Source organism: Myxocyprinus asiaticus, chromosome 20 (genome assembly GCF_019703515.2).
Source record: "Myxocyprinus asiaticus isolate MX2 ecotype Aquarium Trade chromosome 20, UBuf_Myxa_2, whole genome shotgun sequence".
NCBI lineage: Eukaryota > Metazoa > Chordata > Actinopteri > Cypriniformes > Catostomidae > Myxocyprinus > Myxocyprinus asiaticus.
Window position 1 is genome coordinate 30,697,971 of NC_059363.1, and position 235,867 is coordinate 30,933,837.

The 235,867-nt window shown below is 40.0% G+C and overlaps 2 protein-coding genes and 1 pseudogene across 2 annotated transcripts; 2 read left to right on the top strand and 1 right to left on the bottom strand.

Annotated features, from left to right (window-relative positions):
- The first annotated feature begins 70,681 nt into the window (after window positions 1–70,681).
- Window positions 70,682–183,910, top strand: LOC127411098 (mitochondrial 2-oxodicarboxylate carrier-like; annotated as a pseudogene).
- A 6,024-nt stretch (window positions 183,911–189,934) lies between these two features.
- LOC127411342 (paired box protein Pax-9-like) lies at window positions 189,935–199,196 on the bottom strand. The gene is made up of 4 exons (XM_051646859.1): window positions 199,012–199,196; window positions 197,852–198,484; window positions 195,008–195,147; window positions 189,935–191,025 (listed from the first exon to the last, which is right to left on the bottom strand). The coding sequence occupies exons 1-4, from the start codon at window positions 199,013–199,015 to the stop codon at window positions 190,771–190,773; spliced, it is 1,032 nt and encodes a 343-aa protein (XP_051502819.1). The 5' UTR covers window positions 199,016–199,196; the 3' UTR covers window positions 189,935–190,770.
- Window positions 199,197–225,141: 25,945 nt separating this feature from the next.
- Window positions 225,142–226,087, top strand: LOC127411356 (homeobox protein Nkx-2.8-like). The gene is made up of 2 exons (XM_051646875.1): window positions 225,142–225,280; window positions 225,519–226,087. Exons 1-2 carry the CDS (start codon window positions 225,142–225,144, stop codon window positions 226,049–226,051), a joined length of 672 nt encoding a protein of 223 aa, XP_051502835.1. The 3' UTR covers window positions 226,052–226,087.
- Window positions 226,088–235,867: the final 9,780 nt, after the last annotated feature.

The following is a 235,867-nucleotide window of genomic DNA, read 5'->3' on the forward strand; positions in this document are numbered from 1 at the left end:
TTGTTAAATTATGTTGTAGAAAAAGCTGTTGCTTGTACACATCAATTCCAGTTTGAGCACAATTTAAAGTTCAATTAAACATTATCACACACCTAACATTTCGATGCAGTCTTTTCAGTTAATATCTTATTGTATTGGTGCATAGATTTAGCCAGCTAATAGCCCAATTCACACCTTTATAAACCTTAGCTTTTAATGCCTTTATAGGCACCTAAAATACGGTGACCCCAAAAAGTACACATTTAAAGGGTTAGTTTACCCAAAAATAAAAAATCTTTCATAATTTACTTACCCTCATGCCATCCCAGATGTGGTTGACTTACTTTCTTCTGCAGAACACAAATGAAGATTTTTAGAATAATATTTCAGCTATGTAGGTCCATACAATGCAAGTGAATGGTGACCAGAACTCAGAAGGTCCAAAAATACACATAAAGGCATAAAAGTAATCCATTTGACTCAAGTGGTTAAATCCATGTCTTCTGAAGCAATCCAATCAGTTTTGGGTGAGAACAGACTAACATATAACTCCTTTTACACTGTGTATCTTGCCATTGCAGTCTCTAAGTGCGATCATGATTTCAAACTCGATTACACTTTCTAGTGCTTGAGGCATGTGCAAGGAAGTGTAATCAAGCTTGAAATCATGATCGCCAAGGAGACCGCTGATGTCAAGATTTATTGTGAAAAATGAGTTATATTTTGGTCTGTTCTCATCCTAAAACAATTGGATCGCTTCAGAAAACCTGGATTAAACCACTGGAGTCATATGGATTACTTTTATGCTGCATTTATGTGTTTTTTTGGCACTTTTGGTCACCATTCACTTGCATTGTATGGATCTACAGAGCTGAGATATTTTTCTAAAAATATATGTGTACTTATGTAATAAGCAGAAGAAAGTCATACACATCTGGGATGGCATGAAGGTGAGTAAATGATGAGAGAATTTTCATTTTTGGGTGAACTATTTCTTAAAATACTTAATACTTAGTAATACTTACTATGTACAGTACTGTGCAAAAGTTTCAGGCACTTAAGATGTTTCACAAAAACATTTGTCTTAAGATGGTTATTTATATCTTCAGCTTTAGTGTGTCAATAGGAAATATAAATGTTAGACTCCCAAACATTACTTTTGCAAATAGAAAAGATTAGAATAGAAGAACAGGGAGCCCTGCAACAGATGTCATGGCCCCCACAAAGCTTGAACATCATTCAGTCTGGGATTACATGAAGAGACAGAAGCAACTGAGACAGCCTAAACAGATAGAAGAACTGTGGTGAATTCTCCAAGAATCTTGGAACATCCTATCTGCCAACAACCAAGAAAAACTGTGTCCAGGTTTACCTAGGAGAATTGGTGCTGTTTTAAAGGCAAAGGTGGTCACACCAAATATTGATTCAGCTTTTTTTATGTTTACTGGACTTTGTATGATGTAAAGTGATAAATGAAAACTATTTATGTCATTATTTTTGAAGACATCCTCACTATGCAACATTTTTCACAAGTGCCTAAAACTTTTGCACAGTACTGTATATTTAATAATGTACTTAATATATGTAAAATGTTTTAAGGCCATTGCATTACTACCTAAAACATCCAACCAAGTTGCATTTACTTTTAAGAAAGATTGCACAAGCAGAGTTTTCAAGCAAAACATTTAACAAAAAGAAGTTAGGTTGGTCCTTTTCTGCACATCGCGGCGCCGTTTCGCCGGGCGGCCCGCCGGGAAAAGTCCCGGTTCTCCCTATGGCCAGTCTGCCCCTGCAATGAACTGCTCTTTAGGACACCTGTGTGGACTTGAGGGGAACTGACTTCATGAATCCACTAAAATCACCTTGGTTAAAATGAAGCGCAAAAATGGCTGAGAAACGTTTAGTTAGTTCTGTGCAAAAGGTCAACCATAATGTGTTTGCAGATGCCATTTGGTTTGATATCTGATACAATTAATTTAATACATTTTTAGTGTGGCATTAGTGTTCAAATACTTATTTGACCACTGTATATAAGCAATAGCTTATTTATTAGTATGCTTTGTAGTCTGTAAGCCTTGGAGGACAGAAAAACTCGCTAGCATTTCGCCTCTGACGGTGACCCCAGTGTACACCTCGTTCAAAGTTCAAATTAAACCACATTGGGGGCCTGGGTAGCTCAGCGAGTAAAGACGCTGACTACCACCCTGGAGTCGCAAGTTTGAATCCAGGGTGTGCTGAGTGACTCCAGCCAGGTCTCCTAAGCAGCCAAATTGGTCTGGTTGCTAGGGAGGGCAGAGTCACATGGAGTAACCTCTTTGTGGTCGCTATAATGTGGTTCTTGCTCTTGGTGGGGCGCATGATGAGTTGTGCGGATGCCGCGGAGAATAGCGTGAGCCTCCACACGCACTGTGTCTCAACAAGCCACGTGATAAGATGTGCAGATTCACGGTTTCAGACTGAGGTAACTAAGATTTGTCCTCTGCCACCCGGACTGAGGTGGGTCACTACGCCACCACAAGGACTTAGAGCGCATTGGGAATTGTGCATTCCAAATTGGGGAGAATTTTTTTTTTTTATTTTTTTTTTTTTTAACTGCATTGCCTAAGATCACCCACAGACAGGAATTCCCACCTCTGCTATTTCAGCTTGTGCAAGTTGCACCGTGTCTGTCAGCATCGAAGTCTTCCGCATGCACGGGCGCTCCATCTCCACAGACAACAATAAACAATTTTAAGTGAAATCCCATCCTAAAATAAGGTTAAAAACAACCCTTTAGTCCGTAGCACATATCATATGACTATGTCCACGTTTAAACTAAAAATATACATTCATTTATTCATTTTAACTATTTCCTTAAGCCAACTGTAATACTAATAATAATAATAATAATAATAATAATAATAAGTAAATAATCACAAAATAAGTCTAAGTAATATTTAAATAGTTGACCAGAGAACTTGTTAAGCCAAAGGTGCTATAACCGTTTGTTTTCCCCAGACAGTCCCAGAATAAGAAAATGACGTCATTACGTGTGGATCAGCAGGTAAGACGCGCTACTAAAATCCATTTCTGTTTCAAACAATAGACAAAGCTGCTTTAACGTGTGTAACATGTACTTCGGCAAGTGTTTCTAGTATTTGGCTGTATAAAGAAAATAAATTTATTCGTTAAAGGTTTTAAAGATGATAGATGGCAAGAATCCTTTAACCGGATGTCTGACTACAGTCGGTTGGACGCGGGATACACACGTGCAGTTCAGTAGTTCCGTTTGCAAACAGTTCCCTTGTATGGCTTTATGTGTAAAACAATTAATTTAATATAAATCTTGCTTGTAAGATTGCTTTAGTGCATAGATTGTAGTGACTCGAATAGCACTGATAAATAAGAGGATTCGTCTATAATTTACTTTACTTTTGTCCACTGAATAAAATTATGTTTGTTTTTTCGGGGGGCATTCACACAGCACGTGTTACTGCGTTCTGAAACAGCTAGATGGAGCAAAGCAGAACGAAACAGAACGCATCCTCTTGTATGGTCTCGAGACGCGACGCAAGAGCCAAAGTTGCGTCTGACGCTTGTGTACATGGCACTATAATTAAAATCAGCCGAGCTGACGCAAGAACATCTCCTGTGTGAACGCCTCCTTAAAGTCTCAATTTGTTGCTGTGATGCCAACGGCATTTTAATTTTGTGAAAGTCTTCATTATGTGTTCTGAGCTTGTCAAAATGCGCTGGCAAAGAAATGGGAAGATTAACTCGTGAGGTTTTCATTTAATGAGGAGGGACGTTGTGGTGGCACTTTACTCCACTTTCTGTGCCATAAATGTCAGTCTTCTTCCTGTTACAGAAATATGTGGATTAAATTCACGGGGCTGAAAAGATCCCATCTATGAAATAATTTTACTGTCTAGAACACAAGCATTTGTATGAAGTGTGAGTTTGTACTGCCTATATGAAGTCCACCTATAATTTCAGGCAATTTTAAAGGGATAGTTCACCCATAAATTAAAATTCTCTCATGATTTACTCTCCCTCATGTCATCCCAGACGTGTATGACTTTTTTTCTTCTTTTGAACAAAAACTAAGATTTTAAGAAAAATATCTCAGCTCTGTTTATCTATTTAATGCAAGTGAATGGTGGCCAGAACTTTGAAGCTCAAAAATCACATAAAGGCAGCATAAACATAATCCATAAAACTCCAGTGTTTTAATCCATATCTTCTGAAGCAATGTGATAAGTGTGGGAGAGAAAAAGATAGATATTTAAGTCCTTTTTTACTATAAATCTCCACTTTCACTTTCACTTCCACATTCTTCTTCTTTTGTTTTGCCGATTCACATTCTTCATGCATATCACCACCTACTGGGCAGGGAGGAGTACTTAAAGTAAAAAAGGACATATACTGTATGTACACTTTTCACAGACTTTGATGACATGTGTCTGCCTTATTTAGCTTATTTTGTTTTTAAATTATTTAGTGTACATTATAACGTTATACTTTGTATTGTATTACCCAGGAATTAGATAAAAAAATTAAAAAATAAAAATAAAAAGTTACCACAGATGCAAAGAGATTTCTAATACAGCTGCTGAGTGACAGTAAATGCACAGTCTTCTCTCTTCTGATTGTTGAAATCCATCGTTCTAAATTTTTTTCTTCATTTGGAAAGTTGTGGAAACCTAATACTGGCAACCTAATAAAGACAGAAGAGTTAATGTCACTGCTGTGCATTTTATATATCCTACCACGGCTCATTTTATTTCACAGTCTTCCCATTCAGACATATAGGTTGAAACTGGGGCCTGTGTTTTAGCCTGAAATTATTCAGCTTGCAGACTACACACAAGTACAATAAGAAAATCTAAAACATGTTGAATTTTTTTCCACAAGGGGGTAGCATTGTACCTGACAAGGTTCAGGGTCAAATACCATTTTTCATTTGAAGTAAGCCAATTTGTGAAGGGTCTTTGGTGCTCTTTGACTTGACTTTGTATGTCTGTTGGTTTTCTTTTGTAAATGTTGCCATTATCCTGAAGCCATCTGTTGTAAATCTACAATTTAAAGAATTTCTCAAATGTTTGTGTCTAAAACACAAAAGTGGAGAAAGAAACAATAATCAACATTAAGAATGAAGGGTGTTTAACTTTTCAGCATTTGTTGTGAAAAATGGGCCGAAAGTAATTCAGAAGGATATTGCAAACTTTGCATTTACTCCAATGAGAAATAATTTATATATATATATATATATATATATATATATATATATATATATATATAATTCTCATTGGAGCAAATGCAAAGTTTGCAATATCCATTTTTCGGCCCATGTATACATAAATATACATAACTTTTCTTATTGGGAACTTATTTTCTTTTCATCATTTATCTCAGTTTTACCCAGAAGGTCTGAAAAATGGTCAGATGTTACCTTAAGTGTTTTTAGTATAGATTTCCTCTCCATGCCCCTGTTATGCAGAGAAATTTGGTAAGATTTACACAAAAATGTTTTAGTTATGATTAGTTTCTGTGTAAACGTATCTGCCGACTGCAAATGGAGTGTGACGGGCAAAGACAGACAGGCTAAGTATAACTGAACTCAGTCCACCCCTCCGCAACAGACCCTCACTTAAAACACACTCAGACCACTCTCACTTGAATTGGTTCAAAACTGTGAAATAAAGTTTAGGCAGCATCGAACAAGTAAATTCACACAGCATCAGTTGGTAAGAACAAGAAGAGAGTAAAAAGAAGCACAAATTAATCAAGGCGAATGAGAGGGGCACCCTGGGAGAAATATTCACTGACATTAGATGTCTGCCGCAAACTACTTGTTTCCTCTCCGGCTCACGATTGGCCGCTACAATCAGAGCTGAATTAGGCCTAATATTTATTTCCAGAGACAATTGTACATGCCTCAGCAGGCCTTTGATTGAGCTCCACTTGGACATGTTGTGGACAGATGTTTAGATGACCTCATGTTTAAAGTAATGTTGATTTTGGAGGGTACTTCTCTGTGCCTCCCAACAACCATCTTGTACACCCATATGCACACATGCACACACACGCACACGCATGCACATGCACACACACAAACACACAGACACACATACACACTTTTATGTCACTTATGCTGCACATTTTTGTTTTTTAAAACTATTTCTGTTTTAAACTGGACATGCAAAGTAATTCTTTGAAATGCACTTCTTAATTCAAGCTTTAATGATAATTATGCAATTATGCAATCATTCAGTATCAGATAAGAAAACATGACTGCGTTTGCAGAATGGTCCTTGGTGTAGAAATGGGGCAAAAAAATGAAATGAAACCATAACAAACATTACAAAAACAAACAGAGAAGATGTATTGACTGCTACGACTAATTATCGCTGGAGGAAATGTGCAGGATCATAATGTCACAAGAAATCAGTTGACTGCAACCAGGCATGAAGTATAATGGTAACATATGCAGCAAGGAGCTTAGACTCTGCAAACAGATCATATACCTCCCACAGGTACATGCTCTAGAACCCAGGACCAACCACATAATTACTCTTAATAACGTGATCAAATGCATGCAATTTGATGTAGCTGCACCGGTGATAAAATATTGCCCCCTCTGATCCATATGTCTACATCTTAAGTAGGGAAGCAATAAAACCTACTGTTGAACTACTGTTTGCATGGGATGTGGATTGTCGCTGTTGAATCAGCTGTGTGTCAGAGAGGGGGGCCTCTCTCTTGAACGGAGTTTAGTCTGCTGGAGTAATGTACGAGCCTGCCAGGGACCGCCGACGTTATCTTAATGACATGATTTATGGAAGTCGCACGCTAAACTGAGCAGAGGAGCCAGGACTTATGGGGACATGCGTGGGAGACGTCTCTACTGTAGACTGTGACACACACACACAAACACACATACGCACGCATATTCCATCCATCATGCATGTTGTGTTGCTGTAAGCAATAAGGATAATTGCAGTGTTATGGTAAGAGTAGCGTGATTATGATTGTTCGACATGGGAGGCTGTCCTTGGGCCAGTGCTTGCTCTCATTTTCCGGAGAAATTATTAAAATGAGCCCTTCGGAGCAGGGAGAAAAGACGGATTGGAATTGGCAACAACAAATTCAATATGATCTATTACCATATCTCAAATACGTAATTGATGTTAATGTAAACCACATCCATTTTTGATAAAACTTTACTCTCAGTGTTTAAATTCTGTGCTGTTGGGGAATATTGTGTATGTCAAGCAGATTAGCTCATTTTGAAATGTATTTAAATGAAATATGATTATTGCTGATTATCTACTGATACACATAGCTGGGTGGTTCTGCTTTTTAATGCTACATTGTTTTAAATCACTGATAATTTATTACTCAACTTCAAAAGAAATGTTTCAGAGTAACTGGTCTCAGTTATAAACAAAACACTGAAACAAATAAACATTTTTAACTCGCATAAACTGAATTGTGAGTGATGAAGCTTGTCCTTTTTTAGATTAGGTTTAACAAACTCTTACTTGCTTTGTCTAGCTTTAGTTGAGTAATCAGATTAGCTGTGTTAAAAGTTTTAACAGTAGTTCCATATCATGAAATTCTAGCAGAGCAATGCTTACACATTGCAACTTTCATTTACACCCAATTCAGTAATTTCACACAAGAAACATTTTCTTTCACACACAGCACAGGTTGTATGCTAATTGATAGAGGCATTTTTCCACCACCATTTTTTCCATCTCATGAAAATTATGTTACCATGGCAACATTTTTGCAAAAAGAAATGATGGGCTTCATTACGCATTTTGCTGCAGTTTCCCAGTCAAATGTCTAGTGGGGGCGCTAAAAGTGAGTTAAATGGTGTCGTTATCGGACGAGGTTCTATAGGTGAAAATTAGATGGAGGTTTTAATGAGTAAAACGTACCTTCCTAACCTAAAACTTTAACCTAAACCTAGTTATATTGTCCTAAAAGCAAATGAGAGGTGAACAAAAAAAAAAACATCCCTACCCTAACCGATAGTGTCCTAAACGGAAATGCGATATGAAAAGCACATTCACGTCATTTTGTGTTGTTTCAATGACACTATTGTCTAATGTGTCAGCTTGTGTGCTTGGCTCGAACCGTGTTAACCTGCTTCACTCGGATTTCATGTTAACTTTAAGTTTCATATTCTTCAAACCTTCCCACAATCCCTCACATAAAGCATAAAATCTTGTGGTCTAAAAATACAATGTCAGAAATTAAAAAAAAAAAAAAAAAAAACGAAACTAGGAAGACACTTACAGTCATACCGGCCAAACACACTGTATTACATACAGTACTGTAATACAGCACATGGCAGCAATAACATAGCTGGAAAGGAAACTGGCTAACAAGCTATGCTTAATTGAGCACTTAGTCTAAGTAGTCAAGGGCCATAGTTTGAATAACCCAGTAGGAAAATTAAACTGCACGGTAAATGATACACTGTGTGTGTATGTATTGGTGTGTATACATATTTGCGTGTAAGCAGCATTCACTTTTTCTTGGATTCGTGTCCAGTTGGCTGTTGTCTGACCTTGTAATTAGCTCAGAATGCTGAGATATCCTTTGGCTGGGCTAGAGCTTTTGATTGAGTGATCACAACATTGTAATAATCAAAAAGTCTTGTATGAAATTTTTCCCATAAAACTTTGGCTAAAAATAACCTCCTAAGGACTTTCAAAGTCTCAGCTCTTCATCTAGCTTTGAATTCACTTCAAATGTTTAATTGTTTCTCAATCCACAGTGCTGTCATTGTTTTTAGGATTTTACCATGGCAGAAGACTTTGCTCATCTTGAAAGACAAACCACTGTCCCATTTCAGATTTATATTGTCTGGAAACCTTTGGTGAATCTCTGCTCGCAGTTGCTGTTTTTAGTGGGTCTGCTGTCTCATTTGAAGGATAACCAAACTACTCAAAGGACTTTTTGCATCAAAAACATCAACAATTATTTTAGTTAAACAAGAAATATCTTTTAAAATGAATCTAATTTGAGAACCTATAACAATAACAGCAAAAAACCTGTAGGGACAGAATTCTTGATTTAGCCTGTTCGAGTAAGTACGGTGCACGCGTGTGTGTACATTCTCACACACACCCACACACACACACATGTTGGTGCAGCTATCATTATGAGGACCCTCCATAGACATAATGATTTTTATACTGTACAAACTATAGATTATATCCCCTAAACCTAACCCTCACAGAAACCTTTTTGCATTTTTACATTTTCATTAAAACATAGTTTAGAATGTTTTTTAAGCGATTTGAATTATGGGGACACTAGAAATGTCCTCATAAACCACATTTATAGCATAATACCCTTGTAATTACCAGTTTGTAACCTAAAAAAAAGTCCTCGTAAACCACTTAAACCTGCCCACACACACACACACACACACACACACACACACACACACAATCACACTCACACACACACAAGTATATAGTATATACTGTATATACAAATAAACTACCGTTCAAAAGTTTCCAATTACTATAAAATATATGTTTTTGAAAGAAAACTAAAATGTAATTCACCAAGATGCTTTAAATTGATAAAGAATTACAGTAAAGACATTCAAATGTTATAAATAACTATTTAAATAAACAGGGTGCCACACAGTGTGGCTATTTGCACCCCAATAGTCTGGTAGAAACAAAGAAATTAAAGACAAACTGCCCTATCAGGTGTCACTGCAATGGTGAAGTGTGTAAAGAAGGTGTGGATGTGTATATTTCATGCAGACAGACCTGGGTTTGATTCCCCCTTTTGTCCCACTTTCCCTCATCCTGTTTCCTGTCTCCACTCTCAATATTTTCTTTAATATTGCTTATAAAAATAAATAAAAAAGGAATATAAAGTGTGATTGTCTTCAGTGATTTGGTCATGGTAACATTACAGGACTTGAAAGAAAGATTTAATTTGGGTGAAATTAACCGTGATTTTACTATAGTAATATTGTTGTAAGAAAATTGTGTTATGGTGTTTATATAGTAACCATTTTTAATTTTGTGGTTACTGTGGTTTAATACAAAATACCATGGTGATAATATGGTTACTGTAGCACAAATATGGTAAATTTTTGTAAGGTAAGGTTAGAGTTAGGTTTAGGGGTGTAAGGGTTGGTGTAGGGTGTCTGTGGTGCTCTAAATAAACATGACAAACACACTGCAGTGATGCCCCTATACCGTATGTTAGTATTTAATTAGAAGTGCAAACTATATCCACCACTATTTGCACCAGGGTGCAAATAGCATTTGCCTCAATTAAATTCTGTATTTTTTAAACTTTGTTCATCCAAAAATCCTGCAGTTGCAGCAAAGACACCTTAAGCATTTAAGCAGATATCCAGGTGAATTTTCATATTTTGCCTTCTGTGGCACAGCAGGTCTTTTTGCATTGGAAATGCAGGCTTTTTTAAAGTGCCACTCTATTTTTCACTCTCTGCCTCAGATCCCAGATCTGCAGCAGGGAGATGGCCCTTTTCACTTGGTTAACTGACTCAAGATGAGTCGTGCTTGGGCAAGAGCTGAAATCATCATAATGTCATTTGTTTTGCTTGGGAGCCAATTTGAGACTCTTATAGGGAGAGATCCCTGCCCGGTCGCCCGCTTGTGTGCTTGGCAAGGAGACCTTAATTAGAGAAGCTCAGATTTATAGACACTTTTGATTATGGTTGATCTTGAGTGGTAAAAGTATGACATTGCCTAGAAAGGGGACATTGGCAAGAGCAGCCGCACAATTTGATAATGAGAACCAAAGCTGGAAGGAAAGGCTTGTTTTGAATTTGTTTACGCATGTATTATCCTTTCAAAAGGAGCGCTTCATCCAATAAAATCAAGATAGACACAGATGTCACAATCGAGAGGGAACAAGAAGGGACGGGCAGAGAAATAAAGCGGTTCCCATTATCATGTTTGAAATAAGGGCAGTTATACAATGGAATAAAGATATAAAAAATTATGTTGGGTCATGGAAAAGTGCTCCAGTTTTATGTCTTGAATTCATGTTCCTCATGTTTCTAAGTCGCACAGGGTGGGTGCTGTTAGGGAAGTAGGAGGAGATTATGGCAAATTTTTTATGCTGACTGGTTCATAAATTTGTCTGGAGTGATTGACAGAATCCAAATCCAATAGAGGATTTGGCAAGAGCAACTTTTTATAACCAAATCATAAAAAAGGAAAAATAAAAGACTGTACCGCCAGAGTTGTTTCAGATTGAACTGATCCGTGATTAAATACTGACTTTGATGGGATTTTTTTTTTTTTTTTTTCAGCTTTGGAAAAAGGCTGCATCCTACCCAGATAACCATGTCCACTAAAATTTTTGGTCAGCCTTTAAATCTTAAGCTGCCATAATATTGCAGTAATTACTGTACTTCACTCTACTGAATTGACCCCCCTCCTTTCTGTCATTATGGAGTGTGTTTAAGTCAGCTGACTTGCTTGCAGTTGCTGAGCTCCAAGATCGGTGGCAGTAGAGAGCTATTTTGAAGCTTCACTCCCTGGCTTTCCTCCTTTCCAAACTTTATAAATCTTTCAAGGGATGACGTTAAATATGGAGGTTTTGCAAAGCTTGCACAACAGAACAAGCTAAACATTTAAAGCTATTTATAGGATTAGAAAGGTTTTATTTAGTTATAATTATGTAGGAGCATTATAAGGAAAAGATGTAAGGAAAGTCCTGATCTAGAAAATATGTACTTTGTGTAAAAATGTGCAAAGAAGTGATTTGGAAAAATCCACATGGTTAATTTTCTTTTCAATCTAATGGACGGATTTTCTGTGGTGTCATGAATTTTCCATCCCCTCAAAAAAATGATGAAATCAGGACTTCCAGTTTCTTGTGTCCTTGTTATTCTGCTGTGATTCCTATGATGGTTTTTGACTCATCCTGAATGAGTCTTTGAATAACAGGACTTCAAAGTCCATCTTATGACGTGATTAAAAAACACGTGATTTAATTTCCCACAAGAGGAATGGCTACCAGCCAGTGCCCCAGCTAGCATACCAAAAGCACTCCAATCTGTCATTTGCCCATCAAGGTCTAACAGTTGGGCAACACCATGGCAGGTGGTACTGCTCATCCTAACTGCAGTCCAACATGGGTGACCAGTACATTCTATTCAGTATTAATATTATTGACAACATGTTTGTATCAAAGTCAAACCAACTCACTGGATGTTTGTTAGAGAAATAAGTGAGATCATAAGCAAGGGAAAAGGCATCTCTGTCCTCGAGCGGTGTCTAGCTGTACAGAATGAGACATGAATGCAGAAATCACTGGTGCAGAGAGGAGACCACACATTCTGAGGGATCCAGGAGGCTCTTTGCTCATTTTGAAGTGCAGGATGGTGGAAAGGTTAAGCTTTCAGTCTACCGACTGTGGCAGCGCTGGGGCGGCAGCAGACTCTGAGATATGACGAGATGCTTTCTGCAGAAAAACGCTCTGGAAGAACACACTGGTTGCTCTGTTGTCTGCGCAGATGAGATGAGAGAGTTGTGGATTAGAATCATATGCATGTGGAAAAACAAACTGCAATACATAAATGTGGGCATTTTTTTTTTTTTTTTTCCTGTTTAAAACCAACATATTCTTTATGATGTTTATGGCCCCTTATTCAAAGACTCAGTGGCCCTCAAAATCCAGTTGGACTCTTAAAGGGACAGTTCACTCAAAAATGAAAATTCTGCCATAATTTTCTCACCCTCATGTTGTTCCAAATCCATATGATGTTCTTTCTTCTGTAGAAAGAATATTTGGGACTGACAATCAATTGAGTCAATGAATAAATGTCAACATAATTTTTATTTTTGCATGAACTAACACTTTAAAAATGAATGAATGGTGTTGCATTAGATAAAAAGTATTATTGCATTCAATAAAAATAGTAAAGTGCCATATAACACATTTATTTTAAAGAGAGAGAACACAAGCACACCTTTCAAGAAAAACATTTCTCAAAAAGAAGTTTGTTAGGTTTTAAATGCTTTGCCACCCCACTTGCCACCCCAACTTGGACCCCGCTCACGTCCTGGAGAAGGTGCGCAACGGCTTAACCCATCCGTATCGCACATGGCCCATAACAACATTCCGCTCTGACGTCTGGCAGGACACAGCATTTGTCCTCAGCCGGCAACCTCCCCGCACAGGAATTTACTGGATGCCACAGGTACTCGACTCTTGCCACGCTTTTGCCACCCATGGCAAAAAATCCTGGACATGCCCCTGGTCTCTTCAAAATGATGGGCACTTTCTGTTTGTCAAACATTAGTGGAACAGGCCCATATGTGATGAACCATACCTGTGGTTACTCTGTTAGGACACCAGTGTGAACTTAATGGGAACTGACTTCATTCATTCACTTAAAATGACAGTTACGAGAAAAATTGCTCTGAATTTGCAGATGCCACTCTGATTGATATTTTTATTATCTAATGCGATAAAATTCATATATTTTACAGTGCCCAACCAAACACCTTGGGGGCTACTGTATATTTAAAGGAGGCTAAAATTATACATTTAAGACATATACTTAGTTATACTGTACATTATTCTACATAATGGGATAAGTAGCATATTAAATGGGTCTCGCTGTATTTTTTGTGGCATGTAATGTTCTTAATCTGATGGCTCAGCAGGTGTGTCACAGTTTAAGTATGAGGGTAAAAGTGGATTTGATGGGATGGGAGATATATCTCCTCTGTAAACACTTGTTCTCCCTGGGAGCCCATTGCCGCCCATGTAGAGAGGAATCAAGTAAGGCTCTGGTGTCAGGCTCTGTCATGTATGGCCAAGCTCTAGGGTGCTTTTGAAAACGGCACTTTCCGCCTCAGTCGGCTGAATAGATGGAACCCAAGGGGCACTTTTTCAGCAGCCACCCATTTATCAGCTCATATTCAGACCAATATGGGCTGACATTGCCTGCACTTTCCCTGTTTGTCCCCCACCATGTTTATAATGGTGTATAGAGGAAATGTCTCACTGTGATTATGTGCAGGTCGCCACCGTTTTTGTGGGTCTGTTTATGTTTTGATTGCTAAGGAAATGTTTTGTTTGGTAATTTTTTGCCTACCCAACCACTCTCAGATTTAATTACATTTATGATATGTGTTCATGTATATACTGAAAAAATACTGTGCATGATGCAGTACAGTTTCTTAGAGCGCAATAAAGATATAATGACAATCCTCTCTAATAATTATAAAAAATGCATTATGGAACCCAAAGAAACGCTATGGCTTTAAATTTTTGACAAATGGCTGGAGAGAGGTCCACGATAATTGCCCCAGGGGCAATTAAGCAGAATGGCTACAGGAGTGGCAAAGTCATTTTGTAAGCCAAACATCCTGGTGCTGGGCTGCAGTTTTGGGCCAGCTTGTGGGAAGCTGTTTGAGGGGAAGTGGATCAGGGTTTGTTTTCTTTCTCTGAGAACTCTGCCAGATGAGCAGCACCTGAATTTCAGAGCCCTTTTCTCCTCCTTTCCTCAAACCAACCATGTATGGTGTTGTCAATTATGTACTTAAACTTTGCATTTTTTGTAAACTCATGTGACCAACACTAGAAATAATGTGAACATTATGATTAACTTTAATCTAAAACCAATAAATCACTCAATGGTGTAAAAATATCAATATAAAACAGAAATTACGGCTCTAAAATTTGATTGGATGAGCCATGTAACAACACCTTTAACCTCATATTATGATGTCACCAAGTTGCAACGTGTATGACAACCATAAAAAGTCAATATGCTAATATATTGACAGAAAATAACTATTTATGACACAAATATTTTTTGATGGAGATACAGTATGATGTGAATATATCCATACATTGCACGTCAATGGGGATCTACGCTTCCATTTCCGCTAGCATTTATTAATCTTAGTTAATGTTAGTTAATCAAAAAAACAATTGTTCATTGTTAGTTCATGTTAGATCATAGTGGATTAATGTTAACAAATTCAACTTTTGATTTAAAAAATGTATTAGTATATGTTGAAATTAATATTAACATATATTAATAAATGCTGTAAAAGTATTGTTCATTGTTAGTACATGTTAGCTAATGTTGTTAACTAATGTTAACAAATGGAACCTATTTGTAAAGTGTTATCTCCGTTTGTGTTCCACAGAAGAAAGAAAGCCATATGATTTTAAGACTGCATAAGGGCGAGTAAATGATGAGAGAATTATCATTTGGCAAATACTGTTTGCACCCTGGTGCAAATAATGGAATATGCTATTTACACCCCAGTGAAAATAGTGGCAGATATTATTTGCACCCCAACCCTCGTGCAAACAGTGTCAGATACTATTTGCACCCATACAGTATTTAAATACTAGCATACAGTAAATGGGCATCACTGCAGTGTGTTTATTGTGTTTATTCAGAGTCCCACAGACACACTACATTAACCCCAACTCCTAAACCTAACCCTAACCATACCTTAGAAAAAAATAACATTGGTTTTACTACAGTAACCATAGTTTCACCATGGTATTTTGTTGAAAATTTACAGTAACCTCAAAATTAACAATGATTACTATATTACCACAATATTACTGTAGTAACACCATGGTTAATTGCATTAAAACTATTACATGGTTACTACAATATTACTATAGTAATACAGTGATGCAATCTACACACAAGCGATGCCGAGCCGCAGGAACAAGTGCGATCGACAGACCCCGACTCTGGATCAAACCCTTCTCTGCACACCCTGACATTCACCGTGACCAAATCGATGCAATGAAATCAGCATTTGTATTCATTTTTATTTATTATTTTAAGTAATATTAAAGGAAATATTAAGAGTGGAAACAAGAAATCGGATGGGAAAAAGAGTGGGACAAAAGGCAGAACCGGGGCCGCTAGGACAACAGTACACACTCACACTGTCTTTACACCCCATGCCACTGCAGCGACACCTATTCGTTTGGTTTCACCAGACTATCGGGGTGCAATTAGTCACTCCGTTATCATTTTTGGGTAAACTATTCCTTTAGGGTTTTAATTGCTGAAAATCTCCCTCTTTGTGAAGGCACATCTCATTAGAACATTAGTGTGTCATAATCGATCAAAAGACACATAAGAACCAATGACATCACAGACGTTAAAGCTGTAGTAACACTTAAGTAGGCAATTTTTGAATATTTAAAGAAGTGCGAGTCAGATCTGACTGATACTGTGGATGAGGACACTGTTCATTAAAGGGATATTCCGGGTTCAATACTACAATGTAGTTTTGGACATTGTAAGTAATGTAGTATTACATGACCTTTTTCTACCCTGTGTTTAGCCCTCAGTCTGAAATGCTCCATTTATCCAGTACTACAGCTTTAAGACACGGCCACTGTTCTGGTTGGCTAACATCTTTCCAGAGCGAACACCCTCCCGCCATTACATGTGTGAAACTGAACTTTCCAAAAATGAAAGGATTAAAACATGCAAGCGGTTTACAAAATACAATTAAAGCACTCACTCCAGACAATCATTGATAGCTATGTGTCCCAATATATGTGAAGCACTCTATCAAATTACAACAGTTGTTCGAATGAATAACTGAAAACTGAACAAAGTCAGCAAACTGTTGCTTCCCCAAAACATATATTATCAGACATACAAGATTTGGTGATAAAATAATGCTATGTAAAGCTGACAACAGTGTAAATTCCATTAATCACGGAACAAAGAGCATCCAAAATACAGGACGTCCTTGCTAATGAGACCGTTAAGACAGCCGGTAGCCTTACTAGCATATACTTCACCACTGTCTTTTTTTGCACTCTGCCTTCTTCTCACATAATAGATAATTTAAAATAATCTCAAATCGATACTTTGTGAGGAATTATGCATTTCTTTGATGAGTAAGCGTGTAATAGGCACGATTTACTCTGTGTTGGCGTTCTGATCATGGGCTATTATGCATTAAAAAGGGCTGACTATATAATTCATATAAAAAAAACAAACTCTCTAAAAACATTAGAATGACATTCTTTATTCACCAACAGGTTGTGTCCAATATAGTTGGTACTGCTCTATATTTCAATACAAGTTTCTTTACAAAGCCTGAATCATGGTTCTCAAAAGAGTCCATAGAGAAAGTGTGCCAAAAAAATATTATAATTCCACACTGGCATTTGTTTGAATAAGTCATTCGTTTCTAACGTTGGGACCCTTCAGAAGGCTATGCAGAGATGCAGTTTGTCCACAACCAGGAACTAAATAATGTTGGTGTACATTACTCCACATCTTAATCTTTTCATAGGTTAAAAACAAACTACAGTGGGGCCTGGGCAGCTCAGCAAGTATTGACGCTGACTACCACCCCTGGAGTCACGAGTTCGAATCCAGGGTGTGCTGTGTGACTCCAGCCAGGTCTCCTAAGCAACCAAATTGGCCCGGTTGCTAGGGAGGGTAAAGTCATGTGGGGTAAACTCCTCGTGGTCGCGATGAGTGGTTCTCACTCTCAGTGTGGCGCGTGGTAAGCTGTGTGTGGATTGCGGAGAATAGCATGAGCCTCCACATGCTGTGAGTCTCCGCGGTGTCACGCACAGCAAGCCACATGATAAAATGCATGGATTGATGGGCTCAGAAACGGAGGCAACTGAGACTTGTCCTCCGCCACCCGGATTTAGGTGAGTAACTGCACCACCACGAGGACCTAGTGAGTAGTAGTGGGAAGAAAATGGATAATACATTTAAAAAAAAAAAAAGCAAAATACAGTAAAAATAGTGCAACTTCCAGAGTTGGCATCCTTCATCCACTCTCTCTTCCTGAATTCACTGCGACGATTATGTAAGTTCTGGAGGCGGGGCTATTCACATGACTCTTATCTTCTATGTCACAAGGGGGGAGATTTCAAAGCGAATGGTTTTTGCAGGGTGGAAACAATAAATGCTCTTTTTGGGCTGGAGAGGAATTTTTGAATTCTAAAACATACAGTATGTTGTTATAGTACAGTGACCTCTTATATGTCAAAATATAAAGAAAAATTTAATTCCTCATGACGTGACTCCTTTAAAGTAATGAAATGTGTTAAATACAGCATCATAGTGACATACATTTTGGACCAAGTTTGACAGTTTGATTGTATGGGCAAAAAGTCGCCCCAGTCGCATTTCGTCGTGAGTGTCCATAGACAAACTTAAAAGTAAGAGCAAGGTATGAAAAATGGCAGTTCACGGAGTGGGCCTGGGTAGCTCAGGAAGTATTGGCGCTGACTCCAGCCAGGTCTCCTAAGCAACCAAATTTGCCTGGTTGCTAGGGAGGGTAGAGTCACATGGAGTAACCTCTTTGTGGTCATGATTAGTGGTTCTCACTCTCAGTGGGACACGTGGTAAGTTGTGCATGGATCACAGAGAATAGCATGAGCCTCCATGTGCTGTGAGTCTCCGCGGTGTCATGCAAAGGGAGCCACGTGATAAGATGCACGGATTGACTATCTCAGAAGCGGAGGCAACTGAGACTTGTCCTCCGCCACCCGGATTGAGGTGAGTAACCACGCCACCATGAGGACCTAGTAAGTAGTGGGAATTGGGCATACCAAATTGGGGAGAAAAAGGGATAAAAAAAATAAATAAATAAAAAAAACAAAATTGCCAGTTCACTAACATGGAACACTAGTTCAGGGAAGGCTATGAGTTAGAAAACGTGAACTGATCAAAATGTGGAAATGTGTTGTATCCCAACTCCCCATTAGGTCACACGCCTGATATAAAGCGGGACAGCTGTAACAGTCTGTATAAGTCTGAGCTTTATAAATCAGAAGCTGAGCAACTCATAAGTGATATCCATCATCACGAGGGGCAGAGCTGAAAGACCTGTCTTTGAAAATGGAAAAAAATGGAGTGGTGTTGGAAAAATGAGGGTGAAATGAGAATTTTGCGTGTGGGTAAATCAAGCGTCATTCTGTCTCAGGCACCGAGCTGCAGACACAGTACATTTATTAGTCATGCTAGAAGTCCATATTACTTTCCCCTACTCCGGTTTTTCACGTTGCACTAATCTGAGTGCACTTTGAAAAGTTGAGAAGGATGAGAAAAAGAACAGGGCTCATATTTGCCCTCACAAATGAATGAACATTTGTTTTGGCATTGACCCAGGACTTACTAATGAGCAAACAGCAGATGACATCATCCTGGCATTGTCAGTGAATGAACTTATTTTGAATAAGCCACCTCTGTCACCTTGGCAAGGAATCCCACATTTTTTCTTCTTCACAGTGGTATGTTTATTGTGGAATAAAGACAATTAAAACAGAACAGCATTCTGTCATTTTTGTTTGGTTCCATGGGATTTATGTTTAGTTTTGGAAGGTTTGGGGGAGGGGCAACGGTGAGCTAGCACAGTCTCTTTTGGCCGAGACGAGTGAGGTTTGCCATCGCTCTCCTAAAAACAACAAGGCACTCCTGCCAAGCTTCCCAGTTAATTAGCGAAGCATTTCGCACGCTGCATAACATCAGAAAGAAAATGGAAATGTGACAAATTTGGAGAGCTCGTCAGGGTGTGAAAACTGGGCAGGGCTTGACACTTCACGAGCAGCCTGCTACCTGGTTTAACTTAAGTTTTACATGGTTGAGCTGGACTACTCATTTTATTTGGATTTTTTCAGAGACATTTGGTTCGGTCAGAAATATTTACCCTAAATTCATTATTGTTAATTAGTTTCGTTTAGTTTACTAGCAATTCCCAAAGTGATTGTGAGAGCTGAGACGAGAACAGAAAGAATGCGTCAAACTGAAGTTTAATGAAACCACAGAGTGCAGTCTGCGCTGAAGGCATGTTTGAATATTTTGCTTTAGATTTTTTTTTTTTTCAAGAATGCTTCGATCAGATCGTGTTTTTACGTTTGGATTAGGTTAAATCGTTCTGGCTGAACTTGATAAGGCAGTTTCTGACTCCTTTAAGTGGTGATTTATTTTGTTCATTTGCACTCAATTTTAAATGAAGTGCAAATTAGTACATTAATACTGTGCTATTGTCTGCACTGAAATGACAATTGCTGATATAATTTCCTCCAACAAATAGTCCCTCACAGTCTTGCTTCTTTCAGAAACATCAACAAGAACTGTCTTTTAAATTACAGAATGTTGAAAAAATAAACAACAACAACAACAAAAAAAAAAACAATAATACTGATCCCTCTATTTCATGCCTGACTTTTATAGGTTGGTAGGTGACCATGTCCATGTAATGATGACTGCCAAATGTAAAAAAAAAAAAAAAAAAAAGGAATGCATTTATTATTTCCCAGCACTTTCAGCTTTTTCAAAAAAGTATACCAGAGAATTGCAATTGCAGCTCTAACCTTCAAGAAACCTTAAACCCTTGATTGATTGACACCCAACACACCCGTTCCATACCCATCATCTTCATCCAAAACCTCAACTCCTGCAACAGACAACTCCACCCCAACCGCTCTACCCACATAAGCCTGGGCGAACTGTCACCGCACCAGCCGCAACAGTCTTGGGAGTTGAACTTGACTGGAACATATGTCTTCAATTTTAATAGCCCTTCATTCCCCCAGATGGCCTGGGGGGGGGGGGGGGGGGGTTTGCCTGAGAAGCGGCGTTTCATGTAAGAATAATTTGTGTTAAGTAGCTGGGCGATCTGTTTGTTACGCTAGAGCTGACAGTTTGTTTATGTTTCTTGAGGAGTATGATGGATGGGGCAGGAGTTGATGCTAATTAGGCTAAATTGTTGCTAAGAATGCAGCGGGCCTGTGCTGCACTGCATAGGCCAGCTCCCATTGTTCCTGTCTCTTCGCACTCACGGCATAATTGAATGGAGCTTGCAGCCATTTATCATCGTACTGAGAGGTAGGAACAGGATGTCAGAGTCTGAGGCACTAAGGACAGGGAGGGCTAGGGATAGACTGGGCTGGGCAGAAGTGATGAGAGATGTCACAATAACTTCATCTCTCTTCAACGTCTTTGAAGATCTCTATTGACAGACACACTCAGAGTCTAACGGACTATAAAATGAATGTTTACCGAGTGAATGAGCATTTAGCGGAGTATTAGCTCTGTTGATTTTCCCCCAAGAGTAGACATGGGCAGACTCTTTCAACAGCTAGCAAGGAGTGTGACAGCTACATTTTGGATTTACACTAAAAATATCAAGTTACAGCTCTAGATTTGGATTGTGTAAATCAGACTTACTATATACCTGCATCAATTTCAATGGCACATTTTATTTTATTGTATTTTATTTTGGCTTTCTTTCAGGATTGACTTTAAAGACACTTAATCATTAATATAACAGTTCAATCAATATCCTTTTGTTTCAAACATTGCCTACCAAAAATCAGTTTTACTCAATTAATTCATGATTTGTATTACATACAGCTAACTGATACTGGTATTATATTCATGCTGTATAGCCAGAGGGGATCTGGCTCCCCCAGCTGAGCCTGGATCCCTATCTGTCACTCACTCAATGTTGTGTCGATGTAGTGACACTAGAGGTCGCTCTTGGGAGCCCCAAACGTCTCAGATCTTTGAGAAAAGGCCAATGAGAATTGGCAAGTGGAATTTGCATGCCACTCCCCCGTACATACGGGTATAAAAGGAGCTGGAATGCATCCACTCATTCAGATTTTTTCTTCGGAGCCAAGCGGTTGTGTGTCAGCAAGCTGAATTCCACTGCCGGTCCATTCACCTCTCAACGAGAAGCATTTGCTGTTGGATATACAGCGCGTTCCAGCGGCTTTCTCTCCGTCTGCATGATCAGTGCAGAGTACACCTCTGGGTGCTTCGACAGCGCTAAATGAGTATATATTCTGAGCAAAGAGTATATTTCCTCCATTAGAGCAAACATATTGACGTGAACCTCTTTTTAAAGACGTGTCTTTTTAAAGATGCCCTTCCGTCTCTGTGTAGTTTCTGGGTGCGGTCGTTACCTCTCCACCTCTGACAGCCACGATCGCTGCCTCACGTGTCTGGGCCGTAATCACGTTGAGGAAGCATTCGTGGATGGTTCATGTTCTCATTGCAAGAACATGACCATGGCAACATTGCGGTCGCGGCTTTCTTTCTTCTGAGGGAAAGCCACTTCAGTCGTCCCCCGCGCCGGTCCTTCTACCTACGGTATGAGGCCGGCCCAGTTGACGCTGGAGGCAATTTGGGGGCTCCAATGGGTTCAGTTCCGCCGGGTAATCCCCCGCGGACCGCTCATCCCCCAGCACGCTCGTTTGTTCCTGTCCAGTTCCGGGATGAGACAGACAGCTTGCCTCAGTGCCAGCCTAATGTCTCTTTCAGAGCTCACGAGATGGATGAGATGTCGATTGCTGCATCGGAGAGCGCCTTGGTGATGTCGGATGCCGAGGACTCGATTGGGCTAGTGCCTTTGGGTGTGCCGGCTCAGTCTGAGGCCGACGCGGAACTGACCACCATGCTTGCCCAGGCCGCTGCGAGTGTCGGGCTGGAGTGGAACCCTCCACCCGCCCCTGAGCACTCGTGACTTGACGATTGGTTCCTGGGAGTGGGGCGCCCCTCATGGCAACGCCCACCCAGTCCCTTTCTTCCCGGAGGTGCACGATGAGCTGACGAGGTAGTGGTGGACACCTTTTACTGTCCTAACCGATCCCTCAGCTCGTCCGCTCTCACTACACTTGACGGTGGGGTGGCCGAGGATTATGCCACTATTCCTCAGGTGGATAAGGCGGTTGCGGTGCACTTGTGCCCGCAAAGCACCGCCACCTGGCGGAGTCTCCCGGTACTCCCTTCCAGGGCCTGTAGGACTACATCATCTCTGGCGGCCAAAGTCTACAGCGCTGCTGGTCAGGCTGCCTCCGCCCTGCATGCCATGGCCCTCCTGCAAGTCCACCAGGCCAAGGCACTGAAAGAACTGCACGAGGGTAGTTCTGACCCTGATGTGTTGCAGGAACTGTGCTCGGCGACCGACCTCGGTCACGGCACGGGCACTCGGGCAGATAATGTACACTCTTGTGGTCCAGGAATGCCACCTATGGCTGAATCTGGTCGAGATGAGGGACGCTGACAAGGCACAATTCTTGAATCTCCCAGGTCGGCCTTTTTGGCGACACCGTCGAGGACTTTGCACAGCAGTTTTCGGCAGTGAGAAACAGACAGAGGCGATACATCACATCTTGCCCCAGCGCGGCTCAAGAGTGCGTACCCCGTCTGTTCACCGTGGGCGTCCCCCTGTGGTGGCGAAAGCCCAGGCGGCTCTGCCCCAGCCCGAGCCGAGTCCTTGGCACCGGCGTAGAGCCCGCAACAGGAAGCTGACGCCCCCCCACCTCACAGCCTGGCGCTAAGACCCCCAAGAAGGCTCCTAAGTGCCCCTGAGACAGACGACCCAAGGAGGAAGATGTCTGCTGGAACTCGGGAGCTGGTGACCAGACCACTCCATCCCCCGGTGGAGAATCTTTTGTTCCCGTTTTGTTCTGTGTTTGCCCAAAGTGGAGGTAACACTTTGTCAAAAAAAGAGCAGTTTCCTCTCTCCTTGGGTCACACAGCCGGTGCCCACGGCCACTGCTACCTCAGCGACCAGACACCAAGCGCTCGCAGCCAGGACCTCACGAACGCGGCCCCCCGCCTTCGCGTGTCTGGCTGTACCGCATAAACTACACCCCCGGCCAGCCAGATGTGATGAGTCTTGAGGACGGCCCAAAAGGCCCTCCTCAGTCGCCGACCCACCCTACGCCGGGTACACGGAGCAAGGTAAGTGCTTCGAGGGTTCCCTCAGCGCAGCCACCTTGGGTCAAAGCGACGCTCCTCGGAGAGGGAGGACCTCCTCTCTCTGTCGGCAGACCTGTGTCTCCCTTGGGCAGAGCTCTCTCTGCCCCTGGCCGCTGTGTTTGTAGAGCTCCTCTCCTTCAAGGTAGGACCTACCACCGTGCCTTATCCATGTGCATGTGGACATGTTACCTCCCCTTTGGGCAGGATGTGGTCTCTGCGTGGTCTTTTCCCTATGAAAGAATAGGAAAGGAAAAGAACACCTTCCCCGGCGCATATATTGAGCGTTAAAAGGTCCCAGCCGAGTAACTAAAAACTCTGTAGAGAGAAAACATAGAGAGAAAAGGCCGCGGCTGGCGCGTGCAGTCCGAGTGCATCTGCTATTATGCACGCAGTAGCCTGCTTGCACCTGCATCGGCAGTTCACGTAACACAGTTCAGCTAGTTGTGGTGTTTTGTATAGTGACCCCTAGTGTCACTACATCGACACAACGTCGAGTGAGTGACAGATAGGGAATGTCTCGGTTACTGTTGTAACCTCCGTTCCCTGATGAAGGGAACGAGATGTTGTGTCCCTCTTGCCACAACGCTGTACTATCCGCTGAAATGGCCAGGACCCTGTCTCGGCTCCCCAGCACAAAACCTGAATGAGTGGATGCATTCCAGCTCCTTTTATACCCGTATGTCCGGGGGAGTGGCATGCAAATTCCACTCGCCAATTCTCATTGGCCTTTTTTCAAAGATCTGAGGTGTTTGGGGCTCCCAAGAGTGACCCCTAGTGTCACTACATCGACACAACGTCTCGTTCCCTCCATCATGGAACGGCGGTTACGACAGTTACCGAGATGTTTCTCATAAGGCTTTTTTTTCTTCCTCAATTATCTTACAGAGTTTTTGCTTCCTTGCCACAGTCACCTTTGGCTTGCTCTCTGGGGGCATAAAGACAAACAAATTTAAGGCATGATTTTCACTGATGTATTTCAGTAAAACTGCTCAATAAAGACTCTGTCATTTAACACCTTACAGACATTACAAATGATGTGTGTTGAAAAAAGCACTTTACAAATGAAAATGACTTGACTTCTTGCATATGAGACAATATGGAACACTGTATATTTAATGGCTGTCTAATCCCCTTCCTAGGGGCCAATCGCAAAGGAGAGATTATTGTTTGTATTGATGTATTTGTATCGATTGTTTGTTTTAAGTAATCATACACTGACGAATGTCTTCGACCCCTGTGACTTGCCTCGCTGTACAGCTCAACTTCTAAAATTCTTTCTAAAATTCTAAAAAGTCTTTAGACACCTGTGTTTTCCATTGGTCAAGGGAAAAAAAACAACAACCCGGTAACGCTTAAATTACAGCCCGCAATTTACAGCGTAAGTACACCGAATTTACAGCATACCTTTTTGTAATAACAAACCTATAAATTACTTATGTGTAGGTATAAGGGAACAATATGCAAAGTTTGGTGAATAAAGAGGTAACAACCTGGACAATTACAAATAATTTATTCTGTAAGTATTTTATAACTAAGGGGTAACTATTGTAATATTACATAGTATGTATGACCTACTATGCTAAACAACATGGAAAATTACAAATTATTTATACTGTAAGTATTTTATAACTAAGGTGTAACTATTCTAATATTATGTGGTATGTATGACCTACTATGCTAAACAACAATCTTACGTTTGCGAGCAATTTAGCAAGAACATACACTGCATACCTTTTTGTAATAATACATAGGTATTACATTATAATATCTATCTATCTATCTATCTATCTATCTATATATATATATATATATATATATATATATATATATATATATATATATATATATATATAGGCATAGGTATTTATTTTTTTAACCACGGGTTACATATTCTATTATTATAGGATACAAGATGGAGATTATTGAACAACAAAACTTGAAATCTAAGGAAATTAGTTAATGAGTTTCTGCTATGATTTTATTTAGAATTTTCAATGTAGGCTACTTACCTTATGCAAGTGTATTGCATACAGTCCATCTCAGCTGCGAGTCACGCCTTTTTACAGGTATAAATCTTTGATATAAGTATATGTACATGTAATTAAAAGTTAGGCAAAATCTTCTGCTCTTTTCCAGTGGACTTTTTAATAATAGGATCAAATGGGAAGATTCTGTTCAGACTTTACTGGCAAGAGAAACTTAAGTGTACATTGCCCTTGCATTATTAGACACTATACATACAGCTATAAAACAAATTTAATTTTCTTAACTTTAAAATCTTAAAACTATTATTTTCTCTGGCTACCATTCAGTCTCTATTGCACACAGCTGGGTCTCTCTTGCGTGGTTTCACTTTTGACACTAGTTCAGATGACAGTGAGTGAATGTTTTCGGGCAATGCAAAGAGATCTAGCAGCTTGCCCATATCTCTCTGAAGTCTCCATTCTCTGTACATTAAATCCACTCCTGTGTTTATTATGCCTAGGACATGCGTAATAAGCGTGCACTACTCCACACAATCAGTTTCTGTGCTACGATGTGCAGTCCAGTTGAGTGTGTACAGCCTAGTCTCATGAAATTTATGTGAGCATTGCAACGTTTTTGCAAAACTGAAATTACATGCTTCATTACATGTTTGGCTGCAGTTTTCAAATGAAATGTCCAGTGGGGGACGCCAAAATCTAGCGAAATGAGGTTGCAATCAGACAAGGTTTTTAAGGTGAATTTTGGATGGAGGTTTCAATAAGTGAAACGTACCTCCCTAACCTAAAACTTTACCCTAAACCCAACCAATAGTGTCTGAAAAGATAAATGAGACATCCTTACCCTTAACACCTAACCGATAGTGTTTTAAAATGCAAAATCGAAATAATAAAAAAGAAAACACACATTTATTGAAGCGACCATGTCATTTTGTGTCGCTTCTATGCCACTTTCATTTTCATGCGTCTTTGGCTGGACTCGAACTGCGGCCATCGAGCTGAAAGTCCAATGCTCTTTTAGGTGAGCTACCAAGCAAGCTGATGTTAGGAATAAGCGTGTATATGTAGGTGGGTCTGTGTAACGTTGGATTCTTGGAAAAGAGGAGACACAGGAGTAGATACTTTCAATCCTTTAATTACAAACACTGGAGTGATTCAAACAATAAAGCTAAACATGCTAACATAACACAATGTAACACTTCAAGGACTGACAAAGGAATGGGCAAAACTAGAGGATATGGATACAAAAGGAGCTAAATGAGGGAATGGAAGACAGGTGAGGATAAGGAACAGATCGAAGTGATGAGGAAAGTGAACTATGGGAGATGTAGTCCAGGGGAAAACTTCAAAATAAGAGTCCTTGAAGAACATGAGGGAGACAGACTGTGACATTACCCCCCCCCCCTTAAAGGGCAACTCAAAGACAGATGAGGAGGGTAGGGTGACGCAGAAGGTGAAGGAGGATCCAAGGAGGAAGATCAGGAGGCCTGGGGGGCGGCTTCAGGGTTGCGAATGGATCCGGGGGCCTGGGAGGCAGCCACAGGGCAGGGACTGGGTCAGGAGGCCTGGGAGGTGGCCACAGGGCAGGGACTGGGTCAGGAGGCAGAACTGCTGGAGGAGGAGACTCTGGGGAAGCAGGCGGAGCTGTGGAAGAGTCTGAGGGTGGAGCTGTGGAAGAGTCTGAGGGTGGAGCTAGGAGAGGCTCAACAAAGGCAGGTTGAGCCATGGGAGGCTCGAGGGGCGGAGCCAAGGGAGACAGAGCCAGGGAAGGTGGAGCCATGAGAGGCTCAATGGGCAGAGCCATGGAAGGTGGAGCCATGAGAGACCCGAGGGGTGGAGCAAGGGAACTTGGTGCCCCGAGAGTAACCGACGGCTCAAAGGGCCAGGGTGGAGCCAAAGGTTCGGAGGACCGAGGTAGCGCCAAAGGCTTGGAAGATTGAGGTGGAGCTGGGGGATCTGAGGACAGCGGCGGAGCCGGTGTTACTGAGGTGGAACTGTAGGGAAGGAGGAAACCGGTGAAGCTGATTGGCTGAAGGAACACGGTGGAGCCAAAGGGACATAGAGCCGAGGTGGGACAGAGGGAACGAAGGGCCAAGGCGGAGTCCAGGGCTCAGAGTGTCTAGGTGGAGTCAGAGGGTTTGAGGTTCCTCTTGACCATGATTTCACAGGGAGCAAAGGTCGAGCCGGTGATGTGGGAGGAGCCGGCTAACCAGGAGGAAGAGGAGGAGCAAATGTCTTGAGTGGAGCCAGCGGAGGAGGAAGGGACAGGGCACTGGACAGAACAAGGGTGTCCATTATGCAGGCTGGAACCAGCGGAGGATGAAGGGTAGTCAGGGTGGGAACCGGGGCGGGGAGCAAGTCTAGGTCTATTAACTTGGTGAGAGCTGGCTCAGGGGCAGTCAAGGCAACAGGCATTGGCACTGGGACGGTCGAGGCTACTGGCTCTGGAACGGCCAAGGCTACAGGCACTGGCTCTGGGACGGCCGAGGCTACAGGCACTGGCTCTGGGACGGCCGAGGCTACAGGCACTGGCGTGGGCGCTGGCTCATTGACCGTGGCAGGCGTGGGTGCTGGCTCATTGACTGTGGCGGTCTTGGAGGGAGGAGCTGTGGAAGGCGTGGAGCAAGGAGGTGGCACGGGGTTCCCGCCATAACCCACAATGTGAGGGGAGAAAGCTGGGAGAGGAGTTACCTTGGAAATGGAAGATAGCGAGGGGTGATAGATGTTCAGTGTGGCTAGGATATAATCTGCAAGGGAAAGATTCCCCGCCTCCAGAAGCACTGTTGTTTATTGATCGTTTAAACCCATACCATAAATGGACTTGAGGTACAAATCCGATATAGAGGTTGTTGCAGCGAGTTGGAAGAACTTCCAAGAGGGGAAGATGTTCTGAACAAGCCCTGAACAGTTCCATGAAAACGTCATGGTTACTTGTGTAATCTCCGTTCCCTGATGGAGGGAACGAGACGTTGTGTCGATGTAGTGACACTAGGGGTCACTCTTGGGAGCCCGAGACACCTCTGGTCTTTGATAAAAGGCCAATGATAATTGGCGAGTGGTATTTGCGTGCCACTCCCCCAGACATACGGGTATAAAAGGAGCTGGTATGCAACCACTCATTCAGGTTTTATGCTGAGGAGCTGATATAAGGTCCGGCCATTTCAGCGGGTAGTTCAGCGTTGTGGCAGGAGGGACACAAAGTCTTGTTCCCTCCATCAGGGAACGGAGGTTACACAAGTAACCATGACGTTCCCTATCTGTCACTCACTCGAAGTTGTGTTGATGTATTGACACTAGGGGTCCCTATACGAAACGCCACAATTGGCTGAACTGTGTTATGTGAACTGGCGGTGTGTGGTGGGCAGACTACTGTGTTCCTCATAGCCAGCACACCAGGTCGACACGTAACCACTCCCAACATAGTCATGAGTGTCGAACGGCCCTTTAGGGACAAGTCGACTACCCAAAAGATAGAGACAGGCTTAACCCAGTCGTGACCTCTTTTCCCCTTCTCTTTTTCCACTCCCTAAAAAAGAAGGGGGATTATCCGACTGGGCCACCAGATCTAGTCGGGGGGTGTCCTTCCCAAGGGGAAGACACCGTGGAGACCACACCTCGCCCAAAGAGAGGAGGGGATATTTAAGTGGAAGAATACGTCACATGGTCTTTCCGACCATGTGGAGAGTCTTCAAGGTAGATCCTACCCAATGGAGGAGGAGTTACTACAAACATGGAGACTGGGGCAGAGGGGATCTGCCCTAGGAAGACGCAGTTTGCCAACAGGGAAACGAACTGGCGGAAGATATATATCGCATGGGGTTAGCCTTACGGGGAACCGCCACATGCGGAGCACCTACCCCAAAACAGGACTCTTAGTTAGCACGTGTACGAGCGTGCTGGGTAATGGGAGGTCTGCGGGGGGATACCTGGCGGAGATGATCCCATTGGGGTCCCCAAATCGCCCCCAGTGCTAGCCGCACTGGCCTCATACCCGTAGGTAGAAGGACCGAGGCGGGGAGACGTTCCGTGTGTGCGCTTTTTTAGAGAAATATAAACTCTTTTAGATGGAAAAAGCTCTTTCAGAAAATATACTCTCTAGTTTTTCTGCCGAAGCGCCCAGGGGCATTCTCTGCAGTGCACCAGTGCAGAGGAGGGAGAAGCCGCTGGAATTCACCGTCAGATCCAGCAGAGGTGAATGAACAGTAGTATTCAGCTCAATGAGCATGACCGTTCGGCTCCGAAGAGAAAATCTGAATGAGTGGTTGCATACCAGTTCCTTTTATACCTGTATGTCCGGGGGAGTGGCATGCAAATACCACTCGCCAATTTTCATTGGCCTTTTATCAAAGACCCGAGGTGTCTCGGGCTCCCAAGAGTGATCCCTAGTGTCACTACATCGACACAATGTCGAGTGAGTGACAGATAGGGAACCCCTGTTAGCTCCATGCTCAGTGATGTGCTCGTCGAGGTCTGGCTTTCTATGAGAGTGGGATCGCTGGAGTAGAGGATGACGTTAGGAGGAACAGGTAAGTGGATAAGTATTCTTTGTTGGTCAGTCCTTCTGTAACGCTGGATTCTTGGAGTGGAAGAGGAAGAGAGGAGATGCAGGAGTAGATACTTTCAATCCTTTAGTTGCAATCGCTGGAGTGGAACAAACGCTGGAGTGGAACAAACAATAAAGCTAAACATGCTAATATAACACAATGTAACACTTCATCAACACAACGTAACACTTCAAGGACTGACAAAGGAATGGGCAAAACTAGAGGATATTTATAAAAAAGGAGCTAAATGAGGGAATGGAAGACAGGTGAGGATGAATAGGAACAGATGGAAATGATGAGGGAAGTGAACTATGGAAGATGTAGTCCAGGGGAAAACTTCAAAATAAGAGTCCTTGAAGAACATGAGGGAGACAGACTGTGACAGTCTGTCTGTAATACAAGTTTTAAAATGTTTCGTTTTTCAAATCATGCGCTAAAATAAAAGTGTTTTGACATATAGCGGAGGATGAGTAATAGATTGAAAAATATGTTTTTATAAAATCAAAATCAGGAATTATACTTGTGATTTGTGTGACAATGATTAAACCACACAGTTGTTGTAGCACCTCTAGTGTTCATTTCACCAGGAAACTGCAGCGAAACATAGAAAGCGGCAAGTACAAGTCAGTTTGCAAAAAAATTATATAGAGTTATGTACATTCTATGAGACCAGGTTGAGTATGTACCTACTGGAAATTTATATATGCCAATATTATCCACAGGAAGTGTGGAAAAACATCAGTGAAGTTTCAGGAAGATTTTTTTTTTTTTTTTTTTACTGCATTAAACAGTCAACTATTAATCACTTAAATTGACATGTAACATTTTACCAGCCCTAATTTTAACAAGAAAATATATAATGAAAAAGTTCAAAAGCTTAAATCATACCACTTCCTCAGTAGCATTGCCAGTCTTCAGATTTTCTGTTCTTCTGCCTATCCCTCCTATTTCCTAATTTCACCCGTACTTTGCCAGTGGCAGCCTCTCAGTACTCACCTTAATTTGTTTTCTCCCATTTTCCCCATACATTTATTTTCCTTGGTCTGCTGTTTTTCCTGAAGCAGGAAAAGGAGGAAATTAATTTTTCAAATCCTTAGACCTGCAGAGTATTGCCCAGAAGGCCAAGTCCCCCAATCCACACGTGCCCCTGACAGCCACGCTAATGACTTTCACTCAGATTGGCGTGCTTCTCACTGTACGGGTGTGTAGTGTCAATTCTGCTTTACTGTAACGTTATCTAAATGAAGACATGTGAGGACCACACTCGAACCCCCAACTTCACATCGGCTCTGCGTTATATTGCGTACAGACCTGGCACCAGTCAACACGCTTGACCCCCTATGCCAGATCGCCCTCGAGAAAGACAGAGCAGAGCATTGTTTATAAAGTACCCTCGCAAATGTTTGTGTAGAAACACAGGACATGTGTTAACGATTAACCTCAAACATGTACATTTACCATAAAACAATGTCATCTGCAGACAACAGCATTATGACAGGGCGTAGGGGATGGGTTGGGTTATGACCGAGAGCAGAGTATGCTCAAAGTGGTTTTGACTTCAGAAAGGTGCACTTAAATTGTTATGGGTGACCAGTACTTAGTCTGCCCCTAACTAAAATTAAGGGTGTTACAGTACTAGGACTGGTTAAAAATATAGATTTTCTGATTGATCTTCATTTGAATGATCCTGATATTGATTCTTAAAATCCCAAGATTGATCTTTTACTCTATGCGCAACCCTCGAAAATGCAAGTAAATCACTCAAATATGCAGCCATATTTTCTCTGATTAGCCACTGCTGGGTTCCCACGCATCCTGGAAATCCTGGAAAACCTGCAGTTTTGCAATGCAGTTTTCCAGTCATGGAAAAGTCATGGAAAATTAGAAAAATTCCTAAATGTCCTGGAAAATAATTATTTGTCCTGGAAAATATTTTAGTGTAATGAAACTGACAAGGTTTTTGTTACATGTATAAATATTTTCCCCCCAACACTGCTGTAGTGTTAACTACAAAAACACTTGAGTTGAAATCTTAGACAACGATGACAGTTGGACTGGAGTTTTATTTTTGGAAAACGAATCAACACCCCAAGGTGGTATGGTGGTGATACGGCTTTTACACCTCTGTATGTAAATTAATTTTCAATAATTCAGTGACAAGAGTCTGCTTATACCACTGTTACCACATGTACAGCTCTATGATTTCAGTGATGCGAAGAACACGGATGGAATATCTGAATGCAGTCATAAAAATGTAATGAAAAATAAAATAAAAAAACTCTGGGTGTGTGTATGTGTGTAGTAGATGACAGTGAGCAGGGCGCTCTGAAGCATGCAGCACATACAGGTTATATATTTATTAAAATTACAACTTTTTGTCTTATTGTCGTATTCGAAGTTTAATTAAATTTAATAATCAAAATGGTTTCTAATCAAATGAATGTTAAAACTTTAATCAAATTAAAATTGAATTATTTTAATTTGATTTTTCAACAAAACATTTTTATCAAATAAAGTGCTTTTCTACAAAATCCTCAGAGCACAATCTGAAACAACACTGGAGATATCTTTGTCAAATAAAGTGCTGCACAACAGAGTATCAAAGATGTGACATATTGCCTCAATACATCGTTTCTGTGTTTCACACTGGGCCTTGTAGTGAACTGCTTATGTGGAGGGGTATAACTATCATCAAAAACACAGCCAAGGTTCTTGAAAGGTGCTATATAAAATAATAATAATTATTATTATTTAAATAGATGTGTGAAATAGGAAAAAGATCAAGTTTCATACAATTCAATAATAATAATGTATTGAGGCAATATGTCACATCTTTGATGCTCTGTTGTGCAGCACTTTATTTGACAAAGATATCTCTCTCCAGTATTGTTTCGGATTGTGCTCTGAGGATTTTGTAGAAAAGCACTTTATTTGATAAAAATGTTTTGTTGAAAAATCAAATTAATTAAAATAATTATATTTTCATTTGATTAAAGTTTTAACATTCATTTGATTAGAAACCATTTTGATGATGAAATTTAATTAAACTGTCGAATACGACAATAACCACAATTTTAATGGCCTCCCGTGTGTTTTTGCTTAAATATTACAACCGTGTGGCACATAAAATGTCCTAGAAATGTCCTGGAAAATTGTGCTTTGAAAAGAGTGGGAACCCTGCACTGGCTGATAAATTTTCAGACTTCATTTTCCAAAGAATGAGTAGTGTAGTAGCGAAAAAGTTCAGCACCAAAATCCTTTTACTGCATGTTGAGAGTAAAAGTGTGGTTTGACTCATTTCGAGTAATGTACATTCCACACAATGTATTTGTCTAATGTCTCGTTTAATTCCCGTTCTGTTCTTTAGAGCCAGTTGTTGATCAAAAACAATGAACTAAGAAACATTTAAATCTGATCATACAGCACGGATGTGGATACGAAGTTCTGCAACTCCACTCTTATTTGCTTAACCAAAAAACCTTGTAAATAGTACAAATTATGTAAGTAAACAATAAACATACAAGCATACTGTGTTTTATGCAATATAATATATGCAATTTCATATTTATTGATGGAATATGTTCAATTTGAAAAGATTTTAAAAGCCAAAATGTGACCAAAATTATATATATATATATATATATATATATATATATATATATATATATATATATATATAAAAAGAATAATAACATTTATTTATACAATATTTTCATAATGTACCAAGTTATAAGGTCCCATGTATAATTAACAGCATATATATACCCGAATGAATCAAAAGCAAATCAAATATGTTTTTTAAAAAACATAACTTAGAACTTTGTCAGGTGGTCCCAAATATTCAGAAGATAGTGAGAAATCTGGGCATCTATTTTGACACTAATTTAGATTTTGAATATCATGTCAGGAAGTTTGATCAAGATCAGTTAAGGAACATTTTCAAGGTGAGACATGTTTTGAGTTTTAGTGATATAGAGAAACTTATTCATGCTTTTATTGTATCTCGCCTTGATTATTGTAATGCCCTGTTTTCAACTCTAAATAAACGCACTTTAGCAATCAGTGCAAATCAGTGCAAAATGCTGCAGCTAGACTTTTGACACAAACTAGGTCTTTTAATCATATTACTCCAGGTTTATCTTCTTTGCACTGGTTACCAATTCATTTTAGGGTTGATTTGAAGATTTTATTAATTACTTATATGGCATTACACTGTCTGGCGCCAGAATAATTAGCAGAACTTTTAAAAACTAACAAAACAATTAGATCTCTTAGATCTTCTTGTCTTGAACTGTTGTCTGTTCCAAGAACCAGATGCAAAACTAAAGGTGATAGAGCTTTTGTAGTGAAAGCCCCACAATTATGGAACAGCCTTGTTTTTACCTTGTGTTTTACTGAGTGTGTTTTCATTTTATGTTTTGTGAAGCACTTTGTGCTATATTGCTAAAAGGTGCTATAAAAATAAAGTTATTATAAATAGGAATAGAATCGAAACTAACTGAGAGCTCGGGAAACCTCTATCAATACCCAGCCCTTGTTAGCACTGTCCCTAGGTATGCAACTGTTGACTAAACAGAGTTTTTAAAGGGCTGATTACATTGAGAGTGTAGAACAACTTCTTTGCAACCTATGAGGTAGCAAGTTAGAGCTGTGGCTTAGTGGTTAGCATACATCCGTGTCAGATTGTGCCGATGTGCTCTTGTGGGCTATGCGAGTATAATGCGACCTTCAAGTGGAGTCAGAAATATTATAATTTCGAGTTACTGTCTGTGACTGGGTTGAGTTACTGTGTTGAGTCACTAGTGAGTTATGGCCTGTAAGTGTTTGTTTTGTTGGACGAACACACTGTACTGTGAATATCAGTACACAGGCTAATGATTCACAGTTACATTATCATAAAATCTATCTGTCAATAAATGTATCACATGTTTTGTGGGACACATTTTTGCGGTCTTTAAAGCAGGCTGTAAGTTTCGGTTGGGATTGGGGAGGTCAGGAGGAGGAAGTGAGTGTGTTCAGATGGGCGAGAGTGAAACCTGAGCATGATTGAGTTAGGGAAAGGAGAAGACGCCCTCCAGCTCATGAGTCGGGTAGTGTGTATACATAGAAGTCTTGTCATGCTACCCCTTTAAGCAAGCGGAGACCAACCTACAAATTGCAATGGGACTTTTTCCGCATGCCAGAGGTACTTGCGCGTCCCTTACGGTGCACATAAGGAGGTCATGTGAGTGTATGTGTGTGGCAGTGTGCAGTTGTACCTGTACATCCTCATTTTTTATGAGCACTGACAATGCAAGTGTACACAGATGTCTGCATACGTTTTTAAGTATTTCCACATGAGCTTTATAAAGGCTCTCTTGCTCTTAGATCACTCAAAACCACAAACGGATTATGATCCTTATTTTTATTTGCGTTTATCTGCAATCTCTTCTAAGGATTATGTAGGGTACAAATAATGAACAATCTGTTCAATTAACCAATCCAATCCTCAACTGCCACAAAAACGTTCTTTTACATCTTGTGTTTTCCTTTTGTTTTGTTTTTAAACAAGGAGTTTGTTCCTGCTTCTTGTTCCACGTTCTTTGATTTTGCACAGCATGTGAGATGCTTCTTAAACTGTGGGAAAAAATGTCCCGAGCAAAGAGTGGAGTGGAGGCGCCGCTCAGTGCTGCAGCAACTCTAAGCAAAAGCAGATGTTATAAAGTTTACAGAAATCAGAACATTATTTTCCTGTTTCCATCGCATTTTTCTAAACACTTAGTGAACAAGCTTTGAAGTCACCCAAGAAATCTAGTCTGCGGGAGGAACGATAGCATCTCCTAGAGCAACAGCGCAAGGGAGGGGCAGAGCCGTCTCCTCTAGCGGTGCTCTGTCAGAATCAGTTTTGCACTGATGCAGACAAAGCCATTCAAGGCCATGGCAGACGCCGCCCCTGCACACGCCATCACCACTGTGGTCTTCAACATGGATGGCTGTCTGTGTGCGTTCATATATTCAAGAGAGATCAGTAAGACAGATTAGAAAGTGACACCACAGGAACTGAACGCATGATCTCTGAGAATGCCTGATCCCAGCATTGAGTAATGAAGGCAAAGATGTAAAGCCAAACCCTTGCCTCTTTTACCAACAGGGAATATCATCACCTCTTTGTCTGTTAGACAAAGTAGCAATAAATATGGACATTAAACAATTGAGTAAATACAAAGTATGTTTTGTAATGTTTTGGGGGTGGTGTAAACGGAATAGTGCAAATGCAGGAGGTCCATATAGAGAACAAGTATCAGTATTTACTGTATAGACAATATACAATATACTTCATATACTGTACATTATACATAATACACACAATATACACAATGGACCCTTTTCACAAATCCGTGTTTGGAATGCAGAAGTAAATGATAACAGGGTAAACTTTTAGCAGATAGTGGTGAATGGGAGACCAAAGCAAATATAATTTTTGCTTACCCGTTAGCTCCAACAGCAAAAGAAAACATCCACTATTTATGCTTTCACAGCTTTCCAAAAGACTAAAAAAATAAAGAGCGGTGGATTACAGCAGTTAGAAGAGAGTAAGATGCCAAATTATATGTTACTCCCTCGGCAGCTTTATTAGAAACCTCATCGCAGCTGTGTTAACTAATTTTTTTAAAGACAGACACCCTGGTGCAAATAATGGTATATGCTATTTACACGCCATTGCAAATAGTGGCAGATATTATTTGCACCCCAACCCTGGTGCAAATAATGGTAGATACAAATTGCACCCTGGTGCAAATTGTATCAGATACTATTTGCACCCATATGTAAATACAAACATACAGTATATGGGCATCACTGCTGTGTGTTTTGTGTTTATTTAGAGTCCCACAGACACACTACATTAATTGGCCCCCCCAATTGGGCTAATCAGCCGAGGACAGGGATAAATGCGGCAGAACGCGGCAGTTTGGGAGAGAGAGAGAGAGCCACATGCAGCTGCCATGTGTGTGTTTATGTTTTGTGTCTTTTTGGTTAATTTCTTATTAAATATTATTTTGACTGTTCAGCCGGTTCCCGCCTCCTCCTTTTCCATTTTAAATTTGTTACAACTAAATAATAATAATAATAATAACAAAAAAATGCAAATATAAAAAAGTTTGCTTTATACTTAAATTTCTGTATTAAAGTGTCTTTAATCAGAAAGGGACTGACCCGTTGGCCCAACACAGTTTGAAATAATGACAACTCGAAATAACTGATACGAAATTGTGAGATATCATCCGGCTTGGCTCATACAAAAAGGTACAGTATGACTTTCATTCGCATAGAGACCAACCAATCAACAAACATCATTTTAAACTTTATGGTTAGATTTGGATTCAATGTTTTTTTGTTTTTTTCTATGGTAAACATTGTATGTTTTTGTACAAGCCAACTCGATTTCTTATTATTAATATCTGTACTATACTATTCTTACATCTAATACTATTACGACCCGCATAAGACCAAGTTTGTTAACCTCTCTCCTATTGTTTTGAAGTCCAAATTAATTTAATGTGCACTTGTTTTTAATTTAGAAAGGCAAATTACTCAAATTACCTCGAAAAAGGAGGAAACAGTACACACAAGTGTGTTTTCCTGGTGCGGCTCTGCGGGCAAGCTCTGGGTCAGCTCAGTGCCTGTGGTCTGGTGATATGTTGTGGCATGGGAATGGAGCAGATGTCTCTGACATTTGAGAGAGAGACCTCACTGTCATTGTCACTTCCTGCTTGTCTTCAAGGCAGTCAAGATTTCTTCAAAGCCCATAATAACATATACATGGATGATGCTTCTGATTATGATTCCTCTCTCCATGACCCTAAAAGGATAGTATTCTTTTTTACCATCTTTTCTGTGTTTATTGTGAGCCTCTGTTTGTGTTTGGATAAGGGGCTGGTATAGACCTAAAGTGAGATGAGCTCTTCCCTTTCTGTATTTTTTGTGTATCTTTTGTGGATGATGTTAACATTTAGGTTAATTCTTTCCTTTGAGGGGAAGGTATCTGTGCCAAAGGTTATTGTTCTTATGTTTCTTTAATTTCTTTGTTGTCTCAAACAGTCTGTCAAATAGTCAGAACCTACCTCAACGAAACAAGCCTAGTCTAAAAGACCATGTGGAATCGTTAAGTGCATCTAGATTTGTATGTTTTCTGAAACGTGAGTAGTACTTGCCTTTGAAAAACTCATCACGGCAATGCTTCGGTGTTCTTGGTGGTTACTAAGGCGTTCTGGGTCGTTACGTGGTGGTGGTTACGTTAGGTGGTTACGAGGCATTTTTCCACTGCAGGAAATGTTCCTAGTTCCTGGAACTATTTCAGGTTGTCGATGTTTTTCCACCACATGAACTAGTTCCACATGGAACTAAAACCTGAACCAAACCAGGAAAATTTTTGGTACCTGTTCCTGAGGTGGTACTTTCATTGTAAGGTGAAACTATTTGGGTGGAGTAAGAAACGTAAACGCTTCTCGTTGGTCAAGAAAAATCCATCATCAGCCAGAAGACAGCCAATAATGAGCATTTTTAAAAGTCCAGTTAGTAACCTTTGTTGAAACGTATTTTGAATTGTTGCTATTGTACGCTTTTCAAATCTAAATGGATAGATGGACAGATGCTGCTGTGCAGGATCTGCTGAGGATTTATGGAGAAGAGAAAATGCTGTGGCTTGATGACATGAAACCATGTAGATTGAAAATAAAGATGATAAGAGTACAAAGGATCATTAAATAATTTACGTTCCATGATTATCGTGTATATTGTTTGGACATTGTTTTATGTGGATGGTTTGGTCGTTCTATTGTTCAGTGCTTTAAATGTTTTGGTTACCTTTGTGCACTGCTTCCCTCGTTTGCACAGTTGTTTGCATCTTTTAAACTGTTTTTAAACTGTTACTGTTCCTATTATGCACTTATAAAGATGTTTTATTTTACCTCAAGCATATAAGTGAACTTTTTTACATTCGTCATTGTACTATCCTACGAATCACAGCGTTGATTGAATTGCTAGTTGGAATCATTGTTAGAAAACTCCATACACAATAGTTTCAAGTGGCATTGTTTATTGGAAGCACGCATGATCATGCAAAGGTATGAAAATGCAACAAACAAAATGCAGTTGACTACAGATGAAGGTAGCATTAAAGCCATATCCTTCTCTGTTCTTGCTCTCCTGTTGTCCTGTATTTCTTACAAATCCAAATGCATCTTGTCCACGTGAAATTTTCCACAACAAAAAGGGACGATAAAAATCAATATGAACTCTTTCACGGAGTCATTCATTGTTTTTGTTTTGAAGTGAGTCGGCTCAGCTGTTGTCGCATCAAGTTCCGGCATCGCCACCACAACAGCATCACGTGCTTATGTCAAAGCTTATTTAAATAAAGTTCCTGTTTTCGTGTCCCTAGTGGAGATACGACACTTGGAATTTGATCGGAATGGGAATAATTCCTCATCAAACTGCTTTTAGTTCAGGTACTATTTCCACAATTGTGTGGAAAAACACCTACTTATTGCCCCAAGTCAAAAGAGCCAACCCAAAAGTCTCTGATCTAGTCACTTCTTCAATGTAAAGCCCCATTCACAACGGCAATGACACACAGCGAGAAAGAGACACGATCTCATTCCTTTTCAATGAGAGCAGAGTGACTTCTGGTGACATGAGTGACAGTGACCAGTAGATACAAGATATATAAAAGTTGAGAAAAATGTATGCAAATGATGAGCTAAATTTGGGAGCAACTACCAATGGGAGAAAAGGCAGTGGAGCTCACATCATCCATCTCCTGTGATATACTTGTGTGGAGTGCAGGCAAGACAGATAAGAAGTTGTAATGTTGTGAGGGATTTCACTGTTCTTTATCATTTAATTGTAACCACATGCATGGATAAAAGAAAACATGATGCATGAAAAACTGTGTAAGAAACTGTCTGCATTCTGAGTGAGTTTTATTAATACTGTATGTTGATTGATTGTTTGTCTGGTTAATGATAATATGCAATAAACACTACTGCAGGTTATATAAAATACTCTCCATTGCTGAAAGTAAATTTTTTGATGCAAGAGAGCTGCTTCCTTGTCAAATAAGAATGATATCTTTGTTTTACATGCAATATATCTAATCTGTAATCAGTTTTTCTAAAGCTATGGCCAATTGTGCAGTCCACCAATAATGTTAGAGGGACAGCAGTAGGAAAGCCCACTAGCGACTTCACAGTACAGAGACTAGCAACATCCAGCGACAATGTCGCTAACGGTGTGAACAGGGCTAAAGTCTATGGATTTTATCTCCATAGATCATCTGTCCGGCTTATCACGTAAATCTGAACACTTGGAAAAGTAATAGCACGCCTCTTCTAAGTTTAATACTTACAATTAGGAGGGCCTGGGTAGTTCAGCGAGTATTGATGCTGACTACCACCCCTGGAGTCGTGAGTTCAAATCCAGGGCATGCTGAGTGACTCCAGCCAGGTCTCCTAAGCAACCAAATTGGCCTGGTTGCTATGGAGGGTAGAGTCACATGGGGTAACCTCCTCGTGGTCGCGATTAGGGGTTCTCGCTTTCAATGGGGCGCGTGGTAAGTTGTGCGTGGATCACGGAGAGTAGCATGAGCCTCCTGTGCTGTGAGTCTCCACGGTGTCATGCACAATGAGCCACGTAATAAGTTGCACGGATTGACTGTCTCAGAAGCGGAGGCAACTGAGACTTGTCCTCCGCCACCCGGATTGAGGTGAGTAACCGCACCACCACAAGGACCTACTAAGTAGTGGGAATTGGGCATTCCAAATTGGGAGAAAAGGGGATAAAAAAATTTAAAAAGTTAGGGCTTTTTTCAAATCTGTGTATGAGCAATAATAAAATTGATGCCTACCTTAGCAAACACCTGTAATTTGTGCTGTATGTCATTAGGGGAAAACTGGAGGGATTCCTTGAGTTCGAGTTGATGTCCAAACCTCAGAAGGCCCCTGGAAAGAAATGACGTTGAGGAAAGGGGCCTGCAGGCCTTTCTGCAGCAGACAGCTTCTCCTTATGTGTTTTGATTGCTTCTCCACGCGCATCGGCCTGTTATCATTGGCTGGACGGCCGGTGATGCTGCTCCACTGGAAAGGCTCTGGTGTGAATTTTACTGGAGGAAAGGGAACACAGATCATAAAAGCTGCTTGAGTTTTGAGCCATGAACCCAGGCGGGCTGATCCAGCGCTCACCTTCACTTCCCACCATCTACTCTTGGGCCCACACACTGGAATTAGATTGCAGTGTGTGAATGGAAGACCAGAGAGAGCCAAAGAGAGAAACCAAGCAAGAGAGAATCTACCTCACACATGTGGGCACAGGCCTGTATTTTGACAGTAAGCGCCATTAAAGCGCTTTTCCTTGCCAGTGGCTGATGACATCATGAGGCAAATATGTTTTGAATGAAATCCATTTATTGCCCAGTGTAAACGGCTGGTGGGGTAATCACAGGGGAAGATAAAACAACAGCCTGTCTTTACTCTTTTAATAGCCAGCACTACTCATTGCTTTCCCTCGTGCTGTGGCATTAGGACTTAAGATGCCTCGGCCACCCTGCAAGCTCATTTATCTCTCAGGCTTTTTCCGCAGCTCTTTTCCTTTCCCATCATATCCTTTTTCCAGCCTGAAGACCTGCAGTGGTGCTGCCAGGCAGAAGAACAGAGGCCCAAGGCAGATGGACATTCCTGTCCACAACAACATGATCACATGTAAATTTACTTTTTGCTTTTGTAAGTTAATGTACCCTGAAATCAACCCCATTCAGGCAAATTACTGACAATCAGCATCCCCTGTAAAGACATTTTTGCAACACATCAAATGCGGACAGATATCCCTCTAGTGGTAATGATAGCATGAGCATGAGCAAGTCCAAGACACAGGTTCTGGTCCCATGGAAACCAGGAAGTAGTCACGGTCACATGAACAATAATAAGCAGGATTCTGACTAGTGCTGGGTATTGATACAGATTTTTTTATTCGATTCCGATTCACAAGCTTTCGATTCATATGGGTATATGTCAGTTATAATCTCCCTTTTGCTTACATGTAAAATAAATTATTTTCCAGCTAATGCTGTTAATTTTACAGGGGATCTTCTAACTAGGTGTATTATGAAAATATAAATTTTACTAATTATATTTCATTAGTTTTATTTTTTATTTTTTTTAATCATTTTGGTTACATTTTGGCTTTTTAAAAGTGAACAAATCCATATATTCCATCAATAAATGGCAGATTATATTTGTTACATGTTTTTTAATTGCATAATACCATTTACAATATAATACACTGATTTGATGAACATGTGCTAAAACAGCTCTCTTTAACAAAAACAGCATTTCTGTAAAGAGCATCTGTAAATGAGTGCATGATTAGAATGTTTATTTTTATTTTTTATCAACAACTGACTGTAGAGAACAGAAAGGGTATTAAAAGAGACATTTCAATGACAAATGGGTTGCGTGAAATTCATCTTTGGACACTCATTACACGGAACAACTTTTACTCTCAAAACGTAGTGAAAGGATCTCGCTGCTGAATACTCCACCACCATACTCCACAATTACCGGTGAGTGAAATCTAAACATTTACCTGCCTGTAGCCACATATATACATTTTAGCCGCATAGCGTGAAATTTGGTTGCATATGCCAGTGTTTACCTTGCATTGTAGTGGAGGGTTGTGCATAGAGTAAAAGATCGATTTAAGAATCGATATCGAGACTGTTCAAATGAAGATCGTGATGTATTGGAAAATAAATATTTTTCAGGTTTAGGGTTAGGTTGTAGAGTTAATAAAATATGTGTTTTTGTTATCTGCATTACATCATTATAACTAAAAATGCAACTCATTTTTGGTGCCACTCTGTGGACATTTCACCCAGAATGTGGAGCTCACACATGCCCATACGTATAACAACAATTCCACCCTTACAAAAATCGAGAGTTCATGGTAAATTTGCCACAGATTTTTTTCACATGCATATGAGCTTTGCGGCAAACTTGCAGCAATTTGTTCATTTTTACCAAAGGTTTGCCAGGAGTTCATCACTACTGGTGAAGAGATGCAAACTTCTGGCAAACATCTGTGGCAAATCACAAGCTCATTTGCATGTGAAAATAATTAGCTGCAAATTTGTGGCAAGTTTGCTGCTAGTTTAGATTTTTTTTGTAAGGGCAACTTCAGCCAATAGGGCCATTGATTAGAAAATTGGAAAGCACAGACCAATTTCAGCAGCAAAAATTTTGACCTACTGTTTCCGAATTCACAGTGTAATGATCAGTCTGTCCGCAACCCAAACACTACCCCAGTAACTAGAGGGCCACTGCCCTGCAGAGTTTAGATCCAACCCTGATCAAACACACCTGCATGCATTTTTGAGTAATGCAGAAGACGTTGATTAGCTTGTTCAGGATTTTTTGATTATGGTTGGAGCTAAACTGACATTGGCACACCAGGAGTTAAATAGGCTTGTTCTACCCTTACTAGGAATGAGTCATAATGATCAACTAGTTCAGCTACCGACTAGTTGATTAGTGGGCAGTCAACTAGTTTAGCTAGGTGATTTCTTATTTTTTTAGTTTTTATACTTTTAGTGGTAGTGCTTTAATTAGCATGCTGTGCTTTAGCTGACAGGGAGTTTGCATGGTAAAATCCTCTTGGGAAAACTACATCTTTAAATTGATCTCCTGAGAATCACTGCCACTTTAGCCATTAGTGATGGGAAGTCCGATTATTTTCCACAAATCATTTCTTTCGAACTGTTTGTTTCAATTAAAAAATGACTGACAACTATTAATTACATCTTGGATAAGTTTCCTACACTAAAGTTTTGCACCTAAAGCCCCCAATACAGACACTGATGTACAAAGGTTGATGTTACGTGTCTAAAGCATATGAAGTGAATAAACTAGTCTTAATCAACTCACCCTTTTTACAAAAACATAATCCAACAATTTAAAATATAATCTGCATGCACAATACTCCATAGTAAAATTTATTTACATCTCTCGGCAGAAAGGTTTTTGCAAGTTTTAATAAAAATGTTGTTTAATAAAACTAGTTGAATGCATATTTCCAGTGTACAGCACCGGTTGCTTCTACACCTCCTGGGAGAGCATTGCCCCCAGCCCTCTGTCAGAAGCATCCATCTGCAAAATAAAGGGGAGAGAGAAGTTTGGAGCATGTAAGAGCAGTCACCCACAAAGTGCAAATTTCACTTTCAGAAAAGCTTGTTGGCACGACTCCGTCCACTGGACCGGATCGGGAGTCCCCTTTCAAGTGAGATCAGTTAGCGGGCTGATGACATCAGAGAAACTAGGCACAAACCTTTGGTAGTAGCCAGCCAGCCCCAGAAACTTTCTCACCTCCTTTTTGGTCTTGGGCGCTGGGCAGGCCGCAATCGCTGTGGTTTTGTTAATTTGGGGAAGACCTGCCCATGGCCCAAGTGGAGCCCCAGATGCCAAACTTCCACCCTCCCAATTGCGCACATCTTCGGGTTGGCCGTGAGCCCGCCTGCCGCAGCAATCTCAGGACGGCTCTCAGATGTTGCACGTGCTGCCGCCAAGCATTACTGTAAATGATGATATCATCTAGATAAGTGGCAGCATATGCCGTATGTGGTCTGAGAATTTTGTCCATGAGATGCTGAAACATGTCCAGGGCCCCGAAACAAACCGAACAGAAGGGTCACAAATTGGTGTAAGCCAAACGGTGTGGAAAAAGCTGTTTTTTTCTCAGGAGATTGGAGTTAAGGCAATCTGCCAATAACCCTTAGTTAAATCCAGTGTCGAATAAAATTGATCCACGCCCAACCGATCGAACAATTCATCAATCTGGGGCATTGGGTATGCGTCAAATTTAGACACTGCGTTCACTTTTCAATAGTCCACACAGAATCGGACCGTCCCGTCGCTCTTCGGTACCAGAACCACCGGGCTGGCCCAATCGCTGTGTGACTCTTCAATCTCGATGTGGTGCTCTATGAGGTTTGTGTGACCGGGGAGAGGCAAGAACACGTCCGTGAATTCCGCTTGCAACTTGGCTACCTCTGTGAGCTGCGACGGTGAGAGGTGGTCTCCACACGGGACCGGGATGAACTGATTAGGTTTGAGACTTCAGAGACTGGCCCAAGCTCCGCCCTCTTGGGAAATACCATCGCCAAGGCCGCAGAGACCGCCTCCCTCCATGATTTCAGGAGGTTGAGATGGTAAATGACGTGCTCCGCCCCAATCCGTTCGCTTAACCTCATAATCGAGATCTCCAACTCGCCATGTGAACTCAAAGGGCCCTTGCCACTTGGCGAGTAATTTAGAGCTTGAGGTGGGCAGTATTACAAGCACTTTATCTCCCGGTGCGAATTCCCGTAGTCGAGTACCCCTGTCATACAGCCAGCTTTGACATTCCTGAGCTTGGAGCAAATTCTCCTGTGTTAATTGACCCAAAGTGTGGAGTTTTGCTCTAAGATCAAGAACGTACTGAATTTCATTTTTACTGTTTGAAGGTCCCTCCTCCCAAGCTTCCTGTATGGCGTCAAGCAAACCGTGTGGCCAACGCCCATACAGAAGCTCGAATGGGGAAAACCCTGTGGAGGATTGTGGGACCTCTCGCACTGCAAATAACAGGGGCTCGAACCATTTATCTCAATTCCTAGCATCCTCATGTATGAATTTACGGATCATGTTTTTCAGGGTTTTATTAAATCGTTCCACCAACCCATTGGTTTGTGGGTGGTAAACACTGGTGCGAATCGATTTAATATGTAATAATTCATACAGTTTGCATAGTGTTCATGACATAAATGTAGTGCCTGATCTGTGAGGATTTCTTTTGGAATCCCCACTCGGGAGATTATTCTGAAGAATGACACCACAACACTACATTACAACAATACATGCTGAGATGTTGCACAGGGGCACTGCTTCCGGATATCGCATTGCATAGTCCACCAGAACTAATGCAGAATGATACCCGTGTGCAGTCCGTTCTAATGACCTGATGAGGTCCATACCAATTCTTTCAAAGGGTACCTCGATTAAGGGTAGAGAGCACAATGGTGCTTTTGGGATGGCTGGTGGATTCACCAACTGACATTCACGGCATGCCACACACCACCTGCGAATGTCCCCGTGAATGCCCGGCCAAAAAAAAAGGACCATTATTCGGTTGTGTTCTTTCCTGTCCTAAATGGCCAACCATTGGATTATGGTGAGCCACCTGGAAAAGCGCTTCCCGACAGCTCTTCGGGACTAATAACTGGGTTGTATTTTCTTTTGTTTGAGTGTCCTGCATCACTCGATACAACCTATCTTTGATAACTGAAAAATACAGGTATGTGAGCGCGGCATTAGGCTGGAGCTGTTGACCATCAATTACTCTCATGTGACGAGTCCCTCAAACACGCATTTGACCAAGTGAATGCTCTAGAGGGAAATCCCCCTCAGGGAATTCCCTGAGGGTGGGGACCTCCTCCCTTGCGTCATCTTGATGCAGAGCTGATGTAGACGGCCCTGGCACCGCCTCTCCAGCCATAGCATCGCATGTCACACGCCGAGACATTATTTCACAGGACCCACAGGGTGAGGCGGGAATTAACCATGGCCTCCACTCTATGTTTTCTCCCCCTGAATAGTATCTCAATTGTAACCACCGGATATGTGTGAATATCCCTGTGCACACACCGCACCTTCACCCGATTATTTGTGCCCAATGCCCCATCAACGTACAAAACATTGGTGGATGGAGGTTTAAGAACATCCAGAATCCACCAAAGCTTGATATGTATCCCCCCGGTATCCGATACACCCCAGCTCGATTGGGGGCAGCCTGTGGAGCATTGGGAATCCGGACAAGTGTACTCACCTCCATTACGGGGCAACGGTCTGGGAAATGCCCTGGATCCCCGCAGGTCCAACAGACTGGCCCAGACCCCCCTCCTACACCCATGGGTATGGACTTGCCAACCTAGAAGGGATAGCGGTGAGAGGCAGAGTTTGCACGGGGGGGGGGGGGGGGCAGGTATGGGATGGAAAGAGGAGGGGGAGAAGCGGGGTTTGGGGGTAGGAGAGGGAGAGAGAAAGAAGAAGACAGAGAGAGAGACTCCGGACTCCCAGAAGCGCTGCTGTAGGGCTTTACTAGTTGTTTAGATCAGTGTTACTATCAGAAATAATTAATAATTATTTCTTTAGTTATTAATTAATATTTAAATTAATCAATTGAATCTAACTCATTAAAACCTCATATGGGGCTCCAGTAAATGTAGTGTGCTACGTTTAGGAGCAAGTTTGGTTATTAGCAATAATTAATAATTATCAAAGATAATTATTAATTATTAAAATCAATAGAACATTGATGAGAATCAATGTTAGCTTTTTTAATCCTTTAAATCAACAATTATCAAAGATAATTAAAATTAACACTAGCTTATTGATCATTCAAATTCAACAATCATCAAAGATAATTATCAATTATCAAAAATCAATAGAATATTAATAAGGATTAACACTGACGGGGCACCACCCTGAAAATAGGGACTAATAACCAAATAGTAAAACAGTCTCAATAATAGATTGTTTTCTTAGGAAAATCGACATCCGAAGAATATCGATTTTCGGGAAAAAAAACAATGAATGAAGGTTTGAATCCGAGCACTGACATCCCGTCAACATGACACAGGCGTATGCAAAACAAACCAAAACACTTCTCTTTGTAATATAAACAAAGTTTATTTATGCAGTAATATCAATTAATAATTAATACAATGCAGTCAATAAACTTCCAACTTACAACTACAAACTAAACAGTGATATGATTAGATATGGAAATAAAAATAATCCTGTAACACATAGGGTGTGTGTGTGTGGGTGTGTGGTTAGTGAGAGAGAGAGAGAGAGAGAGAGAGAGAGAGAGAGAGAGAGAGAGAATTAAATGACAGCCCTAAAGCCGATTTCGCGATAGTGGGAGAGAAAGCAGCTATTAGTTTATCACTCAGAGACGCGGTGGACGGCTCGTAAAAGTCCCGCATTCTTTGACTCTTTAATGGATGAACTCAGTTGCTGTCTCACCCGCACTGGCGAAATTGCACAACAATCCAATTTGGTTGGACCACAATACAGCAAAACAAAATCGTGATAATTAATACCCTGAGTATTAATAATGAGCGGACATGGCGGTCCGTAAACTGTACAAGCAAAAACCTTGAAACACAAGAATAGCACACTATAATATTCTATCTCTGCCCAGACGTAAACCTCTTACTTGAATCGCATGAGGACACAGGTAGAATGTGTTTTCCTCCGTCCTTTAACTCTGACCTGGTTCCTTGAGGCTCGGGTGATGACGGGAGGCTGTTTCCTCGCTCTGTCGGCGGGCGGTATGGCTGTTGATTCTCGGCGGGCTGGCGGAGAACTCAGAAATGTCGACTTGATTGAAGATGGAAGAGAAATCTTTAATCTCTTCACTTCTGTAGGCAAACGGATGAAGATGCGAATTGCTCGGCGGTCTCCTTCGGATCAGTTAGAGTGTTCGGTTGAACACAGAGTAATCTCAACTCATCCATCGAGATGGAGATTGTATGGCCACAGTTTCAAGTCAGACGTTACTTCCTTGTGCCACGAGGTTGCACCTGAGAGCAGCGAAGAGCTGCATCCACACGCTGCAAACAAAGTTGCTGGAAGCAAATCCCGAAAGCATTTCAGAGGTATTTCAACTCCTGATGATGTCATGGTTTGAGGTGCATTCTGTTGTGTGCCTCATCCAATAGGAGTTGAGAGTTCGATCCTTTAGTGAGCAAGGCTTCATGGGATTTGTAGTCTGTTTTGGACTCACTTTGTTTGATTTTGGCGTGATTTTCATCAGTATAATTTACGACTTGGAATGTGGGGGCTTGAGTTAGGTTTTTATGACTGTGTTAGGCCTGCCTTTGTCTTCTATCTGAATACATGAGGCCCAACACTGCCATGTAGTCCTCAGCCAGCTGGATTGCTTCCTCCAACGATGCAGGATGGTGGCACTGGACCCACTCTGCCATCTCATAGGGCAGCTGGGCGATGAACTGCTCCAGAACCACCTTGTCCATGATATCCTGGGCACTGCGGGGTTCTCCCACCAGCAACCATTCCAGTAGGCATCCCAGAGCTGCTGTGCGAAGGTGAACGGGCGGCCATGTTTGCCAAGTTTCAGGGTGCGGAAGTGCTGTCGGCTCTGTTCGGGGGTCCGCCCAACCCATTGCAGAATGGCTCTCTTCAAGTCAGCGTAAATGAGGAGGTTGGCTGCGGGGTTCCAACCTCAACACTACAGCGGACGCGCTGTCACGGCAGGTTTCCCTCAGGGGAGAGTGGAGACTCCACCCTCAGGTGGTCCAGCTGATTTGGAGTCGATTCGGTCGGGCACAGGTGGACCTGTTCGCCTCCCAAGAATCCTCCCACTGCCCACTCTGGTACGCCCTCACCGAGGCTCCCCTCGGCATAGACGCACTGGCACACAGCTGGCCTCCTGGCATTCGCAAATATGCGTTTCCCCCAGTGAGCCTACTTGCACAGACCCTGTGCAAGGTCAGGGAGGACGAGGAGCAGGTCGTCCTGGTAGCACCCTACTGGCCCACCCAGACGTGGTTCTCGGACCTCACGCTCCTCACGACAGCCCCCCCCCCCCCCCCCCGGCAAATTCCCCTGAGGAAGGACCTTCTTTCACCCTCTGGCACCCGCGCCCAGACCTCTGGAATCTCCATGTCTGGTCCCTGGACGGGACACGGAAGACCTAAGTGGCCTACCACCCGCGGTGGTAGACACAATCACTCAGGCTAGGGCCCCCTTTACGAGGCGCCTGTATGCCTTTAAGTGGCCTCTATTCGCTAAGTGGTGTTCTTCCCGACGCGAAGACTCCCAGAGATGCGCAGTGGGATCAGGCCTTTCCTTCCTGCAGGAGAGGCTGGAAGGGAGGCTGTCCCCTTCCACCTTGAAGGTGTACGTTGCTGCCATAGCAGCACACCACGACGGAGTTGACGGTAAGTCCTTAGGGAAGCACGACCTGATCATCAGGTTCCTAAGAGGCGCCAGGAGGCTGAATCCCTCCAGACCGCCCCTCGTTCCCTAATGGGATCTCTCCATAGTTCTTCAGGGTCTACAGAGAGCCCCCTTTGAGCCATTGCAGTCAGCCGAGCTTAAGGCACTCTCCCTGAAGACTGCCCTCCTGACTGTGCTCACTTCCATCAAGAGGGTAGGTGACCTGCAAGTTCGGTGACTTGGACTTGGACAAGTGCCTGGAGTTCGGTCCGGGCTATTCTCACGTGATCCTGAGACCCCAACCGGGCTATGTGCCCAAGGTTCCCACCTCTCCTTTTAGGGACCAGATGGTGAACCTGCAAGCACTGCCCCAGGAGGAGGCAGACGCAGCCCTATCGTTGCTGCGTCCGGTGCGTGCTTTACGCATCTATCTGGATCGCACGCAGAGCTTTAGAGTCTCTGAGCAGCTCTTTGTCTGCTTTGGTGCACAGCGGAAAGGAAGCGCTGTCTCCAAGCAGAGGATCGCCCACTGGCTCGTTGATGCCATAACTATGGCATATCTTGCCCAAAACATGCCGCCCCCTGTAGGGCTACGAGCCCATTCTACCCATGGTGTAGCGGCTTCTTGGGCCCTGGCCAGAGGTGCCTCTCTAACAGACATTTGCAGAGCAGCGGGCTGGGCAACACCCAACACCTTTGCAAGGTTCTACAACCTCCGGGTGGAACCGGTTTCGTCCCAGGTAGTGGCACGCAACACAAGCGGATAAGCCTGGGATAGCCGGCCGGGTGTATCGCTTGCACATAGCGCCTTCCACCTCCTTTTGAGCTGAAGATGTGCGCTGTTAATTCCCAGTAGTGTTCAAAAAAATTTTTTTTGTTCCCTGGTTAACTTCCTCCGAGCCCTGTGGCAGTCGAGTTTTCGAAGAGACTCACTGCCGGCCCAGTACACGTGCTAACTAAGAGCCCTGTTCTGGGGTAGGTGCTCCGCATGTGGTGGTTCCCTGTAAGGCTAAACCCTATGCGATCTATATCTTCCGCTAGTTCGTTTCCCTGCTGGCAAACTGTGTCTTCCTTGGGCAGAACCCTTCTGCCCCAGTCTCCATGTTTGTAGTAACTCCTCCCCCATTGGGCAGGATCTACCTTGAAGGCTCTCCACTTGGTTGGAAAGACCATGTGACGTATTTTTCCACTTAAAAATATCCCCCCCCCCCTCTCTTGGGCGAGGTGTGGTCTCCGTGGTGTCTTCCCTTTGGGAGGGACACCCCCCGACTAGACATGGCGGCCCAGTCAGATAATCCCCCTTCTTTTTTAGGGAGTGGAAAAAGAGAAGGGGAAAAGAGGCCACGACTGCGTTAAGCCTGTCTCTATCTTTGGGTAGTCGACTTGTCCCCAAAAAGGGCCGTTCAACACTCATAACTGTGTTGGGGGAGGTTACGTGTCGACCTGGTGTGCTGGCTATGAGGCACACAGCAAGTCTGCCCACCACACACCGCCAGTTCACGTAACACAGTTCAGCCTTGTGGCGTTTTGTATAGGGACCCCTAGTGTCACTACATCGACACCAACGTCGAACTACCCGCTGAAATGGCCGGACCTTATATCGGATCCTCAGCGTAAAACCTGAATGAGTGGTTGCATACCAGCTCATTTTATACCCGTATGTCCGGGGGAGTGGCATGCAAATACCACTCACCAGTTTTCATTGGCCTTTTATCAAAGACCAGAGGTGTCTCGGGCTCCCAAGAGTGACCCCTAGTGTCACTACATCGACACCAACGTCTCGTTCCCTCCATCAGGGAACGGAGGTTACACCAGTAACCATGACGTTTTTCAGTTCTGTACAGCACTTTCTCTGCCCCTTTCATGCCTTGGAGTGTCTCTTTGTGTCTTTCTTTGGTTCATCGTCGGGGTGATGATGATGCAAAAGCAGGGGGTAGGTTGTAGCAGGATAGGCTATCAACTCCCTGTAAAAGTGATTTGTCACACCCATAATGTGACTGATTATGATCAACCAATCAACACCCATGCTCTTGTGTAAAATAAGGCTCAGACATGTCACCTGTGAGTGTGTCACCAGTTGTGTGGCTGCCTGTTCTGGGGCTGGACTGCATCACTTTGGGTACGCGTCATTGCGAGTACAGCTCCTGTTTGGTCATCACTCATCTCCCATTTTGCATGATGTGTGTTGTGGTAGCTGTTTGGCTAACTAATTACGGTGTATATGCTTTAGCTGATGCCCATTTACCTGTTGTAGCTGGGTTAGTGTTGGATCCACTGCTGTATATCTTTGCTGTGTATAGACTATTGAGTGTTCTCCAGGTGTGTTGCTTTTAATGTGTAAAAAGCTCTTTGTTTTAGAGCCTTTGTTGTACCAACTCACACTGTTTTTATAATCCAGCTCGTTCGCCTCATTCACATGGCGGCAACAGGCTGCTGTTGTTTACACTTTGAGGAACAGTATATTATGGTTTTCAACTACATGCTCCGATATGTAAGTTGGACAGTCTTTATTATTGCTGGGGTTGTATACATTTTAGTTTTAATTATTTGCTTCGTTTCTGAAAGTTTGACTCGCATGTCTGAGGGTGTTCTTTCCTCCCAGGTTGCAGGGTTTAAGCGCTAATCTTGTCCGAAGATCCCACTGGTGGATGCCGTTGCTGTTTTGCTCTTTTTTTTTTTTTTCTCTGGTGCGTAGGCGAGTAACATCTGTTCAACCCAGTCAACCACAACTTTGATCTATTTATTGTTGTTCATTTAATGATTTAATTTAATTAAATTTTTTGTATCTTTTTTTGCACGTCTCTCTGCCTCTTTTTGGTAATGAACCTGTGTGCCCTTTATGGGCTATAATTTCCCTGGGTAAGGTCCCAGCGTGGCGTAGTTGGTTTAATTCTACAATTTGAAGTATATGTAAGCAAGTTTGCTGGTTTTTCCTTCGTGGTCAATTCCCGTTTCGCCACATACTTTTGACTAGGGATTTGCACAAGTAATCGAGTACTCATTCTGCACCAGCTACTCGAATATTAAAAACTCTACTCGAAAATTGCACACTCATTTTCCTTTCCGCATTTGTCTGCCGTGAGCAGCGCTGATTTACACTGTTTGCCTCTGAATCTCTCACCAAATCTCACGGTTATAATTGAACCCACTTCATAATTGAGGTGGATGAATGAGAGATGATGTAATGGCGTCTTTGGTGAATATTTTCACACACAAATACAAGTGTGGCAATACTTGTAATATTTCGATTCTTATTGAATTCTACTCTATTTGTATTCGGTTCTTGTTGGAGTCATGCAAATCTTCAGATGAGGATCAGCTTTTATTGGTGGAAAGAAAATGCAAAACAAACTCAGAAGCTGATCAAACCAGTATGGGTGTGTGTGAAATTATGTGTGTGTATGTATTAAATCTCTGAATACTGGCAGAGTGCATTTGATAGAAGTCAACTTTCACCGCTGTTTTTCTGAATAATAACAATGTGAAATTATAAAAATGTGATCGCTTTTATGTAGAATCAGAGTTTATATCCATGAATTACACTCATGCCATCATTATTGGTTTCTATTTAAACTCTGGGTGAGTGCAAATGTTTTTACAGTTATTTTTGTTGTTTGTTTATTTAGTTTTTTTTGCAGTTTTCATTAATGCATATTGTTAATTAAATATTTTCCCCAAAGAAATGCATAGTTTGTTAAAGTTCTTTATTTTGAAACCTTTTTTTGGTAATGTTTGTGAATAAAACAAAATGTATGTTCCCTATCTGTCACTCACTCGACGTTGTGTCGATGTAGTGACACTAGGGGTCACTCTTGGGAGCCCGAAACACCTCTGGTCTTTGATAAAAGGCCAATGAAAATTGGCGAGTGATATTTGTATGCCACTCCCCTGGACATACAGGTATAAAAGGAGCTGTATGCAACCACTCATTCAGATTTTCTCTTCGGAGCCGAACGGTCATGCTCACTGAGCTGAATTCTCACGACTGTTCATTCACCTCTGCTGGATCTGACGGTGCATTTCAGAGGCTTCTCCCTCCTCTGCACTGGTGCACTGCAGAGAATGCCCCTAGGCGCTTTGGCAGAAAAAAGAGAGTATATTTTCCTGAAAGAGTATATTTCTCTAAAAGAGCGGCACACACAGAACAGCTTTTTAAAGACACGTCTTTTTAAAGATGCCTTTCCGATTGTGTGTTATTCCTGGTTGCGGTCGTTACCTCTCAACTTCAGATGGTCACGATCTCTGTCTTTCGTGTCTGGGCGTGACCCACACGGAGGCAGCGTTCGTGGATGGTTCATGTTCTCACTGCGAGAACATGACCATGGCAATGTTGCGGTCGCGGCTTTGCTTTCCCCACCTTGGTCCTTCTACCTACGGGTTTGAGGCTAACACGGCTAGCACTGGGGGCGATTTGGGGACCCCAATGGGACCGCCTCCGCCGTGTATCCCCCTGCGGACCTCCCATTCCCCAGCACGCTCATCTGACCCGATTGGGCTTCCGGATGAGTCCGCCAGCTCGTCTCACGGCGAGTTCGACTTCTTGTTCGGACCCCGTGAAACTCGAGCGCAGCATCGGAGAGCGGGCTTGTCCAGTTGGACGCAGAAGCCTCAGCTGGGCTCCCCCCTTCGGGGTCGATTGCCCAGTCACAGGCTGATGCAGAGATGACGGACATGCTTTCCCGGGCGGCCGCGAGCGTCGGGCTAGAGTGGAACCCTCCGCTCTCCCCTGAATCCTCGTGGCTCGATGATTGGTTCCTGGGCTAGCGGCACCGCTCAAAGGAGCCACACCCCGCTCCAGTGCCTTTCTTCCCGGAAGTGCACAGGGAGCTGACAAAATCATGGGAGGCACCTTTTACCGCCCGGTTCCGATTTCTCAGTTCCCCCGCCCTCACTACCCTCGATGGCGGGGCGGCCAGGGGCTATACGGCGATTCCCCCGGTGCATAAGGCGCTCGCGGTGCACCTATGCTCGTGGGGCGCCGCCACCTGGCGCGGACGCCCAAATCTCCCGTCCAAGCCCTGTAGGTTCACGTCATCCCTGACAGCCAAAGCCTACAGTGCTGCTGGATAAGCCACCTCTGCCCTGCACGTCATGGCTCTCCTGCAGGTCCACCAAGCCAAGGCACTAAAAGAACTGCACGAGGATAGTTCCGCCCCAGATCTGATGCAGGAACTGCGCTTGGCGACCGACCTCGCTCTCCGAGCGACGAAGGTCACAGCGCAGTCTCTCGGGTGGACGATGTCTACATTACTGGTCCAGGAGCGCCACCTTTGGCTCAACCTGGTCGAGATGGGTGAGGCCAACAAGACACGGTTCCTTGCTGCCCCCATCTCCAAGGCTGGCCTATTCAGCGACACCGTCGAGGACTTTGCCCAGCAGTTCTCGACGGTGAAGCAGCAGACGGAGGCTATCCGGCATATCCTGCCCCGGCGTGGCTCAAGATCCCGCACCCCATCTGCTCGTTGCCAAGGGTGTCCCTCTGCGGTGACTGCACCAGTTCCGCCGCAGCCCACCCCTTCGGCCCGGCCCCGGCGTGGAGCTCACAGCAGGAAGCAGACGCCACCCGTCTCATGGCTGGCCACCAAGAACCCACGAAGGTCATCAAAGCGCCCCTGAGACGGGCGACCCAGGGTCAACGAAACCCACTGCATTGGAGCTGGTAGTAAGACCACTCCATCCCCCGGTGGAGGGCTGGGTGGAGAATCTTTTGTTGCCTTTTTATTTGATTTCGCCACATGCCCAAGTGGCTGCGGTACCCAACAGTTCAGCAAAAGAGCGGTTTCCTCCTTCCCTGGGTCAAATACCCAGTGTGCACGGCCGTCATCATGACCACCATCCACCTTTTTTCCTGTGCAGGATTGGTGCTCTAGCAGTGGTCTCCCCGCCCGTGCGCATACAGCTGTGGCACACATCCGCCCCCGATGTGACAGTCTCCACGGGTTGGGATGACAGGCCTATTCCTCCCCCATCCCAGGCTGTTCCGGGGATGGTCACAAGGAGCCAGGTAAGTGCTTCGATGTCCCTAGACTCAGCACGGCCACGACATGGTGTGGCACCTTGAGCTCCGCCCCGCCGCGAGGCCCCACCTGCCGGTACGTCCGACATCGTTGTCCCTTTGGTCCCCCTCGTGGAACTTGGATGCGTGGCTTGCGCTTTCCAATCCATCGTGTTGGCTGGTTCGGACCGTCCGACTCGGCTACGCGATTCAGTTCGCCAGGCGTCCGCCCAGGTTCAGCGATATCCACTTCACCTTGGTGAAGGACGAAAACGCTGCTACCTAGTGTGCGGCGATTGCTACCCTCCTACGGAAGGGTGCGATAGAACCTGTCCCTCCGGCCGAGATGAAGAAGAGGTTTTACAGCCCCTAATTCATCGTACCGAAAAAAGGCGGTGGGTTGCGGCCAATCTTGGACCTACGAGTACTGAACCGGGCTTTACACAGACTCCCATTTAAGATGCTGATGTAAAAACGCATTCTGACGAGCATCCGGCAGGACGCGTACTTTCACGTCTCGTTTCTACCTCGACGCAGACCCTTCCTGTGGTTTGCATTTGAGAGTCAGGCGTATCAGTACAAGGTCCTCCCTTTTGGCCTGTCCTTGTCCCCTCGCGTCTTCATGAAGTTCGCAGAGGCAGCTCTTGCCCCGTTAAGGGAAGTGGGCATTCGCATTATCAACTATCTCGACGATTGGCTAATCCTAGCTCACTCTCAGGACATGTTGTGTGCACACAGGGACTTGGTGCTCTCACACCTCAGCCGATTAGGGCTTCGGGTCAACTGGGAAAAGAGCAAGCTCCTCCCGGTTCAGAGCATCTCTTTTCTCGGTTTGGAGTTGGACTCAGTCTCTTTGACAGCGCGCCTCACGAACGAGCGCGCACAATCAGTGCTGGCCTGTTTTAAGGCGTTCAAACAGAAAACAGTGGTTCCACTGAAACTCTTTCAGAGGCTCCTGGGGCATATGGCATCCTCAGCGGTGGCCACCCCACTCGGGTTGATGCATATGAGACCGCTTCAGCACTGGCTTCAGACTCGAGTCCCGAGATGGGCATGGCACCGCGGGATACATCGCGTGGTCATCATGCCGGTCTGTCACCGTTTCTTGTTGTCAATTCTGCTTGCACTGCGGAGGTTCCGGCTGTTGATCCAGGGCAAGCACGTGTTAGTTCGGACAGACAACACGGCAACAGTAGCATATGTCAACCACCAAGGCGGACTGCGCTCTCGTTGTATGTCACAACTCGCCCGCCGTCTCCTCCTCTGGAGTCAGCAGCACTTCAAGTCTCTGCGAGCCACTCACATCCTGGGCGACCTCAACACTATAGCGGATGCGCTGTCATGGCAAGTTACCCTCAGGGGAGAGTGGAGACTCCACCCTCAGGTGGTCCAGCTGATTTGGAGTCGATTCAGACAGGCACAGGTAGGCCTGTTTGCCTTCCAAGAATCCTCCCACTGCCCGCTCTGGTATGCCCTGACCAAGGCACCCCTTGGCATAGACACGCTGGCAAACAGCTTGCCTCCTGGCCTACGAAAATATGCGTTTCCCCCAGTAAGCCTACTTCCACAGACTCTGTGCAAGGTCAGGGAGGATGAGGAGCAGGTCATCCTGGTAGCACCCTACTGGCCCACCCAGACGTGGTTCTCAGACCTCACGCTCCTCGTGACTGCCCCCCCGGCGAATTCCCCTGAGGAAGGACCTTCTTTCTCAGGGACGGGGCACCATCTGGCACCCGTGACCAGACCTCTGGAATCTTCATGTCTGGTCCCTGGACAGGACATGGAAGACCTAAGTGGTCTATCACCCACGGTGGTAGACACGATCACTCAGGCTAGGGCCCCCTCTACGAGGCGCTTGTATGCCTTTAAGTGGCATCTATTCGCTAAGTGGTGTTCTTCCTGATGGGAAGACCCCCAGAGATGTGCAGTCGGATCTGTATTTTCCTTCCTGCAGGAGAGGTTGGAAGGGCGGCTGTACCCTTCCACCTTGAAGGTGTACGTTGCTGCTATAGCAGCACACCACGACACAGTGGACGGTAAGTCCTTAGGGAAACACGAGCTGAGGCTGAACCCCTCCAGACCGCGCCTTGTTCCCTCATGGGACCTCTCTGTAGTTCTTCAGGGTCTACAGAGAGCCCCTTTTGAGCCTTTGCAGTCAGCTGAGCTTAAGGCACTCTCCTTGAAGACTGCCCTCCTGACTGCGCTCACTTCCATCAAGAGGGTAGGAGACCTGCAAGCGTTCTCTGTCAGCGAAATGTGCCTGGAGTTTGGTCCGGGCTACTCTCACGTGATCTTGAGACCCCGACTGGGCTATGTGCCCAAGGTTCCCACGACCCCTTTTAGGGACCAGGTGGTGAACCTACAAGCACTGCCCCAGGAGGAGGCAGACCCAGCCCTGTCGTTGCTGTGTCCAGTGCGTGCTTTATGCATCTATTTGGATTGCACGCAAAGCTTTAGGATCTCTGAGCAGCATTTTGTCTGCTTTGGTGCACAGCAGAAAGGAAATGCTGTCTCCAAGCAGAGGATCGCCCACTGGCACATTGACGCCATAGCTATGGCATATCACGCCCAGGACGTGCCACCCCCGATAGGGCTACGAGCCCATTCTACTAGGGGTGTAGCGGCCTCCTGGGCCCTGGCCAGGGGTGCCTCTCTAACAGACATTTGCAGAGCAGCAGGCTGGGCAACACCCAACACCTTTGCAAGGTTCTACAACCTCCAGGTGGAACTGGTTTCATCCCAGGTAGTGGCACGCAATACAAGCGGATAAGCCCAGGATAGCCGGCCGGGTGTATCGCTTGCACATAGCCTTTCACCGCCTCTGAGCTGAAGATGTGCGCCATTAATTCCCAATAGTGTTCACAAACTATGTTCCCTGGTTGACTTCCTCCGAGCTCAGTGGCAGTCGAGTTTTCGGAGAGACTCACTGCTGGCCCAGTACACGTGCTAACTAAGAGACCTGTTCTGGGGTAGGTGCTCCGCATGTGGCGGTTCCCTGTAAGGTAACCCCATGTGATGTATATCTTCTGCTAATTCGTTTCCCTGTTGGCAAACTGCATCTTCCTTTGGCAGAGCCCCCTCTGCCACAGTCTGCATGTTTGTAGCAACTCCTCCCCCGTTGTGTAGGATCTACCATGAGACTCTCCACATGGCCGGTAAGACCATGTGACGTATTTTCCACTTAAATATCCCCCCACTCTTTGGGCGAGGTGTGGTCTCCGCGGTGTCCTCCCCTTGGGAGGGACACCCTTAGACTGGACCTGGCGGCCCAGTCGGATAATCCCCCTTGTTTTTAGGGAGTGGAAAGATAGGGAATGTTGAGTTGAGTGAGTGACAGATAGGGAATGTCCTGGTTACTTGCGTAACCTCCTTATACCTGTATGTCTGGGGGAGTGACATGCAAATACCACTCGCCAATTTTCATTGGCCTTTTATCAAAGACCAGAGTTGTTTCAGGCTCCCAAGAGTGACCCCTAGTGTCACTACATCGACACAACATCTCGTTCCCTCCATCAGGGAACGGAGGTTACGCAAGTAACCAGGACGTTTCACATACGTGGCATACATGTTTTTTTAACATGCATTTTAATTGACAAGTAATCAGGTACTCGTTTTTATGGGTTAGAGGTTTTATGGGTACTCAACTACAAAATTACTCAAAAATGCCCATCCCTAATGTTGACTCGAGATCTGTTGCAACCAGGGTGTTCAGTCCGATTTGTGAACTAGTTGGAGCAGTTCATTGCAAAGAAAATTTGGAATGTCATGATATCATGAGTTCTATGATCATATTACTCCCAGTTATCGGCTCATTTTGAGCCAGAGTTTCAGACACGTCCGAGAGACAGGTTAAGATGGAGTAACTTGGGGATCAGTGTTGACTCGAGATGCAAATTGTTTTCAAACTATTCAGTCCGATTTGGTGAACTGGTTCAACTCATTCACTGAAAAGAGCTGGTTCAAAAGAACAATTCGTTCACAAACCAGACATCACTGTTATTCAAATGCTGTACATTCAGATGGATGTCTTTTGTCATTGTGTCATGGCTCACTGTTTTTTAAGCATCCTGCCACGAAAGTTTCATTTTTAAAATGTATATTCAAGTTAAATGTAGTCAAACTTTTATGAGATTAATCAGACCATGGTCAGGTAAACCCAAAACCAGACGAATTATATATGGCCTGGGGTGAACCTTGGCTTAGGGGAGGTCAGCTAGAGGAAGAGGCTTCCACTGTCCACTTGTTTTAGGTGTGAAGTAGAAAACAAGGCATGAAGGATGAACCAGGAAAACCTGAGCCAAGCCGTGAAAGTTTAAACAAATACAAGTGGAGAGAAAGTTACAATGGTGGTCTTGCACACTTTCCCCAGTTTATGTTATGTACTTTGACTGGCCTTATTTTGAGAATCATAAGAGAGCTCTTCATTGCCAGTGTGGAAAATAATTTGTAATGCTGATTGTTCTGTGGTTAAAAAGCTCTGGTCTGAGACAGAATTAGAAATACTACATACCTGCTGCGTTCCCACAACATAAGTTTTTTAATTCTTCTTATTCTTCTTATTTATTATTTATAATGATGATGATGATGATGATAATAATAAAAACATTATTTATAAATGCTCTTAAATAATTTCACCATTGCATTTTATGTGGGAACTTGCTGGGAAAATTGTTTATGTGGATTTTTTGGCCACAGAGGGTGGTACGGATGTACGTGGATGTTTTGGTTTATGTTACTCTATGTGGTTTGTGTGAGTCTGATGTTAATAAAATGACAATAGACTTTCAGTCTGAGTTTCAAAGATACATGCATGTGGTGCTAACAAATATTTAGTGTTAATAAAGATTAGGTTTCTGTAAAAAAAAACAAATTGTGAATTGGTTATTCCACCACAATGAAAATATTCAGCATTTATGGCTTGCATTTCATATATTGAAATATTTCACACCTATAAATCTAAGTTCAGTAAATTACAAAGGCCATTCTTTAAAAAATAAAATAAAATACCATGACTAAATAATTGTGATCTGTCAAATACTGTCATTAGAAAATAAAAAATAAATAAATAAAAAAATGTTGGTCTTAATAACTGTGCAATGAACTACCAAAATATGAACTAACAAAGCAAGGCAAGTCTCCTCTGCTGTTATCAAAGCAATGACAAAGTTGTGTATTAAAATACTGTATGTTTTTTTTTTAACGCCCTTACATGAGTTACATGTATCTTATTTGTGAAGGCAGGATGAGCTATGCTGTGCATTAACTTTAAAATCTGTTGGATATAATATTTAAATAGTTATTTTCCCCTCTAAATCGGAAAAGGACTCCTTCATGAAATTATAACATAATTACACATAATTGTAACTATTTCCGATTTTGGTTCATTAAGGTAAGGGAATGTATTAATTTCTGAAGTTCCCTATCTGTCACTCACTCGACGTTGGTGTCGATGTAGTGACACTAGGGGTCACTCTTGGGAGCCCGAGACACCTCTGGTCTTTGATAAAAGGCCAATGAAAATTGGCGAGTGGTATTTGCACGCCACTCCCCCGAACATACGGGTATAAAAGGAGCTGGTATGCAACCACTCATTCAGATTTTCTCTTCGGAGCCGAACGGTCATGCTCATTGAGCTGAATACTACTGTTCATTCACCTGCTGGATCTGACGGCGCATTTCAGCGGCTTCTCCCCCCTCTGCACTGGTGCACTGCAGAGAATGCCCCTGGGCGCTTCGGCAGAAAAACTAGAGAGTATATTTTCTGAAAGAGCATGTTTCCCCTATAAAAGAGTATATATTTCTCTAAAAGAGCGCACACACGGAACGTCTTTTTAAAGACGCGTCTTTTTAAAGATGCTTTTCCGATTGTGTGTTATTCCTGGTTGTGCTCGTTATCTCTCGCCTTCTAACGGTCACGATCACTGTCTTTCGTGTATGGGCACTGCTCACGCGGAGACAGCGTTCGTGGATGGTCACATTCTCATTGCGAGAATGTGTCCATGGCAACGTTGCGGTCGCGGCTCGCCTTCGTAAGGAAGCGAGCCACCCCAGAGGCTCCCGCCTCGGTCCTTTTACCCACGGGTTTGAGGCCAGCGCGGCTAGCACTGGGGGCGATTTGGGGACCCCAATGGGACCGCCTCCGCCGGGTATCCCCCCGCGGACCTCCCATTCCCCAGCACGCTCATCTGCCCCGATCGGGCTTCCGGGTGAGTCCGCCGGCTTGTCTCACGGCGAGTTCGACCTCTTATTCAGAGCCCGCGAAAGTGAGGAGCTCTCGAGCGCAGCATCGGAGAGCGGGCTCGTCCAGTCGGAAGCCTCAGCTGGGCTCCTCCCTTCGGGGTCGTTCGCCCAATCACAGGCTGACGCGGAGATGACGACATGCTTTCCCGGACAGCCGCGAGCGTCGGTTAGAGTGGATTTCACCGCTCTTCCCTGAACCCTCGCGGCTCAGTGATTGGTTCCTGGGCTCGCGGCACCGCTCAAAGCCACGCCCCGCCCCGTTCCTTTCTTCCCGGAAGTGCATGAAGAGCTGACAAGATCGCGGGAGGAAACTTTTACTGCCTGGTCCCGATCTTTTCAGCTTCCCCGCTCTCACTACCCTCGATGGTGGGGCGGCCAAGGGTTATTCGGCAATCCCCCGGTGGATAAAGGCGCTCGCGGTGCACCTATGCCCGCAGAGCGCCGCCACCTGGCGCGGGTGCCCAAAGCCCCCGTCCAAGGCCTGTAGGTTTACGTCGTCTCTGACGGTCAAAGCCTACGGCGCTGCTGGACAAGCCGCCTCCGCCCTGCACGCCATGGCTCTCCTGCAAGTCCGCCAAGGCTCTAAAGGAACTGCACGAGGGTAGTTCCGCCCCGGGATTGATGCAGGAACTGCGCTCGGCAACCGACCTCGCTCTCCGAGCGACGGAGGTCACGGCGCGGTCTCTCGGGCGGACGATGGCCACACTAGTGGTCCAGGAGCGCCACCTTTGGCTCAACCTGGTCGAGATGGGTGAGGCCGACAGGACACGATTCCTTGCTGCCCCCATTTCCCAGGCGGGCCTATTCGGCGACACCGTCGAGGACTTTGCCCAGCAGTTCTCGATGGTAGAGCAGTAGATGGATGCTAGCCGGCTTGTCCTGCCCCGGCGTGGCTCAAGATCCTGCACCCCATCTACTCATCGTTGAGGGTGTCCCCCTGCGGTGACTGCTCCGGCCTGGCCCCGGCGTGGAGCCCACCGCAGGAAGCAGACGCCACCCGTCACACAGCCGGCACCGAAGAACCCACGGAGGTCTTCGAAGCGCCCCTGAGATGGGCGACCCAGGGACAACGAAACCCGCTGCTCTGGAGCTGGTAAGTAGATGTTCTTTTTGTTACCTTTTGCATTTAAATTGCACTGCGTGCCCAAGTACTCAAGAGCTCCGCAAGAGTGGTTTCCTTGTTCCCTGGGTCACATATTCGGTGTGTACGGCTGGCATCACGACCACCGTCCACCACTCCATTTGGCAGGTTGGCGCTCCAGCGGCGGTCTCCCGCCCTGAGCACCCAGCTGTGGCACAAATCCGCCCCCGATGTGACAGTCTCCACGGGTCATGAGGACAGGCCTCTTCCTCCCCCGTCCCAGGCTGTTCCAGGGGTGGTCACAAGGAGCCAGGTAAGTGCTTCGATGTCCTCGGACTCAGCACGGCCACGATGTGGTGTGGCACCTCAAGCTCCGCCCCGCCGCGAGGCCCCACCCGCCGGTACATCCGATGACGTTGTCCCTTTGGTCCCCCTTGCGCGGAACTTGGACGCATGGCTTGCGCTTTCCAGTCCGTCGCGAGGGCTGGTCCGGACCGTCCGACTCGGCTGCACGATTCACTTCGCTGGGCATCCGCCCAGGTCCAGCGGTGTCCACTTCACCTTGGTGAAAGATGGAAACGCTGCTACCTTGCGCGGAGATTGCTACCCTCCTACGGAAGGACGCGATAGAACCTGTCCCTCCAGCCGAGATGAAGAAGGGGTTTTACAGCCCCTACTTCATTGTACCGAAAAAAGGCGGTGGGTTGCGGCCAATCTTGGACCTGCGAGTACTGAACCGGGCCTTACACAGACTCCCGTTCAAGATGCTGACGCAAAGATGCATTCTAGCGAGCGTCCGGCATCAAGATTGGTTCGCGGCGGTAGACCCGAAGGATGCGTACTTTCACGTCTCGATCCTTCCTCGACACAGACCCTTCCTGCGGTTTGCGTTCGAGGGTCAGGCGTATCGGTACAAGTCCTCCCTTTCGGCCTGTCCCTGTCTCCTCGCATCTTTACGAAGATCGCAGAGGCTGCCCTTGCCCCGTTAAGGGAGGTGGGCATTCGCATTCTCAACTATCTCGACGACTGGCTAATCCTAGCTCACTCTCGAGACGGGTTATGCGCACACAGGAACCTGGTGCTCTCACACATCAGCCGACTAGGGCTTCGGGTCAGCTGGGAAAAGAGCAAGCTCCTCCCTGTTCAGAGCATCTCTTTTCTTGGTTTGGAGTTGGACTCAGTCTCCTTGACAGCGCACCTTACGAACGAGCGCGCCCAGTCGGTGCTGACCTGTTTGAAGGCGTTCAAACAGAAAACAGCGGTTCCACTGAAACATTTTCAGAGGCTCCTGGGGCATATGGCGTCCTCGGCGGTGGCCACCCCGCTCGGGTTGATACATATGAGGCCGCTTCAGCACTGGCTCCAGACTCAAGTCCCGAGTCGGGCATGGCGCCACGGGACACACCGCGTGGCCATTACGTCGGTCTGTCACCGTCTTTTCAGCCCTTGGACCGACCTCTCGTTTCCATGAGCAGGTGTTCCGCTAGAACTGGTCTCCAGGCACGTCGTGGTCACGACAGACGCCTCAAAAATGGGCTGGGGCACTGTTGGCAATGGGCACGCAGCCGCCGGCCTCTAGACGGGTCCGCGGCTGCGTTGGCACATCAACTGCCTCGAGTTACTGGCAATTCTGCTCGCCCTGCGGAGGTTCCGGCCGTTGATCCAGGGCAAGCACGTGCTAGTTCGGACAGACAGCACGGCAGCGGTAGCATATGTCAACCGCCAAGGCGGTCTGCGCTCCCGCTGTATGTCATAACTCGCCTGCCGTCTCCTCCAATGGAGTTAGCAGCACCAAGTCGCTGCAAGCCACTCACATCCCGGGCAACCTCAACACTTCGGTGGACGCGCCGTAACAACAGGTTACCCTCAAGGGAGAGTGGAGACTCCACCTTCAGGTGGTCCAGCTGATTTGGAGTCGATTCAGTCAGGCACAGGTGCACCTGTTCGCCTCCCAAGAATCCTCCCACTGCCCGCTCTGGTACGTCCTCACCGAGGCCTTCCTCGGCATAGACGCGCTGGCACACAGCTGGTCCCCTGGCATTTGCAAATATGCGTTTTCCCCAGTGAGCCTGTTCGCACAGACCCTGTGCAAGGTCAGGGAGGACGAGGAGAAGGTCGTCCTGGTAAGCACCCTACTGGCCCGCCCAGACGTGGTGCTCGGACCTCACGCTCCTCGTGACAGCTCCCCCCAGGCAAATTCCCCTGAGGAAGGCCCTTCTTTCTCAGGGAAGGGGCACCATCGGAAGAAGGGAGGCTGTCCCCTTCCACCTTGAAGGTGTATGTTGCTGCCATAGCAGCACACCATGACGCAGTCGACGGTAAGTCTTTAGGGAAGCATGATCTGATCATCAGTTTCCTAAGAGGCGCCAGGAGGCTGAATCCCTCCAGGCCACGCCTTGTTCCCTCATCGGACCTCTGTAGTTTTTCAGGGTCTACAGAGAGCCCCCTTTGAGTTTTGCAGTCAGCCGGGCTTAAGGCACTCTCCTTGAAAACTGCCCTCCTGACTGCGCTCACTTCCATCAAGAGGGTAGGTGACCTGCAAGCGTTCTCTGTCAGCGAAATGTGCCTGGAGTTCGGTCCGGGCTATTCTCACGTGATCCTGAGACCCCCTACCGGGCTATGTGCCCAAGGTTCCCACCACTCCTTTTAGGGACCAGGTGGTGAACCTGCAAGCGCTACCCCAGGAGGAGGCAGACCCAGCCCTGTCGTTGCTGTGTCCGGTGCGCGCTTTACGCATCTATTTGGATCGCACGCAGAGCTTTAGAATCTCTGAGCAGCTCTTTGTCTGCTTTGGTGTACAGCGGAAAGGAAGCGCTGTCTCCAAGCAGAGGATCGCCCACTGGCTCATTGACGCCATAACTATGGCATGTCTCGCCCAAAACATGCGGCCCCCGGTAGGGCTACGAGCCCATTCTACCCGTGGTGTAGTGGCTTCTTGGGCCCTGGCCAGAGGTGCCTCTCTAACAGACATTGCAGAGCAGCGGGTTGGGCAACACCCAACACCTTTGCAAGGTTCTACAACCTCCGGGTGGAACCGGTTTCGTCCCAGGTAGTGGCACGCAACACAAGTGGATAAGCCCGGGATAGCCGGCCGGGTGTATAGCTTGCACATAGCGCCTTCCACCTCCTTTTGAGCTGAAGACGTGCGCTGTTAATTCCCAGTAGTGTTCACAAAAGTTGTTCCCTGGTTGACTTCCTCCGAGCCCTGTGGCAGTCGAGTTTTCGGAGAGACTCGCTGCCGGCCCAGTACACGCGCTAACTAAGAGCCCGGTTCTGGGGTAGGTGCTCCGCATGTGGCGGTTCCCTGTAAGGCTAACCCCATACGATCTATATCTTCCGCTAGTTCGTTTCCCTACTGGCAAACTGCGTCTTCCTTGGGCAGAGCCCCTCAGTCTCCATGTTGTAGTAACTCCTCCCCCATTGGGCAGGATCTACCTTGAAGGCTCTCCACAATGTTGGAAAGACCATGTGATGTATTCTTCCACTTAAATATCCCCCCCTCTCTTGGGGCGAGGTGTGGTCTCCGCGGTGTCCTCCCCTTGGGAGGGACACCCCCCGACTAGACCTAGCGGCCCAGTCAGATAATCCCCCTTCTTTTTTAGGGAGTGGAAAAAGAGAAGGGGAAAGAGGCCACGACTGCGTTAAGCCTGTCTCTATCTCTGGGTAGTCGACTTGTCCCCAAAAAGGGCCGTTTGACACTCATAACTGTGTTGGGGGAGGTTACGTGTCGACCTGGTGCGCTGGCTATGAGGCACACAGCAAGTCTGCCCACCACACACCGCCAGTTCACGTAACACAGTTCAGCCTTGTGGCGTTTTGTATAGGGACCCCTAGTGTCACTACATCGACACCAACGTCGAGTGAGTGACAGATAGGGAACGTCATGGTTACTGGTGTAACCTCCGTTCCCTGATGGAGGGAACGAGACGTTGGTCCCTCCTGCCACAATGCTGAACTACCCGCTGAATCGGCTCCTCAGCGTAAAACCTGAATGAGTGGTTGCATACCAGCTCCTTTTATACCCGTATGTTCGGGGGAGTGGCATGCAAATACCACTCGCCAATTTTCATTGGCCTTTTATCAAAGACCAGAGGTGTCTCGGGCTCCCAAGAGTGACCCCTAGTGTCACTACATCGACACCAACGTCTCGTTCCCTCCATCAGGGAACGGAGGTTACACCAGTAACCATGATGTTTTTTGGTAAGCAAAATAATGAAGTTTTAATTGGTTTACTGTAGAAAGAACAGTTTTTCTTTTTTTTTTCTTTTTTTTGCTGCTAATGTCACATTTAAAAGGGAATATGCAATTCATCAATTTACATAAAATGTATATATTTCTGCCAAACACACATAAATAATTTTGTTTTGATGACACTGTAAATTATTTAAGAAGATGGTTTGTGTGACCTTTGCCACCACCAGATAAACTCCCTCTGGGTTCAGGCAAGTTAATTTAAGTCATGTGAAAATTCTGTATCAACCGTCCTCTTGCATTTGAGCAGAAAATGAGTTTATTGAGTTCTAGTGGTCTGTGTTGTATCTTTTTGGGTGAAACTGTTGGGCTGAAGTCGAGGTGTTTCTTACACGAGTCCCTGTGGAAGCGATGAAATGTACAATCTAAATCTGCTCAGTTTATCTATAGTGTGGAGGATGGAAGAATAACACAACATGCACTGTGTTCACCCCAGCATGCAGTAAAAAATTAAGAATTACACAGTGAGAGACAGTTTTACTCATGGTTGTAAATAACTGATTGACCCCTCTCTTTCTCTTTTACTGGCTCTGTGAGAGTGGATTTGGTTATAAAGCCATCATAGGCTTCAATCTCTCAGGCTTATCATGCATAAATACACACACACATGCACACATTTGCAGATGATCCTCATGTACTGTGCAATAATGGTTTAGAGGTTTGAGACACTTGCCCAAAAATACATTTGTTTTGCAACCAATAAAGAAAGGAAAATACAAAAGCATCTGCAGGCAATCTTTGTTTTTGAAGTGAACCAATTTATTTGAAAAATGTAAAGTGAATATTTAATAACCTGCAGGTCTTGTTGCTTTGTTTGCTCATCTGCATGTTAAAAGTATACAGATTTTCTTCCGCTTTCAAAATATTGAATTACTTTGGCAAATACTGCTTCCACTGCAAATAATTCATGATCGTTCAACTAAAAATTTGACTTGCTCACCAGATGTTCTCATAATACTCCTGTCTAAGGTAAGACAAGTTTTCCCACAATGCCTGTTAAAAAAAATTACACACCTATTCATTCTGTTTTATTACTGTATAATTTTCCATATTTTACAATAATTGTAAAGTCATCAAAAGTATGAAATAACTCCGGTAGAAATATGGGCATTATGTAATGACCAAAAATGTTAAACAAAACCAAAAATATTCTTTATTGTAGCAACCCTTTACCTTGATAACAACTTTGTACACTTTTGCCATTCTCTCAACCAACTGCATGAGGTACCATCTGGGGATGCTCTTTAAACACTATTGAAGGAGTTCCCATGTATGGTGGACACTTGTTGGCTGCTTTTCCTTCATTTTTCATTCCAACTCATCCATTAAAAAAAAAAAATAATAATAATAATAAAAAAAATCAATAAATTATTTTGGTTTTGTGAAGAAATTAATGCTTAGATATATTTGTCTACATAACTAATTTCAAGCATTTAAGCATAAGCCTGTAGATCAAACCATTTTTATGATCATGAGAAGCATGCATTCAGTCAGGTGTATCCAAATCTTTGACTGGTATTATGTGTTTTCACTTCCTCTTCTGTCTGTAACATTGTTGCTTGTCTCAATAGCCTAGATATATTAACAGGTTCAACATAGCATTAGTAAGGTAAAAATTTCAGTTGGTTGCGTTATTTGACTGCATTCATCTGAAGCAGAGAAAGAGGGTTTGTTTTCAGCCTGTGGGAGCATCTTTTCCCATACCACAGAGGGGTAATAATCACTTAACCCAAATCAAAGGCAATCAGTCCACGGGCTGCAGCTGGGAGAAACACATTCCTGGCTTGGTGGAGAACCACAGGAAGGAGAAATGAGAGGTGGACGAAGATGAAGATGAGGGTCCGAAAATAAAAAATCGTATTAAGACTCATGGGTCTGCTTCACGTTAAATAACACAGAATATTTGGGCTTACACATGAATGTCTTGATCGAAACTGCAAGAGTTATTGCATTATTTTATATTTCCCATATCATGTGGATTGCGTCTACATTACAGAACTCTTAGATATTATCTTCAAACTGCTGGGTTGTAGCAATCTTGTCCCCATTTTTAGAATGTTATATATTTGTTGCATTACTTCAACATGATCATACAGGAAATCATCAAGCTGCATCAGAATGTTCATGTACCCTGAAATTAACCCCATTCAGCCGAATTACTGACAAGCAGCATTCCCATCAGACATTTTTGCATCAATTCACACAGGTTCACTTTTCTCCCATTGTGCATGTAATCTCTGAGACATGGGTTCTGGTTCCATGGAAACCAGGAAGTAATCATATTCACATAAAAAATGGTAAGCGTTATGCTGAGGTTGCATTTTCACTCCAAAATTTTATTCTTACTTTTCTGACAGTTAGGTTTTGGGTTGGGGTTAGTATGTTTGGTTAAAAAAAATACGCAATCCTGTTGACTGTATCACGTCATTTACAACCTAAAATTACTAGGTATGTCCCAATGCCCATAAAATGCTCCATTGCCAAAAAAGGTACCATCTGGTTTACGAATGTAATTGCTTAAACATTCAGCGCACAAATTTAAATCAAATTGTGTCCTAGTGTGATTATTAAACCGCAAAGGCTGCATTTGAATGAGATAAAAATATAGTTTGCATGTGCTGCATGCTTTAAAGTGAATGTGTGAAGCCGACTACTCATACACAAAAAAACATAGATATCTATACAGAAATCATCATCTTGAGCATCACGCGCTCTGTTTGAAGCAAATGACAGCAAGCAGAGCGCTAATTCACTTTGTAGCATGAGGCACAAACAGACTACATATTTGTTTAATTAAATAACAGCCTTTCGCAGTTTAATAATCACACTGGCCATGCTATTCAAACAGGATAAAACAGCCCCAGAAGGGCACTTCGAGGAGAGAACAGTCATGATAGTCATGCTGTAAGATCACGTCAAACAGCATTTCCAATAAAAATTATTTAAAAAGTGTGTTCCAAATGAAAGTTATTTTTGAGCCACACACCGTTTAGCATTCCAAAGCTCACACAGTGAATAGGGCATTGGGATGATCATTTCTGAATGAAATGCACCCTGAATCACATAGCAAACTGCTTTGTGAAACTACTGTCAAAACCCCACAGAAACTGAAAGGGCCTCACTCCGAAATAAAAGGTTCCGCCAAAATAAAAGCTCCATTTAAATGGAAAAAAGTATGACAGAAATACATCACTAATGTATAGTGTAACAGTTCATGGATGGACAAGGAGGAGGTGAGAACCGGCTGAACAGTCAACATAAAGGTTTAATGAAATAAATGAACTTAAAACAACATAAAACATAAACGAACAGATACATGCAGCGCGGCCGGCGTCTCCGGCTGCCTTTTATCTCGCTCTCCTACTGGAGGTGAGACGGTGCCCTTCCGGCCGCTCTGTCTGCCGGTGGTCCATCCCACCTCCTGTGAACCTGGAGGAGAGACGAGGGGAGAGGGAAAGGGCGAGCGGAGACACACAGAGAGAGAGAGAGGAGACAGAGAGAAGAACTTGCTCGCCGGCTCTCGGACACACTGTCACCCGGTCCTCAACCGCTCCTCTGCCCTCTGGCGGATGCCAGCTCGCTCCTCCCCCGGTGGACGGCAGTGAGTCCTCCGGTCCCTGGCGGACAGACCTGCTCCTCTCCTTCTTGGCAGACGGCTGCGGTTCCTCCGGCTCCGGCGGATGGTATTTCATTTGACTTTAAAGATGCATGCATTAAAGGCATCAATTTACGAAAATCTAAGTTTCATTGATCTTTTGAGACAAAAGTTAATTTTACAATGAAAACATATTGTACTGAACACAATACGTGTTCCCTGTTTGATTACACGTAGTGCAGCTGTTGCGATTTGATATGTCCACTGTGTATAGTTAAAAAACAAGTTAAATGTTCTCCCACACAGATGAGGTATTTAAGGAATGATAAAAAAAAAATTCTGTGAGAAAATTTTTTTTTTTTTTTTTATAAGACCCCTTTAATGTTATTCCTTCACCCCTGGTAAACTACAGTGGTGATAGTTTAGGCTCTTGCACTTCAGAATATAAATAAACTTCCCAAGCCCTCATTCTTTTAGTCCTTCCTGGACTTGCCCCCAGCAATGCATAAAATCTGTGTGCAGTGACGTGCTATGCTCTTGTCTGTACTGTGATGTTCTGCAGTGATAATGTTGAGGCAGAGATTCTCTCCGTGGCTAAAGATAAAAAAGGCCCCTCTGGTGGCGTTCCTTCACCGTGCCACACCGCTAAAGCCAAGACCTCCAGCGTTTTGCCTCGACTCAGGAGTCTGAGTCCTTCCGCCCTGTGCGACTTATCTCGGGTACTCGCTGCTTAGCAGCCTGGTCTGCTCTTAATCAACTGGAGATTGCAGCAATAAGATATCAGGAACATAAATCTGTGTGTTTCTGTGTGTGTGTGCATGTGAGGGACAGAGTGTATGTGTGTGTGATCTCTCTCCTGCCTTCATCTAAGGGCCATTCAGAAAGTCCTCACTATTGCTCACAGCTTCTCACAGCATCTGCCATTCATTTGGAGGGGAAGGCAAACATACTGATGAAAATGCCAGAGACCGCAACATTGCCTCTACTTTCTCTCTATCTGTCTCACTGTTTGGTGTGGAGAGCAAGAAGTATTTCCACTCGTTTGTGCATATTAAAATGTATGTTACTCTGCAGATGGGCCACATTTCCAAATAAAATCTAGTGAATTGATTTTGACGTTGTTTAAATACAGGCTCATGAGAACGTGGAGTTTAGTCTCCGCCTGGCTTCAGTGCATCTACGCATTTTAATTCCTCATGTTGATCTCTACGCCTCTGTGATTGATAAGAAGAGATCAGAGTTTTGATGATCTCCATAAAATGTTTAGACCGCTTGGACTGGAGCACTGACGACATGTTGTGAGGTGTTGTCAACCATCAAGATTACAGGACAGATCATCAAGATATAGTTCTGTACTTTTTCCATCCAGTCCTCAATTCCTTATTCTGCTTTCTGATCTCCTCAGCTGAGTTGAATGGTGTTAGTGACACTAAAGACTTCCTTGTCCTTCCAGTGTTTTATGTAAACTCAACCAAAGAAGTTGTTGGATTTCAGAATATTATGAAATTCCTGCAAGTTGATTAAAGTCAACATAAAATCAAAATGGACCTTTTCTTTCTAAATACAGGTTCCAGGTCTAATTTGGCATATTATTGCATATAAAAGTTCTTGGTAATCTTTCCTCACAATGCTATTACTTGTTCCACCTTTAGAGTGACTTTCCATTCCGACTTTCAGCTGATAATTGGGGTGTTATTGTAAGAATGATAATCTGGCCCTTACTGATGTGAATGAAGTGCACGATTCAAATTAAACTGTAGAAAACATCTGTTGTAATTAGCATGTCTTCTAACAACATTTACATCAGTGGAAAAGTTATTGTCTTAAGTTTATCTTGGATGTCTAAATTTGTTTTTTTTTTTTTTTTTTTTTTTTTTTGGAATACCTTGCATGAAGTCACCAAAACAAAAATATGAGGAACAAAACCATTTGCTTTTGTCACAAATATGCAAAAAATATTGCCTTTAGCTTTTCCTTAATTCACTCAGCATTGGCAGGTGTAGCAAATTTTAATTTTGGTAATCTTGATGGATAAAATCAAATTAAAATCAAGAAAAATAGAATACATTTATTTATTTTTTTGTAGTGAAATATCCTGTTTCTCTCAGAAATGTTTGCATCACGCAAGTAAAATGGACTGTGAACGCTTTTTCATGTTGACTTAACCTTAAAGAACCAAGAGAACTGCACACACACATGGACAACCACACTGCCAGTCCACCACTGCTAGAATTAAGCCATGACTTTTTCCCCCCACTTAAATGATCATGTGAGATTCCTTCCTCTACCCTCCTCAGTTTTGTTATTTTAGGTGCTTGTAATAGCTATTCATGTTTGTTCGTTTCTTATTCTAAAAAGAGGAAGCGATATGGCAAGGTCTTCAAGGTAGAACATAAAACACGTACATGTGTGCGTGTCTGTTTAATGACGAGGTGTTGAAGTGGAACTGCATATAGATCAGTGAGGGACACCTGCTTCCCACTCTCAGTGACCCTGAACCCCCTAAGTCGTCTCTCACACCCGTTAATGCTCGACTAATGGGGGAGGAACACCCCCCACACACTAACACACACACATTTTCTATCTGTCTCTGTCTCATTCTCTTTTCGCTCATCTGACAGTCATGTGTAGTTTTTACAACTTACACTGACAGTGAGCAACACAACGTGACAAAGAGAGAACCCTCCCGTTATAATCAACTAAGGTTTATTAAAAAAAGGATATCAATACAGTAAAGACACCAATGTTCAATAAATAGTTACATTTATTTATATAAATCCTGTACTGCATAAGAAAGTCATACGAGTTTAGAAAAGACATGGAGATGAGTACATTTTTACAGAATTTTAATGTAAGAAATTGAGCTGAATTCAGTTGTTTCTAAATGCGCAACAACACGATAAGGCAACTAACAATGAGTGCAGACAGTGGAGCTCATGTGGTCCGTCTCATGATACAGATGGATACTGCAGTCAAGTAGGAATGCCTACTGGCAACCAACGTTACAGTGACTTGGCGACCTCCAGAGATTTAATCACTGTCCTTGTGAACACCCTTTGATTTGCCCTTTGACTGACACTGCAAGTGCGCACCTTTGCAGCTTCGTCGATTATAATGGGAGTGTTCTGCCAAGTTGTGTCTCTTGCTTGCAGTGTAGACACAATATTAGACCTCAGTCTCCAGCATACAGTGGCCCAGCCTCTACTGTGTGAGGTGTTTTTGATAAGATAATGGTGAGGGCTGAGCTGTCATTCCTCTGAGACTGCTGACCTCTAAATGAGTGCTGAGTGGAGCCTTGGTGTGGTTTCATGCGCTCGGGACGGCCTGGACGTGCTCATGCACTGTTGACTTAAGCGTTCTGCCTGAGCCATCAATCATCGCCGGGGTGACAGGCGGCTTCTGAACCCTGCAGAACTTCTGCCAACAAATATTCCCCTCTCTCCCCATTCCCTGCATGTAGCAACCAGCTCTCTAAAACAACAATGAAAACAGCCCTATTCCTCTCTCACACTACAGCACACACATACATGTTGGTGCAGCTATCATTATGAGGTCTCTCCATAGACATAATGATTTTTATACTGTACGAACTATTGATTCTATCCCCTTCCCCTAAACCTAACCCTCACAAAAAATGTTCTGCATTTTTACATTTTCAATTAAACATCGTTTAGTAGGTTTTTTTAAGCGATTTGAATTATGGGGACACTAGAAATGTCCTCATAAACCACATTTATAGCATAATACCCTTGTACTTACCAGTTTGTAACCTAAAAAAAAAAAAGGTCCTCGTAAACCACTTGAACCTACCCAGTCACACACACATACACACACTATATTTAACCTCATGGACCCCCCCACCACACACACTAATTCGCTCCACTATCGTTCAGAGACAAAGAATTGCTTCTAAATCCTTCCTTCCCATTTTTTCGAAACCGCCGAGGCATTTGGAAGAGTTTTTTTTTTTTTTTTCAATTATATTTAATCATACACGGCCGTCCCAATCAGTGGGAACGGGAGTGATCACATTTGCATGGGTTTCAGGTTCCCCCCCTCATGTCAGAACGTTGCCCAGCGGCCACAGTACACAAGACCACCTGGGCTGTATGTCCTTCTCTCATCTATCTGTTCTACGATCACTCTTTCCATCCCCTTCCCTCGCTCTCTCACTTTTTCCTGACATTAAACATTTAGTCAGTGGCCGTTGTGGATGCATACTAACACACACACACACAAACACACGATGTGCTGTGGTGTGAATTGAGGTTTATCTGACTGGAAAATCGGCATCAAAGGTACAAGTGGTAAATCAGATATTTGTCAAGTTTCTATTTACATAAAGTTTTCAAATTCTCTTGGTCAGAATCTCCCACTATATTTAAAGGAGACCCTTTTTGTTCACGTCATGAATGTGCTTGTGAGTTGATTATGTGTCTCTAAATATTTCCGTGTATACAGCACCAGTCAAAAGTTTGGACACACTTGAATGAATTGATGTTTCTCATGATCTTATAAACTTTTTGATCTAAAGGCTTATGTTGAAATGCTTGAGATTATTATTGTAGAGATATTTACATTTAATTTTCATTTCTTTATTTTGTATTTATTTTTGTTCTTTACTTTTATTTATTTGTAGTTTAATTTAATTTTACTTTACTTTTATTTATTTTGTTATTTATTTTTTATTTTTTTATTATTTTTTATTTTATTTAATTGTATTTATTTTTATTTTCTTCACTTTTACTTGTTTCATTTTATTTTATTTTTATTTTAACTATTTTATTTTTATATTTTTTGTATTTAATTTAATTTTAAGTTTTTATTTTTATTTTTAATTTAATTTAATTTAATTTAATTTAATTTAATTTAATTTAATTTAATTTAATTTAATTTAATTTAATTAATTTTAATTTTAATTATTTTAGGACCGCTTCTAGAATGAACAGCAGCCAACAGGTGCCCAGCAATACATGGTAACTTTTTCAGTACTGTTTAAAAAGCATCTGAAGTGTGCAGAACTGTAATCTAGGCAAAGGTGTCTACTTTAAAAGAAGATGAAATATACTGTATATAAATTAGTTTGATAGTAAAATGTGTAATTTATATAGTTCTGGTGACTTCACTATTATTCTAAAATGTGATAAATTGTAATAATAAGAACAAGTAGGTGTGTCCAAACTTTTGACTGGTTGTTTGTGTGTGTGTATAGTTTGAGTGAATGTCAGATTTATCTGTAGGATTAATTTGTTAACTCCCTAACTCTTATCCCAGTGTACACTAGTCAAGCGGCCCACCCAGTCAGTGTGAGAGCATTCCATCATTCCTACGTGTGTGTGTTTGTGTGTGTATGGATACGCTGACCATTGTATGTATGAGTGTATTTGTATGCGAGGAAAGCCGGTCTTCTCCTTTTCCCCAGTGAAAGGCTGCATTATAACCCATTTCCATGACCTCAAGCCAAGCACTTCCAGTCTACTCCGCGGCCCGCATTAGTGTATTTGCGTATCTGTTGCACATGTGCGCGTAGACATTCTCCTAACTGTTTTCCATGTCCTGCAGCAAGCTCCCTCCTCTGCAGCCTGCCTCGCAGCGCTTGTTTAGACAACAGTGGCGCACATGTTGGCTGAAATACGGCCGCTGAGCTCCTTCGCTCGGGTGAATTAAGCTACGGCATGTGTGCTTAAACTCAGACAGCTCACTGATTAAGCCATAGATTTAAATGATTGATTTAAGAGCGCAACAGCCCACACTTGTTGAAGCGATGACCTTTTGGAGCTTAGGTGGGTCCTGGCATTGGGAAAGGAGGGGGCATGAATTTACAGCTGAAAACATACAGCTTCCTTACAGGCTGATATTTTTACATTATCTATGCATGGGCCCAGCTTTAGAATATTTATTTTTATATATGTGGCATATATAAAAATATATGTATATATGTATGTGGAATTCCCCCACTCCAGAGATTTGGATTTTATTGTAATTTATTGATTTGATCATCTGTTGTTTAATTCATTGGGTGGACATGTTTGTTATGGTTCAGAACAGGTTTTTTTTTTCCTCCTCTTGGTCTCGTCTAGCATAAAGCCCAAAGGGAAGTGAGAAAATCTCTTTATCCATGATACATTTATGTTTTATGAGCTGTCTAATTATTAAATGCGTTGGAGGAAGGTTCAGACGGGACAGAACATTCCAGATCCATTAATGCCTCCCCGTTGTATTTCCTCTCCCTCTTTGATAATACTTTTCCTTATGAGCCCATAAAATGCCTTCATTCTGCTATAGTAGTGCCTCCCCCTCTCATATCATAACACCATTTCATTTGTGCACTTTTTGATTTAAAGCACTACGCTACAGATTGAGAGGAAGAGTGAAACGAAGACTCAGCTGTTTCATAACACTTCTCCATATGAGCCCCTCCCCCCTACATTTAATTTCTGCTTTTAAAAAAGATAATTCTTATGCCCCATTTTTATTTTAAAGCATTCTACAACACATTTTTAAAGAAGGGTAGAAACAGAGCAATTAAAATTGAAATGTTGACTTTGCTTTAAAAAACATAAAATCTCTTGGATAATACTTTTTCATGTAGTCCCATTTTATCTCTGTGCTTTAAAAATCCAATTCTTATCCCCATTTTTTTCATAAAACATTCTACAACATCTTTCAGAGTAAGAAAAAGCATAACTAAAAGTGAAATGCTGACTCAACCATTTTCAAATATGTGAGTAATAACACGTTATTTCCTAGTGATTCCGTAGAAGGTAGAAATGGGAAAAAGAGGGGGGAAACCAGTAATGAATTCATTAGGTAAAAGGCAGGCTAGTATATAAACCCTCTCTCTCTCTCTCTCTCTCTCTCTCTCTCTCTCTCTCTCTCTCTCTCTCTCTCTCTCTCTCTCTCTCTCTCTCTCTCTCTCTCTCTCTCTCTCTCTCTCTCTCTCTCTCTTTCGCCATTATTGCAGCGTACAGGACCAAGCAAGGCATAAGCGAATAATTAGGTAATTGCCCTCTTGATTGAGCCCATAGGAAATGTTTCAATTAGGCTAAAACTGCGAGAGGAGGAAGTAGGCTCTTACAAAGGGAAACATTCCTTGTCATGCAACTGTCAGCCCCCCAAGCCCACACCACAAGCGAGGATTTACTGGATACGAAAAGGAAGAAACGTTTCGAAAGAAAGGGCACACATTTTTTAAAGAGTGGGGAAGAGAAAGGGGAAAAAGCCTACTAGCAAGGTCTAGAGGCAGAAACAAATGATTGTGGTTATTAGAGCTATATTCTAACAAGCCTTTTCTCTGATATGATTTACTAGTGATCGCCTGTCCAGATAAGAGGCGGGCTTCTCAGCCCGCCGAGTCGCCTGTTACAAATTACAAGCTTCCAGCCATGGAAGAGACGCAGTTCCTGGAAAGAGAAGAAAGAGGGGGAGAGAGGAAGGGCTTCTGCTATAGACTGAGAGAGAGACATCAGCACAGTGGCAAGAGAACACAGATGGGGAGCATCCTGCAGGACATTAGCAGATGTTAACCATGTCATTTGTTATCTTGTCTCAGCTTGTCTCATTAGCATCATCTTTGTGGCTTTGATTTTATACTTTTTAGTATGTTTTTATTGCGTGTGTGTTATGTTGGTTTAGTGTTACCTTATTATTTATTATTATAGGAAACAATTTATTGCTCTTTAAAGGAGCACTGTGCTATTTTTTTCATTGAGAATTCGGTGACATTAGGTCAAAAGCTCTTTAGCTTAAATTGATCTATGCTCAAGTGTTGTTGAACATGTGCACATGAGAGCTCCAGTTTCTGGGTGAAATGTCCACAGAGTGACACAAAAAGCAATTTGCAAAGTGAGTTGTTTTTAGTTGAAAACATAGTTAATCTTGTCTTTGAAGAATATCTCAGCTCTGTAGGTCCACACAATGCAAGTGAATGGTGACCAAAACTTTGAAGCTCCAAAAAGCACATAAAGGCAGCATAAAAGTAATCCATATGGCTCCAGTGGTTTAATCCATGTCTTCTGAAGTGATCCAATCAGTTTTGGTGAGAACAGACCAAAATATAACACATTTTTCACTGTACATCTTGCCATTGCAGTCTCTAGGCACAATCATGATTTAAAGCTTGATTACACTTTCTAGTGCTTGACGCATGCGCAGATTGCTAAATGGCGCTAGGAAGTGTAAATCGAGCTTGAAACTATGATAGCCAAGGAGACTGCTGATTTCAAGATTTATAGTGAAAAATAAGTTTTATTTTTGTTTGTTCTCACCCAAAACCAATTGTATTGCTACAGACAACTTGAACGAAGTTACAGTACGTGCTAGTCAGAATGCCTTGAATACACTGTTTCGACGTAAAAACATGCTACATGCAATGCAATATACAAAACTGGCTAAACGCGGAAAAAAATAATAACAGTCTCTAAAGAATGAAGTATTCAGAATGCAATAACTTAAAAAGTACCAATACTTCACTATATTCATTATTTCAACAGCTCAGGTTTTCACAACAAGGACAGTTGTAGCTATTTTGTATGTATTTTTTTTTTTATGTTTCATAAATGTTTAAATGAATAAATGTTTATACATTTTTCTAAATGTTCGAATATTTGAAGTTTGGTCTGTTACAGTTTGACATGCATTTTGTCATTTTGCACATTGTCATCAAATAAAATGTTATTTTTGTTGACTATATGTTTAATCAAAAATGACTCAGATTAATTAATATTACTAGACAAAACTGACTACATTTAATATACAAAGACTAAAATTAATATTAAAATGAAAAATTTTGTAAAAAATAACACTGATTGTAAATTATTTAATACAATCAACAGGAATGCATATTTTATCAACCATATCCAAACCCCAACCTTGAACCTAACCATGAGTTAAAATGTATTCGTAGAGGGAAAAATACAACCTCTGAATTGTGCTCATCATTGATGATGTGATCACAATTACTTCCTGGTTTCTGTGGGACCAGAACCCATGTCTCCAAGGCTGCTCGTGCAGCACACTATCAGTAGATCTAAAGTGAAATGTAAAGGCACTTGAATTGATGCAAAAATGTCTGATGGGCGATGCCACTTGTCAGTAAATCAGCAAAAACAGGGCGATGTCAGGGTACAGATGTCAAGGTAATTTTTTGTTTATGTTTTGCTGGCTGATACAACAGTGGTCTTGGACTTTATACTGACACCATAAAGCCCCATATAATTAGTACATACCATTTGTGCACTATTTCATATGATTGCTTTGTGTGAGATTTTGTGAACTGGAATTTTATCTTGTTATTCACTGTAAATCATTTCCTTCGCTGTAGCTTCCCTATATATCTCATTCATGTATGCACATATTCAGTCTTGGTATGTCAAGACATCAAGACACTGTTGGTTCTTGTTTGTCCCGTAACTGATAACATATGCATTTTTTCTTTTTACAGAAAATTACTTTTGCATCTTTAAATCTGAGGCAGCCCTAAGCATTATTACAATAACCCATCAACAAAATGATCAGGAAATTGTCAGGTCTTTTACTCTCTCATGTGTATATCTTTCCTTTTTTGCTTAGTGGTCTGATGATTACTCTTCATTGACTACTTGTCATAAAATATTTGATGGTGAGAACTAGAGGTCGACTGAGAGTGAATTTTACCGATACCGATAACTAAGTTGTGCAGTACCTGCCGGTAACCGATTAATCAACCACTAGTTTTTAAAATTGATACTGAATGAAAAAATAACACTCAAAGTAAAATAGTGCTGAACTTTATTACAAAAATAAACAGTACTGACTGAACCAATAAAATGTATTGTACTTTTTAAAATGAAATAAATATATAATTATTAATGCATAAATACATGAACCATTCAGCACCGTTATATTATTGCATAGAACATTTCTATACTGGCTGTTAAAAAAGAGCATTTAATTTTCAACTAATGTGCATAAAAATAAATAAAAATAAAAAGTTTTAGTCAGTCCATATTCTCAAATGTTTAGTCAAAAGTAAAATGAGGGGGGGGAAACACTTCAATAAACAGTTCTCATGGTGTTACACGCACTGATTCCTACTACTCCAGACTCAAGCTTCATAATAACAGCGAAATACCACATTGTTTTTTATTCAGCACAGTTGTATGTAGAGTAGCAATATTCACAGATAGCAGTGGTATTTGGCTGAACTCGGTGGTGAAGCGGCTCAGATTATGAGCACAGGCCAGGGGCTGTTCAAACAGACGAAACACAACAGACTGGAACCAAACGCGAGGATCTCGAGACACACATTTCCAAGTTGAAAATTTTTCCTGACAAAGCATTAAAATAACTTAAAATAACTGCTTAATCTGAGAAAGGCTTATAAGAGAGCAAGTCGCAACGGCCAAAGACCTCCACCAACTGTAAGGGGCTATTCACAATGAACGCTTTTACAACCATCCATTTGTTTTTCTATGTAAACGCGTGCTAGACGAACGTCTTTTTTTCCCCTTTGTTTTTGTTTATACAGCGTCTTGTGCAGGAGCGCTGTTTTTTAGATGATGTGTCTAATTAAAAAGAACTTTAAAAGCATCTTGGGACACCTGCTTTCTGTTAAACTGTATTTGTTGTGCTGTGTCTAGTCTTTTTTAGCGCATGAATGTGATCGATCTTAAGTCATCGTATTACATTGAGGATACAATTTTTAATTTGAAATCAAATGCATTTCTGATTTGTTTATATGTTTCTCTCGGCTGCATGAAGATATTAATTTGCTTTCTCATGTCACTAGCTTTAAATATGCAACTTAGCTGGCTAACGAATGCATAAACATGACCAGCTGGATATAAACTAATGCAAATAGATGGTAATAGATGGTAACAATCGTGACATTTAAACATTTGGGTAGGACTTGCATGTATTTTTTTCACATTGTTCTAACCGCATCTAGTCAACAAATTAATTACTTTGTAATGATATGACAACATGTACTGTGGTGCACTGTATACATACCTTTTCGTTGTTTATGTTTTAAATCTGCATCTGAAGTGTTCTGGTCTATGCAGTGTGTAGTCTCACGTGTCAAAACAAACTCCACAAGGCATCAGTGAAGTGATACTTTTTATTTTGCCTCTAGAGGCTGCTCTCATACTGTACCGGACGCAATGGGGAAAAACTATCGTTGTGGATATTTGCCGATAACCGATAGTTACCGAAATCTGTTAGCGGCGCCGATTAATCGGCAAAACCAATATATTGGTCAACCTCTAGTGAGAACCAACTGATCTGTAAATAAACTCATACAGTAACTCAAACTGTGAAATATTGGAATGCTGGAATGTTGCTGTGGTGAATGATGTTTGCATAGGCCTGAATCGTTTAGGGGGGAAAGTAGTCAGACTGTGTGCTTGCTGCGTTCTCTCAACACTGAAATATTAACTCACACAAAGCATATATTTGACAGCCATGTTCCACAAATAATTGTTTATGACCGGTCATACGCATAGCAGCGGTTTATTTGGGTGTTAATTGATGGTGTATGGATGTTTAAATGAATAAAAACAGGGGGTAATAAATGAGAAGTTAGGTAGTGTTCTGGTGTGTGCGTGCATGTGTTTTTTTGTGTATGTAAACAGACGCTGCCTTGCAGGCATGTCCCACAGGGCCACAGTGTGGTTAACAGAGTAAACTGTGGTCAATCTTAATACATTTCCTGTGTCTGACGGTCTTACCTTAACACCGGTTCACACATGCCGATTAAAGAGAGTTTCAGTCTGAAATTCTCTTTCTGTTAGTCAGTCATTCCATCTCACTCTTTCTCCCTCTCTCAATCACTTATTCTTGCTTTCAGGAGCACAAGAAAACTTGTAAGTATACTGCACATGTGCAGTCTGTCAGTTGACCGATAGCTAAGCTCTGCCTTAGAAATGATACCGACCTATCCTACTTCAGCAACTGTTGTCATTCATCATATTGTCAGACAAGCGCTTGCGCTTTTCTGATGTAAGTCTGTAGAAATCCTGTTTGTTTGGACAGCTTAAAATTGTGCCATGTTTTTAGATCATTTCTGTAAAATTTGTTTAAAACTGTGTCTGCACTAATTTTCAAATGAACATGTATAACATCAGTAAGGGCAACTTGCTCAGGAAAATAACTTTACGATGTGTTAAAAAAAGTAATACATTTACATATAAATTCAGGTCATAGATGTGATGGTATCTATACAGTTCACAATACAATAGTGAATATGTTTTAGAAACCAGGGCTCAACAGGCTCAGTCGGGCCAGTAGTTGCAATTTTTTATTTTCATTTTATTATAAAATGAAATTTGTTTTTGCAGTCGTTAACATTAGCCAACAATAAAGAATTATTTTTCATCATTTAATATTTTTGGTTAATGTTAATTTATATATATATACTCATATATTTTGAGTATTCAATTTTGTATACGTTAGCATTAGTTAAAGGGATAGTTCACCCAAAAATGAAAATTCTCTCATTATTTACTCACCCTCATGATATCCCAGGTGTGTATAACTTTCTTTCCTCACCAGAACACATTTGAAGAAAAATAGAAAAATATCTTAGCTCAGTAGGTCCTTAAAATGCAAGTGAATGGAGATTTCTCTTTTGAAGTTTCGAAAATCACAGACAGTCAGCAAAAACGTCATCCATACGACTCCAGGGGTTAAATTAATGTCTTCTAAAGCGATACAATATAAATATTTAAGTACTTTTTAATTATAATCCAATGTGAGGATAAGGTTCACGAGAATGTGGAGTCCAAGCGGTCTCTCGTGTGACGTATTCACGTTGCCATGATACAGACGTAATCTCACATTCTCCACTCAGATGAGACATCCAGGATAAGCACACAAATGCACCATTGTGAGTAAAGCAGATAAATACAGATCTAAACCAAACCAACCAAGCTACTGTACAGCGTTCTTCCTTCTAACTTGTAAACAGCACTGCTCTTCCGGTTGTGACGCACGTGCCTTAGTTCTCCCGTGTTTCAAATGCCAATGCGATTATGTCACGTGCATGCCGCTGCAGAATGGATGCATGATTTAGAGTTTAAAAAAGGACTTAAATATTGATTTTTTGGCACCAGAAATGATCATGTCGCTTTAGAAGACAATAATTTAACAGCTGGTGTCGTATTGCTGATGTTTATGCTGACTGTCTGTGATTTTTGTAGCTTCAAAAGAGAAATCTCCATTCACTTGTATTTTAAGGACCTACTGAGCTAAGATATTTTTCTATTTTTCTTCAAATATGTTCTGGTGAAGAAAGAAACAATGAATAGTATTTTGACTTTGATGTTTTTGATCAATTAACATTAACATTAATATTAATATATTAAATTAGTATTAAATGCTGTAAAAAATCATTGTTCGTGTATAGTTCTCTCCCATTCATTTATTTGTGTGACAGTTACAATTAATGTAAACCCAGCAGTCACATGCCAACCGAGTCTTCCTGCTGCCTCTTGCTCAAATTAATTTGGTGCATATAAAACCGACTTATACGTGCTTTACCATTTATACCTGCAGATTCAAATATACAGTAATTCTGGTAATCCAATCCACTCCATTATGGCAAAGGTGCAATTTTCCGAGCACCTAATGCAAAGATCGCACCGCAGCGCTGACATCTTTGAGTACAAACACTGCAAACTCTGCATTTTTCCATCCCCAACATTTACATCCTCCTGGACATTTTTCATCATAAGCGTATTCTGTCGTTAGGGTGAGGGGAGGGAATGAAGGGCAGTCAGCTCATTACCAGGATGGGAGAGGAGCAGTGCTGGTAATGTTTTAACCCTAAAATGAGTTCCATTTGCTGAGGAGTCCCGTGTGGAGTCAGGGATGTAATGCTCATATGGAGCAGTTTATGAGGATTAAGAGCTTTTATTTAGTCTACTGGGCCAGGTCTGCTCTCTCTCTCTCTCTCTCTCTCTCTCTCTCTCTCTCTCTCTCTCTCTCTCTCTCTCTCTCTCTCTCTCTCTCTCTCTCTCTCTCTCTCTCTCTCTCTCTCTCTCTGTTTCTCAGACTGTAAGCTCAGGCTGTGGGTATTGAGAGACTGAACTTGGGGGAAAAGACTCTTATTCAAGGCATCCATGCAAAACATGTTTATTGTACTTATAAAAGTCTATGAGGTTATAAAATAAACATTTTATATTGTGTATAAACATTAAATAATAAACATTGAAAATTTAAAATGATTAGGCCTACACCATTTGGAAAGTATAGCCACAAGACTTAAACATTGTCATGACAATGATTGTTATGATTGGTGTTAGACTGATAAATAGAATTGCTGACTGTCTGTGTAAAGTTACAATACATCCAATCAAACTTGTGCCATGATAATATAAACCTGTTTGTGGTAACTTTCGCATGATATGCTCAAGTATACCATGGAGGACATGTGAACTACTGTAACTGTCTGATAGTACTTTATCGTGGTGCAAACTCCATGCATAGGAATAATAACGTTGGTGATGCACAACTAGTAGTTAATCTGACAAGAAAAATAATCCCACCTCAAAGGGATGATTTAGGACATTTTACAGGTTTAGAGAACTTTACAGCTGAAATAACAAACATTTTTTTTTTTTAAATCATTAACTTCACAACTCTGCTTTTAAATACTTAGTAATGCCTCCCATCTAGGCTTCCATTTAAATGGGTTTAACTTTTTAACATTTTTTATTTTGTTTTGGTCAAAATCTTGAAATCAAAATAATTTGCTAATCAATGGCAGGCCATAGATACTGTTTATAGATCTTTCATTGTATTTAATCTGGAAAATTCCTTCAGTTTCTCAAATTTAATTGATTTAGCTCATTCATTGTAATTAACATTATATTTTATCCTTTAGCAGACACTTTTATACAAAGAGACATACAGATGAGAAGTACAAGCAATTTATCATACAAGAGCCAACAATATTATCAGAATCGCAATACTGAATTTCAAGAGTAAAACAGAGAATTCCAAATGACTAAAATCTTTTCTTCCTATGGTATTTGCACAGACCTTTCATTGACCACAAAATTTTCAAATATTTATACAACTGTAGTAGTGTTAAAAGTCTGACAGAATTATGTGTTTTCCGCAGGTTACTGTGATTTCACTGCATCGAGTGCCATTTACTGCGTGTGGATTTTATGTTCCCTCTGGGTCATTCACTTTCAGTTTTGTTAAGGCATTCTGGCAAAATACCTGTGATAACCTGTTGCCTTTAACAGTCTTCCCTGTTACAACATACAGTATACAAATTATACTAGTGACAAAAAGTTCTTTCATTTTTCAATGAAGAGTGTAACTTTTCATTCAGTTTTCATTGTATTTTTAAATATTTTGTTCGAGAATATATATATATATATATATATATATATATATATGCTGAAATATAATTTTATTAAGAGTGCGCACAATTTTAATTTTAAGTTGTGAATCACGAACTGATCCATAATCTCTCATATACTATGTAATATTTTTTGGTAGTAAAATGAGGACACTGTTATTTATTTATTTATATTTTGCATGTGGGGGTTTGCATCCTTATTTGCATGTGTGCTTGCGTGTCTGAGTATGCAGTATGTGTGTGGCTTTCCCCTCCTCTCTTCCAAAAGGAAAAGTTTCATATTCGCTCACTAACTCTTCCCTGCAGAGGGTCAATTGCAACCAGTTGGTCACCAGTCTGGTCCAAAATAAACATTTGGAGAGAGGAGACCATATAGGCAGGTACCAGGAGCCTCTCTCTCTCTCTCTCTATCTCTCGTGAATCACTTTTCCCTGCTGTATTTCCCTGGGAAACGCTCTCTCTCTCAGCATGCATCATGTATGATATACAGTATATATATATATATCTGTGTATATATATATATATATATATATATGTGTGTGTGTGTGTGTGTGTGTGTGTGTGTGTGTGTGTGTGTGTGAGAGAGAGAGAGAGAGAGAGAGAGAGAGAGAGAACATGGGCTATGTGCTGGCTGGCATTTTATCACTTTTTAAATGATGGCCAATGAGCTACAGGCACTCTGCAACCATTTGATATGTCTATCATGTAATTAGCACAAACAAAACAAAAGCATTCCTCATTTAATCATCCTGTGAAATGTGCTTTTTATTTTTTGGGCTCTCCCATGTCAGACCCATTACAAACACAAAGCTTTAGGCTGTGACATGGGACCACGTCTGCATGTGTGATGTGGCCAGGTTTGTGTGTTTGTATGTGTGATGCATGGGTACAGTGTGGCAGTTTGAGGCTGATGGCCAGTGACTGGTTTAACTGGGATGGGGGGCTCAGCATACGCAGCTCAATGTAGGTCACATTAATCACACTGCCATTTCCTCACATTAGCCGGTGTGTCTGTTTGGCCTGCGAGTGCTTTCAGCATAATGAGCTCAGGTGACTGCAGAAAGAGCGCCGCTCTGTTCTCCTCTCCTCCTGGGGACGAGGCAGCTGCCCACTACCACTTCAGCTCATTTGTAAGTTATTTTGCCAGTTTAGAATGCACAGGAATCTAAAGTGAGTGTGTGGAAGTTTCACAATTTCACAAAGAATGGACATGCTGTATATAGAGAGCAGTGCATGGAAGTTACATAATTTACATGATATACATTATATCAGACACATTTTCAAATATTAGTCTAGTGAAATCAATCCTCAAATTAAGTGTATTAATAATGCGTATATATACTGTATATGTAATATACCACCAGAACATTTTAACATTTTAACCAATTTTGTAATATTTATTATTAGGCCTAATTAATTAAAAAAGTAGACACACTAAATAAATAAATAATATATATATATATATATATATATATATATATATATATATATATATATATATATATATATATATATAATCTAGACAAACTTCTGTTAGGATTTTTTATATTTCTGATGATCACAAACAGACATTGTAATAGTGGTATCCAAAAATGTACATAAGTCGGTGACACTTAACAGTGATGTTCCCTTTGTTAAGGGTTTGTGAAGGGATTTGTCAATGACTTAAAATTCATTTACAAATGCCATTTCACCACACATGTTGCTTATTCAACATTAGTGATATATTTGTAAAGTGGACTCATGCGAAGCATTTCACATACAGTATATGAAGCAGTTTTTGCAGAGGATTTTAAGGAACTAGAACTAGGTAATTTGGGACAACACTTGCAGTTGCAACATTTTCTTTTATATTAACATAAAGAGGAAGGTGACAACAATGTCAAGAATTACGACATTACAGTAATGCATATAAATACAAAGAAGACTGTAGCAAATAATTCCTTCTTTTAATCTCACTTTAATAGTCTGTTTTTGCTGCATTGTGAAAAATCATGAAGTAGGGATTTTTTTTTTTTAAATTATGGTTCACTCTTGGCTCTAACTTGTCCCATTGGTCCCAGTACATTCCTATAATGGACATTAGGGCTGCAACAGTACATGTATAATGAATATAAACACAAAGCAGACTGTAGCAAAATTACATAAATTCCTTCTTTTAATCTCACTTTAATAGTCTGTTTTTGCTGCTTTGTGAAAATTCATGAAGTAGGGTCAGAGGTGGGTAGAGTAGCCAAAAACTGTACTCAAGTAAAAGTACAATTACTTTAAAAAAAAAAATCATTACTCAAATAGAAGTAAAAGTACTAACATATATAATTACTTGAGTAAGAGTAAGAAAGTATCCAATTAAAAGTGTACTCAAGTAGTAACTCGTTACTTTCACAAATGACATAATAGACGTTTACTCCCATATATTCCATTACATAATACACATTTAACATGTATTACAGAATTATAATTATTATTAATGGAAATTCTGTCATCATCATCATGTTGTTCCAAACCTGTATGACTTTCTTTCTTCCATGCAACACAATAAGGAGATATTAGACAGAATATTTGCCTGAGTCACTATTTAGTTTCAGTGAATGTTTTTTTTTCTCCATATTTTGAAAGTGAATGGTGACCGAGACTGTCAGTCCCTAACATTCTGTCTAACATAGTTTGTGTTCCACATAATACAAAGGGTCACACTGGTTTGGAACAACATGAGGGTAGGTAAATTATGGCTGAGCTATCACTTTAAAGGGATAGTTCACCCAAAAATGAAAATTCTCTCATCAATTACTCACCCTCATGCCATCCCAGATGTGTATGACTTCCTTTCTTCTGCAGAACACAAATTAAGATTTTTAGAAGAATATTTGAGCTCTGTAGGCCAAAATTTTGATTTTCCAAAAAGCACATAAAGGCAGCATAAAAGTAATCCATAAGAATCTAGTAGGTAAATCCATATCTTCAGAAGTGCTATAATAGGTGTGGGTGAAAAACGTCTTGGTTACTGTTGTAACCTCCATTCCCTGACAGAGGGAACGAGACATTGTGTCTATGTAGTGACACAAGGGGTCGCACTTGGGAGCCCCAAACACCTCTAATCTTTGAGAAAAGGCCAATGAGAATTGGCGAGTGGAATTTGCATGCCACTCCCCCAGACTGAACTCCAGGCAGGTATCGCTGACAGAGAATGCCTGCAGGTCCCCAACCCTCTTGATGGAGGTGAGCGCAATCAGGAGGGCCGTCTTCAAAGAGAGGGCTTTCAGCTCAACTTACTCTAGCGGCTCAAACGGGGCTCTCTGAAGGCCCAGGAGGACCATGGAGAGATCCCATGAGGGAAAGAGGCATGGCTTAGGAGGATTCAGCCTCCGGGCACTTCTCAGGAACCTGATGATCAGATCATGCTTCCCTAAGGACTTACCATCCACTGCGTCGTGGTGTGCCGCTGTGGCGGCCACATACACTTTCAAGGTGGAGGGGGACAGCCGCCGCTCCAGCCTATCCTGCAGGAAGGAAAGCACTGACCCAACTGTGCATCTCTGGGGGTCTTCACCACGGGAAGAACACCAACTCACGAACAAACACCACGTCAGGGCATAAAGCTGCCTCGTAGAGGGAGCCCTGGCCTGAGTGATCATGTCTACCACTGCTTGTGGCAGGCCACTTGGGGGGCCAGATGTGGAGGTTCCAGAGGTCTGGTCATGGGTGCCAGATGGTGCCCCGTCCCTGAGAGCGGAGGTCCTTCCTCAGGGCAATCTGCCAGGGAGGTGCTGTCGCGAGGAGCGTGAGGTCCGAGAACCAAATCTGGGTTGGCCAGTATGGGGCCACGAGGGTGACTTGTTCCTCGTCCTCCCTGATCTTGCATAGGGTCTGTGCAAGTAGGCTCACTGGGGAGAACGTATATTTGCGCAGTCCCTGGGGCCAGCTGTGTGCCAGCGCATCTGTCCCGAGGGGGGCTCCCATCAGGGAATACCAGAGCGGGCAGTGGGAAGATTCCCAGGAAGCGAACAGGTCTACCTGTGCTTTGCCGATTCGACTCCAAATCAGCTGGACCACCTGGTCAGCAGTATCATCGAGACCGAGTCTAACTCCATGCTGAGAAAAGGGATGCTCTGATAGGTGCACCGCGAGCGCCTTATCCACTGGGGGGATTGCCGAATAGCCCTTGGCCGCCCCACCATCGAGGGTAGTGAGGGCGGGGGAGCTGAAAGATTGGGACCGGGCAGTAAAAGGTGCCTCCCACGACCTTGTCAGCTCCTCGTGCACTTCTGGGAAGAAAGGAACTGTGAGCGGCGCCACGAGCCCAGGAACCAATCATCGAGCCGCGAGGGTTCAGGGGAGTGTGAAGGGTTCCACTCTACCCCAATGCTCGCGGCTGCCCGAGAAAGCATGTCCGTCATCTCCGTGTCAACCTGTGACTGGGCAACTGCACATGAATGGAGGCTTCCGCGTCTGACAGGATTAGCCCGCTCTGCGATGCTGCGCTCGAGAGCTCATCACGTTTGCGGGCTCCGAATAAGAGGTCGAACTCGCCGTGAGATGAGCCGGCGGACTCATCCGGAAGCCCGATCAGGGCAGACGAGCATGCTGGGGAATGGGAGGTCCGTGGGGGGATACCCAGTGGAGGTGATCCCACTGGGGTCCCCAAATCGCCCCCAGTGCTAGCTGCGCTGGCCTCATACCTGTGGGTAGAAGGACCGAGGAGGGGAGCCTCTGGGGTGGCTTGCTTTCTTACGAAGGCAAGCCGCTACCGCATCGTTGCCATGGACATGTTCTCACAATGAGTACATGACCCATCCACGAACGCTGTCTCCGTGTGAGCAGCGCCCAGACACGAAAGGCGAGAGATAACGAGTGCAACCAGGAATAACACACAAACGGAAAGGCATCTTTAAAAAGACAAGTCTTTAAAAAGATGTTCCGTGTGTGCCGCTCTTTTAGAAAAATAAACTCTTTTTTTAGAATATACTCTTTTATTTCTGCCGAAGCGCCCAGGTGCATTCTCAGCAGTGCACCAGTGCAGAGCGGGGAGAAGCTGCTGAAATGCTCCGTCAGATCCAGCAGAGGTGAATGAACAGCTGTGGGAATTCAGCTCAGTGAGCATCGACCGTTCGGCTCCGAAGAGAAAATCTGAATGAGTGGTTGCATGCCAGCTCCTTTTATACCCATATGTCCGGGGGAGTGGTATGCAAATACCACTCGCCAATTTTCACTGGCCTTTTATCAAAGACCAGAGGTGTTTCGGGCTCCCAAGAGTGACCCCTTGTGTTACTACATCGACACAACGTCGAGTGAGTGACAGATAGGGAACTAAGTGCTTTATAAACCCTTGACAAAGGGAACATTAATGTAAAGTGTTACCCATAAGTTTATATATTTAAATACAAACAGAAACAGAACAGAATATTGACAATAGCCTGGTAAAAAAAGAAACACAACAATCAAAATACTATATATCGCATGTACTAAAGGACATCAGTCTGCACAATCAAAGGCACTGCATTGATAATGTTTTCTGTTCTGTTTTAATGTTTCTGATTTTTCTTTCCCTGAGGATTTTCCTTGTTGTTTGGATGCAGTGGAAATTCTTTGCTTTCTTGTTCTGCATTTGACATATTGTATTTGACATTGCTGACAAAGAGATTGAATTGAGAACTGCTATTTGACTGGCTGAGGGAGAATGTCTATGTACAGCACATTTTTAGAGATTGCTATGAGGAAAAGCCCCACAACACAAGCAACAAAACTGCTATTTTAAATAGAATGTTTTTTTATCTTTATTTTTTCATATATCTTTAATGGATATTAACAGTTATCTTTCTTGATTTTTATCAAGTTTGAAAAGAGAAAAATCAGATCATAATCGTTTTAATTAGAATTATACAAAAAGGTTTGAGTAAATGAAATTTTATAATAGTGTACTTACAATATTATGCACTTGTATACATTATTTGATTAACAATATAAACATATGTTTTGGAACATTTGCAGCTGCCATGTATGACATTCTGGACATATGCAAAAGCATGTCCCATATAGAGTTGTTTAACTACTGTTTGTGGAGTATTTCCAGATCATATACATTTTAACAAACTTAAGAAAAATAAAAAATATATATTTCTTGTGCAAAACTAGCACTGGAACTATTAGATGTCTGTGTGAAGGTTGCTACAATATACGTTTTTGTGTGTATATATATATATATATGTATATTCCTGTGTGTTTAAGGGGCCCCATTGTCTGGACAGAAATGTGTGTTTGGTGGTTTGTGTATGGAATGAGTGAGAAGTTAAGGGGAAGGCGATCTGTGGCCAGTTTTACAGGTGCTTATAATTTGCAGTGTGATTAATCATTGTTGTGTTTGAGGGTGACATGTTGTTTAATGCATTTGTCTATCTTCCTCTCCCCATCCTGGGCTAGCAGGCCACAGCATGCTGGGTGTCACTGAGGGGTTACTGTGCTGTTACACCGAGATCATTGAACAAATTCAGCAATGCTAATAGAGAAACAACTCATTGGATTAGAATAGGCAAGATGTTAGTACAGTAAATGCTCTTTTAAAGGAATTGAGACATTGTTTACCCAAATATATATAGACATACACAGTAAATATATATATATATATATATATATATATATATATATATATATATATATATATATATACCGATCAGCCACAACATTAAAACCACCTGCCTAATATTGTGTAGTTCCCCCTTGTGCCACCAAAACAGTGCCAACCCCTCTCACCATAATTGTACAGAGCGGTTATCTGAGTTACCGTAGACTTTGTCAGTTCGAACCAGTCTGGCCATTCTCTGTTGACCTCTCTCGTCAACAAGGCATTTCCATCCACAGAACTGCCGCTCACTGGATGTTTTTTGTTTTTGGCACCATACGGAGTAAATTCTAGAGACTGTTGTGCATGAAAATCAGTCAACAGTCTCTAGAATTTATTCCGAATGGTGCCAGAAACAAAAAACATCCAGTGAGCGGCAGTTCTGTGGATGGAAACGCCTTGTTGATGAGAGGTCAACAGAGAATGGCCAGACTGGTTCAAACTGACAAAGTCTCCGGTAACTCAGATAACCTCTCTGTACAATTGAACAGAATGCTATACTGAGATGCGGGTTGGTGCTGTTTTGACGGCACAAAGGGGACCTACACAATATTAGGCAGGTGGTTTTAATGTTGTGGCTGATCGGTGTGTGTGTGTGTATATATATATATATATATATATATATATATATAGTCATAATTTACCCACCCTCATGTCGTTCCAAACATGTATGATTTTCTTTCTTATGCGCTAGGGCTGAAACGATTAGTCAACGTTAAAAAATTGTCAACAAAAACGTCCATTGTTCAATAAACATTTGATCTCATTTAACGTAACATGAGATCACATTAAACTGTAATGATGACGCACGAGAGCAGCACTGCAGCTCGTGCCTAACTGAGGAGAGGAAGAAAACAGCTCACAGCCCAGACGCACTCTAAACTTTCCAAACAGCTTCAGGTGATGTAGATCGCAAAGTATGAGGGAATTATAATGCAAAAATATAAAATAAGTAAATCCAGAAGCACTCTTGTTGTGGAATAAGTGGAGCTGCTGCTGAAGCATGTCGGCATTACGTCTTTAACGCAGTTATATTTAATGCGTTATAACTTTAATAAAGTTCAAATTATACGGAAGCAGGTCATGTAAATAATTACAAACTCCGAAACTGGCATTTCACTGTGCAGTCAGCACCTCTTCTATGAGTTGTGCGAAGTGTCCCAATCTAAGGGGGAGAGATTGAAACTGCATCCCGCTGATGCACACTCTGTAACGGGGACGCTCATCCCTCGAGTGCGCACGCTTAATGCAGCTAGATTATAACATGATGGCTTGTGACTTATTGGATCATGATATATGTGTCACTGTGCATTTCTTATCGTGAAGAAAATTGGCAATACGCAGCTTTATTAATAAGAGAGATTTTGTTTTTTTGTGAGTTAAAGTTGGACTGAAGTGAACAGAAAGGTGAGAGGGCAGTCTATGCCCCATTATACACTGCAACAAAATTCGTTTTTGATTTGTTCTTGTTTTGGCTTTTTTTCCAATATAAATATCTAAAACTCCTTTAAAACAATGTACATTTACTTTAGCAGCTATACTGCAGAAGAAAAAATTGTTATCTGAGAATGTTGAATATAATATTAAAAATACAAATATTTTAAAATATCTAAAAATCCTTTAAAAAAGATGCATTCACCTGAGAAGCAGCGTATAAAATATTTAGACTTGCTTTTAGAGAATAGATCTTGAATATAAGTATATTTTGTCTTTACTGCACTTGCAGAAGTATAACCAAGTGAAAAATACACTTTTATAAAAAATACACACTTATTTAAGACACATTCTCTGAAAGCAAGTTTAAATATCTTATATGTTGCTTCTCAAGTAAAAGTATCTTGTTTTATTGATATTTAGACAATATTAAATGGAAAAACAAGACAAAAACATGTGATAACAATAGGATGTTTTGCAGTAAATTTCATTACTGAATTAAACGTAATAAAAAGTATTTTTTCCTTTAATTCAGTGAATGTCATTTAGAGGTATTTTTAAAAGATGATTTTGTCCTCTTTATTGTTAGTAAGCATGTTTAATACAACCTTTTAAGTCGGGGCACAAGCTGAATAATCGGTTAAGAGCTTATGATTAATGATTGCAATAATCACAGAATAGTCGAATAATTATTCTAATAATTGTTAGATTAATCAATTATCAAAATAATCATTAGTGGCAGCCCTATTATGCGCAATAAAAAAGATGTTAATAAAGATCCCCAGCTGTCTTTTCAATACATACACATGGATAGTGCCTCGCTTTGAAGCTTTAACAAAGGCTTTATATAAATAATGTATATGTGCATTTGAGGGTTATACACCAAATGTCTCCACGTGGATAGTTAAACCTGAAATCACCTACTTTGTGAGGATCAGTCAACAGTCCCCATGAGAAAAATGTCTTAATAAACATTCTATAAAGATGCCTTAATTAAAATCTAAAAATATTAAAACCTTTGATTGAGGGTAAGGTTTAGGGGTTGGGGATGGAAAATATCATTAGCTAAGCAAAAATCAAAAGTGAATGGTAAGTCCCCACCATGATAGAAAATAAATGTATATGTGTATATGTATTTAAGGGACAGTTTGGGGACAAAATAGCATCAAAAGTGAGCTTATTCTGACAAAACAAACATGTTGGGGATTTATTTGGATATTACTTTTTTATATATATTTATTCAATATTATTCAGTTGTATCATACAAAAAGGAATTCAACAAAAGTGCAATAAAAGTTTTCTTTTACGGGTAGGGGTACAGTTTGGGCTAGTCTGTTGTCATCATAACTAGCTTTATATAAAAACAATAGAAGTCTATGGTCCCATTTTAAATAGGTACAAAAACGTGTGTGAGTGTTTGCTTTGGGTATAGGGCAGGCAGTCTGGTCAGTGCAGGCTGTAAATCAGCTGCTCTCTGATGGAATTCTGACAGGCAGGAAGTTAATCTGTCCCTCGTGTGTCATTACGGCCAACCTCCCAGATTGCCACATATCCTGCTGCTACGCTCATCTTCCACTCACACACACATTAAGCCCAGTTGCCAGAGACAGTAACAAACACACATGTTGAACATAAAGTGGCTTTGGCTGTGTCAAGAGTTCATTGTCCACATCTGCCAGAGGCAGAGAGACAGACCTCAAACAGTTTCTTTCTCTCTCTGCATCTGTCCAGATCTCCAAAAACCGCACTGTCACATATAAAAGAATATTCACTGATCTCACTGTTCATCATTCTCTAGAGGTGGTCACCATACAATGGTTTTAGAAGCTAAGTTTTTCTCCATCCTTAAAGGAATAGTTCATCCAAAAAATGAAAATTCTATCATCATTTACTCGCCTTCTTGTCTATGACATTCTTTCATCCGTGGAACACAAAGGGAGATATTTTGAAGAACGTTCAGGCTTCTGTTTATATACAATGAAAGTAAATGAAATGGGGATGGGGATGCCCCCCATATATAGTGTTCATACTTCTCAGCCCCTGTATTCCAAAGCTGTATAAAAGCTCTCAGTCTCTTTCACACTTCAGCATATTCAAACTTGCCACATCAAGATACTGTATGTTGGTTTGACTTCAGTGACATAAATCTCCACAGGTTCTTACATGTTTTGTTTGTGTTTTTTGGTACTTTTATATTTATAATGAAAATTACATGACACTGCAAATTTTTTTTTCAAAATGATCTTCTTTCCTTACAAGTAGCAGGGCAGTTCTGAGGTGAAATGTCCACTATGTTGCGCTTACTGGCTCACTGATGTTTTGGGGGTGTGTGAGCTCTAAAGGCACGGGGAATCTTGTGAAAATTGATGGCAAGATGAATGCGGCATGTTATCAGAAAATACTGGCAGACAATTTGCATTCTTCTGCACGAAAGCTGCGCATGGGACGCTCTTGGACTTTCCAGCACGACAATGACCCTAAGCACAAGGCCAAGTTGACCCTCCAGTGGTTACAGCAGAAAAAGGTGAAGGTTCTGGAGTGGCCATCATGGTCTCCTGACCTTAATATCATCGAGCCACTCTGGGGAGATCTCAAACGTGCGGACCTAAGACTTTGCATGACCTAGAGGCATTATGCCAAGTCGAATGGGCAGCTATACCACCTGCATGAATTTGGGGCCTCATAGACAACTATTACAAAATACTGCATGCTGTCATTGATGCTAAAGGGGGCAATATACAGTATTAAGAACTAAGGGTATGCAGACTTTTGAATAGGGGTCATTTCATTTTTTTCTTTGTTGCCATGTTTTGTTTTATGATTGTGCCATTCTGTTATAACCTACAGTTGAATATGAATCCCATAAGAAATAAAAGAAATGTGTTTTGCCTGCTCACTCATGTTTTCTTTAAAATTGGTACATATATTACCAATTCTCCAAGGGTATGCAAACTTTTGAGCACAACTGTATTTTACAGCCACTAATCCCACACCTACTCCTAAACCTAACCATAACCATTTATTAAGCAAATAAAACACATAACAGGCAGATAAATTTAATCACTATAATTTATTCAGAAACATTGCAAAATTCAGTACAAAACTAGTCCAAAGGGCGATGCGCTGCATTCGATGTGCTCAAATAGCTTTGAGTGAGGTAGAGAGTGGAATTAAAATTAATAATCACTGTAAATTTTCTCCTGATGCACACCGTAACAGCACTGTCATATCTCATTCAAACATTAGCTGTGTCCCAAACAACACACTATATACTATGCACTTACAAAATGTACTATGCACTCAGCCATGTAGTGTATGAATTTTCAAAGTGTAGTATCGTCCCAAATGGAGTACTTTTTTTTTCATACACTGAAGCGTTCACCATTTAACAGCTGATGGAAGTGACGTTTCAAACCCAAGCGCTGTGTTGCCGCTAGCTTTAGCGTGCTATTCACCCTCAGTTCAACACTAATATATCTCAATAATATACATATTCACACAACATGGTATGATGGTAAAGCATTTAACTCACTTTTGTAAGGTTCTGTCTTCACAGAAGTTTTGCTAGTTGTCATATTCACCATTATTTACAGTTGTTTTGCCAGATCACCATCGCTGCCCATCACTCCGCCCCTTCAGCTATGTACGGCAAGCCGCGTGCGCTGAGTGCATTCCATTTTTTCAACCGTCCGTTTTGACGGTTGAAAAAGTACATCATCCGGGTACTCGTAGTACACTTCTTTTTGTTGCATTTTCAGTGTAAACATACTTCTCGCACTATTTACACTTCAAAACAGCGTAAAATAGTGCAGAAGTGTGCGGTTTGGGACGCACCTATATACATCGCAGAATACAGCATGTCGTAAACGGCCACGAGACACTTGAGAGCCATTGAGCATTTCGACATCACTGCCGTAAAACCGCTGGCTGTAATGCTTGTGGCTTGAATTTTGAAAACAAAAACCAATTTACAGCGGGCGCGCCATCACTGCGGCGGATGGAGACGGAGATTGCTGAATAAAAGGCTTGAATTTGGGTCTGTTCTTCACAAAAAGCAGTCTGAAGATTTGGATTATAGCTAACAAATTTATGGGTTAATTTTATTATTTTTTTATGGTGCTTTTTGTGGTTTATTTTGTTTTTTGGCATATTCTGAAAATTCCTTTTGTGTCCCATGGCAAACAAAAATAAAATTAAACGCTTAATAAATGTTTAAACGATTACAGAGTTTTTATTCATTTTAATATTTTTAAGTGTAGTCCTGGTTAAAGTGATATAATTCTTTAAAACATTGTATAGGGCAGCAGAAACCACACAGAACTGAATGAAACCGTTAAAATGTCATATTATAATGTAAACTGCATTAAATAAATGTGATAGCATTTAACTAATCTCATTGATTATAAATGTAATTAATTAAATGTAATTAACTGATTAATTCTATGAATTCAATATTAATCAATTCAAACAGTACACGTAGACATTTGTATGTTTCTATAGGTGTTAATACGTAAAATGATGATATTTAGACGCTGTCAATACGTCAATATTGAACGTTTTGGTGTCTATGCAAAAGTAAGAGAATGTACGATTGCTGGAACCAAACTTTACTTAAGAACCCCTGTATGTTCTGTACAAACTTAAACAAGTCTAATTGTGATAATTCTTCAGTATGTGTAAAAGCACATTTCTCAACCAACTGCTTACTTTACAGCTCTGCTGTAATACCACTAGCTCATGAATGATTTCATTCTGACAGTTTGAAATGTTTTTTGAATCCCTTGACAAATTGCTGGATGAAAAAAAGCCTGCTTCATAATCGGCCCATCTTGGAGGTTGTCCAGTATTAGGATCCCGACCCTTCAATTATGGAGTTACAGTGCTTGTTTTCATGCGTGATGTTGAATTTCATTAGTGGTTATAGTATTTTTTGATCGCTTGAATGCTGCTGCTCAGCAGTAATTGTGCTATTTGGAAGGAAGCTGTATTTTTAGTTTAAACATATATATATGAAATATTATTTCGGCTGTGGTAGGTGAAAACTTCAGGATTATGTTTCTATTCCTTGTCATGTTAATGCATTTTCAGTGTATATGTGTATATGTGCATTTGTATCAGCATATACGTGTGTGATTATGTGCACATACAGTGAACCATGGATTACAATGATGAGTAATTTTTCCCTATGCACTGGGCAAGAGGAGTGCATGGGTTGATGCCAAGTTACCTGGTGCCAGCTACTGTCAGGAACGCCATGTCATCGGATTGCACAGGGCACTCCCTCCAAAGCTCACTGCAATTCATTACACTGAGTCCAATAATGACAATAAATCACACTCTCTCTCTCTCAGTCTCTCCCTGACAAACACGCATGTATTCTCTATAGCTTGGACACACAAAGGGCCGGGCCACACGGCTGATTACATAATTACTGCATCAAACAACCGCCATATGTAACATAATCACACTCACTCATTAGACTCAAACCGCCACCACGGCTGGCCAGCACCACTTATGTAACGTTTGGAAAGAAAGCGTGTACTCTGTCCAAAACCTACTGAGCTGCCTCGCTGCCTACTGCCCACATAGGCACTGGCAGCTGCCTTCTAAAGGTGCTGTCACATTTAATATAATTTTTGTGGGCGAAGGAGGCGTGGGCTGACATTGAGCGTGTGTGAAACCAGCAAAAAACGAATTACCAAGTGGCCTCTTTAATGCTGCCTTTTATACTCTGTGAGACTGAAGATGAAAAGAAAATTGCCTGTGAAATGATATTCTTGTCCATTGTGAATAGTCTGTGTAGCTGTTTACAAAGCTCCACCCACACAGAGGTCACTGCCAAACCAAGCAACTCCTATTGGTCAACACGGCGAATTCGCCTGTCAAAGTTGAAATCCACGCAAAATCCACAAGGGAAAATTATTTGCCACCGGAAGTCCTTTGCACAGATCCCCAATGATATGACTGTATTTCGTCCGCAGAATTTCGCCATGTGAAGGTAAATGTGACCGCGCCTCAAGATAGCATCCAAATCATTATGAAATTTCTTAAGTGACTAATTTGGAACACAAATAGAATTCAAATAGCACTCACGCAACTGAAAGGCAACTGGAACGCAACTCAAATAACGCTCACTCATCTGGAACGCAACTCAAGTAGCTCTCACGCACCAATAACACAACTCAAATAGCTCTCATGCCACTGGAATGCAACTCAAAAATCGCTCATGCAACAGGAACTCAAATAGCACTCACACAACAGTAACAAACTGAATAGTGCTCACACAACAATTAAGCAACTCATAGTGCTCACGTAACTAAAACGCTAAATAGTGCTCACGCATTTGGAACACAACTCAAATAGTGCTCACCCATTTGGAACGCAACTCAAATAGTGCCATATAGTTCTCTGAGACTCGACTCACAGTTGATTTCCATTTCATGATGGAGTTTGATGGTAGCATGTTGCATAAAAATATATAGCCCACAAATATTTGGTAGCATAATCCTTTAATTGCATAGAACTATTTTTATTGATACTCTTCAGTATTTGAATGAACTCTAAGTTTATTTCAAACTGAAAATGTTCTCGTCTTGACACCATTTTGGATTTGTTTTTTCACTGACCTTATTGTAACGCATTTTGGGATTGCCTTCTCTGAGAAGGAAATATGTCATGCTGCCTAAGAATTTGTCCAAAAGAAGGTATTTTAGGAGGCAGCATAAGTAAGTGACCTACCTTTTGGAACAACCTTCACATTTGGAGAACATTTATGCCTCAAAATGCTGTCTAGATAGGCAGCTCACTAGGCGTTGGAACAGAGCATGTGTGTGTTTCTCTTTCTTTTTCTCTGAGGCCGGGTGGTGAAACATGTTTCTCTTGTGTTTGGCGAGTGCTGGCTGAGTGCGTTTGCACTTCAGTAATGGCTTCCTGCTTCAGTCTCTCACGCTAAACCTGGGGAGGGGACACACAGGGGCCCAGCACAATGTTACCATAACAGCACACACACACTCTCTATATCACTACAGGGTAGACACGCACACATCTTGGCAGGTCTAGCTTGTACAATCGTCAACTGTGCTGGATAGATATATTTAGCATGCAAGTGTATGAATGTGTTTGCAAGAGATCTTTATTTCCCTGAATAATTTCATAGTTTCCTCAAAAATGCCCCCTGGGGAAAGATCATATCATTACTGAAGAATGTCCGTTGTTCCATCCCATCATTCTCTGATCTGTTCTTGCACCTTGAAGGCAGGGGGCTGTTTTCAGGACAGTTTGGAGTGCAGTTTGACCCATTGTGCACTTCAACGCAAGGGACAGTTCACTGTCAGAAATGAACTTTTTGTATAAGTGTAAGCTTACCCAAAAATGAAAATTATGTAATTTACGCACCGTAACGTTCTGCCAAACCCATTTGTCTTTCATTGTTCTGTGGAATACAAAGGGAAAAATGTGTGTTTTTTGTGTTCATTGGAAGAAAGAAATTCAAACCTTCATGTTATTCCAAATTTGTATGGTCAACAATGATAAAAATTTACAATAAAGATAATTCTAGATGAAACTTTTCATTTTAGATAGATCTGTGCCTATCACTTGTACAATGTGTTATATGGAGGTGGGTGCACAATTTTTGGATGAACAACCCCTTTAAGGGGCAGCTTGTGCCCATTGAAATTCTTTTTCAGGGATATTTTTGACATTTATGAGGGCATTTTTTGCGTTCAATATGAAACAAACAGCATGCCATCTATTTATGTCAAATGCTTCTGTTGAATCAATTATTGGAAATAAATTCTCAATCTGAATAATTATGGCTGTTACTTCTAAAATCAAATCAACATGAAACGAAAGGCTATATAAATACAATGAATATACTTTAAAAATAATTTACTGGTTGCTATGTTAGATTATAAAGCTCTCTACAATATATCGCCACAATATATTTTGATAGACAACAATCATTCACAACATTAAAAACACCTGCCTAATATTGTGTAGGTCCCCCTCGTGCCACCAACACAGCGCCAACCTGCATCTCTGAATAGCATTCTGAGATGCTATTCTTCTCACCACAACTGTACAAAGCGGTTATCTGAGTTTCCGTAGACTTTGTCAGTTCAAACCAGTCTGGCCATTCTCTGTTGACCTCTCTCATCAACAAGGCATTTCCGTTCACAGAACTGCCGCTCACTGGATGTTTTTGTTTTTGTTTTTGGCACCATTCTGAATAAACTCTAGCAACTGTAGTGTGTGAAAATCCCAGGAGATCAGCAGTTACAGAAATACTCAAACCAGCCCGTCTGGCACCAACAATCATCCTTGCGATTATCTAATCAGCCAATCATGTGGCAGCAGTGCACTGCATAAAATCATGCAGATACGGGTCAGGAGCTTCAGTTAATGCTCAGATCAACCATCAGAATGGGAAAAAATGTGATCTCAGTGATTTGGAGTGTGGCCTGATTGTTGGTGCCAGACGGGCTGGTTTGAGTATTTCTGTTACTGCTGATCTCCTGGGATTTTCATGCACAACAGTCTCTAGAATTTATTTGGAATGGTGCCAAAAACTAAAAACATCCAGTGAGCAGCAGTTCTGTGGATGGAAATGCCTTGTTGATGGGAGAGGTCAACAGAGAATGGCCAGACTGGTTTGAACTGACAAAGTCTACAGTAACTCAGATAACCTCTCTGTACAATTGTGTTGAGAAGAATATCATCTCTGAATGCTATACTGAGACGCAGGTTGGCGCTGTTTTGGCGGCACGAGGGGGACCTACACAATATTAGGCAGGTGATTTTAATGTTGTGGCTGATCGATGTAATCATTGTTTTGAGTATTTTGGGAGTGTTTTTTTTTTTATCACATTTAGTAGATTTTCATTTTTTTTAGATGCTTAGAATAATACATTATTAATCATATCATATTTCTTAACAGATAAAAATAGGAATTCACTGTAGCAACATTTTGTTTTGCTCACATTTAAAATATCTGGGGTACTTTTGTCACTTACAATTTTGTCAAGAACCCTCGTACATTTCTGACGCTGCTTCTGGGTTAAGCTATTCATTTACAGTGATTTACAGGGCACAGGGTGAGCTCTATTGTCCTCACAATCTACAGTGATGGGACGGCAGGGATGAGTCCTCACTCACATAAGTTCTCCCCAGCGGCGTCTCTGGTCCATATAGATCAAGGGGCCCTATTCCTGCACTTGTCCAAAGAGACACATGGTGTTAACAGGTAATTAAATAATTTACTGCCCCACTAAAACTCTATTATTGCTGTTCCCAGCCCATAATTGGGTTCATTTTCAGCTTTTATGGACTATAGGTGAACATTTCTTAAGCACTGGACAAACCCTTCTGGAGCCGCTGTCCAGGTCATATACGGTGCATGAGTTTGAAGAGGTCACATGCCATCTCCAGCTCTGATATTCTCTGTATGTACTTGATTTTTTTTTTTTTTTTTTTTTTTGTGACCAGTGATGGTTCAAATAATACGGACTAAAACTGTCTGTCATCCTTTTGGGATTTTCTTTTTTTTTTTTTTAATTCATTTTTAGAAATTGTTTGGTAAATTGTGTTTGAAATAGATGCATGATGAGCAGTTTATAAGAAGGTATGCTGAGGTCAATCCTAAGAGAGCAGAGAGGATTTACTGAAAATGACGAATTCTCCACATACTCATTTAGTCTTTCATTTCATCTCCACCCATGCCTCCCTCACGCAACCCGAAACACTTTCGCCTCTCTCTCGAGTTTTGATGGTGTGTGAAGATGGCTGTTTGCTTTGCAAAATATAGGGACTCCTGGGTCTGTATTTGTTTATACACCATCACAAATCATGTGTGTCTCTGTCCCTATCTCCTGCACTTTCACTCTCTCATGACTGTCCACTAGGTGACAGTAACGACACAGCTCATCCTCTGGTGTGATTGACAATTGTCTCTGTCTATCAAACACACACACACACACACACACACACACACACACACACACACACACACACACACACACACACACACACTAATGTCAATGATAATAAAGTGCTCAGTGTCACATTGCACACTTTCCTTCAAAGGTAAAATGCAGTAACTACCCCAACACTGAAGCTGAAAACAAACAAACAAACAAACAAACAAACAAACAACAACAACAACAACTGACAACTGTAACAACTGTGGTTTGCCTTGTATTTAATGTGGATTTTGTATTTACTGCAGTTTTTACACTCTTTTTCTCTGAATCTCAATAAACATGGTTGAGCCAAATCTGTCTGTCACAGATCTCTGTTTTGACATATGTAGTTACTGTGATTTGCCTTTGCACAGCAGTACAGTGCACCGATGGCCATTTTAAGTCCATCATCTGCTACTTATTTTTTATTTTATTTTATTTTTTTATTAATTTATTATATATATATATATATATATATATATATATATATATATATATATATATATATATATATATATATATATATATATACATATATATATATATACAGGGTTGGGAGGGTTATTTTTTAAATGTATTCCACTACAGATTACAGAATAAATGCTGTAAAATGTAATTTGTAATGTATTTCGTTAGATTACTCAAGGTCAGTAACATATTCTAAATACTTTGGATTACTTCTTCAGCACTGGTAGATTTTTTCACTTGTTTTGATAATAAAAACTGCCAGTACAGTTAGACAAAATACACATGTTAAAAATACATTCTCTGAAAAACCTAAATATCTTGTGCAGTGTTGTTTCTAAAACAAGTTGATCTTGTTTTAAGGATTTTTAGATATTTTTACAGGAAAACAATACAAAAATTATTATCAAGAATAAAATGTTTGCCCTAATATCAAAGGTCTTACTAGAAAAAAAGAAATTATGATCCAATGTGAATTTTCTTGATAAAAATCATGCCTGGTAACATGCATGTAAAATGGCTAGAAATAGTATTTTAGCTTAGCATAAAGCTGACAATTTACACAAAGTTTATTTCTATTTCTTCCGCTCCAAACGTACTTCAAACTTACTTCTCTGTCTGCTCGTATGAATGTAACACATCATAAGAAAGTGTTTCACCGCTGTTCAAATGCACTTTGGATCACATCATTTATTTGTATAAATGTTTTCCATCTGAAAGGACTAAATATTAAATGACAATAAAATGCAAAGTAATCTCTTCAGTAATCAAAATACTTTTTGAATGTAACTGTATTCTAATTACTAATGATTTAATTGTAACTGTAGTGGAATACAGTTACTTATATTTTGTATTTTAAATACTTAATCCCATTAAATGTATTCCGTTACTCCCTAACCCTGTGTGTATATATATATATATATATATATATAATTTTGAATTTATTTTACTTGTATTATTTATTAATTTGTATTCACAGTAAAACACTTCAATTTATTGAACCTCAGGGAGAGCCTGTTTAGACTGACCAAATACTAAACAATTATTAGTTACATTATCCAAGTTATAGGTGCACTCTTGTAACTTTTTGTTTGTGTCACCTTGGATTTACAATAGTTTTCAGTAACTGATGCCATTGTTGAAATTCACAATTCACAGTCAGCCATGATTAATTTAATCCAAGAGTGAAAGTGTCCAATAACAAGACGGTGACTGAGATTAAGCGAGTAGTATTCAGCTGGTCATGTTATTCTAAAATGGCAGCCCCCGTAAGGATGCCCCTGCCCCATGTTGCATAAAACCGCTTTTATAAGGTTACTGATATAACTACATCTCATGTGAGTGGTCATAATTTTATACAAATGTTTCAAAATTACAATTAATTTCTTTAGGAGTAAAATGTTTTTAATGGAGGAAAAAACTAGCATGTTAATAACAGCAATTCCTTTATAATTGAGTCTTTGACCGAAATGTGTTAAGCAGTATGCAACCTCGTGTTGAATGATCATGTTCTTTGAGGTAGGTCTCCAACTGCATGCCCAACCAACATGAAAACACTGAACTAGCTTGAATAAACAGAAAACACAGACAAACAGTTAAAATGCACAAAAGTACCATGAAACCGACACCCACACACAGAGGGCCGTGTAGTCGACTGCCCTAACCACCCCTATTTGATGCTCATGGGCTTATCAGATTGCACTCAGATTGTGCGGCTGGCCTAGTCTGCGGAAACGGTGCATTGACTTCAACGGCTCCTTCCGTGTATATTCAGTGGAAATTGTAATGTAAATGTGGGTAGCGTTTTTGCATATGCTGTGCTTTGTGCTGCACTAACTTATTCAGAGTTTACTAAACAAGTTCTAGTAGCTGTTCATCTGCAAGGCTACGATGATCATACAACAAAACTGTTGAGCTACAAAGGTTACAGTTAGGATTAGGGTTAATTGTGTTATTGTTAGCTTGTGAGGCTAGCTCAACTGGTGGAGTTAAAAGAAACAGCTTGCCATCAATAGCAAGGAAAATAAACCCAGGCTACACTGCCACAAATACGACTAGCAGCATTTAGTTTTAGCAAGAACTTGGTAGCTCTCTTATTTTCCTAAAACTTTTTCAGATAGACATCAACCAAAATGTACCAAATGTATCTCGAGCATCCTGGTCAGCACCAGTTAACACAGGATTTGCATCTAACCTGGCTAAACTTTCGTTTGTACCTTACATGTTTATATGTAGTCTATGGTATTTGCATCCTTTGTTACAAATCTTATCATTTGTGTTTCGTGAAATATGATCTCAGGTATTTTCTAACTGCAAGAATGAGTGACGAGAGAACTACGTAAATTCAGGATCATGTGAGGTCATGCCATAATTAATCATGCCAAAAGAACACTGTGTTTTGATGTTTGGTGTCATTGTGTATTTTTGTATTCAACTTGTGTCCTGTTGATGCAAGTTTTTAGATTTTAACCCGTAACACATTTTCATAATCATAACATTACTTCTGTACCCTTACAATTGAACATTATGGCATTAATATGATACAGTTATGTTTTCAGATGGTAATACAATGGGACTTTGATATTCACTGTTCTGAATGATTATCATATTTTTACCATATCCATATACTGTATTTTCAAAGGTATTGCCATATACCATTTACAAAACAACATTATATTACCATCATACCCTTTGGTTTTTTTGTTTTTTTTTTTTTTTTTTTTCTTGTACACAAATCAAAATGTGGAATAAAACAGGCTATAGAGAAGAGAATTTTTAAAAGTAAGCAGTAGATTTTTGGCATGCAAGTAACAAACAAGCCTCTTATTTCCCATGGTTTGAATAAATGTAGAGCATAATACAGTTTCTGCACGAACGATACAAAAAGTATAGAATAGACAATAGTCTGATCTGTGAAATGTTTCTCGACCAGCCTCTATATTTAGGCTAGTGTTTGGCTAGATAGAAACTCCACATTCAAAATACCGTTTAACACTAAAGATGACTTCCCTTGTTTTTCATGCGCCCACAGAGCTTTGTCAAGGCCGGAATAAGTCTCACTCACTCTGGGGAGTGAATGCTCATGATGTTCGTTGACAAATGACTCTAGCTAGATGTTTTTTATTCCTCCTGTCTTTCCTTGTTACTCTTCATTCTTCCTTCAAATAAACACCCCATTGTATGACAAATATGTCACCAAATTTAAACAGTTTACTTTTTATTTTATACTGTATGTAAAGCCCTGTGTAACTAGTAACTTGATGCTGGTGCTTTTTATTTTAATAGAAAGTGTTTCTCCCTTTTGTTTATTTGATTACTGTTTGATGTTCTCACTTTGTTTTAATTGACTTTCAATATCCAGGGATGTATGTGTTCTTTTACTCCTGAAATACAATGTATTTGCTTTGCTCCTCCAAATGAAGTTATTTATTTATTTTTTTTCCTTCCCTTTTCTCCCCAATTTGGAATGCCCAATTCCCAATGTGCTCTATGTCCTCGTGGTGGCGTACTGACTCACCACAATCTGGGTGGCGGACGACGAATCTCAGTTGCCTCCACGTCTGAGAGCATCTTATCACGTGGCTTTTTGAGCGCATTACCGCGGAGACATAGAGCGTGTGGAGGCTTCACGCTGTTCTCCATGGCATCCACGCACAACTCACCACACGCCCCACCGAGAGCGAGAACCACATTATAGCGACCACGAGGAGGTTACCCCATGTGCCTCTACCCTCCCTATCAACTGGGCCAATTTGGTTGCTTAAGAGACCTGGCTGGAGTCACTCAGCACGCCCTGGATTCGAACTCGTGACTCCAGGGGTGGTAGTCAGCGTCTTTACTCGCTGAGCTACCCAGGCCCCCAAATAAAGTTATTATTAAGCAATGAGGTCGGAGAAGCCATGCTGAATGGACCCTTTTCGCTCTTCTGGGTTTTGGAACGCAACAGTAAATTGCAGTGTAAACTTCGATGGGAGTGAATGGGAAACCACATCAAAAGAAAAATGCCACTATTATGTTTCCTCAACTTTCCAAATGAAAGAGAGAGAGAGAGAGAGAGAGAGAGCGATGGATTTCGACAGTCAGAAGAGAGAAGACTGCACATTTACTGTCACTCTCTCAGCAGCTGTATTAGAAACATCTTTGCATCTGTGGTAACTTGTCTTTTAAAACTAATTCCAGGGTAATACAATACAAAGTATAATATTATAAATTTACACTAAATAATGTAAAAATGGTTCACTAGATTTACGCTGCTAAATAAGGCGGAAACGTCATCACAGTCTGTGAAAAGAGTCCATTGTGACTGTGGTAACAGCTAAAGTGCATTGTTAGGCTTGACATGCAGTGGAGTGCTTGCAACCTCTTCAGTTTGACTATTCACTATATAGTCGGCCTCGAGCGCCTAATTGCTTTATTAAAATGGTTAAATACTAAAATTTTCTTAAACCATTATTAAAGGGATAGTTCACCCAATAATGAAAATTCTATCACAATTTCTCATTGTTACAAGCTCATATGGCTCTTTTCTTTTGTGGAACAATGGCCTCAGTTGCCATTCACTTTCATTTACATTTACATTGATTCATTTAGCAGACGCTTTTATCCAAAGTGACTTACAAAATGAGGAAGGATACAACAAATGCAATTCATCTTAAGTAGACAGTAACATAATAAGTGCTGCAATACAAAGTTTCAGTTGTATTAGTAAAGTACTAGCCAAGACATTAGATTAGAGTTTTAGATAAGAGATTAGAGTGCAAACAAGTATTTACATATTGTTATTTTTTAGTGTAGGGTTAAGTGCTCACAGAAAATTTGTGTCTTTAGCTGTTTCTTGAAGACAGAGATGGAGTTTGCTTCACAGATGGTATTGGGAAGTTTGTTCCACCATCAAGTTACAGTGATGCCGAAAGTACAGAAAAGTGATTTGGTTCCTCTTTGTGTTGGTACCACAAGGCGCTGCTCATATGTAGACTGCAACTTTCTTGTGGGAACATAGCTCTGGAGGAATTATTGTAGGTATCATTCCTATAAATCTATTTTTTCATACAATAAATGTAAATGGTGACTGAGAGTGTCATTCTGCCCAACATCTCCTTTTGTGTGCCACAGAAGAAAGAAAATAGATTTTGTAACAATATGAGTGTATGTAAATAATGACAGAATTTTCATTTTGGTGTGAGCTATCCCTTAAATGACCAAATTCAAATTCAGAAAATATAGTCCCTGACATATATAAACCAAGGTTAAGAGTTTGCCTGGCCTCTATGCATGTTGCAGTGATATAGTGTACACAGAAAGTGATATAATGTACACAGTAAGTGTGGACAGGTGTGTTGCATCATGACAGTCACTGTATCATGTATTTTAGAACAGCTGGTACACTGTATTGACCAATCAGTATCCAGGACTGAAACTATATGTTATATAACTTGCTTTGCAGTGTTATATAACGTATTTCCCTTTTTTATTTAACTATTATAATTTCATAGGATTAGAATCAAATTACAGGTTCTACTATGTATAGAAATACAGATAGATTCTAGTGAGCATGTTATCTGCATTGCTTACACTTCACCTAGTTCCTGTACTATGTTTCCCCTCTGTGGGCCAGCAGTGGAACCTGATGCCAGTGTTAGGTGTCAAGCTTCTGATGGCTAGTCAGATGTTCATTGTTACTCAGGATAACAAATGGTGCAGTGCGGTTGTACCGCCTGTATGTTTAGCATTGCTGTGTGTTTTCAGAAGCCTTATTCATTCAAGTTTAGTGTGGAGGTGTCACTGATGATAAGGGAGGTCTCAATTAGCTACTGGTGGAATTAGGAAAGCAGCCAAACTGCACTGCTTTGGACTGACGTAACAAGACATGCCTGATATGCAACTCCCAGTTCACAGACTCAGGATATAACACCTAAAGAGTGCTCAAAAGCCATCTCAGGAGAAAGAGTCCAGCCTACAGTTTGTAAGGTGTCATAAAATTGTTGTCAAAAAGATGCATGTTGTATGTATGTAAATGTTTTTGTAAATTATCTGGTAAAATAATTTCTGAAGAGTGTCATGGGTAGCGATCTGTCAAAACCAGCACTGCTATTTCATGCATGGTTGACAACGTGATATTTCCAGTGAGTACTGCCAAGCCATTCACACTGACAATGTGACAACAAGAAGGAAGCAATTAGCACTTTCCTCAATTACTTAGATATGTAAATGTCCAATACAAGATATTGTGGTTGTTATCTCACTCACTCTAAGTAGACTGGGCCAAGGACATTTTCTGCATGGTCTGAAGTAACTCAAGTGTGACTTCAACCCAAGTAGCTGGATGGCTGCTGAGGCAATGCCAGCAGCTGTGTTAGTCTAGTAACACTGATAATGGTAGTAAGCCTCGGTATACCGCAGCTGGCTCCCTCCCCTCCCTGAACTTCCCTCCCCTCTCTTAACGTCTCCTCTAAACCTTTCTCAGAGGCTTTTAGGAAATCTGCTCATTCTGTGTCTGTCTCAGTATGATTGATGACACCTGTGCATGTTGAGCAATCATTTACTGTCACTACGCTATTTTCTTTTCTCACTTTTGCGTGGGAGCAAGAGTCAGGTACTTGCCCGAGCCAAGACCAACTGCAGATAGTGATCTCAACTGTGTTGATGTATGGACTTCTATCAGGGAAGATATCAGACTATCATGAATGCAAACCGAACAGTTGCCTAGTCTCTGGAGTCCATGTGGTATCTTCTCAGATGTGTATCGACTGTCCTTATCTTACTCTTAACCTTGTGGAAGCACATTACCTGGTTTCCCAACAAAGGATCAATGCTTGAGGCAACACGTAGTACAATGCTACCACAATGTAGATACAGCAAACCTGTGTGCTATTTCTCACACATTTGCAATCTGTTTTTTTTTTTTTCTACTGTAATTCAGCATGATCACACTAGAATCACACTTATTGTGCATTACACAACCAACCTCCGAGACTCAGGTTCTGTGGGAACCAGGTAGTAATCGAGTACACACAAAAAAATGGTGAGCACGTTTCAGAGGTTGTATTCTCACTCAAAAATTTTATTTTTACTTCACTGGCGGTTAGGTTTAGGTTTGGGGATTGTATTAGGGGATACAGCTGATAAAATATGCATTCTTTTTCATTATATTTCATCATTTATAACTAAAAATATAGCTCATTTTGGCACCATTCTGTAAACATTTCATCTGGAAATCGAAGCTCAAAGTGCCCATATGTTCAACAGCACTTCCAGCTTTGGCCACTGAAGGCAGTGATTAGATTGGTGAGCACAGACCGATTTCAGCAGCAAAACTTTCGACCTACTGTCCCCAAATTCACAGTGTAATCAGTGTTCAATTCTGCTCAACTGGCTTGAGTGACTTTCTATATAATCTTCCCTCTCCTGCATTCAGGAGAAATGTATGCCAAAATTTCTATGTATGTTAAATATTCAAAACAATGCACATGCATCTTGTCAAAATAGATGATGTCCCGATTGCTAAACTCACAAAAGATGTTTGGTTTCTTTGCTGCAGAGTGAGGTTTTGCGACATCGAGTGCGTACGTCTTGAGGGCGTTTGCCTCTCCTTGCCAATTTGTTTCGGTGTGTGTGGCTGTTTTCTTGCATGTAGCTGCGGATATAGAAGCCGCAGATGACAGAAACTGTCAGTGCTATTGTGATTCAGAGACAAAAGACACGCCAAATAATGGGGCTCAATGATCTGTCACTCACTGAGGCGGAACTAAGCTTAAAACACCAACCAGATGGCAGGTCAGTTTCTCCCTGCACTTCTGCTTAATGATAATATTATAGAGATGTAGTTCAGAGAGACATAGAGAGTTTCTATTATTCCATGCTTTCACCAATCCACTTGAGAGACATGATCAAACAGTAGCATGTGCTGACAGTCTCAGAAATCCCTGGGTGCAACTGAATATTTCGATGGAAAAAACCTGCAGAGCTTTTTGGAGCAGCGGACTCTTGGTTTATACTCTTCTTGATGGATTACAAGTGACACCATTTCTTAAATAAGGTTGTCGTCAAACTGAATACTTAGCTGTTGTTGTTGCCAACAGCTTGTACTGATTCTGTGATGATGTATAAAGGTCGGCATTTGCATTGTTATTTTAGGTTGATATTAGGGCTGATAAACTGTCCGAACTCAATGGGCTGATTCACCCTTAATCAGGAAGTAGCCTGATAAAACAGGGCTAATGTTTTCCATCCAACTGAATTCAATACATATCACTCACTCATGTTGCTATGCCTGATTAACACATCTGATAAGGCATTGAATCGTATCCCTCGGATCTGCATGGTGACTGTCTTTAATCTTGACCCGCTCATCATATAGGTCAAGTCCAGCAGTCATTTGTCCTCAGCTGTCAAGGAAAACATGCAAATAGTGCACACATGCCCTCCTCCATGTGAGCAGGCTTATTCTATTCTATTATCAAAGAAACAGGGGATTTTTTTGAGGAAGGTTGCTCAACAACATTTTTTAACATTGCAGTGTGGGAGAATCACAGAGGAACTTGCTGAGCAGAGCTGTGTGATTGTTGTCCAATTTACAAATATGATCTTGTTCCCATCATGTTCCCCATCTCCACCAATAAATATAACAATAACTCCACCAACAACATCATTGTGTCATTTCCTCAAATAGGATGGCCAAAGCTCAGGGCCTCACTTCACCTCACTTCAAGAGCACAGCTTGCATCCACTTGAAGGGTTTTAATTACTTGCGTAATGGTGTGGAGGAAATGCCTATCTTTCCCTTTTCAGTTTATCCATCTCTTGCCACATACCCTCTCTTTGTCTTTTTCTTGCTCACTTAAATCCATCCACATGGAACATGCCAGTAATGGCAGTGGTTTATTCTTTTCCCTTCACACCTTGTTTGTGCATTTCCCCCCTTTCACTTAAGACGACAACTCTTGTGTCTTGTTGCTTAACTAGGGTGTTCTTTTCTATTCTGCCAAACATGGAGTTCATTAGACTTAAATGAGTGACAGGCTTTCTCAGCAACTCGCTGCTTCCTACCTTTGATCCTCTTTGAGCCCCTCATATACTGTTCAGTCCTGAGTGGCAACAGGGTTTACACAGATACTTTGATCAAACGCTGAGCGTCTGCGCAGAGGATGTGTGATGCAAATTTCATCATCAGCAGAGTGCTCGTGTACTGAACACTCGCTGCCCGATTTTTCTAACCGCACGTCTTTGAACACAGAATGCACATGCGCCTGGAATTATTTGCAGTCAAGATGTGCACGTCAAGAGCCCGTGTTGAGGAGGTCAGGAGATACCTGCCACTGTAGCACTTGAGTCTGAAGGAATATAAAGACATATTTATGGTCTAAATAGTGCAGAATCTCATAGCAGTCATAGCGCGCATGTGTCAACCGCCTGTGTATATGTGCACAGTCAAATGAAGTATGCTTAGACAGACTTGTGTTCGACTTTATGCAGACGCTAGGCATTCGCATCAAAACCGAAGTATAGTTTGGGCTTAACCCTAAACCCCACACTAACTCCAACTCCAACTCCAACTTCAACTCTAACCTTAAACAACCCTTAAAATCAGAGGGAAAATATAAGTTGAATAATATGTTGCTCAAAACCCCAACCCCAGCCTTAAGCCCAACCCTTACACTACTGTATAACCTACAGGGTTGGGAGGGTTACTTTTGAAATGTATTCCAGTACAGATCACAGAATACATGCTGTAAAATGTAATTTGTAATGTATTTCATTAGATTACTCAAGGTCAGTAACGTATTCTAAATACTTTGGATTACTTCTTCAGCACTGGTAGATTTTTTCACTTGTTTTGACTATAAAAACTGACAGTACAGTAAGACAAAATACACGTTAACAATACATTCTCTGAAAAACCTAAATATCTTGTGCAGTGTTGTTTCTAAAACAAGTTGATCTTGTTTTAAGGATTTTTAGATATTTTTACAGGAAAACAATACAAAAATTATTATCAAGAATAAAATGTTTGCCCTAATATCAAAGGTCTTACTAGAAAAAAAGGAATTATGATCCAATGTGAATTTTCTTGATAAAAATCATGCCTGGTAACATGTGCATGTAAAATGGCTAGAAATAGTATTTTAGCTTAGCGTAAAGCTGACAATTTACTCAAGGTTTATTTCTATTTCTTCTGCTCCAAACTTACTTCAAACTTACTTCTCTGTCTGCTCGTATGAATGAAACACATCATAAGAAAGTGTTTCACCGCTGTTCAAATGCACTTTGGATTGCATCATTTATATGTATAAATGTTTTCCATCTGAAAGGACTAAATATTAAATGAAACAAATGACAATAAAATGCAAAGTAATCTCTTCAGTAATCAAAATACTTTTTGAATGTAACTGTATTCTAATTACTAATGATTTAATTGTAACTGTAGTGGAATACAGTTACTTATATTTTGTATTTTAAATACGTATTCCCGTTACATGTATTCCGTTACTCCCCAGCCCTGATAACCTACCCCTAAAATCAGTGGAAATGATAGGTTGATACAGTAAGATTGTTTTTCAGACTTGGTGAAATCACAGTAAGCTTTCAAGAATGCATGTTTTTATCTTTAATCTTTGAACTGAGGATAATGAAGTCATGGTAAAGAAAATTATTCATTTTTCACCTCTTTATCAAGTGAAATGGCAGATGCAAAGGAAATATCCCTTAACATAGTTTTACCACACCACCTAAGCAACTCTATTATTGAATGAATTTAGTAGGCCTATAGATGGGTATATTCTTCCAGCTGTCTATGTGCTGAGATGGCTCTCTCAGGCCTCCTTCTCTTTTATTTCCTCTGGATGGATAGAGCACTGAAATGGAAAACATGTGTCTCCCGAATGTGTAACATTATTTTCCCCTGTGATGTCTTGGCAGCCAGATTAATTAATGATAAACGTTACTGCGTAATATTTCCTTGGGTGACATTTTGCCCACTTTTTCCTCATTTTCCCCTTACCGATGTAGCTTCCCACCAGCTGATATCAGTAGGATATGCACTTCACCCTATCCTACTGCAACACTGCAAAAAAATATTTTCTTAAGCAGTATTTTTGTCTTGTTTTCCAGTGAAAAATATATAAATATCCTTAAAATAAGATACATTTACTTAAGAAGCAGAATAACGTAAGATTATACCAATAGCGTAAACCAGAAGCTCTACCAATAGCGTGAGTTTGGGGCGGAACTATCTGTTTAACTGACCATGGCAGACAGGGGAGTGTTTGAGTCTCACACTTGAGTTCTCCTTCTGTCTCACCACAGGAGAAGGCAAACTCGCTTAAACTGATATAAAAATGGGTGATAATGGTTGTCGGTAATTCGGCATAATGGGGCCGAACTTTCAAAAGCAGCATTCTGACTTCCTGTGTGATCATGTTGCTTTTATCAGAGAAATCTTACACAGTTTATTGAGGTTTAAGCTTAAACAAACCAACAAAAACGAATTGCCAATAGGGTTAAAAAATGAACTTATAGGTGCTGTAAGCGATTTTAGCATTCTGACACTTTCACGTGACTGAGCCGTTGAATTAGCCATGCCCCCTCATTTCAAAACCTCGCCCTCCAAAAATAATTTAGAGACCAAAACCGAGCAAAAGAGCAGTATTTTTTTTTTCCTGTGTCTGTCAAATTCAACAGTGGCACAATAGCGCCCTCAACTGACAAACATTAATCATAGCCTCAATGATCTTGAGATCCGCTTCAAAGACAACGCTATGAGAACGAGCAAAATGACTGACCAGTGAAAAGCACACTTTTGTTTGCTGTTTACTAGGGGTGTAACGGTACAAGTATTCATCCCGAACCATCACGGTACTGACGTCACGGTTTGGTGCATGCAGTCAGATGAAGAATACATCTGAGTCAGTCACAGGCGATCCACACTCCAATCCAGAAGGGGGCGCGTGCGGTAATGCAACGCTGTTTGCTAACCGCCACAACAGGAAAAAGAGCAGAATAAGAAGAGACCATCTATGCACCAACCCAAAACAAGAATGGCTTCTCCTAATGAACAAGTTTAATTTTTCATTATTCTATTTATTTTGTACTTTTATAACACAAGAGATGCTTTTTCAGTTTTGTAGCTGATTGTGACCAAATACCTTTTGTTTTTTATCAACTCTACAAAAAAATATGGCCTATGCAAGAGTGCATTCTGTTTACTGCTTAGTGCTTAATACACTAAAGGAGGCTGTCATTGTGTATCTTGGCACAGCATTTGGACATTACCATATAAATATGTTATTTCTAATAAAGTAAAATAAATAATTTACAAAATTATTCATAGGTGTTATCCTGTAAATGCAGCCATTAGTAGATATAGTCATACAGTTTGTGATAAATGTACTTTTTGTAACACATCATTTGAAGATATTGAACATTAATTTTTTTTTATTGCCCTTTTTCTATTTCTTTTTGGACTGACTTTAAAATAGATATGACAAAATAATTAAGCAAAACTCTTAATTTAGAACCTTATTTTACTTTGTTTTCAAAACCCATATTTTTCTGAAAAGCAAAATTACATTATTAATATTTTAATTATTTTGGCAAAGTTTTATATTCACAAGACAAAAATAACTCAAAAGAAACCCTCATATATTACCTTTTGTAATACTGATCTCACAATATACTTTGAAACCCTTTCAAACATGAGATCACAAAACAAAAAGCTTATAAAAACAATAAAAATGTTAAAGCTTTTCAAATTCATGTAACTGCCCTAATATTATATAGCACTTTTTTATCCCAGTATTTTTTACATATATGTTCATTTTATGTTTTAGTTTTTGTTGTTATTCTCTGTTTCACATACTCTGAACTGTACCACAATGCCTTATATTTGCCTTGTACTTTTTGCATTGTACTTGTCTGTAATTGAACTAAATAAAAAATAAATAAATAAATAAATAAATAAATAAATAAAGGAGGCTGTACTGTACCAAATACCTCAGGGGGTCCTAAATGCCACTAGGTGGAACAACTGTAATTTGCACTACTGTCTGTTCAAAATAAATGAAAAGAAACCTAGCATTTAGGATTTGTTGCTTTTTCCTGTTGTACCGAACTCGTATCGAACGTGACCCCAAAACCGAGGTACGTACCAAACCGTGACTACTGTGTACCGTTACACCTATACTGTTTACAAAATCTAAATTACAAAATATCTCAGGACACTTATTTCATTAATAATCTTTAAGGGAGTAGGAAACATTTTTGGCATACTTTTCCATGAAAACATTGCTTACAGCACCTTTAATTCAAAGGTAAGCAAATGTATTTTTCTTACACATTGGCAAATGTTTTGTGTGTGTGTGTGTGTGTGTGTGTGTGTGTGTGTGTGTGTGTGTGTGTGTGTGTGTGTGTGTGTTTTAAGACTGTTTTGATTTTTAATGGGGAAAAAAGACAAAGATACTGCTTGAAAATGTAGAATTAGCAGTGAAGAATTTATGAATGTATTACATCCTCTGTTTAAAAGACTCACATTCTTTTAACAACTATGTATCTTTTGCATTATGAAAGTTACCCAATAATCTGCCAGTGTAGCAATGCCTAGATTAAGTCACAATGGTGGACTGTAAATCCTCTTTGGTATTTCTCATGATAATTACTTTCCTGGAAAATCCCCAAGGAGGCGATGTCTTGTTTATGGACAGTACATTTAATGGTGGAAATTAGAATAGGACTGTATTTCTCAGCAGCTGTGTACACATAGAGGAATCTGTAAAGGAAGCCATTAAATTAAATAGCAAAATGGAGCTGAGAATCTCTTCGCAGACGTATAATTGTGCAAAAATGCCTCGGCTACAGTCTCATTTAGACGGATTACACTCATCTCACTTATCTAACACCTCTGTGTTTGAAGTGTCATATCAGTGTGTTTACAGCTACCTCTGAGCATACCTTAAACAAAAACGTTGTCTACGCCTTCCTGTCACGTACTGTTTAGCGCAAAACAGACACTGATTCTTGCTGTTAACTATTTACATATTTCGTGGCCCAACACAGATACGGTTTCAACGGTTATTCACTGCCTCCACCAAATGGAACCTGATCAGCATGTTAACGACAGAGCCAAAGTATTTGCTGTGTTTTGTAGTGTGAAATCACCATTATTCAGCATGTTAAACACCACTCAACCCCCCCCCCCCCCCACCCCCCCGTTATGGCCTGAATGTATATGAACCAGAATCCTGGAATTAGAAGGGCCATTACAGCAGCCTCTTTGGGCTGGTCCAGATAAAATAGGATTCAAAAATACGTTGGGATTTTAAGTCCATCAGCACATTGGAACAGAATGAAATGGATGATGGTAATGATTTGCAGGCCAGGTGAGCGCAAGGTCCCACATCTCTGCATGGAGGCCATTTTGTTGCCAGACCCCTTACCGCACACTTGTCAGTTGCAGTGGAGTGGCAAGGAGGCAAAAACAAGATCAGAGTGACGAAGGTGGCGGCTGGCCAAGCAGCTCCTGTTGGATGCGAGTTCGGGGGGCTGTTACATAGGAATTTTTGAGGGGAAAACCCTCCGTCTACCGAAGAAAGACGCACATACATCGCACCCAGACCGACAGCGAATGCAATCACGCACACACGTGGTTTGCAGACATCTGTGACTTTTTATTTGTATATACAAAATGTATGGATCATGGTGTATAATATGTCTCAATTCTAACTTGGTGAAATATTTGTGGATTAGGCTGCACATTTCAGTCTCGGGAGACTTTGCGCTTGGCAGGATCCTGCAGTTCTTTCAAGCGTTGTGTTTTGAGGAAATTAAGCTGTATTTGGAATGAGTATGCAGCTAAAGTCACTACGCAATGCCATAAGGCTTAAATGGTCTGAATGAAGAAGTTTAATACCAGATTTGAATCAAATTAAACCAAAATAATACTTCAACAGCTCAGTGAAATATGACAAGAGAGAGTGAAAGAGAAAGAAAGAAAGCTTGGCATTTGGTAATGACAGCTTAATGGCCTGTGAGTGAATTACAAGAGATTAGTTGTACTCATGTCTCATTTCAGTGACTGATTTACTTGAGTTTTAACAGAGCACTGTAACAGATATGTAATTACTTATGGTTTTTGTCTTCCATTGGTCTCGTGGAGATTTGCTTGATGCACCCTCTGGATGTTGTGAAGACCAGGCAAAATACAATTTGTCATGCATTTCTCTCTCTTTTACACTCCCATTCTCTATTGTTCTTAATCCAGGGCTGGCAAAACCTGTGTTCCCCTCTGTGTGTGTGCTCAAGGCAGTAGCTGAAATGTTTCTGTGGAAAATGAAATGCATCATTTACTCATTCCCCCACAATGTTTAAGTAATGCTTTTTAATGTTCTCAAATTGCTCACATACTTATCTCATTATTTCACTTAATCCTATGCTTTGTTTTGATGCATGTGATTCTAAAAGTGAAAGTGAATAAAAAGTACTGCAGAATTTTGGGTTTCATGCAAAAGACAGTATGTCACAGGGCTTGCACAACTACTCTTTTTTTACTTGTAAACAAAAGTAAACAAATACTTCACCACAACAGTATGTAGTGAGGTTTGTTACATGTCTAAAATCATTCATTAAATGCGTGACCAATGAGCTATCTCCCCGCTACAGTATATAAGCCTGTTGTTTATGCCTTCTGGAGTGCGTCATGGTCGAAAGCCCGCTCCTTCCTTTTGTAGCTACGGACTAAGGAGTGTGTCATTGGGCTACCCAGACATACTGCGTGTGGTGTGCTGCTTACTCTTAGCTATGATTTTCAGTGCGGTGTGCCTTCAGGGCTCCCATCTGAGAGGCATTGCAGTTTAACGTACCCAGGTCGGAGCACCAGCTGTTGCTGTTATAGCCACTAAAGAAGCTATTGTATGATTTCTGTCTATACCGTCGTGAGTGTTACGTCATCAGATCACCGGTGCAGGCTGAGTGAGAGCAATCAACTTAACACTGCTCTCTGCCCACCCCTCGCTCTTTGAGCAACACTGCTGCTTTTGGGGTCCAGTCACGTCCTCATCTAATGCCCAAGTGGGCTTGAGTTTTTTTGGGGGGATGGGGGGTTGTATTGGTATTATTTCTTTTTGTTTATGTGTTTGTGTAAGATTTGTTTTGTATTACTGTCACCAACCTCCATCCTCTCGATTCTGACTGTTTTGGACAGTCTCCATCAATTGTATTAATTACCGCCATGCGGTATAAGTGGTGTCAGTCATTTTGCAACCTTATGACCCGTAAGTAGTTTTGAGTTTTGTGTGATTCCTACATTTTTGTGACAGTACTCTTCCTTGTTCGTTAATGTGTACATTTTTGTAAGATTCATATTTTTCTTTGCTTATTTTGAGTGTATTGTAATTTGTGTCTTTTTGGTGCTGTTACATTTAATTATTTGGTAAATTGACTTTGTTTTTTTATTTTAAATTTTTTGTTTATTAAAACTTGTTTAATTAGCTGATTTATTTTCTTTCTAACTGTGACTCTTCTGTTTCCTTTTTTTGTAGGAGCTGAGTGCTTCCTGAAGGGTGCTGGTTCCGTACTGCATCACGGGGCTTTACTTCACCACGGGTTGTCATTATTGCTGTGTCACTATTGCTGTGTCATTATTTGCAGTGAACTTTGTGGGTGTGATTCTAATTTGTGGGGTCTTTGTGTACCTGGTGCTGCTATACTAGCCCGCTCCTCATACAGGAAGCCTCAGCCCCTGCACGATTATTGTTAATTTCTTTGGTGTTGTTTCTCTCTGTTTTCTATTCGACCAAGGACATATTTTGTCGATTGCTGGTTTTAAATGATTGTTGGCCAACTATTTTAGCTTTAATACAATTATTTTTGTATGGAAACTCACGCCTCTTGCCTCTTCTAAGTGGATTGTACCTGTGTGCCCTTATTTGGGTTGTTTTCCCCGTTGTCCCGGGGTGGCGTAGTCACTATAATTGAGCCACTTGCTACAAGTAGTTGACTAGCTGGTGAGTTTGTGTTTACCTTTTGTAAAGGACACTCCATCAGCCGCCAGAACGTGCCCCATGCAGTTGATATGATGTGGGTGAGAAATTCAAGCTGGCATAAATCTATTGATGCTGTTTATGTTGTCATGAATGGTGCAAACCCCATTCAAACATCAGTCATGTCCCACTTGCTTATAGTTTCTGTTTTAAAGTCTGTTATTACTGTCATAACTGAAACAACATTTTAAATCAATAACCCTAGTATATATAAATAATGATATATACAGTATATAGATAGATAGATAGATAGATAGATAGATAGATAGATAGATGCAAGAGGCCTAAAAGTGTCATGTCATCTGCACTAACTAATAGACTATTTGGTATACAGTAAGGATGTGGAAGAATGAGAGAAAGTGGGGGAAGAGAAAAGGAAAGAGCTGTGATGGCGTGTGATTAGGGCCTTGCAGTAAATCTTATCGGTATGAAGTAAACAGGTTGTGGGCTGGTGCTAAACCTTAACAGCTTCTGGGTGCCCTGCCAAGACCTCTGTCTCTGTGACTTACACCCATCACTCACACAGTCTGAAGTTTCCCATTTTAAGCTACCGTATTTCGGTAAATAAACTTTCTGAGATGATAATGAGATAATTGTACTTCGAGGGGGAAGTGTATGTAGTTGTCAAAGTGGCGTGTTTGTGTTTCACGGTGTCTATTTGCATGCGTTTGTTTGCGGCTGTATGAAGTGATATTTGATACTCCAGAGTCCTGTAGAGTGATTTAGGATCAAGTGCTCGGGTTAGAGGTTTATTACAGGTAAGGCCACAGTTAGGCCACTCTCTCCTCAGAGGGTCAGGGTTAAAAGTGCACTCTCTATTTTCTTTGTAATGCTCTTCCTTAAGAAGTGATAAAAGCCGTGTGTAAAGAGCGGTAGTTTTATTTATTTGTTTTGTTTGGGTTTGTGTGAGTGCATCAGGCCAACTGCATTTTATTTGTTTGTGTGGCTCGCATATGTGTCATTATCTTTCAAAGGTTTAGATTGAAAGGTTTTACAGACCGCCAATCAGACAGCTGCATAATTTCTGTCCATCAAATGGGTTATGATGAAAAAATGCGATAGCAGAATGCAGAATGTGTTGATTATTGGTAGTTGCGTTAGTGGTAGTTTCATCTAAGTCAAGCATCACTATTTCTCATATATAACTATAGAGGCTTTTCAAAACGAGTTATACGAAGTATTATGTCCCGCATCGTTTGTGCCTACTTTTTGTCTCAAATTTCTTGTTGTTGAGGAGAGGTATACTATTACTAGGAATGACAAAAAAATAGCGAAAGATCAACTATTGATCAGCACTTTATTTTTTTTAAATGTTTTTGAGACATCGATATATTAACATTAGCTGACCTTAAATTAGAAGCCTAATTTGTGTGTTTTCCAATTTACTGTCAGCTGGCCTTCCGATTAATGTAGTATGCTGTAATAGTTTTGGGAGACCACAAGAGGGTGATGTAATATTTAATGTATTTAATACTGAAGCCTGTTGCACACCGGATGAGAAGTGCTGCTGGCAGGTAGGACAAGGCACAGGTTTCACACACAGGACACATCGATGCAGTGCAGGTGGCAGTCCAAAGTTGTTAATCTAGTCACCATACACTCAGAAGTTACAGAGGTTTTTGTACTTCTTCAAGAATCAACAAAGTGTTGTTGATGAGTTTGCAGGTTAGTGTATGAAACTGGTGTAACAGCGCAAACTGAACAATTAGAAATGGCGACGTTTATTATGCAGTTTCTCTGTATGTATGCTTGAATGGGTTTCATTCAAGCTGTCAAACCACAAAAAGACATATTTGAACCTCAAAACACATTGTGTAGTCTATTTGAAATATACATATACATAATATATCATCCAGTGATGGCTAAATAATCCATGTCTATGGACACTATGTAACACAATTTTTGTTCCTGGGTAGTAAGTGTTATTTCCTAATTGCTTATGCCTAAAAAGTATAGAAAATGGCTATTATTCCCCATAAACTTTGATTTTGTGACCAGGACAGTGATATTTTGAAATTTAACTATTTCCAATGAGAAAACGGGTGAATTTGTGTCTTTTCTTTAACATAAAGTCAGAAAAAATAACATATGAATCCAAAATCCTCCTTTATCTGTGGTCCGACGAAGACACCGGCTTTGACCTTTGCCTCAGACAGCTTAGGGAAGAGGTCTTGAAGGTACTTGAAGGCTGCTGACTCCTTATAGAGCTCTGACAAATTGTTTCATAAGGCCCAATTTGATGTGCAGTGGTGGCATCAGCACCTTCCGGGGGTCCACCAGCGGCTTCCACTTGATGTTGTTCCTCCCCACAGAGAACTCAGTCCACTGTGGCCAGTCCCACCTGTGGTAGTGCGCCTTGGTGTCCCTGCTGTCCCAAAGGCAAAGATAGCAGAGAAACTTGGTAAAACCACCTTGGAGACCCATCAGGAATGCCACCATTTTGAAGTCTCCTATGATCTCCCAGCCATACTCATCATACTTCAAGGCGTCCAGCAAGGTCTTGATGCTGTTGTAATCCTCTTTGAGGTGCACCGAGTGAGCCAGGGGAAGAGACGGGTACTAGTTACCATTATGGATCAGCACGGCTTTGAATATTACTTTAGTATAAATACATGTTAATTTGGATTCATATGTTGTTGTTTTTCTGACGTTATGTGAACGAAAAGACACAAATTCGCCCGTTTTCTCATTGGAAATAGGTATATTTCAAAATATCACTGTCCTGGTCACAAAAGCAAAGTTTGTGGGGAATAATAGCCATTTTCTATACTTCTGAGGCATAAGCAATTAGGAAATAACACTTACTACCCAGGAACAAAAAATAAATAAATAAATTTGTTACACAGTGCAATGATTTGGGTCAAATTTAATGGAAAACTATGCGAGTTTCGGGAGTTGTAGCTGGGCGCCGCAGACAGAGTGAGTGGTGGCAGCGAAGTGCATACCTACATAGAAAATAATTGTTTAGAATTTTAGAACGTGCCATGTCGTCCGCTAGACACGTCCGGTGTGTGACCCCCTTGTTATCCTGCCACTCACACTTTACTAAAGTTGTGTTGAGAAATACTGTATGTATGAAGAGACAAAAATATTTTGCAACGATTAGCCTTATTTATATCTGAAAAATGCCCATATACAGTATATCGATAATCATCTGAAAAAATTTCTGATTATCGATTTGTGAAAAAGGCATTGATCCCATGCCTAGCTATAACTATTTTTAGCGATCTGACTTTCTGCCAGGCAGATGATAAAAACAGGAAGAAAAAAAAATCCCATTGACTTTTTGTTGCACCAGTCATGCGCAGATTACAATTTAGACTAGTAATAGCTTAAATGGGCACTAACACACTTAACGACCACTTACTGTAGCGACACCATGGCAACCAGAACTCCCTAACATCATGGCAAGCTTTCAGTTCCTAATGTTTTCTTTAGAAAATGTTTAAAATTGTTATATACACTTGTTTAGTTCTCTCACCTTCCCCCTTTGTCTCTTTTGGCTTTTCAGTCACATGGAAGCAAGCTAATTGGGTGAGTGAAGGGTTAGTAGAGCTGAAATCTATTAGCATAGGTCTCAGAGAGTTGCTGAAGCTCTAATACCCAGCACACCTCCTCTCTGATGCTTGCTGCAGGAATGGCTCCTATTAGCGACTGGCTGACGCTTTAATGTCCTTTGCTCCAAATTGGATGCCAACTGGATTGAAGCTTTTTTTTTATTTTTACTCTCTCTTTCTCTTCAACAAGCTGCCTTAGTTGAATCAAAGGCTTTTTTCTGAGGGGAACCTGACAAAATGAATACTTGGGAATACATATTTACCCTGTGCAAATGAGGGTGCTGGAGCCACGGAGAGGCAGAGACAGGAATTCGAAGGCTAAGGGGCAGCAGCTCTCAGACACACACACAAACTCACAAACAAACATCTGGCTGTAGATTCAGAGAACGTTGAGAGGATTTCAAGGTATTTCAAGGCCATGATTGTTTGTAAGGTTAAATAAATTTTACTTTGAAGTCTTACTACCATTCTTCATATGTGTTTATATTCAGGAACAAGCACTTCCAGCTGAACATAAATTTGTGTCTCGCCTCCTTTCACCATCATAAGCCATTGCCGTATTTTCAGACGAGAGTAATCCTTCACAAATAAATGTCTTTAAAAGAGGACAGGTCTATGTGCGTCTTATATGCACTCACGTTCAACAGGGCTCATTTCTAGTATGGAATGTTGCAGTTTTTTCAAAACAGGGCTTGCTAGGGTGTGGGTAGGGGGTATCAGGGGTAAGTTAGACTTCTAAGGAGACAGTGAGACTGGGGTTACAGCTTTTCATTAACCTGGAAACCACCTAGTTACATGGTTCATGGGCTGGTCTCAGCTCACTTGGAGGTAACAAAGGGTGTCAGGCGGCACTTTCGGCGGGGGGCGGCTGCTCGGGGCACCCCATCTGACTCTGATCAGCATGCAGCCGCCTCACCACACTCATTAGAGACCAGGAATAAGCTTGCATTGCTCTGGTTGAAGGGCTCTGGTTACATTGTCTTACCCCACCCCAAACACGCCCTAAACCCTTATTCTTTGGGAAAATGACTTAATTTAGGTGAATTCCTTCAAATGTACAGTGGGGTTTAATCCCTAATCCATATACAGTCCATTATGAAAATGCTTCTATTTAGCATTTTTCTAATTAATACTGTATAATTTACAACCCCAATTCCGAAAAAGTTGGGACATTATGAAAATACTACTAAAAACAAAAAGGAGTGATTGGTAAATTATATTCACCCTTTGCTATATTGAAAGCACTACAACTACATATTATATTGTGTTTTACCTTTTTTTTTTTTTTTTTTTTTAATTGTACAGTAATTTCAAATCATATGATTGCAACCTGAGTTGAAATAACAAGGCGATGTGAAACAGGAGATGTTAAACAGGTGAGGCAATCGTGTCATAGTATATAATAAGCCTCCAAAAACAGCCTAGTCCTTCAAAAGCAAGGATTGTTTGAGACTTTTTTTGCCAACAGATGCTTCAAATAATCCAGCACTTTACGAACAATGTTTTCCAAAGACAAATTGGAAGGATTTTGGGCATTTCACCCTCTACAGTGCACAATAGACCTTTTTCACAGACTGTGATGACACGTTTCCACCTTATTTATCAGCGTAAATCATGCACATTTTTTTTATGTTATACATTTTTTAAATATTGAGTGTAAATTTATAACATTGTGCTTTGTGTTATATTACCCTAGAATTGGTTTAAAAAACTTATTACCACAGCTCCGAGGGGGTTTCTATTACAGCTGCTGAGAGAGTGACAGTAAATTTGGCATCTTCTCCCATCTTTCCATTCTGGAAAGTCATTCAGACGTAATAGTGGATTTTTTCTTTTGGTCTTGGAGCAAATGGGTAAGTGAAGATAATATTTGCCGTGATTTCCCATTCACTCCCATTCATTCCCATTCACCGAAGTCGAAGTTTACCCTGAAAATGTTTACTTCTGCGTTCTAAACCCCGGAGTGTGAAATAGGTCAATATAGTTAAAAGATTCTAGGAATCTGGTCAAATCTGCATAAAGGGCAAGACGAAAACCACATCTGAATGCACGTGATCTCTGATCCCTCAGACGTCACTGTCTTAAAAAACGTCATTCATCTGTAATGATATCATGAACATGAGCTTGGGATTACTTTAGTAAACCTTTGTTTGTCAACACCACTCGCCGCTGCATCCACAGATGCAAGTTAAGACTTTCTATGCAAAGCAGAAGCCATACATCAACACTGTCCAGATGTGCTGCCCACTTCTCTGGGCTAGGTCTCATCTTAGGTGGAAAGTAGAACAGTGGAACCATGTTTTTTGGTCCGATGAGCCCACATTTCAAATAGTTTTTAAAAAACACAGCCGTCATATTCTCTGGGCCAGAGAGGAAAAGGACCATCCAACCTGTTATCAGCTTCAGGTACAAAAGCCAGTGTCTGTATGGGCCAGGGGTGTGTCAATGCCAATGGCATGGGTAACTCACACATCTGAGGGCACCAATAATGCAGACAGATATTTACAAATTTTGGAGCAACGTATACTGCCACCCATCACTGTCTTTTCCAGGGACGTCCCTGCATTTTTTAGCAGGACAACTTCAAACCACATACTGGCCGGATTACAAGTGCATGGCTGAGTAAGCATAGAGTGTGGGTGCTAGACTGGCCTGCCTGCAGTCCTGACCTGTCTCCAATTGAGAATGTGCAGTGCATTATGAAGCACACCATACGGCAAGGTGGACCCTGTGCAATAATGCAGCTGAAGACCTGCATAATGGATGAATGGGGGGAAATTCCACTTTCTAAACGTAACAAATTTGTGTCTTCAGTGTCCAAATGCTTAATAAGTGTTATCAGAAGAAATAGTGAAGTTTCACAGTGGTAAACAATCAACTGTCCCAACTTTTGTTGAGCGTGTTGCAATCAAGTGATTTGAAATTACTGTACTTAAAACAATAAAAAAATTAATGAAATTCACAACGTAAAACATAATATAATGTGTAGTTGTAGTGATTTCAATATAGCAAAGGGTGAATATAATTTACAAATCACTTTTATTAGCATTTTTCATACTGTCCCAACTGGAATTGGAGTTGTACATTAAGAACTAATTTATCAGCATAACAATTTGAGTTCAAAGTTTAATTGAAACATTTCACGAATTAACAAAAATTTCTTTGTTTTTGATATGTTTCCCTTTTGGTTTAAAGGTGCACTCAGTAATTTTTTTCCCCACTGAAAAAGTTTTACTCCTAAAGAAATGAATTGTAATTTTGAAACATACAGTATGTATAAAATCATGACCACTCACATAAGATGAGGACTCAGTCTTATCAGTAACCTTATAAAAACTGTTTCTACATGGGGCAGGGGTGCCCTCAAGGGGGCTGCCATTTTAGAATCACATGACCAGCTGAATACTACTTTCTTAATCTCTGTAACCATCTTGTTATTGGACACTTTCACTCTTGGATTAAATGAATCATGGCTGATTGTAAATAGTGAATTTCTACAATGGCAACTGTAACTGAAATCTATTGATTTTGAATGATGCTGCATCCACACCACTAGGTGTCAGTAGGTACATGATGACGCAAACAAAAAGTTACTGAGTGCACTTTTAAATTAAATGAACTTGAGCTGGCATGGACTCTGACATTTTTTTATGCTAAACTTGATCTATGCTATCCCAGCTTTTGAGAATGTTCCAAAGAGCATCTTGCTTTCTTCCAGGGTTTCCCTCTCAAGTGTTTTGACACTTAAATATGGGACAATTGGCTAACATTTCTTTGTTTTTATTTTTTAAAAATCCTAAAACTTTGTATTATTATTTCCAGGTTTAAATTAGATTTAAAATCCCAGATCTTTCAAGATAGACTGAGATTTTTAAACTCTGCTGTTCTTAAAATAGTTGAATTCAAAAGTAGCCATTTGCAAGAAGGCACAGTATTTTTAAAATTCAATTTCAGAGAAGTGACTTTTACTGGCACAAAAACAAGCACAAAGCCTGTGTATCCATGTCTGTCCATGTTGAGTGATCTACAGCTTGACTCTTTGGCCGTCACTCCACACACACGCTTATCTACGTTCCCCCCACCAGTGGGTGATTAAAAATACCTGGGGTTACATCATGGCAGTCGCCATGATGACACAATCTTCGTCAGATCCCAGCATGCTTGAAAGAGAGCTTCTCTGAGGGGGGCTGGAAGGGGCTGTTTGACGAGGGCAGTGACAGATGACGTCCTGCCCTGTCAGGACCAGGTGACAGTGTGAGAGGAGCCCACAAGCTTCCACCCCTGACTGCTGGGTGAACCCTGGTGCACTCTTCATGGAATCCCTCAACCAGCCTTTAAACAGCAGGGCTCAAAGCTCTGAGGCCTGAGAGCCGAACCGGCCCAGTAAAGCAGCACGCTGCTCAGCTGTGCTCCAGTGATCTTTTAATCCTACCCTGCCTGGCTGCCTGCCCCGATGGAGTAAACTGCACGCACATATCCGACTGTGACTATCTGTGCTTAGGAAGCTGATACACCAATCAGATCAGTGGTCAGACAGTAACTACTTGCAATTTCAGTTAAACAACTTTTAATAGAACATATTGGCTTGTGGCATGTTTCATTTCAAAGGGAAAATCTAAAGCCAGTTCCAAATAACTCCAAGGCACTACTATTTGTGGTTCAGAAAGGGAATTAAAAAGCTTTTATACTAGTGGCTTACCACTGGCATGTTTTTGCCAACATCTTCACCAGGGTGTACAGAGAGCAGTGTGAGTGCTTTACTGAAACACCGATCTCTGGAGAATCTGGTGTCATTAGTCATTAGTATTATTCATTCTGGATGGGTAAGATAAATAGTAACTGCAATAATGTGCTTGAGGTAATCACTAAAGACTGAAATCACATAAAAAGAAAGACAATGTTGACTGTATGTACTGAATATGGCCTTGAGTTCTGGTATATAAAATAAAAATAAGGATATAAGTCCAAGAATGTCCATTCCTTGCTCTCAAGTTCATTGAGTCCAAGTTACATTAAATATGAGCCTGTTTATGTGGAATGAATGAGACTTGGCACAAAAACTATTTGCATCGAGCATAAAGTGAGTATTTGTCAGTCTCTAAGAAAAGTTTACATACCTGAACAAAAGTGAAATACACTCAGTTCATTTGTGGGGTTTAATGCTAAATATAACCCATTGCTAAAAAGTAAGCAATATATTTTCACTGTCCAGGAATGAAACAATAAAAGTTAATACTGTGATAATGTGGCATTTATCACAATATAATGATAATAATTGTTTTCTACTGTCACTGATAGTTGTGATCAGTATTGTAATACTCGAGATCGGTCTTGGTCTCGAGACCACTTTTTGAAGGTCTTGGTCTTGTCTTGGTTTCAGACAAAGAGGACTCGGGATTTTATTTAGAGACCAGTCAAGACCACAACTGCGGGGATATCACTAAATTGCCTGTGTATTGTCTGATTTATTTGTTAACATCATTACTGTGCTTGGATGTAAAACTTCCTGCTTCAAATGCAAGCAATAGCCTAACTTGATTCATTTCTACTTTGAACTTTTTGTTACTGTTAATGGCTGTCACCCCTCCCTGCTCCCCTTCACACGCACTCCAGGAAAATGAATGCGGGAGACAGGAGAAGAAACTGTGGCTGTCTGAGAGATGTCAGACAAATCTTCTGTAATACAATTTGGCTACCTAAACCAGTATTTCCCAACCACTGTGCCCACTAGTCTGCTGTGAAATATTGTCAGGTGTGCCATGGAAAATTATCAAATTCCTCAAAATAAATAAATACCGTTTTTACGGAATTTTAGGGAAGGCATAGAGACGATAAAAGAGTTTTAAAGTTGCCAATTCCGTATATTTTCCATCACAAAGTATTTTATGCAACCAGTTTAAATATTTTGTCCATCATAACATTATTGTTCTAACAAACTCTAGTCCGCTGTCAAACACAACTCCTCATATGCCCACAAAATGATGCTTCAGCATCACACTTGTAGTAATTTAGGGCCTCGTGTATTCAGATAGAAGACAAAGGCAGGCCTAACACAGTCGTAAAACCTAACTCAGGCCCACATACCAAGTCATACATTTTACTGATAAAAATTGCGCCAAAATCAAACAAAGGGAGTCCAAAAAAGACTACAAATCCCATGAAGCCTTGTTCACTAAAGGACAAACTCTCAACTCCTATTGGATGAGGCACACGACAGAACGCATCTCAACCATGACATCATCAGGAATAGAAATACCTCTGAAATGCTTCCGGGATTTGCTTCCAGCAACTTTGCTCACCGTGTGTAGACGCAGCTCATTGCTGCTCTCAGGTGTAGCCTCGTGGCACAAGGAAGTAACGTACGACTTGAAACTGTTGCCATACAATCTGCATCTCGCTGGACGAGTTGAGATTACTCTGTGTTCCACCGAACACTCTAACAGATCCGAAGGAGACCGCTGAGCAATCCGCATATTCATCCGTTTGCCTGCAGAAGTGAAGAGAGAAAAGATTTCTCTTCCATCTTCAATCAAGTCGACGTCACTGATTTCTCCGCCAGCCCGCCGAGAATCAGCAGCCGTACTGCCCGCCGACAGACCGAGGAAACGGCCTCCCGTCATCACCCGAGCCTCGAGGAACCGAGTCTGAGTTAAAGGATGGATGAACACACATTCTGCATCCTCATGCGATTCAAATAAGAGGTTTACGTCTGGGCAGAGATAGAATATTATAGTGTGTTATTCTTGTGTATCAAGGTTATTGCTTGTACAGTTTACGGACCGCCATGTCCACTCATTATTTATACTCAGGTTATTAATTATCACGAATTTGATTTGCTGTATTGTAGTCCAACCACATTGGACTGTTGTGCATTTCTGCCATCGCGGGTGAGACCGGCAAACTAAGTTTATCCATTAAAGAATCAAAGACCGCGGGATGGTTTATGAGCCATCCACCGCGTCTCTGAATGATAAACTAACAGCTGCTTTCTCTCCCACGATCGCGAAACTGGCTTTGGGGCCGTGACTTAATTCTCTCTCTCTCTCGTACTAACCACACACACACACGCGACCCCTCACAAACATACTCGCACACATTTTTGGCTAGTTGAAAGCTTCGTGATAAAGCTCAGCTTTGTCCCTAAGCTATCGTACAAGCGGATACATGTGGTAACTGGTAGACGCCATTGACCGGTTTCTCTCCACCCACATTCATGGCCATATTCTCTGGCTGAAAGTCTCGCGTGACATACTCTCCACGAGAGTCACGTCCGCCATTTTGTGACCACGATGTGCCTTGAGACCTATTCTATAGAATAGAAATGCCAGGTCCGACCAAGGGCTGAAAGTCTGATGGCACTGTGGCGTGACGGTCACACGCCGGGTGCTGTGGTGCCATGCCCACCTCGGGACTTGAGTCTGTAGCCAGTGCTGAAGCAGTCTCATTTGCATCAACCTGAGGGGGAGAAGTGCCGCCGAGGATGGCATTTGTCCCAGGAGCCTCTAAAATTTTTTCACTGGCACCGCTACCTTCTGCCTGAAGGTCTTTGGTCATAAGACATGCACTGAGAGTGACCGAGTCCAACTCCATACCAAGAAAAGAGATGCTCTGCACAGGGGAGAGCTTGCTCTTCTCAGAGTTGACCTGAAGCCCGAGTCGGTCGAGGTGCTGAAGCACAAGGTCCCTGTGTGCACACAATAGATCTCGTGAGTGAGCTAGGATTAGCCAGTCGTCGAGATAATTGAGAATGCAAATGCCCTTCTCCCTCAGCAGGGCCAGGGCAGCCTCTGCAACCTTAGTAAAGATGCGAGGGGACAAGGACAGACCAAAGGGGAGGACCTTGCACTGGTATGCTCATCCCTCGAAGGCAAACCGAAGAAAGGGTCTGTGTCAAGGAAGGATTGATATGTGAAAGTACACGTCCTTCAGGGCGATGGCCACAAACCAATCCTGATGTCGTACTGACGCCAGGACACGCTTCTACGTTAACATCTTGAACAGAAGCCTGTGTATGGCTTTGTTCAAAGCACGCAGATCCAAGATTGGGCGCGACCCTCCCCCTCTCTTGGGCACGATAAAATAAGGGCTGTAAAAGTCCTTGCGCAACTGTCTTGTGCTACGGTCACGGGCTCTATTGCTCCCTTTGCCAGAAGGGTGGCAACCTCCGCCCAGAGGATGGAGGCACCCTCGCCCGCACCGTAGTGGAGAGGATGCCACTGAACCTGGGCGGGCGTCTGGCAAACTGGATCATGTAGCCAAGGCAAATCGTCCTGATGAGCCACAGAGAGGTGCTGGAGAGCGCTAACCAGGCCTCCAGATTCCGTGCCAGCAGCACCTAGGGGAGGAATGGACTTACCGTGCCCGTGCAGGGTGGTTCGCAGCAAGGCAGAGCAGGTGCCCCACCTGAAAGACAGCCCAGGGGGGACAGCACTGCAGGGGAACGGGTCTGGCGAGAAGCAGATGGAGCACGGGACTTCGGAGGCCTGAAGGCAGCCGAATCGTGCCACGGCAAGATGTGCTTAATCGCCTCGGTCTGCTTCCTCACCGTCGAGAACTGATGGGCGAAATCCTCGACGGTGTCACCAAAAATCCCCACTTGGAAGATGGGTGCATCGTGAAAGCGGACTTTCTCAGCATCACACATCTCCGCAAGGTTGAGCCACAGGTGCTGCTCTTGGACCACAAGAGTGGACATCGTCCGGCCCAGGGTGCACGCCATGACTTTCGTCACCCGTAAGGCGAGGTCAGTCTCAGTATGCAGTTCCTGCATCAGCCCTGGGTCGGTTCTGCCCTCGTGCAGATCTTTCAGCAACCTTGGCCTGGTGGACCTGCAGGATGGCCATGGCATGCAGGGCAGAAGCGGCTTGACTCGCGGCCTTGTAAGCCTTCATCGTTAATGAGGAAGGGAACTTACAGGCCTTGGAAGGGAGCCTTGGTCGGTCGTGCCAGGTGGCTGCACCCTGCGGGCATAAATGCACCGCTACGGTGCGCTCTTGCTGGTGGAGCTCGACATATCCCTTAGCCGCTCCACCGTCAAGGGTAGTTAGGATGGACGAGCCTGCGAAACGTGTACGGGCAGAAAAAGGTGCCTTCCACGACTTCGTTAGCTCCACGTGCACTTCCAGGAAGAAAGCCCAGAACCAATCATCCAGCCGCAAATGCTCAGGGCAGGGTGCAGAGTTCCACTTCAGCCTGATGTTCGCAGCCGCCAGGCAAGCACGGCTGCCATCTCAGTGTCAGCCTCATCCTGTGCTCTACCGCCCGTGAGCGGGAGCTCAGAAGATTCGACCACTTCCGACAGCAGAAGCCCACCCTCCGATGCTGCAACCGAAAGCTCATCCTCATCGCGAGCCTTGAACGACACATTAAAACCACCCTAAGGCGGACCACCTGTATCGCTCGACAGCTCATCCAGATAGAAAGAGCGTGCTATGTTCTGATGGATATGTTCTCACAATGAGAACATAACCCTTCCACGAAAGCTGCCTCAGCATGCTAGCACCCCAAGCACTCGAGACAGATTTCATGGCTGTTCAGAGGGGAGAGATAACGGCCACATCCAGTAACGCAAACGCGGAAGGACATCTTTAAAAAGACACCAAGTGTTTGCGCGAGCTCTTTTAGAAGGAAATATACTCTTTTGAATATACTCTTTTAGCACCTGCGGACTCAGCCGCCGACCGTGCGAGGGTGTCCGCTGATATGCGCCGTAAAATCCAGCAGCGTAAGCGAAAGGTGAGAGGATGAACACAATCATGCATTCAGCTCTGAAGAAAAAATCTGAATGAGTGGTGCACGCCATCTCCTTTTATACCCGTATGTCCGGGGGCAGAGAGTGGCATGCAAATTCCACTCGCCAGTTCTCATTGGCCTTTTCTATTTTAAGCAAAGGTGATTGGGGCTCTCAAGATCAAACCCCTAGTGTCACTACATCAACACAACGTCGAGTGAGTGACAGACAGGGAACCCTTAAAACACTTATACAGGTGTTTCCAAATGCCCAATATAATGGTGACAACTCAGTTTCAGGAATTTATTTTCTTTCTTTTTAACAGTGTAGTAACCAGTAAAGCCCAGTCTATACACCCTTTTGTGGTTCATATATATATAATGTACCTTGGCATCTTATGCTGTCATTCCACCAACAGAGGCTGGGACACAAAACTGTGCAATAGCACTTGTTGACTGGAGTGCCTGTTCTTTGGCCTGATGCCCCTTGCTTTTTATATATCTGTTCACATCCGTAACACCTTGATGGGTACAGGAATTCTCCTGTCTGCACACAGAGCACCAACAGTAGGAGCTGGTTGTGCCTATGATAATGAATGGCCATTTGGTTGACCACTCACTTTTAAAAGTACACTTATAGGTGGCTGCTCCACTAAAAGCGTTTTGCTTTTTCCCTATTTCTACTGCATCCTCCACTGTTTCCTCCACTGTCTCCTCCACTGTTTCCTCCATTGTCTCCTCCACTACCTCCTCCACTCTTTCCTCTACTGTCTCCTCTGACCTGGCAACTTGTTTGGAAGTGGGCTGACCCTTCGCTTCCCAGAATGAAAATATCTTTCTGTGTCTTCTCTGACATCTTTGAAACAGACAAAATGTATGCTTAACATTTGCATAACTTTTGATTGCCTGGGCATCTAGAACTAGAGAGGGGTAACATTTCTGGGGAAATTGTGAAGTGTGCTTGCAGCCACCCCAGCTGTCCATAGTCTCCAGCTGTGTACTGATATCAGCTTAGGGACACAGGGTTCCTACTACCAGAACACACACAGCTAGCTAGCTAACTCATATGTTCCCCAAGACTCAATTATTGTTTTCTGACATGATACAGTATCTTACAACGATGCCAGAAGAACACATGCAATTCTGGTGTTGACAGGACAAGGCAACACATGAACACGGCTATTGCTACAGCAGTGGCTAGCTAGCTAGCGCACTGGTGGTAGATATTTTGCCACAAAATCTTTGAAGTTGAATATTTCATAAAACACAAATTTTGAAACTTTCATGTAAATCGAATGATCAAAAATTTGGTGGTTACCTACCATTTTACCTTCAGCTTCAGTTGAAAGACAGCATTCAGCTCACAGTAGCCCCTTTTAAACAGCCTATTCAAGCGGGAATGTTGCACCATTATCCCAGTGATTCTTCCGGCTTCAACTCCACTCCAACTACATGTAACATGTAGGATGTTGCGCATGAGCGTTCACGTAACGTGCGTGCGGAAAGGATCTCCCGGCACCAAGCAAGCGCAAGTGAAGACAAGTGAGGAAATGTATACGTAGGAAAAAAAAAAGAAGCAATTTAACTTTTTTGGGATTCTCAGCGTGAGAAATACGAGGTGTGGCATGTGAGCTTGTGAACTGGTTGATATGCATGAGTCTCACGGTCAAAGCGTGAGACTTGGCACCTATGCATATTAGCTACCTATGTATTTACAGTTTTTTGGGGTGCTAGTTTCAGTTGCTTGCCAGCTATTTGCCACCTAGCTAAGTGTGCAAACTACCTAATTTAGTTAACATATATTGAGGGATGTAGCTAATGCAGTGTCAACTTTGTGAGAGATTGAGGGGACAGGGCATGTAATTGTTGTAACTGTGACAAATTGTTGTGCCCAAGTTACATTTTTGCTTGTGATAAACAATGACAATACAGGCTACACAAAGCTATGTAGCTAATGTATATAAAGTTACGTTACATCAACGTTAGCTAATGTCAGCTCCGACATAAACACTACACGCCGCGGTAATGCTCCCTCACTTGGGTGAGAGAGCTAGAGATGTGACAGCAGAGAGTGGAGACCGAGTAATGCGCCTCTACTTATATGAAAAATTTACATTTCAAATAGGCTGCTTTGCTTATGTTTGGCATTCTTTGTTCTATTTTCTAAATTTAGCTATGTGGTTAGCAAATTGCACACATTTATACATGGCTTGTTGTTGGTTCAAAAACAGCAAAAAATCCCCTGATGGAGGGAACGAGACGTTGTGTCAATGTAGTGACACTAGGGGTCACTATTGGAAGCCCCGAACACCTCTGCTTTTTGAAAAAAGGCCGATGGGAATTGGCGAGTGTAATTTGCATGCCACTCCCCCGGACATACAGGTATAAAAGGAACTGGTATGCAACCACTCATTCAGGTTTTGTGCTGAGGAGCTGAGACAAGGTCCCGGCCATTTCAGTGGGTAGTTCAGCATTGTAGCAAGAGGGACACAAAGTCTTGTTCCCTCCATCAGGGAACGGAGGTTACGAAAGTAACCAGGACGTTCCCTATCTGTCACTCACTCAACGTTGTGTCGATGTAGTGACACTAGGGGTCCCTATAAAAAATGCCACAAGTAGCTGAACTGTGTTACGTGGACTGGCGGTGCGAGACGGGCAGACCGCTGTGTGCCTCATAGCCAGCGCACCAGGCTGTCACGTAACCTCCCCCAACGCTCTTATGAGCGTCGAACAGTCCTTCAGGAACAAGTCGACTGCCCAACAAATAGGGACAGGATAGCCCAGCCATGGCCTCTTTTCCTCTTTTTTCTCCCCAAAAAGAGTGGAATTTGTTAACCGACTGGGGGCCATAAATGTCTACATCGGGGAGGTGTCACTCCCAAGGGGAAGACACCACGGAGACCACACCCTGCCCAGAGAAGGGGAGCGTATTTCGAGTGGAAATATGTCACATGGTCTTACCAAGTCTTGTCAGAAGTATGTCATGTGGAGAAGTCGCATGGTAGGTCCTAACTGAGGGGGAGGAGTTTCTACAAGCATGGTGACCGGGGCAGAGTGGCCGCTGCCCAAGGAAGACGCAGTTTGCGTGGGCCAGTCCAGGAGCCGGCGGCTGTGTGCCCATTGCATACAGCGCCCCAGCCCATCTTGGAGGCATCTGTCATAACCACGACATGCCTGGAGACCTGCTCTAGGGGAACCTCTGCCTGTAGAAATGCTAGGTCGTTCCAAGGGCTGAAGAGGCGGTGACAGATCGGCGTGTTCGACCATGTGATGTGTCCTGTGGCGCCATGCCCATCTCGGGACTCGAGTCTCAAGCCAGTGCTGAAGCGATCTCATATGCATCAACCCGAGCTGTGTGGCAACCGCAGAGGATGCCATATGCCCCAGGAGCCTCTGAAAAAGTTTCAGTGGAACCACTGTCTTCTGTCTGAACACCTTCAGACAGTTCAGCACGGGTGGCATCTGCTTCCTGCGGTGGGCTTCGCTGGGGCCGGGCTGCGGGGGTGGGCTGTGGCGGAGCCGGTGCTGCAGGAGGATGCCCTTGGTGACAAGCAGACGGGGTACGGGATCCTGAGCCGTGCCAGGGCAGGATGTGTTGAATGGCCTCCTTCTGCTGCTTCACCGCCGAGAACTGCTGGGCAAAGTCCTCGACGGTGTTGCCGAAAAGGCCAACCTGGGAGATGGGGGTGTCAAGGAACTGTGCCTTGTTGGCCTCTCTCATCTCGACCAGGTTGAGACAAAGGTGGCACTCCTGGACAACCAGGGTGGACATCGCCTCCCCAAGAGACCGCGCCATGACCTTCGTCGCCCGGAGAGCGAGGTCGGTCACCGAGCGCAGTTCCTGCATCAATCCCGGGTCAGAACTACCCTCGTGCCGCTCTTTTAGTGCCTTGGCTTGGTGAACTTGCAGGAGAGCCATGGCGTGCAGGGCGGAGGCGGCTTGTCTAGCGGCACCATAGGCCTCAGCCATCAAGGATGATATAATCCTACAGGCCCTGGACAGGAGCTTCGGGCACCCATGCCAGGTGGCGGCGCTCTGCGGGCACAAGTGCACCATGAGCTCCTTACCCACCTGGGGGATCACCGAATACCCCTTGGCCGCCCCACCATCGAGGGTAGTGAGAGCGGGGAAGCTGAAAGTACAGGATCGGGCAGTAAAAGGTGCCCCCCACGATCTTGTCAGCTCCTCATGCACTTCCGGGAAGAAAGGGACCGGGGCCCAGGAACCAATCATCGAGCCGCGAGGGTTCAGGGGAGAGTGGAGGGTTCCACTCTAGCCTGACACTCGCGGCTGCCCAGGAAAGCATGTCCATCATCTCTGCGTCGGCCTGAGAATGGGCGACCACACCCGAAGTAGGGAGCCCAGCCGAGGCATCCGCATCAGAGTGGACGAGCCCGCTCTCCGATGCTGCGCTCGATAACTCATCGTCTTCCCAGGCTCCTAATAAGAGGTCGAACTCACTGTGAGAGGAGCCGGTGGTCTCATCCGGGAACCCGACCAGGGCAAGCGAGCGTGCTGGGGAATGAGAGGTCCTTGGGGGTTCGGTGGGTCGGTGGGAGGTGCTCCCATTGAGGTCCCCAAATCGCCCCCAGTGCTAACCGGCATGGCCTCATACCCGTAGGTAGAAGGACCGAGGCAGGGAGCCGCTGGGGTGGCTTGCTTTCTTATGAATGCAAGCCGCGACCGTAACATTGCCATGGTCATGTTCTCGCAATGAGGACAAGACCCATCTTCGAACGATGTCTCCACGTGGACAGCGCCCAGACATGTAAGACAGCGATCGTGGCCGTCAGAAGCGGAGAGATAACAACCACAACCAGGAATAACACACAAACAGAAATTCATCTTTAAAAAGATGTTTCCGTGTGTGCCACTCTTTTAGAAAGAAAATATACTCTTTTAGAATATACTCTTTTGCTCTGCCGAAGCGCCCAGGGGCGTTCTCTGCACTCCACGGGTGCAGAGGGGGAGAAGCCGCTGAAATGCGCCATAAATCCAGCAGTTTTAGGTGAACGGTAAAGAGAACTGAGTTTGAATTGAATTCAGTGCACTGAATGCAACCGCTCGGCTCCGAAGAGACAATCTGAATGAGTGGTTGCATACCAGCTCCTTTAATACCCGTATGTCCGGGGGAGTGGCATGCAAATTCCACTCGCCAATTCCCACTGGCCTTTTTTCAAGAAGCAGAGGTGTTCGGGGCTCCCAAGAGTGACCCCTAGTGTCACTACATCGACACAACGTCGAGTGAGTGACAGATAGGGAACTTACTATATTGTTTAAGAAAAGACAGAGAAAAGTGAAGACTTAAGTACTGAATAATTGTTTGATATATTCTATACTTAGTGATGGTTTCTAGGGGAAGAGTCATCCAGAAACCTGATGCGATACTTGCACAAAAATTTTATTGTTTTAGGTGGATGGTAAAACTTGGAAAAAGAGTGTTGAATAAAGATGGTTAAGTTGATTTCAGCTCCTTAGTGTTTGTTTGTATTTGTTTGCTCATAGAAAACAAAGAAAAATTCACACACATAAAATTCACCTCTGCAATGCCTTTTGATTATTTCTCATGGTACACTGATACACACACACACACACACACACACACACACACACACATGTTTTCTGTGGGTGTTTTTATGGGAATGTGGATCTTTCAGATCAATTTGAGGAGTGCCTATGGTTTGCATGTTCCACATTTTATTGTGGTGTCATGCAGTGTGGGACTCGCACTGGTCTGGTCTTGGTCTTGACTCGGTCTTGCCCTGCCTTGGTCTTGGTCTTGATTTGGTCTTAACCCCTCAAAGTCTTGGTCTTGTCTCTGTCTCAATACACTCTGGTCTTGGTCTTGACTTGGTCTCGGTTTAGATGGTCTTGACTACAACACTGGTTGTGATAGACGGTACCATTCTTTTCACTCTGCTGGCTGCTATGGCTTTTTATGTTGCTTGTACTCAGTCAAAGACCAATGGTATCAACAGCTGGATGTCTATCTGTAATGCCTGTTCTGGACACATGACCTAAAAGCTTGTACATCTTGATCAGTGAGTTTATTTTTGCTAAACGAGAACAATTAATTCCCTGAGTGAAAAAATACCTATAGGCTATGTGTAACCAAACCAACAAAAAATGTGTCAAGTTACCACAATGCAGTTTACGCTCTGTGAATTGCCCTTGCAGATACATGCAGATTACTGGATTTACCCTTAAAGTGACTCTTTATGTTAACCTGAAAGCGAGATACGAAACTGGGCCAAATGATTTCAAGGCTATTACTATTGCTCCTTCTTGTTAGAGGTTTTAAGGTCTGCTACAGACTTGAATGATACCTCAAATCATGCAGTATATTGAAGATAGGTGTGATATAACTTTTCTATGGATCGGACTTACAATTTTTTTTTGCTTGCCGGACAATAAAATGACCAAAATAAAAACAAATGCCACAGACTTACTTAAAGGATGGACCCAAGCCATATTTAGGGAACAGAATACAGTATCATTGGCTACGTTCACACAGTCAGTGTTTGGGAATGACAACCGTATTTACTTGCAGGTGTGATTCTTGAAATGTCCCGTTCATACAACAGCTTACAGTAGTGGTTGGAAAACTGTCTGTATGAATGAACAGCCGATGGCAAGCCTGTATTTTAACACCTGTGACCATAGTAACAGTGACTAAAGTAGATTTGGTGACGCCCATAACACCAGCATGTCTTTTCACAATTGCCACAGCGTTATTAAATTAAATGAGCCCAATCAAGGTGCAAGTTCATCTATCAGATCATAATTAACCAACAGCAGCTTTGAATGCTTTTTAACCGAGTGCAGATTGCAGCTTTTGTGTCGTGTGGCTCGTGCCACAGCGGCTGGATCTTTGGATGATACAGCTTATTTCCCCGTCTCCGTGAGTTAAAGAAACCCCACCTGAAACACAAAAGACACGTTCAAGTACAGTTCAGCGTGGCTCTCACTGTACATGACGTGACTAAGAACTAGCTGTCCAGTACGGTTTGCCGAGAATGTGGTTGTGAGACCTGAAAATGTGAAGGTGTCAGTTCGGTTATAAAATGCGGTTGTCACTCTCATAAATAACCAAACTGTGTGTGAACGTAACTGTATTAAGCACTCAAATACAGGACTGACAACTGTATTCTGCTGCTGTGTGAACATGGCCATACAGACTTTAGCGTGGGCTCTTTTGACCAGTAAGGAAACCACCCACAACACCCTAACATTGTTGCGGTTGGTTTTGCATGGACAGGCCATCTTTGACATTTTCTTTTTCTTCAGAAAATGTACAAATATATTTGATGTATGAAGTGTAACAGCATTTAGAAAAAAAAAAAATAACATTTATAGGCCTTGTGCTGGCTGTGTGACCTCCTGTTGATGTGACTGCCATTGCACATTATGACCTGGTTTTAAACAGATCTGCTGGAAGGAGGTGTCACAAACAGCCAAATGAATTACATTACAAACATACTAAATAAAGCAAAAATGCCCCAGTGAGCTGAAATGACCCATTTTAGAGAAGCAGTAAAGTGCCTGATGAAAAATCATTTGTCTCCAGCATCTGTCAGATGCTTCACAGCATCTGTGACCCACTCCTTCACATTTTAGTTTTGCAGCAGTCGTATTCCTACCAGGCAGGGGGTGAGAAGCGTAAATGGAGAGTTGTAATTCAGAGACTCATGTTTCTCGCTGAAGAACCAACGAGTGGAGTATTGATGACCACAATCTGCACTGTCCTGACTGTTTGTGTAACAGCCTGCCAGTCTCCTGCTGTCTAAGGAGTCTCCACCATCCTGAGCCAGCTATTTCCTTACTTCAAAGCAGCTGTTAAAATACTTAGTAGGACTATCCTGACTCTCCTAATCTGATATTACCAGCTCAGATTGGTATATTAGGCTCAGACTGATAAAACCATAAAGGCTAATTTATACTTTCTGGGCGAACAGGCTTTGCTTAGTTCGCCTACAAATGATGACGAAGTGTAGTGACAGTTTTGCTCTGCCAGAAAATTTTGTTTGTGATATTTCTCTTGTTCGCATACATCTCTGAAATTCTTGACCTAGAAGAACTCAGCTGGTTGAAGAGCATTAATGATTAGTTAAAACTAATCGTGGGTGTGTTTTGGATGTGACAATTTTATTTACAATCATGCGTGCCAGCTGAGGAGTTGTTACCTATAGGTTACTGTCATTAAAATGGATAACTTTGAGGCCCGTCTCTCAGAGATTGTGCAGAAGTATACTTTTTTATTTGATTCACATCACAAACTCCACAAAGACAGCGTGGCCATGACATGGCGAGGTGTCCAAGTCACATCAGCTACATACTGGGGTACTTCAGGGCTCAGTGCTTGCCCCACTTCTCTTCTCTATATATACAACATCACTGGGACCCACCATTGAAGCACATGGGTTCTCTTACCACTGCTACACCGATGACACACAGCTCTACTTGACTTTCCAGCCCGATGACTCCACGGTGACTGCTCGAATCTCAGCCTGTTTGGCAGACATCTCGGCTTGGATGAAGGAACACCACCTGCAACTCAACCTAGCAAACACTGAGCTCCTTGTCTTTCCAGCCAACACTGCTGTAGAGCACAACATTACAGTTCAGCTAGGTTCATCTACAATAACATCTTCCAAAACGGTCAGAAATCTAGGGGTTACCATCGACAACCAACTTCATTTCACCGACCACATCTCAAAAACAGCCTGATCATGCTGCACGTATCAAGTTCAAGGCTGTGATGCTGGCATACAGAACAGTCACTGGGTCTGCTCCAGCGTACCTACAATCATTCCTACGTTCCCACCAGAAGCCTGCGGTCTGCAAACAAGAGGTGCCTTGTTGTACAAACAGAGAGGCACCAAATCACTTTTCCGGACTTTCGGCTTCACTGTACCTTGATGGTGGAAGACCTTCCCAACTCCATCCGTGGAGCAGACTCTCTGTCATAAAAAAAAAAATAAAAAAACATATCATATTATTATTTTTGCACTCTAACCTCTGTATTGGATAGTATTTTTCTCATGCAATTAAAACTTTTCGTACTGCTGTCTCCTTAAGATTAATCCCTTATGTTGTATTCTTCTTCTTTTTGTAAGTCGCTTTGGGTAAAAGCATCTGCCAAATGAATAAACGCATGGAGAAATATTGTGTGTGTTTTTTTTAAAAAAGTCAGATCAGATAACTTTTCTCCAAAAGTGAAAGGGGCTCCATGACAAGTGTAATAATGTAAAGAAGCGATGCAGCTCTAAAAGAACCGATCCACAGAGAGAAAGACCTGCATTATTGGCATTACTTCCATGCCTGGAACAGTACGTTAAACACAGTGATGTCCAGGAAGAAAAAGTTTGGCTTCTTCCATAGTATAAATCAGCCTTAATCTTGATTCTGTTTTCATTCAACTCACTGAACAAAAGCTGTTATGTGAATTAAAATATTTGTAACAGAGTTAAATTGACCACTTTTTTAAAACTTTTATGAAGCTTTTGCATCCTCCTTGAAGCATGAAGGCTCTACTTCCCATTTATTGTGCACAGAAAACCCCATTACATTTTCAAATACATTTGTTTTGTTTTTTATGGAAGAAAAAGTCAATTTGGCTTTTGGAACTTTTTGTAGGTTTGTAATGACATGAGAGTAACTAAATTACAGAATTTTAAATTTTGTGTGAACTTTTTCTTGAATAATAGCACTGACCAGAGTAGGTATTTCAGATGTGCTTGAAATCTCTTGGCAAAGTGAGGCACAAAGATTTCTATGTTTTCACAAAAGATCAGCCAGAGGTTGCCAACCTGAGACCCAACCTGTGGTTTGTGAGGTTAAACCTTGTCCAACAGGTCCTCTTAAGGGAGAACCTCTTTCTTTGTCCCCCCTTGGACAGTTTCATTACCCCAAGACACAGTGGGTCCAGTGGGCCTGTGGTGCCACTGAAACCCAAGCTCTACTAACCTAGACAGAGACCTGGAAGCATGCGGTGTCACAAGCGTCATGACTTTATCTCTTCCCCTTTGCCCCATCTTCCATCACTTTATCTGGACTTTATCTCTTTGCCTCCAAAGGTTTATGTTTATGGACCACCTAAAGCCATGGACACAGCGGTATTAGCTTGCCTGAACAAGCATCAAATCAGTGGAAAGCAGCTATGCATGTCTGCTGTGAATCAAGAACTTTTTAAGAGAGAAATTTTCCCTGAGGTTTTCCAAAAGCTTCACATTTCATAAATTTTACATTTAGATCCACCATGCCACTTAAGCATCAATTATATTTAATTTGCAATAGAGTTAGATTATGTACAATCCAATCAGATTACTTTAGTTACACAGTAGTACTTAAGATTCATGAGTAGCATGGTTATGGAGGTCTTATATTAAAAACGATTGGTCCGCTTCTACTCTGAGTTTGATTAGATGTCGGCTCTGCCATGTTGGAGCATTTAGATTAGAGAAGTTCAACTTTATGTACAATTGCAATGGACATCTGCCATCTTTATGATCCTGCTCATTAAAATTTACTGGCTGTAAAAAATAGATTTCCTTTTAATGGTGTCTTCTGGATTCTCTTATGTGCCACTGATTGTGTGTTAAAGAAGCCTTGCTCGTGTGCATGCTTTGCTTCTAATTTTTTTCTTTTCAATTTAGCTCTTAATGGAGGTGTTGTTCACAGGCATCATACAGAAAACATATTAATGATTGTTAACATGGCTAAGAATTAAAGACAGTCTGAGAATTTAAATAAAAAAAAAAAAAATCATGACTTGTAAAAACATTGGTAAATAATTCAGTCGATTAAGAACTTAGATATTGTGAATACTGGATGTTTTTCATTGAAATTATTTTTGTTGGAGAACACATCATCGTTCAATGGTTGATTGCAAGCAAATATACTTTTCAATGAGAACAACTGGTAGCTCTATACAACAAGGTTCTATTTGTTAACATTAGGTAATGGAATCTGTATCATGAACCAAAAGTTAGCAATAACATTTGACAACATTTAATAATCTTGGCTAATGTTAATTTATCAAAATACTATTGTTCATTGTGTGTTTATGATAGTTCATATTGTATTAACTCAAACAACCTTTAATATATACAATGTATATTTGTACTGTATATGTAAAAATTAGCATTTATCAAGATGAATAGCTGTAATGGTGTTGTACAATTGTGCTAACTTGTGTAAGAGTTACTGAATAATTTACAATTGAAATATTGTAAATATTCATTCTCAATATTGCATCTTCATCATACTCGCCTTTACATATACCACAGAAGATTTGATTAATATTGAAACTGACTGGAAACCTAGATGGCCAACATCAAATGTCAATTGTCGGATGCCAAGTGCCAATTTTTTCCACAAGTACAATCACAGAAAGAAAGTCCTGCAAAAGCTATAAATGGTGCATACACAGTATCAGGGTTGGGGAGTAACGGAATACATGTAACAGGAGTATTTAAAATACAAAATATAAGTAACTATATTCCACTACAGTTACAATTTAAATCATTGGTAATTAGAATACATTTACATTCAAACAGTATTTTGATTTCATTTAATATTTAGTCCTTTCAGATGGAAAACATTTATACAAATAAATGATGTGATCCAAAGTGCATTTGAACAGCGGTGAAACACTTTCTTATGATGTGTTACATTCATACAAGCAGACAGAGAAGTACGTTTGAAGTAAGTTTGGAGCAGAAGAAATAAAAATAAACCTTGTGAAAATTGTCAACTTTACGCTATTTCTAGCCATTTTACATGCACATGTTACCAGGCACGATCATGTTTTTTTATCAAGAAAATTCACGTTGGATCATAATTTCTGTTTTTCTAGTAAGACCTTTCATATTAGGGCAAAAATCATATTCTTGATAATAATTTTTTTATTGTTTTTCTGTAAAAATATCTAAAAATCCTTAAAACAAGATCAGTTTGATTTATCTTGTTTTAGAAACAACACTGCATACGATATTTAGGTTTTTCAGAGAATGTATTTTTAACGTGTATTTTGTCTAACTGTACTGGCAGAGTTTTTATAGTCAAAACAAGTGAAAAAATCTTCCAGTGCTGAAGAAGTAATCCAAAGTATTTAGAATACGTTACTGACCTTGAGTAATCTAACAGAATACGTTACAAATTACATTTTACAGCATGTATTCTGTAATCTGTAGTGGAATACATTTCAAAAGTAACCCTCCCAACCCTGCACAGTATATGCAGGATGTTTTTTCACTCATCGGACCTTGTTTACCATGACATTGATTTTTCTAGTCATAAAAATAATAATGCAATTCCCACCCCACATTTCTTTGGGGAATACACCTATATTTAATAAGGGGAATTTAAGAGACCTTTTTAGAAGTTTGGTCTGCCCCTTTAAAGGCAAACCCATCAAACTCAAGCCTTTTGATCAACCTAGTAACCTCCCGCCCTTCCCACAGGGCTTTTTTTTTTTTTTTTTCATCATTATTAAGCCTCAAACCATCAGCTTGTCTTCCAGAGGGGCACATTCCCCCGTATCAAACCCGATGCTGGCCTATTACATATGGGGTCTGAGGAGGGACGAGGTCCTAGCACTTGGCCTGGACCTCAAACACTTTACTCCTGTCTATAAAAATACAAAGAGGAGGTGTTCTCCTGCTCGTTATTCTCATTTACCTTCCTGTCTGAGTGCTTAGTGTTCACTATTTTACAGGGGTTTTGGGGTCAGGTGGGGATGGTAGGGTTATATACCCCCTGGTGCTCATTTCACCCATAGAAGCTCCACTTTGGCCGTACCTTCACCCTCACCTGGCCGTTCATGATGGTGCTATGGTCCTATAAAAACAGGGTATATGAGTTTAGAGGCAGTTTTTGATGAACTCAGTGATATCATCACCTGTAAGTATATCTTTCCTTTCTGGGTTTAGTGTGAGAGGGATTCTGAGAGTTTGAAACCTTTAACAAAGCCCTTGCGCTTTCCCCAGTTCCTCTGTTTGTAGACTTTATGACCGGGAGCTTGGCTTCAAAGCCAGCTGAATCAGCCCTTTCCTCCTTTTCTGAGGTCTGTGATCCCTCTCCATATCTGTCTCACTGTCTATCTAAAGGTGCTCTCCTAAACTTCTGGATAGGGGAATCCATATTAAGACAAAAAAAAAACGCACCTTATCTAGAGCTCTTTTTGTTTCCATGGCCTCTCTTTTCTTCTCAGCTTTGTCCCTAGGCTTATTCTACTGCCAAGAGCTCCTCACGTCTTCCCCATTATCCTCTACTCCCTGGGCTTTGCCGTTGGGTCCAAGGCTTTTATGGTAGGGTAGTCAAGGGGCATGAGGAAATGAGGTGACCCCAGGGTCAGCCATGGAGTCAGGCAACTGAGAGTGGACTATGGCCCTGCCACCTCTGGGTTAGTGCTGCCTGGGCAATCCCAAAGTACCACAGAACATTGAAACAATGGGCAATGGTTGGACAAACTGCCTTCGTTTCTTTACTTTGCTCTCAAGTGCCTTCAATTAAGGCAGATTTAAATTTGTTTACAAGCTCCACTGGTCTTAAATCTTTAGTTCTTTGCCCCCATCCTTTTGCATGCCACCGTCCCTACATTCCCCCTCACTTGACTGCCTTCCATTTCAGAGTCCCTCTTTTCTTCTTTCTCTTTATTATGGTGTTGGACGTTCATTTATGATGCTATTTTAACTGTTTCTTAGGCACAAGTTACAAGCTATTTGGGAATCAGCAAAAATGGATGCTGGGGACACCCCTCTAAGATGTTAATCTGTTGGCGATATGAAAGGCTGCTCACCTCAGTAAACCCCCTCATCCAATGGAACCAGGGCACTTTTATGGCCCCATCAGGCACCCGCCTGGATGACTTACTACTGACCTTTTCACCTGGCAGTCAAAGCCATATGAGGAGAACCTTTCTCATTCTCCGTGTTCCCCTCAGAGCTTTCTCCGGGTTCATCCTTTGACACAGGCCAAAGGTTGCTTTATTTATCATTTACCAATACCCAAAAAGATACCCAGCCTGGACAACTGCAAAATGTCCTGGTATGTAGGCCTATAAACAAATTATAGTATTTGTGGTGTCAAAGTACCAAAGGTTCTACAGTTGTTTTGTCCATTTCTTATTGCTAACACATCAATGTTGCATGAACCATATGGGGGTGAAGCAGTAAAACCTTTTTTCCAAACACGTACTCAGCACTGGTACCACGTTAAACATTTACACAGTGCAGGATGCCCTTTATTAGGAAGTTACTAGCTTGTAGTAAGTTGCTGGTCGCTACAAGAACATCTCTTGACCAGTTGTATCGTATAAAAAATTTACACGTAACTGCAGAACTGTTACTTACAGGTTACTAGAATTTTCGCTGCAAAGTTAGCAGCTAGAAGGCCTGGCTACAGGAGATGCTGAGTTAATTGGGAAGGATGGGTTAAGTAAATGTTTGACTTCTCCACTGTGCCAGAGGGACAAGGAAAATCAGTGCAGTCTTGAGGTGAAGGCGGGAAAACAGAAAGATTTGGCTTTTGATAGACGCCTGAGAATTGTGTCTACTCTGTACAAATTAGCCACTGTCCCACATTTTTTCTTGGATGCAGATAATTGATAGCATATGGTGGCCATGCTTTATAATCTCTCACTTTTAACTGTGTTGAGAAATATAGATCAGTGTAAGTGTAGGTTTGATGTTTTCCAGAATCTGTGAACTGGTCATCTTTTATTTATTTTTTTCTTGTGAACATTATTTTGGATGAACGAATGTCTTTTTTCCAAATGTGATGTACAACCATACTTTGCATGTAACGAATTGGCTGTTTTTATAGAGTTAAAAGAACGTGACTTAATGACACAATGTTAAAATGACTCAATGACCAATCTTAAATTAAAAGGCTTGTAATATCATTGAGGTCATGTGTACTTCTGGACTTGTAATATCATTAGTTCATCCATATGTATTTCAAATGTTGCATTCATAAGTATATCACATAGCCTACTTCATGAACATATACAATATTGTTCAAAAGTCTTTTTGTTTCACAAAAGCATTTGTCTTAAGATGGTCATTTATATCTTCAGCTTTAGTGTGTCAAAAGGAAATATAAATTTTAGACTCCCAAACGTTCCTTTTGCAAATAGAATAGAATAGAAGAACAGGGAGCCCTGCAACAGATGGCATGGCCCCCACAGACCCTTTTACTGAACATAGAGTCAGTCTGGGATTACATGAAGAGACAGAAGCAATTAAGCCAAAATAGATAGAAGGACTGTGGTGAATTCTCCAAGAAGCTTTGAAAATCCTATCTGCCAACAACCAAGAAAAACTGTGTCCAGGTGTACCTAGGAGAAATGGTGCTGTTTTGAAGGCAAATGTGTCCACACTTAATATTGATTTAGCTTTTTTATGTTTACTGGACTTTGTATGACATTAAGTGATAAATGAAAACTATTTATGGCATTATTTCTGAAGACATCCTCACTATGCAACATGTTTCACAAGTGCCTAAAACTTTTGCACAGTACTGTACCCTCCAAAAAATACCATGATAACCATGAAACAGACCACAGTTATTGTAACTATAGTAAAACTGGTATCAACCTTTGTTTTCATCAAAAAATAAATTAAACAAAAAGACTGAATGCTTTAAGATTGAAAGAGATCCTATATCAAAGGTGCAAATTTTTTTTGAACACAGAATGTTCTCTTGGACTTAAAGGAATAGTTAACCCAAAAATGAAAATTTGCTGATAATTTACTCACCCTCAGGTCATCCAAGATGTATCTGAGTTTCTTTCTTCATCAAAACAGAATTTAAGACTTTTAGGATTTCATTTCAGGCCTCCTCCTCTAAACAATGCAAGTGAATGTCCTCCTTTTTTTGACGGTCCAAAATGCATATATAGGGTGCATCAGAATAATCCACACAACTCCAGTCGACAAATAAAGTTCTTCTGAACCCAAACGATTGATTATTTTTAGAAACAAAACAATACTTATATACTTTTTAACTACAAATGTTTGCTTCTGTACATCTCTGTGACGTGCGCTCATGAGAGGGATGATGTAAGCTCATTGGTAAGGTCACGCATCACTTGGAGGAGGAGTCAGGAAGCGCGTCATTGTTTACATTGTTTTTTTTTATTATTATTATTTGGAAATTATTTTTTCTTTTATTTATATTGTTTTGAAATAGTTTTGGACTGTTTTGGTTTGTGAATATCGCAAGTTTCTCTTGTAAACAATGACGTGCTTACTGACTCCTGCACGTGATGTGTGACCTTACCAACGAGCTTATGTCATCCCTCTCATGAGTGCACATCACAGAGATGTACGGAAGTGAACATTTGTAGTTAAAAAGTATATAAGTATTGTTTTGTTTCTCAAAACAAATTTGTGGATTATTTTGATGTACCCTAAATATGCATTTTGGACCATCAAAAAATGGAGTACATTCACTTGCATTGTTTAGAGGAGGAGGCCAGAAATGAAGTCCTAAAAGTCTTAAATTCTGTTTTGATGAAGAAAGAAACTCAGATACATCTTGGATGGCCTGAGGGTGAGTAAATTATCAGCAGATTTTCATTTTTTGGGTGAACTATTCCTTTAAACTGACATCTAGGGATGTGGATTCAGCATCATTCAAATGCAGTAGTTTTTAGTTAACAATGCCATCAGGCTTTTGACAGTCAGCCATTGTAAATCAATGAGTGAAAGTGTCCAATAACAGGACTGTTACTAAGATTAAGCGAGCAGTATTCAGCTTGTCATTTGATTCTAAACGTGGTTTTAAATGGGACGCAGTGGGTGGCAGACTTTGCTTGCATTCTTGAAGCCTCTCATGTGGACGAGAAGGGGTGCGAAACATGCCAGTAGAACTGCTTCTTCTCAGATACTGTCTCTGAGGCAATTACTGTAAATATTGTATTAGTTTTTATATAAGTGATTGAACATAAATAAAGTGCCACTAATTTTTTTCATTAAATCTTTTATAACTATAAATACTGTAATAAGCTATTTTTTTATATTAATGTAGACGTCCATGGCACATTTGTATACATAGCACAGTTGTCTGTCTTCCAAACATAAGCTATACTGTATATGTTTCTGTAATCTGTTTTCATCTGGTACACCGTCTTGTCCATTCACAGCTTCACATGAGGCTGTTTTCCTATTTATGCCTCTATAAACGCTCAAAGAATCTATATATACACTACCGGTCAAAAGTTTTGAAACACTTATTCTTTATTATTATTTTTTCTTCACATTTTAGAATAATAGTAAAGTCATCAAAACTATGGAATAACATAAATGGAACTATGGGAATTATGTTGTGACTAAACAAAATCCAAAATAAATCAAAAATATGTTATATTTTAGCATCTTCAAAGTAGTCACCCTTTGCCTAGAATTTGCAGACATGTACTCTTGACATTTTCTCAACCAACTTCTTGAGGTATCACCCTGGGATGTTTTTAAACAGTATTGAAGGAGTTCCCATCTATGTTGGGCACTTATTGGCTGCTTTTCTTTATTATTTGGTCCAAGTCATCAATTTCAAAAACTTTTTTTTTTATTTTTTATTAAATTTTAGTTTTATAACGAAATAAATTAATATGGTGGCACAATTATATTTTTGTCTACAAAACTAATTTCAAACATTTAAGCATACGCCTTCAGATCAAAAGGTTTTTAAGATTATGAGAAACATTTCAGTCAAGTGTTTCAAAACTTTTGACTGGTAGTGTAGGTCAGGAAATTCAGAAATTCAGCTGTTCAGAAACAGCAGTTTATTCACCTACATGTTGTTTTTGACTACACAAAAGCTAAATGTCTTTTGATTGGTTGTGAATAAATGCAGCTCTGATTGGTCAATGACAAGCAGCAGCCACGGAGAGATAAAATACTTTTATCTTGTGCGGTGTGCGCCGCAAGCAGTCATGCACAATAAAGCGGCAGGATTCTCATGAACGAGCTTGGAAAGCAGTACTGCTTCGACTGCTGCCTCCGTTTTGCCGCCTGCCGCCTCTCTCTCTTTGAAAATGAATAGGGAATGCACGATGACCACGTCCCGTGTAAAACCACCTTAACATGGCAGCCCCCATGAGGTGACCCTCTACATGTAGATTAAAACAGCTTTTATAATGTTACTGAAATGACTGGAGTCTTCATCTCATGTGAGTGCTCATGATTTAAACATACAAAATTAGAATTAATTTCTTTAGAAGAAAAAATTACAGTGCATTTTTAATTTAATAAAATTTACAGTCATACAAGTAATTTGTATGTAAATATAAATATTTATGAATCAAGAGATTTGTAAAATAGTGTTTTTTTGTAAATCAAGTCTTTAAACTTTAATTGTGAAACATGACTAAAATTGTGAGAAGTGTCTAATTATCATTATTTCTTTTTTTTATGTTTCAAATCCAGACAGGGAAGTGTGACCCAAATAGTTCAAAAGGCCTTGGAGACTGTTTCAGAATTATATTTCGCAATGAGGTGTAAGTAAAAAAAAAAAAAAAAAAAAAAATATATATATATATATATATATATCTTTTTTTGTTTGTTTTTTTTTTGTTGTTTTTTTTACTTACCCCTCATTGCGAAATATAGTATTTATATATATATATATATATATATATATATATATATATATATATATATACTATAGAATAAAAACTTGAGCAAAAGAAGTGATTTAAAAATAAAAACTTTTCTTTAAGTGCTTGTTTACATATTTTCTAAATGTCAGTGTTCGTCGCAAGTTTTATTTCACCTTGTCTTTAAGTTTTCTCTTTTCTTTCTGTAATCATGTCATCTACTGTTTTAAAGGTTACAGTTAGTGTAAAACAGGCACAGATTTCTGTTGTGTACAGTGAATGCATGGTAACAACATGCAGCTGGTGACAGGGATTGTTAAAGCTTTAGGAAACTTGTACAAAAATCACAAACTTTAATCCCACCTGCCATAGAATTTGTAGTGTGTGTCAATGCAGGGCAAGCAAGTGAAGTCATAGGTTTATATTATGCATTTGGCAGTCACTGGCACAGTGTGTGCCATACTAGCTACCTCTATTCATAGGAAAAGCTCCAACATGACGCAGTGTGTTTGAGGCTGAGATCGATCTCTTTCTGTCTCTTCTTCTCTTTTTCTTTCTATCCCCCACTGATCTGCCCTCTTTCATTCTCACTTTCTCACTTTTCCTCCCCTCTGACATGTATATAGACATTCACGTTACTGTTTTGACATTTTACATTTTTGTTTTATTTTCTGGTATTAGTCCCTTTGCTTTTTTTTTTTTTTCTTTTTTTTTCTTTTTCTTTCTTATTTTTGTATTATTTTTGCTTTTGTTGTAAATCAGCCTTAAGAAAATATATTAAAAAGTTAAATAAATAAAAAATAAATAAAGCCTTGAGTTTTAAAGAGGCACAACATAAAATTTGTTTTAAATAAGCTAAGTAAAAATGTAAAAAAAATAAAAAAAATAATGAAGTTACCATAAATATAAAATAATAATAATAAAAAAATTGTGTCTCTCATTCTGCCGCTGATTTTCTCCCTTTTATTCTTACTGTCTTGCTTTTTTCTTTTTCTCCTTCCTCCAGCACACACACACAGACATGCAAACAACTCCACAATGTGCATCAGATCCTAAACAGTGTGCCGGTCTGTTTATGGCAAGATGACAGCTTTATAGTGGATCTAAAGTGGATCAGTTGCGAGGTGTGAGAATATATGTATGCATGTGCCCCTGGGTGACACTGACCCACCGGCTCTCGCGCATGTGTGACGGTCCACCGCTGTGAGATCCTTCACCAGCTTTACCAAATTACTTTTGCTCTCTGCGGAGCTGTCATCAGCTGCATCCCGCAGGCCTTCCCTGCAGATTACATCTCTTCTTTTCTCCAAACCAATTATCACCCTCGCTCTGTTTGTGCTGTGTCTGGAATCACCACACAGTAGCAAGTAGCTGCAGTATGATCAGCCCCAGGCGGAACCACTTAGTTTTAATTTACACAAATGGTGGTAGGAGTCACTGTTGTAGAATTATTATTGAAAATAAACACACACTTGCTATATGGGCCAGCATTGCACTTTTGCTCCTGGTCCTTTTTTTGGTACGGTCTTCCCTCTGTGCGGTAGAAATCCAAGCCCCTCGGCTTCCACAAAGCAATTAGTTCAGAGCAAGAGCTCCATCTGTGAATTGGCTCTGAGTCGGTTTGAAATTATGTAACATAAAATATCCTGTGTTATAATGTAGCATGTGTGAATCATCATAGCGGGAAAGCACTAATTGTTTTAGATCACTTATATAAAAGGCTTGATTATTTAAAATAATTTCCCAGTATGTGTATTGTTTAGCGATTTACAGGACATTTTTCTTGCCGTTTTGAACAGCAGGTTTTTGGCGTAGGCACCAATTATGATCCAGTGAGTGCTGAAATGTATTTTTGTCTTATTATGTAATTAGGTTTTTGTCTGTCTTATCATGGCACCATTTGATTTTTTTTATCAAAGAAAAAATAATGTTAGGGTTAGTTTAGCCTAAAATTAAAATGAATCAATGAAATTAACAGATATGCAACAAAAGTGAATGGTGACTGAGACTAAACACACACAGACATGTATATATATATATATATATATATATATATATATATATATATATATATATATATATATATATTAGGGCTGTGAATCAATTAAAAAATGTTAACTAATTAATTACACATTTCCTGTGATTAATCGTGATTAACAGCAATTAAATTATGGTACATGATACATTACAACAAACATTAAAAAATCATAATAAATATATTTACTTTATACTTTGTCTCAAAGAACTTGCAAGAAATTGTTTAGTTAATTTATTTTAATTATTTAATTTTGTTTAATTATAATTTTTTTTTTTTTTTGAATTTTTTTTTTTTGAATTTTTTTTTTTTTTTTGCGGATAGAGTTAATTAAACACATTTTTACATATATTAATATTTCATACAAGTATATTTATACATGCCATAAAATCAGTGGACATGTTGTAGTTACAATTTAGGCAAAATCTTCTGGCGTTTGGATTTTTTTAATAATAGGATTAAATGGGGAGATTCAGTCCATATCAAACTTTGAAAAAAAAAAAATAGTGGAAACTTAAATCCACATCCAGGCATTCACATGGAATATCAGTATTAAAAAGCCTTTATTATAGGGGCTACATCTTTAAAAAAACAACAAAAAAAAACAAAAAAAAAAACCACAAAAAAAAGCACCAGCATATTGGCCCATTCATCAGGGTGTCACAAAATGGAGAAACAGGAAGTGACTTAATAGTCTCACCATAGTGAGGTACTATAGGTGCTGGCCACTAGAGGCCTGAAGTTAATTAACACCAATAATCAAAAACAAATTAAACACTTAGTCATACCAACACTGCAATATAAAGAAAACAGAATACAAAGAGAGTAATGTATGTATAAAGAAAAAAAATTATAATAATAATTTACACATAGAATCAGCCATGATTATAGGAATGGAGAAAAATCAATGTCCTTATTGAGACCAGGATACAAATAACTTTTTAATGGGTGTATCCAGTAAGTCTCACGCTGCTTTAATCTTTTCAACCTATCTCCACCCCTGGTACCAAGTGACACCTGTTCTATACCCAATACTTTCAAAGTGCTGTCATTTCCATGTTTGGCTTGGATGTAGTGTTTAGCCATTGGGTAGTTTGTGTTGCCAGTGCGTATTGCATACCTGTGATCTGCCACTCTGTCTCTTAACCTCCTCTTGGTAAGACCTCTGTAAAAACATTTGCAGGGGCATTCCAGTCTATATATTACATAAGTGGAATTGCAATTGATAAAGTCCTTGATGTCATACATCTTATGTCTTGTGTCCTCAAAAGAATTGCTTTTAACCATGTTGATACAATAGTTGCAACTGCCACAGCTAAAATTTCCTTTTGGTTGTCTTAGCCAAGTATCCCATCTTGGGGCTGGAAGGTAACTTCTCACCAGTGTATCCTTTATTGTTGGGGCACATTTAAAAGTAAACCCAGGAAGTTCAGTGAATATGTCCCTTAAAATATCATCCGCTTGGAGAATATTCCAATTCTTTTTGAGAATTTCTTTGATTTGCACAGCTACTTTACTATACCTTGTGACAAAGTAGGGCTTTTGATTTCGTGCCTGGTCTTGTTTATGTTTTTTGTCAAGTAATTGATCTCATATCAAATTTATTGGCAAGAGAAACTTAAGTGTACATTGCTCTTGCATTATTAGACATTATACAGTACATACAAATATAAAACATATTCAATGCTTAAGTTTAAAATCTCAAAACTATTATTTTCTATGGCTGCGTTCAGTCCAAATATACCTGGCAGTAGCTTGCTGAACAGCCAGGTCCATCTCAGTCTCTATCATGCACACGCTGGGTCTCTCTCGTGCAGGTTCGCTTTTGAAATGTGTTCAGATGAAAGTCAGTGAGCTTTTTCGCATAATACGAAGAGCAGCTTGCCCGTATCTCTCACCCACTTGCGGATGAAGAATCTTCATTCTCAGTAAATCCGTTCCTGTTTATTATGGCCGGAGCATGCGTTGCGCTCAATGAATAAGAGTGCACTGATTCACACAATCCGTTTCTGTGCGAGAATGTGCAGTTGAGTCAAGCGAGTACCTCCTGAAAATATATAGATGCCAATGTTAGCCACAGAAAGTGGGGAAAAGCATTAGTGAAGTTTCGCCTATTGTACAAATGTGCCTGAGTTTGCTCCTGGCAGGCAGCAGATGCCCAAACCCCAAACCAACCCTAATCCATGACTGTAAGGCTGAGTAGCCTGCCAGGAACAACTCAGCACAACTTTCTCCTTTCACGTGAAGTTTCTGAAGAAAAAAACAAACAGAATCTGCATTAATTGTGTTAATTTTTTTAATGCTTTTAACAACAAATATTAATCGCAGGAATGAATACATTAAATTTCCCAGCCCTAATATATGTACTGTATACACACAGGTTTGGAACAACATGAGAGTGAGCAAATGATGACCGAATTTTCCCTTTAAGTAAAGTCCTAATTGAAAAGGGTGTGATATCATTGTACAATGGTAGCCTGGCTGCTGTTGCAGCCATGTCAGAGCTGAGTTAGCAAACAAGACTTGATTCAGTCCTGTATAAAGAAGTAGTAATTTTTTTTTTTTTTTTTTTTTTTTTACATACACTGTATGTTTGGGCAAACATTATCCAAAAAAACTATGTTCTATGAATGCTGTTTTCTATAAACAAACAAGGAAAGCATATGTTTATCAACAATATATGCATTTTTTCATATAATAGGTAGACAAGATTCATACTGGCCCGTATTTACCTTGTACAAGTTTCATATTATAAAATGTCACTTTCATTGAATGAAACCTACAGTAGTTATGAAATTAATGACAGAAACAGTGAAGGTAGATCTGTATGATTTATGCAGGAGATAAACATAAAAGCATAACAATACATTTGAATATCCTATATATATATATAAGAATATTAGATATGAATATGTCCTAATATAATGTTTTGAACATAGCTGTTGAACCAAAATTATACCTCAAGTTATTTTCTTTTAGTTTCCTGGATCTCCCACTTCACAGTCCATTTCCTAGACTTCCCAGTCTATATATAATATATCTATTACAAAGTGCTATAAGTAGATTGTCTGTTTAAGTGAAGGGGCTTGTTTGATCTTAAAGGCTGTAATAATCAGCACCAATTTACTTTCAGTTCCTTAAGCAAATTTGCATAATAGTATTTAAATAATGACTACTGTACGTGTCAGTACATTTTATTTTTCTCTTATTTAAAATGTAAAATACATATGCCATTTGAGTTAATAAAAAATATTTTGCAGTTGACATTTTTAGCAGTGATCAGTATGCAAAATTTCTCATTATGGCTTATTAACTGTTGTCGTTCTACTCTGTCATGTTCAATTTGTAACATTTTTACATTTTATGCATTTGGCAGATGCTTTTATCCAAAGTGACTTACAGTGCACTTATTACAGGGACAATCTCCTTGGAGCAACCTGGAGTTAAGTGCCTTGCTCAAGGACACAACAGTGGTGGCTATGGGGATCAAACCAGCAGCCTTCTGATTACCAGTCATGTGCTTTAGTCCACTACGCCACCACTCCTAACAAAAGCACAAGAAACGACCATGCCTCTTTTCTTCTCACTCCTTGATTTACGAGCCCAGAGCCTTTGTGGCATCCCAAACCAATGTCAAGGTTAAAGCCTCACGCGGAAAATGACAATATTTGCAGATCAAGCATTCAGGTTGTTGACGAGGGACAGGACAGGATGGCCTCAAAGTCACCTGGGCCTCTGCTGCGAGCCGCATTCTCAGCAGTGTAAGATTACAACTGTGCACATATTCTTGCAAGAGATAAACAGCCAAACATAAATATTCCCCGTACGTTTCTCCATCAGCCCATGATTCATTGAGGGTCGGTCCCATAACAGGGATCAAACATTTTTGTCCCATTAACCAATTTGGTTAATGTGTAATTTCCTTCCTTTCCTTTTGTTATGTTGAAGGATGTGGCTGTGTGCTGAATGGGAGAAATTGGGTTTTATGTAAATCAAAGACAAATCACACCTATACAAACACTGGCAGCTGGACCCACATATATCTAAATGTGAGCATTTGCTTATGAGGGCCAACTGCGTGCTTACATTTAGAGTCAAATTGGCATTCAGGCATAGTCAAACCAGGCGTAGTCAAATGGGGTCTTGAGTGTGTGTGTAACAAATTGGAGCTTTATCTCACCACCTGATGTTTCTTAGACTGACCACACCCAGGAAACATGTGGCCAGTGTTTGCATGCGCCGCAAGGGGGGGCTTCCATTTCGGTCAGATACTCCCGGCACTTTGACAAAAGCCCAGTGCCGTCATTCCCACTCTCTCCAGACACTTTATTTGACACAATGCTGCTCTGTTTCCATTTCACCAGTGCCAGACAAATGAAGCTTGTGACATCTGACACATCATGAAGTTGCTGAAATAGAGATTGTTTGTCATCCGATGAGATGCGTTGAAGTAATTAGCCGTGGGTCAGAGGTTTCTGAGTCGCGGTCACGGCATGGGCAAATTGGCCTTGCGTTCACGCTAATCGCCTCATCTCTGTTTGCAGAAACAATAATATTTACACCCCAACTAAATCAGCTGAGAACATATCTGTTGACTACTGGGGCATGTTTTCACAATAAAACGAAAGGAGTTCACGCCACTCTGTCCACCCTGTCCTCATATGTGTGTTCAATATCAATACATGCTTGAAGTAATACTGAGAATTCACTTTTGTATCAACCCTCTTAGACACACCAGTGGATGAAACATGACAAGCATTAGTTATCAGAAACCATTGGGACTGTGTTAATGAACTCAGTAGACCGGCCAAGTCAAAAAAGGTGACATTTTACATAAATTTTATGTTTGAATTTGTTAATTAAAATCTATATAGTCATGTCTGTACTTAATCAGTTTTTATAATGCTGCTTTGATACTATATTGTATGTATTGTGAAATGCACTATACAAATAAAAATGAAATTTGGACTTTTGCATGTTTTGCGATTTACTTTCCAAGTTCCAATTAAAATTAGGAAGAAAGTCTTAATTAAAATGGTCATTATGTTGGTATCAAACTTTACAAAAAGTATGCAAGCAAGGCTTAGGTACAACTCTAAAAGATTGTTTAAAAGGTAAAAAATGGATGACATGGTGATTTTAAGCATCACCATTTGTTAACATTCTTCCTAACCAATCAAATCAGAACTAAACCCAATGACAGACTTTTTTTTTTTACATAATAGTTTCGCAAAGCGAAACTTATAGCCTCAGTTCTATATAAATGTTAGCTCTTTACCATACTGGAGGGTTTCTGAATTAGAGAATGAGGAGCTAAAAGAAAAGCTCAGGTGTTTCCCTTGCTCAGGCTTGTTCTGACTTTGAGATTGACAGAAAGCAAAACAGAGTCAGGTTTCAGCTTCAGATAAAGATTGTATGCTCTTCAAACAATGTCTGCTTCTCAGAGTGCGCATGTCTGCATTTGGGTTGGCGAAAGCATGCTGCAGCATTGATCAGACTGGATACTTATTTCGATTACGTTTGCTTCAGCAGGCTGTGACAGACTACGACTTCCTATCTGATATTTGAAATATTAAACTATCACACAATATTTTGTCTAAAGAACCACTCATTGACAGTTTGATATGTAGTTTGTGCCATTACATTGTTGAACCTGTATCAGTGACAGTTATGCAAGTTGCCATGATATTTGTTATGATAGTATCTAAGTTAATATTTTAGCTTTCTATGTATATTCAAATAAGAGAAGAGGCTGGTGATAATGAGTTGAAATACAAAGCATGGTTATGTCTTAATTTGCTTATCATACCAATGATTAGGGTTACTGCGTAAGTCTATTTGCAATTTCGACTTACACTATATTTCTATAAGTATCCCTTAAAGCTATTTTCTTTGAAAGTATCGTGTCATCACAGCTCTGTTTTCCAAACAAACTTATTCTTAATTGCATGGTGGCAGCTGAAGAATCTCGCCCGTTTTGGCAGAAATGCCAAGAGATGATTTGACTGTCTCAAACTTTTTTAGACATAGTAAACCTAAAAGTTTTTTTGTGTTTTTTTAGACCAGTTTAACCTGTTCTGGTTTGGAAACAGTACCCATACAACAATAGTGCAGCACAACTGAAACTGTTTTGAGCTCAATGCATGATCATGGGGGTTGATTTCCATAGAATTGGCACATCAAAAGCAAAATTCAACATTCCTATGTATGGCAGTGGAACGGTTGCAAACATGGTCACTTCTAAGTAACATACTCATAAGGCATTTTGACACACAAGGTGGGTTGCACCAGTAAGTATTAAGTTTGAAGGAATATTTCACCCAAAAATGAAAATTAGCGCTGTTTAGCTCTAAAAACAATGCAAATTCTCACGTAAACACAAGTCACTGTGAATGACCTTCTCTCATAGCGCTCTTGAACATGCGATGGACTCCAAGATTTTCACTGAAAAATGACTTCAACTTTGGGTTGTTTCTCACCAAACTGATATGCCTTCGGAAGACTTCGAATATAATGCATGAGTTGCGTGAGCTGCTTATATGGTACTTGGGGTCCGTTTTAAAGGAATAGTTCACCCAAAAATGAAAATTCTCTCATGATTTACTCACCCTCATCCCATCCCAGATGTGTATCTATCTAGGTAACAGTTAATAAGGACAGTTGAAAATGTAAATTTTACAATAGACAATTTTTTCCAGTGATTTTCAGGTGTGAGCCTTTGACTGTCGTGACTCCCTGCTGAGTTACAGTTTTTCTCAATCGATTTTACACATTTCTCCAAACTATAATTAATGCTTTCAAAACAATTTACACAGCCGATGAAACAGACCCTTAATTTTGCAGAACAATTCAATTTCACTGCATAATGAAGCACTGTATTCTTTTCTGATAATGCATTTATTAAAACTAAATACTAACATCAAAACCATAGATGTGTTCTTTATTGAATTCATAGCATTTTCAGCGATAGACACACAGCTCTACCATTAAAATAACACGTTTGTCATAAAAATCCACAGTAAAGACCTTTTTTCCATGTAAAATTTCTCTGAATTTCTAGTTTTGTGCTGCTTTTCCACTGGAAAGAGGATGAGGAAGTTTACTGTAAAACAATAAATAAATAAACAGTCTTGCTATGTTGTATAGACCTATTTAAGACAGTACAGTAAGCACAGATGGTACAGTAATTGTGGACATTGGTTGTGGCATGCAAACCAATGCTATTTCTCCCTCTTCCTTTTTGATGAGATTGAAATCACTTTAGATCTGCTCACATTAGGTCGAACACTGTGTGTGTCGCAGAGAGACTGTGATTCATAATATGATTTATTAGAGGGACTATTAGATCATTTGAGCCTCTTCTGTATCTTCTTTATTCTATTCTTCCACCCTGCTGTCCTCTTTCTCTCTGCTTTCCTCAACTCTTTCAATGATCACCCCTTAAAGAGTTGAGAACCTTACCATTTCCTCATAATTTCTTCCTCCTATTTCCTCTTCCTTCACCAACTCTACCTCTTCTCAGTTTGCACCTCTTCTTTGTCTTGTTCTTCCTCTTCTTCTTCTTTCTTATTCAATTTTCATATTTGACCCATTTTATAGATAGCAAAGTCAAGATAGTTGTGTGAAAAATTTAGTAAATTGTATTTCCTTTGCTGTGAGCATTACTAACAGAGCAGATATCCATATAAAGGGATTGGACAACCTGATGTGCATTTGTGAATATGACTTTAATTTAGCTGTCTGTGTTAACTGCTTTGAAAGCATAAATCTTGGAATCAAGGAAAATGTTAATTGTTTTGAGAGCAGTGAATTGAGCTTGGAGAAATGTGTAAAATCGATCGAGAAAAACTATAATGGCTTCAGAAACTGAAAAGGCACATCAGGCTTGCTTGAAAAAATTGTTCTATCACTGGGACGGATTCTTGTGTTCTCTTCATGTGACCAATGAGCTTCTTATTTTACTGAAGAGCCGACAAGATGTCAAGCTAATCTGAATGTTTTCATCACACTCAGCTGCATACCATCACAAACGCTGATTGTAATCCATAGTGATTCTGTCACCAAGCGTTTTTTCTGTGTTTTTCTCCTACACTAAAATAACTACTTAAAGAAAAAGTGGAGGCACAACAGTCTGTTTTTATTCAACGTAATTTCTTTACTCACTGAATGCTGCATATGGACTACACGTTCTACGGCAAGCCTCCAGGGGATAAATACACAATCACACATTTTCACAAGGTAAAGTTAAATGGTGCAACCTAACTCAAATGACAGTTTTTCTCAATCACTTTGGCTCAATTCTCAAATGAGAATTATATTTTTCAATACTTTAAGTTCAAATCTCTGAACAATTAGTTTCTTGTTCACACCAGATTTGATTTGTGTGAGACATGGCATGCAAAATGATCCATTCAATTATCAAAATCTGTCAGACATACATCTATATTCCAAAAATACCTATGATATGGAATGTTTTTTCATTGTTGCCTTTCTTTCTTTTTTTTTTTTTTTTTTTTTTTTTTTTTTGCATGGATGTTTTGACACAATTTTCTGTTCACCATATATGACTTTAAAAGAAATGTGTAAAAATGGACATGCAAATGTGAATTTTCTGTTTACATGTAACACACTGCTAAAAAAATAAATTTACTGTATACATACAAACATGCATATCCTTTTTCTGTGTACTACAGTATAGTACAGTATTGACGTTTCTCAGTAAACTTTTACCTACTGTTGAAATCGGTATCTAAAAAGTGATACACAATAGCATTCAGCTAGACAAAACTGACATTCTTGTATAGTACAGTACAGTAAGCAGTCAGTGTCAACAAAAAAGAAAGAAATAAAATTTGTTTAGAACAAACATTTCCAGGGCTTTAACATTTTGACAAGTAAGGCTCACACGATGACAAAAAAAATAAATAATTCATTTTGGTGGTATTGGCATATTTACTGACACAATAACTAGGTTTTGAAGCATGAATTAAATATTTTGGGTGAGTTACTATGTTTTGCAGACATGCAATAGAGTTGTGATGTCCCATAAAACAGTTAAAGTTTAGAGAATGTTAAGACTGTTTCAAAAAAAATGAGCGATTGAGAAAAACTGTAAAATAGCCTTGATCAGCAACTCCTAAAAAAGCTCTAAACTCTACTAAATTTCATAACAATTGGTGCAACCCACCCACACGGCCTCTGGCTTAGCACACAGATTACCATGCTAAAGCATTCATTCTTAAATGTAACTTGCAATGAAATGCAAGCAAGTTTCTGTTTCTTTGGTGTATACAAAATGAAGTCAAAATGATAGATTGCTGTTTTGTTGAGCTCTGTAAACATCAATACATGATTGGACATTCAGATTCTCAAATGTGTTGTGTGTCCTTTAAATCTTTGTTCATTTATTACGTGGGTCATCTGATGACTGATCTCTTTCCCTCAACATATTGTATGGCTTCTACAAGGGAATCCTTCCCCCCATTTTCGCCGAGACTCCAAAGAGAGCAGTGAAGGTAACAGAAACCACATTTGACTCTAAGCTCGAACTCCTCACTTAAACCATACATGCTCTGATCTTTGCAACCTGGCCTGCCGAGTGTAAACACACACAGACCACGTATGTATCCCCTCAACACAACAACCCTCTCCAGCATGATCAAAAACACTTATCCCCTCTCTGTGTTTGTCGTCATGCCACATGTGTTTGCTGTTGAGAACTCCCAATATTGACCTACATGGCCAGAGATTGCTACCGGCCTCTCTTTAGTATCATGTAAAAACAGTACATAAATACATTCTTGAGTTCAGATGAGCTTCAGAATGGGTGTCTGGAAGGAGACGGTGAACAGTTAATTTCTCACTTTTCTCATTTTGCCTAATCCAAAAAACATGTGGAAAGGGTTTAATTAGATTATTCGAAAGACTCAACATTCTTTAAAGGTTTACCTTTACATTGATGATAAACAAGATCTGTAAGTCTTCTTGTACACTCCTCGTCTGTTAATCAACCTACTAAACAGGCTTTCTGTATTCTATAGGCCTTGGCCTCCATCAGTCTTACTGGATGGTTTATTATCTAATATCTGTCAAGCTTGAGCAGATCTTTACTTATGTAAAGAATGATATGGCATCCTACCAGTAGTATGTGTGTGTATTTATATTTGCATAGTGTCATATTGAAAGCTTGGTTTAGTGTCCTCATTTACCACAGTTGAGTTGTGTTTGCTTAGGGTGTGAGCATTCAGCTCAACTCTGTGTGTGTGTGAGTGTGTGTGTGTGTGTGTGTGTGTGTGTGTGTGCATGCGTGCGTGTGTGCGTGCCTGGTCTGAGAGCACTTCCTAACACTGACACCCTGTCCTGATATTCTCTGCAGTTTTTCACCTTCGAGCAGTACAAGAAGCTGTTGAGTTTTACTCCTTTATCACCAGGAATGGTAAATCATCTGATACATGCAAGATACACACACAGTTATTAAAACTAAACACACAATCACATTCACAGTCAAGTGCAGCACTCTTACATGGTATGCTGGCAGCAGACACGAGGTGTAATCGAGACACATGCTGTTTAGTGAGGTGTGTGAGAGATAGCCCATTTCTTTTACAGCGGTCTATCAGTGTGGTGGCAGGCTTGACGGATGTCTCTTGCCTGACAGCTCAGCCCTGCAGCCCATCTCACATCCAGAGCCTCTTTGTGCAGCCAGAAGAGGCAAAATATTCACCTGCCTTATCAATCACTCTGTTCTCCGCCCACTCTAACTAGAGACGTGAATTTGTGCAGAGCCTGCGGGCGCTGTATGGAGTGTGATGTATGGAGTGTGTGAGGCAGGGAAGTTGAGTAAGATGGTCTGAAGAAGCGTAAATGAGTTTAGGAGCGTATTTGAGCTGTAGCCCCACCCCCTTCTCTCCCCGCAGCTGAAATGCCTCGGTATGATTAATGAAGACATGTACAGTAATACTACAAATAAAAAATGAAAGAGTGGATGGCTGGCTTTGTAAACATGCTGCAGGCCTGTTCGAAGCATTGTCCGTTTTACGACAAACTGGGGAAATTTGGGGAAGACTAAAAATTTGCAATGAGGCTCACACTCTGTCTTGTATGCACAAGCATGTATACATGGCTACGCATACAGTACACAAACAGCTCCAGACACACACAAAAACACATGATTTGCGAGTGCAGTCAACTAACACACACACATTTTAGAGGTATTAATAGAGGGTGTGGGTGTGTACTATCCCCAGCTCACCTTATGCAAACACACTCGGAGATCTCCTTTATCACCCTTCAAGTAGGCCTGAAGCCCGCTGACATATAGGTCAAGTGTTTGAAATGGGCGTCACAACTCATAAGACAAACGCCTACCACACAGTTTGCCTGTCTCCTTTACTGTTTGTATGACAATGTGAAAACTTTTGCCCCTATGGCAAGCCGAATTGACTTTTAATTGTGTGCAGAATATGAATTATAGACATCAAGAAATACATTTTCACTATTCTATTTCTGCTCATTTTTGGTATCAATAATTACATTTGCACTAGTAAAAACGTTAATTCTTTATCAAATATGACATCATTACTTGCATAAATATACATATTTGATATCAAAAATTGAATTTTAACTAGTAAAAGCCATAATTTTTCAAATCTGTAACTGTATTTTCACCAGTAGAATTTCACAATGATCTGTCATTCACTCTTATTCAAAATACAATTACAGATATCTACAGTATAATTAATTTCGTACTAGTTGGAATGCCAAATATACAGTATATATCAGCTTGCCAATTGAATTGACTTAAAGGTGCTATATGTAATATTTTTACTGTACTAAATCATAAAATGACCATAATATGTCATTAGAGAATTAGGAAACATGCTAAGTTGAAATACTGGCTTCTCTGATAACAATGCCACAGCCAGTATATTCTACTCTGAAGTTTCCATTCCAGCCGGAATTTCTGTTTATGTTTTGGCCTGTGTGATCCCGCCCACTCACCAATAGTATTTCGACACTGCCGGGTTGCCAGATTTGAACAACTTTGCAGGCAATCAACACTTCATGCTGCAGCCATGGAAGCCAGCAAACGAACTGGATCAGAGATAACAGATTCCACCCGACCTAAAAAGCCTCGGCATCTGTCTAAAAACCACCATGACCAGAGGCGTAGTAAAACAAGGATAAACACTGGAGATGCCTTTGGAAGATGGAGAGAGCTGAAAGCCCAGAAATCCTTTAAAAATGATGCTGAGTTGGCTAATTTGCATGTCAACCTTCTGGCAACCCGCAGGAGCTTCGAGTCTGGGGCGGGGCAGACAACTCTCCAATATTTTGAATTTGGACTGCAGTATCCATTTCAAATGCTTGTTGTCAATCTTACATATAGCACCTTTAAAGTAGTGAAAATGCTAGATTTTACAAAAAAAAAAAAAAATATATATATAAATAAAAAATCCTAAAATCTGTAAATATTTTTCAGTGTGTTAGATTAGGTATTTCAGATATCTGGAAAAGGATTTCAGACATCAATAAATTTGAGTGGTACTACAAATATCTTAAAAGACCTTCTTACTAGTTACAATCCACTGATACTTGAGATAAGGGACAAAACAGGTATTGAATCATAGTTTTTATTTTTTTTTAAAAAAACTAAATTCATTTGAAATGGATTTATTTTTTGACAAAGGTCTCATCCACAACTGGATGTCAGCTACGAACCATGTCAACTACGAACCAGGGAACGGGTTTTTATTAAAGCGCTTATTTTTCTGAAAATTGACATTTATTCACTTCATAACATCTTACTAAAAAAGCATGCTATTTTAATTTGATCCATCCAACAAGAGTGTAAAGTCTTTAATTATCTAATAATAGTGTTCAGTAAAGGAGTTATGTGATAAAATACATTCTATAAAACAAAACTAAAAAATTCTGTTTTCATACTCTTGTGGAAATTCTGACAGAGTTGATTAAGTTTCCATCTTAACCATGTGTTGTACACTGGAGCCATTTTGTTTTTTCCTCTGTTAAAGCTGTGTCTATAACCTAAACATAAATGCCACAAATATTCAACAATTCTCACCAGAAAGTGTCACAATGGGATAACGGAGTTGACATGTCGAAGCTTAAAATTCATGTCAGAGACTTAAATATTGTTCGTTTAAAAGATTAAAATATATGAAACTTACCAGACCACGTGTCCTACTGTTGCATCCACCATGAGCAGGAAGTAGGAAAGTGGTACTCAGAGTTATAGCTGACCATGAAATTGTCTGATTTATTCAGGATTATAAAAAAAATCTGAAACAGTAATAAATATAATTTAAAGTTTACTTTATGTATTGTTTGATATCTTACAGATCCCCAACTTTCATTTCATATTTATATTTATGAATTTGTTGCATTTTTAAACATTTTGTTTGGTAGTTTAACCATGTTACCTCTTGCTGAAGACAGGTTAAGGTACATGTGCTTCCAAGTGTAGAGCATGCATTTTAAACAATCTATTAAAAAAAAAAATTCTTTTAGATTGACCCTTTTCAGTATTTTTATTATTGTGAATTTCTTGATTTTTAACATAGAGGACTTTTTTATGTAGGACATGTTTGTTCCTTACCTCAAGAATCAGTGAATCACATTACAGATATCAGAAACTGCCACTAGTGTGAACCAAATTACAGATATCAAAAAGAGCACTTTTACTAGTTGCGATTCAATTGTTTTGCACTAGTAACAGTATAATTATGGATATAAAAAATTATCATTTTTATTAGTATGAAGTGCATTGCTTAAATGTGAAACTGGAATTTAGAAGCAATTCATTAAAGATATCTGTATTTTTGTTTTGAATAGGAGTGAATGACAGATAATTGGGAAATTCTGCTTGTGAATTACACATATAAAGAATTGTTTTTTTACTGTAAAATATGTCTTTATGCAAGTAATTACTGTATATATTTTTTAAGTATTAATGTTTTTACTAGTGCAAATGTAATTACTGAAATCCAAATAGTATTAATTCCATTTCTGATATCAATAATTGCCTTTTTAACTAGCAAAAACTGAACAGCATCTATAATTCTATAATCTACTTGACATCTATAATTAATATCCTGCACATAATTTAAAGTCGATTCGGCTTGCTATATTGCCCCGTCATACAGCAGAGTTGAGTTATTGCAACATATGAAGTAATTAATCTTTGTCCCAGTTGTTTTCTCATGGCTGCTTCATTCATCTTTGAATCCTGTCTGCATTTCCTTTCTATCCTCTCCAAATGATTGACAGTGTCTGTTTCATTCATTTGTGAGTTCAAGTCGAGCTGTCTGTCTGGAGAAACACGTTTCTAAATGTTTAAGTCACACGGTAGCAGTGTTCATTCTGAGTTATGGCATTTTATGAGACATACCTTCAGCGTCGATTAGTTATCTAAGAAATACAATCTGATTTGAATTAGACATAAAGCAGCATTCTTTATTGTCTTTCTCTATAGTTTAACGTGTCTTTCTGTCTTTCTCGTTTGTCGTGTGCTGTCACGTTCTCTTGTGATGTAATTCTGTCTGCCACAATCTGCTAGGCTCTTTCTGTGGCTGGCCTGGGGTCAGGGCTAACAGAGGCACTGGCTTTAAATTCATTTGAAGTAGTGAAAGTGAGCCTACAGGCCAACAGGGACTCATTCAAAGTAGTAAGAGACTACAGCTGTTTAATTATCATCCTGACATTGCTATCTTTTTTCCTTTGTGATGTCACATGCCTTTGTTCATTTTGTAGTTCCTTATTTTGGTGTTATTCTCTGTTTCCCCATGCAGCAACCCTCTACATTTGCACAGGCTTGTACTATTATAAGCGCAGATGGCTGTTGGGGCTTCGTTCAGGAGCAGGTTTGGTTGTTAGAAATAATTGATAATTAGCAAAGATTATTATTAATTATTAAAATCAATAGAACATTAATTAGAATCTACATTAGCTTATTAATCCTTCAAATCAACAATCATCAAAGATAACTATCAATTACCAAAATCAATAGAATATTAATAAGAATTAATATTGTCTCAATATAGGATTGTTCTCTTAGGAAAGTCGACGTCCGGAGCACATCGACATTCAAAAAGGGAACAATGAAGGCTTGAATCTGAGCACTGACATCCCCTGCTAGCCCCTGGCACAGGTGCATGCAGAACAATATCAAAACACTTCTCTTTAAAGTATAACAACATTTATTAATGTGGTAATATCAATTAATAATCAATACAATTGACTTCCAACTTCTGACATCCAACTACAAACTAAACAGTAACATGATTAGATGTGGTAACAGATAAGCCTATAATTCATTAGAGGATTGTAGAGGTGTGTGTGTGTGTGTGTGTGTGTGTGTGTGTGTGTGTGTGTGTGTGTGTGTGTGTGTGTGTGTGTGAATGTGTGTGTGTGTGTCTGCGTGTGTGTCTCTGTGTGTGTGTCTTCAGTCCGGCAAACAACCCCCTACCTCCTCGTGGTGCCGGACGGGCAACGCTGTCGTGGACAGTGCTGTGGGGGGAGGTCCAATTCCGATTGGCCTTTCCCCTCATGGCATTTGTAACCACCATAACAGCCAAATGGGGGCTCTGGATGGGTGCGAGGGGCTGGTAACCCCTCCACCTTCAATTAACTACCACTAAACTACAATATAAAGAACTTATTAAGCTTGTGCCAGAGGCCCCGGGGGGACAGGCGTCTATGATGTCTCCTGACCAAACCCCATTTGGCGGAGCCAGGAGACTGAATTCTTACCCTCAGGGCTCCTCCAGAAACAACAAAAAACCACTTTGGATGGCCACATGGAATGTTAGAACACTCACTGCAGAGGAGAGGCTGCCACTCCTCTGTCGGGAGCTGGACTGGTACCACCTGGATCTCTGTGGTATTCAGGAGGTCCGGTGGACCGACTCTGGCTCGTGCCACCATGAGGGGTGGACAGTCCACTACTCGGGGCAGGAGACTGCTAAACAACAGTGAGTGGCTCTTCTTCTGAACAAAAGAATGAAGGGGGCATGGGAGCGTGGCAGTGAGGTGTGGGAAGCTGTAAGCCCCAGGATACTTTGGGCTCGCCTTCCTATCAACCAGAGGCGAGGACTGGTGGTTGTGGTTATTTACAGTTATTTACGCCCCCACTGAAGATGAACATCCGTGGAGGGATGCAGGCAAGGCCGATGAGTCAGATGCCTTCTATGACCTCCTGTCACAGGTGCTAGCTAAAGTGGCCCCTTGGGATAGAGTCATCTTGTTGGATGACTTCAATGCCCGAGTTGGCCAGGATGCTGGCACCTGGTCTGGAGTGATTGGAAGGCATGGGCCAGATCAGCTCAATAACAATGGCAGGAGGCTGCTAGATTTTTGTGCAGCCCATAGGCTTGTAATTACCAACACACTGTTCCGGCATCGGCGCATCCACACTACATCATGGATGCATGCCGGGTCCAAGCAAGAACGTATGCTGGACTACATAGTGATGGAACAGCGGTTGCGGGCACATGTCCTTGATACCAGGACCTACCGTGGAGCTGATCTGACCACTGACCATCGACTTGTCATCTGTAAGATGCGCCTGCCATTCTTCCACTCCGGTGGTGGGTGTACACCCAGGTCCTCATTCAAACCCTTAGTGGCATGGTCTCAGCTAGCTGATGAAAGTTGCAAGCGAGAATTTCATCATCGCTTGCGGCTGGGTTTTGCATCGTCCCCCAATCCTCCAGATGTCGAGGGGAAATGGGCGAGGTTTAGGACTGTGGCTCATATAGCTGCAATGGCTGCTTTGGGTACACGATCCAGACCTCCCCAGAGACCCTGGCTGACAGAGGAGGTGTTAAAGCTGGCTGAGAAAAAGCGACAGGCCCACTCTCATCGGCTACAGCAACCCACGTCGGAGAATGAGGAGGCTTACCGCAGCCTTCTCTCGGAGGTTCGGAGAGCTGTGAGGCGCTGCAAGGATGGGTGGTGGCCGCGGGTTGCTGGGGAGATGGAGTCTGCCTCAGCGGCCCGTGATAACAAATCGCTCTTTAATCACATAAAAAAAGTAACCTGCAATGCCACACCTATTACCATCATTAGGGGAATGAACGGTGATCCAATCTCCGACCCCCAGGTACAGGTTTGCAGATTTGCTGAGTATTTCTGTGAGGTCCTGGGGGAGGGGAAATCCCTCAGCCAGGAAAACAACATGGGACAAAGTGGGGATGACCCTGCTGAGGCTGTGGTGCCTCAAATATTTGAGGAAGAAATCACCCCCTGTGAGTGGTTGGCTGAGGTGCCATCTGTTGAGGAAGTACTGAAGGCGATCCAGAGTCTGAGACCGGGCAGAGATGATCTCCCAGACGAAATGATGAGGGAGGGTGGCGTTTTTGCACAGACTGCCCTACATGACATCATAACATGAGTCTGGACCACTGGATGGGTTCCGCAGGATTGGAAGGATGCCCTGGTGGTCCCCCTCTTTAGGAAAGGGGACCGCACAGACTGTAACAACTACAGGGGCGTCTCGCTCCTCGGTGTGCCTTGAGGGGTCCTGGTGGGGATTGTTCAGTGTCGCCTCGCTGGGCGCGCTGGAGAGGGGCTTGTGGGGCCCTGGTGCGGTTTCAGGGGGGGCGGTCCTGCACAGATGCCATATTTTCTGTCCATCTGCTACAGCAGAGGTGTAGGGAATTCCAATAAGACCTACATCTCTGCTTTATTGACCTGGTCAAGGCCTATGATACCATCAGCAGGCCTGGGCTCTGGATTGTTCTTCGTGCTTTTGGAGTCCCTGACCCTCTGCTCACGATCATTGAGGATCTTCATGATGGTGAGCGGGCCCGGGTAAAACTACGTGGTAGTGCACCTTGGGGTGTGACAGGGATTCCTCTTGCTCCCACATTATTTAACATCTATTTTGACCACGTAGTTCGTGAAGCCTTCAATAGCTGTATCGGAGGAATTTCCATCTGGTACAGATACAATCTTCCATCTGGTACAGAGGAATTTCCATTTGGTACAGAGAGGCTGATCGATGCCCGGGTGCGGTCAAGGGATGGCTCCCTATTGCTCAGCCATGTTGTGTGTGCCAATGATCTGGTGATTGCTGCTCACTCTGAGGAGTTTGGGGTGCTTCTGCTAGGCCTGGAGCTTGCCACTAAAAGGTGGGGCCTTACCATCAGCCCAACCAAAACTGAGCACCTGCCTGGGTATTTTGTGCTATCGGACACTCTGCCTCCCCGGCTCCCAGTTGGTGATGCAGCGGTTGTGGGGGGAGTGGAGAGTTTCCCATACCTTGGCAGTGTGCTCATGACCGGCTCCGGTTTGGCAGCGGAGGTCCGAATCGGTTGAGCAGCATTGTCTTTCGTCGGTTGCGTGGTGCTGTGTGGAAGCTACCTGGTCTGTCGCTCTGCACAAAGCTTCAGGTCTTCTTGGCCATGGTCGTTCCCTCCATTCTCTATGCTTGCGAGGCGTGGGCCCCGTTGGTGGAGCATCTTCGCCGGTTGGAGGCATTTGGGCTGGCCTGCCTGCGATCCATCCTGGGTTTGGCCAGGCTGGATTGTGTGAGGAGCTCATAGATCCTTGGAGGATCTGGACGGGGTCCCCCCGGCCGCCGTGTGCCTGGGCAGTTTTTGTTCGGCTGGATTGGGGAGGCTGGGCGAGCACAGTGCGTGTTAGAGGGGAGATGGAGTGATGTGGTACAGGAGGATCTGGAGCTGAGTGGACTTGCCGCTGACTGGTACCAGCAGTGTCAGGATCGGCCTCTGTGGAGGAGGCTCATGAGGGATGCTACTGGGCAGTTGGAGGCAGTCACCCTCCAACAACAACGGAGGGCGGAGGAGCGATGCTCACAACAATGAGCGGAGCATTGGGTGGCTAAAGCACAGCAGGTTGGCACAGTAGGGGGCACAGGTGGTCCATCAGCCAGTCAGTCGACCCGTGGAATCTGGGTCTGCCCCGTGACCTGCCAGCGGGCTTTCGACACTTCACCTGGCCTCAAGGTGCACATAGCCTGGCACAAGCATCGAGGTGACGTCACCACCCCTTAGTGTCAAATGGTGGTTGTTGTTGTGTGTGTGTGTGTAAGGAGAGGAGTGCACAAAATGGTGGGCGTGGCTCTCGTGGAGAGACTGGTTAATGGCATCTGCCCGTTTAACACGTGTCTCCACTGGTACGATAACTTAGGGACAAAGCTGGGCTCTATCACCAAGTTATCTGTTCGCAAAATGTGTGTGCGGGTATGTTTGTGAGGGGCCATGTGTGTGTGTGTGCGGTTAGTATGAGAGAGTGAGAAAAGCTGAAGCTGGTTTAGTGATCGTGGGAGAGATGGCAACCGTTAGTTTTATCACTCAGAGATGCGGTGAACGGCTCATCATCCGTCCGCGATGGCAGAAATGCACAAACAGCCCAATGTAGTTGGACGACAACACAGCAAATCTCATTCGTGGTAACAGTAAGTTACAATAATACCTTGAGTATTATTAGCAGCAATGAGCCGACTCGACGGTCCGTAAACTGTACAAGCAATAACCTTGATACACAAGAATAACACTGTAATAATATATCTCTGCCCAGACATAAACCTCTTACTTGAGTCACGTGAGGATGTTGGTAGAATGTGTGTTCGTCCATCGTTTAACTCCGACTTGGTTCCTCGAAGCTAGGGTGATGACGGGAGGCCGTTTCCTTGCTCTGTTGGTGGGTGGTACAGCGGCTGATTCTTGGCAGGTTGGCAGAGAAATCAGTGAAGTCGACTCGGTTGAAGAAGGAAGAGGAATCTTCTTTCTTCACTTCTGCAGGCAAAAGGTGAGACACAGACAGCTCAGCGGTCTCCTTCGGATCCGTTAGCTTGCTCGGTGGAACAAGGAGAATCTTGGCTCATCCAGCGAGATGGAGACCGTATGGCCAAAGTTCAGGTATGTACGTTACTTCCTTGGGCAACAAGGCTACACCTGGGAGCAGCAGGGCTGCAACTAGACACGGCGCATACTGTCGCTGGAAGCAAGCTTTGGAATAATCTCCGGGGTTTTGTACTCTTAATGACATCATGGTTGAGGGATGCGTTCTGTCGTGCTTTTCATCCAATAGGAGTTGTAAAGTGAGTAAGGCATGATAGGATCTGTAGTCTGTTTGGACTCCCTTTGTTTGATTTTGGTGCTGTTTTTGTGTTATCAGGCTTTGAGTGTTCCTACAGGCCTGAGTCAGGCTTTATGACTATGTGTAAGCCTGCCTTTGTCTCCTATCTGAGCACATGAGGCCCAACATGGCTTTGGGCTCTGTGGACTTAATAAGGGTCTCACCTCCACTCTGGGATGGCATGGTGTCTTCAACATGATCTACTTTGGTTCCTACTTTAATGTTAAAGATGCCATACCTGCTAGTCAGGTAAACGGGGGCAGATACATGATCATGTTAGTGGTGGCTGGTGTTCAGAAAGTGGTGAAGCACGGTCACCCAATGATGCTGAAGTCTTTTGTGTGTGTGTGTGTGTGTGTGTGTGTTTCTACAACGTTGCTACCAAAAGTTTTTGCTCAAACTATTACTCAAGCAATGAAAACACACAATGAAAATATATCCAACTGCAGAACTGTTTTTGCAAAAACACATTGATGGATACAACAAATACAAAACTACATTGATTGAAAGCCCAATTTACAATAAACAATCGGATAGTTTCCAATACAAATAGCGCTCATGAAGCTCCCATAGACTCCCAGAGAAGTACAGCATCCCAGTGGAGCTCAAAATGATGTGGACTGTTCAATAGCGCTCTATGGGTCGTGCATCCTCTGACTTCTAAGGACATATTCATGTAGAAAAAAAACTTGGTGAGGTTACTTAAATGAATAGTGCAAGAGAAATGTGTTATAATTTGCACTTTTATTCACAAAAATGCTGAAATAATAGAAAAAAATATTACATATATTAAACATTGGTGCATTACTAATTAAATTAAATGGGAAGTCGTGCTTCCATTGCAGTCTTAAAGAAATCACCATAGATGTCAACACATCATAACTGTGAAAATCATATACAAAATTATCAAGATTCTTATATGATGTACCTGAAATGTGTCAATATATCTAGTGATAAACAGATTCTGATTATGTATAGATTATGTAAGCTGAAATGTTGTATAAATGTGTGCATGTTACATACGAACATACAAGCAACATTTTCCTTCACATACATTTTTATAATGCTTATATATGAATATGATGTATGAAGTTATGGTAGACCCTTTTCCTTTAGGATGTAGCCTAAGTATCTAACTAATATAAAATCCAGATTTTATATTTAACATGTATCCACAGAATGATGAGTGAACATGTAGCTTGCAAATTAGAGGATCAGCTATGTGCATTACTAGAGAGAGAGGGAGGGAGGAGGAGGAGAGGAGCTGCTAAGATAAACCTCACTAATACCTTCCCTGTTTGCTCTCCATCACATCCTCAAAGGTTCAGATTACACATCCTGCAGGGCTCAACTCCCAAACAAAAGTTAATTTTGTTTAATGGAAACGTTACCATACGCCTGCTCCACATGTATAAACTGGAGCATTAGATTTACTCAAATGAACTAATTGGAAGCAGACTGAGGTATTTGTTGGGGGGAGAGTTACAGTTGAAGTCCTTCTTGAAGATCGGTATTCCTCCTTCATCTGGTGCAAAGATCGTTATTGCCTGAGAAGCTAGAAGCCTCCAGTGCTCAATCATGTGAAGGAGCAGAGTTGACCAAGCCTGATTTGACTGTCCATTACAAAAAAATTTGGAAAAAGAAAATAGTCTGGCAGAACTGCACACAATGCTCGAGAGAGAGCTGGCCTTTGAGGTTTTAGGTGGAGCATCTAATTTTCCCCAGTGTTTTCAAAACAGCCGCTCATTCTACAGGGATTAGGATCCACTTTAATTCATCTTGATGACCAATTGTTCTCCTCCAGGGCTTTCAAACTCTTTAACAGCCTGTGGCAGATCAGTTCTTAATGTGGAAAGGTGGAAGCGGGAGCCAGGTGAACAATCCACATAAGGCATTTAATAAACACTTTTAAGTATATAACAATACGGGGTGCTTTTCAGCACCACATAAAAACATGCACTGCTTTTCAGCCAGCTACGTATAAACATAAAGACAAACACACAGACAGTACATCTCTCAATCTCTCTCTCTCTCTCTCTCTCTCTCTCTCTCTCTCTCTCTCTCTCTCTCTCTTTGGCTCAGGCTCCTCTTTATTTCTCTCCTGGCTGATTGCGATCATTCTCCCCCAGCCGTCCCTCATTGCTCAGCCAGCCCCCCCCCCCCCCACCACCACCACCACCACTCACCACACAACCATTTAACAGAAGACATAAGGAGCATTCACTATGAGACTGACAACTCTTTTCTGTCTGTGAGATTAAGGGTGAAATGTGCTGCAAATGTAGTGGTATTGAAGAGAGTGTTTAGTGTGGAAAGTAGACATTAGGCAGAGCGCTGTTTGTGCAAAACAATGCTCCTCCCCTGCACAGCACCATTCAGGTTTAGCTGTTGAAGTAACATGTCGCTCAGGGTGTCCGCTGCTTTCAGTGAGGTTGCTTTCATTTGTAAAAAATATCCTGGCCAATTAGATGTCAGAGCTGCACTAGTTTGGGCTTCTTTTGGTACAGTAATATGCTAGTGTCGAGTCACAGCCCAATTACCCAAATTGTCCCCATATGCCTCCCTGTCTGCCAACATGAACTATGTTTATAAGTCCTCTCTCGTAGTTTGCCCTTGATCATGTGACCTGGTTCAGCCAGTTGTTGAGCCTCGGTCTTCTCATGAAACGCTAATCTGTATGTACCCCACTACCATAAAACGATCCACGCCTTTATTCCAGCTTTGCAATCATGTGTCTGACTCCGTGGCCCTGTTTAGCACTGTTTAGCCCAAACATATATATCAGAAACCTAAAAAGCCTTCTAGAAATTTTGTATGTTAATTTATCATCACATATATTGACACTTTTCAGGTATAACATATAAGAATTTTGTTACATTTTTTTCTTTTCCTTAAGGGTTGACATGAGCTCACACTCCCTCCTTTTCTCTCCCTCCATCTCTCGCTCTCTCTTTCTCCAGCTCAATTTCCATATCTGTCCTTATTAGCTCATTATTCACCCACTTTACGTTGTCTCCATGTTCATTCATTTGTGTTTTCATATCAACAAGTCTGTTATCTCTGATTTTTGAATATTATGGCTCTACCTGTAAAACTGTCATCAAACAGTTATTGTATTTCACTTGTCTTTAATTTCAAAGGTGATGTAATTATTTTAATGCTTAAATAATTTTTCCTACCACAACTTAATATGGAGATTCAGGTACTGTAGTTTGTTTGAGTGTCCCGATCAGCCGATACAGCAAAATTTGCTCAACCAATGCTGTGAGTTTGGGGTGGGACTATATGTTTCTCTGGCCAGTGGTGGACGAAATGAGTGTTTGGGAAACTTGTTTAATAAATGAATAATACAGAAATGACACATTTCACCATTAAATATTTAGCTGGCATTGAAGTAAAGCATTGTTTGTGGGTTTGTTGAATACAGGAAATTTGTGGGTTGATCACAATTACACATCCTATAAAAAAACACAACAGCTCTCTCTCTCTCTGTTTTATGTCTGTTTCTTTCAATTTATCTCTCTCTCCTTATGTCAGGACCCTCAAATGGAATTTATGAGGAAGTTTGCTATCGGTTTGGTGTCAGGAACTGTCGTCCTATGTGAACATTCCTTTTGATGTTGCTAAAAGCCGCATCCAGGGTCCTCAGCCTGTTCCAGGGCAGAAGTACCGCAGCTGCTTTCAGACCATGGGCCTTGTGTACCGTAAGGAGGGGTAAGGCAGCACCATCCCATAACAACTACAGGTGTCAAAATTAGACCTAATAAGAAGCATTAAACCAACCAGAACTGCCACGAGGTTCACCTACAAGAAAAATTACACAACATTTTATGTTTATCCTTTGCCCATGGGGGACAAGAGGGCAAGTTTTGACAACGAGCACATTTTAGTACCTTCTAAATCTCTGTGTGATTATATAGTCTTTTTGTTAGCTGCAATTCATGCAGAAATTTGACAAATTAAGCAATTATGACATGCAAAACTCCATATAAATCTTTTTTTTAATTCCTAAAACTTTTAGGATTCTTTTAGAATTATGTATGCTGTTTTTATGACCTTATATTAACTAAGAGACTCAATGGATGGATTATTTATAAAAATGTATTTGTCAAACTGCAGGATTATATACAATGAACATAAAAGCATGATTGCAATAGTGAAAAATGTAAAAGAAATGATTAACAAAGCACCCAAAATATGCACTATACATTCATACAAATATTAACCAAAACTTTTGATGTTGATTAAAAAATGCTCAAGGACATTTTACAGTATGCATCAACTACCCAAATATTATATTTACCCAAAAGCAGCATTGACATTTGGCTCATGCACTACACTTCATCAACATTGCTTCTGTGGGTAAATCACATCTGTTTACAGTTAAAATAGTTAGTCTGTACCAGTGTGAGAAATTATTTTTTTATTATGGGGCTATATTTGCTTCATGGAATTGATTTATTAGGGGCATTTTTTACTTTTTTTTATAAAAATGTTTCTAGCATATAACATATAAAAGTGTGTCGTCCATTTATGTCAAATAAGTCAAATAAAAAAGTCACTAAACCCATAACTAGATAGACCTAAATAGAGTATTATGAAATATATCAAATATTAGATAACAGATGAAAAACAAATGAATTCACGATGGGCCCCCCTCACATTTTAAATATAGGGAGCATTGTCACCTTTGGTATGCTTTTTTTTTTAAATCCCAGTGTAATATAACCAAGGAATCTGTTCTAAATTTACAAATAAATAATAAAGAAAATTAAATAATAAAAAAAAAAAAAGGTTTGATAGATTTACAATGCTAACTTAAGGCAGAAATGTGTCATCAGTCTGTGACAAGGGTCCATTAATGATTTCTTTTTTTTTTGTTTGTTCTTTTTTTTTATTTTTTTTTAATGTTTTATCATATTTTAACAGATCAGATACTTCTTTTTTTCTCAAAGTGGCATTTCAAGGAGGTTTTATATAATCAGAGTGATGTTTCGGACTTTAACATTCATGTAAACACTGTTTTGATTCTGATGTGAGTACTTGTTTCTGAGCTGAGGCTCTAATGGCGCCCACAGTCTCTCTCCCTTACTGTGATTTGACATGCTTCATGGGAAGCTGTGAGAGAGAATCGGTAGTTTTATGGCTCTTTAGGGTCTTGATTGGCCCGTTCACTCTGTACAAAAGCAACCGTGACTCATTTGTTATTAGAGCCAAGGTATTGAGGCCTGATCTTGGGCAAAGTAGAGTGTGTGCACGTGTATGTGAGTTAGAGTGAGAGACACTGAAGCTGTTTTAGTTTTAGGGGTGCTGAGAGGGTACCCCATCCTGTCCAGCCCTCTAACATGACACAGTCCTGGTTAATTAGTGGTCCCTATGGGAGACGTCGTTAAGCAGGTCCTAACGAGGCACGCGGCGCTCAGTGGGTCAGTCTAATCAGACAGCAGGGCAGAGAGGAAGTGGCTCAAGCCTTATTAACACCAGCACAAGCAGAGGACAGAGGCTGGGACAGGGAGACCGCCAGGCCCACTGCCAGAAATCAGCTTGAATGCATTAAGGCAGGTACACAACTAGGCCAGCTATTAGTGGCCAATACCTGTTTCAGCATCACAGACAGACTGACCTAGAGAGAGAGATCATTTAGCACTACCTTAAAGGAAAGTTTCAACCATAAATTTAAATTTTGTCATCATTTACGCACCCTCATGTCTTCCATAGAACACAAAAGGCATTCTGAAGAAAATTAACGCTTCTTTTTCCATACAATAAAAGCATACAGTGAGCAGGCCCACATTAATGCAGGGGCTTTCCAGGGCTGAAGCACCAGGGCCTGTATCTCCAGGGGTATCCTAACTCCCGGGAGGTGGATGGCATTTGCAACTCTATTCTCCCAGTGACTTTCACGGGAGGAGCACATGTATACGCATTTAGAGGGAGATGGTGAAATAAACACGGAGACGGTGTGCAACAGCCTCCTGTTGGGCTGAGTGGCAGAGGCCCTGCAGAACAGTTAGCCTTAAAGGGTTAGTTCACCCAAAAATGAAAATCTCTTATCATTTACTCACCCTCATGCCATTCCAGATGTGTATGCCTTTCTTCTGCAGAATGCAAACAAAGATTTTTAGAAGAATATTTCAGCTCTGCAGGTCCATACAAGTGAATGGGTGCCACATTTTTTTAAGCTTCAAAATCCACATAAGGGCAACATAAAAGCACTCCAAACGACTCTGGTGGTTAAATCCATGTGTTCAGAAACGATATGATAGGTGTAGGTGAGAAAAATATAAATATTTAAGTCCTTTTTTGTTATAAATTCTCCTCCCTTTTCAGTCAGTTTCCACGCTCACTTTCACATTCTCCTTCTTCTGTTTTTGGTGATTCACAGTCTTCATCCATATGATCTGTTTCTCACCCACACCTATCACATCATGTCTGAAGGTATGGATTTAACCACTGGAGTTGTATGGATTACTTTAATGCTCCCATTATGTGGATTTTGGAGCTTCAAATTTTTGGTACACATTCATTTGTATTGTTAGGACCTACAGAGCTGAAATATTCTTCTAAAAATGTTAATTTGTGTTCTGCAGAAGAAAGAAAGTCATACACATCTGGGATGCCAAGAGATTGAGTAAATCATGAGAGAATTTTCATTTTTGGGTGCACTATCACTTTAAAACGGCTTAATACGACAGTGACCAGGGTCCAAAAAGAACTAAAAGCACTTTAAAAGGACATAAAAATACTCTTTACGACTTCCGAGATGTTTTCAGTAGCCTTACGATAACTTGTGTAAGGACAGACTGAAATGTGTTGTTTATTACTGAAAATCTAGCTCCACCACCAAAGCTCAAATCTCATTTGCGCTTCTGCATATTCAAACTTGACCTGTCACGATTGGTTATGAAATATGCAAGACCCAATCTCGTTTGCTGTCATTGATGTCACACATGGCATAAGTTTGAAGATTTAGGTGTCAGTTCCTTACACAAAGCTATTAAATTGGTTAAAGACTTATAGTACTTAAATTGTATAGTGCATGAGCTGTATGGACCATTTTCATGGTACATATGACATTTCTGGAGTGTTGACAGTCCCAGTTCCAGTTCACTTTTATTGTATGGAAAATAACAGCACTAAAGGAATGTTCTGGGTTCAGTAATTAACATTAGGGTTAGCATAACATTATTAAACCTGAAAAATCTCCTTTTGTATTCCATTGCTGTGAACAACATGAAGGTGAGTAAATGATGACAGAAATTTCTGACTAATGTCCACATATGTAAAATATTTCCTTTTTTCTGCAGATATCTTGCATTATACAAAGGACTGATTCCCAAGATTATGAGACTTGGACCAGGTAACATGAAATAACTGAATACCCACAGTCACATATGACAATTACTTATGCCAGTAAACTGACAGACTCATGTTTACTCTTATATAGGGGGCGCAGTCATGTTGCTGGTTTATGAATATGTATCTGGCTGGCTGAAGAAGAACTGCTGAAAATCTCTTTACCAACCATACCACAGGGGCCTGTACTGCAGCCTTCTCCATTTCTACCATCATTGTGCCCAACAAGCATGGCAGCTATCATAAATCACTATCACAAATTCACTTTGGTTTCACTGACAAGTCTGCAGATATTCACTGACTCAACATCAATTTTCATCTGCATTCAAACATGTAATTATAAAGATTCTCCACCATCGTCACTTGACAACAGCACAGGCACTCCTTGGATCTGTTTGACATTCTAACTCTTGTTTATATATGTCAGAACACAATTACCTAGAAATGTCTCAGAGAGTTACCTGTCCACATGCCTGCATATTAAATCCTAACCACTGCAGTGCCTGCACCCAAACAAATAATAGAGTATAACATTAATTTAGCATGTTATTTTGTACTTAAAACCTAATCAAGCAGCACAGAAATAACAGTGAGCCCGAGGGAAGCATCTACTGTATCTTTTGAAACTTTGAACTGTAACTTTATTAAATATGTTTGTATATACATGCTTTTCAAACTTTTCATTGTGAGACTAGAATATCTGATCCTTACAAGGTCTTAATCTAAATAGCTTTTGGTCTCATGTCTCAATTGCTTTAACAGTGTTAAAGGGATAGTTCACCCAAAAATGAAAATCCTTTCTTCTGCAGAACACAAATTAAGATTTGTAGTAGAATTTCTCAGCTCTGCATACAATGCAACTGAATGGTGGCCAGAACTGTGAAGCTCCAAAAAGCACATTAAGTCAGCATAAAAGTGGTTAAATCAATGTCTTCAGAAGCGATATGATAGGTGTAGGTGAGAAACAGATCAATATATAAGTGCATTTTTACTATAAATCTACACCTTTTGACCAGCCCCAATCAGTAGGTGGCGATATGCATGAAGAATGTGAACTACCAAAAAACAAAAGAAGAACAATGTGGGGGGGGGCTGGGTAGCTAAGCAAGTAAAGACGCTGACTACCACTCCTGGAGTTGTGAGTTCGAATCCAGGGTGTGCTGAGTGACTCCAGCCAGGTCTCCTAAGCAACCAAATTGGCCCGGTTGCTAGGGAGGGTAAAGTCACATGGGTTAACCTCCTCATGGTTGCTATAATGTGTGGTTCTCGCTCTCAGTGTGGCGCATGGTGAGTTGTGCGTGGATGCCGCAGAGAAATGTGTGAAGCCTCCACATGTGCCATGTTTCTGCGGTAACACACTCAACAAGCCACGTGATAAGATGCACGGATTGACAGTCTCTGACACGGAGGCAACTGAGATTCATCCTCCGCCACCCGGATTGAGGCGAGTCACTACGCCACCACGAGGACTTAGAGTGCATTGGGAATTGGGCATTCCATATTGGGGAGAAAAAGGTAGAAAAAAATGAAGAACAATGTGGACATAAAAGTGGAGATTTATAGTAAAAAAGGACTTAAATTTTGATGTTTCTCACCCACACCTAAGGTATGGATTTAACCACTGGAGTCATATGGATTACTTTTATGCTGACTTAATGTGATTTTTGGAGATTTGGAATTCTGGTCACCATTCACTTGCATTGTATGGATCTACAGAGCTGAGATATTCTTTTAAAAATCTTCATTTGTGTTCAGCAGTTGAAAGAAAGTCAGACACATCTGGGATGGCAAGAGAGTGAATGATGAGAGAATGTTTTTTATTATTGGGTGAACTAACCCTTTAAGTGTTTCAAATTCAGAGAAATACAAGAATTGTTAAGATATCGCTTTTTTTTTTAAAGGGGTGGGGGGGGGGGGGTCAAGTATTAAGCATGTTGGAAATGTCATTTTCATGATTTTCTTTTTTTAAATTGATGTATGGAACTAGATTTAATAAATGGAAAAACAGATTAATTGTACTGTCTTAACCAGGCAATGTGTTGATACTGAGAGTTGGACAAGCACAAATTTCTTCAGGGAAAAAAATAACAACACACACACTATTGCCATGTCAAAAAAAAAAAAAAAAAAGATAGCTGTAAAACAACAATTATACGAAAATTAATGCAATTATATGTATCCCAAAATTTTTACAGTTAATCAATTTTGTGATGCATGATAAAATGAGGAAATTTAGAAATTGTTTTGGTGTCTTTCGAAATAAAACTCTCTCAGTGTAAAATCTCTATTGAAATCATCAGAATTTTAGGGATCGAGTGTAACTTACTGTAATGTACCAGACTGTAACTTGTAATTCTAGACTAGACCATAATTCTTTGTTATTAATAATAACAAATTACAGTGGAGGGGGAGGTGGAATCTCTGTGGTTTTGCTCTGTGGTGACAATCACTGCCGATGATGAGTCACCTGATTTGTTTTTTAATGTTTATTTTTTTCTCCCTCATACCGAACTCAGTCATCATAGCTGCATGAGCCAAGCACACACTCTCTCTCCTGGCCTGCAGGGTGATTCAACATAGCACAGCACAACTTGAAATAACAAAACTGAAAAATGCAAATAAAATAAAAACAGGCAGGATTGCCTCTCTATGCTCTCATAATAAAAATATGAACACGCTGTGCTATGCAGTTACTGGGAGGACGTGTCTGTTTCAGTTCCATGTTCGTCACCTATTCTTGCAGCTCTTTATTATTGTTCAGAGGTTAAAGACAACCCGTTGGATGAGATAAAGCAATATGGCAGTCACCCTTTGCATTCCACCCTGACCAGTTTAAATCTTTTCTCTCGCATGTTCCCTCTTTCTCTTTAAAGGTCATGCTTTATCTCAGTTCTTTGACTAAAAGTGACAGTTGACAGTTATTAATCACATTAATGCTGAATACGTTTTTTTTCAAAAGGTACCACTTTGGTCCGAACAGCGTTGTTTGTTATACCCATCTTATGCACGGAGGCTGAGTCTCAGACAGTCTGTTCAATACTGCAATCCAGTGTGCAGTCTGGGTTTTCATAGCACCTCAGCCTCTGAACCTCCGCTTTAGCTTTTGATTGGTTGTACCTTATCAGTCCTTTCAACAGCCTTTACAACACAAACTTCACCAGACACATGCTAAATACTCCTCTTTCATGTCACTTGAAGCATAATATCTGATCATTAAGAATTGTCTTTTGTTATACAATCTTTTAACCTTTCTCTTCCTTTCACTCTTTCATTTGAAGTTTGGGATGACCTTTCTTCGTTATTAATGCAAATGGTGGGGCTTCCCATGGTACTTGTTAAAGGAATGTTCCAGAAACAATACATTTTTTAAGCTCAATCGACAGCATTTGAGGCATAATGTTGATTACCGCAAAATATAACTTCGACTTGTCCCTCGTTTATTAAAATATATATGTATATATATATATATATATATATATATATATATATATATATATATATATATATATATATATATATATATGCAAAATTCGCAGTTACACAAAGGGACTTACAATGGAAGTGAATTGGGCAAAACCTTAAACATAAAATTACACAAAGTTTTAAAAGTGCAGCCAAGAAATGTAAACATTATTCGTGTTAACATGATTTTGTGTGATAAAATCACTTACTAAACTTTTCTGTGTAAAGTTATATATACAATAGCTATTACATCTTTGTTGTCATGACGATGTTATGGCGGTAATCTGGTAAATACCATAATGCTAATAAATCTCTGATTTTATCACACTAAAATCCTGTTAATATATAATGTTTAAATAATGTGGCTATACTTTTAAAACAACGTGTATTTTAAAGTTTATGGACTGGCCCCATTCACTTCCATTATACTGTAAATATTTTACTGTAAACTTGATTTTGCTTCTTTTTTTTTTTTTTTTTTTTAAACCGACGACGAATATGTCACAATATATTTTTGCAGTAATTACAATTTTGCTACAAATGCTGTCAAGTGAGCTTAACTTGAATTGATCTGAGTGTTCCTTTAAGCCAGTGGCACATCATCAAAGAGCCAGATCCACACCCAACTAAACGTTCCCTTTTATAATAGGTCAAGTTAGACTTTAACATACTGGTCTTATACACCAGTGAAAACAGTCTGCTAATGGTCAGCCGCCCCTTAAAATCAAGCTAGCACCTCGGCCCGGTCCACCCGCAGCCCCTGTGCAGTGTTACCATGCTCCACGCTCCTGTCTTCAGCCTGATTGCACACAGTCAGCTAAAGATAACCATGTGACATTTGACTTGTTTTTCCATAGGAATTAATTCTAAACAGATGTGTGCGCGTGAGCAAGTGTGTTTTCACTTTCCTCCCTGTTTCAATGGTGGCTTTAAGATTAAGGTGTTTGTCATGTTTCCTGCTGTCATAACTTTTCATGCGTGCGGTGCTCCCTTAAAAAAAAAAAACTTTTTCCATGTTGTTTTATTAATTTTCCGCAAAGATCAAAGTGAAAGTTGTTGATTTTTTTTGTTTGTTTTTTTGTTTTTTGGTGCGGCCACATATACCATATTACCTCAAATACTTCTAGGATGGACCATAGACCATGTTCGGCAAACAAATCATTTGGTACAACTTCTAACAGAAGTGTCCCATGGCCATGTAATTTCCTCAAATGGGCTGGTGTGTTCATATTTGTTTTCTAAGCGTGTTTATGTCTGTTGACCCTGTATTAAATGCATGGCTGTGATATGTGTGTCCAGTAAATGCATTTGTATTGTCAGCAAAGCCAACGTCCGTATCAGAGCTGTCAGTGTTGGGCCTATAGGTAAATGGAATTCAAAGCTCTTCATTTGAATAGAATAGGGTCTGGGGAGTTTGAGGGATGGATTGTGACATATAATGCACTCTATATGTGGTGGTTTGCATCTGCCTACTTTAGTGGTTTATATTTGCTCAAAACAGCAGCTCGATCCCGAAGCAACGGTCCGTGACCACGGCGTTGGGGTGAAAGTGTTTTCCAAGTCAAATCAGCAGCAGTGCCAGAAGGACTGTTTGCACTGCAACGTGAGGACTGCATATATCGTAACATTAGGGACAAGGTGTGTGTGTTTGTGAATTTTTCCATGGAGGTGGTGTATGTTTCTGTATATGTTGGGTTCCTGAATGTAAAGGCATCTCATTGTGTATAAGTTACCTTTTAATGCTGCATGATGGTGACAATGTGGTCTCTTTTCCCTTTTTTTCCCCCTTTTGGTGCACCGGCAAAAAGAGGCAGTGGGTGTTCAAACTGTTGCTGTGCCCTATTGTGACATGCAGTCCATAGGGATACAAGCTTTCCCTTCTCTCTTAAGCTTATCATTACACATCAACTCTGACTTTAGACGAAGCTGCAGAAGCAAAAGCCCCCAGGAATGTGTCTGCATTCATGTAACACCTGAGTGAAAGGGCTTACAATGGTGTTTACGCATTCACGTTCCTGCACTTGTTTGTGTACATGTGTGTTTTTTCCTAGCCTGGTATATTCAAGTTAAAGAAAATCAAATAGAACTCTATTCAACTGAATCAAAAGCAAATAAATTGGGACATTTTTGTTTACCATCCTTCATGAATAGTGTTCATTTGTTTAGAGGCTCGCTAAGGAAGTGAAAAGACGCATTGTTTGGCCAGTTCAAAGTTGTTGTAAAACCAGAGAACATTTGATTCCAAATCATAATCTGAGCTTTGTCAATATTCAAGTTTTGAGATAAAGGGTCAAGGTCATAATAAGCTACCGTTCAGCAAAAAATCAAGAGCAACAGTACAGAACAGATTAATACTGCTATAATTTCAGTACTGCATATAAACGATACTGACTGAACAGATAAGTCTGTACTGCTAAATTATAACTAACATTTAAGGCAAAGTATTATTTTCAAAAGTAATGAAATTTGATGAGCTATAATTATGATTTCATAGCAGAGAGTGTTAAGCATATAATAACCTTGTTAAAGATATAAATTATTATATAGGCTAGAGAAAGATTATGTTGTTATATATATAATTTTTAAAATATATAAAATATAATTATTTTAAAAAGATATTTTTTTATTATAATTGATATACAGTTGTTTTATTAATTGTAGTTGTAGTAGTAGAGGTGGTCATGGTATTTATAGTATTATCAAGGACTGTTACGGAATTAACATTAATAATTTTTCTATCATTTTATGGCAAACAAAAATGGATTAAAGAATATACAAAAGAAAATTATATTGAACAGGGTTTTTACACATGTCTCTTTTAATAAGATACATTCAATTTCATTGTGCAATGTCTGGAAGTGTGCAGCTTCACTGATATTTAATGTTGCATGAATGAATGCTCCTGTTTTCAGAATGTGCTTCTTTTCCCCCATATCTGTACCAACTGCACTTCATTCAACGTACCTTACAATCTAATAAATAAATGGAATAACTTTTCCCAAGAGCTCTGGCATACATTATTAGTGAATTGAAACTGGTATCCAAAAAGACAAAAAAAAAAAAAAAAAAAAGTGAAGAAAAAAAAAGTAAAAAAAAAAAAAGAAAAAAAAAAGAAAAGAAACATAGTTGAACATCTAGACATTAGCTATTTAAAACACCCTGAAAAACGGTAAATGCAAACTGGTCGGTTGTTTAACATGAGATTGCTTATTCAATCATTTATATTTGACGTTCTTGAAAACATACAAGAACATTATATTCACAGAAAGAAGCACCGAAATTGAACTCTGGCTAGTGTACTGAACACCATAAAGCACCTGGTGATGTTCTTGACTAGTAAATCCTCTGCTCAGTTCAGATCGGAGAAGACAGCCTTTGCATATTCTCACTCTTGCTCTTTTTTTCCTGTGCAGACAAGTGGGGCGATGCTGATACGGAGCAGGAGATCATTGGCATTCAGAATGGTACATGGCTCGTCTGACAAGTCTTTCATAAATATTGTAAAAGCATAACATTAGTCCGTCCAGAGAGAGTCAGTCTGAAGTCCATATAGCCGTGTCTTTCTGTACTTTTTCTGCCTCTCTTTGACCCCCCACACTCCTTCGAAATTTAAAGAGCAGAGGCGGTAATGGGATGGACAGAGTCTCGCATGGCAGCCATGCTCTTGAAGGCCAATGGGGCGGTGATGTCACAGCTGTGGGGAGAGAGAGCACTGCCACTGGGCGGCTGCCATATGGGGCCGGTCACATAGGCCGACGTGGTGCCGCTGTACCCCATGTAGGGTGACACTTGGGTGGGAGGGTGGGAAGGATGGATGCTGGGAGCTGTGACATAACTGTTCACTGTGGGCAATCCATTCGGCATCTGAAAATAGAGAGCAATGAGTGTTAGGCTTGTACATGAGTATAGATAAACCACAGGTGGTCATATGAACATAAAGATATCATGATAATGAGGATAAGAGAGTAGCAGGCAAGAATAAAAAAAGGAAAGATGGAGATGGAAACCTGGACTTTCTTGGAGAATCTGTGAATAGAGATGTCAGAATGGGAAAAAGGACCAGATATAAATTTTGTCGGACACAGAAAAGCAATATCAAGAGAAATGCAAGAGCAGGAATGACTGTAACCCTTTAGCAGAATGTCAACAACAGTTCAAAACGAGAGGAATTCACCCGGATGCATGGTGGCCTCTGACTACTGGAAATCTTTTCCACAGATGAAATCCCCTTTGTTTCAGCTTTTATGATTTGGCCAAGATTTACTCATTATTATGACATTCTTGACCCCTAGCCCTCAGTGTACACAGACACATAGCTTACATATTATTCAGTAAATTTCAATTACATAAATAGTAAAAAACATAGAAAATGCTAATAAAACAACAACATAATGAAGTAAAAAAACAAAATAATAAGAATAACTTTTAAGGATATTACAGGTCAAACCTGAAATGCAATATAGAAAAACTTTCTTTTTTTTTTTTTTTTAAGTATTATTTGGTCACAGATGAAGGACTGACGAAGACTTAAATCATTTAAAGGAAAGATGTAAGACTTTGGAAACTCCACTGCTTAATACATTTACCAGCGGGTACCTGTTAAATATGTGAAGCCTATCAATAAATATTCTGGCTGTCTAGACCGCCTACACACTCTCACAGCGAAATCGTAAGTATTTATACGACTTTTCTAAATTTTGCTAATTCCTATGATATCACTCCTATGAATTCCGACTTTCACTACAGCCAATGACGTGGCTGGACATCGTTTCCATCTAATAGGCGACAATTACTTGTTTCTGTCACACATAACAGCTTCATATCGTGTTTACACACTCTACTGATGGGTTAGGTTTAGATAAGGGCTTATTGGGTAAGGGCATAATATTAATAAGCATGCCCTTAATGCCTGGTGTTTAAAACTCACGCTTACTTCCACATTAGACATCCGGGCATTTAGAGGTGATGAAATCCTATAAATTCATACCAAGGAACTGATAGGAAATCATACAACTCGTAATAAATGTACGAGTTTTCACGAGACTGGGTTGGGACTGCTATTTTGAGTATTAATTAATTAATTTATTTATTTATTTATGTTTGTTGGCTTCAAAACTCACATTATCTGATATAGCTGTTTGTAAAGACCTTTAACAAAGTGTCATTTACTGAGCTCCTTCTGTTCATTAGTTTATCATGAATTTCAAAAATTCCTGCGCAAATTAGAAAGTAACTTACTTGTCTTCTTTAAGCAATATGTATGCTAGAAATGTTAGTTAATTGTCTATTTCCACTGAAGCAGCAGTAATTACGGTTCTGTTGTTCTTTATTACAGTGGATGTAAAATGCTTGCTTAACTAATTTCAAATAAATCTTCATATTTCTTAATAGCACAATTTCACAGAGGAGCTGGAAATCGAAATAAAATTCAAGATTCAAGTTTGGGTTTTCGCCCAAAACAGAAAATATAACTAAAATGTAACAGAAATAGCTTGTTTTATGCTGTAAAATAGATGTATTTAGTAGTACATTTAAAACATTTGGTGTAATGAACAGATCATTTCATTATTGTTTTCTTCTGACATCTTCTCTGGGCTATATATTTTTAAATTTATGGAACTTGATGTTTCAGTCAGTCCCCCTTCACCTCTAAATTATGTAGTCGCGTTTTCTAGCTATTGTATATGTTATTGGTCCGTGATCACGCTTCGAATAGCCTTATACAAATATTAGGCTACACTAAGCTTTATTCTCTAACGCTTTGCTTAACTTCACAAAATTCAGAGTTTAAGAACACGGACAGTCGTGTGAAATATTTGCATTTACTCGGGTGGGCGGAGGTTGAGGATGTTCAAGGAAATGAGACTGGAACAATAATGCAATGTATAATTTATAGCCTAAGTGAATATTTTGGGATTAGCCGACCTGAATCCACTGCACAGTAAACGTAAAAGTATAACACAGGCCTATCTATATAATGCAGTTCTCCAATGAAATAATGTTTAATGTTTAATGTGTATTGCTCATTAAAATCATGTGAATTACAATTGACGTATCAATGACTCCTCCTGGCTGTTAATTAAACATTTGTGTTTTTCTGTTCTCAGGCTATCCGACTTTCTGGCATATAAGAACAGCTGCATTCAACCACAGAGGTTTGTGTATTTGCTGTCCTCTGTTAACTATTGCGTAATGCAGTCTGACTCGTGAAAACTGACCATTTATCCCAAATGACTGACTCAAACATTCAGCAGTCAATGCTATTCACCATCTTTTTGAAGATTTCATTCTTAATTTCTGAAACAAGCATTTTCAAGCTGCACTCCCGTTTTTAAGTTTCAAACAGTTCACGCATAATATATTATAGGCAACGCCAAAGCAATATTTCAGCATCGGCAATAAAGATTTATTCCATCGTATTCCACGATACATAAACCTCTAAGACCCCACAATATAATATTAGTCAATCTGTTTGTTGCTGCCCAGCAAGGCGCGAAGCAGTCAACTTGAAAGTGTGCGCCGGGAGGCACGCGCGTTATTCGCGCGCTCTCATCTCATTGAAACTGCAACAAAACCGCGCGCACTAGAAACCAAACACTTGTTTCCTACTGGAATAATAATAATAATAATAATAATAATAAAGATGATGATGTTTTCTCTCCTAATGATTTGCCCTCGTGTAAGATATCTGGATCTTTCTTTGAAAAGATTTCCAAAATGCTGCAGGTTCTGCTGGTAAATAATAGACTGTGTTCATTAAAGAAAATGTATAGCCTATCAAGTCAGCTTCAAGCTGCAAATGGAAAGGTGCATTAGAAAAAGATAAAGAAAAACAAAGAGAACTGCTCCATTTTTTGTATTATATCCTATTTTTTTCAGAAATGGTTTAAAGCCTTCGTAAAACATTACATCTTACAGACAAGACTTTGCAGAGCATGTTCTCAAAATATTCCAGGAAGTTTCAAACTTAGCTGTGCAACAATTAAGCATAGATAGATTTTTTTTTTACGTTTGATTATTATTAACATTAATAATAAATAATAATAATTAAATAGTACAAATATAATTTTATTATTATTCGTTAATTTTTTCGTGGTATGCTAAGTTTGCATTTGCACGAGAAAATCATGTTTGCAGGAAGATTAAAAAAATGGTTAGATCCCAGAAAATAAAAATTTAAATCGGTTAAATCACAGAAGAAAAATAAACATATTTTACTCTCAAGGAAAATAATGGAGAAAAAAAAGTTTATGACAAGTGGAGTCATAGTTCAAATCCGTCCATATAGGCTAGAGCTTTCACAAAAAGTTTCCTTTAAAAAAAAAAAATAATAAAAAAAGAACCTGCCTATGTATATAGCTTAAATGTTTACTAACGTGAAACGATGCAAAAGATTGGATCAAAACATGTACTACACTGTAATTCTGTAGGTTAGCAGAATTCTGTTCTCACTATAGAACAGAAATATTTAAATATGCAAACACATTTTAATTATTGGGTTTAATTCTTGAGAAAAATGTGTGATGTTAATGTTGATATCTAAATAAGCCTACACTAAAAAAAAAAAGTTTAAGCACAGTTTAAGCCCACACCCTTTGCACAAGGCCCTACATTCCGGTCACGCCAAAGAGACACTGAACATGTACGCGCATACATACTTTGTCTCACACACACACACACACACACACTGAATTGCCAAAAAAAAATATGGATCTCATCTATTCTTGACAGAGACTACTAATTGGCTGAATAACATTTTCTTAACCAATTTTTTTTTTTTTTTTTTTTTTTTGCTGCTTCAAGAGTGGGTTTTGATAGTCTCTCATGGATAAGGAGGCTTCTTTACCTGTGTGTATTTTGCTTCAGGTTCTAAGTGAGGCTTATCCACACCACTGACTAGAGTAGAACTCGCTGGCGAAAAATGACTCCTGTTATTAGAGCTCCATTCTTCTAGTTTGGCGCTGGAAAAGGACGGACTGTCACTAACTGGGGGCAAAACAGAGACATGGAAGACTGGTGTCAGACAGGACAAGCGTGGGGGTACAGGACTACCACAGCAGAAGAACTTGTTCTGTATAGCCTTCTGCACTGCAACCATCTCAAACTCAACAGACTCGCTAAATACTGGTGTTTCACGTAGATGTAATAATACCAGCGTGTGCATTAGGTATCGTAAAAACGGCTTGAACACATTTTCCACAAGCGAGTTATGATCGTGATGCCATTCGCATGTTAATCAAATGAGTCACACATATAGAAAAGCGCAGAGGCAAAAAAAAAAAAAAAAAAAAAAAAAAACTCCTCATCAAATGAAGCTCACTGTGTCATGGAGTCCTTCGTGTAATGACAAGGCACATTTACCAAAGCGTCTCCTGTGAGGACAAATTAGATTTACGTTAACGGTTTCCCCTTCGTGCATGATGGATATTATATTATACACGGTTCCTAAAGTTTGAAATTGGAAAAGCAAGACCACCAGTGTTGTAACTAGAGAAGGCCACAAAGTGGTTTTCCCGTGTACATTTGCGAAATCCATCTATTCTCATATTTATTATTATTATTAGTATTATTATTACAATTATTAGTATTATTATTATTACTATTATTACTATTGTTATTCTTCTTATTATTATTACTATTGTTATTGTTATTGATATTGATATTGATATTGTTATTGTTATTATTATTACTATTGTTATTGTTATTGTTATTGATATTGATATTGATATTGATATTGTTATTATTGTTATTATTATTACTATTGTTATTGTTATTGATATTGATATTGATATTGATATTGTTATTGTTATTGTTATTATTATTACTATTGTTATTGTTATTGATATTGATATTGATATTGATATTGTTATTGATTATTACTATTGTTATTGTTATTGTTATTGTTATTATTATTGTTATTGTTATTGTTATTATTATTTACAAAGTAAAAGCAAGAATTTAAAATAACGATGGCATGTTTACAATATTTAGTTTATTCTTCACAGTTTGACTAATGCACGCGGATTATACGAGATATATTTTGAGAGCCTCTGGACATCGTGTTTTAAAAAGGTCGATTAGGGTAAAGAAATCTACTGTTACATACCTGGACATCCTCTGTTCTTCATGTTAATCATGAACAACCTCTCTCTCTCTCTCTCTCTCTCTCTCTCTGTGTGTGTGTGTGTGTGTGTGTGTGTGTGTGTGTGTGTGTGTGTGTGTGTGTGTGTGTGTGGAGGGGGTAGGTGGTAGGCCCATTGTAACCACTCTAAATGATGACAAACTGTCGGACTGTCCTGAAGTTAGTGGCACATATTATGCCAGTCAAACCGTTCTCACAGAGTGTGTGTGTGTGTGTGTGTGTGGGCAGGTTTAAGTGGTTTATGAGGACTTTTTTTAGGTTACAAACTGGTAATTACAAGGGTATTATGCTATAAATGTGGTTTATGAGGACATTTCTAGTGTCCCCATAATTTAAATCACTTAAAAAACATACTAAACGATGTTATAATGCAGAACGTTTTTTGTGAGTGTTAGGTTTAGGGGTAGGGTTAGGGTTAGGGGATAGAATCTATAGTTTGTACAGTATAAAAATCATTATGTCTATGGAGGGTCCTCATAATGATAGCTGCACCAACATGTGTGTGTGTGTGTGTGTGTGTGTGTGTGTGTGTGTGTGTGTTTGCTTCATAAAACTTTGTGAATGGTGAAATGGTTGCAGGCTACACCTTATTTAATGTCGCCAACATGATATTTCATTTCGGTTTTCAAAAGATGCCGTAAACATCTGCTAATAGTTTGGAAATGCATTAATGGTTTATAAAAAAACTGCCTAAACGCAATTTCCTCCCCTGCGTTTGAAGCATTATTGTCCACAATGCCTTTGAAAACAGGCAATGAGCTGCAGTTTAATATGGACAGGCTGCGGCCTTCACGCGTTTAAAACGAAGAGATGTATTTAGTTTAAATCCATTTCCATAAAGCAAAGTCTCTGACATTAACTGAATATTCACCAGATTTCCCCACTGATGGGGAGAAATCAGATGCATGGTTTTTATTTTAAAATGGTGTTATCAAATTGCTGCCTTCAATGGTTATTGAAAAACATTTCAGACCTACTTCAGTTGCAAGTAAATTGTGTTAAAAGGATTGGAGAAAAGGCGATTTTTTTCAACACACGGTTAGCTTTGAAAACCTTATTTTGATTTTTCCGCCCTGCTGCGCCGACTCTTCGTTGTCCAAAATATTCCACATCCGCTGCTTTAAACCATCTGTTTCAATGCAAACGTTTGAATTAGTGGAGCTTCTGCACAAACTCCTGAAAACAGCACGTCATATCGTTTCCTTTTTGCTTTATTATTTGTCTTGTTGACTTGCTGATACATGGTAAATCAAATGTTTAATCCAAAATTCTAGTGTCCAATAGGGTCCAATGAAACGGTCAACTATAGTCAAAAACATTTTAACTTTTTAGCTTAACATTGACACATTTGGGCCCTTCCACAATACCACAGCACGTCTCTTCATTTTCCTTCCTCTTGGCTTTACACACAAACATACACACAATCTCAAACTCACTTTGATAGGCCTGAGACCCAACAGTGCCTTTTCGCATGACCAGCAGCATGCCCACAAACACTCCCACGAATAAGTGTGACTTTCAATTACCAAAAACTGAGACAGTGCTTACTTTGCTGCTCCGTTATTGATCGAATGCCCAGAATATCTGTAACAGAATGAGAGGAAGGCCATATCCTATGCATTGCCATGTGTCCAGGAAGAGTGGGCATGCCTGGCGGAGTCGGTACTTTAGTCCCAGTGGCTCCGATTGGAGTCGGATACGAGTACAGGTGGTTGTATGGCAGGGTGGGTTGTGGCTGGTGATGAGGGGCCTGTTTGGTCGACTCGTACTGGTTCTGTTGAGACAGATTTCCGATCTTGTTGCGGAGAATCCTACTGATCGAGCTGACAGAGGGTAGATTGAATTTATCACACACACCGTCGGCGAGCAGTCTGTCTCGAATCTCCCAAGCGAAAATGCCAGGGTCCCGTTGCTTGTAAGTCCGAATTTGCTTGACCACGGTCGGGGTCGTGACCCTTGGCTTGCTGCCGCCGATTGCGCCGGGGAGTATTGAGCCGGTCTCGTTGTACCGGGCCAGAATCTTGCTTACACAGCCGTGAGAGACGCGGAGCTGCCTGCTGATGTCGCAAGGCCTGATGCCCAGCTGGGCCAGCTCTACTATCCTGAGCCGGATGGCATTGGGCAGGGGTCTTCCGTTCACAAAAACACCGCCTAGCTGGTTCACCTCCCCAAAGGCTGGCTCTAGTGATGCAGATATATTTAGAAAAGAAAAGAAAAGAAAAATAGAATTACATACACGCCGATTAAAACATCAGCTTTTACTAGGCCCATATCTGCGTCTGAAACAAAAAGATTATGAATAATGTTTATATCTGCGTTTAAATCAAATGTTTATGTTCCGTTTTGTTTCATTTGAATGCAATGAGGGGAAGAAACACTTTCAACATCCTCAGTCCACAAATTCTGCAAATAAAAAAGTAAAATCCCAAGGCTACTGCATTCTTTAACACATATGCACATGAAAAAGTTTTGCACGGGATCAAGCTTAGTCGCGGCAAAGTGCCACTTTCAGAGCGCCAATAAAGTAGCCCATAGCAACTTTTTTTTCCGTTCCCCGAAATGACGATGAAAGCATCACGCAATGGGACGGTCTGACTCGAGATCTGAAGCATACATTACAAAGGAGTGCAACCGATTTCTCAAAAGTACCTTTGCATACCAACTCCCGTGTGAGAAAAAACATGATATATATGGATCGAAGATCTTACCCATTGCGTTTAGCCTCCCGATGATAAAAGAGACTTCCGAATGTTGTCCTGTTCTGATCTGTTCCGAGTCCAGTTTAGCGGGTCTTTATTGCACCGAAGCCGACGTGCATGAAAACTGAGCGACCGAAACGGATGCGATCCCGATTAGTTGCAAGAGAGGAAAATTCGCCTTCTGTTTCCTGATGGCAGGGCGCACAGGCTTACATTTCAATCCCAGAAAATGATGGGCTGGACCTACACACATCTCTCCAAGGCGAGGTTCTGCCAGCCAATCAAGCTGCGCGTTTCTCTAATGTTGATATTTTATTGGCTGACAGATTTGACATGACAGGCGTTCTCACTGGCGTAAGCTTCCCCTCTCGCTTTTGAACTAGTGGACAGGGTCTCCCGAGTCTTGCTTTTGTTTTGTTTTTTAGCCAGATCGAAGAATGGTAAGTTTTTGCAACATTGCATTGTAACTTAGTTTCATAAGCATACTTCTAATAATTTCGTCGACTAGTCCAATGTTGAAATTCGCTGATCAGTATGCATTTCTGTTATTTGACGGGCCCTGGAATGTCTCCTGATGTAATTAAAAAAATGCATTTGAAATGTTTTCATTTATAATTAGTTCATGTAATAATACAATTTTTTATTTTGCGCTATAGTTCATAAAGTCATGGTTGCGCTTGCTGTATACAAATATGTCAAATGTAATGGAGATATCCCACTGTTGTTCTAATATGATTTAAAGCGTTATTTAAGTTTTTAAGGAATACTGCAATACCTTACTCTGAAGTGCTGATATGACATTGTATAGCCTATATATTGTGTATAGACCGTTTACAAAAAACATTAACTTTTCTGCCCATAATGAATTCATTCGTGCGAAATACGTCAAATTAGACAGTTCAAAGGTTACGAGGCTACAGAATGAGATATGCTTCTCGTATGCTTTTGTTTTCGTTATGATTCAATGGTAGCCAGACATGGATCAATAACGTCTGCTTTCCAAATGAGATGACTTATTTTGTTGTAAAGTGTAAACTAAATAGTCTGGTGTATGTTAGATGCTGTGGTTGCCGGGTGCCATTAAATGTGGGCATTATTTGTCCTGCAGTGGGCTATTTGTGAAAGAAATATAGGCCTATGCTTATTCGATACATTTTCTCCTTCTCTCGTTTTTCTTAGTGTATTTTTCATTGGTTACTAGGTCTACATTTTTGAAATGTTCACTCTTTGAAATGGCGTTTGCATGGTAATATGTAGGCTATGTATGAAAGGTGTCAGGTATGGTATTGTTTAGCTGCGCTCAGGCAAAGTCCCCAAGATAATAGCCAGTTATTTGTATTGTTTTTTTCCTGTTTACCCTCAGAGACAAGTGAGGGCTATTCATGGTGTCCCTTATCAGCGTTTTCTTTACCTTTCAGAATATTTCTATCTCAAATCTGCCTGGATGCGTCACTTTCTACTTAGTTTGGATCTCGTAGACTAGATCTGTATCCGTTTCACAAACGTTGTGTGGATAAAGATCCGAATTAGCGTTAGATCATGTGCATGGTTCATGCGCATGCGCATGCAGTCTTGTTCCCAAATGAAATGTATTTATAGTGTTCCTAATACATTAAGCTAAGCATTGTCTTACAGTAGGATGTTTTCGTTTCATCTGGCTGATTCTGTATAACAAGTCACTGAAAGGATTCCCATTAAAACAGACCCACCTAACTAACTATGTGTGTAATAGGTCCATGCAGGCAGATTTAAAACATTTGCATACTCAAATTAAACGCTTATTTTGGATTAAATTCCAGCACAGTAGACACCATAGATTTGGCATGCTTGTGTGGCTTTTTTCTTTTCCTTTTTCCAGCCAAATGATGGAGACGGAGCAAATCTGGAGGAGGAACCCGAACCCCGAAAGAAAATGATTAAACCTGATCGCATGCTGTGCTAAGGTGAAGTGTCTAAGGAGAGGGCGAATAGCCGATGCCTCAGGCAAACCTGGAGTATCCTCTATCGATTAACCGAATATCTTTAAGCGCATGTTAATGCAAGAATAGTTTGTTAGTGGGATTGATATTCTCTTATGTCTTTTGCTACAGTTAAAGAGACATAAACATAAATTCAGCGCACTACTGACCACTGAAACACGGAGAAAGGAGTGTGTTAATGAGGTTTGAAGACTGATGTAAAAGGCTGCCTGCTCCTGCCACACTTTTAGCCTTTCCGTTGAACTTCTATAGGAATTAGAAAAAAAAAATACATATATATATATATATATATATATATATATATATATATATATATATATATATATATATATATATATATATATGTATGTATGTATGTATGTATGTATTCTTTCGTAATAATAGCAATGATAGTGATGCACGAGTTGATGCATAAGAAATGCACTAAATTGTAATGAAGCACGTAGGCCTTTAGCCTTTAGAGTAGTGTATGCTTTATTTTTGAACAGGAGATAAATTGATACCTGACATTTGAATAGGATTCTTGATAGCTGATTAGAACCAAATAGATAAGCTATAACCAAATTGACGGCAGTTTTGTTTGTTGTTGTTGTTGTTGTTGTTTTCTTCTTTCTTTTTTATTATTATTATTAATATTATTGGAAATGGAAACTGATTACATTTATATTTTAAGTTTGAAAGTACATGCATAATTACATAAATGCACAGTTCCTCTTATTGAGTTATTAATTTAACAGGCACAGCAGTAGGCTTGAATGAATTTGTTCTACCCCTTACAGAACTTATCGTGATTGTCACTGAGTGCTGAAGTTAGCGGATAAAGTTGTGTGTCTCGGATAAGATAAGATAAGAGTCATAAGAGTCAGTCTACGTGCAGTTCACATTAAATCCGTAATCCACTTGCTTGCTCGGGCAGAATTTTCTGCAACGTAAAATGTGTCTGGTCAGTCAGATTGGTGCACTGATTGTGGAATAGCATTGTTTATTTATGGCATCCCATGTTATTTATTTTTAAGGCTTAAAATCACAAACATGAGATGGTAAGCATCAAGTAAATTGTTTAAGTCATGCGTTTTAAATCAGCTCTGGATGACGCAAATGACCAGCACTCATCTTTAATAATTAATAATTCTAATGTGTGTTTCAGTATTTTAATGATATCTGTTTTATGGATCGAGACTGCAGAAATAACTTGAATTAAAATAATTGTGTATAATCTGTATGACACATCCCAATTTAATCAAATATGCATCATGCAGTTAAATCTGATCTAAATATAGCCTATTGCTTACAGTATTACCAATTGAGATTCGTTGCTCTGCAGCTTAGAAGGTGTTAACTAAAGTGATCCGCAGATAACTTTCAGACCACACTTTCAGTCCTTAATCAGCAGAATTCATTCGCTTAAAATATTCTCTTTCCTTGCTGGAGAAATCCATCAAACTGCACGGTCATTTTACGCTTTTCAAGCATCATAAAGATTAGAACACGTCCCACTCTGCTCAGAGCGCAGAATTATTATTAATATTATCCATATACATCAAAGTAATAATTGCTAAAAAAAAATTGTGATCAACAATTATAAGCAGGGGTTCAAATATTAGGTCTATGCCAGTAATAATAATAATAATAATAATAATAATGCATATTTTATTATTATTATTATTATTATTATTATTATTATTATTATTATTAGCCTATTATTGTGTTTATTGTTGTTATTGTTGTAAAAAAAATCTCAAAGTTGATGACAACGCAGTAAACGTAATAATAATAATAATAATAATAATAATACATATATTATTATTATTATTATTATTATTATTATTATTATTATTAGCCTATTATTGTGTTTATTGTTGTTATTGTTGTAAAAAAATCTCAAAGTTGATGACAACGCAGTAAACGTAAAAAAAAAATAATAATAATAATAATAATAATAATACGACTAATCTTCAAGCCTGGTTGCGCTACGACTCTCATTGTCTGAGAGGGAAGTTTATTTTAACTCATTATACACATCTCGATTGCCATGCGCTCATCAGCCTTTCATCCTGAATGCATCTGACCATCTCTTAGTAATGACTTTGTACATTAAGAGTAGTTTGTCTCATTTTGAGAAGCACGCTCAAAGGATTTCGAGAAATTTCGAGAACATCGAATGCGCACATGATCTCAATCGTTTCCTCTTCTCTGTGTTTTTTAGAGTCAGCCGATGTCATCAATCATGAATACAGCTGTAGGTGGGGGGCTTTGATGCGCAGATATTCCCCAAAGCATTCTTCATCTCCAACGATCATCTTTGAAAATAATTCAGTCTATAAGATCCCTTGTTTGGGGACTACTTAAATACATAAAATACAGTCATACATGGCATACATGGCATAGGCCTCTTGTGAAAAGAAAATGACACTAAAAGTGGTTTGAGTCACTGTCGTCCTCTTTTGTGTAATTGTTACTGTGTGTGTATTATTTGTCTATTAAGCAGTGAAATCTGTCTTAAGCGATCAAACACTCCTCCGGCATATCTTTATTTATACAATCTTTTTGGATGTCCTTTGTCTGGAGCATAAGTATTTGAGTGTGTGATCAAAGTGACGTGTGAATGTATCTATTTCTCCAAAGAAAGAAGTAATTTAGCATGTTCATGTCGCTGAAATTTCCAGGAATTACTACAGAACACGGTTTATTACAGTAAAGTGCTCTTTTGAAATGTGAGATTGGACGAAGAGGGGGATCTATTAATCATCCAAATGTGAGTATACACAGAAACGTGTCCAGTGAGATGCAATCTCTTAAACGCTCGAACAATATAAAGTTAGATATTTCAGAATCACAATCACTTGCTTTGTTACATTTATTAGATTGTGTTTATTAGATCAAGTCTAGCTGTAGGCTAAGTATTTTGTTTCAGTGCGAGCAGCATATAACAATATCAGTTCAGTTTTCGTTGTATTGTCCAAAAGTGATATGATATTTGGGATTAGTCTAGTCTTTTCGGTTGATTCTAATGAAGAAAACTATCGAATATTGTGAAACATATATGTGCTGCCGTCTTGACCAGGACTCCCTGGAAGATGAGATTGTACTATCTCAATGGGACCTTCCTGGTTAAATAAAGGATATAAATAAATAAATAAATACAATATGAATTCCGTTCAATTTCTGTACTTTGATGTGAGAAATGATTCTGCGAAACTTTCTCTTTTGTCGATGTGTGTTCTGATTGATTTATTAACATGCGGGATGAGTTTTAATGAAATAAAGATTTGTGTCCTTTACGACTATAATGACAGTTGCGTTAGTGGTCCACATTTTACGGAAATAAATGGTATTGATTAGAATGCGCATTTTTTCCCCAGTATGAATAAATGAACGAACGAACGAGTGAATGATCGAATGAATATTTTTCAGGAGGAAAATTCATCAAATATAGGCCGAAACTATATAGGCTATAGCGACACCAAATCGCTATTTTTAATTAATATATATATATATATATATATATATATATATATATATATATATATATATATATATATATATATATATTCTTTATTTTTTTTAATTGCCAGTACACATTTTAATTGTATTTGTTATTGAAATGTCTTTTATTTTTAAGAAAAATTTTCGTACATCACCATTTAGCTCTATTAACTGGTTTTGTAATAATTAATATATTCCGTACTAATTATTGTAATTAATAGGAATTATTGCGTATAATGGCTCTTCACAGTTTAGTTCCTGTTCATTATAACAATATCTATCCAATTAAAAAATCTACTCAAGAATAATTGTGTGTGGGTTTTTATTTTATTTAGTTAGTTAGTTATTTATGAGTGTAACAATTCAGTTGTCTCAGGAGAGAAAGAGTTATTTGTTAACCCAACCGTGGTAGAACTTTTCAGATTGGTAAAGTGGGCCTTGTTTTTCTCGTCGCTTCCGCGATACAGTGAAAGCATGTAATAAACATAGTTTTTTACTGCGTAATGAATTAACTTTTATGGGTAGGCCGATGATAGATAGATGGATGGATGGATGGATGGATAGATGGATGGATGGATGGATGGATGGATGGATAGATGGATGGATGGATGGATGGATGGATAGATGGATGGATGGATGGATGGATGGATGGATAGATGGATGGATAGATGGATGGATGGATGGATGGATGGATGGATGGATGGATGGATGGATGGATGGATAGATAGATAGATGGATGGATGGATGGATGGATAGATAGATGGATGGATGGATGGATTTCAAGTTCATTCGGCCATAAGCAGGAAGACGACTAAGTGCATTATTGCTGTTAGGCTATATAAAATAAAATAATAATAATAATAATAATAATTATTATTATTATTATTATTATTATTATTATTATTATTATATATATATATATATATATATATATATATATATATATATATATTATTATTATTATTATTATTATTATTATTATTATTATTATTATTTTTTTTTTTAATTTATATATATATTTTTTTTTATCAAAGTCTGTATTCGATTACTCCACACGTTATTATATACCATTTAAAATGGTCAGTTGACGACAATAGCCTTTATCTTTCAAATGGAATTTACACTATTAAACTGTTTTGCAAGTTAACACCTCTTAAAGGTTGACTGTAACTGAAGTCCGGCCGTAATGAGGGCTACTGCAGGTTAACGATGTTTCGGGGCCACTTCAGTATTAAGAGGGACAAAACCAACAATATTTACGATGGTTTGAAGCATCGATCACATCGGCAGCTCTCAAGTTTCGACACCTGGACTTAATTAGAGGAAAAATAAAGTAATCTACAGTCATATTTAAATTAAAAAAATCCATCATGAAGGTGTTTATTTCCATATTACAAAAGAGTACACGAGCTTTAATGTGGACAGATTGTGCACGGACATGAAAAACTGAGTTGCTGAGTGCTGAGTTTGTGGGGGTCGTGTTGAAAATGTTATATAGCCTACTTCAATAAAATAAAAAATAATAATAATACAAATATTGAATCCTTATCTTGTCGTTTCTCTCTACATTTGAGAACATTAATATAATTTAATAGCCTATATTATCTACAATTTGTCTAATTTTGATATTCTTCAAAAAAAACAAAACAAAAACAGATGGCATAACTTAATAAAACACATTGTAGGCCTATTTCCTATCATAATATACGTCGCATAGGAAAACTTTTCAATGCACTCTAAAGATTACTTTAATGTGGTTCCACACAACTCCATGATGAGACAAGGAAACGACCAAGGACTCACACCCATTTTGATATGAAAGTAGCTCCCTCTGCTGTTTAGTTTTTGCTAGTACATGGGTGAGAAAATAAGGGCATGAGCCGCTGTGCAACATATTCCTTAAACTGGACGACACATGTTCAGCATAACTGTGCCTAATATGTTGAACTATAGTTAAAATAGTTTTGGATCCATGTTCCCATTGGCACTGTAATTTTTTTATTTATTTTTTAAATCTGTTAAATTTACAGTAAAAAAACAAAAAAAAACTGTCATAAACTTTATATTAACTTTCAGAAACTGTCAAAATCTGCTTTTTACTTTATAAGTTATTGTTAATCACTGTAAAAATTACAGAAGAGCACATGATGACATGAAGTTCATCAATAGTGTCTCTTCCAAAAGCAATGACCAATAAACATGTAGAGTCAGTGCTCAGTGTCACTCACACAAACAATAAACACCATCAGGGTAACACATGTGAAATTAAAATAATATAATAAAAATTAACTAAACTACATTAAATATAATACAGAACACCCCAATGTACGTAACTGATATTAAAAATAAGAAGAAACTATTCCCATAAAATATAATGAAATATGATGGGTCATTCAGAGAATTGTGGGGACGCCGATTATTGTTTTTTGCTGTAATTTTAACAATAATTTACTGTAAAAAGTACATGTACTCTCTTGTTAAACACAATGTACATTTTTACCATTAATTATACAGGAAAATCAGACTTTTTACATCTAAAAAATGTAATTTTTACAGCATTTTATTGTATTTTATTTATAGTTTTTTTTAAATATATAATTTTTTACTGTATATTTTACAGTTAATATTTTTTAACGTTTTATTTCTGTAGCATTTTTACAGTCTTTTGCCATTATAATTACAGACATTTTCTACAGTGCATTTATACATTTCAATTTTGCAATCAACCCAGTATCATCTATTTTCTATTAAAATGGCCTAAAGGGAATAGGCTAAAGCCAAAGATTATTATGCCTACCATTTTTACATCTCTTATTTTATATTCTCTATTTAAATATTTCCATCTATAGTCAAATTCATAAACTATACAAAGAAAATATAAAAGTAAAAATAACAAGAGCAAGATGGCTATGTAACTTTGATTCATTTGAATCAAACTTTACAAAATGTACTCTTTGATTTATCTGCTTCATTTCTATACACATGATGACACATATACATTTATACAAACATACAGTATACTGTAGTGTATACATATATACATAATACAATGTTCATATCAACCCAGTCTTTCATACTTTAAACACCTACATTTTAAACAATCTTTTAAATTTATTAATTGTTTTACACACATTTTGTTTTTGTTTTTTCATTTTTAAGCTTGCTCCATAATTCCACTCCTTTTATTGTAAAACACCAATTTTTTTCAGATCAATCTGAACTCCACTTTTCTTAAATATACATATCAGTATCATGTGGTGCCTTGTCAGACGATAAGGCTAAAGGATAACTGTGTCCAGATATTTTGGACCTCGTTAGATGTATCTAATAAAGTGGCCAGTGAGTTGTGTTCGACTTCATGCAGGCCGGCGCCTGGCTTGTTGTAGTGCATGCCTACAATACAATATTTTTTCCAACTTTTGTGTGCGCCACCGTCGCACCACAATAACCTATGCCATCAAAATACCACAGGCATATAACAAGATGTTCCACTTTAGGATTAATAAATGATGACCAGGGTCGTTTCAGACCACTCTGCTGCCCTAGGCGAGATCCCTATTGCTGCCCCCATTGGGGGGTTTGGGGTGCCTTGCGGCGGCCTCCTCTTTGGCTGCTGCAGACATTGATTGTTTTTTTTTTTTTTTTAAGATGACACAAAAATTAAAATAATTTAATGATGAAATCTAGAGTTGTCACTTCACAGTTACATGGCTGTTATGTGACAAATAATTTGCCTCATTTGACAATGCAATATATAAATTATATAGTTACACATAGTACAGCCGCATCTTGCTGTTGAAGTGCTAATGCCTGCTAAGGCTGTTTTACTTCTTTTTTCAATATTCTAATAAATCTCCTCACCAAGACAAGTGCAAACCTATGAAAGGAAATCGAGGTTATTACATGCAAAAGCTCCAACCTCATTGGCTGGATCGTATGTAACTTCTTATAGATGATTGGCCAGTTTACATGTCAATCAGTACTTCTTGTCTGAGTGTGGGGTCTTTTCAGGAGTGAAAAAATGTAAAAGGAGACACTGTTGGATGCGCAGCGAGCAGAATAGCAGTTCTAACGGATTTTATTTTACTGTGCGCATGAAAACTCTGTGATTAGTACAAGGTCATAAAAACATTCAGGGCTTCTCCTGAAACATCCGGGGCCCACTCCTAGTGTCGCCCCTGTTGCTTGGCTGAGCAAGGACATTCCATTTTACAAATACTGTATACCTTGCTTCGATTCCTTCTCATAATTTTCAGACTTTGTTTTTATTTGGATCAGTAACAATGCGTAATATAACAGAGAAGGCAAATACAGCAGTTTAGAGAATATGAAACAACTGAGATTCGTCCTCCGCCACTCGGATTGAGGCGAGTCACTATGCCACCATGAGGACTTAGAGTGCATTGGGAATTGGGCATTCCAAATTGGGGAGAAAAATAAAGAATAAATAGGATAAAATAAAGAAAAAAAATTAAAGAAAACTAAAAGGGTAATTACATGACTTTGAAAAGTTTTAAAAGTGTCACAGTTTTCACAAGTCTGAAGTATATATATATATACACACACACACACACACACACACACACACACACAGGCGGCCAAAAGTTTGGAATAATGTACAGATTTTGCTGTTTTGGAAGGAAATTGATACTTTAATTCACCAAAGTGGCATTTAACTGATCACAAATGTATAGTCAGGACATTACTGATGTAAAAAAAAACAGCACCATCACTATTTATAAAAAGTCATTTTTGATCAAATCTACACAGGTCCCATTTCCAGCAGCAATCACTCTAACACCTTATCCTTGAGTAATCATGCTAAATTGCTAATTTGGTACTAGAAAATCACTTGCCATTATATCAAACACAGTTGAAAGCTATTTGGTTCATTAAATGAAGCTTAACATTGTCTTTGTGTTTGTTTTTGAGTTGCCACAGTATGCAATAGACTGACATGTCTTAAGGTCTTATTAGGTCAAAAATGGCAAAAAAAGAAACAGCTTTCTCTAGAAACTCATCAGTCAATCATTGTTTTGAGGAATGAAAGCTATAAAATTCTTGAAATTGCCAAAAAACAGAAGGTTTTATACAAAGGTGTACACTACAGTCTTCAAAGACAAAGGACAACTGGCTCTAACAAGGACAGAAAGAGATGTGGAAGATCAGATGTACAACTAAACAAGAGGATAAGTACATCAGAGTCTCTGGTTTGAGAAACAGATGCCTCACATGTCCTCAGCTGACAGCTTCATTGAATTCTACCCGCTCAACACCGGTTTCATGTACAACAGTAAAGAGAAGACTCAGGAGTGCAGGCCTTATGGGAAGAACTGCAAAGAAAAAGCCACTTTTGAAACAGAAAACCAAAAAGAAAAGGTTAGAGTGGGCAAAGAAACAGACATTGGACAACAGATAACTGGAAAAGAGTGTTATAGATCTTAACCCCATTGAGATTTTGTGGGATCAGCTAGACTGTAAGGTGAGTGAGAAGTGCCCGACAAGACAGCCACATCTATGGCAAGTGCTACAGGAAGTGTGGGGTGAAATGTCACCTGAGTATCTGGACAAACTGACTGCTAGAATGCCAAGGATCTGCAAACATGTCATTGCTGCATGTGGAGGATTTTTTGATGAGAACTCTTTGAAGTAGTTAAGTTCAAATTATATTAGTAATTTTTCGTGTTATTAATGTCCTGACTATATATTGTGATCAGTTGAATGCCACTTTGGTGAATAAAAGTTGGTACTATCCATTAGAGCAAAATCTGTACATTATTCCAAACTTTTGGCCACCAGTGTACATATTTTGGAAATGGTTTAAACATTAAACTTAAAATCTGTGTTACAAAATACCAAGGCTTTTTGTAAGTGACTCTTGCTTTGTGAACATAAAAGTTAATTTAGAGAGTAAGAAAATTTTCTGAAATATATGGGTTTTCTACACACACACAAAAAAGTTAAAAGTTAAAAATTACATTCTTATAGGAAGGGTCTGATGCAAGGAAAGAAAATGAGGAAAGGAAAATAGGATTTACAATTTTAGGAATAAGAAGCACCAGGCTCTGTTGGCTCTATGTCCCTGCTGAAAGGGTTATTTCATTCCACTAGACTGCAGAGAGTACTAGGGAAAAAATAATGCCTCTATCACCTTCCATCATAAAGTACCTATCTGAAATGCAGGTGGCGCTCTAATGCAGCTGAGCACTCGCTGTGCACTCATCCTTAGGCATTCAGTCTATTTACTACTTCATATCTTGGCCTCTGGTGGACTAGAAGCTAATCAAGCTGTTGTCGGAAAGCTATGTGATGATGTATAATATTTTATCATCAGTAGTCAAGAATATATTTTGCAGATGCTATGCTGGACTGCATATGAGACATAACATGGGATTATGTACCCAAGCAAGCACACAGACAAGTAGAAAATGTCTTATTATGAAGATAAGAGTTTTTGGCTACTCTGAACTTACAGAAGCAGTGATAGGAGCAGAAATGAGACATTTGTGTTTGTTGTCTTACACAGATTGTGTTGCACTTTTATTGTTTTGATAATCATTAAATTTGTGGTGTTATAGCAGCAAAATAAATAGCCACATTCCTGAGAACGAGAACTTCCATCTATTATGCATTTAAATGCATCTATTATTTGAGTTCAAACTCTCCAGACATGTTTTGTAAGTTCTGTTCTCTGGTTTGTGTGCAGCTGTGTTATGTTCTGTTGTTACAATCGCTGTGGCGGTCCTGTTTTTAGATAAATAAAACAAGTTTTCACTTATCATATGCCTTCAGAATAAGGCATGAATCACATTGAGTCTCAACTTCTGAATTATGCTTTTGCGTCCTTTTTGAAGCTGGAAGAGGTGTCACCATCAACTGCTATTGTATGAAATCATTGAGCAGATCATTTTTTCTAAATTTCTCCCTTTGTGTACCGAAAAGTAATTAAAGATCCTTCACACACTGGTCATGGATTGTTCCAAATGCTTCTGCCTGGCAGATGTTTCAAGACTGTTTAAACCAGGACCAATAGACACTTACAAAGCTTATTTCCCAGTCTTGTATCCTTTCTCAACCAAAACCTTAACAGATATGTTTCCATAAGTTATTATTCTCTCTCTCTCTCTCTCTCTCTCTCACACACACACTCTCTCTCTCTCTCTCTCTCACACACACACACACACACACACACACACACACTAGTACTTCAATCACTTTATCTATTCTTCTGCACATGTGTGATTGTATATGTATTGTGTAATGTATATTTTATGGTAATGTGTATAAACTTCACCAAAGTAAATTCCTGTACCTCACAAGTGCTGGCGAATAAAAGAGATTCAGATTCAGAAAAAATAAGATGGTCAAATTGGTTTAAAACAAGACGAGGTTTAGTAAATCATGAATTCATTTTCATTTGTGGGTGAACCTGTAGCTGTACTGAAAAATGCAATGAACTCCATTGCATCAGAAAACATAATCAAACAAATTGGCATTTATTGCAAAGATAGCATGAGCACATTTTTAATGCAAAATACTTAGCAAAAAGGAATTTGTTAGGTTTTAATAAAACACTACATTTACTGTTAGGAATTAACACAAAAAAGTATTTGGAAACTTTCTGTTTGTAAAATGTTAGTGGAACATGTCCAGAGTTAATGTAATGACACCCGTGTTCTTGAAGGGAACTACATAAATCTGACTTCATCAAATTGACTTCATCCAGTAAAAATAGTCTTGACACCAGAACATTGAAATAGTTCCAGCTTCATTTGTTTGCTCAAAAAAAAAAAAAAAAATCTTTCTTTCATTCTCTTGGAAAAATATTCATAGAAGAAGGACAGCCAGCAGATTGGACAGGATACTTGTGAGTAAAATTAAGAAAAATAGGAAAGAAACAGTGGAAAGGATTGCCTCAATCAGTAAGGACTACCAGATAAAACTTATTTCACAGATCATTCGAAACAGGTTCAATGGAGCATGGGCAAAGAGAGAGAGTAATGTGGTGAAAATAATTCATTAGATTAAAGAGTAAGAAAACTAGGATGAAACTCACACAAGAACATGCACAGATAGAGAGCAGCTTATGGAGAACTGTCTTATTTTCAAATGAGTCAAAATTTTACTTGTTCAGATCTGATGATAGAGTTTTTGTATGGAGAAATGCAAGATTTCTAGCCACACAGCACTTAGGGCACTGTGAAGTACAAAGGTGTAAATGTTGAAGTCTGGGGCTGTTTCTCTAACTGTGATATCGGTGAGCTTGTGTTTAGAGGTGGGAATCACAAGGTAACTTGCGATCTGATATTATATCAATATCTAGGTTAAGATACGATATTATTTAGATTCTTTATTTTTGGTGTATTGAGATTCAAAACTACAATATATTGCAATATTTCACTCAATGTTTACCATTCGTTTTTATCAGACTTAAGAAAACTGTTTCCAAATCACCAAATGCATTGTAAAATTAAAGGGATAGCTCATCCAAAAATGAAAATTCTTTCATCATTTATTCACCCGTATGCCATCCCAGATGTGTATGACTTTCTTTCTTCTGCAGAACACAAACAAAGATTTTTAGAAGAATATCTCAGCTCTGTAGGCCCATTCAATGCAAATGATTGGTGATCAGATCTTTGTAGCTCCAGAAATCACATAAAGGAAACATAAAAGTAATCCATGTGACTCTAGTGGTTAAATCCATACCTTCAGAAGTAATATAATAGGTGTGGATGAGAAACAATATTTAAGTCCTTGTTTTTTTTACACTAAATCTCCAATTTAACTTTCACTTTCAGATGTGAAAGTGAAACTAAACAGGCACCACATGTGACTTCCAGATGTAAAAGTAAAAGTGGAGATCAAGTCATCAGTGAAGTCAGTAATCTGATTATAATTTTAGAAACATAATTAGTAATTTGTAGAAAACTACTTTTTTTGAGTAACTTACCCAACACTGTAGATAGGATAGCCAGAGCTCTGGAATAGTGAATCAGCAGCCTTCACTCAATATTGTGGTAGAGAGCACAAAACGAGTGCAATCCATTTGAATTCTATAGAGAATGTTCTATTTTAAAGCGATTGGTGCTAAAAGGTACTTTGCTCTTAAAGCGTGATTGTCACTCAAGGCCTGCTAGAAGGCCTCTTGACTGGGACTTATCCTAAAGACCACACCCACCAAGAACAAATAAATCAATCTGATTGGCTGATGAATTTGACAATCTGACTTTAGATGCCTTTTCACTTGCACTGTTGAGGAATTCTGTCGAATTTCTGAAGGCCTAACAAGCTCGGCTTTGGGCTTGCGATGTGAAACAGCCATCATGCTTCGCTGGTAAGCATCAAGAAATAAATTCTGATTGGATGAACTTTTCGTATTTTGCTATTCGTTTGTAGTTGAATTAGGAGTGGAAAGCGATTGTAAATACACAGGCAAAAAGATAATTTAGAATGAAAGGATGAAAAATATATATTTATGTTAGGCCAGCAGAGAAGACTTTGCTGGTCTTGAGAATTCGCCACTGTTTTATATATTCCAACACACACACACACACACACACACACAGTCAAGAGGTTTAGTTGTTCTTAAAAACAAGGGGTCAAGATTTGGCTTGTTTACATGTTCAGTTAGCCCCTACTGTTAGATGACGTAACTACATTCTGCTGCCTAAAAGTAGCTTTTTCCATTGACAACCATTCCAAAGTAGCTAAATAAATTTTGCAAGCACATATAAATCACAGATATTTCATAATATTTAATGTTGTTTTGTTTTTGTTTAGGGCTCCTCTACGCTGATAATGAACTATTATATTTTTCCTGTCTGCTGTCTTGGACATCACAGATCATCAACAAGATAGTTGCTAGTAATAAGTTCTTTCATACATTTAGTGAGCTATCAGTTAGCATTCCCATTCATCTCAGTGATGAGGCATTTGTCAAGTAAATCTCATGCCAAATAACAAGACAACGTATTTTAATGTAAAATAAATAAAACATGGTAACAAATCTGTTCATAGGATTTATCAATCAGTGTGACACTTGAATTTTTGTATTGCTTTACAGGCGATTGAGTTTGTTTTTTTGTGATTCACTGCAACACACATAAATGTGCTCCAGAAAAAGGTAGTGTTGGGTGTAACTGAATTACAAAAGGAATTAATTATTCTAATCTAATTACTTTTTAATACATAGTGTAGTGCAATACATTTCAAATTTTTGTAATCAGATTACTATGTCACACAACTATTGATCGAACCACATTGGTTCAAGAACATAGAGCTGTCATTAATGACGTTACGCGGGGGTGGAGTAATGACTTCTGTGAATATTTAATTATAATAGCTCATTTATATATACACCAGAAAGCTGCAAAAGACAGAAAAGCAGCATGTTCTGTGTAATGCAAAAGATGCATTTGCTGCAATAGATGGTTTTCCATCTAAATCAGACTTCTGCTGCTGAACAGCTGTTGCACTCATTTTCTGCTTGCCCGACACTCACGCGACACAGCCAGACCTTTTTTCTGAGCTTATGGACATGATATAATCATGCAAGGATGAATGACGTATGCCTGCGATTTCGTGCCAAGTCCGTCCCGACAGCTCTAAATAAAAATCATTATTGTAGGCTTACCGCAGTGAATCACTGTAAGACTAGGACTGGGGTTTGAACATTTTTATGTATGTACTCACTCAATAACGAACTTTTGTTAACTGTAACCAAAAAAAATCTAATGTAGTGCAGCTTTAATACAGAGAACAAACAGAGCACTGCATGAAGTGGATGTGTACATACAGTCCATTGAAAGAAAACCTGCAAATGCATCCTGTTTGCCAGTAATCAATAAGGTCTTCATTAAGGTCAACACTTGCGTACGTCATGCACCTTGTGAACGACTCAGCAGGTAAAGACATTTTCCAACAAAAAAACAGTTGCTACATGAAAGTACGAAAAGTACCAAAAAGAACCATTGTATTATCAAGTTCCTCCCCTAGTGTGCCAAATTGGCAGTGATTAACATGTTATGTCTTAATCACCTTCATGTTTTTGTTAGTACTATACATCGTTATTAAATAACTACATTTGGTTTATCGAAGACCTCTTTCATGATCTTAAATGCTTGAAAATTTTTGTTTTTTGTTTGTAGGAGAGCCTTTAAGCCCCTGATGTTTTCAAATACTCACAAGTAAGCATTTATATTTCACCAGGGACTGGTAGCAACACAATTTCCTTGGCATGGCCCATCAAACAGGATTTAATGACACACAAATACGCAAAACTGGCAAACTGTACATAGCATGCTGGATTTTGACAGTCAGACTAGCTGGTTTGTTTATTTACTATCACATCAGTATATATCCACACCCCACAGTCTATAAATATACACCAATCAGCCACAACATTAAAACAATCTGCATAATAATGTGTAGGTCCCCCTCGTGCCGCCAAAACAGCACCAACCCACATCTCAGAATAGCATTCCGCAGAACTGTCGCTCACTCTATGTTTTTGGTTTTTGGCACCATTCTGAGTAAATTCTAGAGACTGTTGTATGTGAAAATCCCAGGAGATCAGCAGTTATAGAAATACTCAAACCAGCCCATCTGGCACCAACAATCATTCATTCGCATAAAATCATTCAGATACGGGTCAGGAGCTTCAGTTAATGTTCACATCATCCATCAGAATGGGGAAAAACGTAGGCACGTTTCGAACGTGGCATGAATGTTGGTGCCAGATGGGCTGGTTTGAGTATTTCTATAACTGCTGATCTCCTGGGATTTTCACGCACAACAGTCTCTAGAGTTTACTCAGAATGATGGCAAAAACAAAAAACGTACAGTGAGCGGCAGTTCTGCGGACGGAAATGCCTTGTTGATAAGAGAGGTCAACAGAGAATGGCCAGACTGGTTCGAATTGACAAAGTCTATGGTAACGCAGATAACTGCTCTGTACAATTGTGTTGAGAAGAATATCATCTCAGAATGCTGTTCTGAGATGCGTTTTGGCACTGTTTTGACGGCACAAGGGGGACCTACACAATATTAGGCAGGTGGTTTTAATGTTGTGGCTGATAGGTGTAGATATGGTACAACAGGGCTAATGCAACTCTTAAGAAAAATGGTGCACCATTTCCTGTTCATTTCGATCACATTTGGTATTTTATTACATCTCAATTATTCTATGAACAAATTAATCTCCATTGTGATTGGATTAGTCAATGTGAGCCCACTTTGAACATTATTTATAACAAATCTATCCGGTTACTGAAATTTTTTGATTTAATCACATTTAACAAAAATGGAAATGACAAGTTATTTGTCTCTAAATAATTGTGATCATTTCAGGGATTAGCTACATAAATGTGCAACATCTGAAAAGTTTTTATATGTCAAATTACCTCAAAATTAGATTTTGCGCATGATGACCCCATGGATCAGGAACATTTTGCAGTGCATATAGTGACAGAAAGTTGTTGAGGAAAGCGCTGTGTTTTGTTGCTAGTATTTTGGAAGAAAATCAAATTGCCTGTTCCCTGTGCTTACCCCGCCCCCTCGTTTGCCTGACTATGAGTATATTCTCACCACCTGCCCTCCTCATTTACCCTCTTGATTTCTCCCTCTTCATTTTCCCCTCATGTGTTGTGGTGGGTTGGATTCTTCCTCCCCCTCCAGTTTGGTCATGTGCTCCCTGTTGGGCTGGTTTATTCTTGGTTTCTTTCTTTCTTTCTTTCTTTCTTTTGTTTATCTACTCAGTCTTTTGGTTCTAGTGTGGATATTTTTTCCTCTCATGGGATTTGTGGCTTACAGCCTGTTTTGACTCCTGTCCAGGCTTTGTGTTTTGTTTGCATTCTGTTTTGTACTTTTTGTCTTAATAAAGATTTCTAGCATTAGTTTGTCTGCATTTGGGTTCTTCTGACTAAAACCCTGACACATGGGGGCCTTTAGCACTGTTGTACCATAGACTGCTGATTTCTAGCCTTTCCATATAACACCATTTCTATTGTAATAGTATACATTACAAACACAAGCAACATATCAACATCAAGTAATTCAGTAGCTCGGTAAAATGAACCGTTTGTGTTACTTTAGCTGATGGGTTTCTATCTTGCTTCCCAACGGGTCTTCCACACATTGTTAAAGATCAGTTCACACACCATGTGCATTTTACAGCCATTAAATAATTTACTTTTCTCTTTCCTTTTGATAGATCCACTTGGCAGTGGTTTTTACATGCATTTTGTATTTCTTATTGACAATCAATAATTAAGAACAACTGCAAAAGAAGTGTTCTTTATTGCTCTGTAACTGGCATAAAGGAATAGGCTAATTATTTGTAAAAAAAAAAAAAAAAAAATACATAGTTTTGACCAATAGGCTATGCAGTTTCTTCAGGTCATGAAACCCTAAAAATACATTAAATCACAATCTTTAACTTTAAAACACAACACATAAACTTTAAGTGGCTGCTTGGCTCACAATGACTCTAAATCAGCCTCAATTTTTAATATTCTAATATCAGATATTTATGAATTTACATGGATTAATTCAGAAGCCAGGGAGGAATAATAGAGCTCAAGTGGAGTCCCACAATGCACAGAAACAGTGTCAGTAGGCTAGTGGTAGGCCTAATAAAATAGCCTAATAATAATTATACAACAATACAAAATATTATAAATACTTGATTAAGATAAAAAAGATTAAAACAAGGTATTAGAGAACAATAAGAATATTCTAGCTACTATATAGACATACTGTAGGCCTACATACAGTATACTGTAGACATACACAACTAATTTGATAATCAAATCAGTGATTGGTTAAGAGAGTGTTCAAATATGAATTTTAAACTAAAGTAGCACTTGCATTTCATATTTTCTGGATAATTTTGAAACATTTACCATATGGTATAGGCTTTAACGATTATTAGGAAATTCTCTCTTATATCTATAAATGTATCACGTTGAAGGGAAAGTGTGACATTTGTCTCTGCTTTATTTCTCTGACTGTTAAAACGATACGTAGGCTATTCCTATTTTCTGTTTGTTTAGCTCCTAATAACGTTCCAATGAACTTTTGAATTTGTTTGATTTATTTTCTTTTGTTATTTTAATTTATTTATTTATTTATTCATTAATTAATGACTTTTTTATTTATTTAGTTATTTTGCATTATTTAGAATTTTTTTTTCTTATTCATTTATATATTTTTTGGTGGGTTTATGTGTTTCAGAGCCAGCTCATGGACTCTGGAGGTAGTGGTTTTATTGGTGTTCTTTAATTTTTAAATAATGTTTTCACGGAATTCTGCACGATTCAATCGGGTGCTAGGCCTATACGATAACAAATAACAATACATGGTATTAAAAAGTATAAAAATAAATATAAAATTGTAATGCATGGTTGCAGCGTTAAATAGAAACGGCTGAGGGTTCATGTACATTTCAAGAATTGAAATGAATTTCGAGAATTTCTAGCAAAAACAATTTTCAGGAGGGAAAGAACAGGGGTTACAAGCTGTATACTATATTACTGTGAAGTTAAAAGTGATTTGCAGCATCATCGGGTAACTTCTCCCTAATCTATTTCATTGAGGATCCGTAAAATTAAGTAAAAATCATATCAGTTTAATATCTAATAATCATATACAGTATATACATATACACTTTAAAAATTGCCATTGGTCGAAAGCCTTGTCAGTGTCTTTTACGCAATACTTATGTTTTTTATACAAGCATTGTTGATCTAATGTTGAAGTGACATTTTTAATCTTTCAGTCTCAGAACTTTTGACCTTTGCCTTGTGCCTTTTAATATAATTGTGTGTTCGCATTCGTGAGCGTGTTTCTCTTTTCACTTTACTTTTCTTTTTATATGAAGTCAGTGACCATGAAAACAAATCATGAAGGTGTTTTAGCAAAGTAACCACAGGTTGAGTTCATGCACTAACTATGGATATGTTCCACTTTGTTCTAAGTTTGACAACAAGCAGGTGTTTAAAATAGTTTTGTCTTTTGAACAGTAGGGTACAATGGGGCTAAAGGCTCCATGGAGTAAAAGGCTCCATTGATTTTATTTTCTCCCAAAACACTAAATAGCAACAAAAACTACCACAGCACCTAAACTCCTAAACACCTGTTTGTCACTATTGATGTATTTAAGTGTATTTTTATTTGTGATAATTTGCTTGTTCACTGTAAAAAAAATTATATATATATATATATATATATATTAAATCCGGTTGTTTTTACCAAAAAAAAAATAAAAAAAATGGCAGTTTTTTGCCAGAATAATTATGTTAAAAAAAATACAGTAAAAATGTAAACAACTTTACAGAACAACTGTTGTGATTTACATGACCATGCTGGCACTGTAAAATAAAATAAAATAAAGAAATAAATAAAATCTGTTAAATTTACAGTAAAAAAAAAATAATAAATTAAAAAAACATCATAAACTTGATATTAACTTTCAGAAACTGTCAAAATCTGCTTTTTACTCTATAAGTTATTGTTAATCACTGTAAAAATTACAGAAGAGCACATGATGACATGAAGTTCATCAATAGTGTCTCTTCCAAAAGCAATGACCAATAAACATGTAGAGACAGTGCTCAGTGTCACTCACACAAACACTAAACACCATCAGGGTAACACATGTGAAATTAAAATAATACAATAAACATGAACTGGACTACATTAAATATAACAATATTAAAAATAATAAAGAAACATAACTATTCCAATAAAATATAATGAAATATGATGGGTCATGCAGGGAATTGTGGGAACGCCCAATTATTGTTTTTTACTGTAATTTCAACAATAATTTACTGTAAAAAGTATATGTACTCTCTTGTTAAACAATGTAAATGTTTACCATTAATTATACAGGAAAATCAGACTTTTTACATCTAAACATTTTTAGTGTAAAAACTACTGTATTGTCTTTTAAAATATATTAATTTTTTACTGTATATTATACAGTTAATATTAGTTAATCAATTAACATTTTATTTCTGTAGCATTTTTACAGTTTTTTACTGTTAAAATTACAGACATTTTTACAGTGTTTAATTACATCTGTGGATTTATGGCTTCGGCCTTATTGCAACTAAGATTTTGCCTCCTTTGTGCTGTTTTTTCTTTTGTTGCCTCTTCTTCTCTCCCTTGCAGGTTGCTCAACATCCAGGTGTCTGCAATAATGATTGCCAATCACCCCTCTGTCGGGATTGGTTGGCGAGGAGCCCCTAATTGTTACATCCTCCCCAGTCTAGGGTTGAGGAGTAACAAAGAGGTTTGGGGTTCCCCTTCTCCATCCCAGCACTCAATGATCAGTCGAGTTTAAAATCCAAAACAACGTTTTTAATCAAAACAGAAAAAAGGAAGTATCAAAGGCTTCAGGAGGGGCAAGGCCAAAAAAGTAAAATGACTAGTGGGAAGTCAGACTTACCTAACAAAGAAAATGCAAATAATCATAAATTTACCCTATAGCTCCCTCACTAGTTAAACACAGGAGAAAATACAAGACTAAACCCAATGGCACCCACCTCTCTACAACTTCCATATACTATTTACAACATACACAAAGTCACTAATTTAGTTTAAATGAATGAGATCTCCCTCAGTTATCAAGAGAAACACGTTACCAACAACACAGTGACTCGCAACTACTAACTGCTACAACAATTTACAGCTACAACACTGTGCAGCACCACATGCAAACCAACAACTGTCTGGAACAAGGGAAGGGAAGCTCCTTTCAGTAGAGATCTGCCTGGGCTTTATCCTGCTTCCCTCTCCCCATCAACCAATCCTGACAGAGGAGTGACTGGCAATCATTATTGTAGACACCTGGATGTTGAGCAACCTGCAAGGGAGAGAGAGAAAGAGAGGGAGAGACAACAAAAGAAAAACAGCACAAAGGAGGCAAAATCTCAGTTGCAATAAGGCCGAAGCCACAGATGTAATTAAACAAACAAATGATCACAAATAAAAATACACTTAAAATACGTCCAGGGACATAACGCTATACACTGGAAAATTTTCCTGATCCATTAGAACTTTGCGTGTGGTGTCCATAGGATGATTTTGAGGCAATTTGATCTCATTTTTATTATTTTTTCAAATGTTGCAAATGTATGTAGCTACTGAAAATCCCTGAAATTATCACATTTCTTTTGAGACAAAATACTGATTTATCATTTTCAGTTTTGTTTAAGGTCATTTAATAAAATAAAATAAATTATATTTGTCCAATAAGTGAAAGAATAGTATTTGGGGTAAAAAGCCCCCATGTTGCAGGGGCTAAAGGCCCCTATTAAACACATTGTTTTTTTAAAGTGGGGAGAATAGATTTGCTATGAAAAATGTTCAAAGTGGGCTCACATTGACTCATCCAATCATAATAGAGATTTATTTGTTTATAGAATAATTGAGAAGTAAAAGAAATGCCAAATGTGCTTGAAATTAACAGGAAATGGTTGACTTTTTCTGAAGTAGTTATTTTGAGTAAGCTTCATCTTAATTTATTACTCAAAAAGCATCTTGTTGTCTCAAAATTATTTGCATTAGTTGACAGATTGTGCCCTATAACTACTGACCTGGTCTTTTGCCCCAAGTGAGGGAGCCTTTTACCCCAAGTGAGGGACCCTTTTACCCCAAGTGAGGGAGACTTTTACCGCCAGTGAGGGGGCCTTTTACCCCCAGTGAGGGACCCTTTTACCCCAAGTGAGGGAGCCTTTTACCCCAAGTGAGGGAGCCTTTTACCCCCAGTGAGGGAGCCTTTTACCCCAAGTGAGGGAGCCTTTTACCCCCAGTGAGGGAGCCTTTTACCCCAAGTGAGGGAGCCTTTTACCCCCAGTGAGGGACCCTTTTACCCCAAGTGAGGGAGCCTTTTACCCCAAGTGAGTGACCCTTTTACCCCAAGTGAGGGGCCTTTTACCCCAAGTGAGGGACCCTTTTACCCCAAGTGAGGGACCCTTTTACCCCAAGTGAGGGGGTCTTTTACCCCAAGTGAGGGACCCATTTACCCCAAGTGAGGGAGCCTTTTACCCCAAGTGAGGAGGCCTTTTACCCCAAATGAAGGAGCCTTTTACCCCAAGTGTGGGGCAAAAGGCTTCCTCACCACCTTTTTTTTTTTTATGAATTTTAATCGAAACAACCTTCCATTATTATTTCTTTTTACACAAAATTTGTTGCTCCATCAATTTTCATTAAAAATCAATCAGTTTTTTTGACCTTGATACATTTTGTGACCAGAAAAAAAAGCTACATTTCCTTAAACCCCGTTACTCTTCACTTAAAACCTAACAAACTTCTTTTTGTGAAATTCTTTGCTTGAAAAGTGTGAGATGATACTTGGTTTATATAGTTTTTACCAGTATCTGGTTTATATATATATATATATATATATATATATAAAACCAAATTTCCTTGGTTTGGATATTTTGTTGTCTAGTACTTAATTTTTACGTTTGGCTTAAGCGTCCAAATATGAACTTATTGAAGTCACTGTACTGTGTTGCCTAAAAATATTGTTCAAGTATGACATGTTTTTCAAAGCAGGACTATTTTTTAAACATAAAAAGAGGAAGAAAAAAAGAGGACTTTTAAATACAAACTTAATACTCCAAAGTACATGGGCAGTAAATGTGCTGAGCTACTCCTCTGAAAGCAGCAACGTTTATTCCTGTAGATTATTCTCTGATTTCCTTATCGTGTTGTCTTTCTCCGTGGGTTTGAGAAGTCAAACAACAAGGGTAAATATTTGACACTGGAGAGCTCTTGGGGATTTGAGAGTGCACACTTTTCCTGAAGCATGCTTCTGTCTGTGGGTGTCTAATAGATTAAGGAGATACGAGAGGTCATTAGAAACTAAACTGTGTGCCTACACAGGGCTATATTTATTATAAGAGCGTGTGCTTACATTCAAAGAGCTTGGCAAACATGTTCCCTTTCTTTATACAGGTTAACAGCGATATGTCGATACGTGCTTCTTGGTTTCAATTATTCAATGTAATTAGACACCATCCTATGAAAGCTATTTCAAAAATGTGTCATTCCGAATGACTACTTTGGCATATGGAATATTTTGGATATATTCCAAATACATAAAAGAGTTTGCAGTCTAGAGTTGTTATAATTAATTTTACGATTTGGAGTAATTTTTTTTTATTAATGTTTTCTTAAAGTAGTCTACAGTATTATTATACGCAAACCATCGGGATACAACTAGAGGTTAAAGGAAACGAAAAGCCTGTTGATTCCGTTTGGAGACGCACAACTAATAATTCAGTATAGACCAGGCAGCGGTAGACGTGGAGCAGTAGATAGTTGCCCGGATCCCGTTCGACCCTATTCAAAACCATGACAACAAGAAACAAGCACGGATTTATTCGAGAAAGTTAAAGGACATTGTGCAGGGGCGTCAATCAAGCATTATTTCAGGACTGAACAAATGCTAAATCTTGACTGGAACAAATGCTTCCAACGGGTCTCGGACGCGGGGCTACATTTCCCTCTTTTGTTCTCGGTCGCTGGTTGGCATGTATTTGTGTTCCTTTTTTCGCCCGACCACCCAGGACGACTAGACGAGAACGGATGCGCACTCTCTTTGGGAGGGACGGTCTATGCAGTCATCCAGAGCGCGCTCCAAGACGCGACAGTCTCAGGCATCCTCTGAACCCAATGGGATGAACCCACTTTGCTGGTTTGGTGAGGTTCAGGGCGCGAGTAATCGACAGCCCGTATAGAAATAAAACTGTGGCCTTGGCTTCATCTCTGGACCTCTTTCCAATTAAAGTTAATTTTTCATCTAGTTATTTCGGATTTTGAGATATTTACTCAGACTATTATAAACCTACCTGATGCGGCAGACTACTATTGAAGAGCATAAAGAGGAATTGTATAGTATAACGTCGAATGCATGGATAAATGGACAAACTTGGGGTTTTATTTAAATAGGATTTCTAGCAACAACAAAAAACAGTCTATTCTTTAATTTCTGTAATGCTCATTCTTTGCCTTTACTGTCGCATTGGGCATATAGGCACTGAGAGCACGTAGACTACTTTTAAGGCCATCTAGATAGCTTTTATGAATTATTATGAAATATACCTAACCCCATGATGACAGAGTCCACATTTAGCCTGTGTTTGTGTCCAACACCAGCAACAAACGAAAATACGCCAATAAACGAATTAGGAAAACCAACTCTGCGACGCTAATGGATCACTTTGTATGCAAATAACCGATATGTTATTTGAGCGGGGGAAAGAATGGGGGGCTCTTGTTGTCACTTGCCACCCAAGAAGTGATTCAGTCTCAACAATTACCATTATCTGTCTCCCACTTTTCACGAATTCGGACGAATCAGTAATGATGAAGAGTGTTACCCTCCGTCATTGTAAAAGTAACGGGCTATTCTTTGCCGTGTTCACACCTACCATTACAGGGATTTAAGTACTCGAGTCATTGAGGTACTTAGCACCCATAAGGAGGAGAGGCCTCAAAGCAACGACCAAGTGCTGTTTATATAAACACTGCGACATCAGTGTACACATTGTCACTTGGAGTCGCGTCTGATGTGAAAACGCACACATCACTTCAACGCTGCGCAACCGAGGATAGCTCTTCAAGACGGAGAATCTTTCCTGGAATTAAAAGCAATCAAATGGCTATTTCTAACAAGTTCCGTTTCACCGTGAGAAGTATTTTGGATTTGCCCGAAAATGACACCGATAGAGTCTCGCAACATTCTCCAGCTGACTCATTCTCCGTCTGGACGGAACAAGATAGAAGTCATTGCATATGTAAGTTGTCCAACATTTCTACTCCAATTAGGCCTAATGTTAAGAAAAGATTATCTGTCAGGTCATACAGCCTATTAAAAATGTCCATGCTGTTACTCATTTCCTCACATAAAAAAAAAAAAAGCCATCGAATTGGACAGATTTTCAATTGGTGAATGCAAAGGACAAACATTTCTTGACTTAAAAAGAGTGGAAATACTTGAGGCTAATTATCTTCATCATCTTCATGTTTCTTTAGCGTCAGACGAGAGCAACCTTGAGGCTTTACCAGACTCCACCGGGCCGGATGTGCTCTCCATGGATACAGAACATGAAAAGGGGAAGAAGCGTCGCGTTTTATTCTCCAAGGCTCAGACTTTTGAGCTGGAAAGGCGCTTCCGTCAGCAGCGTTACCTGTCCGCTCCAGAGCGAGAGCAGCTTGCGCACCTGCTGCGCCTCACGCCAACGCAGGTGAAGATCTGGTTTCAAAACCACAGATACAAAATGAAGAGAGCGCGGATAGAGTGCTATCAGGACCTCAATCAGCCTCCAGTGTTGCGCAGAGTTGTGGTGCCGATTCTAGTCCGGGATGGCAAACCGTGTCAGAGCTGTAGGCCTTCTATCGACACAGAAAAAGGAACCTGCATCGTTCCACCAACATTACCATCCTCGTCTTTTGGAGTGCAAGGTTTCCAGTCTTTACAGCAACAGAAACCCTTTGCGCTTTTCCCCGCATACCAGCAGCACTTTACCAACACAACTGCTTCCCGTCACCACTTTTGTGTTTGGTGAGATTTCCAAAGGAGAACACAGAGAACCACACGAACTATTTCATGGACTTACCCCACAGGACGGCGCACATTCATCTTGAATTGAAGTTGTTTTATAGGTATTTTAGAGTAAACTTTCAGCGTTGATAATAAATGCTGTTTGCACAAATTTTATGGTCTAGTTTTAAGGTTTCGATGAGACGCATTTTGCAAGATGTTTGTGAATTACTACTGTTGTTTAGATTTGTGTATGTTTGCAGTGCTTGAATTGTTCTGAAACAAAAGTTTATATATCAGTGAGATTTTTTTAAATATGTTTTATACAGATAAATACAGTGTCATCATGTTGATAAAATGGCATCACCTTAGAACCACGAAAGATTTCGTTCTTTATTTTATGTATTGTTACCACACACACACACACACACACACACACACACACACACAAAAGCTAAGAATAAATTTGTACCTTCTAGCAATTTATTGTTCTGTTTAATTGTTCATACAAGTGATATAGATACACTAAAAAATATTTTAGCCTATAAGATGTACGCATTTGAATCCCCAAAAAATTCCATTCAATTAAATACCTAATCTTTATCAAAATTAAATGAATAAAACCCATTCATTCAAGTTTTATCAATTTAATTTGGTTAAAGATTACGCAGTTTAATTGGATGGCATTTTGTTATGACACTGAAATGCGTAAATTTTAAAAACGGGGGGGAAAAAACATTTATGAGTGTATTACACATGATTTTACACATTAAAATTATTCATTAAGCTTGAACTCCTTTAATAGTAAATATGTACAACTATTTAATTCCACCTTTATCATTTGCTGAGTATAATTCTTTCACCTTTCTGTTAATCCGTGCGATTGTAAATTGGTGTTTGTATAAAAGATCTCACATTGCACTGAAAGAAGTATGAGAATTAGCGCACAGCAAGAGATGAGTGGCTTTTGTAATGTTAAGACGTTCACTTTCACCCAACGGAGATGACCAAATAACCAGCTTAACGAAAGAATCCCCATTTAAGGCTCAGCGTAGTGGGTAAACATTAAGGACGAATGTGATGCACAAAGGATGCTGAATCTCGCCTGTGTGAATCTGAAACTCGCACATTCTCCCTTTTCTCATTTCGTTATAGTGAATAAGAAATATTCACATAGCCTACCGGGTTCCGAGCATTTATTCTTAAAACATATTTCGTTTTCAAAAAGTTATGTTTAATTAGCTTGTAGAGTTGTAGTTAATGCATAAGTGAATAAAGAACAAAGTGATATTCTTAATATTTCAACCCTACACATAAACCCAAAAAACAATCTAACAAACAGCTTCCAAATGAACAACAGCGTCTAGGGTTTTGTGAAGACTTGAGAAAGTTAAGTCAGCTCCTCTCAAAGCATTATCCATGACTCATTTTAAAAGAAAGTGGTCATTTCTCATGCTTTCTCGACACCGAGCTTGTCCCAATTAATTATGCGACCAAATTAGTATCATCTTTGTCACCTGGTCTTTTGTCCCCTCTCTCAGGCCACCTTGTACTACATATGGAGGGGACTGACCGAAGCGCTGTCTTTGCTGCATCTTCCCTTAAACACTTTTTGTGTCGTCTTCTGAAAGGAGCATTGTGTGGCTCCCAAAGGGACCTAGACAAAATCCGCAGCCTCGTGATGTTTAATCAGTCCCGGGTGACAAATTTATGGGTTTTAACAGGACAATGGAGTTTTAAAGTCGTTGGGTTTGGGAAGAGCGACAAAGACAGTCTTTTAGAGGTGTCCACTGGTAATGGCGAGACATGGCCAAAGCAACCTCGTATAAAGTGGTAGCTGCTAAAATGTAACATACATACGTAGTCATTGTTTCCTGTGAAGTTGTTTTTATTTTATTTTTTATTTTATTTTTTTATGTTTTAGGAAAAATCATGTGCTTTGATGAAACATTAATGAAAGGCTTTTTAGGAAATTCCACACACACACTCACACACACACAAAAGTTAATAAAAAATAAAATAGAGCAGCCTAAATGAATGAAACAGGATTTAGGCCTACTGAATTGTTTTAGCACATAAAATAAGACTATTATAGAATGTTCTATTAAATAATCTGGCTGAAGTGCAAGTTTAAATAGGATGACAGCCTGCTGAATGTGTCTGTCAGCATGTGATTAATTTAGCTTGGCAAAATGAGGCTAAAAATGGATTATCTAGAATTGATTGTTCTTGGCATTGTTGTTATGCGGTTTAAAACTTAAATTTAATTAAAATAAAAACTTAATTAAAAATGTAAAACTTTCGGGGCCCCGGCAAGGTCAGTATTTCCGCATTATTGTCATGAAAAGACAAACTCCAGGACATAAAGTTTCAGCACTGATTGTTTACTTAATAACGGGCGTTACTCCATTGTAAAATAAGGAGAAACGTTAGCACTTAACTTTCCCAAAAGCATCGTTACCTAAGGTAAAAACGTTGGTAAATGAGCGAGAACTTTGAATCACTCGAAAGTCCATTAAGTGCAATTAAACGTATCTTTCTCGCATTTTTCAAAGTTTATCAGAGAAAAAAAGCACATTTAACAATTATATTAATATATTTTGATCACTGGAAAGCCATTGTACACTCTTTCAGAGGATAAAAAGTATTGAAACAATGCATTGAAATCAGTAGGCAGTCTCCTAGTCTGCGCATGCGACGTGGTAGGTCTAAATTTGCATCCCAGTCTCATGAAAATTCGTACATATTTTACGAGTTGGCTATTTCGTATGATTTCTTACAAGTTTGTTCATATAAATTTGTATGATTACATCACATGCAAATGCCTGGATGTCTAATGCGGAAGTAAGTGCGAGTTTCGCACACCAGGCATTAAGGACATGCTTATTAATATTATGCCCTTACCCAAAGCCCTTATCTAAACCTAACAGATCAGTAGAGTGTGCAAACCTGATAGGAAGCTGTTGTGTGTGACAGAAGCAACTAATTGTCGCTTATTAGATGGAAACGATGACCAGCGACATCATTGGTTGTAGTGAGAGTCGTACAGTGCAGTCCTAACATATCATATGAATTAGCCAAATTTAGAAAAGTCGTAAGATTTCTTACGATTTCGCTGTGAGAGTGTGTAGAAATTTGCATGACACAGATACAGTATAACGCTTTATTGGCCTTCTTTGATAAGAATCATTATAATGGCAATAGAAATGATTATATGTTCAAATCAAACAGATTTTTTTTTAAGAAGACATATGTGAGTAATGTGACCCTGCAGTTTGAAACATAAATAAATAGCCCTATATATAATTAATAGGCCTGTATTATAAAGGAATATTCCGGGTTCAGTTCAAGTTAAGCTCAATCGACAGCATTTGTGGCATAATGTTGATTACCACAAAAATTAATTTTGACTTGTTCCTCCTTTTCTTTAAAAAAAAAAAAAAAAAGCAAAAATAAAGGTAAGATATAAGTGCCTCACTGTAACCCATATTTTTATTTTTTATTTTTTAAAGAAAAGGAGGAACAAGTCAAAATTAATTTTTGTGGTAATCAACATTATGCCACAAATGCTGTCGATTGAGCTTAACATGTATTGAACCCGGAATATTCTTTAAGTGCTTAGTATCGGGAGCTGTCCGGCCAGTGGTGCTGAAGCTTTGGCCAATCTGAGCCTATCTGAACCAGCCATAAGAGGAAGGAAGAAGAGGAGGAGGAGGAATAGAGGGAGAGAGAAGGAATCGCACTCTAAATTTGATCTCCTTAGTTAAAGGAATGTTCCGGGTTCAATACAAGTTAAGCTCAATCGACAGCATTTGTAGCAAAATGTTGATTACCAAAAAATTAATTTTGACTTGTTCCTCCTTTTCTTTCTGGAGAGTTTAAAGGCAGAAATGTGAAGCTCATAAATTTGTAAAAGCATTTACATTATTTCTTCTGTTAAAACTCATGTGTTGTTTGAGCTGTAAAGTTGTTTAAATTGTCATTTTTTGCAGTCCTTTTAAGGTTTTAGGGTTTGTTGACATTACATAATTATGTAAACAAAGTTCTAAATTGGCTATAACTTTACACAGAAAAGGTTAGTTCGTGATTTTATCAGACTAAAATCATGTTTACATGCATATTGTTTATAGTTTGTGGCTATACTTTTGAAAAACGGTGTATTTTAACGTTCAAAAATTGGCCCCCATTCTCTTCCATTGTATGTGTGTCACTGGAACCCAGATTTTTCTTTTTTTAAATAAAAGGAGGGGCAATATATATTTTTTTGGTAATCAATATTATGGCACAAATCCTGTTGATTGAGTTTAATTTGCATTGAACCCAGAATATTATTTTAAGTAGTGCGTTCCATTCAGAAGTGATCATCTCTTTTCCCTTCAAAGACTTTACCATCCACTGTGAGAGCTCTGGAGGGCTAAAAGGCGTGGGGCTCCAAAATAAGGGTCATTCAGAACTCACGTTTTTAGGTCATTTTTACTGGAAATTCTGTTTGAAGCAATCTTACAGACATTGGAGTGTGATTTATCGCTTTTGTAACTCAGAGAAGTTCTGCTTTATAACAAGCTATCTATGGGCTGGTGGGGAAACCGGCGTTAAGGCTACCCCATCGTAAAATAATGAGCGACGTTAGTTACTGTAAAGGAATAGTTCACCCAAGAATGAAAATTATCTCATGATTTACTCACCCTCATGCCATTTCAGATGTGTATAACTTTCTTTCTTCTGCTGAACACAAACAAAGATTTTTGGAAGAATATCTCCGCTATGTAGGTACAAGGCAGGTTAATGGTGGACAGAACTTTGAAGCGTCAAAAAGCACATAAAGGCAACCTAAAGTAATCCATACAACTCCAGCAGTTAAATCCATATCTTCAGAAGTGATATGACATAGTGATATTCACGCAGCCCTAGGCACATTCTTCTTCTTCTGTTTTTTATTTATTTTATTTTATTTTTTTGCCAATTCACATTCTTCTTGCATATCGCCACTTACTTGTGCAAATATGATTTATTTATTATTTTCCTTTGCTTTGTCCCTCCCTTTTTGTTTCTTTCTCCTCCCTGCCCAGTAGGTGGCGATATGCACAAAGAATTAGAATCGCTAAAAAAAAACATAAGAAGAACTCTTGTGAATGTGCAAAGGTGAAAATAGATTTATAGTAAAAAATAAAGATAATTTCTTTTTTTTTTTTTTTTTTTTTTTAATTACTTAAATATTGATCTGTTTCTCACCCACACCTATCATATAACTTCAGAAGATATGGATTAAAACACTGGAGTTGAATGGATGACTTTTGTCTTACACTTAAATGCTTTTTGTACCTTCAGTGTTCTGGCCACCATTCACTTGCATTGAATGGACCGACATAGCTGGGCCTCGTTTCCCAATAACGATTGATCTTAGCAGTTAAAAGCGTTTTCTGCTTTCGTTATTTTTATGTGCGTTTCCCAAAACTGTCCTGAAGAGGACGCACCTTAAGCGCTACTTAAGTGAGCCGCTGTCCGTGTGCGTGGTGCTGAAATGTGACCATATAGTGCAGTTTGTCATTGTAACTTTATTAAATTTGTGCGTAACTTTATAAACATAAGTAATTTACCTGGCTGGAAATGTTTAAAGATATTTTCTTAAATATTCAACCTGATTAATTAAATAAATACAAAAATGTTGTGTTGAATGATCTATTTATTTTACACAATCACTGCTTCATTCATCAGGTGTGCATTTGTAAAATTTTTACGTTTTTACAAATTCCTCTGTGGGCCGAGATGAAATTGTCCAGGATCAATGAAGACAGCGGAGGCCCTTTGCATGGTCCTGCTCATCACAAGCATTATGTGAATATAACGAGGTTCACCGTTATTGCGGGCGCAAAATAAGGAGAGGTGTGGAAGCTGCGTTTTAGGGATATTTACCAATCTAAGGGAGGACTGCTACTTACTCACAAAAGTGATAATTGTAAGAGCAATATGCAACACAACATGCGGAGAGGAGAGCGCCCTTGGGAGGAGAGGAGAAGGATGCGCCAATATATGGACGATTTTCATGCACGGCAGCAAGTCATTGACTTTTTTTCTTCTCTTGCTGATTTTAATTTATATAGTTCTCGGCTGGGTTTCCCGATAACGTTGCAACTTAAGCTTTTACGATCATCTTAACTAACATCGCTCGTTATTTTACGATGGAGTAATACTTGTTTCCCAAACCAGCATGCAGATCGCTCGTTATAAAACTCGTTATTAACTAAGGTGCTGATCATTTTGGCCAGTATGTCCAGATTTTGTCTTCTCAACATGAAAATAATATGGAAATATTAACAAACATGGAAGTTGTTTGTAACCTTGTTGAGGCGCCGAAACGTATTAACTAATACATAATTTAATTATAGAAATAATGATGGATTTAGTAAGACATTTAGTAAGTTTTAGATGTATTGATGCTCAATCACAGAGATTACTGAAAGTGACGCAAAAAATGCATGTAACGTGATGTGAATCATAACCGACTTCATGTGTGATCATGTCTTGTTTAACTTTCAACGTGACTGGCAGTGCGTTGCATCAGCTGTGTGTGAGACTAAGGTTCAAAGCCAGGCAGTAACCAGGGTTGGGGAAAATAATCTATAATTATATACTTTAGAGCTCACACGTGCCTATATGCCCTACGACACTTACCGCTTTGGCCACTGGGGGCAGTGTTTCGAAATTCGGCCAACGTACACCGATTTTGACGAAAGAAAAGTCGGTCTACTCTTTCCGATTTCTCTGTGAGATCAGGCTGGCATGTCGGCACGTCAGCATACATTCGACGATCCTAGGGTACCGAAACTATCAGAAACATCATGCCGACTTCACGTGATCATGTTGCTCATGTAGCCTAAGTTTTTTTGGCTGGAAACTGAACAAATGCACACAGAACAGGATTTAAATGACGGGCATGTTGAACTACTCATAGACCTGTCTAAATATGAATAAATAGTCTGGTTAGAATGCGAGGCACTGTGTAGGCTATTTGCAGCCTTACTGCCATTATGCATCATGCAATTTATTACTGCCTTGTAAAAAGACTATAGGCAAGCCGATTTGAAACATCCATTGGAGAAAGGCGGAAGCGAGTGGACTTAAGAGCAGTTCAAAGCTCTCGTTAATTAACGAAAGTTTTTACCGTCTACTTAGATAAGGATGCTTTTGGAAAACATGGTTTAGAGATTAAGTACTACTTAAGTGCTACCAACGTTCTACTTAGTGCTTCAGGACACCCAGCCTTTAACCGCTAAGATCGATTGTTATTGAGGCCCTAAGCACTCATAAATCTACGAGCACTGACAAGTAGGCTATTACTTAAAGTACAATGGCTTTGGGAAACAGGCCGCAAAACTATGATGAATCGTAAAATGGATCTACTTAGGCGTTCGATGATTTTGGGAGACGAGGCCCTGAGCTATTCTTCTAATAATCTTCTTTTATGTTTTGCAGGAAAAAGAAAGTCATACACATCTGGGATGGCATGAGGGCGAGTAAGTGATGAGAGAATTTTCATTTTGGGGTGAACTATCAGGATCGTAAAAGCTTAAATTGCAACGGGAAACCCAGGCTATTTATTTATGTATTTATTTATTACTTTTAATTCTCAAAAAATGATGCGCAATCGCTTTCTCCCTGATAAACTATGAAAGTTCTGTGCAAGATCCGTTAAAGCTGCATGTATGAGTTGATACGTGCTACTTAAAAAAAAAAAAAAAAAAAAAAACATTGCTTTTTGTTGCTTTTTGTTGCTTTTTGACTACTATTCTACATTTGACCAAGCTGTTAGATGTCCTGCCACTTTGCCACATTGAGGTTAACAGCTGAGCTTTCTGAGGTGGTCTTGATCTAGGGCTCAGAAGGAAACATGCCCTTCACTCCAATGTTGTTCACGCCTATGAGAGTTCCCTGCACAAACTGCATGCTTTCAGCTGCCCGCTAGATGTCATAAGAGCACCGTGAAGTCTAAGGTTTTATAACTCTAAATCTATCTCACACGTTTCATCAAATAAGCCTGCATACGATGAATAAATAAATAAATGAATAAGCAAGCCTCTTTAAAAAAAATAAAAATAAAAAAAAATAATAAAAAATAAAAAAATAAAAAAACATGAGAAATACAATTCAGTATTCATAAATATGTCAAATGAACAGGTGTGCTGCATAATGCAGAGGTCCACAACCATATTATCATTATGGCCTGCTCAAGACTCTATATTAGGCTTATAGGCTACTATTAGCTACTCAGATAGCGTTGGAAATGCTTTTTTAGCGTGGTCGAAAAAATATATTATGAACAAGAGAAGAGAACGTTTACTAATTACAGTTAATTGACTATGATAGCCGTGCTCTTGAGATAATTAAGAGAGCCTTTTGTAAACTGGATCAAGTAGCCCGAACACCTTGAAGGCAACATTGGACGCCCCATTATTATGACTCTAATTGTTATAATTGCATGCGCGATTATCATCACTGGTGCACAAACTACGTTCACCAGGGTTAGCTTAGAACTACCACATTTATTATATAAGAAATGTGCTGTTGTCTGCTGTCATCTGGATGATCAAATGTCCTATCACTGCAAGAAACTTATTATCGTGGTCGATTTTCTCCAAGTTAATTAGCTTGTCCTGCCAAAACGTGTTACCCATATCCCTTTCCTTAAATATTTGGAGGGGATAAAATGAATTAATTGTTGTCCCAAATCTGTAACAAGTTGCAGGTGTTGTGGGCATTAAGTAACACTAAAACTGTCTGTCTGTCTATTGCTGCTCGACAAGGACTTTTTTGTATGCATCGTCGGATGAATATATTCAGATAGCGACCACCAGAAGACGCTGTATTCCCTCGTTTTGAAGGTTTGTTGATCGATTGTTAATCTGCATCATACATATTTTTTTGATTTCCTTTGAGATTGTTGTTGCCTTAACGCAATGTGACATCTTTTATTGTATTAAAGATATCTTTGCATGGCTGCATGGGTTAATTATGGGCTAATTATTTCAAACTAATAAACTTGCCGTTTAAGACTTCTTTAAAATCGTAAAGAAAAAAAGAAACAGGCTACATAACGGGGCGTCAAGAAATGTCAATGTCCGAAATTGTCAGATGACCAAGAAATATGTAAATGAACATCGAAAGTATAGCACTATTAAAATGATCAAATATCTGTAATATTGTTTTCTAATAACTATTTTCTATTTCTAAAAAAAACTGATAAACTCATAATAATCTCATATCCGGACTCGGTTATGAGCTATTCTGAAAATAGTCAACATGACACTTCCACAAAGAGGAAAACACAAAGTGCAATTAGCCATCATAAATGTATTTTATTTTATTAACATATTTAAATAATAAACCATAATAATTCATAAGCATAGTCTTTGTATTCCCTGATTGCTGGGATCAATATAGTGTCCATCTAAATCTACAGAACTTTTCCAAATTCAAAAATGTATTTGGATAATTAGGAGGTTGCAGCGCTTATTGCAGAATATTCCGGAGGAACCCAGTTATTGAGGATAAAAAGGAAACATTACACGAAATAAATCATTTCACTCAGAGTCCACAATCAAGGATATTAACCTACGAATTTCCCTACGATTCTACTCCCTGATTTTTCCAAAAGACCCAAAATGTATTTGTAAATAAGTGACGGCAGTTTTAAATTCGCTACACTGAAGGGTTTTTTATTAGATAAGTAAAGTGATGTTAGAGCTACAGCTTTTGCTATATTCTAACTGAACGAGAGAAAAAAAATAACTTTAATTTGTAACCTTATATTATTGTTGTTGTTGTTGTTCTTGTTTTGTTATCA

Excerpts from the sequence above, each read along its gene's own strand:
- LOC127411342 (XM_051646859.1), bottom strand. Across the intron at positions 195,148-197,851 it reads ATCAATAACGGAGCAGCAAA|TTAGTGACAGTCCGTCCTTT; the intron begins GTAAGCACTGTC and ends TTTTGCCCCCAG. Across the intron at positions 191,026-195,007 it reads CTGAAGCAAAATACACACAG|ATGCCGAATGGATTGCCCAC; the intron begins GTAAAGAAGCCT and ends CTCTATTTTCAG.
- LOC127411356 (XM_051646875.1), top strand. The coding sequence starts at position 225,142 with ATGGCTATTTCTAACAAGTTCCGTTTCACCGTGAGAAGTATTTTGGAT. Across the intron at positions 225,281-225,518 it reads AGATAGAAGTCATTGCATAT|CGTCAGACGAGAGCAACCTT; the intron begins GTAAGTTGTCCA and ends ATGTTTCTTTAG.